This window comes from Diadema setosum, chromosome 11 (assembly GCF_964275005.1).
Source record: "Diadema setosum chromosome 11, eeDiaSeto1, whole genome shotgun sequence".
In the NCBI taxonomy this organism is placed as follows: Eukaryota; Metazoa; Echinodermata; class Echinoidea; order Diadematoida; family Diadematidae; genus Diadema; species Diadema setosum.
The window spans coordinates 28,573,519-28,861,876 of record NC_092695.1 but is presented as its reverse complement, the minus strand read 5'-3'; the positions used below and the strand labels follow the sequence as shown (position 1 = coordinate 28,861,876).

General features: G+C 37.9%; 5 protein-coding genes across 7 annotated transcripts in view; 3 read left to right on the top strand and 2 right to left on the bottom strand.

Annotated features, from left to right (window-relative positions):
* Positions 1-45,326: 45,326 nt before the first annotated feature.
* On the bottom strand, positions 45,327-62,324 carry LOC140235395 (uncharacterized). The gene is made up of 8 exons (XM_072315421.1): positions 61,992-62,324; positions 57,529-57,680; positions 56,345-56,461; positions 54,913-54,975; positions 51,267-51,422; positions 48,126-48,281; positions 46,956-47,037; positions 45,327-45,856 (listed from the first exon to the last, which is right to left on the bottom strand). Exons 2-8 carry the CDS (start codon positions 57,649-57,651, stop codon positions 45,327-45,329), a joined length of 1,227 nt encoding a protein of 408 aa, XP_072171522.1. The 5' UTR covers positions 57,652-57,680; positions 61,992-62,324.
* A 43,582-nt stretch (positions 62,325-105,906) lies between these two features.
* LOC140234633 (sodium channel and clathrin linker 1-like) lies at positions 105,907-132,434 on the top strand. 3 transcript variants are annotated; one of them, XM_072314661.1, is made up of 21 exons: positions 105,907-106,067; positions 108,827-108,894; positions 110,322-110,374; positions 110,908-110,980; positions 112,668-112,723; positions 113,863-113,998; positions 114,680-114,751; positions 115,337-115,453; positions 119,142-119,303; positions 120,188-120,366; positions 120,950-121,040; positions 122,600-122,770; positions 123,405-123,479; positions 124,323-124,465; positions 125,470-125,662; positions 126,706-126,842; positions 127,827-127,886; positions 128,537-128,615; positions 129,256-129,351; positions 130,378-130,478; positions 131,331-132,434. In XM_072314661.1, the coding sequence occupies exons 1-21, from the start codon at positions 106,031-106,033 to the stop codon at positions 131,545-131,547; spliced, it is 2,316 nt and encodes a 771-aa protein (XP_072170762.1). In that variant the 5' UTR covers positions 105,907-106,030; the 3' UTR covers positions 131,548-132,434. The 3 variants fall into 3 exon arrangements, with proteins under 3 accessions (XP_072170762.1, XP_072170763.1, XP_072170761.1); XM_072314662.1 differs by lacking the exon at positions 110,322-110,374 and having other exon boundaries at positions 105,929-106,067; XM_072314660.1 differs by lacking the exon at positions 105,907-106,067 and having other exon boundaries at positions 108,594-108,894.
* A 25,848-nt stretch (positions 132,435-158,282) lies between these two features.
* Positions 158,283-246,514, top strand: LOC140235534 (tripartite motif-containing protein 2-like). Its single transcript, XM_072315559.1, has 5 exons — positions 158,283-158,458; positions 193,619-193,729; positions 236,430-238,520; positions 239,180-239,335; positions 245,836-246,514. Exons 2-4 carry the CDS (start codon positions 193,715-193,717, stop codon positions 239,330-239,332), a joined length of 2,259 nt encoding a protein of 752 aa, XP_072171660.1. The 5' UTR covers positions 158,283-158,458; positions 193,619-193,714; the 3' UTR covers positions 239,333-239,335; positions 245,836-246,514.
* A 12,904-nt stretch (positions 246,515-259,418) lies between these two features.
* LOC140234763 (uncharacterized) lies at positions 259,419-282,080 on the top strand. The gene is made up of 3 exons (XM_072314801.1): positions 259,419-260,739; positions 279,911-280,064; positions 281,101-282,080. Exons 1-3 carry the CDS (start codon positions 259,510-259,512, stop codon positions 281,280-281,282), a joined length of 1,566 nt encoding a protein of 521 aa, XP_072170902.1. The 5' UTR covers positions 259,419-259,509; the 3' UTR covers positions 281,283-282,080.
* A 3,523-nt stretch (positions 282,081-285,603) lies between these two features.
* Positions 285,604-288,358, bottom strand: part of LOC140234737 (probable cysteine--tRNA ligase, mitochondrial) — a 15,525-nt gene continuing 12,770 nt past the window's right edge. The window contains exons 13-14 of the mRNA XM_072314776.1: positions 287,873-287,932; positions 285,604-286,950 (exon numbers count right to left, since the gene is read on the bottom strand). Coding sequence (XP_072170877.1) covers positions 286,936-286,950; positions 287,873-287,932 — 75 coding nt within the window. The 3' untranslated portion in view covers positions 285,604-286,935. The remainder of the gene's footprint in view (positions 286,951-287,872; positions 287,933-288,358) is intronic.

The following is a 288,358-nucleotide window of genomic DNA, read 5'->3' as shown; positions in this document are numbered from 1 at the left end:
ATTGTGTGAAATATTTCATAAATTGAACATCCTAACTTTCCTTTACAAAAATAAGTTTATCAGTCTATTATACCTTCACTTTGCATGTAAACTGAAATTACAGTAATCGCCATAAAGGTTTATGACATGTAAAACTGGCATAATATTGCTCTCACCTTGAAAGGAGCCAGCACCACGCCTTATTACATCCACTCTCTCCAACGTCCAAGGGGGCAAGAGGACGCGGCACTATGTGAACTCTATCTTTATCTCCCAAAATTTGGCAGTACCGGTGTTGGTAGGGGAAAAGACGAATACGAGATGAGGAGAGACTTATGTACATTAGGGGTCTGCATCCCCGTGTAAAAGGAGAGAGGGCAGAAGAAAGATAAGGATGGAATCAGGGACTGGAGGACAATGCACGAGAGGGCATGTGCATATGGGAGGAAGGGGTTGTGTATGTATACACTGAGGTTGAAGACTCCAAACTCTGTGGTCTTCATCACAGACCTTGTAACCCGGGGTTACATATATATAATATATATATATATATATATATATATATATATATATATATATATATATATATATATACATATATATATAATATATATATATATATATATATATATATATATACATATATATATATATATATATATATATATATAGAGAGAGAGAGAGAGAGAGAGAGAGAGAGAGAGAGAGAGAGATCACCTGATTAGTAAATACATCGTATGAGTGAAGTTTAGGACACATACCTTAAAGAAAATCTTCATTACTGTTGAAACAACCACATGTAAACGCATACAGACCTATCTCTACAAGAAAAAATACTGTATACGGGATAGCAACAACAACAAGAAAACAACCATAATCCGCACCCTTCTCACTTTATCATCAGTGAGTGCCTATAAGAGCGCGTTTATTCAGACACTTATCGTTTGTAAAAGAAAAATGGGGGAAAAAAGGTCAAGATCCAGACTGTAGACGACGTAGATATTAAAGGATATGTATTTATGCGGCATATAGCGTTCACTTTAAATGGCCATGCGTGATGTAATGAGACTGGCCAAGTTTTCTCTTGGACTTAGGTCCAAGGTAAATCGGGATCAGGTCCAGAGTAATGTGAGGACCACCAGGTCTCAATGACGGCCTGAGTACATTATCGTCACTCTGAAAATAGCTCGAGAGATCACACTTTTCTCGCCGTGGCTCTCCCCGACAACTTCAGCCATGTCACGTGTTCACGAATCGCCCGCAGCATACGCAAGGCCGCTGACCGAGCCTTGACGGACAGACGACGCGAAGCCGTTCAGTGCCTTTATCCCTCAACTATTTGACCCTCCATCTCATTTCGTTCCCATATTCACCACAAAATCCCTTTTATTCGTTCAAAATTAAATTTTTGAAATGCTAGACCTTATCTAATAGTGATTACTATAATGCTAAATCCGTAATGTATTGTTTCTCTCATTATTTACTGTATTCATTCGTACAAAATTATAATCTTTATCAAAACTTATGACTTGTATTCTTACAAATTGTTATATGATATGATTCATCACATGACTACTTTGTATAATGTATCATTTTTAGATGGAAATAAAATAATTGAATTGAATTGAATGGAATCGAATTGAATTGAATTGAATTGAAGTGAAGTGAAGTGAAGTGAAGTGAAGTGAAGTGGAAATTAAAAATAAAATCCTCTAGATGATCCCAGTGCAGGGCTATTTTACGAAACGAAAATGGACCGAATAGTATAAGTTAAATCCACCCTTAGTCTTCCAGCGTTTGGAGAGAACATTTCATTCTACAAAATCAAGACCTTTACGGATACAAACATGATTATAGGCTTATGCATCCACTAAGACTCAGGATTGACTCTGGAAAACTTTGGGAATAAAAAGTCGCAGGTGCACATCAAAGGCTTTCTTATACCAAATGCCACGCATTATTCATAGACGTCTCCTGCTTAAAGTGCGACCAGAACAAAAACAGTTGCCACATAGCTACCTTCAGTAATAGAAGAATGTTGATAATAAAACACTCTTGCTCGCCTTCTTTGCAAAGTCTAGTGTTTACACAATACTGTAAGTCATTAGTACCATTTGGACTAGGAGCGTCAAAGATATTTGAATTCCACAAACGTGATAGTTGAAATGGGAAAAGCTACAGTCTGTCGCCACGTAAGTTAACATAATAAAGCAAATTGCTTGCTACTTGCAGTTGAAGCGAGAAGTCCAATTGGCAGTGACTTCTGGTAGTGATGATAATAATAGCCAAGGTTAATTGCTCTTGATTGTTAGCACTGCTCTCTCTTTCTCAATGGACCCTGCAAGTTTATTACCACAGCACGTAGATAGCGTGGGTCCCATGTATACGGGAGGTCAAGTAGGCCAATGTGGCTGTTAAAAACATCTTGACCGAATGTGTCCACATCGGACAAGATTCGAATCCAGGATCTCATTTTTTAAAGGGCCTGTGGTCTTTCGCTTTTCCACCTTGCTCCTAGACAAAGTATGCAGACGATGACTAGTTGGTATAGCACCAACGTGCCTTTCAGGAACATGACTGTTCCTACTTGATATTTTTACTAGGTCTTGTCCTCCGATGATTTTTCTAATAACATTAACAGATTTTCATTCGGAAGAGCTGACGTCGTGATCTATAACGACCTTTAATCATCATGAATTTTTCAAAGCTTTTTTTCTGTGAATGATTGAATTATTTATGCTGAATTTGATTAAGTTACTTGTTTGGCGTGATGTCACAGTGAAGTTTTAAATATATTTGAATATTTGAATATTTTAGATATAATAAAAATTGTGTCTAGTGGGACACGTCGTCTTACCGATACGGAATTAAATTACTCCATATTCTAATGGTCACATAAACAGTGAGTTCACAAAATAGTGACTCAAGGAAAAAAGAATGGCCTTCCATGCAAAGAACTTGAACGAACTCTATGATATCGAACAAAATAATCCCTTGTCACGGAGCATCCATTAAGATGCATGATAGATGTTAACATCCAATAATACGATGATATAGCTCTTCATCGTATTTTTTTATGGTTGTATGTTTTGCGAAAACGTTTAGTTATGTATTAACTACACAGATGCAAGCTTTCACTGCGAGAAGTACGAACCGTAACAAAGATGCATAACCCGGATGGCAGCTCTTCGGTATTACTAATTCATATAACCACCCAGAGTCTTACCACAAAGAGATTCAGCCGACGATGAAAAAGTCATAAACGTTGATTTTATGACATCTCTTTTTTTTTTTTCATTTACAAAGTTATGCACCTAACTACACCCTCCCCTTAAAAAAAAAAAAAAAAAAAAAAAAAAAAAAAAAAAAGATGCGCTGTCTCAATAATCTATTTCACCTGCAAAGGAATATGTTTAGTGGTTTTTCGCTCGTTCGTTCGCGTGTATGACGAGAAATTGATATTCCTGCGTACCAGCAATATGTTCCGAGTAATCGGCTCACTGTGATAACGACCGATAATCTGACACCAAACAAGTTTCCGCAAAGAAATTAAAAGGGTATCTCTTCATCTGCTGGAGTGGGATCGAGTCCGTTATAATGGAGATGGATTTCGATGACAGCATTTAATGAGATCACGTCGTCATTGTCCTTTTTTCCCCTCCTTCCTTGATAAAATTTTATATTTCTCAAGTCAAACCACGAATGCAGGCGCACAGATGTTAGAAATCGCTGATGCTTATTTGATTTTTCTTTTCGATTGTGTTTCGTTTCTTTGTCACCTGCATTGATGGAAGATAATGACGGCTTTTACGAGTGTAATTTGCATAAGGAGGTCCATTCGGGAATGCAGTAAATAATCAATATATTTCAAATTGGTAGAATTCTTTTAACGAGATTAATAGAAGTACTTGCGACCATATATGAGCTATTGCGACCCCGCTTGTAAATGATATATCATGTATGTCATGACAATTGTCTGACATTGACTAGTATATCACATATAGGAATTATGTCTTTCATTTTCCGACACTTTCCCCGTGTATTTGCAATTGAGGACATGATGTTAAAACCATAAAATAACGTCGCATTCACATTATCACTCCTCTGTCAAAATTGCTATTAGAGCAACTGCTATATATATAGTGTGTAGCATGTGGCTACTTGTTCTCATTTTATTATATTTGAGAAGAAACTTCTGTATCCCCGAGTATCAATAGTAATTCTTTTTTGTTTATTCTTTAGTTTGGTCTTTAGTTGTGCCCGTGCTCCTCATCCTGTTCTTCACACTAGGATTTTTGTTGGGACCTACACTCAACAAGCTTTGCTTTTTAGTAGGTTCCATGGCATTTTTCTGATTTAAAATTATACATTGACCGCTATGTACTATGTTTGTATCTTTTATATTATATATATATCCAAGCTGGACATTCTGTATTATTATATTTTGTTGTATTCTATGTATTTCCATCGAGAAATACGAAAATAAAATTGAAATTGAAATTATAAATTATAACAGGTAAGTCTTATTGTTCTAGTTCAGCGAAATAGACGGCTTGAAATCCATAAAAAAGTCGTTCATCGTACATTCTTCTAAGCTATATATTAATCTTTAGCAATATTTCTAATGGATGATAAGTGCAGTCACCCTGCCCCCCCCCCCCCCCGAAGCTTGCGTGATTTTAGGCCGACTCTTTTTATGATATCTTAATGGCTTTTAGCACAATGTTCAAATAAGTGCATAATACAAAGAAGAGTGTCAACATCGTCGGACATCGCGTGAAGATCATGTTATCAATTACATAGTTCCTGGTTTCAGGAAATTTCATTCTACTGATATGGCACTCGCCCAGTTGTATGACAGAGTGTCGACTGCCTTAGCTGAACAAAAACATGTTATTGGTGTGTTCATGGACCTAAGCAAGGCATTCGACACTCTTGACCACACTATCCTTTTACGCAAATTACATTGTTATGGAGTTCGTGGCATTCCACTGGAATGGTTTGATGATTACTTATCGAATAGACAGCAATATGTATACTATGAATCGGTAAATTCTGAAGTTTTACCTATACATTGTGGCGTCCCACAAGGATCCATATTGGGACCACTACTATTTCTAGTGTATATAAATGATATCACAAATTCTTCTAAGTTACTGCAATATATTCTGTTCGCTGATGACACCAATGTATTTTGTTCCAATTCTGATTTTCAGTCGCTTTTAAGAACTCTTAATACTGAATTGCCGAAATTATCTACATGGTTTAAGAGCAATAGATTGTCACTCAACTTAAAAAAGACAAATTTTATTCATTTTCACAATAAGAAGCATAAAAATGAAATGCACCATTTGAATATTATGGTGGATGGTATATTATTGGAACAAAAAGAAAGTGTCAAATTCCTTGGAATATATATCAATGAAAATTTGAAATGGAATGCTCATGTGCAATATATCTCAGATAAAGTGTCTCGTAACGTTGGTATACTCTGTAAGCTTAAGTATTATGTCCCAAAGAATATTTTATTTATGCTTTATAATTCCTTGATATTATCGAACATCTCATATTGTAACATTGTTTGGGCAACTGCGAAAAGTCACATTGACAGTATATTGCTTCTGCAAAAGAAAGCTATACGTATATGCACCAATTCAGGTTATCGGGACCATTCAGATCCTTTGTTCGTAGAATTAAAAACACTAAAGGTAAATGATATTAATTTTTTGCAAAATTCACTTTTTATGTTTCGTTTGTATAACGGTCAGTTGCCATCTTCTTTTTTCTCATTATTTCATTTAAACAAGGATATACATTCTTATCCCACAAGGCAATCTGATAAATTTCATCTACAAAATCCTAAAACAGTGATGGCTCTGAAATCTATCAGACACACTGGACCTGATATTTGGAACTCTCTTCCTTCAGAAATTCGAACTTTAAAGTCCATGTATTCTTTCAAGAAAGCTGTAAAGACAATGCTGCTCTCTGGATATCAGTGATCTTATAATGTCATTGCAATTGTATTGTATATGAAATTCCCTCGTGGAATTATCGTTGTTCTGAATTTATTGCGTAATGTTATGTAACCGACCATGACCTGTAACTGTTCACCTGTACCTCGGTGAGAAAATACTTTGCCATGCTTTGCTCTTCAGAGATCCAGGTGTTCTAACTTTGTGTAATAGTGAAAGCAGACAGACCTCTCCTCTCTCCTTTCTCCTATCCCTATCTCTATGCAAGTCATCCCTTCCCTATTTTCCTATGTGTTATGTATTATGTACGAGGGCTGCATGCAAATCAAGCAATGCTTAAGCTGTAGCCCTTCTGCGTTATTCATTGCATCACTGTTCTGTTGGACATTTATGTACAGGCAATGAAGAAATGTATTGCTGTATATTCTGAAGGTAATGAAAAAACTCATTTTGTCAGCAATTAGTGTTCATGTATATCCATTTATATGTATGGTACCATTAATGTATATGATATATGTTTATGTATCTGCATGAGCAATGATATAATGCAGGAACCAATAAAATCAAATCAAATCAAATCAAATAGTGTTTGCAAAAACACTGTTGTCATTCTTGCACTTGCCAAAATAATGACCCACTCTGGCATATACTGTACGATATAGTTAGTACAGAAACTATTCCTTATCAATATTACTATATTTTATACCAAACTAACAAAAGCAAATGGTACTTTGACACATATCTCTGAATTACAAAAAAAAAAAATTGTGCAGATGATTACGTCAATAACTTATGATAATCATACGTAAAATGATAGTGAAGGCAAACAGTTATTTATTTTAAAGAAATTGTCGACTTATGACTTGCTCCTTTCTCCTGAAGGGTAGAAAAAACATTTTCTTGACCTTATTATTTTCTAAGTTTGTATATACGGGGAGAATGAGAGGTCACCCTCAAAAAACGTCATCGTCATCGAGTTTCAAATAAGTTATATCAATAATCTATAGTTGAATTTTATGTTGATTTTAATGGTGTTTATAATTATTACACATCAGGTGGTATTTTGTTACGTAGGAGCCTACATCATACAAACCGGTTGGGAACCGACAAAAAGTAGACAATCTTTGTTCTCCGGTTGCCTGTGAGATATGCACTTGACCGATTTAAAGCAATCCTATTCAGGTCAATATTTTGCGATGTGCGCTCCTTTTTACAATATCCTGATTTATTTGATATAAGTTGCCTTCTTGGTGAACGTGGGATGCGGCGACACTTGGCTCTTGGTGCTGGATTTCATGGATTTGTTTTAAGAAATATTTTTTTTTTCCGCAGTAGCTGTATACAAAGGGAACGAAATACCTTCCGGACAAAGCTTTTACAAATATTGCCAACTGAGAGAAACAATGTAGGCCTGTCGAAGTTTAAAAAAAGAAAAAAGTTCATAATACATTAATCAAATAGATGTGACTGTACGAATATGGGACACTGAAATTATAAGTCGTATGATTTGTTTACAGGTGTGTCTCTTCTGGCAGATAACGTGCGCGAGAAAAGATAAAGACGATGCTAGAGAGGAATCGTTATATTATGTCATTTGTATTATATATCATCTTTGAGTTTACTTTATTTGTCATGGTTCTTAGAGAAATCAGAGCTATCATGCTGATTCAATTCAGCACCCACAATCAAATTGTGGAAATAAAAACGATTCAACGAAAGCTACCCAAGAGGGCAGAAATGTTATATCGAGCATTATGATAAAGAGCACACGATATCGACGGAAATTCCCAGCGTAGAATGCCGAATGACTACTTGTATCCCGACAGAAAAGATGGAATCGTCTGAATGACGTCATCACGGGCTACCCCCAATCGATCGTCTGGGACGGTGTACTGGCTCCTGCCTCACTGCTCGGTGAGAAGGAACAGAGCAGAGAGGGGGTTACTCAGCGGAAAGACCGAGATGATATGGGAGACATCAATGTTATAATTACTCAGATATCGGTGTGTATTTTACATCAAACCGTGTTAAGTTTCGCTGATACGTAGACGGGAAAGAGTCTGGGGTTTTGACGCTTGGAAGAGGTTAGCTGTTTTCTTAAATTTCCTCTTGAAGAGAGACACATTTACCGGGATGCATTTCCATTCCACTTTTTCTGAGGAGGTCGCACCGCACTGAAGCTGTTGTTGATCAAATGTCGTGCGCTTGAATCGTTATCTCTGAAAGAGTTCAAACTGTCCAACAAACGCTCGTCCAGGGGATCGACGAACATGAGCTTACAGAAAGGTTACGACGCCATGCCCGAAGAGCTTCGAGCCTACCCGGAGACTCTTGGTTTCTACGGAAACTATCACGGCGGAGCAAACGCGGCCATCATCACTTCCGATCAATACTTCAACTACCTACCGTCTCAACGGATGCCCGAAGATGAATTTTATAGTGGTAGTAACATTTCTGGCCCAATATTCCAGCGTCTAGCGGACGGAACGCCGAAGTCGATGTCGTATGAATCCGACAATTTTCGACATCAATTTCACTATCCACGGCAGCCCTTGGAGCAAGTTGGGAGTGGAGGTAGTCCGGGAGAGCGCGAGGCCGCTTCGTTCGAGTGTCAGGCGATGTACGACAGCGAGCCTTCCAGCAGCCCTGCGTCTGCCGTAAGCCCGGAGTGTGTCGCCCCCTCCACTCAGGTGCCAAGCCCGCTGGAATTCGCTCACCAGCCCGACTACGTCTCCAACAAGCACCAGCATCACAAACATTTTCAGACGCACTCCCCGACATCGTCGTCCTCGCCAGTGGGAATGGGCGACGAGATGAGTGTTCAGCATCTGTGCAACATGCGAGGCCAGATGAGCGTAAAGCACGATAACCATCACCTCTCTCAGACGCATCGCGGCCCGAAGCGGCGGGCTACGGACACCATCGACGCGCCAGTCCCCGGCAACCGCAAGGAGAGACGACGAACACAAAGCATCAACACTGCCTTCGCCGAACTGCGTGATTGCATTCCAAATGTGCCGGCAGACACTAAACTGTCCAAGATCAAAACTCTGCGGCTCGCCACCAGTTACATCGCCTACCTGACCGAGATGGTTTCACGGGACGATAACATGAACACCGACATGGATACAATGAACGGGCTGGTTGACACCATCGGGAGCGCTGGCGCGCTGCCCATCCTCCGGGCTGACTTCGCCATGGGTACTCGTCCTATGAGGGAGGCCATCAAACACGAATCTTTGGTAAGTTACACGTGTAGATATTACAGGTGTAGAAGACAAGTCCGTGTATGTTTTTTTTTTTTTCAAATTGATGAACGATAATGCGTTTGGGTTTAGAAAGAAGAGATGTAATCGCAGACTGAGGAACATATCTTCATAATAAAAGCTAGAGCGTCTTGTCACATTAAAGGTTTCGTCGAGAGGAAAAGATACAGGTAGTTGGAAGCTCGGAGCAATTAGTATACCACATGGTTCTTTCTGCTGCTGAAGAAGATATTTTCTTTCATTATGTTTGTTTGTTTGTTTGCTTGCTTGTTTGTTTGTTTGTTTGTTTGTTTCAAGAATGTGGTTTTACTGTGGAATGTAACTGTTTACGAGCAACTTCTATCATCATGTCTATTGTAAGCTATACCCTGGACGAGAAATGTTTCAGTAACCGTGCAAAGTCACACTGTAATACATCGTACCGGTAATTATTAGAGAGCAAGATGATTAGTGTAAATTGAACCCACAGGATAATGACCTAGAAAAGGCACCCCAGCTCTGCTGTTGTACTGTCTACTTCTTAAAAAAAGAATGTTGCACCTAATGTGAATTTCCGCGTCGAAATGCAGAACATGAGCTTTCGAAATAATGACGTAAACATTGAGCAACAGTACCTGGACAAGATGTCACTTATAGTATTCAATGTAAGTTCAGGGTGATGAAATCTCTATATAGTTCAGGGGTTGCATTTCAGAGGAGTAGACAAGCAGATGGAAATATTGATTTGTGGTTCACCTTTTCTCGTCTTTCTGCCCTTCACATGGTCTAGAAAATCATAAATCCAATGGTATCTTTGAAAAACAAATCCCTCTGAAATTCTCTAATAAGTATATTAATGAATAACATAGTTACATGGGCAGATGTAGATAGATAGATAGATATGTATATAATTATGTAGGTAGGTAGGTAGATGGAAAGATAGATAAATAGATAGATAGATGAATTGATAGGTAGATAGATAGGTAGATAGATAGATAGATAGATAGATAGATAGATAGGTAACCTATGGGGTTGGCTGTGTTGAATTGTTTGATGAGCATGATAGTACAATGTTCTACTTGTTGCAACCTTCCGTTTTATGCAGACTTGCAAACAGTGCATGGCATAGCAAACTTTGTTGAAGCGAGGAAAAAGATAATCATCCAGACATCGCAGTCAAACTTTTTGTTGAAGTCTAGAAGCTTGTAAATTTTGATGTTTATGCTTTTGTCTTCGTTCACGCTATTGTTGTTGCTTCAGGTAATCTTTCAATGCTATTGTCGTATATCTGCATTTACTTGAAAGTAGTAAAAAAGTTGTTAATATCGTGTTAGGCCAACGTTCAACAACAGTAACAACAATCTTTATCAACAAAGACATTGCCCAACACCCAACAACATGCAATGTTGTCATCAGACCTAGAGGAGTCATATAATAAATAATTTGAAGATTTACTTTACTTACAAAATGTTGGTGAAGTTTGTTCTTCATATTGAATATGATTATATTAATGTTCATGGTTGTCATTAGAAAGCAATGTGCTATCAATACGGAACACAAGCTCTGAAATTTGGATTCTGTGTCCCCGACCAGGCAAGGATTTTGGCAAGTCGAAATTTCGGTCCCCATCAAGCGGCAGCAATGGTTGATAAGCGGGTTGGTAGACACAACAAAATGGCGTTTGATACTGTCTCGTCCACAATCGGGAGACGTTCACCCCCAATCAAAGGGGGAAAGCTCGGGTCTCGTATACCTTGAATTCTCGAGTCGAGATGTGTGGTCGTTGGAACTTGGGACGACCTTGTCATCAATTCATGGAAGGACTTTGGTGATACAGGGCTCCTTCAAGACTTCATAAATTAATTTACGTGGTTTCTGAAGGAAGCTTAAATCATTAATTTACTATCGATGATTTCCTTCGTTAATGTTTTGTGAACGTGTCCATCGCCAGTTAAAAACAAAGAAGTTTTTTTTTTTGATATAAAGCTTGCAAACGGTTTGTCTGCTACAGTTGAAATACAGCCATGTAAAATGCGACTGAATGTTAGTCAGCAGTCCACATGGTCTAGTTCAATCTAGATAGACGGAGTCGTGTCAATGCCCTTAATTTGGCCCGACTAATGATAAAATAGAAAAAGAAAAACAACCATAATATCCGAATAACCGTCCTTCCCTAATAAGTGCATGGGATAGAGCATCATACTGTAGGACATACACAATGAGACACATCCCTTACATCCAACCTCGCGGGTCATGTTACGTCACAATTTGGGGAAAAACTCTAGTGGAGGAGCTATTAATTGTCACAAAGACATACAGTCTCTGACCTTTCCTGTTTAAAGACTTGGAGACAAATACTAGTAGGAAAAATTGGCTCCACAGCATGGAAAAGAAAGGGAGGGGAAAAATAAACCATTTGCCTTTTTGCCTAACATCCCTCTCTTTGTAAAGTATACAGTATTATCTTCTACTCTATTTACATCGGGGTATTTATCAACAGTTTGACTGATTTTTCGATGATAAAACAATCGCTACTCTGATTCAATAATTCGAAATGGTTTTGATTTAACACTACTATTTCCATACCAGCCAAGAGTTTATTCTTCTCCTGAACAAGAGTAAAAATGACAAAGAAAACAACAGAAAGAATAAAAAATGATCGTAATGTATGCACTGATATGATTTTATTTTCAGTATGAAATAATCTTTGTAGTACTATCTTGTAAAATGAATAGTCTTTATAGCATATTAACTCAATTTCATTGTTAACCAGTAAGATTACTCTTTCTTCTAACTAACAGAATTTCTTAGATGTTATTATTTTGTGACAGTGATTGGTAATAATTATGATGGAATCACTTCTCAACACAATGAGGCATGAAATCAAAGTATGTGATGTCATGAAACATCTTGGTGAGCGTATCAAATTTACCATAAGTGGAACAACTTTGCCAGTGCTCTGAGATCAACCGATAGAGACAAGAATATCTCGGGTTCAAAGTTATCAGTGTTTGACCTGACGATTTTATCTTCGCAATATTTGCCTCTTGTCCATGATGCCAAATATATTTCAACCATGGAGCTCCAAGCAGTAGTGGCTGCATGGTTCAACAAACCAGTAAGGACAGCGATGGTGTAAAAATTTGTTGTGATAAATGGATCCATTTGATTTACAAACGGCCCATTTTTACATAGTTTTGTTCTTTTGCAGTTTCTTTTCTGCTCGGATTTGTTTTGTTTTGTTGCGACGAGCGAGAACTTGGATGCTGGTATAGAGGACCGAAGTTTCGGTTACCACTGAAGCAAATCTGTAAAGTTCGAAAGCTATAGAATGATTGGTATAGTCAGAACAAAGACAATTATGTCAGTTTTATTTATGCATCAGTGATGAGGTTATCTGGGTTGACTACCCACGCTCCAACTTAATCCTTGTACCATCCACTTCAGCCGCCCACTTGCATTTCGTGACTTGTGAATTTTGTGATGCTTACGGTGGAAAAAGAAATCGTTGATGATACATGACTGATGTCACACATATCTTCTTATTTTCCAGGTCATCTCCAAAGCGAACAAATAAACTTTCGGGCATGTAAAAATCGTGAGGATTTGATAGTCATATGATGGCGGAAAACTGAACAAATTTGACCGATGTCTCACTTATACACTTCGGATATTATTCGTTGCTTGCAAAACATTGACCCCGAAATATAGTATATGCTTATTGCAACAAATGTTGTCGACCCAAGACACACACACACACACAAAAAAAAAAAATGCAAGTGTAATCCATCGTCTAAATGTTACTATAAAAATATTAGAATAAATAAGCAACGTCTCGCCTAACACCCGTGATTGATGAAGATTCAAAACACGACGTTTGGCACGCCATAAAGTTTAACCTCCGTGGGCAGCAGATCGAAGACGCCACTGGCATAGCTGGGAGTTCATCCACGGACCGCTTTCGGCCATTTGGGGAAATCGTGTCTGATATCATGTTATTCCGCCAGAGTTGGTGCCAAAGATAATGAGAAAATAACAAGTTGGAGTCATGATAGCCGTGATTTCAAGTAGTTGACTATACAGTCAACATTTGTCAACAACTACCCCCAGATCACCGTTGGTAAACATTGAAATCGTAGGCTCTTTTGCTCTTTCTTTCTTTTTTTGCTCTGAAAAGGTGTTGGTATCGAGACAGTAGTTCGAGCACCATACATTATGATTTGACAAAAAGAAAAAGGAGATAGCTGTTTCCGATTTGCCTATTATGTTACGTAATACGTAATGTCGCCACTACCTCGCATGATACAGAGAGCGTATTATGAGCTTCATTGTATAGCGCTTGACTGGATAGTTAGCTGTTACAAAAACACAAATCGACAAATCAACAAAGTTTAAGCCTGACTTGTCGCAAAAGCATGAAGACCATAGGGGGGAAAAAGCGGCCATCATTTTGGTATTGTACGGTTTTAATGGCGCGGGGAGCGATTATGACACCTCCTTTGTGTTAGCCTGCCATGGAGTATTTGCATCAACGAGCTTAGATTTCTTATCCACCATACAAACACAAGTGTCCAGCTCACAGTCGCTGAAATGGGTCTTTATTATGGCCCAAACCAGCATTGCACCTGTCAGAGATGTGAGTTATGGGTGGGCCAGGTTACCCTAAATTTCGGTAAGGATGGCGTTTGGGAACGAAGGCGGGTAGCATGAAATTATCTCGTCGCTCGCATTGGTTATTGTATTGTTCGTTTTCTCCATTGTTGTGTCCGTTTAGGGTTAACTTATTATGTTTATGTGCAACTGATCTTAATTATAGTATTCAAAGGGAAAATGTTTATGACAAAAAGCGTATAACCCAATTGCAAATCACAAAGACGTGTTTTTATGTGTTTATTTTATTTTCCTTCGACTGACCTATTATAAAAGAGGGGGGCAGGGAGTAAATTAGGAATCGAATGTGGTGCCCTATAGGAAGTAAAATCGAGATATAGTTTTCTGTTCCTTTGATTATTTGAGTAAGAATGAAATGTTATTCGGAGGAATGCGTGTGCTAGATTTACGTTGAAATATGCAGCAACAAACTTCAAAGTCACTTTCCATTTACATGGGCCTCTATAGGTGTATGAAGAAAGTTTCTTCTTTTAATGCCTCTGACATTCCAACTGTCATCGATTGCTTTGTTTTGTTATCAGCAATGTTTATCTGTCATCCCTACATCCATTTCAAGTTGTTTCAAAATTGCACCGTTAAATTCAGAACCCTTTTCGTCCAGCAAATTTCGTTTGTGTATAATTATGATTATAATATCTTTCAAACTGATTCCACTTTCGAAATCTTCGGAATTGCCAATGGATATATGATAATTGAAATGTATAACATTACATGTTCAAGGATTAATTTTGTCTAGTTTCCCTTTTCTCCTCTTCTTAAAGTTTTTGTCGAAGGACCTTCGTTGTCACGTTACCATATCGAGGAAGCAGAGGAAGGGGGGGGGGGGGGGATGTCCGCCAAACATAGACAAGTATCTCTTTCCCCGAGATCTTGATCCTTGCTACCTGTCCCATAAAACAGTTTAATATTCAGAACGTCCTCTGGGGGCAGTGTCATTATAGAATGTTAGCATAATTCATCGCCAGTTAAGGAAAGTATCTTCCCCTTGAGGTGAGGGTCGGGCGCATTATCGTCCCGCGATGTTGACTTTTGCTGGCATTACTGCCAGAGGGGTGATTGAGAATTTCGCAGCATCCCCTGCAAGGGTACCATATTTTATTACAGCTACGTTATGCTCACCTGTATCACAGGTGTGATAGGTGGAATAAAGTCGTAACTCTCACCTTTACTGATGGAAGTCCTTTAACGCAATAATTGGTGGTGTTTCGTGTGTGACCGTTATCTGCACCGCACCGCACGCCCTTCGCACAATTACTTCCCACTCAGTGAGTGGCAAGATTTTCTTTATGTATCTCTTCGTTGTGCCCCTTGCACAATTACCCCCCACTCAGTGAGTGGCAAGATTTTCTTTACCTGGGGCCATCTTCCTCGTCAAGCTTAGCTTATGATGATGGTCCCCTGCATTTCATTTTTATCATTTCCTATTGCTTCCTTTCATATATGATATTCGTTCTTGAAAAAAAAAAATGTATGTAAGATCCAAACGTTACGAATATTAGCTGTGTAAATGACTATGTAAGTATTTTGTTGATTTGTGGATTTGTATTGATTTTGAAATGCAGAAATAAAAACTGAACTGAACTGAACTGAACTGAACTGATATCTATTGTACGTGGCCATAGACGTGGCTGTCAAGTAACTGCTGTACTTGGCTAAATTCGTACTGACCTGTGAACTTGTAGATTTGCACGTCCTTTAATTTTAGGGACTTCTCTCACTCAAATTTCCTGCGCAGTTATGGAAACCTTTGTTTGAATCACATTATAAAGACCTACTAGTCATTGTTATCGTCCTTTATTGACCTCGACCCTGAAAGGAGAAACTTACATCTATTTTTGTGTCACGTTAACCAGGTAACGTCTCAGCTCATAACCGCTTCTAATTGTCATTGGCATACCCGATACCTTCACCTTGAAAATGAAACTGATGCCATAGTAGTCAAATCCGCATGTACTCTGTTTCATGTCCAGATGTATTTTTTATTACCTCATCTTGTCACAGACATGTTCAGTTTTTGCTCAGTTTTTTACTTTTTAGGACCACAGCGGTTTCCTTCAGCAGAACAGTATCTCTCCTATATTTTCTTTCATCTTTCTTTTCTAACCGCATCTTCACTTCAGTGCTCCGTTTACATAATATTCTCCCTCCCGCATCGCGGTGATACCACTCAGTCGACTGATCACTGATGTAGTTATTTTTATTTTTATTTTATGTTATGCCATCGTATTTTTTTTTTCATTTGATATTTATTATGTACAGGATCTGTATTGTTGATTGCACTACTTTTTACTTATTCTCGAGTCAAAGTTTTGATGATGGAAATATTCATGTCAATCTCTGTGATTACTTGAGTAAGGAAAGAGGATATAAGGACACATTATTCCGTTTTCCTCCTCAGCTGCCGATTCGGATATGAATATGATTAGACTCGTTACGTTTGAATCATTCTGTTATGAAATGATTCCTGCCGAAAACACACAAAATATGGCAGTGATGACAGTGATTATCATGATTACAACATTGATAATGATGATAACGAGCACGTCATTACACTTAAATATTGCTATATATCATTACATCATTATCCTATATAATGTCATTAATGTACATTGCTAATAAGGGGTTGCTCGAGCTTAACATCAACCCAGGGATACTGTCCTAATGTTATCAGCCTTACACTGTATAGCCAAAGAAATTTACGTTATAGGGAGTAGCTCAACATACATACAATATGAATAATTTCTGGCAACATTCTGAGTTAAAGGTCCGGTATCAGAATTTGTAATGGTTTTTTTTTCCAACTTTATTTCCCCAATTCACATATCGCTTCATATAACAAACATAATAGAATGTATAATAATGAGAAGTACATTATGAAGAAAACAATAACATCAAAACCTATGGTATAAGAGTTTGCCATTTGTTCACATGAAAATCTAAGCAATTCTTTTTCATAGATATGACACGATCTGTATTTTCCAAATGCTTCATAGAAAAGAGGAACGGACTTAGAGTTGGAATTTGTAAAGTGTTAAACATCTACATAAATGTTGGTGATGATAGGGATGTCATCACTGTTGGTATTTTGTTCAACTCTTTATGGTGATGACCTGCATGGCTAGTTCAATGTTATTACAGTGGTCAATAGCTTTTACCCAGGGTCAAGACGACAACTATACCATAGCACTGTAGTGACGAGAAGAATAAGGAACTGGTGAACATAACTATTAGTTGATGCCTGCATGCATGCTTTAGCGACGTTGCATTTTCTTTCAGCAAATGACAGCAAGGTCAGGGAGAAAAAAAAGGGGGATGTTCCATTGTCCATAGTAATCATAAAAAGGGTTGAGGATTATTATCACCAAGACAAGGTTGGTAGCAAACCGCCACTATATTTACTATAATTTTACGCTGAAGGCCGAACAAGAAGATATAGAGGCACACTGACATAAACTTGAATAAAAAAAAAACAACTCACTTATCACCTGTGCACTTCCATTGTGTTTTACCACAACTCTTTGTCTAAAAAGAATGCTGCAGTAACCAGATATTTCTACAATTTAAGCGAATTTCACTAATCAATTACTCTTTGATATCATCAGATTTGTGGGGGTTTTTTTTTCTATTTCATGTATAGAAACAACAGTTAGCTTCAAATAGCTGTTCTTCCGGAAATATACGTGGAACAGATTACAAACAATATTCACAGTGAGATATTTGATTACAGCAAAACTACAAGGTACGAAGTGAAAACAACAACTATAGATGATTTGAATAACAAAAAAAAAAAAAGGAAACAAGTCAGCCAAATCACATGACCGATAAAATAAAGCATGCTTTGCCATGGACAAAGGCAATAATTATTTTTTGCGACTAGCACATCTCTGAGAGATTGTTGCATAGACATATTGCATAGATTAACATCATTACAGCGGTGATGTAAAAGCATTTGCATTTCTGGAGGAGTATGTAGCTTACATTGCCTTCCTCATGGTATAGCATCTGATTAAAATGTAAGTGGATATACATGAATCATCTCAGATTTTTCTTATATCGGCATGGGTGCTGCCTGCCACTATCTTATTAAGGTACTGTTCATCTGTTGTTTTACAGAGTTAAGAGTGGCTTTATTTAAAAAAAAAAAAAAAAAAAAAACATACCAAAAACGTACTAAAACAAAAGTATGCTACACCAGTGCGATTGTCACAAATTCAGACAGTAAGCATTCAAAGAAAGAAGAAGAATGTTTTATACGCAGCATAGACATTACGACGTACTATTCAAGTCTTCTCCAAGAAGTACAGTATGATTTTCTCGAAACTTTACTTCTCACATGTTGTGTATGCCTTTTTTCGTCTTGCCGTCTCTCGCCCACCACAGAAAAACGAGTGCGAAACGACGGGCATCAAGCGCAAGCGGAACAGGACGGGCTGGCCCGAGCACGTCTGGGCGCTGGAATTGCAGCACTGATGCGGGACACTTGGGGTTACACGTCCTCCTTGCGATCGCTCGTCACCTCGGCGGCATCCCTTTATTTCCGGGGAGAAGTGATGCTCGGACTTCTGCTGGCTTTCTCAGTAAGAATTCACAGCATGGTAATACAGAACAAAAGTGACTTTTAATGATCTGATGCTCCCGTTGGACACACGAATGTAATTATTGCTTGAATTGGTATCGCAGAGGCTATCTCTTTAGAACAAAACATGCCGTATCGCCAACAAGAGGGAGCATTGGAGTATTGAGGAGTGAGCTATGTAAGGAGTCACCGGACGCCACGGGCATCGCTCGATGATGGTGGAGGGTTTTTCTTCCTGGCAGACCAGCTACCGCCTGGAACTCCACTTGATACAAACAGGTGGCTGCTCATCGGAAGATAAACCGTAAAACCGAAAGAAAAATGATAACTCGCATAATCATGTTAGCATCTGGAAGATGAGTACAATGTTGTTGATCGAAAGTGACAAGATGGTCGGCAAAAACTAATGTTGTGGGAACCTTAGATCGATGTATGACATCACTAGTGAACACGGCCGTGTAAAAGACATTTTCGGGTGTGGGGGGGGGGGGGAGCGCACAGAGACACCTCGTGCCCTGTATTGTCTAAGTTTCATATTTCTATAGCTAGAACGATATACGTGTAACGTGGGTTTTGGTAACAATTTAAGATAAGTATTTGTATAATTACATGTCTGTTTTATCTCTCGAGTATGGTCTGCCCCATAAGAAAACATAATCATGACCATCTGCAGGGAGCAACTGCCCCTCCTCCTATGAAATACTGTCACCTCACACTGAGATAAAGACAAACGCATACACACACACACACACACACACACACACACACACACGCACACATACACGCACGCACACACTCACACACATACATATAACACAGGTAATCTATACACATCTACACACATAATCTATAACCCCGATTATACTATCACTATCAACCCCGTACTGTCACGATGCTTTCCTAGAAGAATGTCCATCAGGGTCAAATATTATCATGGAGGAAGAGTAAACTGTAAGTTACCATGATTCTATTGTAAGATGGATGAGTAATTTGAGATAATGCCCAAAGAGTATTGATATGCTGATTACACTGTCCCCCTTTGTTTTTGGGAAATACGTGTGAATATTCTTCCTTCATTTCGTGAGACATATTTTGTGCTCTGTTGATCACAACATTGCACTCTTTACTATGAAGACGATGATGATGTCGGTGGTGACGATGAATGCGAAAACAAAGATCTTCATGCGCCTAAATGATACAAATTGATTAATCAAATTCATGAAATTCTTCCGTCGAGATGTTTTCATTGCAACTGATTGACAAATTTATTTACGTCGATGTCGGGCAATTTGTCAATCAGTTGCAAAATTAGTTAATGTTGTTAATGATAAAGGTAAACGTTTTGGGAAAATCATGTTAAAATGCTATACTGTCTTTCTCTCTCTCCCTCCCCTCCCCCACTCTCCCCCCCCCCCACTCCCCCACTCCCCCTCCCCCCCCCCCCCCTCTCTCTCTCATTGTCTCTCTTTACTTTATTTATGAAACATTATACTGACGATCTGTTTGGTTATATTATGTCGTCAAATCTGTATCAAGGCAACTGTCTGAGCACACAATTAATTAAATTTTCTCAAAGGAACGTTTTTCTCACATCCTACCCTACTGCATAGCAGAAGCTGATTCAAAACTTCATCTGCTATTAAAAAAAAAAAAAAATCGAAGTGATATAATCGTCTCGGACCAATCAAACACGCGTTGCATCTTGGGTTAAATTTTCACAGTTCACCTCTTATGAGGGGGATCTTTTTCTTTCCCAAGATTGAGATGGGTCATGCTGCTGACTACCCTGGCAAGTTCTGCGATATGTGTATGCATTTTACAAGCATTTTCCATCTCATTTGTTGGTAATTCAGGGCAGCTGAATATGACAAACTATGTGATCATTGTTCCACGAGACAAAGGGTGATGATTACGGGTAGGTTATGTAAAAAAAAAAAAATAAATAAAAGGGTTGATGGTGTGGTATAATGGAAGTACATAGGAAACGTCATCGGTCATAGCTGTTCTGTGGAATAGATGAAATGTGGCGATGTGCTAGACAATTCACCAAATGAATGACTCCATATTGACTTGTCATCAAGAGTAATGTCTCTTTCTTTACACCACTTTTGTTTTCAGGGGAAATGACCCGAAATTCTTTGTTGATACATGATACAAATCGCGATAATATGGCGAGAAGAAAGTGTGAATTTTGATACGAAGCTAAGATACATGGGACTAGCGAAAATACATGTATCGACTTTTCATTTGCTGTTTGCTATTGTGGAATGGTAATACGATGGATATCCAATCATCAGCCCATGTCAGAGGATCGTCTCTAATTTTGGACAGGGTTGCGTTTCACTGTTGGAAGAGGTATTAACGACTTTGACTATGTGCAATGGACCAACAAGTAGGTTTTTCTGTTATATTAAACTTTGAGTGGCATGTAAGCTCCATGTGATCTTTTGCTGACGGGATTTTCTGTTCATATTCACATTAGTACTGAGTTTTAGAGCAACTTTATTTTAGAGCATCTGAGTTGGTTATGTTACAAGTTTGACAATAAAGTATTGTTTATGATAAAAACTCGTGGCGTCGCGTGTATATATTTTCTGTGTTACCAATTTCATTGAGCAATAAAATCGGGGTTTGGATGCCGCGATGATTATACAAAGGCACGAAATTCACTTACAGTCATTTTTCGGTTACATTCATTTGAGTAAATCAGTTTTATATCTCAACGTAGAACAGAAATGACTTAATCTATTTGTCGCAACGCCACCATTATTAATTTGAGTAACAGCATGCCCTTTTGCATGCAACAAGTGCATTAAAGTTGGACTACACGCAGATGAACACACACACTAAACAATAATATGTCTCCACGTAGAATGAGAAAATGTGCGTGATAGGGCTACACGACTGTCGATTTACGTGAAGGCGAAGCTGGTGCCTATACGACTGATCAAGTAGCGGTTTGATAGATGGTCGTCGGGCCAGGCCTCGTCGCCTGATCGGCATCTTGAGTGCGGCGAAGCAGCACGCCAGGGGGACATTATCGACGCTGAGAGACATACATGTATACCATGCACTTGACATTAACACTTGCAGCAACATGATACATCGTTAACACTAGCACATGACAGTTTACACGTATGTTGTCTGTGACACGCACCGACGATGCCAAGTGGTCTTGTTCGGACGTATAATTAATTTATTTACAAATCACAAAGTTATTGTTGAACCATGAAAGTAGAAATGTCAATGTTTTCATCTTAAAGGTTATCAGTGTCTTATTTCCTCCCCTATCCTGACCAAAACATCACAAATCGCTGTCGTTTTTCTGCAAATGAATATACGCGAATATCCTTAATTTTGATGAAATAATATAGGTTTGTCAATAATCAGCAGAGTAACTATTTATTTACAACTATGTTTCATGCGTGACTTCAACAGAAGCTTTCGTTTTTATTGCATTTATGAAAATAAAATGAACAAAAAATGAATTTTTTTTTTCTTCATCAATCGCAAAAAAAAACCCAAAAAACCCACAACATTTCTTTAGTCGGTGTTGAGCATTACCTTGCTGCCAGGATGCGTTGACTCAAATATGGTCGATGTGCTTTCTGAATTTCTTCAAAACATCGATATTATTTCCAAAACTGTTCCCGGAAGTGCCCTTTTTCCTAAGTTGTTTGTAATCATTTTGGACTTTTCCATGATAAGGTCTTTTTCTGCCTTTCTTCTTTTTTTTTTTTTTGTTTTTTTTTTTGATGTTGTTCTTCAAGAAGAAACGGTTTACACATGTATAATTTAAGCTCACCAGTATCTAGGAACACGTGACGTACATGAGCACACACACATATGCCTTTAAGGTAACATACAATATTTATGCACATTGGATTAGATGTTTATAATCAATATCTCTGCGCTCTATTACAATGACAGATATAATGTAGCCTGACACAATATAGAGGGTATAATCTCCGTGAGGTTTCGAACAGTGAGCAAACTGTAGTGGATGTCGGTAAAGAAAGAAAGTTCAAAACTTAATATAGGCAATCCAATGTTTCATCCCAGCAGGTTCACAGCTTGCTTCCCGGGGAAAAGTTGATAAACGCGCAGATGGCTAAAAGGGCGGTCTGTTCAAAAGATTCTAGGGCGGAAATTATCAACTTGTGTTTACGACTCGTTGGAGCCCAATGTGTTTCCCGTCCAATACGATCATTCGTCGTAAGCCCATGTTTTGGTAGAAAATCGTGGCGCTGAGGACATTTTCAATTAGTGGACTAGGGCGGGGGAGGAGAGATTGTTTAATAAAGACACACTAGTTTGTGGGAGGCTGTGTGAGAAAGATGTCGGAGTTTAAATGTCACTTCCTATACCGAAGGGATTTGTTGTTTAGATTTGCACGAGAGATATTATGATGCTTCAAATTTTCGAGATGAGGAGCTTTGTTTCCGAAGCCATTTGCTTTTTTGCATAATAGTCTCATGTTTGAGTTGTTTCATGTGATAAGTAATGAAATAAATTATTTGTCTCTTGGTATTTGTCTCTTGTCTGTAAATGTTATTCTACCACCCCCCCCCCAATTAACTCAGTTTCCTTCATTAGATATGTTTTTACTCACGAACAATTACGAATATGACATACAAAAAGGAATATTGGTGTAAATTAAGATAATATTTGTCGTTCTTATAGGGGAAAGTGAATCTGCGATCATTGTTGAATATTTGAAGATTCTTCCCAAGTAGGCCTAATTATGCATGTAGCAATTTCAAAATTTATGAATGTAAAAATGTTCTTAGTTGATAATGATGATGATGATTATGCTGAAGACGATGCTGCTGCTGCTGCTGCTGATGATGATGATGATGATGACGACGATGATGATGGTGAAATTGGCTTCTTGTATACTGGTATATATAGCACCTGGTATAGCGCCATGAGCGCCTCTTATAAAACCTACAATGTCTCAACTTCCACTGTTCAGTTAATATAATGATGTTGGGATATTTAGTTTCTATCATCCCCAGTCAAGGAACTGGGTACTAAAATGTTGGGAAGGCGTAGTTGGGAAGAGGTAAGTCTTCAGGTATAAGTCATGAAGCATAGAATCTGCATTCCTGATCCAAGTCATAAAGGTAGTATTTTTTTTTTCTCATTAATATCACATTGGTTTCAAGGCCTTGTGAGATTTGTGACGCTACAAAGAAAGACGATAAACATCGATGTTAATTACAAGTAGGCAACAAATCTACAGTCAACAAAAATCGTTGTTATCACTTTGTTTGTGATGGCATACATATATAGTACAAATTGAAATTAATTTTCGGCAGGGTTTTTTCGTCATCACAAGGCCATGTTAGATCAATTGAATTGAATTTCACAATGCATGTTTGACACAAAGAAAAAAAAAACTAAATTCACAACGGACCAAGGGCTGGATGTAGCAATTACAAGTTCACACAGTGAGAACTGGCTGACATACCCTCGCTGGGTTTCCCCCTCTTGTGACCTTTGTATGGAAGAGTTTAGAAACTATGAGCAGCGGTATTTTTGTAGTTTAGTTGACTCGTCTCAATGACGCAAAAAGAATTCGGGTCACACTTCCATACTGTCTCGCCAGAGTTTTTGATGCTTCCGATACAGGTGAATGACACCTTAGGTCGAAAATTATGACTTATTCACAAAACGAAGAACAACTGAAGTCAGAAACGGAAGCAGAAAAACTAATAAACGTCCCATTTAATCCAACTCCTATTGATCATAGTTCCTAACGCCTCGGGAAAAACGTCGGCAATTTTTACTTCTTTCAGTCGACTAGTATAGGAAGTGTGTATCACTTACGGTATGCTGGAGAGAAAAAAAAAGTCAAACTAATTATATCGTGAATTATTAAAAAAAAATCAGTTGACCTCATTTTTTATTTTGATGTTTGACTTAACTTTTGACTCATTTTCATTTGCTGAGACATTTATTAAAGGCACTGCTACCCGTGCCATGTCTTATGATTTCCTTGTAGTTTTACTTGAAGGTGAATTATGCCATTTAGAGCACAACGTCATTCTACATTCAAGTTGAAGACAGAGAAGATCCAAGTACAAGTTTCAACAGACTCGTACATTAAATGACATTGTATATTTCAAGTTTTTAAGTGCTTTCAAAAAACTGTGGTAGAGATCGCAAACACAAATGCACATTAGAGAAAGTAATTATGTGACATCATCAACCGACAAGCTCCTTGCACTCTTTATTCTGAAAGAAATTAATTACATTTGTCATATTCAATAATGAGCGACGTGTTGTCATAACATAGTATTAATTTGTGGAGGAGAAAGTTTATAGCTGTTTGATCATCGGCTAAAAATAAGGCTAATGTAATGTGTTTGTGCACGGACCAATGAACAAGTACTGACGGGATGACATCATCGCCTCTTCTAAATACTGCATGCAATTATATGGTCGTGAACAAACAAAAAAAAAAATCACTCTAAGACAAATGTTGTGTGAGATATATGCAGTTTGCATAGCATTGTCATTTTTCGTGAGATTCAAAGAAACCTCTGCCATTTGGTTGTGTACTCTGCAATCATTAATTTGAACATGAAGTGTCACTACACTTAATTCCCTGTTTCGATCTTTTCTTCTTCTTCTTTTTTAAACCTAGGTCAATTGCAGCTTGGAATCCATGCATTTCTTTCAACTTAATTGTTACCGGATGTATATGCTTATTTTGTGCATTGCATTCACATGAACTATAGTTTTGTTCCCTCAAGAACTAAATATCAGAATGCATAGTGATGTACAAACATAATGACATATGGCATATCAAGGAATATTGGAATTACATCAAGTAGTAACGAAGTAATGCCCAGTTTTGCGTTTTCTACCCTGATAAGAAATAGGAATCTATACATTTCACAATCTAAAGATAGAGTGACCATACATTCCCAACGTGTCATTATTTTAAAGCCACACTTAACATATGTGATTTGTACAAAAAGGTTGCTGTCTCTGAGTCTGTTGAAAGTTACTAGTGCCTCTATTTATCATGTTTATACAACCTTGTAATTATTATAAATATAAGCATCAAATAATCATCATAATCATCTCCCTGCGTATCAACATCCGAACATTTTCACACTTCCTTTCTTTCTTTTTTTTTTCTTTTTTTTGGGGGGGAGCTAGGGTTCAAATTAAGTAACTTATTTCTTGAGATTCCATTAAAAGAAACTATCATACTGTAGATATATGTTTGTCTATAAACCATTTCAAAATGAGAATGTCAGCGTACGATAAACATTGTTTGTCTTGCATGCAGGTCCATATCTCTTTTCTCACCCAGAAAATGTAGTGCACTGATGATCAAAATGTGTCATAGCAGCGACAGAATTAATGAAACATACTTCCCCGCTTCTTTCGGATCTGCCTCTTTGCAAACCTAGGAATTGTTGCCTTCTTATCCAAAATTCAATTTCTTGCGGTGTTTACCAGCAAGTTCTTGTGCATTGCTTGTGCTGTAATGTTGTGATACAATACAGGAATCGGCACATACACAGTAATCATTGTACTTCTATACTGATACTATGATAAAATAAAGAAAATAACAGTGTTTAGAACGAAAATAAAAATGAATGAGCGAATGAATGAACGAACAAATGAATGAATGAATGAATGAATGAATGAATGAACGAACGAATGAATGAACGAACGAATGAATGAATGAATAAATGAACGAATGAACGAACGAATGAATGCATGGATGGATGGATGGATGGTTGAATGAATGAATGAATGAATGAATTGATGAATGAATGAATGGATGGATGGATGAATGAATGAATGAATGAATGAATGAATGGATGAATGAATGAATGAATGAATCACCATGATAGTGATAATAATAATGGAATGATATTCATCCCGTGTGTGTGTGTGTGTGTGCGTCTGTCTGTTTTTCGTGGGTCTATCAGTCGTTCTATCGGTCTTTTCATCATTCATGTGAATATTTATCCATCCATTTCCCATACATTCCTCCATTGGTCCACGAGGGCCCCGATGACTCACAAACCAACAAGGGACGCGTCTTAAATCTTCGCTCCGCGTTTTCTGCCGGATGAGAGTTGGCGTTCCGCTCAGCGTCACATCGAGAATGTGATGCGATCGTTGCAGTTGGAATTCGACAATTGGATCCCACCGGGACATCGGGCGGAAAGATTTACATTTCGTCACGAGGAGTAAATCGGAGAAAGAAGACATGTTCAATGTCATTAACCCATCGAACCGATACCCCTCGACATTTTTTTCCCGCCTATCGTTCTTTGGTAAACGCGAAATACAGCTCTGTATGTCTACACATGTATTACTTCATCTACGTTCACTCCTTCTTCTCCAATGGTGACAATACGAAGAACCAGTAATCCGCAGAAGAACTCTTTTCGGCAGGTAGCCCTTGTTGCGAGGTTGAATTTGATTTGTACAATCTCTACATTACCGTTAGACGATTGCAGTTGTCTCACCCTCTCGTTATCATTCATGTTACATGCATCAGAATGTCTTTCCCCTGATCCTGAGTATACCAATTTAACCCCAGGACAGTGCGTGTTAGTAGGAATGCGCGTATTGTCATGTTTCCATACCTCATATAATTATGATACAAATATATTTCCCAACTTGTCTTTGGCCAAAGTGACAAACACATTAACATAATAACATTAAACACCATGGACGTGAATTTCATTTTATGTTCTGCCATTCTATAAACGGAAAGATCTATCATTTTTGGGATAAACTAAATGATGTTGATGGTGGTGACGAAAACGAAAGTGATGATTACGGTCACGTTAACTCACCTTTAACAGCGAATTATGCAGCCTTGTCCATCGCTTTCTTTTCCTTTCGTTAAAAAAACAACAACAAAACAACAAGACAACAAAATACTCTTAAATCAAGCTTATGCTCGTCACAAAAGTCAAAAAGTCAAAAATTGACGCTTTCATTTCAAGCATTGTGAAGAGTAAGCAGGGACTCGGCTTGGATTAAGATCTATAAAGAGCAACCTCATCCTTTTTAGTGGCACTGACGGTCGAATTTTACTGCTCCGTTAAACTCGCAAGTTTATTGCTGGAAGTCACACATTCCACAAGCCCGAGTGTCACTCTATTCTTAAGATGGATCTCAACGCAGGTACCCTTAGGAATGACAAGGAATTACATTCGAACTCCATTAGGTCACTCCTCAAAAAGAACAAACAAACAGACAAACAAACAAAATATAAAGTGCAAAACAAAATATATACAATAGAAAATATAAATTTAAAGGAAAATTATAAAGAAATGACGTTCAGTCTACGGCTAGTTGTGGTTCTATGCAGGATTGATAAAGATTTTTAAGAAGCCATTTTTGTTACCGTACAACATGAGAGCAATTCCATGTTCTTATAGCCATACAAACGATATACGTCTTCATATATTGTGCAAACTTCGCATCGTCATAATAACGTTTGAGAAAATATTACTTGGAGTTAAGTGGTTACAGGTATAAAAGTGTTCAATTCATGTCCCTCCTCCAGCCGCTGGGTAGGTCTTCATCCGATGTCTTAACCTGCACCATCTCCAAAGCCTAGTGCATCTGGTTGGTCCTTTATCAAGCTTTGAACGCACTGGTATCGTAGTTGGTTATACCAAGGAGGTTTTATACATTGGAGTTCCAACTGGCTGTGATTATTCAAACAGTTGTCAGATTTCTATTGATGTACAAAGGAATTCCACAGGTGCATTTGTGCCTTTGATGATCGATGTTCCTTGCCGCCGTCTCGCTCAGCATTCTGAAGATTAATTTTGAACGTTATCATAATTTTGGCCATATTTTGCTTATCTATTTATTAAATGAAATGAAATTTCAGTTAATTATAAAGCATGTAAAACAAAAGACATTTCCGTCCAGAAATTTGCGCAAAAGTGTAAATCTGAGCTGTATCATGTGAAAATTTTTAAAACTGTACCATCCTGGAAAGCTGGTTTTATCACTTTTCCGCTTAGTTTCCACAAATGAAACTAATATAGAATAATCTTCAAGTATAATTCTTAAATAATAGATATATCAGATTAGTGCCCGCATATGCCCAGTCGAGTAATTTTCATCTTCATTTCAGCATTTTTTTTTTTTTTTTTTTTTGGGGGGGGGCTCAATTTCTATTCGCGCATCCTCATGTCTGTACCACCTACCTTTTATATTAAGAAGGGATAGCGAAAAGTAATTAACATCACAAAGAAATATCTTCCTTTGAAAGTGGCTAGTGATTATGCAATGAGACACGAGTCAATTGTCTTCCTATATCTGCGCGGCAGATCCTGTCTTGCACATGCTTAAAATATTTTTGAGTGGCGGCTTCGAACGCAAAGGAAATAAGACGGTTGTGACTCCATTCTCTAGAACCTCCTTGGTTATACGAATAAAAACACAGTGTTCTGTAAATGCGGATGGCATCTTGAGTAGGCCTATGCCAAATCACAAGAAATTGATCGGGGCCGCCTGTCTGATTGAACCTACTGTAGAACCCATGATCAACTGTCGAAACACCTTATCACATGACCACAACTCGGACAAGTTCACCTTCATAAACATAAGGATTGAGAGAATGCAGCAACATTAGTAGAACACATCAGTGAAAGTTTGAGGAAAATCGGACAATCGATGCAAAAGTTATGAATTTTAATTTTTTTTTTGTGTTGGAACTGCTGGATGAAGAGACTACTACAGCTTGTGATGTCATATGCGTACAACAGTATAAAGAAAATGTAAAGAAAATTCAACATATTTTCACTTTTTTCGTATAATAAAAGAGCACTTGACGTGCCTCTGTCAAAAGGCAGGGGGAAATAATATTACCCATATCATATGTCAGTAACGAGTCAAGGGAATGTGTACTTTTTTTCAAAAGATGAAATTTTGTGAAATTCTCTTTATATTTTCCTTATATTTTTGTACTCATGTGACATCATACGCTGCAGTAGTCTTCTCATCCAGCGGTGACTGCACAAAAACTTCAAAAATTCATAATTTTTGAACGGATTGTCTGATTTTCCTCAAACTTTCAATGATGTGTTCTACTAATATTGCTACATTCTCTCAATCCTTGTGTTTATAAAGGTGAACTTGTCCTTTAGCTTTGTGCGCTGTGAAACCAATGTAACAGGTAGGTGCCTGGCTACCAGATCGGACTCCCCATCACTGTCAGCAAGCACGTGGAAAGAAACGTCGTATTTTGCGAGGAGAAAGTGGAGCAAAACGCGGGAGATTCATTACAACTGGAAATGCATTTCTTGATATAAATGGTGCTTTTCCATCAATTTTTTTTTTTTTTTACGGATTCTGCATGGTGCAGATGTTATTTTCAGAAGGATAGCAATATACAGATTATGAGGGAACATAATATATAATTTCTAGATTTACATACACTGATTTAAGTTTAGATTCATTATGGTTCTTCAGAAACCACAAATAAAGAGAATAAAAGAAATAAAAAGTGAAGGGGTATTTAATGAGTATGGATATTAAATCAATGAAAGTGTGACTCAATGAAATGACAATGAAATTAGATACGTCATCATTATTATCAATAAGTGAATCAAAACATCATGTTAACTGTCATGTGACAGACGGAAAATACCATGGCAAGTATATGGCGCAAGGCACGCGCTGTACAGTTGAACAAAATAGAGGAGCAGTATAGATAAGACGCGTCACAAATGTTCAGATGTTCATTGATGATGGGAGGTAACTGTTGACAAAATTAGGCGTGGTCAACTTATATTGAATAAAATCAGTTGCTAAGAGTTTTACTGGCAATGAAGTGAATAAAATGTATCGTCTCATAGAGTTGGGTTCAATTTTTTACCATTTGTAAACGAGATGATGATAAGCAAATCCCCCCGATTACATTCCTACCCCCCCCCCCAAAAAAAAAGATTTATGAATGATCGGGGACAATGAAGAAGGTGTGGTGTAGTTTGAATAAATGCTACAGTAGTGTTATTAGGTTGCTAATGATATTATCATTAAATAGGAATAGTAGCAGTCACAGTAATAATGACAAACTGATCACTTTGTTGTTGCATACTATCCCATAAAAAGTTGTTAGTGTCTTTATTACTTCTACGTTAATCGGAGCTGGGTATACAGCGCACTAATATAGCGGACAAGGCACCGAATTGTGCATGAAAACAAACAAACAAATACAACAAGGTCTTTTGTTCGAATCCTGTCTGGTGTGTCTTCATCCGTGGAGAATATAATTTACCCACAGTCTCTCTCCTGACACAGCTGGTGGTTCAAGTACCGTATGTCCCCCCTCCCCCCCCCCCAAAAAAAAAAAAAAAAAATACAACGGGACCCTCTGCAATGGCAACTTTAAGAATAGTGAATCAATCCAAATACAATTTCAGGGTATGAAACTATAACTTATTACCCACATCTTATAGAAAACCCCATCCGATTTTCTTCAGTGGTCAAAAAGAAATGAGGAGTTTTGTAGAGCATGTCAGGAATCCCTTTCCCTCCAAGTTCTGTCCATTGTGTTCACACATTATATGCAATTTTAAGAGCATCCACGTACTGAAATTGGAAAAATAAGACTCATGACATGCTTTACAAAGATCCACATTTCTCTGTGACCACTTGATCAAATTGAATGGGGTTTTCTGCAAAAAATATATTAGCTAAGGTGTTATATTTTAAGACCCTGAAGTAGCATTCAGACAGTTTAATCATATTGGAAGCTTTCAATGCGAAAATTCGGTTGTATTTTTTTTTTTTTTTTTTTTTTTGGGGGGGGGGGCATACTGTATAGGTGCCTGGCGATTCTGGAGTAACGATAATGGCATGGTCCTCTGCCCACATGGTCCGGTTGAAGGGGTAAATGTGACCATGGATATCAATTTACAATTATTAATAAAAATCATTGTATTATTATCATTACTCCTGCCACTGCTTTTAGCTAAAATTATCAGCTTATTCCATCCTATACATGTTTTCTTTATATGCGATGATGATCCAGTATCGATACATTGTGGCTTTTCAAAGCAATGATAGAAGAAAGCAATGACGCATATCGGCTTCCATGCAATTTGTATGACTATAAACTGTGAAGGAGCATACATATTATATTACTCATGCATTTGTATTGTTTGAAGTATTGTTTGAAGTGCGGTGTACAGACAAAGTATGGGAGTTCTATCAGATTACAATCTTATTGCTCGTCAACCTTAGTTAGAAAGGGAAGTTGTGATCTAAACAAAAGCTGGTTACCATGGACGCTGTAGTGGCACTCCTGTTCGTTTACACGTCTTGAGTGTACCACTTATGTTATATGATCACCCTCATTGTCGGGATCGCAAGCAAGTATAGCCAGCTCTAAAGGTCGGAAGTATACTAATATTCCTGGCATATCGAATGCCGCTGTATAGATAAAGCGCTTCGGGTATGAACAATGATCGATGTCACTGACTAATAAATCAATTTTCCAAGGATCACCCACCCACTTTTGTTTTATGGTATTCTTTATTTGAATTTCATTCAATATCAGGCCCATGTTCACAATGAAATTGATATGAACAAAAATAAGCAGCTGTATTCTTCTCTCTTGTGCTGCTAAATCATTTTTTTTGACATACAGTACACTGATTTTTTTTTTACAAATCGTAACATGCTAACAAAAGACATAAAATTCTGCATGAATCTCAGAAAAAAACAAACAAACAAAAATACAAAAATATATAAACACACACACACACTCACACATACACAAAAGCGAGGTTATTTTTCGAAGTCGTCTAACTTCATGTAAACAATTTGATCGTACTTTATCGCACATTGGTCACTTTCTATAGCGTTTGAATAATTCGCTTTCTTGACCAGCAATCTAGGGTCACAACTGCATTCTCGTGCACTTCGGTTCGCCCCTTCTCGGTCAGCTCAATCGGGGATTGCTTTGATAGTCCATTATGGTCAACTAATCATGCACAATCATGAACCACTGATCCACCCTGCCTGTGGTATATTTAACCCATGGAGTGCAAGACGCAGAATTAGTTGTACCAGATAGGTAGGTCACAAATTCTTCGCTCCCTCAATAAGTTTGATTTTGATCAGATTTGATTTCTGCATTTCATTTTTCTCCGAGTAAATGGTAACAAACATAATAATACAAAGTATGCAAGAGAAAAAGTACAAGATACAAAATCGATAATTATATTCATAAATCAATATACGTAAGATACAAATCAAAATGAATAGACTTCCCACGGGTCAACGTATTAATCAACCGATTATGATCACTACTTCTAATCTTTCTTTGACTATATACCCAAGCGAACAGTTCTTCTTCCTCCGTTTTATCTCATTTTTATTTCCTGCATGCAGCAGCATTTTGTGTTACACTCACATTATGATTCTTTGAATGCAATATACACGCTTATTCTTTCTTGGTTTCTTTTTTCGAGAGTTATTGCGTTTTAACATAAAGTCAATGTTATATACCTTAAAAACTCATTTTCTGTTGTGCATATGTCAAATGCCAATAGATCTCAAAATTTGTATCAAGTTGATTGTATGTTTTAAAAAGGTAAAATCAGTCAAACAAAGTCAGTTCTGCAAAACTCGCTCAGTTGTTTAGTGTTGCGTAGTGTCGTTGTTGTTTTTTCCCAAATATTATTAATGTTTTTTTCCTCAGCTATCGTTTCTTCAGACTAGAGGATGACCGGTTACAATCTAGCCAAAGACCAAGTAAAAAAAAATGATACAATAATTGACTGAAAAGAACTAAATCATCAATCTCCCGCGTGTCTGAGGTTTGATCTTTAGTCGTCACTTTAGCCAGATTAAGGGATAGCCGGACGGCGACGTAAAGCAGGCCGGAGCCTCGGGGGTGACTTGTTGGAGGCTCCCGCACAGGCGCCCGTCGCGGCGAGTTCACAAGTTCTGGCTAAGTACCGAAATCCGGCACTTGAAACGACCACAAAGAAGCTGTGGTGAGTCGAGTCTGTGAATGAAGGAAACGCCACCCTCAAAATGTATTTTTTCTTGTTTTTATTGTTCGTTAGGCCAACACATTCTTGTGAAAGTAGATATATCAGGATTTTTAGTCTGCTGTATTAATATGCGTACACGAATGTCATGTTACATAATAATAAGATTATGATATATTCACTTACGTTACGTGTCAGGGATGAAATTGATAAACGTCAGTGCTTAGGTTACTTTGTAAACAAATTTGTATGTAGATTTTTGCTCCTGCATTTAAGCTCCAATGACTGAATCTATCTACTAAACATCTAATTCGTTCCTCTGTTCTGTTATCTGGAATATACGTGACTTGAATGATAATACATGTATATTCGTTTTTTATTATTATAATTAGTCCTGGTGCCATAATCCGAACATAACACAAAATTTTTGATTATCCGTGAAAAACAAGATAGCAGCTGGAAACATCCATAAGGAACATACAGCAGGGATATTTAGAGGCTCTTTCTTCAAGTTGTTTTCATTGTTTCTCTGCCTCGGAAATGAAAATTATTACGTTGAGATAATTATGTCTGTCTGTCTGCATTTGACTCGTTCCTGAGTAGTAGTAGTAGTAGTAGTAGTAGTAGTAGTAGTAGTAGTAGTAGTAGTAGTAGTAGTAGTAGTAGTAGTAGTAGTAGTAGTAGTAGTAGTAGTAGTTGTTGTTGTTGTTGTTGTTGTTGTTGTTGTTGTTGTTGTTGTTGTTGTTGTTGTTGTTGTTGTTGTTGTTGTTGTTGTTGTTAATTCATAATCTTCTTTCCCACCTGGTCCCATTGTTTACCCCACCCTCTAACATATCGGTCTCTCTCTGCATCTCAGCTCCCTCTCTTTTATACCTATGTATCTGCCAGGGCGGTAAGCTAGCTCAGTCGGTAGCACGTCTGCTTTACTATTCAAAGAACCGGGGTTCGATTCCCGAGTCCCTGCCCTGAGTCCCTGAGTCCTGGAGTCCCTGCACTGAGCAACCTTGTGTGTTATCATACCATCCCCTCTATAGTCGGAGGCAAAACACTATGTCCCTCGGATAGGACATAAAGTAGAGGTCCCGTGTGTGAGAGAGCCACGACTCATGCACGTATAAGATCCCGCTTCATTCTATCCATTGCAAAGTCCCACCTTACATCCAACTGGACCCAATGGAAGGCCAGCAATTGCAGCTGAATACCAGTATTGGCTACAGTCATCTTCTCAGATGAAAATGAAATAAATAAACAACCTTCCACACAAAATTTGATTACATAGCAAATTTACATTGGTATTTTTTCCTGTAACCTGCGTTTACAAGCTTTGCTTTTGCGGTTCCATCATAATTCACAAGGTATAGAGAATTGTCTTATGTATACATTAGCATATGCTGACACACTTACTATTCATGGCCCGATTTACATCATATCTTGTATCTTGCTTGGTTTGTATTCTTTATTGTTGTTGTTGTTGTTGTTGTTGTTGTTGTTGTTGTTGTTGTTGTATCTCGATGTCAAGTGAAATATGAAAATAAACCTGCTGGAATTGTTCACTGTGTCTCGAGTGTAAGACTCGAGACACAGTGAAATGAAAAAACAAAGAGAAGTATTTTTTACTTATTTTTAGGGTACTAAATCCGAATCCGGATGCTGCAACATAAAATTATGCACCCTTGAAGGCTTTGAGATATTCAAGATGGACGCCAAAATGACGCTCAAAATGGCCGCAAAAATCGGGAAAAAAAAACCCAACAACCACAATCATGATAACAACTTACGAATTTGTCTACCTATCACTACACCATGACCACTACCTCTACTAGTCCCTACAAAACCACATGCCGACATCCAAGTACAGTTCTCCATGTTAATATCACTACACATTCTTATCTAATTTTACAAAAGCAAATTTGAGCAGAACACATAGATATTAATGGGTAAAACAATGGAGCCCATTCTGCAGAGCCAACCAGAAAGGTAAAAACATGCATACCTGTCACTACTTCAGTGGCGTATCTAGGGAAAACGGCGCCCGGGGCAAGCATGAAAATTGCGCCCCTAATTTCTCAAAAAAGTGTTCAACCCCAACCCCATCCCGGTAGGGACTTTAAACAAAGTCTACATGATGCTTTTTCAAGCACTTAAAAGGGATCTTTTGAGGGTGATTTAAATGTAATGAATTTTGATAGATTTTGGCGAGCGAGCGCAGCGAGCGAGCCGAAAATTTTTGTATTTCAGCTTACAAAACATGGAATTCTTGTCATTTTTTGCTTATTAAATCTCGCAATTATAGTGACGACCTTATAGATAACGATTTATACCAACAAACTGAGGACTTGAAGAAATACTCTAAATTAGTACGAGCCGTGAGCCGAAATTTGTATATTTCTGCGTCATCATTAACTTTTTTTCTTATCTTTTTTTATTTTTTTTTTGCGCCCCCTCCCTCGTATGTTCGAAACCGTTGGCGTCCTCTTTTGATCCAATCGGCGATCGCTTCAGAACGAATGAAATTGCAGTCGCTGCTCCGTGTAACATTTTTCCTGCTAAAAGTGATATAAAATGACATGAGTGAACACAATAGACATTATCATTTTGTCCGCGTCATCGTCACGTTTTGCTCTTATCTTCTTCTCTTTTTTTATACAAATTTTGGCGAGCGAGCGCAGCGAGCGAGCCGAAAATTTTTGTATTTCAGCATACAAATCATGAAACTCATGTCATTTTTTGCTTATTAAATCTTACAATTCTAATCAAGATATAGTGACGGTCTTATAGATAACGATTTATACCAACAAACGGAAGACTTGAAAAAATACTCTAAATCAGTACGAGCGAGTAAGCCGAAATTTGTATATTTCCGCGTCATCATTACGTTTTGTTATTATCTTGTTTGATTCGGGGTTTTTTGCGCACCCCCCCCCCCGTATGTTCGAAACCGTTGGCGCCTTCTTTTGATCCAATTGGCGATCGCTTCAGAACGAAAGAAATTGCAGCCGCTGCTCCGTGTAACATTTTACCTGCTAAATATAAAATGACATGTGTGAATACAATAGACACTGTCATTTTGTCATCATCACGTTTTGTTCTTACCTTCTTTTTTATATAAATTTTGGCGAGCTAGCGCAGCGAGCGAGCCGAAAATTTTTCAGCTCACAGAACATGGAATTTTTGTGTGAACACAATGAACATTGTCATTTTGTCCGCGTCATCATCATGTTTTGTTTTTATCTTGTTTGATTTGGTTTTCTGCCCCCCCCCCCCCACCCCCACCATTTTCCCTCCCCCCTTCCGGGCGAGGTTTTTTTTCCTTCTTCTTCTTCTTCTTTTCTTTTTTTTTTTCCCTTCTTCTTCTTTTCTTTTTTTTCTTCTTCTTCTTCGTTTTTTTTCCTTTTTTTTTCTTCTTTTTCTTCGTTTTTTTTTTCGTTTTTTTTGCGCCCCCAAGAAGTGGCGCCCGGGGCACGTGCCCCCCTTGCCCCCCCCCCAGATACGCCACTGCACTGCACTACTTACCGCCTCTTTCTCCATTATTCCTCGACTAAACCAATGCAGGCTGACAACAAAATATGAATAATATACATCCATGTTCATTATTATCATTACACATCCTAGTCCAACTGAGATGGTAAAACACGCCCAGAGTAATATTAATGCCAAAACCAGTTTTCAAAAAATTAATTGATAACTCTTGTCACGACTGCGCTGCTTCTACATCGTCAGTACCATAGCCTATACAGTTAAAAAATGCTTAAATAAATTCATATAAGTTGCATTCTACTAATTGTCTGTATTCTTTTATTAAAGAAATGTGATATTTTTAGGGAAAATGTTGTATTGGAGAGTTTCAGTTATGAGGGGGAATAAAAATAGTGTGTATAATATCTGTGTATGTTTGAATATACATCTCAGTATTCAAAGCATAATTTTCAGCATTAATAATATGTATTGGACCCCATGGAAGAACAGACTCAGGAAATGAATCTGAAATGTGCAATCTATTCATGTATGATTTATGTATTATGTGTATTCTTATGTGAAATGGACAGTGAATAAACAAAAAATTGGAGTGTTATATTATAGGAAAATGAAAATGATGTTTCAAAGCGGGTATTCAGGCATGAACAATACTCTCATGAGAATATGTGAGTTCACTATACAGTCTTTGTCAACAACGTAATGTGTATAGTGAGGTGTGCATTACATCTCCAGCTTAATTGAAGAGAGGTGCAATTTGAGCTTTGTGCATGAATAAGACGTTAACTCTTGTATTCTTACATTTTACGGGCTAAAAGCGTCGGTACTAAACCGTTGTATTACTGCGGCAAGTAATTAGTATAGAAACCCTGTTGGCTCATCTTTTCATCCACTCCAGTCTTTTGAACTTCATCCTCGACTGCTAATACTCTAAGAATACTTGGTGTCCAACGTTCCTTTTCAACGACGGGTATAAGGCCTGCCAACAATTAGTGTATTGGAACTGCCATTACTACTCACAACCTGTTGTGAACAGATTCAGTGGTACCGTACTCTGAGACTGTGGCTTCGAGAGGATTCTTTATTTTGTAGCTAAATCGTCGGCAGTGACTCCGGACAATAAAGGTTTGGTCTTCACATGCAAGTCTTCTTTACATCACCCTGTAAATGTAATTGTGCTGTTGTACACTGTCCTCTCTAGATGTTAGAGAAAGCGGCTGGTACGAAAAGACTAGGCTACTCGGGCTGTTGTACACTGGCCTCTCTCTAGATTTTAGAGAAAGAGGCTGGCAAGGAAAGACTAGTCTAATCGGGCTCATTCATGCAGAACATCAAGAGTCAATAAAAGAGATGCAACCCCCGGATGGTCGGGGGTTAGGGTTATAACCCATATATACATTGGTATGAATAACATTACATTGTATCAATATATAAATGAACAAACCTATACAGTTATTTGTGAACCCAACACATCGCTACATCCCCCATTTCATCTAACAGTCCACCCATCCTCATTAACAACACATGATTTTATAAAAAGAACACGTACATTGTGGGGAAAGTTGTCAATAGATAGATCCCCATTAAATACACACAAAAAAAAAATAGAATAAAGAATAGATGGTCGGGCGAGTTAATGAACCCAATATATATATTATATCGGGTTTATTAATTAATGAACCCAATTAACGAACCCAATATTATGAACCCGAATTAAAGAACCCAATATATATCTCTACAGCCCTCATTTCACCTAACAAGCCACCCATCCTCATTTACAACACATGAATTTATATAAGAATACGAATATTGTGGGGAAAATTATCAGTAGATAGATCTCCATTCAAAAGAAAGAAAGAAAGAAAGAAAGAAAGAAAGAAAGAAAGAAAGATGGTCGGGCGGAATATTCTCTCTGGGAGCTATCGCGAGCGGACGCCCGGCCCGACACAAACCCCACATCAGACCCACCCGAGGAGCAACACACACACGCGCCACAACACGCCACCACCCACCACCACCATTCCGAACAACACCCAAAGGACACAGATACCATGTAGAAGCGCCCATGCACCACCGCAACCCACCACCACCACCCACAATCCCGAACAAAACCAACAGGATAGCAAAGCTGAAGAAACGCGACACCCCTCATACATTTGCTGCACATTCCCCTCCAAAAATAAGATTCTTCTCTAACTCAATTCGTACGTAACTATACATTAGAAACACTTAGACATGTTCTACAGCAAATCCTAACTTTATCTAAAGTATTATCCCCCTACAAAAACACGATTCTTTTCCACCTCAATTCGTACATAACTAAACATCAAAAATATCTAGAGATATTAATGTTAGACTGCAGCACATTCTACTCCAACTCAGTTCATACGTTAGAAACATCTGTATAAAGACATTAATTTTGGACTGCAACACATCAACATTCGGCTCAATGGCTGGCTTTTACAGAAAGTAAGAATTAAGAAGTATATTCTCAGAGATAAACAAGTCGCAATAATTGACAAGGGAAGAGAGTATAAGGCTTTGACATCTTGATATCATGGTGATAAACAGAAGCACAGTATTTCTGATATAGAAATGCACAGCAAGATTAGGAGGGGAAAAAAAACAAGCTCTGTGAAGAGTGTGAGTCTTTTCCCTTTCATCTTAGAAACATTGTATCAAATGCTTTACAAATGTAATGTTTTATTATTATCATTATTATTATTATTATGTTTATCATTATTATTGTTTATCATTATTATTATTATTATTATCATCATTATCATTATTACCATTATTATCATTATGTTTATCATTATTATTATTATTATTATTACTATTATTATTACCATTATTATTGTTTATCATTATTATCATTATTAAGAGTTGTTGTGCCAATGTTTTTCTTTCTCTCTCCTTTCTGCACTGTCTTCTCTCTCTCTCTCTCTCTCTGTGCCCTCTCCCCCCCCCCCCCCCCATCTCGAAGGATCTTCAAAAACTGGAAAAAAACAACAACAACAAACGATTACTTTTCCATGAAACACCAACGAGGAATTTCAGCCCCAGTTTAGCTGGGGAAAATAAATCATAATGGCAGTTGAACAAGAGGGGGCGCTCAGAACTATGCATTGCTAACACATGTTGACTTGTGTTGATGCATGATACCCTCAACATCATTAATATGGCCAGATGTTATCTAAATAATATTTAGATAACATGTGAAAAAAGGAAAAAAAAAAGTTACATTCCTTTCTTCACACAATGTATTGAGATGTTGTATCATAAAAGCTTGTTTGTTTGTCTGTCTGTTTGTTTGCTTGTTTGCATACAGATGTTTCTGCAAATGAGGACATCACAGACACTAATTTCTTAAGATGTTGTTCTCCCGATTTGACATTCAGGCTATCGTAAATGCACTAATGCCTGTCCGTTTGTGATATTTTAGTGTACTGTTCAATTCCCGGCCCAACAATAATTCTCCAAGTTTGCAAAAATCATACCCTTGCAAAAATGACAACCTTGTGAAAATTTCATCCCCAAAAATAACAGCTTGTATAGTATATTCATGATTTTAAAAAAATGGGAATAATTTTAGTACAAACCAAGGCTGTGTGACAATGACAACATGAATCAACACTCATCGGCAAAACCAAGAATATTCCCTTCTAACATACCACTTTTATTCATGAAAGGATGATAGTACATGGCAATACGTTGGAAAGGTCATGGCATACAATGCACAACTGCAAAAAGAATAATAGTACTAACTTTTGTGAAAAAAACAAGCAGTAAACATCGATCAGCAAAATGATTGTACAAACATGTAATTAGTTGAAAAATGTTCATATCTACTGACAATTGACTCACTGGATTTTCCTTTTCCCCATTCCCCATCTCCCTAGTGTTTACATCTATCATTACTACTATGGTCTGAATAGGACTTTTTTATAACAGCAACGAGAAATACACATCAGCATACTTAGTGATGCACATGAACCTAGAACTTTGACTTTACCATGGATCCAAAATACAAAAGTTCATAGCAAATGAGCACCTTTTCAACTGTCAAATAATTTACTGCATGCAAAGGTGTTTTAGACACCCATGCGATACTGATTTTGCTGACAGATTCTGTTTTTGAAGTGAAAAAAAGAAGAAGAATTGAATAATGAACAAATTTGATAGTGCATATCTGACAAGAATGTCATGATAGCAAAATAAATGACAGTACATTGTTCAACATGGATCTGTTTTCATAATGAGCCAATATCATAATACAGCCACAAACCAGATTGTCTGTGCAAAACAGGCTTGCACACACTAGCATTAAATATTAGCAGTGCTTAGAACATCGCTAAAAAATGTGGAAGGCATTATAGCTTGGAATTTTTGACAGCATTGCATAGTACTGAAATTATTTTACTTTCGACTCGAGCCACAACACAATGTAGACTAGATCATCTAGACTCTCCACACAGGGGAACAATGTCAACAGCTGATTGGTGTTGTTGAGTTCAAATGAAATTAGATGTCTTGGCAAGCATTCAAAACAGAAAATCCTTTTGACATCTTATCAATACATTCATTTCAATCTCCAAACTTTTAACACTACTATAAATACTTTATAAAATAGAGTAATATGCTTAGTATAAAATTTCTAAGATCTATGAATTTCTTCCTCTTCCTCTTCCTCCTTCAACATCTTCTTTCACTGCACCTGCCTTGTTGCCCGCAGCACACCACAACAGGTTGAGAACCATTACCCTCTTTCTCAGTGGGTGCGAGATAGACCTGTTCACCGTACTGCACCCCCACTCTCTGGGGTGAAGTAAAGTACACACTCTAGACAAGATTGTCTTTTACATACATGTAGACCTCTCTTTTCAAATAACACAATGATTCCCTTCAAATAGTTTAATATAAGTTGTGCACTTGCTCATTACTTTTTTCTGCTTATAAATATATGCCAATATACTTCGTAGTTAATTGACTTTTTTTGTAATCTTATTTAATTTACAGAATTGTTATTAGAAATATAATTTGAATTGAACTAAATTGAAGCATGGCTAAGTTTTAGACCCACATCCCATAATCTACTAGCAGAGAGGAACTGAATCTAATCTCTTAGACTGAGGGGAGGGGATGATTTAATATCTACAGTGCAACACACTAGTTCCAGTGGTCTCTGTGAGCTTTGAATCAGAAACTTTTTCTGTCCAAAGGAGGCATGCCTTTGACAAAGCATTTTTTTTTCTGCACCTACAACCACACATTTCATATTGTCCCTTCAACCATTACCACTCGAACACACACACACACCCACCTACAAACACACACACAATGTAGCAAATTCCACAGCTCATGACACGTACAAAGTTACATTTAAATGATCCAAATTAAAGTCTAATCGGCACTTACACAGCAGTACAAAGAGTGCAAGAGTACGCGTCATTATGAGCATGTATATATAGAGAGTGTATAATCATCACAAACATTTGTACCACAACCAGTATTGCTGCGCCAAGTTTGTTATCAATGCAGTAACTGACGAAGCAAAAGCAAAAGATTTCAAATTAAATCACATTATACAATGTATATGACATTATTTTGGCAAAAACAGCTGTTTAAAAAAAATTATTATTATTATTATTTTTTGTCGAGATGACATGCAGTACATAGTACATGTATGTTAATGGCAAGACAGCAAGACACACCCTATTAACAATGGTCTCTCATTAATTACAATTCGGTATGTAACCATGTTCCTGCTGAGTGTTATGCATAAAATAAATAAGGCAAATGATTCAGCCATGTTTTACCACAATGATGTATGTATTGGGGAAGGGGTATACATTGCAACAATGCCACTTTAAAATCTCAGCCCTATCATTCAGCTCCTTGTACACATTTTTAACGATACTTGTCTAAAACAGGGATGAACATACATCCTCCTTCATGAGACAGAATATAGTTTTTCCACGATATGTCTTTACTGCCAGTACACTTGCACTGGGAAAGGTCTTATTAAATGTTACGTTTTCAATTTTTACAAACTGTTCTCACATGTACATCCTGTGTTGCATCCATTTAAACTTACAATTTTTTTTTTCTATTGCACAAACTTGCTAATATATCATATCTTATTCAAAACTAGATATTCATCATACTCAGGAAAAAAAAAATCATTTATTTCATTAAATGTTATCTCTGGCAGATGATGTGGTCTATATAAGATGTGTTTCACATTCACGAGCAAACATTAAGAGAGAAACATGTAGATAATGACAAATCAATATCCTTTTAATAACTTCAACTAAGACTCGAGTATTTGGAACCATTCCATTAATGTGTCATGTTATGTTTAAGTTATGTTGCGCTTGTTGCGCAATCATTCAGAGGAGGCAAAGTTCACTGCAACAACAAAAACAACAAAGAAGCACTGGAAACATCAAATATCCAGTGAAGTGGTTTTACAAATAAGAATTATAATATTTTTTATTTGTAGAACCACTTCACCTACTAAAGGAAGGAATGCTGAAGAGTAGCTGCTAGTATTAAATGTGATGGTCTATCTGAAGGAATTTTGATGGATTACTATTAGTTCAACACCTAATGAAAATACATCACAATAAAGCATGAAAACAAAAACATTATAATATATAACAATGAGTAATATTGTAGTTTTCTTCCCTACCACTGCAGTAGAGTTTGAATTTCATAATCATGTTCAAATTCTACAATTAGAAATTTCTCATACAACCCCTAACTTAGGTCGTAGCAAAATACAGAAGAGTGAGTATTCATATTGGATGGTTTATCATACACTGTTGCTGGAAAAGCAACGAGTGCTTGAAAGGAAGCAACAACATGACTAATGGCTGAAGTCCCTTCTGAAGGAGTAGGCAATGAGGGTAAAGTGATTTGTCTAAGAACACAACCACTGCTACTAGGGGACCTGAAATATGGACTGCAAGCCTTATAGTGCATGGCCTTAACATCCACTGGGCCACCAAAGCTCCAACAGAAGGTATTTCGAAAGAAAAAATGTGTCAGTTCCACCTCTGACGTTCATGCTGAAACACTGTTAACAGAACTTTAGAGCACACCCCACACTTTTTGGCAGGCATAATGTCTATTAACTTTACCAAAAAAAAGAAATCCAGGTAGATCAGTTCAATGCTTTTGAAGAGACTGTATAGTTTTGGTTGAAATGAGGCTTCAGGTTTCCAATTTTTGTGAGATAATGAGAAGCATCTTATGAAATATGAAAGAATATACAATTCTAAGAGGAATTCAAAGTTTATTTAATGAAACTGGCTTTTGAAATGGCTGAGATATCCAAAAACAAAGAAAATCTAGTAAAAGGTGAGACCCACCTTTTATCAGGGCCATTCTGCTTTACTAGTTTGTTTTTTGATATCTCAGGCATTTCAAAACCAATTTTCATCAATTAAACTTTAAATTCCTTTTAAAAATGTAAGCTCTTTAACATTTCATAGGTAGTTTCTGATTATCTCACAAAAAGTTAAAATCTGAATCCCACTTCAACCACAACTTTACCATCCCTCTAAGCATTCCACTGTTCATAAATACTTGTTCATTTCAGTTGCAGAACTTTTAACAGCCTCTTACATGGGAAATTTATGATAGATTCTTAAATTGGATCACATTTTGGAAGAGCAGAGTACCTATTTTCTCTCAAATTGGTAAATATTTGTTGTTTGTGTTTGTTCTGACATTTTCTTTCTTTTTTTGTTGTTGGTGGATTTAATAGATTTTCCCAGTATCATCCAGTCTTTTCAAATAATAAATAGGATATCTAATATACTTCATAGTTGCCAATTAATGACAAGATGAATATCTCTGGAACTAACTTTTCCCATGACATCACGGATTAATTCAAAACAGAATTTATATATGGCACACATATCTCCTGCATCAACAATTAGTCCAGTAGATATTAAATTTCTTTTATCTACAAGGTCCAAATGGTGGATAATAATGAACAGTTACACTTGACAGACAAAAATATGTTTAATGCATGGGATTTAAAACATTATAAGAACTATTGCATGTGCAGACTTAGCAATAACAACGATAGATTCATTTATAAATATCTTTTATCATTCCTATGGCATGGTCTCTATTAGTTTGAAGAAAGAAAATACAAGAGATGAAAGTACAGAATAAGAAAGACTAATGCATTAAAGCTGTGATCCTATACAATCTAATTACAAACATGTTAAAACCAGTGTGTATTAAAAGCTGATTCCAACAGAAACCGTTTATTGAATCAATCACATCTATTTATATGACTTTCAAAGGGTGTAAGAAAATGTTAAATGTGTGTTTACACTGACCAGTTCATATCGTTGCACCGGGTAGGTTGTGACACCTAGATGAGAACATTTTGGTCATCAAACTGACCAATGGCAAACTCACCGCTAGCCTCTTCCATGGTCTCGCCGATATGTTCTTGGGCCGTTGCAGACTTTGCATCACCAGTTTGTCCGGGGGCTTGCTTATCTCCTTTCTGCCAATCCTCCTTCTTGGCCGGTGCCTGAGCCGAGTAGGGAGGCATTGACTGGGCGGTGGGCACTGGGGCTGGGACCAACTGAGTTTGGACCGCACCGCCTTGGACTGGGATCATACCACCAGGCATCACTGGGGGGACTGGATGGGGCTGGTGTGGGAGGGGAGCCTGCATGACCTGCTTGCTCAAGATCTGACCGCCACTGTTTGGCAGAGGGGCCTGCTGAGAGTGGCCAGGGGGCTGGCTTGAGGGCTGAGCAGGGCTTTGGGGTGCGCCTGTTGGCCCAGCCGAGACCTGTCCAGCATACTGCATGGGTACATACCCTTGGGCCTGATGATGGGGAACAGTAAGCAACATCACGGTTCCAGGCTGGCCATGGGTTGTTGATTGACCTGTGGATTCAATTATATACAATGTCAAGTTAATTCTATTCATCAAGTACATGCTAAAACTAAACAGCAAAGATATTATCAAAAGCCAAAATGTAGTTCTCATATGCCAGCTTTGTTGTCAATTATTGCTCTAAAATGTACATGTACAATGTATGGATAAGAACTGTGTGAAATAATGTGGTAATAACGTGATTTCAGTCGGGTAACAATGAAAATGCAAAATATTAGCCAAAAAGGTTTGCCGAGAATCCACAATTACAGAGCTTACCCCATCATGGTTGCTAGTCAAATATGATTTTTCATAATTGATTATCCGTAACCCACTAATCAGCCCACAGCAATAATCCTCGATCTTCTACGCAAGATTGCATGCAGCTTGTTGGAAAATATGACTGCAAGGGCACAATTGATCATCATGGTATGTTCTACCTTAACACAATGCTGATTGTGGGGTTAAACGGGAAGGGTGCTTCCAGATAAAAGTTGTGGACTACAATCAAAATTATTTTACACTTTTGATCTCAAAACACTCAAAAACAACTCATCTTCCTTGCAAATCACATCAGCAAGGTAAGTTTCTTAATACTGTACAAACCTTTGCAATACATTGGAAGCCATTTCCAAATGATGGAAGATGAATTTTTAGCCCCTCTGAGAATAATGTTTTGTCTGTACGCATAAATACCAAGAAAAATCAACCCTTAATCTAGATCACATAATATTCATTTTTCTGGTTTCTTACAAAGTCATCTTGTATGCAAATTTTGATTAATTTGAACATAAAAACATAATATCATTCATAAGAACTTATTAGAAGTACTCAGTTCGTTTCCATAACATTTGTAAAGATGGAAAATCATGGCCCAGAAAAATGCTAATTTCTTGCCTTTCCTTTGATTATTTAGCTTTGAAATTGCAGCAGATAATAGACGATACATTAGACTACCAAACTATGCCAAAAACTGAAATTTGATCGTTTTAACCAATTTGGATGATCTCACTTCAAACTCAATTTTCCTCGCTCAGCCGTGAATGACTTTCAGATCGTTTTGTTGTGGCGGGTCACATTTGTATACTAGAGTAGCTTCTGCATACCCACCTGCAACATAGATGGGCCCTCCGGCCTGGTTGGCAGGCAGATTCATCAGAGGAACAGCACTTCCTTGGGGTGCATAGTAAACCTTGATGGGCAAACCACAATATGAGTCTAAAAAGCACTGCACCCTCACAATTATATGACAGTCATTTACACGAACACGACTGTACTGTACTGTACTGTATAGAAATACACATAGATTACAGGGGCTGTAAGGGTGCATTTACACTGAATGCGGTACAGGCAATGGTCCAGGTTTTTGCTATGGTGCGCCAAAGGCACCATGTCAGGTTCTTTTAAAAAAGAATCAGAATTCCACACAGAATCACCCAAAATGTTATTCTTATGCCAATACCAAGAACAACAAAGTCAACAGTAGATGATTAATTTTTTGTAACAAAATTATTAGTGGGGAAGTGATATTGTAACAAAACCAGACATGATTCCTTTTGGCGCATCATAGCAAAAACGCGGCCCATTGCCCATACCCTGATCGTTGTAAATGGGCCTTAACTCTTCTGTCCTGCTCAGAAAGCCTCCAAAATTGAATGTGCACAACATCAACACTAGAGTGACACATGTGTCAGGTTGAAGGATGTCACTTTTCCACTCACAAATGATGCATTATATTATCCCCCATGTTGCCAAATTTGCAATTGTCATTCCTATAAGGTAGTTATTAGACAATAGGCACTGTGTTTAGTTAAACCATTTGTATACATTCATTTCGGTTTAGTTTTGTCACCACTTTTGAGTTACATATTTGTTTTATCTTTGTTCGCTTAAATTTTATGTTTGTATATATAATACTGACTTGATGAACAACAGCCTTATGGCTGAGTGCCACTTTTCATTTGCTTAAATTAACAAACAAAAACAGAAGTCATCCTCCCCTTGACTTTCATATCTAAATGATCCCTGAGACTTCAAGCACAAACAGAACAAACAAAACAACAAAAGTATCTTGTGCGGGGGTGGTAAGCACTCTTGATAAAACCATAACGATAACAGAAGTCTCCTTCAAAAGAAGTAAAAATTCAGGTTCTAAATTTAGACATACTTTAATTGTTCAAATATTACAAAAAATTTTGATACATAACAAACAGAAAACTGTTAGTTTAGAGGACTTTATTAATAAAATGGGAGCTGCCTGTACCCTTTCTGAAGACTCACCATAGTCTGTTGCACGGGACCCTCTTCACAGCACTTACAGCACGGACGGCAACAGCGGCAGACCTTGAAGCAGGCCACTGAAGCCGAGGTGACCCCGCAGCCTATCTCAAGGAAGAAAACGAGCGCCAGGAGACCATCTAGGAGATGTCTGACCCACTGATGAGGGAATATGGAAGCAAAGTTCATAATACTGTGGAGATATGGTAAGAGGAGAACCCATGCACTCGGAAATTGTCAGGGTTCGAAATAAGGTTTTTGAAGGTCAGGGCCATTTTCAAAAGGAAACTTTCATGTAGGGGCAAAGTGACCTTCGATTCCTAAAATTTCAAGGGGCAGGAAGGCCATTCAATAGGGCATTATGGCTCCCTTTAAACAGCAACTAATTCTGGTGAAAAGGGCAACAAGGCCATTTTTTTTCTCAAATGACAAGACAAGTTGCACAATGTAAGATAACACACACACACACACACACACACACACACACACACACACACACATAGTAGCACGTATATTTATGGCCTTGAGAATATAGGCCCTAATTTTTCTGGGGGCATCAGGGCCAATCAAAGAGGTATTGATGGCCATGGCTGTCAATATACAAATGACGCACAGGTCTGAGTGTGTCAGTCGGAATTGTGTGCATAAGGTAACTATGGAATGCTTAACCCATGAGGCGAAGCCGAGTGGGTTTAGGCTAAATTCCATAGTTACCGCATGCACACTATATTCCGACTGACGCACGAAAAGACATGTGCGTCATCTGATTTATAGAATGGGTAATTTTCTTGCCAAAAACCCATATTTCTATCATGTTACCCGATGACAAAGTTACTGGATGCATTTCCTTTTGGCTTGCCGTAAACGAGCGTGCATCAGTTTTTACTGGACGCACGGCCAGCCATGCATCAGTAAAAACTGATGCATGGTTGTTTTAGCCAATAGGCGTCTCGTACTGAGTGCGCGAACGCTTGCTTTAGCGCGCGAACCTTTGTTACATGTACGCGTACTCTTGCTACAAGTGCACGATAACATGTTTACCACTGTAACTCAGCATGCGACCAGTAAAAATCAACACATAGCTCTTGACCAATCAGATCGCAGGATTCTCGCTACCCATTCTATAACACCTGTAATTATGTTCATGACACTGGGTATCTAGTTATATCGGGAGCCAAAAGCACTATTAAAAAGAATAGACATTTGCTCTGGACATTTCCACAAATCATCATAACCTGAAATGGTTAACGCAATGGCAAAACACTATAAACCAGCAACTGAGTCATGACTAACATTCACTTCTATACTTAATACATGGCTCGACACTAACTTTTTTGTTTGGTGGCCCCATATTGTACAAAATCTTAAATTTCAAATTTTTGGTGGCCCGAGAGAAAAATTTGGTGTCCCCCCCAAAAAAAACAATAAAAAACATTAAAAGTCTTTTTTTTTTAAATGAATCAAATATTTAAGTCTTATGATAGTGAGAATTAGAAGTTGGACATATCTACTCATAAATAAACTTCAACAAACTTGCAACACTCACTCTCAGGCACTCATTCAGTCCTTTTCATCCATCCTTTAAACAAATTTAACTGCTCATTTCCGGCGCAAAAAGTTACGAATTTATTGACATACTTTTCAAAAAATTTTGGTGGTCCGAGGCGGGCCACCAAATTTGCCCTTTTTAAAAATTTGGTGGCCCGACTTTCATTTTTGGTGGCCCCGGGCCACCGTTAGTGTCGAGCCCTGCTTAATACTTTGTCCTAAAGTACGAGGCCTTAAACTTCTGTAATTTAATCTTCCTGTCCTTGAAAATACAAGTAAGACCAAGGGAGCTAAAGAAAATGCAGAGTATCAAGGCATGCTGTTGACAAAAAAACAAAACAAAAACAAAAACAAAAACAAAACAACTAACTTTATACAGTATTTTGTACATTTCAACTGTACTGCAACCACGGCAACACCATTGTCCATGTGACCACCCAGCTCAAAATCCACAAAAAGTTGCAGATTGTGTAGAATTCTTTACAACGGACCAAAATATGTCATCTGGGTTGACCGACTCAAAATTTTTGGAATTTGTCAACTTATTTGGGGCAGTCACCATGTCTCTACCTGTTTGCAAAAATTTGGCAGCATAAAATTAAACAGAAATACTAACAGTTTATAGACATAACAGATATTATCAGTTTTTCTGAACCAGGCCTGACTTTTTGGGGCCACCTTACTTTTTGCAGGAAATCTAAAGTGTCTGACTTGACTTTGTTTTGTTTGTCGGGTGATTTTGGCAGAGAAGTGCTAGCCAAAAGTGTGAAGACTCTCTTTTTTTTTTTTTTTTTTGCTTCTCAGCAGATTTTGGTAAAGAAGTGGCATCCAAGACTGTGGAGCCCCCCCCCCCTTCTTTTTTTTTTCCATCCCAAAAATTAACCGATGTCCCTGTTTCCATAAAGTCTGTCTGATCACTAGGAAAAGTGTATCGTTCCTATCTTTCCTATCAGTGCAGAGATATTCAATGACTTTTCTTCGAAGCTTTAGCTGCTACTATACAAATGATGCACAGGATAGAGTGCGTTAGTGGAGATGTAGCGCACTCGAGGGTATTTACAATTGTGAAACATGCACGAGGCGAAGCCAAGTGCATGTTGCACTGCATTGTAAATACCCGAGAGTGAGCTGCATCTCCATGAACGCCACGAAATAATCCTGTGCATCATTTGTTTTATAAAATGGGTCAAAAACTAACAGCATTTTTCACGTACCTTTGTGGGTCAAGATGTCCGAAGATGTTCGTCCCAAACATTTACGCACGTCGCACTCGGAAATCCCGCACATATAAGTACTGTACGTATGAGAGTATACGTACGCCACACAGTCATGTTATGCACAAGAAAGGCCGGCCGGCAGCCCGAACTAGAAGTTGTTTACAGGATTGACAGCACGTATGCATGCAATTCAAAGGAGCCGCCGTGCGCACAGACGATTGGCAATAGGATAACACGAAGTGCAATGGGACTAAAATAACCAACGCACACGTGACTCATTTCAGCGCTTCCTATTGGCTACATTCTTGAACCCATTTTATAATGGCTGTTACAGAGAGTGAGATGAGAGAGTACAGGGAGAATGTCTTCTTCTTCTTACCAGGGGAGTCCTGCAGTTGTAGGTGGTGTGGTAGTCATAATACGGGTAGCCATAGTAGCAGCTGTAGTATTCAGTCGTTCCAAAGCCGATGAAAGTGAAGAAAAATGCTGCTGCCAGGACAGCTGATATGACAGACATCACAAGGTAGGAAATAGCCTTCAGTAACAGTAAAAAGGACAGTAAATGTGTCAGAATTACATAAAAACCATATCAATGATTTATAGTTAGTATTTGTCAGCTTATAGGATCTCTAATCATTGCAATGGCAGTCTTAAGAAGCTCTTAGGGACGTGATGGATTTTTATTTCATTTATCTAACACTTACATTTAAGAAAAAAGTGATTCAAACAATTATGAAAGACAACTTCAGAGAATAACATACATCACTGTGATATTTCACAAAGTAAATGTGTACATAACAGACCTACCAAGTCTCATGCCTCAGTCTCACACCCGAGTGTAAATCCCGAACGACCAATCCCAAGCGACGCATTTCATGCTCACCCGCCCAGCAAGAATTTGTCTTGTACATGTCATATTGTCATTGCAGCACTTCCCCGCGCATGGCAGCCTGTCGTTAAGGTGTTCGAACGCGCATGGCAAATTGTCATTACTGTGTGGGAGTGCGCATAGGGTTAACAACATTCCGCCATGTGCAGAAAAGTACATCAAAACAACAATCTGCCATGAGCAGGGAAGTGTGTTAACGACAACGTGCCCTGGGCAAGACAAATTTTCTCACGCCTCCAAGAAAGAAAGAAAGTTAAAACTAGAAATGTCGCTTTGGCGACTGGTATGCCTCCGCCATAATGCATGATTTTCCCAATAGGTCTAGATAGTACATGTGGACACTGTGTGATTACATTTTCATAAAATTGGCAAAATATTGGAATGACAAGTTTGTCACAAATGTGTTGAATGTTCACCTTCCTTGACGTAGGTTTAATTGGATGAATAAGAGAGCATGTACAGTATCTAGGGATTTAAGGACTTTAACTTGACTTTGACCCATTCATACATTTAGGCATTGAGTAATTTTCAAGGTACAGGTGTGGAGAAAAAGTGAAATTTCTGAATTGAATAGTAAATTGTTACCATTTTCATCTGGCCCTTGACCCTAAAATTCATAAGATAATTACTTTCAGGTAGAACATGCATAATATGTACTAAGTTTCAAGGTAACTTGAGCCACTTCCGAGATATGGAGGAAAAAGTTAGTTCAGCACTTTCACTTGATCTTTGACCTTTTGACCTTTGAGGCAAAAAGAGAAAAAAAAAAACTTTCCAGAGAATTTCTATTAGGTTACACACGCATACACGAAGTGTAAAAAAATAACCCTGCTGGCATTGCATAAATATGAGGGTAATAGTAAAATTTTGAAGTCTTGCACTTGACCTTTGACCCCTGACCTTTGACCCCATGAACCCTACATTCTCTAGATAATCACTTCCAGTCAGTACATGTATATACTATGTTCCATGAAGATACCTTGAACAATTTTCCAAGGTACGGAGAAAAAAAAGAAGTTTTAATATTTTTACTTGACCTTTTGACCTTTGACCTCATGACCCAAACTTTCACCAGAGAATCTTTATTGGGTAATACATGTATACACTAAGTTTCAAGAAAATCTCTTCAGGCATTCAATAGATATGGTGGAAATAGTGAAATTTTATGTATTTGACCCTGACCTTTTGACCTTTGACCTCATGACCCAAACTTTCACCAGAGAATCTTAATTGGGTAATACATGTATACACTAAGTTTCAAGAAAATCTCTTCAGGCATTCAATAGATATGGTGGAAATAGTGAAATTTTATGTATTTGACCCTGACCTTTTGACCTTTGACCTTTGACCTCATGACCCAAACTTTCACCAGAGAATCTTAATTGGGTAATACATGTATACACTAAGTTTCAAGAAAATCTCTTCAGGCATTCAATAGATATGGTGGAAATAGTGAAATTTTATGTATTTGACCCTGACCTTTTGACCTTTGACCTTGAGCATGTGCACCCAAAAGTTGATAGGCACAACTTCACCCCCTAATACACATACATGCCAAGTTTCATTAGGATACCTCAACAGGTTTTGATAGTTACCTTGTCCACAAAATTCATTACGGACGGACGGAAGGACGGACGGACGGACGGACGGACAACCCGAAAACATAATGCCTCCGGCACCACTTCGTGGCGGAGGCATAAAAACATCGCACGAGAAGCCCACTTCCATTGAATAAAGTAAACTTTTTCCTTACTCTTTTAGTATTTTACAGCTTTAGTCCTTACTGAATAGATAATCCAAAGAAGACTCTAAAATTTTGCCATTCAGTCATAGATTTACATTTTAAACCCACTTTACTTTTTACAAAAATTTTGGCAAAAAGAAAAATGCTAAAATGTTATTTTGCAGGACCAGCTTAAATCAAGAAGATAATTATGCAAATAAAATTGTATCACAAGTGCTTATCAAACCGCACAATTTTTATTTCTAAAACGAAAAAGCTTGAATGGGAAGGGAAGGGGGGGGGGTGGGAGGACATCCACTCCACCTAGCCCCTTTTGGTTGCTTCGATAAAATCACTATTTATCACTCCAAGTCAGTTGAGAAACTTGGCAGCCGTAACATCACATGGTATATGAAAACATTGGTTATCACAAGAAGAGCAATGGCTTCCGCTGAAAATAGACCCAGTGGGTTTTTTTTATCTTTGTACCACAAGTTTCACCTTCAAGGCATTCCAGCAGATAAAAGGGCAAATTCATCCTCATATAACAGAAGAATTGAGAGAATGCAGCAATTTAACCCGTTGAGGACGGGCTGATTTTCCTACAACACGCATTTCCCATAGACCCTTGCCCGAGTATACTCGGGACTCGTCTTCAACGGGTTAAGTTTATTTTCCGGGACACATTGTGCATGCACAAAGTTTTTTTCTCGCCAAAAACGGATGGCATAATCTGAATGCACATTTTCTCCTTTATCTGTATTTTGTCATTTTCCACACGTTTCCATCTGCTAGGCCTCCTGTAGAGTCCGTTGCTGCAAGAGATGGAACGCCACGTCAAATGCATACACACGGTTCTCTGACGTTCAGTGGTACATCTCATGCATCATCCATTTATTCCTTGTGCATTTTGTCCTGTGGGCATGCAGTTCATATTCCTTTCTGATGCGTTTGCATCCTGTCAAGTATACAACAGCCCCAGGTGTGTTGTTTGTTTGTTTGTTTTGTTCTGCCCCTAGACCGTGCATGAACGCTTCTCTAAAACGGAAACTTTCCACTCCGTTAACCGGGTTGACGTTTTGAACAATGGATGAGCAAAATATCACCCATTTCTTGTACAGTGGGCCTATTCGGCAAAGTGTGACAGGAGCACAAAAGGGAGGAAAACATTGATTTCTCCTCACTGTCAAAGCTGAGAGGCAGAGGTGTGGAGTGAGAGAGCAACTTCTGTGCTCCTGCATTCTATCAGAGAAGTGTAACTGGAAGTAATTCATCAACCACAGTGTCTTCAAATGACTGTTGGATTTGATATCATTTTTATACCTGAACAGCCAGTGTTAACAGACAGTGTCAGATTGTACGTGAGCTCAAAGATCACACTTCCCCTCTGGTCAACAATAAAATAATACTTACAATGCATCTGTTCTTGGGCTTGCAATGGTACACCATTCCTAATATGCCAGTACTGACAAAAATCTGTGAGGAAAGCACAAATATGACAGATGTTTGAGCGCTTGGTTAATACAATCAAACTCAAGTTCTGTATGTGAAATAGATAGCAACAAAGTTAACAGATGATAAAATCCAGTTTCACTGTTCAAATTAAACAAGAATATATAAATGTTTCCATCAGGATACAGAAATAAATTAAGAACATGTGAAGAAGCTTTGATAGGACAATATCAGTCCTTTTGGATTACCCAGACCATGCCCTCTTTTTAGAATGGTAATGAGTAACTGGGACTTGTTGAATTTCATCATTTATCATGTTCTATTAAATCTCAACTCTTATTGGGCCATGTGCATAAAAACAAGTGATTGCTTGCGAGCAAAAGATTTTGCTAGCATTAGCAAGCATGAGCAATTGCGACCAGCTACAACAACAAAAGGATCTGAAAGTTGGTGGAGGTTGATTTTCTGAAAATGAAATGACATTATTCTTTTACACTTCCACTTTCATTTCATATATACCATAACTCATAAAAGCACTCAGTTACGGAAATATCCATGATTTATGAGAAGATGTTGACCGGTGTAGGAAATCAGCGTTTCGAGAAAACCAGTCGCAAAGTGTTTTTTCTGACGCAATCATAATCCAAGGGACGTAAGACAGCTTTTACCTCTTGACAATAGAAAATATACTCCTAGACAAAGTGGTGAGCACATATAACACGGACAGACCAACTTGTCACATTTTGGTCTGTTCATGTTACATGCGTTCACCACTAAGTCTAGAAATGGTATAAAACGCAATGTTCAATAGAATTTTAGAGCTGTTAATATAACCCCTCATCAAAATTAGGCCATTCAATAGAAAAACAACAAAGTTTCAATGAGAATTGATAATCAAACCTTTGTATGTTTGTACATAGATTTCTGTCCATTCGTCCAAAATTTTTCATTTGGGAATAAATTTTAATAGATTGCCTGTTTCAAGCAATTTTGATGGAAAGTTATAAAAGATCATATTGTATTGGGGGATACTGCACACTGGAAACGGAAAATAGAGAGACATTCCTGAAAAGTACCCTTTTACTGTGGAAATGCTCATGGACACACATTTCAAAATGACAGAGGGTTTTGAAAATTCTTCCTGTTCATATAATCAAACATCTACATAATCATTAGACATTTGGCCTGGACTTGGCACATCACAGAGCTTTCTTATTTGCAGCCATCTGGTCTTTTTGGCGACACTGTTTTGTAAAATGATAGTGCTGTTTTCCTGTTTGCAAAGCAAGTCACATGATTTTTTTTTCCCCTTGTGTTTTTTTTTTTCTTGTTTGTTCCACCAGCAAATGTGGTATCAGAATTCACAGACAAAAGACAGAGAGTGCAGACCTACCAGCAGACCACTCCAGATTGGTATGCCCACAAAGAAACCATTACTACGTACGACGATAGTACCAATCCCAAGAGCAATGCATATGGCTCCAGCAACAGCGTGCAGAATCCCCGTCACCTGAATAGTCAGAAGAGGTCAAATGATCCAGAAATAATTCACATCCTGGAAGGGACCAAGGATGACTCACATAGTCAACAAAACAAAAAGAAAACAAACAAACAAACCAAATAAAACAAACAATTAATTTTACGCTTGTATGCCAGATGTGTGACATCATCATCTGTGACAGCTACTATCATAATCAATATCATCCAAGAATTTGATCTTAAATCACCCACTGGCTCTGCACACATAGCACATGTCTGTTGTGAGTAGATTTCATGGAGATCAGTAATGGAGTAAAGAAAGTCACTTATATTGTACTATATTGTGTCCCTATCTAGTGACTTGCAATAGCAATTTCTACCTCTCCTTAACTGACAAAAGGGGTGAATTCCACACCGCTTGGCATGGTATAGGACAAATGTGTGACTTATTTGCAGAAATGCTGAAAATTTTGCTGTAAAGGTTTTATATGTATACATCTGGCTTTATATACTAATACATCTGGTCTGCAGACTACAGTGATAGCATTTTAATCTCTCTGAGGCTAATCTGTCTTGGTATAATCTGACACAAAGCTGACAACATGAAGAAAATTGACAACATGAGGAGAAAGTAATCACTAATATGGCGCCCTCATGTAACAGAATTTCTCATCTAAAATACCGCTATTCATTGTAAACTTCCAAATGGGCATTTCCAAGGTAATGGGACCCCCAACATTACATTTGGTGTTTCGGACATATCCACAGTGCTTTACATTCAAGGTATTTAATTTGATTGTCGTGCATTAATACACAAATGTCTGTCTACCTGTTTACATACGTTCACTATTTTTGATGTTTTTTTTAATAAATTTTTATAGATAGCCTGCTTGGAGCAAAATCTGGACAAAGTTATCTCTCTTTAGGTGAGATTTATACAGTGCTAAAGTGTTTGGTGGGTTATTCACATTGGAAACATAAGATTACCTCTGTGTCTTCGAAATGGACCCCATCACTGTGGAAATGCCCAAACAGAGTGAAAATTCACACACACACACACAAACATTTCCAGAATAGTACAAGCTTGGAGCATCATACCCTAAAGCACTTTGTGACAAAGCCCCTAGCTGGCGCTGTGACAAAGCCCCTAGCTGGCGCTGTGACGGGATTCTGTTGTGTGGTAGCAGTGTTGTAGCTGGGTGGTAAACTGTTGGTGGCCATCTTAGAAAGAGTAACTGCAGAGTTGAGATCTGAAATAAAACGAGAGTTTGTGGACAAGTAAAACCTAACAGAATAATTGGAAACAGGAGCAGTCTGAAAGTAAACAAGGCATTTGTATTGAAAATGAATGTGGGTGTGTACAACTGTAGGCCTAGCTACCAACAGCTGTGCAATTGAATTTAGTGCCACTTCTATTATACATAGTGGCTTGAACACATACAAACAGTACATATCACGTACACTGTAGGTAGAGTTCATACACACAGACTGGCAAAATTTGAATTAAAATGAAAGACCAAATCAGAACTAAAAAATACAATTTGTTGGTTATGGAATCTCATAAATGTGTATCATGCTTTCAAATACAGACAGTGGTCATGACCATTGTACAACTAGAGTGTACATAATGCAATCAGTAAAATATCCCAATATGTTTGAATGCAAAACTAATACAAAAGATACTTTTGTTTTCATTATTCAGCTTTATATCAGCCACTTATCCTGTAAGAGTCACCACTGCTTACTGACAGTTACAGCAGCAATGCAATAATTTGCTATGAAGGGCACAGGATATATTCTTCATTAAAAAAAAAAAAAAAAAAACAAGGAAAATGACAATTTGCATACATACAGTTGTACATGTATGTGTGCCCAAAATGATCCCTCCCCCTGAAATGTGATTTTGCATGTAAGATGTAAGCTGTTGGATGATTGTAAGAATGGTAGACAAGGGCATAACATTTATTTATTTATATTATACTCAATCTTCTTAAAACAGGGTAGCCCTTCAGTTTTTAATACCATGTGTTCTTTCAAGGGGCACTGTATATAGTATACCTGGAATGTTTAGACCATGACAGAATTGCACCAAAGTCACACTTATAGGACTTCTCTCTCTACAGTCTTATCTAAACACATTCTCTTTATGGTGTTTAACTCTTTATGTGCCACATTCGCACGTCCGACTCAGTCGACGGCGTGCCAACTTCGCATATTCTGCTCAACAAACAAAGCCGCCAAAACCGATCGATAAATCACTAATCACTGCTAATCCCGCGGCACAATGAAAGCGTTTCTCGCGCTTTTGTTCCTCTCATATACATGTACGGCTTGCATTCTATGTGGTGATTGACTATCAGGCGGTGTTCCCAACTAGATTTGCTCGTACATTCTAAGTTTCTGTCACGGTTTTATGTGCAAAAGTCATGCCTTTACAGTAATGTAGCAACTGGTCATTCAAAAGAAAAAAAAATAAAATAGATTCGTCATACAATTTATATCGAAACAAAGCTTGGCATTCCTTATTAACTTTGCCTACTAATATGTCCATCTTAAGAGAAAGTTGTAGAAGTTATACAAATTGGACAAACAGAATTCTTTCTCAAATCATGACTACCTTCATGTCTCAGAATAACGTGGCACATAGAGGGTTTCCACCATGGCACATAAAGAGTTATGAAAAGATATGGCACAGTTATTTCTTGTAATGCCAATTCTACCTTTTTGATGAATTGTACATTGGAGGTAACTTAAAAATGGTGCTCGATTCAGTGTGAGGTGATTTTATATCAAATGTGCACCAAAATAAATAGACATATATAATGAATCATTTGTTTGATTGCCATCCAACCTACAGTGGTGTACATAATCTGAGACAAATCTGAGGCATGTTTTGATGACAGGAGATTACCAGAATCCTTACAGTGACAGAATTACCATGGTATTTTAATCAGAACAAGAGATACCATCAATGATGTTACATGCACTGTATGTAAGCCAAGGTTTAGAGTGCTCATGCAAGTTGTCTGAGTAAGCAAGACCTGGTACTATATGGTGAAGAAGAATAAGCCTTTTTGTAAATACACTTTGCGCATGCACAACAATCACGACAAGTGTTTCCGGGTCAGGTCATTTTCCCTAAAAACACCGAATTTGCACAGGCACTACATTGCGCAGCGATGTTTGTGTGCTGTCTGCATGTTGCTGAGCTCACAGAAACCGACCTGACCCATATTCACACAGAATCTCAACACATGGATGACAAGGCATCTTATTTCTACTGAAAGTACTGTATATGCTATAATTTTCGCGTACATAAATTTTCATGAATTGCCGCTGTCACACATTTTCGCGAGTGGTTAAATTCACGATTGGGGGACCAGAGAAAATATGAAGTGGCAAAGAAAGTGTGAATTTTCAACTTACTAGCAAATAAGAATGATACTAGTTGTACACTGCATGAAAAAAAAAAAAAAACTTACCAAACTCTGCAAACTAGTAAGTTAGAATTCAACATTTTTGAAGTGGTTAAGTCCATCGCGCTAGATTTCTGACAAGTGGTCCCCTTGTGATAATGGATTGGCTCTCTACAGTATTCGTAAGTAGACGTGGACGAGCGTAAACAAGCTTAGCCACTATGGTCTGTTCAGTAAGCCGTGACATGGTATACTAGTACTGAAATGTTCGTATCATCAAGGCAAGGGATTCATTTTGGAAGGTAATATTTATATTAATAATTAATTTCGCGAATAGCTCCCGACTCGCGAAATTCGCGAAAATAAAACCCCCGCGGAATATATAGCGTATACAGTAATTGCTGGAACAAGCATATTGCCATTACTATATCCAGACATTCTAGTGCATGACAGCAGCAATGACAACTAGATGCATAGATGCACATGTATGTAAGTAACCACTCAGTACCTGGTGTCTACATGTACAATGTATATTAATCGCACTGCTATGGTATTTCAGCCTCATAGAAAGCCTAGACAAGGCTGAAGCCACATTCCGAGGGCTTAAAGGGGTGGTATCGTATTGGTGGAAATGAGAATTGAGCATACCATTCCAATTAGTAAAGAAGAATTATATCAAGTTTATTTGATGAAAATTGGTTTTGCCCTGGCTGAGACATCCAAAAACAAAGTAAAACAAAGTGATCGTAATAAAAAGTGGGTCCCTCCTTTTATTAGGAGTGCTTGGTTTTGGGTATCTCGGCCATTTCAAACCAATTTTCAAGAAATAAACGTTGAATTCCTCTTGGAATCACATGCTCTTTCATATTCCATAAGAGGCGTCTTATCATTTTACCAAAAATGTTAGAAACCTGCATTTAGGACACAACCGCAACTATACGGTCCCTTTAATTAGCATTTAATCAGCAATTAACTGGTAAACTGGCATTCTGAGAGCTTGATCCAAAGCAGGGGATTTATTTCCATGACAACAAGCATTTTGGCAGGGAAAGTCTTGCACACTTGAGTGTATCAATGCGAGTGGATCTCTGAGAAAGTAGGAACATTTACAGTGTAAGACAAATCAGGACCCTGAATGGGTAGTTTAATTTGCAGTGAAAATTAATCAGAAAAGATTGTGAGCAAAGAGAATGAGAATTTTGCATATAGGTAAAGGGCAAAGACTGGAGTATCTAGTGGAGTGAGTGTCAGTGAGTGGTTGTTTACAGGGGTGGGGTGGAGCATGCATTGAGGGTACATTTTGCACTAACTCCGGCGCAGGGTGCTGTTAACCAGTCGACTCAGTACGTGTTTGGGTCAATGGTGCAGTTAATTTTGCACTAAGACCAATAAATATGCCTCTTGTTCGTTGGCATCTTCTTGATACATTCTGTAATAGTGGTAGGGCCCTCACAACATACAGACATCTTCCATTTACTTAGCCCGACCAGAGCCTGAGGCAGCGGCCGTGCGGAGAACCATGGACCTAAGGACACGTAAGGTACCTGGGTTGTGTAGAAAGCCTTACTATTTTTACTCTGCTTTGCAGATTGTGAGATGTACACATCTCCATTATAGCTATCCCTATGCCAGCTCAGTTGCTCGGTTCAAACTGCACTGTATCGCAGGAGACTTTGTCTCAAGATAATGACAAAGAGTTCATAAAAATTCACACACTTTGCTTACTTCAGAGTGGTACAGAGACCTCTAACTGTTAGTGTCCAACGTTAATAATAGAGGTCTATATGTCTACTGCACTGAGCCTGATTTCTGAGGTCTTCAACAACATAATGCGGCCCGACCAGACACTGGGCCCCGTTTTATCAAACGATAAAATCGATTTTAAATGTCCTTACCACACAGGCTGCCATAGACTTACAGTTGAAATCATCTATATAATCAATTTTAACTTTTCATAAAACAGGGCCCGCGTTGTTGCCGTTATGTACAGCGACAGGGCTGTGTACTAAAATGTCAGATGCGATGGGGAGTCAGGCTGCCAAGTATGTTTGGACGTGGATGTAATTGCAACAGTGTACTAGTAAGTGCCCCATGCAACATGCAACCAACGGAATATAAATCTACACTAATCGTAAATTAACCCACCTTTTAGGTCGAAAAATATGTCGCTGACGACCGAGAAGTGACGTTTGATGATGTGATACCACGCAATCAATCCACAATACAAATCACTATCAATGACTAATGACAATGAATGACAATGAGTGCAGTGTGAGTGTTCGAGTAAACAAGTCAGTGCGGTTGAAAGGACCACTTTTCGTGGAATATAATAATAGGGAGACCGCTTCCGGGTAGAACTAGCAGATTCCTCCTCAAGGCTTCATAATCATATCGGTTGACTACTATTGACTCTAAATTGACAGTAGGTCAAGAGGTGATCATAGGTTGGGGCTACAGTACAAGTAGTATCAGCACTGATCAATTTGGCCTTTTGGTCGAATTTGTTTACCACAAGTGTATACTGGAAACTGTTTCCTTGCTACATTTTGTTTGTAGGCGTAAAGGGAGATCCCCTACATTGTACGCGCGCGCGCGCTCGATATGACATAGATCTCATACTAGTGACGTAATAATATGCATGTGCGCAGTCCATGTGTTGTAGAGGATCCGGGCTAACTCGGCCCACGGGACAACTCGTCCCACCCGTCGAGGGTGGGCCGAGTTGTCCCACCCGTTGGTATCGATAGTGATCGTGGGCGCTTGTCTGTGTTTGAGGTTAGTTTGTCTTTGTGACGTCTGTTTTAACCGTAACTTTTATGGAATTGTGCTCAGTGGTTTCTGTAAAGAATATTTGCCAACTTTTGGGGGATACAACGACGTAAAAATGAAATTTCAGACGTTTTTATCACGGTTCGCGATCCCCATAGGTTCACGTTCATTTCGCGCGGTGGGCTAACTCGGCCCAGCTAAGTTTTAGCTGCTGTTTTGTCAGTAAATCTCCGTAAAAATATCAATTTTATCATGTATGAAGGTGTATTCAGGGTTCCTTCAACTAATTTCATCTTCGAGGGAATTTAATTTTGCACATGTTTGGTGAAATGTTGGATATTTGTTCGCATGATTTCATCTTCGCCGTATCCGCACCGCACCGGTCTCGCCACCAGCAGCTCGCTCACGCATCTATCACTGGTAGAGCTGAGCTGAGCAGCGCCATGCCCATGCCCACTCTCGGCGAGGCACGGGGCGGCGCGGGGCACCCGCGCGAACGGCACAGAGGGAGCAGCCGGCCACTCCGTACCCGTATCCCCAGTAGAGAAGAAATCAAATTATGTAGCAGATCATTCGATGTGAACTACATGAAGGTCATTATATGCATTTGATTTTAACTGTTAAATGTTTTGTTGTTGCTGTTGTTGTTGCTGATTTTATGTATAGATCTGCGTTCTACTCAAAAGTTATTTCTGTCCAATTTATGTTACCTTTTTTCTTAATAAAAACAAACAAGCAAAAGTCAAGAGTGAGTCTGTTTATGGGCATTACCGTGGAAATTAATAAATTGTTTGATATCCAGTGGTCAGTTATTTGACCTGTAGATATGGATGGTTTGGTTGAATGGTTGATATCATGAAACCGGTAATGAAATGTAGTGCTAGCTAGGTTGGCCTTGTTTATGATTGTAGGGCCTACCTTTTGTGTGTACTTTCAAAAATAAAAAGGAATTTTTTGTTTTGATGACATTGCCATTTTTGCCATGGGTTATACCCTAATTCAAGAGAAAAATCCTCTGCCACCTGTACCTGCACGATAATGGCCAACCGTCGAGTTCTTTTTCTTTTTTGTAATTTCCTTTTTATATATGTACTGTATATACAGTGTAAATCTCTCTCTCTCCCTCTACTGTATCTATGTTATGTATACTGTGATGATCTATTGAACCAAACTTGGACTTAAACATATCTTAATCTTTTCCATGCCTTATCCCTATTATATGTGTTAATCTTTTACATTTTTATTTATTTGTACAAAACAAGGCTGATTATAAAATTCTCAAATCCTTGCTTGTCCTGCACTCGTACTGTTGAATTCATGCACATTTTTTTTTTTTTTTTTTAAACAAGCAGTAAAGATGAATAGCTTCTCAAATGGTCTTCCTTCTCAAGCACGGTACTCAAAGTGTTACATAATTTGCAGTCATGCAGGGTCACAAAAGAAACATTACAACATGCACTGGTAGGCATCCGTAAGGTCACGCATATAAGCTCTCATCTTCCTTCACAAAAGAATCTGTTGTTTTGTGGCCATTGCATCCTTTCGACTGTTGCCCTGCCTGTGTTGATATACATGTACTATGTTTGTAAAGTCTTTGCAATGATGAGTCTGAGCAAAGACTAACCTGCCAGCTGTAGCTGGATGTAACATGATATGCCCCATGTGCAAAGGACACACTGGAAGAACCAGTTGAATAAAGGCACTCATACAGTTTACATCAGCTCAACAATGTCTCCTCATTACTAAGAATCCTCCCTTCCAATTTAAGGCATATAAATGCCAAGACACTGCCTGCCCTTGATTACAATGTACCGGTACTGCTCTTTCCAAGACTGCAAGATCACAGCAAATGTTGAATAATATTAATGTGAGCATGTAAAGTATGTTTTGTTTTGTTTTGTTTTGTCATTTTAACATCTATTACTTTATTATTTCCTCTCTATTTTTTTTCTTGAATAACAGAACATTCTCATTTGACTTGAAATAATACTTTCATTTTTAATTATCACATTACCATGTATCATCTGTGTGTACAAAGCTTTCTTTCCACAACTGCATTGTAAAGTTCTGTATTTTTTTATGATTCTTCGTCTGGCTCTATAGATCGCCTACTGCCAATATTTCCGCTTCCTTTCCCCGTCTCTCTTTCACTCTTCCATCAACCTATTCTTTTCTTATGCGTGATCAATGTGTTTGTCAAGTGTCAAATGAGATTTGATTTGAAACACTGCATACTTCATGTGAATTGCACACCAGTATTTTTTTTTTCCGAATTCATATTTACATAGAACAACTAGTGTGTGCATATCTACACTGATGTTCAATGTAGACAAATTTGATATCTTTAATAAAAAAGGAAGTCTCAAGTAGCGCTGTACTATGGATTAAAAAACATATGTGACAAAAACATCATTTTTTTTTTTTTAGAGTCATCACACTTCATCATCAGTGAATAGAGTGCATTCATAAAATGTGAATTCAATTCCACCACATTTTATAGTGTGTTATAACGGTAATACAACATTTGTTCCTGTGACCTTGTAACAATTGCTCTGGTGTATCATTTTCTCCAAGGACTTGGGATCAAGGTTAGGATTGTGATAGGAGTAGGGTTAGAGTAATGCTCCTTCGTAGAATTTTTGTTTGGTTTAGCATGCAGAATTTCAAGTGAACAATTGTTGCAGGAGCAAATGTCATGGAACCATTACGACACTGACTTCAGTCCTACTTCAGTTAAGAGGTCTACTTCAGTCGATAGTTTGCTTTCTTCTAGATTTTCACCTCTTGACCTACCTGTAAAACATACATGTAGTTTACCAGATAGTTGCCAATTGATGAACTCTGCCCCAGGTGAGGTGCATCGCAGGAAATGAGATTATTGTACATATGTCAATCCAGATACACTTCATGAAATGTTGCATTATTGTAACACTCATTTCGGTGTCCAACATTATGCTCAGTCACTCCGCAAAACTAGACAATGTCCTCTCAAAACTGAAGCTGTAGGGGCTGAAGAAAGCAGATCTGTTCTCGGTCAGTTCCTGTGGTAGACTCTTTCTTAATTCTACCCACTTACTTTTTCCAGGGTAGTTAATTTACATATTAAAATCATAAGATAGACAAATCAACCAAAAACGAAAGGAGGAAAGTAGTTTCACCCGAGGACCGAAGGAACCGATGGAAAATAAAGGTAGGGCCTACAGGTGATCACAAGGTGAAGTTGAACATAAATGGAAACAGATCAAAAGAGTTTGAGGACGTAGGTGTGGAGGTGAGTGGAGAGAATTAGGTTGTGTGGAAAACTAAATGTGGATAATTCATTAGGGGTATGTCTGAAAAGTAAACTACAAATATGGAAAGCTACACAAAACAACAACAACAAACCAAAGCTACACAAAAAATTAGTTTCTGGTCACATTAATGCTCTGACATTATTGTTAGGTGTTTTGTTGATCTTTTTTGTATTTATTGGTTTTCCACTGATTGCAATACAGTATAAGACAAATAACCATAAATCAAAATTATTACAAATAGTCAAAATAAGAATTACAGTAAAGATTAAAAAAAAGAGCAGCTTACAAGATTGAGGCATGGCCATGGAGACTTTGCAAAACATATAAGGGACTGAAAGGATAACCAAAGCACACCAGAGACAGCCCCACAAACCAACAGGAACTTACTCCATAGCTACACAGTGTAGAAGCCAGATCCCATTTATTATGAAGTTGGAGGTACCGGGTACACATCAGTGTTTTGTTAATTTTTGCTCTATGAATTTGCACATGGATAGCTATGTAAACATTAGTCCTGCATGCTTCAAGTCATAAACATAATTTACATAAACTTAACATATCTAAATTAACTATTACGACCAATATCCAACATGTCAGAAGGATGCATATCACCTTCCATGTACCCGAAACAATTTACGCAAAAAACAATAAAACAAAACAAAACAAAAAATCCATTGTGTATTATGTTCACCATGGGCCTAGTTATTGGAATGAACTTCCCAATATGCTGCACCGCACCACCTTCTTTCAAACATACTCTTACAGTCTTAGGCTGCGTTCACGTAGGAGTATACTATTCGGGTATACGGTGCTCGTTTTCGAGGGCACACAAATATAGCTTGAATCGAACGACAGGATTTCCCAACACCGGTTCACATACGAGGGCACTATTCGAAAATGCCGAATAGCATAGAATAGTATAGTGGGAATCGTGCTTGTTCGATTTTCGAACAGCGTATACCATTTCTCGTTTATGAAATGATGACGATTTTGGTCTCAATTTGCCCTTTAGCAAAAATAAGCATGTAGACTGACATTCTGATGCAGTTTAGAAATTTTTAATAAGATTGCTGGGATGGTTGTGTATGAGGAAGAAATCCGGATGGTGCAGGTGATGGTGTACTGGGTCGACTTGACGGCGAATAGCGAATACCGTATACCGAATACTTCTATGTGAACGCAGCCTAAGGCTGCGTTCACATAGAAGTATTCGCTATTCGCTATTCGGGCACCGAGTACACCATCACCCGCACCGTCAACTCACCATCCCATGCAGTGAGGATTTCTTCCTCCTACATCCCAGCAAATCTTATTAACAATTTCTAAACTGCATCAGAATGTCAGTCTACATGCTTATTTTTGCTAAAGGGCAAATCCAGACCAAAAGTGTCATTATTTCATAAACGAGAGACGGTATACGCTGCAAGAAAATTGAACAAGCTCGATTCCCACTTTGCTATACTTTTCGCAGCTATTCGGTACTTTCGAATAGTGCCCTCCTATGTGAATCGGTGTGAGGAAATCCTATCGTTCGATTCAAGCTATTCGCGTGCCCTCGAAAAACGAGCCCGAATACCCGAATAGTATACTTCTATGTGAACGCAGCCTTAAAGCAACAGATTATTAGCAGCTACGGCACGCAAGTGCATACCAGGTATTCCTGGTAGTAAACTTGTTGCTTTTTTTCCTTGTCTATTCTTCTACTCCGGAGGGATCCTAACCAGGAATGCAGGTATTGATCAGCCTGCCTGTTACATTCCACAAGTCCTTCATTATTGTACCTGATTTCAGAATTCTTGTACATGGCAGCTTGCCGGTTACCATGGTCACACAGTCTGGTTCTCAGTAGGAGCCCTGCTGGAATGTGACTCCTGATGAGCTTATTCTCCATGTATAAGTTGCAGCTGAACAAACTTGCTGGTATGTATAGGCCCCATCATATTTCTAGTACCATAGCCCAATTCTAAACTCACCTTTGACTTCATGCTGAGACAGACTACTGCACATTTTTATTTTGTCTGTACTATTTTCATGAGAAATATGAAAATACATGTAAATTGAAATTGAAATTGAGAGTAACAGGAATGGAAGAGACCAACTACAATGTAAAAACCCAACTCACTATGACTACAAATGAAAATAAACTGGACGAAGGTGTCAACAAGCTGAGGTGAGAACTTATTTCTTCTTTTTCTATGTCACTGTCGAACATCCCAATGTAGTGGCCGACTGGACAAGGGAAGTTAAGTTCGGACTACCGAACTTGATATGGAATGTTAAACAAAAGAGTAGGTGTGGTGTGAAAGGGATGAACACATGAATGGGAAAGGAATGAGGGCGATAAAAAGAAACAGCATACAGGTCAATGAGAATGTGTGTCAACCTATGAACCTATACAATTACAAACTGAACAAAATATAATGATCTGAGATTGAAAAGAATGAAATAGCCAAGAAGCTCAACAAATTCAAGTTTGCTGTCTTACCGTGGGCCTACATAATAGCAGGCCATCATAATACAATTTTAGGCGCAGGTAAGAAAAAATGTGAAATATTAGCAAATGTTAAGCTTTGTCGAAAGTTATAGGTGTTACAAAAAAAATAAAAAATCCCACTTTTGATCTTTAATGCAATGTAGTTCCAAAACTAGTACTACATTACAATCTCAGAGCTTACCTGGTCATATTTTCCCCTACCAGGCCCTACTACTACTTGCAGTATCCATCCTGCACAAGTCTGCATGCAATTCAATACCACAGAGTTTACTGGTCTATCCTGCCAGAGAAGTAATACCTGGTACTTGGGCGTAAAAGAAAGAAAGAACATACATGTACTAATGTAAAATTAATTTCAGGGCCAATAGTATTCATTGTTAGTAGCAAGGTGCAGTCTACAATTCAATGATAAAGTGATAAGTTAGGTTGCTACATAGATGTACTTCGATCACAATGTAATTTACTATTGCTTTATCTGCTGCTTTCGTTACAAGGTTATATATTCCATTCATTTCAGTACTGGTATAACAGTATTTCTTCAAATTCATGAAATTCTTCCGTTGAGATGTTTTTTAATGCAAGTGATTGACAAATTGCCCTACATCGATGTAATAATTATCTCTATAAATCATCATATTTACATAAACATTTATATCGATGTACGTGTAGGGCAATCTGTCAATCATTAGCAGTAACAACAGTATTTGATTTTATAGTTCATTGAATAAATATCACTTTGAAAACAGACTTCACCATAGTACTAGTAAATCATTTCAGACACAAAAAAGTGACATTTTCACATATTAAAACTCGTATTATTTCACAAATGTTACATATTCGTAAATTAAGGAGCAGTGTCCCAACATAGCGAATAGTGTCATCCGAGTCACGTGATAATTGCCAACAATACAGCATGCATCCAAATCGTTATTTTATATGTGTGTTGTGTGTGTGTGTGTGTTTTTGTTTTTTTTTATTCAGTATCAATGATTAATAATAATAATAACGCTGATGCTGGGGGATAGACAGAAAAACAGCAAAATGACAACTGCAAACTGCATGAGGTTGGAATACATATTATTGAGTCATCCTGGAAAAAAAATATCAGAAAAAAATAAAAGACCAAAAAAAAAAAAAAAAATCAGAAAAAAAAAAGAGTCAAGCAACCCCCTATATGCCCAGCCTTTAGCAGAAACCCTTGCCCTTTCACCTTGGCATTGGCTGGCGGTAGCACACCAGCTCAGCCCAATTCACGCGACGTTGCAGCAAAACACAGTTGAGTTGGAACAAGTTGCTCCCTGTCTAGCTCTCAGCTCAAAGTTCAAGACAATGGATAGGAAAATGCCAACTGACTACTGCATAGAATTTAGTACTCACGCGAGAAAATTGGGAAGTGCAGCAAATGACGCCTTTTCCTCCAATTTCAACCACCGCCCGTATCCGTAGCGACGTTTACGGAGTGGCTGGCTGCTCCCTCTGTGCAGTTCGCGCGGGTGCCCCGCGCCGCCCCGTGCCTCGCCGAGAGTGGGCATGGGCATGGCGCTGCTCAGCTCAGCTCTACCAGTGATAGATGCGTGAGCGAGCTGCTGGTGGCGAGACCGGTGCGGTGCGGATACGGCGAAGATGAAATCATGCGAACAAATATCCAACATTTCACCAAACATGTGCAAAATTAAATTCCCTCGAAGATGAAATTAGTTGAAGGAACCCTGAATACACCTTCATACATGATAAAATTGATATTTTTACGGAGATTTACTGACAAAACAGCAGCTAAAACTTAGCTGGGCCGGGTTAGCCCACCGCGCGAAATGAACGTGAACCTATGGGGATCGCGAACCGCGATAAAAACGTCTGAAATTTCATTTTCACGTCGTTGTATCCCCCAAAAGTTGGCAAATATTCTTTACAGAAACCACTGAGCACAATTCCATGAAAATTACGGTTAGAAAAGACGTCATAAAGACGAAATAAACTCAAAGACAGACGAGCGCTCACGATCACTATCGATACCAACGAGTGGGACAACTCGGCCCACCCTCGACGGGTGGGACGAGATGTCCCGTGGGCCGAGTTAGCCCGACCCCGTTGTGGAGTACATACAGTCTGTAGCAGAGATCCAAGATGATCAGTGTTCTTTCATACCGATTTGTATCTTATTTTGTTAGACCGTCTGATACAAATGATTAATTTAGAAAGGAATACAATTATAAATTTCGTGGGCTGTGCTGCTCTCAAGTGTGGCATCAACATTTTGAGAAAACGGAACACGTAAGACTGAAAATAAGCATGATCGAGCTTTGTTTGAATAAGAGTATGAAAAGCAATGAATGGCGTATCACGGCAATTAGGCCCCCCTCCCCGCTAAATACTATCCACAGAGTTAGTGATAAGATTATAGAGTAAAGATTAGGGTAGTAGCTTTAGGGTTAGAGTTTGGTCGCGGGTTAGGGTTAGGATTAAATAGGTTCATAGGGTTAGGGTTGCCGTCAGGGAAAGCTGGGGTAATTGTCCAGGGGTATTAAAGGACATGAGGAGATGCGCACATTAAGGTCTATATACCAGTAAGTCGATGTTTTATAGTCCAAACCTGATGATGACCCTGTTTTTGTTTTTGTTTGTTTGTTTGTGTTTTTTTTTGGGGGGGGGGGGAAGGGGTTTGGTTTACTTCAAGAATATGCAATTCAATCATACTAAAAAGTAGACCGTTATTAAATTGTACCATAACATATACAATTAAAGGGATGGTACAGTTTCAGTTGAGATGGAACTAAGGGTTTTCAACGTTTTTGATGTTTTTTTTTTTTATATAATGAAAAACCTGATTATGAAACATGAAAGACAACATAACTCTAAAACGAATCCGGCCAATTCTATTTGATGAAATTCGTTCTGAAATGGCTGAAATATCCCAAACAAAGCGATGGGACCCACCTTTTATTGGGATCGCTTTGTTTTACTTTGTTTTTGGATATCTCAACCATTTCAAAACTGATTTTCATCAAATAAAGTTTGAAACTGCGCTTGTTTGTTTGTTTGTTTTCTTTTCTTCTCTCTCTCTTCAGCTACCATATTGATGGTTACTGGAGACGATAGATAAACGACATTGAATTAATTCAAGGTATGTTATTTCCCCGTGTATCTCAAGCCAGAAGAGTACCAGAATACCGGGAAAGTAAAGGTCTCGTGTATACGGGTTTCATTTTGAATCACCACGCTCATACCATGAATTGAGGTTTTCAGTACCTCTATACTCACACGTGACGAAGACTACAGATTCACACACATGGAAGTATAGGAGGGAAAGAGTATTTATTTCACAGACGTCCTCTGAATTTAAAGGGATGGTGCAGTTTCGGTTAGGATGGGCATGATGCATGGGGCTTTAGGTGTCCAACGTTTTTATATGATGATTCTTCTTAGTAGATAATGAAAAATCTCTTATAAGTTATGAAAGAGCATATAATTTTAAGAGGAAGTCAAAGTTTATTTGATGAAAAGTGGTTTTAAAATGGCTGAGATATCCCAAAGAAAACAATCCTAATATAGAATGTTGGGCCCACCTTAAATTAGGATTGCTTTGTTTTGTTTTCGAATATCTCCGCCATTTCAAAACAGATTTTCATCTAATAAACTTCTACTTTCTCTTAGAAGTATTATGCTCTTTAACATTGTAATAGGGGGTTTCTAATCATCTCGCAAAAAGTTATAAACAGAATCCGCATCTCAGCCAATACTATACCATCCCTTTAACCCCAATCAGGAGTATCCCTATAGGTCATGCAGATGAGAGAGGGTGGACCATGTGCAATGAAAATCACAGAAACCAACAGCGGAAACAGAAAAAACAGATACAAAAAAAAAAAGAGAGATAGGAAAAAAAACTCACGGAAATACTTGTGAGAACGAAAGCAACACTAATGTAACCATGACTATAATCAGTATAACTCATCTTATGCCTTTAAAAATTTAACAATAGAGTATCATAAGTGATTCGGTGTTATACCTACCAAACAACCATTAAAAAGAAATGTAAGACACGCATATGAAGAGGTTGCAACCAAAAGGCGCTAAATCCATTGAAAAATGAGGAATTTAGCGCCTTTTGGAAGCAAGCTCTTCATATGTAGAAATAGGTCCTACGTAATATGCGATATGTGCTCAGTATTTAGTAGGTCCCTCGTACTGAATGCTATTCACTTGTGAATCGTGTCCACTGTTTCAGATTCACAAATCTAGAATTATACCATTGTATATAAGTATCTTTTTTATCTCTTGTTTTTTTTTTCATCTTATCATGTAAACGCTACACAAATTATGAATACAAACACATTATGCCAATATCGCACTTTTGTCATAACTTTTAGTTAACTCCAATGCCATGTCATGCTGGTGTCTGCGAATATATAAAGCGTCTGGTGGCAACTGCTCTTTATGATAAATTGATTATGTGCTATTATGGACCCTTGCTTTTCTCCATTGCCCCATTCCCAATGTCTATTACCATTTCTCTTGTCATATCATATATTCACGTCTTATCTTGATTTTTTTTTTTAATCCGATCACTTATTGTGTGCCTGTGTCTGCGGGCTTCTGTGTGCTTCTATTCTTTTCTGTTTCTTCGTGTTTCTAATATTAACTGAGTTGCCTACGTCTTCGCAAGCTTGTCTTTTACAAAATACGGGGACCTCTCTTTTCCAACAACACAGTGATTATGAGCAAAAAGTTTCATATCGGTTTTGCACTTCCTCGTTCTCTTTTTCCACTTTTAAATGTATGCTCTATTATGATTATGTTGTCTTTCAAAGTCGTTGATTTGTTGTAATCATTGTATCTGAAAGAATATGTGATATTGGAAATAAAACTTGATTTGAATTTGAATGTAAATATACTATAAACCCACTATAAAACTCAAGTTTCAAAAATACAATGTAATCTATAGATACACTTAAATTTAGTACCCATGAAGGCATAAAATATGATACTCTTAAATTTAGTTCAACCATCCTGACTCTCCTGGATACTCAGAAAAAGCTAATTAGTGCTTTGTGCACTCTCTCAATCCTTGTAACCTCCCCGAGCTGCAATGTGAGTAACTGCGTAATGTTACTATCAGTAAAAAAAGAAATACTCAATAAAACATTGACACTTTTTCATGTACACCAACCCTAATATCATTCATGGACCTGTAATCTAATTTCACAATCAAAACTATTTACAATTTAACTATTAACAGCCAACGTGTAAAAGTACTTATTGATAGGTAGTCATTGTTGTATTCTACATGACATTGTCTTCGAATTTTTCCCTTCCCATCCACGGATCACATAAGCACAGGGGGAGAATAAGGGAAAACACCAAAATAAGCCACACTATCCCTACTTTGGATTGTTTTTTCGGAGGTTTGAAACTAACCCTGTTCCGAATAATATTACAGGACTGTTGGGGAAAGATTTGAAAGCTAGCCCTTATCAACATATTTTCGGGGAAAGTCCAGTAAAACTCCCTATTCCAACGTTTTTGGGGGGTTTTCCCCCTGAATTGAGCTCCTAAAAATCAATATTCCCCTTTTCCGAAAAATCGGGAACGCGTTTCTTTTTTTTTTCTTTCTTTTTTTTAGACAACCAGCTTATTTAAAACTCAGGCACCCTATGAATTTCTATATCTCACATTACATTAGGCCCTACCTCAAAACCCGGTGTTGATGTGATCAACGTTCGTTATTTCGAAGGTTCGTTAAAATGGAATAAGGTTCATATAGTGCGAATGTACAAGTATTAACTCTCTTTCATTTTCGGATTTACGAACTTCTGAGATGACGAAACTTCGGAACAACATAATACAATATGTTTTGATTAATCTTATGAATCCAACCCTTTTCATTTTTGGATTATCAAACATCCAGGTATACGGAATTTCGTTTCAGAATAACGAATCTTCGGAATAACGAACATATTTTATTTTCGGATAACGAACATCACCAGCTGATGCAGCTTCTACAATACTATTCGTCTGAGCTTACTCTGTTCAATAATAGCAATTTGAACATTGTAGGGAATTGAGGTTTATAAATCTCCACTACAATGTCCTTGTTTCAGATGCCATCACATACTCAGTGTGTTTGCATGCATTTTCGAATGATGTTATGATTTCAAAGTTTTAGTACAGTACAGTAACTGAATTTCAGATAGCAAACTTCAAAATATAGCCAAACATCAGCTGCATTGGGATAAATGTCAGTGGCAATATAAAATCGTCGGTCGCATTACGAACCGGCGAATGTTCGAATTTGGGTCAATTTTTCAAAATTCACTTTTTTCCATTTTTTGAATGTCCATACCAAACTCTATCTATCCCCAAAATATCAAATCGCAAAATTCACGAAAACATGTATTTTTGGTAGTGACGAATTTTCAAAATGTCCAAATGCTGCAATTTGTGACATTACGAACCGGCAAATGTTCGTATTCGCCGGTTCGTAAAATCCCTGTTCAGACGGAACACACGTGAGGTATGTGGGGCGAATCGAGGAGCTTGCGAGGCCGCGAGCGAGGGCTCGTCATCACCGTCAGTCCCATGCACTCGGAATTGTGCTGGTATGTAACTACTAGGTGCATTTTGTTGCTCATTTGTTATTTAATCTTCTGTTTAAAAACAAAAGTAATGATTATCGGGGCAGGTTAATGTGTAATCATAAAATATTACATCAGAGAAGTAGAATTGCTCGACATTATCATGTAAAAGTAGCTTTCCTGTGTAAGTTCATTTCCTTGTAGATCCTACAGCTACACAGTCGTACACCTAGCCACCATTTTTGTCGAAGGGGGTCCTTGATTATTCTTGGTCAGAGATAAAGCAATCCTCCCATACAACCCGGATGCATTGTTTTTTAAACTAAAGCATAGTATAATCTATAAACTGAAAAAAAAATATCGTGTAGCAATTGCAAATACCCAGGTAGAACTGAAAATCGGCCCAAAGTATTAATGATTATCATTGTTTTCAAAGATTCATGTTGTTGCATTAAAAAAAAAATAGTATTTAGGCCCTAAGTAAGAATGAAATTGCATGATGAGACTGTTTAGCGTCAGTGTTAAGTCAGTTATAGTTACATATAGCTTCCTTAAGCATGCAAGAATAGCTGCTCTTGCCTTTACTGTCTAACTAAAATCCTGCATAAACAGTAAATTTATAGGCTAGGTCGAGGTTGTATTCACCGGTATGTTACTTATTTTGATTACCGGGACAGATATCAATGAACTTTCAGAAAAATTAAACGAAGTTGATTACCGGTACCGGTACTCACAGTTTTTTTTAACACTCATGTACCGGTACAAGTATAAGCCTATACCGGTATCCAGGGATTTTTATTCTATATAAGTTACCGCGGTATCCTATTTGTGCCCTGATAACACTGACATGATTTTCCTTATTTATATCTTGGGGATAATTCTAGGAGCAGCAGGCCACTACAAGCAGGTGCCGAGTCCCCACAAACAAAGGCAGCACCGCTATCATTACAACTGTAGCAGCTAGCATCCCAGGAACATCAGCAGCACCTCTCGGCGCAGGAGCAGCATTAGCAGAGCCTGTAAAGTGCAACTGTAGCAGCTGAACTTCTCCATACAATTGTAGTCGCGAAGCCTCTATGTACTACAGTAGGCCTACCGACAGTACTATTGCAACAGAGCGTCTACGTATGCTACCGTAAAACTCTACATTTGTAGCAGCATGATCCTAACTTTCAACTGTAGCAGCTGAGCCTTTCAGACTGTAGCAGCAACGCCTCTACGTACAACCGCAGAGAGTAGTGGTGATGAGGATGTTTTTCCTTCTGCCTATAATGGTAAGTTTGATTCGTAACAAGTGATTATGGTACCGGTACTTGTGGACCATAAAGTGTACCGGGAACCAGGTATTCACAAACATTTCTCAGTTTACGGTGAATGGAATAGGTCATTTATTACTTTCAGTGGAATAGATGATTGAACAATACCATGTCATTTGACAGAAATCACTGTTTTGATATCTGGAATGTAATGTAGTCATACCTTTTCTGTAATGTCAATCTTATCTAACTCTACTGTCAAGTATCTTATGCAGATATTAACCTGGTGAGGACAGGCTCATGTTGATATTACAAGCTCTTCCCTAGGCACCTGCTTGAGCATACTTGGGGGAAGTTTCTAATGGCCTTACTGTAATTATTTCATACATGTATATCAATGTTGACTGCTACTCAATGTATTAAAAGAGAAAAAAGCAAGCACTAACACTTCTGTGTATAAGATTGTTAGGTTTTTATGTGAAAGACATCACATTTCTAATCAAAGAATGTGTAGCAGTTATCATTATTTACCTTTGCTAACCCCAAGGTGTAAAAGCTCGACCAATAGCACCTGAATTACTATGCCCTTCAGAGATCAGCAGACTTTGATGACAATTTTTTTTTTTGCATTTCAAATAGGTATGCTGGCTGTAGCTATTTTCATTTTGTCTCACAAAATGTCGTAGGTGATTGCCTGTAAAGAATTTCCTTATGTTACTTTGTTTTTTCTTCTGAAATTGTGCTTTAGCTCTAAGAAATACTCTTCTTCACATTTTTCAAACCTGCAGGTACTTGTAATGTTTTATCACATAGTGTATGACACAACTGTCAAATTTCTCACTGAAATTGTCCATACAATTTTTTGTGTTTTTGAACCACCGTAGGCATAGATGTTCTTGTCAAGTGGAAGAGGGATGGTTCTATGAATCCTGTCAGCTCAAGTGACCTCTATCATGCTCAACGGACCAAACCGAAACAAGGTTCCTGCGTACATATGGGAAGTGAAAATGGCTGGTGCAAAGGGAGGATGCTTCAAGTCTTCAACATGCCCATGGATGGACGTAGGATGTCAGATGACGAGGGCATTCCTCTTTCTGCCTGAGGTAATTTGAATACATAGTTACTGATTTGTTCTACATCAATAAGTTTATCAAGATATATTATGTCTTTTTTCATTTTAAAATGATGTAGAGATTTTTATGCATAGTATCATGTAGGTACAATGTACTTTCATTGCATTACCATTTCAATATAAATGTTCAATTGTGTGTAATGAATAAAACAAATGTCGTAATTGCAGTTTGTAATGACTGTAGGATGCTGAAGACTGTTAGCTTTCCACTTCCTTTCTTTAAAAGTCTGATATTGATTATTACTTACAATTTATTATGTCAACGTCTCTTCTCAGTCCCAAAACAAAATCAATTACTGATAATTTGCTTTATGTGCATGTAATACACTGTAGATTCTAGTGTCCATGATAGATGTTTGCAAGTATATCTAGTATAAATCTTGTTGATTCTGCCCTCAGGATGGTCACATAATTTTTTTCATTGATGCATTGTTTACAACTTCCCCAGCAGTATCGTTACTTGCGACAGCAGTAGCAGAGCCTCAACGTCGATTTGTGACAGCTGAATCCCCAGAAACATCAGCAGCACCGCTTGAAGCAGCAGCAGCAGCAGCAGCAGCAGCGGAGCCTGTACATACAGCCCTAGCAGCTGAGCCTCTAAGTACGACAACAGTGGTAGAGCCTCTACTTACAACTGTAGCAACTGAGCCTCTACTTACCACTGTAGCAGCAGAGTCTCTACTTGCAACTTTAGCATCTGCACTTCCAGGAACATTAGCAACATGCACTGCTAGAAGCAGCAGCAGCAACAGAAGCAGAGCCTCTACAAACAACTGTGGTGTCCGCATTCTAAGAAACAACGCAGCAATGTTACCTTTGAAAGTGAAGGTAATTCAACTGGAGTTGAGAAGTTCAGGGCATTGTATAACTGTTGTTTGTATTTCTTGCATTATCTGTCTGTGTGGTGCAAATTCCTAAAAAAGCAATTATGAGCCAAAACTTAATTTTCCAATAACAACGGTAAAATAATTTAAAGATGTGATAAATACTTTGATTATCTTTTTTTTTTCTTTTATCCTTCACTCTTGTAAGAAAAAGTTTGTGGCAGGCAACCTGTAAAATTTAAAGAAAATAGTTTGTCTTCTGCAAAGAATACACTGTAGTTTAAAAAAAAACAGTAAATGAAGTAACAATTATTCAACCAGACTTGGCAGTTTCATCAAATTATGTATTTGTTTTCCTTGCATTAGGTGTACCTGATTTCAATTTGAAAGCAGACTAAGTCCTCCACTCTTATTTCAGATTACAAAGAATACTGAACCTTGCTGGATGATGGAAAACTGTTAAATCTCGAGAAAGCAATGTCCCTGTCAGACATTGAAGAACCGATTTTGATGGTAACCGGACACAGGAAAGCAATAGAAAACTGTTTGTGAAGTGTAATGGAAGTACAGCATATTCATATTATGCTGTATGTATTCTATACTGCCCTCTATCTAGTCTTGTTGGTATACATCTGGTTGTATTTACATTATTATATGTAGTGCACTAACTGTTGACCAACTTTCCTAAAATAAAGACCATTTAGGCAAACTATTGTACATGTTTCTTGTAAGGAAAGGAAAGGGAATTATTGGTGAATTTCTTGCTCATAGTGCCTTGTACAAATATAGACTTGATGCATGATCAAGTTTGTAATACTTTCTGGTAATTATTTTATCTTCAGTGTTACATATTTGCTACATGCTTTCAATAATTTCAACACAGTTTCACACAAATCGACCAATTTTTATCACTTCGGGAGGACCTTATTCAAATATAAAAGAAACAATAGAAATAAAGTGTAGTGTTCCAGTATGTATTCCATTTATTGACTCTTCATTGCAAATTTGGAAACTACTGCCATTGAGGCTTTTGAGGGAGTGGAAGATGTCAGTGCAAAGCCAGAAGATTTTCATGTGGAAGAATATGTAGGTACTGACATCAGTTCTATTCCTGATAGATCTTCAGTTGTCATGAAAAAATTCATGGAATCTAAAACAGAATTGTCCAAAAAAAGCTGAACAGTGGGGAAGCCTACAAAAAGTCAGAAATATTTGTAGATGGTAGAACACATTTTAACCATCAAAGATGTGATTTAACACGTAACCATATCAATCTTTTGGCTATGATTGCCTCAGTGAAAATGGCAGAATGTCTATCAGACAATATTATCATGCCTTGAAAATTCTGGTCCTAGAAAGAGAATGGCTAGCCAGACATGTTATTAACATGTTGTCATGTTGTCCCCCATCCTAAGGACAGCAAAAAGAGACAAATGACGTACACTACTCTCCTCCCAGCAGTCCAGTAGTTGGCAGACTGTTAAAGTTTGTAGACTCGTGTTTATAAACACATTGGGTATCACTTTCATTAATTCAACCCTGGGCAAAATTACCTTGTGAAGTGTGAGGAGAATGGTACACTTGATCATGTTATTGCACTATTTGTGACTAACACGCGTACTACTGTAATACATTAAAGTCAAGGAAATGCAGAACTTCTCACCAATTTACAGGTCAGATTACCTCGTGAAGTGTTGGGAGAATTTTGTATTTTGTACATGTTATTGCACCACTTTTATAGTGGTCAGAACACAATTCTGAAATGCAACAAATGCCTAACTTCTCATTCCAAGTGAGATTCCATAGTGAAGTATCATGGAGAATGTCACATTTATTTTGTATCAATTGTAATTTAATGTATTGTAATAATAGTGTGCAATGTAATTATTGTGAGCTGTCGAAAATGTTAAAAAAAAAAATCACTCTCTGAATTTACAGGTTATATCTGGAAGTTTGAGGAGAATGCTTTGTTTTGTAGTTACTGTATGTAATTATGAACACACATGTGGAATGGTGCATTTTGAATTAATAAAATGCAGAATTCTTCACAAACTTGGGGACTGGTGAATAGAAAACAAAAAAAAAGAACAAAAGAAAAAAAAAAGGAGTGAGAGAGACACAGATACCTAGAATTGGGAGAACAAGGTGATTATGACTGCTTTGTAAGAGGGTATGTGTGTGTGTGTGTGTTTGTTCGAGTGTGTGTACTGGTATGTGCATGTATAGTGTGTGTTTGTGTATGTTTATGTTTGCATGGGTGTAATTATATTCTCTCAATAATGAATTTACACTTTTTTATAGACAGTGACTACCAGGCGCACTATTAGTACTCATCCAGTAGTCAATAAAAACCCATTGCACAGTTTGATAACATTACTGGCATCAACAATTAATGTGTCAGAAAGTAGGTTGTGTGTGTGGGTTCGAGTGTGTTTATATGTGCGTGTATGTGTGTTTGTGTATGTTTGTGTTTGTATGGGTGTAATTATATTCTCTCAATACTGATAATGACTTAACACTTGTAATATTTATAGATAGTGAGTGACTACCAGGCACACTTTAATAGAACGGTACTCATCCAATCAAAAACCCATTGCACAGTTTGATAACATTACTCGCATCAACAATTAATGTGTAAAAGTACAGGTACCCATTGTAGGTTGTATAGTTTGAGAAAATAACTGTGGTGTTTGTTACACTTTCCTAATATCCATGATTATGATACAACTAACATGAATGAACATGAATGAACATGAATGAATCACAATCCCACTACCTAGAGCGGCGAATGTATACATTACACTGTGCGCGTACCACCTAAGCGTGTGGAATGTGTGATGATACGCGCCATTTATGTTACATTTGCCGGTTCGTAATGCGCACTCGCTACGTCCACACGTATTGAGCATGGGCTTTACGAACCGGCAAATGTATACATTTGCCGGTTCGTAATGCCCTCTCTTTAGTACGCGATGTACGTAAAACGCTGAAATGGGGGGTTTTACGAACCGGCAAACGCACTTTGCATCACTACCACAGAGCCCCAGGTGCAGCTACAAAATAATATTTAGTATCAGACAAAGCAGAAAATTCCGCTTTCATCACTCTCTTAATATCATCATCAATGTGCGGTTATAAGACACGTTTTTATACGTTTAAAGAAGTCCCGATTCTTTAAACGCGATTATCTCGAAATCGTGTTTCCGCGCAAATTCGAACATTCGCCGGTTCGTAATGCGACCGACGAAATGTTAATCATAAAAACCATTAATTATAATCTAAAACATAGGCCTAATACAGTGACAATTTGTAATTACGTATAACATGCAGACTGCAAAATATGCCTTTCCTGTTATGGGATACGGTGTACATTCCCCTCACCAGTTCCAATAAGTATAGTAACGGTGATTTGACAGATGACATTATTACAAATTATAGTGAAAAGAACGACATACCTTATAACTGATCGAAGGGAAGAGAGCGTTGGTCGTCACTCAGAGACACTGTGTATTATACAATAATGGTGGTGATATACATTGTGTATTTATATGGATTAGCATTACGGTGTGGCAATAGACGCTCTATGTTTTTCTATGAAAGCGATTTCCAAAAATTTGGCTCGCGTAGCAGCCCGACTCTTCCTGCCACGGAAGATGACGATGTACTTCTGAGTGTCAAATAAGGCTATAGCTTTCATGGCAGCTTCAATTTAACGGAATGCAGAAGGAAATACACAGAACCCAGGGTGCGAATTGTTTTTGCCCACAATTATTTTTGTCCCTGGTGCAAAATGAAAAAATAAAACAATAGAAAACAAGAATAATTATGTAGCGTCCGGCGTTGAAGTCGCTCGCAGACTGAAGTGGTGATTTTTTTTTTTTTTAGGTCTGAAGGGGGGTGCGTTCGCACCCAACGCACCCCCCCCCCCCTGATGACGCCCATGTTGTCATCAGAGTATGACATACGTGGCATAGCAGATAACCATCATGTAGGACTTACAACAATATAAATAATGTCTTTTGTCGCGGTGGATGGGGAGGGGATCTGTTGTCGAAGACCCCCCCCCCCCAAAAAAAAGAAAAACAACAACAACAACAACAACAACAAACAAACAAACAAACAAACAAAACAAAAACAAAAACAAAAACAAAACAAAACCAAAAACGCAGTAAAAAAAAAAAATAAAGTGCATTTCGTGTCAAAGTGGATGTAAAATGGTACATGCATGCATGTCCCACCCTGATCCCACGCAGGACATGGTCTCCTGGTCGGATATGTATGGCACGTACATGCATAACTGATTATATTATAATTATATCCAAGGGAACTCAAACTCTTCCACAAACATTTTTTTTTCAACTTTTGTACAAGTTGTCCTTCTGAACGTCCGATGGCGACACTGGCTTAGAATGTCATTTGAATGCATACCTTATGGCTTTCAATCTTATGTTCAAGGTAATAGTCTGATATCTAATTCAGATCATGGTTTAACCTATATGTAGAAATGTTGATAATATTATATAGCTTTTGTGACATTCGTGAGTAACATGAGGCGCTAAATCTCCGCTGCAGAGGTTCACGCGTTGACGTATAAACGTTTCCGCCATTCAACCTTATACCAAGGCATCGTTTGTCTCTTATCCTCTATCACTTCAAAAAAATATTGCATGCTATACTTTGAATGAGAATTTACACTTTAGCCTTTTAATTCATCACCACCATTCGCTTTCTTATAATCTTATATCGGAGTCGTAAATATTAAAGGAATGGCAATAGAGCATTATACAAGGTCGTGTCATTTTCTCTTCATTCATACAGTCTTCAGTCAATACTATTGAAGTTTATGGATATGCGTTAACTTCTTTCATTTTTAAACCAGTCTTTTCGTTGCTATAGATTTTTGTAATCAAGAAGAGCGTTAGTTAATATTCAAATCACGAGACACAGGTCTACTATATAGGGTCCTACTTTGTGTCTTTCGATAGTAACGCTGTAGCGCTGTGGAATATACGACTTATTATTATGCACTTACAAACACACTTTTTGAGGCACCGCACATGAATAATGATACACAAACACACGCCCACGAACTATTTTTTTCTATACGTTGCCATTATTTCCTCCATCGATCTGACGATCAGCACATGCTTCCGCGGTCTTACCAGGGATAGTTTTTAGTCTTCTGAAGGTGAATTTGACACCTTTGGAATACAGTAGATGTTTCTTCATTTCGCCACAATAATGTGATTTCGGCTACTACCCGTTATGGCATGCGTATATAAAAAAAAAAAAAAAAAGTGATCCAACTTCAGAGGGCTACTGTTTCACAATATGGCAACTATGGAAAGGGCAATATTGGTTGTGAGGAAAGGAGAACTCTTTATCCCATTGTCATCTTATTGTGTTGAAAAATGTCATGCATGACTGAGCAGTAATTTTAAAGACAACGATGACAAGTTGCATATTTTTCCAATTTTGACTGTTATCATGAAGGAGCATGGAATGGCTCACTGACATTGATGAGATCTGTCAATGAAAGTGGTCAGTAAACAGGCCAGCCTACATCTCAGCAGGATTGTGTTCCGAGTTTCCTCTCTCCTTTTTTTCGTTCATGCAAACCAGGCTATGCCTGTCCGATAACCTGGTCACTGTTCATATATTCAACGCACAACTTGCAGCAACAGACCATGTCTTGTGTACAGTGTATATGAACAGAGAAAAATGGATTGTATGGGATAAGCCAGGCTGACACTTGCACGACTTTTGGCCACGATTTTGTCGTGGCAAGTCGTGACCAAAATTTTGAACATTTCAAAATTCTCGTCCCGACATGGCACGCAGGTCACGACGGGTCTACGCACACTTCACGCCAGTTTACGACTAGTTTGCGCACTGGCACGACTCCAGTCATGCCAATGCGTGCCACAGAATCGTGCAAGTGTCAAGCTAGGCTGATACTTGCACGACTTTTGGCCACGATTCTGTCTTGGCAATTCGTGCCATTTTGGGGCACGAACTGAGAGGCTCCCGCACTGTTCACGACTAGTTCACGCATAGTTCACGACGAGTTTACGACGAGTTCACGAATAGTTCACGAATGCGTGCCCATTAGTGTCCACATAGACAAGAACTGGCACGACGAGTTCACGCATAGTTTGCGCATAGTTTGCGCATAGTTTACGCACTTCCCGCATTCGCACGACGAGTTTGCGCAATTCGGACGGTGTCGTGCCGACTTGGCCACGCCATTATATGAAGGGGGCCTCCCCAACCCCTGGTAATTTTTGGATTGGCTGTGGAAGAGACAACATGCTGAATACTTGTATATATTTGTTGTTTGCAGTTTTCCTGTTAATAAATTGTTATCTTATTTTAAAACATTTGTTTTTTCTTTTTAAGCCATTCTCCCCAAAAATATCAACAACCGCGATTTTCGTGACGCCAGCATGTTCGTATAGATTAGATCGATATTTTGTCCCTCAGAAATCAATATTTTTAGTTCATCCGAGAGGTTGGACCTGTAAAATAACTTCAATAAAGATTATTGGGACCCCCAGGATAATATTAGAAATACGATCCAAAGTTTGATGTATAACCCTAAAAAACCCACGCATGTCGCCAGAAGAGGACGTGCTCATACAAGTTCCTACTCATTAACGTATCATCAAATCTTTTGTGCTTTGTTCCATTGCCCCTCAAGTGCCTGAATGAAAAATAATATTACATAACAATATGATGTTTTGATCTTTCCCCAGGAGGTCATAAGTATCAGTATCATGTCGCTAAATCGCCGGCAGACACGTTACCCTTTTTGAGACCCTTAAGAGAAGATCAAAGTAAAGCCGCATAGCACTGTAATTTAATGTGTTAAACAAAGTCAACTTCACGCATACGTGGAACCATGATTTACTCATGGAATCTGTTAAAATATTATACTGATCCAAAGCCGTGGAAACCTAATGTTACGATGAGCTGATATCAGATACACTAAAATTTGCTACATTAAAGAAAATAAAGGTATGCTGTTATATGAAAGCAAAGCTCCGGTATACCTTTGAGTACTTAAAGGGTATGTACAGTTCTGGTCGAGGTGAAAATTTAGCTTTTAACGTTTTTCGAGATATTCAGAAACCACTCTATGAGATGTCAAAGAACATGTCGTCGGCGTTTTCACGAACTGACGCTATTTCGATTTTGGTCAAAATTTTCAAAATCGAGATATTGGTACCAAATGAAAGTGCTTTCAAAACTCTACCAAATCCCAAAATTTTAGATCACAAAATTAATTATTCTTAATTTTATCAAAGAAAGAAAAAAACGACGGTACTCGAAATATCGAGAAATTGAGAAAAAGGAGTTTCACGAACCGACGCACGAAAGATACGCCGGTTCGTGAAACCCGAATTGCTACGGTGAAGAGCAATGCGGGTTTTACGAACCGTCGCAGTTGCATTACTTTGAGCTTTGTTCAACTTACTGGCCTAGAATTAGGTTTTGGCCCTAATCCAGATCTCAGAGTGAGAACCAAACCTTCTGAAAGATGAATGACGGCCTAAGCCAGCCCACTGTCCACGAGTGAAGTGAATGGTAAGCTATAATCCTATTAAAATCATGCTCAAAATAACAGTTTCAGTTGGACTACCATAACCATTAATTGCGGTAGTGTGTAGTCCCATGTATTCAATCGCGTGATGCTTATGAAGCCTAGTCTGTAAACGCCATCCAATTTCAAATTAGATCCCAAATCATATTATTTATTGTTTCTTTTCAACTTATGTCGTTACTTCTGAGACTACTGAGTACTGTAGTCGTAACGTCTGTGTGCAAGACATGCAGATTGCAAGATTTCAAAGTCTCGAAGACACTAAAAGCCTTGACTTTTGAGTTGAAAATGAAATCATGAGATTGACAAAGTAGGCGTACTAAACAAAAAAAAATAAATAAAAAGTCTAACAGTAAAACTCAAAGGAAGAGTAAAGAATAAAGTTAGACATGTTAGACTTTTACTTTCAAGTCTAACTATTAAGTCTAAGTTAAGACTTGTAATACCAGTTACTAAAACTAAGATCAGCTGAAGTCTAAGACCAAGTCAAATTAACACAGTTCAGAGCCATACCGGTAGTCTAGCTCTAGATCTACATCTAGACTAGTGGTAATAGTAGGTAGAGTCCACCCATTTTTTCCCCCAATCTTTACTGGTCCATTCCTGAAAAAGTTACTGGTCAGTGTCCAACAGCGATTTTTCCTGGTCAGGGACCGTCGGACCAGTGCTAGTGTGCAGCGTTGGTGTAGATGTCATCTATGACAGTATGTGGTCTAGTGATACTACCTAAACACTACGAGTACTCTACAGGTTAGGTGGCTTTCCTGTACAGTGCAGTGTTAAAAGTATACTTGTGAATTCAGCCCTAGTACCGTACTGTGTGTAGTGTATGTCTAACGTTAGTTCGAGTGGAGTACCTAAGCACAGCGGTGGGGCTTTTTTCCCCTAAAACTTGTGAATGTGGCCCAACCAAATGGCGTTTATATATTTACGCTTGATTGATAGTGATACAGTGGTGCTGTCGATTTCCACAGCAGCCAAACATAATCTTTTGTCCTTTCTTCTTTCCTTTTTTCCCTTTGTTCTTTCACTCTTTTTATTCTTGGAATCGAAGGACTTCCTAAGAAATGTCCCTCGACTGATTTAACCAGGACTCTTGAGTCCTGGTAAACCTAACCTTACCGAGTAACCGTTAACGTTTGTTAGGCCTAACATAACAGTAACACTGACTTAGCCCTGTATTGACTTTGTCTTTGGCCGACTTACTGAGATGGCGAGTCTCACTCTTTAACGTTAGTCTAAACGTAGTCGCTAGATCTTTCAGTGTCAGTGTCACCGGTTATTGTATATGGTGCCATCTCTAACGTACTTTAACAAGTTGATGTTAGTTATCTATGTCAACTTACTGATTTAGTAATAGTGGTACTGTCATCCTGTTGGACATCGCCGAAATATCATCCGTGACGTGTTAATTTCGTGTCACAAAGACAAAAGTTGCCAAGATCTAATAGTATTAGATGTCTAGATTTAGATGTAGTCTAGATCTAAGTAATATGAAATCTGTGTAACTTAAAAGTGAAAGGTCTAGACTTCACTTAGTCTATAATTAGACCAGACATTCATGAGGCAAAGGCCTATTTAGTAGATCTATTCTTATTCTATTTTAATGTCAATTCCTGCTAACTCGCCACGTGTTATTCCTAAGGCCAAGGACTTCCGGGTTAGTGATTTTTTTTTTTTTGATAAATACCAAACAGCAGACGTGTTTCATTTGCATTCTTGCACAGACTTCATGAAAATATGTGCAGTATCAAAGAAATATGATGCACATGACAATGCCACTGTTTTATAGGTGAATGGTTAATACTTTTAAAAGCTGAATGATAATGTAGAGTCTAGGTCTAATTAAGATGATACAGTCTCTGATAAGAAACAGGTTTGATTGTCGTAGACTGTTTCCCAAATGCAGGTAGTAATATTCAGCTACTTCAATGCAATGCCTTGTTTACAAACTTTATGTAGATTTATATTCATGTGAATGATAATTCAATTTCTACATGAGACTTACTAAGTGCTAGACATAAAATCTTGCATCATTGAAATGTGTAAATGACGAGACAATTTGAATATGGATCAAAGACGAACAGCAGTATATTTTGACATTCTTTGATCCTGCATAGGCCTACCATTTTGTTTTATGTTTAATATAAATAGAGCAAAATAATTTCAACTTCAGTTTTGTTGGCTGATTTTTTTTCTTCTCAAAATTAAAGTTGTATCTTGTACCATGATGTTTGATTTTAATCAAAAGTTCTTAATTTCTTTCTTTTCTTTCAGATGACTGGTGCCATGTAGTAGCGAAGAACTGGACTGTCTCAGAAAAGAAAAGAAAAAGTACAGGGTCGTGTACATCATCAACGGATGTGAATACAATGGTAATTAGAGTCTAGGTCTAATCAAGATGTTAAAGTCTCTGATAATAAAGAAGTTTGATTGTCGTAGACTGTTTCCCAAATGCAGTTAGTAATATTCAGTTTTTTCAAAGCAATGCCTTATTTACAAGGACATGTAGATTTATTCATGTGAATGATAATTTAATTTCTACATGAGACTTACTAAGTGCTAGACATAAGATCTTGCATCATTAAAATATGTAAAAGGCGAGACAATTTGAATATGCATCAAAGACGAACAGCAGTATTTTTTGACATTCTTTGATCCTGTATACCATTTTGTTTTATGTTTAATATAAATAGAGCAAAATGATTTCAACTACAGCTTAGTTGGCTGATTTCTTTTTCTCAAAATGAAAGTTGTATCTTGTATCATGATGTTTGATTTTAATCGAAAGTTCTTAATTTCTGTCTTTTCTTTCACATGACTGATGCCATGTAGTAGCGAAGAGCTGGACTGTTTCAGAGAAGAAAAAAAGTACAGCATCGTGCTTATCATCAAGGAATGTGAATACAATGGCTTAGGAAAGAAGACAATCTACAGATAGGATAGAAGGGAGAACTTGGGATGAAGGGCGACAACATAAGGACGGTATATCTACATTAAAATGTGATTGTAAAGTGGAAACATGAAAGAAGATTCTAAGATTGAAGGTGAAAACATGCATTCCATTCTGTGATGTCGTAATTACAATTTTGCTACACTTTAATAACACTACTGAGAGACATTTATATCAAGGCAAGCTTCATGTGGATATGGAATGTTAGATTTTCTTTAAGTGTTCATTGGTATGTATTTCATGATAATAAATCTTGAAGGTTTTGTGTGGTAATCATAACCTTGTGATACATCTTGATAAATTTCTAAGTGCACATTGGCAATATTCAGATGATGCTGTAATCAGATGAAGTTAGATGGTTGAATAATCATTGCATAGTTGTAATAGTTATCGATTGAGGATTAACATGCCCTTCACTGATTTATTTTTCGTAAACGGTGATAATTGCGAGAGTCAATCTAAATTGTCGGGGGCATAACCAAATGTGTCACACTGTCAAAATGTGTATATCAGAAACTTTTCGCTCGCTGTACAAATTTTCACAGAAAACAGATTTATGAGAGTCACAAATGGTAGCTTAGACCCATTAACAAAAAGTTCCAGCTTCATCTTCAACCATGTTCATGATACATGTTCATCTACATTTTGCAAACATTGTGAATGTTGATTGAGACATGTTATACATGTATGTATTTTTATGAAATTAATGCAACAAATAATCAAATATGCATCTCTGCTAGATGATAATATTAATCCAGTTAATGACATGCCAAACTCACCTCAAACTGTAATTCATTCTATTCTCCTTTATTCTTTTATTTATTATTTTGTTGTCTTCAACCCACTTTGAATGTGTTACGTATGATTCTTATAAACATGGGAAATGCACTCCATATAACTGATAGGACTTATAACAAATTGACATAATCATTCAACCATCACTAGACAGTTCTGTTATGAGATGTTCTTTATTTAACTAAAATTGTAGATTATGATACGTGTATGCTCCCATGCAAACTCACAACAAAATACAGAAATATGATTTCTTTTAATAATAATTCATTATGTCTCTAAATGTACAATTAAAGAAAGTGATTACAAAAAGGATGTCAAACATTGTATATTAAAATAATAGATTATTCATTTGTCTCCAACCGTAGTAACACATGCAACTGCAGTGTGCAGTTTGTGGGCTGCTGTGAAAAAAAAAAAAAAAAATCACAGGCAGCCCAAGCGGGATTCGAACCCACGACCTCCGGATTACTAGACCAGCGCCATAACCACTAGACCACCGGGATGCCCTAGCAATACCTTTAGACATGAATGATTAAATATAGAAGGGCTTGGGGGCGCTTCGAAGTTAACTGCTCTTATTAAATATGCACATGTCATTTGCAACTCGACTAAAGATGATTAAACGCACTGAAATTCTTACTTTAAATAATATTTATAATCTGTTTTTTTTTTTTCTTTAATAGCTTGGGATGTACACTTCATACACTGTATCGGTCTACATTTCGCCTACAATATGGAATTCTTTACTTCGAGACGTTTGTTTTTTACAAAAGAAAATTAAGAGTCCTTTAAAGGTGCTGTAAAACAGTGGCGTGTTTTTTTTTTTTTTTTTGTTTTTTTTTTGGGGGGGAGGGGAGTCAAATTAGCCTTGGCCCCTCTCCACCGTCCTTTCCCCCCCCCCCCCCCCTTTGGCTGCATTTTTTTTTTAGTCATCACATGAAAATTCGTCTGCATCCACCCCGTAGTTTTGCCGATGACCTTTCTTTTTAATTATCTTAACCACACACAATTTTGGCCGAATTTCCCCACCCCTCTTGTGAATTTGCTAGCACATGTGTTTATAGTACTGGTGGATTAAGGATTCGGAGGGGGGGGGGGGGAGTCGGCCAAAATTTCTCTTTTCTCATATGTAACAAGCCTACGGGGCGAAAGGCTGATATTATGGGCTTTCTACACACATTTTTAGATGCTAATTATTGGTTAATATGAGCACGATCATTTATGTTGTGATTAATTTGTTTCCTTTTCATATATGTATAACTATTAGAGACTTAATTGGCTTGGCACTCCTTACATCGACCTATTTTAGACACCCATTTCCTTCTCTCTCTCTTGCTTTTTCTCTACTGTCCTGTGAATAGTGTAACTACATGTACATGCAGTACCTCTTCTCTTTTGTATGATATACATCAAGTTTCCATCTGAGCATAATGTGTGTTGCAGCACTCACAAGCTTCATGCATATGCAGCAACATCTTTTTATGTTCATATACATAATTATGCTTGATATATTAATTTGAGAATGTTATTCTTTCTTTTGTATATGTTCCGTCCGCACTCTATAGATGTAAATGTAAATTGTAAGATTTGGTGCGCGTGTTCGAACTGTGTTTCTCTTTTTGTGAACACACAAGAACTGATGTAATAATGAACTTGAATTACGCATATTCTTTAATATTGATTCCATCTCCATTTGCCATTAGATATTTATTGATTTATGGAGCTCTTCCACAATTGTTATCCTTCCCATTGTCATTACTCATCTCTGAATAATTCAAATTTGATACTTTATTGAGAACCTATGTTTCTTCAATTACATAATGTACCTCTTCAATATATTGCTGCAAAAGGCATAATAAAACATGACCATTGTTATATATTTAAAATGAAGCTTGAAATTCTGATAATTTTGATATTTATGTATTTTTAGGAGTTTATCAGTTTCGAAGAGTGCATGCAGGATGAGTTTTATGTTTTTATATGATCAAGTGCAGCTATCAAAGAATCTGTTGAGCAGGAAAGAGAAAGATGGAAAATGAGGAATTATGAGTGAATTCGCATGCAAGCCAAATGACAATAATGACACCGATAAAAATTGTGACAAAGTAAAAGTCACAAATAATGTGGAATAATGAGAAATAAAGAAATTAATAGATTATTTCAGAGAAAGAAATAACAGAGTGCATGAGTATGAAAGATGAGTAAATGCAAGTAATCATTACTGACTGGCACATCTTTTTCCCTATATTTAGCGGTATCCTTCATCTTAGAACAAACATTCATAATTATTATGAAAGAAGTGAACTGAATTTGAATTAAAAATTATGTGAAAAATAAAGAAAGTAAGTTAAAAAAGTAAAAAAATAAAACAGTAAAAAGTAAAAAAAAAAAAATATGAAACACAGTATACCGAGTACATATTAATTACCAAATGATAAATGTCCACATGCAAAAGTGTTGAATAATATATCCACACAAAAAAGGAGGGGGGAGGGCAAAGAAATCTTTGAAGCGATCAACGACAGCTCTAATAACAATGCTAAATGAAGATGAAAACAAGGACAACACGCTTTTTAGAACAATTAAGAGAAACTGGCTTATATTATCATCTTAATTATCACCTAATGTATTATAATCATCACAATAATCATTACATGACAATTAATTTCAATTAATAAGGTTATTGTTGATAAGCAGGTATAGCCCTAATAGTATTTGTATGTAAACACATACGAAAATGAAATAGCGACGGTTCGTAAATACACGCGTATTGCACGTTACCTATTGTGCAGGCCCTACAGCGCGGGTCTCACGAACCGGCGTAATACAACTTACGTCGGTTCGTGAGACCCGCGCTTAAGTACATAACCTATGGTGCGCGCAAGAAACGATGGATTTACGAACCGACGCAGTGAGTTTGAAGACAGAAATATCGTAATTCTTTTCAATTCACACTAAAATTACACTATGGATAGGAAGAACAACTTCCACTCTCATCACCCTGTCAAAATTTTCACACACAAGACAGGAAAAGTCATTGAAAACGTTGTCTAAAACTTGTGAGATCTTTAAACGCGATTTTCTCAGAATTGCATTTTCGCTCAAAAACGAAATAGCGTCGGTTCGTGGTAACACCGACGATGTAGTTCTAAAGGGTATCAAAAGTTTGTTCGATGAAAATCGGTTTTGAAATGGCTGAGATATCCAAAAACAAGGTGAAACAAAGAGATCCTAAAAAAGTTGGGGCATGTCGCCTTTTATTATTAGCACTTTTTTGGATATCTCAGCCATTTAAAAACCAATTTTCATCAAATAAATGTTGAATCCTTCTTAAAATTACATGCTCTTTCATATTTCATGAGAGGCTTTTCATTATCTCACTTAGGAATGTTCAAAACATGAATCCCCACCTCAACCAGTACTGTACAGTCCCTTTAAGGTAACACAACAGAAATTACTCAAGAAAATTAATAATATAAAAAATTAATATATTGAAAATCTGAACCTTCACCCCTCTGAATGATATCTGTCTTTCTTTCAAAATTAATATTTTTTTTTTAAATAATAGTGTGCGAATGGTAACGGCACATCAGATACGTTACCATCAAACTCGTCAGATACTTTACCAATAAAATGTATATCTTGCAGCAAAGTTAACCGCAACGCGCTTTTTTTTTTGCGCGCGGATTTAACAGGTTGACATCGTGCTCTATACGACTTCATAAAAAAAAAACATGCCGTTCTAAAAGGATTTAAAGGTTTATCTAAAGAAAAATCGGTTTTGAAGTGGCCGAGATATCCAAAATAAGGCAAAAGAAAGAGGTCCTAACAAAATATGATGGCCGATCTATTTTTATTAGAACGTCTTCCTTTTACTTAATTATGGACATCTCAGCCATTTCTAAACCGATTATCATCAAATACATTTTTCATAAGTACAAGTGGATTTCAATTTTCTTGCAAAAGGTTCAAAACTGAATCCTCATCTAAACCAGAACTATACTATCCCTTAGAATTGTGACATTTACAAAAAGTGCCGTCAGATACACATTACAAATCCATTTTATTTCTGTTTTGTTGAGGTTGTGTGTGTGTGTGTGTGTGTGTGTGTGTGAGCGATTTGTACCACAATAAATTTTTGTCTGAAAAAAAAAATCAACTTAGGACTTTTAAGGGCTGAAGTCTGGTACCCACCTTATGTTGTCAACTTCACAGCAAACGGGGCTACATGAACGCTCTATACCTTTGTTCATTATAATTTTGCATCTTATCTACATAAAATGCTATTATGGCTAAAGTCAAGAGCGCTTCCTTGGTTGCAAAATGCTCTGAAAATGACTGTAGGATTTGATGTCTACCTTTTTGCATGAGTTTTTTTTTTTCAATCACATGATTGTGTGATCTGGGTTTGATGTAAATCGGAAGTTTAATGTGCACTAAGCATAAATGCTTTGTCAGATACGTTACCATCGTTTCTCGATTCGTGAGAGAGAAAAAGAAACTAAAAAAAAGAAGAAACAAAGAAGAAACAAAAGAAGACATGAAAAAAGAAACGGAAAAGCATGGCACGCACTGCCACGCAATGCCATGCATCCTCCCCGCATCATCCCGACGAGTTCACGACGAGTTCACGAACAGTTTGCGCATAGTTCACGACCCGGTCACGAAATTTTGTCGTGACCAAAATTTTGAACATTTCAAAATTCTCGACCCGACATGACACGCAGTCACGACGGGTTTACGCACACTTCACGCCAGTTTACGAGTAGTTTGCGCACTGTCACGCCTCGAGTCGTGCCAATGCGTGCCACAAAATCGTGCAAGTGTCAGCCTAGCTTCAGCCTGGCTTTAGCTTTCGTGGGAGTGACCAGGTTACAAATGACCTGTAACAGGTATCCATGTTGAAGGTTATGTACCATAAGAGAAAAGAAGAAATCCTAAACACAAATCTGCAGCCGTTCAGGCTGGCCTGTTTATTACTTTTTCATGGACAGATCTCATGCGTTTTAGTGAGACTTGGAAAAAGCGCAACTTTTCGTTATTGTGTTTCAAGTTAATGTGTTGAATCATGCATGAATTTGTCAACACAATCGGGTACATTGAAAGAAGGAACGTTCTCCTTTCTTCACAACCAACACTGCGCTCCCCGTAGTAGTCCATGGGCCAGGCCAGATATTGGTACCACCTGAGGTGGCAAAACCTTTTTGGTGTCATTTTGTTTGTCGGGCATAGATATGCTTATCAAGCTATGATAGTATTTCCAAATGAGTAGCTTAGTCATAATGAATGAATGCTTAACCAATTTGGTCTCGTTTTTATATCCCTATACTTCTGAATCGAAACTAACCGCTTTACAAAGAAGAGCACTGTCTTCTGTATGTCCACAGGTGTTCTGTTGTAAACGCGGTGCGCTTAGTCTTTATTCAAGGCAGCGAAGGGAATATCCAAAGGTTATGATGTCCACAGCGCTTAGTCTTTATTCAAGACGGCGAAGGGAATATCCAAAGCTTATGATACAGTGTATATCCCTTTATCTTAAAAAAACAACAACAACAACAATTCCTCGTGGATTTTGCCGTATTTTTCAATTATTCATCATTTTCCGGTGAAAACGTTACGGTGAAAACGCTAATGCCACGCCGATGTCACTTTATTTCCATCCAACAATGAAAGATAATGCAAAAACAATGTACCGGTACACTACAATACATTATAAGAAATAATATAGTAAATGAACAGAGCGATTTTTGTTTAAAACTGATGTATTTGTTGAGAGGGTATAGTATAAAAACAGTATAGATAATCCCTTTTATTAGGAACTTTAGATTGTATTATGATAACGGTACTTTGTTTTGTTTTGTTTTTTCTTTTTTAGCAGTGTTTACCAGAATATTGTTGTTAATCAGGCAAAAAAAAAAAACAAAAAACAATTGTCACATAATGTAAAGACGCAGTATTGTAGCAGAAATTAAGAACACATTGACAGGACAATGAAGGTCAAAGAGACAAAAGAAGGGGGTGAGAAGAAAGAAAGAGAGATCTGATGCCACGCAACTCCATCACCAGCTGGAAGTACGAATGGAAGTCGTCCCGGAGATCAAGGTGAGTTGTCACTGTGCTTCTGTTTTAATATAAATGGTGAATTGATGGTGTCATTTTTTAGAGCATCATAATATGCTGAATATGTGCCAAATTTCAGAGGAATTGGTTTAAAAACCTTGAAATTTTCAAAGGTCACACTCTGCCTGTCTTTGGTCAAAGTCACGAACACCGTCTTTAAAGGTAGGGAATACCTTTTACAGACCTCCCAAAATGCAGCAAAACATTAAATATGAACCTCAGGGGACTTGTTTAGGCCACTGCTGAGAAATTTGGAAGTCAACAGTTATCTACAATTTGAATAATGCACAAAACTCAACTACTCAGTAGTTCTGTGTGTCAGCCACACTTCAGCCTTTTTGTTGCAGTCTTCTGTATTTTTTTATCTATAAACACAAATCTAAAAGTATAAGAGCTGATGTAATAACATATAGAGTGTGTGGCAAGAATGTATATAGAAATGTTTGTAAGTTTTGATGAACTTTCTTCACAAAATATACATGATGGACACACATGCAGTGCATGGGTCTGCAAAGGTAGCCTAGTAATGTACTGGAATTTACGATGAGCCCCGAAAAAAATTCAATTCAAAATCTAACGGTCAATAAAAATGTACTAAATGTTACCTTCCACTTTCAATATTTTATGGGAGTTTCTCAAATGATACTCTCTTCAACATACGTTGCACCACTGTATTTATACAACTCTTCATTTAAGGCATGCAAATGGGATTCCCTACCTTTAAGGTTTTGTCTTTCCTCCTATGCAGACCGGATAGAAAAACAAACAAACAAAACAGACAAACAAAGCATGCGCAGGCAGTTAGAATTGGCACCTCAAATTTTATCATAAGGAAGAGATGGAGTTTCAACTTGCTGTAATTATTCAAACAGCTGTCAGTTTTCGGTTCATGCACAAAAGAATTCCACATGATTGTGCAGGTGCATACCTTTGTGCCTTTGATATGGTCGGGGTTCGATGCCGCCGTTTTCTTGAACAATCTGAACATTCATTTTGAACGGTAACATGATAATGTCGCTTATATTTTGCTTATCAATTTATTAAATGAAATGAAATCTCACTTGATGATCAAGCGTATGAAAGATAAGTAGATCCCGTCCAGAAATATCTGCAAAAGTGTAAATCTGAATTTTATGTCGTGAAAATGTCTGAAACTGTACCCTTAATGGAAAGCCGATGTTATCATCCTCCCGATCATTTCCGACAAATGGAACTGATATGTTATAATCTTTAGATACAAGTCTTTGTTCATGTTAGATTGGTATAAATTCATGTGAAGTCCAGTAAATCTGACTCTTATTTCATCAATTTTTGGGCAATTTTTATTCGTTCATCCTGCATGTTCCACAACAACAACAACAACCATCATAAAGGCATATTCCTTATAGAGAGGTAAAGTCATGACGAAATAACACATAAATCAATTGTCTTCCTATCTGTGGGGGCAGCTCCAGTTTAGCACATACTTCAAGTATTTGTGAGTGGCGACCTTAAACATGGGATCAAAGGGAATAAGACTGTTAACAGTTGTTATCCCATCTCTTGAACTTCCTTGGCTTTGTACTTAGTGCTCAAACCCTTTGCCAGGTCTCATGCACGTTAAAAAGGTTGAAACCGAACATAAATTTTCCCGAGTAGACATAGACCCCGTTTACAGTGCGAGGCTCGGCCGCGGCCGAGCCGCGGCCGAGCCCAGCCCCGCTTCAGTGTAAACGCGCAAAAGGCCAAATGCGAGGCCAAAATTGGCCTCGCATTTGGCCTCGCTCTGGAGGTGGTCTCGGCCGCGGCCGAGCCGCGGCCGAGCCCGGCCTCTTCTTGGTGTAAACCAAAGACGCTTAACTAATAAAGGGCTTTTTACACTTGTGTTTCTTAACCCCGGACTTTCTCTGACCCAGGACTATCGTTAGTCCCGTACCAATTTTTTCAGCTTTTTACACTCGCCAATTAGTCCCGTACTATCTCTTGTCCGGGGCTAAGGAGAAAACTGACCTTTTTACACTCGTCTTTCTTAGCCCCGGACTTTCCAAACCACATGAATATTCATAATTACGCTGTGTACTGTACACGTACACGCACGCACCGGCAGCACTTGATTACCTCGTTTCTGATTGGTCAGTGAGGGTCGCACTTCGTCTCCGTCGCTTAGCCCAGGATTATTTTTTCGTTCTGTTTACACTCACTTGCTTGGCACCGCAATTGCGGTGCTAGCACCGCAATTGCGGTGCTAACCCCTGCTATTTTGCAGGGCCAGATAGTACCGTACTATCGGTGGGGCTAGCCCACTTTGGCAAAAACGAGTGTAAACAGAAAGTGGGCTAAGGATAGTCCCGTACTATCGGTGGGGCTAAGGCCCCCCCTTAGCCCCACCGATAGTCCGGGGCTAAGCAAAAATTTACAAGTGTAAAAAGCCCTTAAGACACGAAAGTGCGCGCTAATCCTGTACAAAACAAATGGACAGCGCGCGGTCTTCAAGCGTATACGCACATCACCTGAGACGCGCTGCCTTGACGCTTGATAAACAACAGCAGCGGCTTCAGGGACAGCCGCTGCGCGTCTCAGGTGTGATGTGTGTCTTTGCCTGAGACGCGCTGTCTTGAAGATGTTGTTGTTGTTTATCAAGCGTTCTGATTGTGAGATCATGTTGTTGCCAAATTTTTACATCCACGAAATAATCCTTATTACTCTAAAATCTCGTTCTTCAAAATAATCCCCTTATTCGAAAAAAAGCTACGACTATAATTTTTAAATCTTTTTAAGATAATAAAGATACCACTACCTTTGGAAATGAATGATGTTCCTAGGTGTACTGAGTTTGTACTTAGCTCTCTTTTGTATCGTCATGTAGGGTAGCCATTTTGTGTCCATTCTTATCGCGCGCCTTCGTATCTTTATCTCTACTATAGCCATGTCTACACCTATCCAAAAACTTGTAGTTATACTAACTACGAGCGCAAAAATGCGTTCTCCTAACCACGACAAAATTTTGATGCCGTTCACACCTACATGCAGTTAGCAAAACCTCGAGGTAAAGATAACTACGATAGAAAATAAAGGGCGCCTAGTTTGCCCATAGGGTTGCGCACTATTGTTGAAAAAACTGAGCGTCGTGGTTAACAAAACTCCGTTCACATCTGTCATAGTTTAAGCGCGCTGCCACAGCGCGCTTAAACTACGCGCTTAAACCACGACAACACCCTAAGAAATCTTGTGGTGTAGTCGTGGTGTCTTCGCCTTAAGGTTTTGTCGTGGTTTTCTAAACTACATGCGTCTACATCTACGCTAACTTGGAGTTTAGTGCCTCGTAGTTTACAAAACCTCGAGGGACCTAGGTGTGAACCTCACTTATCTTTGGTGTAAACGCAAACTGGGCCAAATGCGCGGCCAATTGCGCGGCCAATTTTAGTCTGGCTTCCAAACCCTCTGCCTGTATCTTTCGCTATTCAGGATATTAACCCCCTCAACGTCGAAAACTAGTATAGTTTAAGGTGGTTTTGTCCTGCAAAGGATTTTTTTCCTTCGGCAAAGGCCTTTGCCCGAACGGCGACTTCGTCGCCACGGAATTCATTTGGCAAAGGGTCTGAAAACCAGACAATACCAAATTGCGTTTGTTTACAAGCAGAGCGCCACTACGACAAAATGTTGAAAGGTTTGAATCAAAAGCGCGGCCGAGCCCAGCAGTGTAAACGGACAAAATTGCGAGGCTCGGCCGCGCAATTGAGGTCGGGCTCGGCCGCGCTTTTGATTCAAACCTTTCAATATTTTGTCGTAGTGGCGCTCTGCTTGTAAACAAACGCAATTTGGTATTGTCTGGTTTTCAGACCCTTTGCCAAATGAATTCCGTGGCGACGAAGTCACCGTTCGGGCAAAGGCCTTTGCCGAAGGAAAAAAAATCCTTTGCAGGACAAAACCACCTTAAACTATACTAGTTTTCGACGTTGAGGGGGTTAATATCCTGAATAGCGAAAGATACAGGCAGAGGGTTTGGAAGTCAGACTAAAATTGGCCGCGCAATTGGCCGCGCATTTGGCCCAGTTTGCGTTTACACCAAGAAGAGGCAGGGCTCGGTCGCGGCTCGGCCACGGCCGAGACCACCTCCAGAGCGAGGCCAAATGCGAGGCCAATTTTGGCCTCGCATTTGGCCTTTTGCGCGTTTACACTGAAGCGGGGCTGGGCTCGGCCGCGGCTCGGCCGCGGCCGAGCCCGGCCTCAATTGCGCGGCCGAGCCTCGCAATTTTGTCCGTTTACACTAGTATAATTTAAGGTGGTTTTGTCCTGCAAAGGATTCTTTCCTTCGGCAAAGGCCTTTGCCCGAACGGCGACTTCGTCGCCGCGGAATTCATTTGGCAAAGGGTCTGAAAACCAGACAATACCAAATTGCATTTGTTTACAAGCAGAGCGCCACTACGACAAAATATTGAAAGGTTTGAATGGAAAGCGCGGCCGAGCCCAGCAGTGTAAACGGACAAAATTGCGAGGCTCGGCCGCGCAATTGAGGCCGGGCTCGGCCGCGGCCGAGCCCGGCCCCGCACAGTAAACGGGGTCCATGTCCTGCGTGGGATCAGGGTGGGACATGCATGCATGTACCATTTTACATCCACTTTGACACGCAATGCACTTTATTTTTTTTTTTACTGCGTTTTTGGTTTTGTTTTGTTTTTGTTTTTGTTTTGTTTGTTTGTTTGTTTGTTTGTTGTTGTTGTTGTTGGTTTTTTTTTTTTTTTTTGGGGGGGGGGGGGTCTTCGACAACAGATCCCCTCCCCATCCACCGCGACAAAAGACATTATTTATATTGTTGTAAGTCCTACATGATGGTTATCTGCTATGCCACGTATGTCATACTCTGATGACAACATGGGCGTCATCAGGGGGGTGGGGATGTGTTGGGTGCGAACGCACCCCCCTTCAGACCTAAAAAAAAAAACAAAAAAAAAACAAAACAAAACAAAACAAAAAAAAAATCACCACTTCAGTCTGCGAGCGACTTCAACGCCGGACGCTACATTATTCTTGTTTTCTATTGTTTTATTTTTTCATTTTGCACCAGGGACAAAAATTGTGGGCAAAAACAATTCGCACCCTGGGTTCTGTGTATTTCCTTCTGCATTCCGTTAAATTGAAGCTGCCATGAAAGCTATAGCCTTATTTGACACTCAGAAGTACATCGTCATCTTCCGTGGCAGGAAGAGTCAGGCTGCTACGCGAGCCAAATTTTTGGAAATCGCTTTCATAGAAAAACATTAGAGCGTCTATTGCCACACCGTAATGCTAATCCATATAAATGCACAATGCATATCACCACCATTATTGTATAATACACAGTGTCTCTGAGTGACGACCAACGCTCTCTTCCCTTCGATCAGTTATAAGGTATGTCGTTCTTTTCACTATAATTTGTAATAATGTCATCTGTCAAATCACCGTTACTATACTTATTGGAACTGGTGAGGGGAATGTATTACGTATCCCATAACAGGAAAGGCATATTTTGCAGTCTGCATGTTATACGTAATTACAAATTGTCACTGTATTAGGCCTATGTTTTAGATTATCATTAATGGTTTTTATGATTAACATTTTATATTGCCACTGACATTTATCCCAATGCAGCTGAGGTTTGGCTATATTTTGAAGTTTGCTATCTGAAATTCAGTTACTGTACTGTACTAAAACTTTGAAATCATAACATCATTCGAAAATGCATGCAAACACACTGAGTATGTGATGGCATCTCCAAACAAGGACATTGTAGTGGAGATTTATAAACCTCAATTCCCTACAATGTTCAAGTTGCTATTATTGAACAGAGTAAGCTCAGACGAATAGTATTGTAGAAGCTGCATCAAGTGGTGATGTTCGTTATCCGAAAATAAAATATGTTTGTTATTCCGAAGATTCGTTATTCTCAAACGAAATTCCTTATACCTGGATGTTTGATAATCCAAAAATGAAAAGGGTTGGATTCATTAATCAAAACATATTGTATTGTGTTGTTCCAAAGTTTCGTCATCTCAGAAGTTCGTAAATCCGAAAATGAAAGAGAGTTAATACTTGTAAATTCGCACTATATGAACCTTATTCCATTTTAACGAACCTTCGAAATAACGAACGTTGATCACATCAACACCGGGTTTTGAGGTAGGGCCTAATGTAATGTGAGATATAGAAAATCATAGTGTGCCTGAGTTTTAAATAAGCTGGTTGTCTAAAAAAAAAGAAAAAGAAGAAGAAGAAAAAAAAAACCGCGTTCCTGATTTTTCGGAAAAGGGGAATATTTTAGGGGCTTAATTCAGGGGGAAACACACCCCCCCCCCCCCCCCAAAAAAAAAAAAAAAAAAAAAAACACGTTGGAATAGGGAGTTTTACTGGACTTTCCCCGAAAATATGTTGATAAGGGCTAGCTTTCAAATCTTTCCCCAACAGTCCTGTAATATTATTCGGAACAGGGTTAGTTTCAAACCTCCGAAAAAACAATCCAAAGTACGGATATTGTATGTGGCTTATTTTGGTGTTTTCCCTTATTCTCCCCCTATGTGCTTACTGATCCGTGGATGGGAAGGGAAAAATTCGAAGACAGTGACCAATTGTCATGTAGAATACAACAATGACTACCGGTACCTATCAATAAGTACTTTTACACGTTGGCTGTTAATAGTTAAATTGTAAATAGTTTTGATTGTGAAATTAGATTACAGGTCCATGAATGATATTAGGGTTGGTGTACATGAAAAAGTGTCAATGTTTTATTGAGTATTTCTTTTTTACTGATAGTAACATTACGCAGTTACTCACATTGCAGCTCGGGGAGGTTACAAGGATTGAGAGAGTGCACAAAGCACTAATTAGCTTTTTCTGAGTATCCAGGAGAGTCAGGATGGTTGAACTAAATTTAAGAGTATCATATTTTATGCCTTCATGGGTATCAAATTTAAGTGTACTGTATCTATAGATTACATTGTATTTTTGAAACTTGAGTTTTATAGTGGGTTTATAGTATATTTACATTCAAATTCAAATCAAGTTTTATTTCCAATATCACATATTCTTTCAGATACAATGATTACAACAAATCAACGACTTTGAAAGACAACATAATCATAATAGAGCATACATTTAAAAGTGGAAAAAGAGAACGAGGAAGTGCAAAACCGATATGAAACTTTTTGCTCATAATCACTGTGTTGTTGGAAAAGAGAGGTCCCCGTATTTTGTAAAAGACAAGCTTGCGAAGACGTAGGCAACTCAGTTAATATTAGAAACACGAAGAAACAGAAAGGAATAGAAGCACACAGAAGCCCGCAGACACAGGCACACAATAAGTGATCGGATAAAAAAAAAAATCAAGATAAGACGTGAATATATGATATCACAAGAGAAATGGTAATAGACATTGGGAATGGGGCAATGGAGAAAAGCAAGGGTCCATAATAGCACATAATCAATTTATCATAAAGAGCAGTTGCCACCAGACGCTTTATATATTCGCAGACACCAGCATGACATGGCATTGGAGTTAACTAAAAGTTATGACAAAAGTGCGATATTGGCATAATGTGTTTGTATTCATAATTTGTGTAGCGTTTACATGATAAGATGAAAAAACAAAAAACCAAGAGATAAAAAAGATACTTATATACAATGGTATAATTCTAGACTTGTGAATCTGAAACAGTGGACACGATTCACAAGTGAATAGCATTCAGTACGAGGGACCTACTAAATACTGAGCACATATCGCATATTACGTAGGACCTATTTCTACATATGAAGAGCTTGCTTCCAAAAGGCGCTAAATTCCTCATTTTTCAATGGATTTAGCGCCTTTTGGTTGCAACCTCTTCATATGCGTGTCTTACATTTCTTTTTAATGGTTGCTTTGGTAGGTATAACACCGAATCACTTATGATACTCTATTGTTAAATTTTTAAAGGCATAAGATGAGTTATACTGATTATATAGTCATGGTTACATTATAGTGTTGCTTTCGTTCTCACAAGTATTTCCGTGAGTTTTTTTTCCTATCTCTCTTTTTTTTTTTTTTTTTTTTGGTTGTTGTATCTGTTTTTTTTTTTTTTGTTTCCGCTGTTGGTTTCTGTGACTTTCATTGCACATGGTCCACCCTCTCTCATCTGCATGACCTATAGGGATACTCCTGATTGGGGTTAAAGGGATGGTATAGTATTGGCTGAGATGCGGATTCTGTTTATAACTTTTTGCGAGATGATTAGAAACCCCTTATTACAATGTTAAAGAGCATAATACTTCTAAGAGAAAGTCGAAGTTTATTAGATGAAAATCTGTTTTGAAATGGCGGAGATATTCGAAAACAAAACAAAGCAATCCTAATTTAAGGTGGGCCCAACATTCTATATCAGGATTGATTTCTTTGGGATATCTCAGCCATTTTAAAACCACTTTTCATCAAATAAACTTTGACTTCCTCTTAAAATTATATGCTCTTTCATAACTTATAAGAGATTTTTCATTATCTACTAAGAAGAATCATCATATAAAAACGTTGGACACCTAAAGCCCCATGCATCATGCCCATCTCAACCGAAACTGCACCATCCCTTTAAATTCAGAGGACGTCTGTGAAATAAATACTCTTTCCCTCCTATACTTCCATGTGTGTGAATCTGTAGTCTTCGTCACGTGTGAGTAAAGAGGTACTGAAAACCTCAATTCATGGTATGAGCGTGGTGATTCAAAATGAAACCCGTATACACGAGACCTTTACTTTCCCGGTATTCTGGTACTCTTCTGGCTTGAGATACACGGGGAAATAACATACCTTGAATTAATTCAATGTCGTTTATCTATCGTCTCCAGTAACCATCAATATGGTAGCTGAAGAGAGAGAGAAGAAAAGAAAACAAACAAACAAACAAGCGCAGTTTCAAACTTTATTTGATGAAAATCAGTTTTGAAATGGTTGAGATATCCAAAAACAAAGTAAAACAAAGCGATCCCAATAAAAGGTGGGTCCCATCGCTTTGTTTGGGATATTTCAGCCATTTCAAAACGAATTTCATCAAATAGAATTGGCCGGATTCGTTTTAGAGTTATGTTGTCTTTCATGTTTCATAATCAGGTTTTTCATCATATAAAAAAACATCAAAAACGTTGAAAACCCTTAGTTCCATCTCAACTGAAACTGTACCATCCCTTTAATTTTATATGTTATGGTACAAAATAACGGTCTACTTTTTAGTATAATTGAATTGCATATTCTTGAAGTAAACCAAACCTCTTCCCCCCCCCCCCCAAAAAAAAAAAAAACAAAACAAAAAACAAAAAACAAAAAACAAAAAACAGGGTCATCATCAGGTTTGGACTATAAAACATCGACTTACTGGTATATAGACCTTAATGTGCGCATCTCCTCATGGTAGTGGCTGTTTGGCGGAGATCTGCTCTGTGGGAGCGCTCCTCTAGTTGTAAATGTTAGTTTACCCTTTTTGTTCGCATTTTCTCGTTTTCGACTGTCGTTTAGGGCTTACCCTAACTCATTAAAAAACAGAAGAAGAAAAAGCCAACGTTTTTTTTTTCATAAAAAGGATGAGCCTGTAGCACGTACATTGAAAATTGTCGCTCTATGTTCGTGTTTCATCCAGCATTCAAGAGATTTTCAGAATAAACAGTGACAGTTACAGGGCGTGTCACCATAAACTTCACGACACTGATCACTAGACCTATACGAATTTCGCAAGTTTAAATCTTTATACCAATTAATGCTGCGTACTTGCGTGTCATCATGACCCTTACAATCCTTGTCCTTAAAATGCTGCATTATGGTGTCAGACACGCTGTTCATAATTTGTTCACTATTTCTTGTTGAGAATATATGACGCCAATTATTACCGTTATGACTTCCGTTCCTCTATATTCTCTCGTGGCAAGAAATTCCTTTTTTAACCCAAATTATATAATTATAACAACATTTGTGACGATGTACATAATTACTTGAACAGCAAAAAGGAAAAGTTCCTAAAAACGTTTCATTAAATCAGATGCTTGACTTGGTCTCAAAGTAATTGCTTCCGGGCAGCAAGTTTCATTTGCTTGTGCTTGCTATCAAAAGCTTTTGCTTGCAAGCAATATTGCTTGTTTTTATTCATACGGATTCAAGCAAAAGGCCACTGTACTGCATCCGCCCATTGGGAGAAACACAGGGGCGTGGCTTATACATTTACGTCACAATAGCAACTGTTTCGAAGTACGCTGCCACCACAAAATGGCGGAATGTTTCAAATGAACGTACAATTGTACGGCGGCCGTGACTAGCAAGCAATGAGGAAAACAAAAACCATGGATTCAACCGAGACACATCATTAAGTTTCTAAAGTTAATACGTCCATCCACCCGTATTTGCCATGGATCTCGGGGAAGTTGATTTCCTTCGAGATCAAGGTAAGTTTGAATTGCGCTGAGCTCTGAGATAGCATGACTAGAAAACTGCATGGCTTACTCCGCGGTCCCTATTTGTACGCGTCGCGTCGCGTACGGTACTATACTACTCTGCAGAAGCTAGCGGATTCAAGCAAGAGGGACCGCGGCGGGGGCCCGGGGGTCTTCGAACAACTTCTGCACTATGGCTGCTTCGACCGCTGCGCTGTCGAGACCGAACGATCATTAGTCTGTTACTTAGTAAATCGTTGGGAATATGTCCCGCGAAGACTAACGTTATGATAGTAATCTTCCTCTCTGCTTCTCGGAGGAGAACCGTGAAAGTAAAAATTCAAATAGTGGCATGAAATTAGCTACATGTAACCGCAGCAGCGACCCCATACGGACAAATACGTACCGTAAATCCCGCGACGGGGTTAGAAATTAGCCAACAATACTACACAGCTACAATAGCCAGCCCGCAGCGCGCAGGAGGGGACGTTGACCGGACAAGTAGCTAACGGTTAGTAGGCCTAGTCTTATGTCTAATTCCGCGAAAAACTTCTCATTTATAATAATGACATTAAACTGACCCAGCAAATGTCATTATTATTTATAAATGAGAAGTTTTTCACGGAATTAGACATACTTGTCCGGTCAAGAGGGGACGAGGCCATGTACAAATTGTAACAATCGTGAATTGAACAGCATGCACAAAAATCAAAATGGGTGACAACACCGCAGACGTAACGAGTGGACTGCAGCCATTTTGGAACTGCTCCTACAGTAGTACGAGAAAGGCATCACCGTCCACACAATTGAAAAATCCCTTAAACAACCCTTAAACGATGGCTAACTTTGGTTCTATATTGTTCAGATGGTACGCTGTATCATAGTGTACTTGTTATGGTAGGTAAGCCACATCTCGCCACCATGCCCCATATTGCCATAGCGCATATAAATTTGCTGCATGTGCGCAAAGCAAGACAAAAGTGCGAGGTAAAATAGGAGCAATACGCAAAGAACATGCATTGGTTTGATTTGCTGTTAAGAAACAAGGTGGAAACAGGCATCAAATTCTTCAAATTTGTGGTTTTCTGGAGTTTTCAATTTTTCAATGGCCACTATAGACAGGTGGCCGCTAAGGCAGGTTTGACTGTAGATGTAGATATTGACACTTTCTGACAGCCAAAAGGCAAATTTATCGGTCTTGGTACAGTATAAATGGAAAGATCAGTCCATCTTTTTGATAATCATAGGGGATCCCGTATGTTCTGCAGAGACTATGTGTGGCTTCACAGAATCCCTCTCCAACAATACAAAGTCAAAAAATATTGTAAAACTCCTCTGAACACATCTATATTTCTTTCAAACCAGGCTTGGTAATGAATTTGTTTATCTGGTAAGGCTGGTAAATCAGGCCAGATGATGTTACAGACAGTGAAACCAGTACCTTGTATGTAGAGCTGGACTTCACTTGCTTGCCCCTTAATAATAGTTTTCTATATTAAAGTCATTCAACTTCATATGTACCTATCACAAGCACAGCACTCATGATGTGTTATTGTACTTGTAACAATCTGAAGCATTGAAGCAAGCAAAGAATAACAAACTACGAGGAGAAAAACCTATTGAAAAAAAAAATCAAAATTTGCAACCATGTACGTCAGAGGGATTCCTCGGTCTCCATTTTCCCTACCTGCAAGCAGTGTTGAGAAGGCCGTCCATTTTATAAACCATTGTCAAACAGTTGTAATGCAAAAGAAATGAGGCAAGACTTCCTTAGGCACTATTAAAGTGGACCACACTTCGTGTTCATGTACAGGGCTCTACATTTTGTAGTGGTGGGCAAGGGCCACCAAAAATCGATGTTGGACCGCCAGATTCTCCTAAAAAAAGTTCATCTTTGGGTGGCCTGAATGGGCAACTAGGATTCAAAATCAATTGCTATGTTTCCCTTTGTTATAGGCCATTGCGTTCTTTTCAGACCATCACAATTTAAGATTTAACATTGGTAGCCCATTTAAGCCACAAGGGAAAAAAGTTAGTGTTGAGCCCTGATGTCTCATAATTCTGTGTAACCAAATTCACCAAAATCACAGGAAATACTTATCAATAGCTTATAAATTTCAAATTACTTGTGTAAATTTGAACCAAATCAGTTGTAGGGAAGCATAGATATTGGCGACATCGACGTCATTGCTCAAAACAACTCACTCCGTGCGAGTGATTGCAGTGTACAACATGAAAGTCGACATCTCCTGTTTGAAAACTTGCCAATAACTAAATTGGTTCAAATTTATGTGAGCTATTGGAAATAAGCTAGTATCATTTAGTATTTTCTGTGATTTTGGTGCAATTTGGTTTTGTATAATTCAAGATATTTAAAAGGATACGAAACTAGGGCATACAGTACATTAGTGTCACTTCCTTATAATGGATTATGTCACCTCCACCCACCCCCCGAACCCCACCACTTGGGAGCCTGCATCTGTGTGCAAGCAAGGAGGTTAGTGCAAGCTGACCAGGGTAGAGTAGTGTAGAGTAGTACCTGTCAAAATTAGACTCGAGAGAACAGTCTGTCTGAGAAGTGTGTACATTAACTTTAGGTGCATGTGAGTTTCTGCCAAAAGGCTACTTTGTTATGAAGATTACTGGAAGTCTGTAATTACATGATAGTTGGTGTCAACAAAGCTCACATTCTCTTTGTTGGGACATGGTTCACGAAACATATTTGATACTTGTGTATAATTCTGTATTGTCTTCTGATTCGTTACTTTCAGTTCATCGCCTCAGTGCTGTTGTCCAGCGCTATCAAGAAAAGTATGGCCCCATGGAAGAGAGCGAGAGGGTAGGTCTTGAAACTGAAGAAATATACACATGTGTAGCAGCAGTTGTCTTAGAAATGACAAGCAGCAAATCAGTGAAAATGGATACCTGTAAATGAATTGATCAAAGAATAAGGAAGTTACGGCTATTTATCATCCAGCAGAACACAATAGGCTCTGAAATGAAAAAAAAAAAACAAACTAAATAATCTGTCAAAAGCTGTAAAAGTTTGTCAAAGACTGTAACATCTTCACTGTAGAGCTTCTTTATTTTGCTTGTACACAAAATGACAAGAAATGTACGATATATTGTTGAGATATTGAAGAAACTGCGTGCCTTAGTTTTGCAGTATAGAAATCAAGCCAGATCTCAGTCAACATTTTGTTGTTGTTGTTGTTGTTGTTGAGAAAGTGAATTATGGAAAGAAAATATGTTAAGTGCTAGTGACTCCTTTCACTGTCACACAACCAAAGCAACTATTTTCACCCATGATACAAAGTATCACATTTATTAAATGATTGCAATGTGAGTAGTCTTCATGTTTATTGTGTTCACCTAAATTGATTTGTTTTCACCAAGCTGCTGACTTTCATCCAATTTGTAAACCCTCCTTTATTAAAGGAGTTTTACTTTTCTGAATATTTGAATATTGCAACAAGTGCAATGCAAATTACAGTCTCTTCAAATCCCAAAATTACTGTCTGGCATGATTTTAATGTAATCTTTAGCTTCCCGTGTATGGCAATTTTTTGACTTTACAGTTTGTAGATTACATACATTGCAATATAGGCTATGAGAATCTGTGAGTTAAGAGATAATATCATTTGTCACAGCTACCTATTGTACAGGCAGAGGCAATATACTGTTAAAGTCACAATTTGAAAATGTAAAGTCACTCCTAGCTAGGCAAATTATGTTATGATATGGGTTATACCATGCTGAAAGAGAGTAGTGTTCAGGACTTGAACACTGTCGTTAACCCGTGAGTAACTGAATCGCCTGAAACCGCCTGTCTTATGTACTTCCTTATAATGCCCCAAAACACCCGTCTGTTTTTTAAAATAGTTTTTTATGCTTCACCTTTTTTTTTTTCAATATAGAATATATAATTATGTAATTTGAAAGAGGTCAAAGGTCAACAAAAGTGTGTCAGAATTATTTCTGTGACACACCATTCTCTTGGTATATAAAGTCTTAATAGGTTTTCAAATAAACATAACTTATAATAGACAAAAATAAACATGCAGTGAGCTATTTTGCATTATTTGTAAAGTTGTCGAAATGAGAGCAATATTGCTGTACCTTCCAGGGATCATAGGCCATTATGTACAGAATCTTAAGTTGCTAAAGGGTTTAAAAAAAGGGGGGAAATGCTCTGTGCAAGGGGAAATTGTTTTAAAAAAAATACAATTGATAACAAGCTCATACTTAATGTTCTTCTTGTCCCAGGAGAGCTTGTATCACCCTGGAGACACTGCTGCACCATGGCTAACGAATCAAACGTGAGTATTCAAATGTGAACTGGAAGAGATTGTAGATTAGTGGTACATGGCCCAAGGTGAACTTGGGATTGGTCGTGAATGGTGTAACCTTACTGAGCTTTGTGACAGATATGCTGGACATGCTTTTCAAATTGCTCTTTATTCTGAAGCTTAGAAAGCCTCCTTAAGTTGTTCAGTGGGTGTGGATCATATAATCCTGTTTTTCACCTGAAGACAGTTTTGTCTAAATCATGACCAAGTTTTGTGGAAATATCCATTAAATACCTGTGAAATAGCTTGGCATGTTGTGCTTGATACATGTGCAAGTTGAAGAAGCTTCTGTATGCCTTTCTTTCATGGTTAAAGACATCTACATATATTTGAATTTCATGAGGACTGGATACTTATGTCAGATTGGCAAAATGACAGAAATTGAAGGTAAATCTGCCGGATGTGCTTCCCTAGACCATAAGTAATTAAACTGCTCACTAACAGACCTTAATCTGTTGGTGAACGAGAGAGGTAATGATGTACTTGATTTATTTTACCCTCAGGATACTGAGTCCGCTCATCACTGAATATGACAGACAGATTGGTGAGATGCAGCAGCAGATACGGGTCTACAAGGTGAGAGTGCAAGTTGTAGTGGTGTGGGGGAAATCCCACCTTGGTGATTTGTGTCTGTCCACCACAGTCAAAAAGTGTTATAAATCTTTTTGTTTGCTTTCCTAGAGCAACTGAAATTCACTATAAATGTGCAATTGTTGGTTTCAGTGGAAAGTGAAACCCAAGTATATATGTGGATTGGATTGAGTGAATGCAGCAATATTACTAGAACACATCCGTGAAGTTTGAGGAAAAGTTTAAAAGTCTAGAGTTTTGAAAGTTTCAGTGCCGGCATTGCCAGATGAGAAGACTAAGGGATTTTGCGACATCTTCTATCGACAGTGATGTACAGAAAATACAAACAGAATTCAAAGTGTATTGATTTTCCTAGCGCAATGAAAAAGTGCTTGACTTAACCTCTTTCAAAAAACAATGGGATTCATGCAACCCTTATTATGTATATGTCACTATCAATAGGAGGGAATGCATTCTTTTCACAGAAAATGAAATACAAATGTCAGGTAAGAATGATAAGGGCTTTAAGTTGCAAATAAAGCAATGGTGTTTAAAGGTAGGGGATACCTTTTACAGACCTCCCAAAATGCAGCAAAACATTAAATATAAACCTCAGGGGACTTGTTTAGGCCACTGTTGAGAAATTTGGAAGTCAACAGTTATCTACAATTTGAATAATGCACAAAACTCAACTACTCAGTATAGTTCTGTGTGTCAGCCACACTTAAGCCTTTTTGTTGCAGTCTTCTGTATTTTTTATCTGTAAACACAAGTCTAAAAGTATAAGAGCAGATGTAATAACATATAGAGTGTGTGGCAAGAATGTATATAGAAATGTTTGTAAGTTTTGATGAACTTTCTTCACAAAATATACATGATGGACACACATGCAGTGCATGGGTCTGCAAAGGTAGCCTAGTAATGTACTGGAATTTACGGTGAGCCCCGAAAAAAATTCAATTCAAAATGTAACGGTCAATAAAAATGTACTAAATGTTACCTTCCACTTTCAATACTTTATGGGAGTTTCTAAAATGATACTCTCTTCAACATACCACTGTATTTATACAACTCTTCATTTGAGGCATGCAAATGGGATTCCCTACCTTTAAGGTGACTTAACGCCCTTATTCTCACCTACCTTTTGTGGAATTCTAGTATTGTCTTCGTATGGATTATTGTCCAAGCGTGACATCAGGATCTGTTGTAGTCTTTTCATCCAGCAATGATGGCACCGACACTTTAAAAATTCATAAATATTGAATAGACTGTCAGATTTTCCTCAAACTACACTGTTGTGTTCTCCTGATATTGCTGCATACTTTAGCTCAATCCACATACCTTTGCGTTCCTTCCCCTTTTAAAATATGGGAGCAAATGAGAGACGTATTGTCTTTTATACTACATGATGGTGTGCTGGGCATATTGCTCTGTGCTTGTCTTTTGATTACTTCTAATTTTTTTTTTCTGTTATGACTAATAGAAAAAGCTATGGGCATCTCTTAATTCTTGAACTTGATACATGTATGACTATGCAAATCAAAGATAAGCTTGAAGATGATATCAGAGGTCATTTAAAGGTCATATGACTATGCGAAAGTGAATGAAAGTAACTTTTTCACTATTAAGTCTTTTGCTTTGATACTGAAACTCTTAGTGTGACTTTGTGTCATGATTATGCTGCCACATACAGGTTGAACTTCATGATCTGCGGGGAAAAGTTGACCGACTTGTCCTGGAAAATGACAGGTATGTTCAGTGACCACTGTAAAACGAGGGATGTTCGTGTGCATTTTAAGTTCTCGAATTTTGTGAGAGTCAAGATTCGCGAAATTAAGATGCATGCAAAAGTTCTTGTTACACTATGTGCATTGAATGTTACAGGCAACTTGCGGTAATTTCATGCTGCGATAAAGGCCGTTGGCTCCAATTCGCGAAAAATCCATGCCGCAAAAATATTGTGTTTTACAGTATACAACCCAAACTCAGTTTACAGAGCTGTGTTGGGGGTCCTCCACTCCTGCCCTGTTATAGTGTTGTTTATTTTCCAGTAATTTTTCTGTGTAATAGAATCATCCTGGTGACATTATACCTTCCCATATCCGAAATACCATCAGCTCATGGTGCTAGAGAGCTGATCACTATTTGTTGTAGGGATTAGTCGTATTAGATATTCATTTTTGCATGTGACTTTGAGCGCCCATTTCATGAGGACATCAGTTCATTCCTGTGGGACTTCAGGGGTAACTGGCTCGGATGACAGAGCATTTGATGCATGTGTGTGCTTTTGTTTACTTGTCCAAGGCTAACTGTTTGTGTGAGAAAAAGCATAATTATTGTGAACACATTTATTTTACCGCCATCAATCAACCTCCTCATATGGAAAAATCCAATACTTCATCTATACCATAGCCATACATAGCTGGTGGTCAAAAAGAAAAAAAAAAACACTATAAATGAATAAATGAAATTATAGATCCCAAACTTAGTCCCTCATAGGTATGTCACACTCTTTATCCGTACAGTTTGCAAACAGTCATTTCACGTGTCAATATTGTACATGCGCGTGATCACCTGAATGAGGTGATTCCTGACCCTTCTGGTTTTATTAATTTGTTAATGAAGAAGCCTTAAAGCCAGAATCGACTGCATGTACAATACATTATCATCTAAAGTCTGTAGACATTAAATATGGAGCTAGAGAATTAGCATCTTGATGCTGGCTGAAAGCCAAAATAATTAAAGCATGCTGAGGGTTAAACACATACAGTGGTTGCACCTGTCTGTGTCCCATGTGAAGTCCTTTGCTCTCAAAGCTACTGTAAGTGTACAAAATCGAGCAATAGCATGGATGCCTTCTGAGAGCAGTGTTCATTATTCACTTCCAGTCTCCGACAGGAACTGAAGGCGGCAGTGGAGGGCCAGCTGGCCGCTGTACAGACAGGCCTTGGGGAACAGGCGGAGGAGCTTGCCGAGAGGGAACTCATTGATAACATGCGCAGGCAGATAGAACTCTTAGAAAAGGTATCGTGCAGCGTTTTATGAGACGGGCCTGTCACGTTAAAACAAGGTCCTCGTGACCTGCAGGGTTTTTTTTTTTTGTTATATAAAAATTTTGTTATAAGTGTACAAATAAAATATACCAGTATGAAGATATAAAGACAATAAGTTGGAGACCTGAATTTTAGCTTTGTTGTAAGGGAAATTTCTTTATAGCAGTGCTCATTATAACAGGAGTGCATTGTATCACAGCCTAGTTAGGCATAACATTTATTGCTGATTCCTTTTGTTGCTTGTAATGCCCTGTCGATGAAAATGAATCTATTAAAAGTGTACTAATTCAGTGACATCTGGTCTGATTTTCATTTAGTTCTGTTCTACATCAATAATACAATTTTTGTATTAAGGTTTGATTGCGTAACAGTCTATCAAGGTGTCACAAAATTGTAATACCAAATTCCTTAACCACAAGTAATATCCCTCAAAACAGGAAAGAAAGATTTCCAGTGTGCTAGGGTCTCCTTAATAGTATTGGCAAACATTTGCCAAATCCCTTCATGATCTGCTGAATGTAGAGAGAGAGAGAGGTGAACAAGGCTGACACAGTTTAACTCCTTTCTCTATCTATACATTGATAGCTGACATGTAAGTTAGGAAAAGGTACAAACCATCTTTAATCACAACATTCGCCATGTCTTGCCTCAGGAGCGGCAGACAGCCAACGACATGTGGCAGGAGACTGTCCAGGAGCTTGATCGATTGGCCGCTGACCACAGAGTAAGTAACCGTGAGGTCTCCTCTGGTCCTGATAGACCCCTATCTAGCCTCCTGGCTCATGAAAATCCTTGTCCGCTGACCCATATGGAGTCATGTCCAAATATATACCATAGTAGTTGTTCAACTTTAACAAACAAAAGCATTCAAAAAAGGTCACTCTGTATGCCTAGGATGTAGACCTCCTCCTTTTCAAGTAGATGTGACTACACCATATGTTTGAGAAAGAAAAAACAAAGTGACTTCTTTGACTAATACTGAGACAGAAGACATAACAAAGCAGAAGTAGTTATATCTTTCGTGAGATAACATGCACTTTTAAATCTGTGTTAGGCGTGTCAGACTCTCCCACATGGATATGGATGATGATTATTCACTTTTCTGTCAGGAAATTTAGATTGTGTTATTCAAATGACATAAAACATCTGCATTAACAGGAGCCACCATTTGATCCATGGCGGTCCAGGAGTATGTAAAAGTACTGTAGATGCATGGAGTATTTCGCTACTGCTTCTGTGACTCTAAATTGCTGGAAGAAAGTAAGAATATGACTGAACACATTATCATCTTCCGCCCTTCTGCCACCAGGAGGTACTAGGTACATCCAAGGCCCAGGCGTCTACCCACCAGGCAATCCAGGCCAGGGGTGTGGCCCTCATGAAGGACAATCAGCAGCTCACGGAAAACATCTACAAACTGGAAACAGTAAGTGAACAACTTGTTTAGTTTTTGATGCAGTTTCTATTTGCGAGATACATGCCCCACCCTCCTACCAACTGCTCTACTGTCGATGGAACCAGGCGCAAATGTTTTCATATCAGAGTATTGAATTGAATTGAAATGGTTTATTGATATCAACATCGTCGCAGCCAAAGGCCGAATTGTGACGTTTTACAGCAAATGATATAAAAGAGTACATAAAAATAGCTCAAAAGAGGAATTCATGTACAAAAAGATGAACTATACACATAAATATCCATAACAAACTCAAATGAAGTGTACGACTTATTCTATGAAATATAAAATATTACACTTAAAAAGACATCGCGAGATTAATATTGCACAATATCATGATATGCATTTCAGATTGCAAAGAAATATCAATCTTTTTGTTATCTTACCTCCCATTTCTCTCTCTCTCTCTTTCTGTCTTTCTTCCTCACTCCCACCCTATCCCTCTTTCCTAGGTATGTTTCACTGTGTCTATATTTCCCTCCTTTTCTCCCTCTCTCTCTCTCTCCCTCTCATCTCCCTCTCTCTCTTCCTCCCTCTTTCTATAAATAACTCAATATTCATATCAAATTAAAAGCATTCAATATCAGCCAGTATGGTAATTCTGCTAATACTTACATATAGAACAATAAAAATATTTTCTATATCATATACATTATCATAAATATCTTATAATTTTGGATACTTCAAAAGATACACAAGCCATTATCAAAATCAGTGACAAGAACCCGAAAGTGTGAAATAATAACAAACCAAGGATACCCGTGTACAAGATGATGTCTTAACCCGTGATTATCATTATATTTTTCAGTTACACAAAAAACACAGTATACATAAAAAAAAAATGCTAGGTATTGACCTCTATTCTCCTTCAATATCCTATGATATCATCGAATTCATGGATGTATGGGATACAGCATATTTTAAACAAACACAAAAACCAATCATACAAAACTGATAAACAAATTTCACTGTAATTATACTCATACAAGAAATTTGCCATGGTCAAAAAGGAAGAACAAAAGGAGAAAGAAAGAAAAAAAAAGAAGAAAAAAAAAGAGAAGGGGAAAAAATGAGGAAAAATATATAAAATTAAAGCATTATTGTATCCTGAATAATCTCAAATCACCAGGTAACACTACAGATTAATATTGTTGGTATGGGTAGCCCTCCTGTGAAATCTATAACATAACATATACATGCATAATCTTACGCATAGAAAACTCTTGCTGAATTCAAAATGCGTGTGAAGTGTGGTATCGGACTGTTTCTGAATCTACTTGTTCTACACCGGAGCTCTGAGCGTTGGGTGCCGCTCCTAGTGTTGTGGATGATGGCTGGAGATGACTTTGGCACAGGAGTCACATTCGCCTGTTTCCACTGCATGGGGACCGTTGCTTGTGCGAATGATGCATTAATGACATCTGTGAGGGGTTGGCTAAGTTCTAAAGCAAATAGGCTGATGAATCTTGATGGGATTTCACCTGGGCCGCTTGCTTTCTTTGTTTTGATTTTCTTCAGTTCATTGAACACCTCCCATGGTTGAATAGTGCGAATGGGGAGAGACGGGAGGTACGTCATCAACGCACTGTTGTCAAGGGGCTCCATGTCGTCTGCAATGGAGATGAAGTGATCATTGATAGCGTTTGCGATTTCTTCGTGGTCAGTCGCATCGATGTTATCAACGCTGATGTTTGTCAGTGAGGGATTTTTTCCCGACATCACCCGAATTTGTTGGAACCACTTACTTGGGTTGTCCTTTTTCAGATGTCGAACGCTATCGACGTAGTGATGTTCTTTTGCAGCTCTGATTTCTCTTTTGACTTTGTTTCGCAGCTGAGCCCAAAGGCAGCGCTTATTGTTTGAGAGTGCTCTTTGTCTTTTGGCAATGAGGTGCTTGATGGGAGGGGTAATCCAGGCTTTATCCCCTTGATGCATTTTGACTGTGCGGGAGGGAAAAAACCTGTGGAGAGTTTGATGGAGCGTGTCGTAGAGGGCAGTGCATTTTTCAGATACATCGTCGGCAGCGTAAACTTCTGACCAATCATGGTTCAGAATCCATGACCCGCATTCCCTGATCTTACTGTCTGGCATCGGGCGTACTAAACGTTTTCGTGTTGTGTTTCCAATCGGAACGTGGTTGTGGGGTTTGATCATCACACAGCGGTGGTCGCTCAGGCCGATTGGTGAAATGATTTGAAGGTTGTCATACATGTCCGAGATGTTGGTGATGATTTTGTCAAGGACTGCGTTGTCTCGTGTAGGCTGTTTCACGATTTGCACAAATGAGTTTGAGACAATTTCTTGCAAATCCAGTCGATTGAAGTCACCAAGAATGATCACTCCCGTGTTGGGCTGAATTGTAAGGAGGCTGTCGATTGTGGTGTTGATGTGTGCAACTAGGGTGGCGGCATTAGGGCTGTTTGGGGGGTGGTAGAATACTCCAACTGTGATATTCGACATTCTTCGCGGAAGCCGAAGGGGACGGAGTGTGACCCATAAGCCTTCAACTTCATCGGGAACTTTGACACAGTCAACCACCTTTGCATTGAAGCATTGTTTTGCAAACAAAGCGACACCTCCGCCACGACGATCTGCCCTCGGTCGGGAAAACATGTCATAGCCAGGAATGCTAATCAGATCAGTTGGCATGTCAGGTGAAACCAGGTTTCACAGATTGCAGCTACGTCTATAGCGTTGTTTTCTAGCACCACACTTAGCTCATCTAGCTTATTGTTCAAAGACCGGGGGTTACACAACAGCACGGCTGGCAGATTTTTTCGCTGCTTTTGTTCGTTTGAGTTTCCCTTTGTCACTGTTGTTGCTATGGTGACAAGGTTTGCAGGATTGGACGTTCGTGTAGAAGCAATCATGGCCGTTCTTCTAGTCAGAACTGGACAGATAGGTCGTTGCTTATGTATCCCGGCCCTGCATCCCCTTTTCGTGACCTTAGCAATGTTTAGGTCTTTCAATAAGTTCCATGTTTCTTTTGGTAGAGGTGATTTTGCTGTCACTTTTCCAAATTGTCGTAGGGCGTGAACGGTATAACGAATAAGTGACGTCATTGTATCCGGTACACACTATGCAGTCACACTGTGCAGTAATGTATGATAATGTACTATGGTACGGAGGCAAGTTCAATCACGCGAATAACATACCAGTCGGTGATTTACTTACACTTCACCCAAATGTCGTTGATTCTTGCTCAAAATGTCCTGGAATGGAGTCCTGACATACGTGAAACAATACAACTCACGGTTTCCTCCTATAAATACGGTTTTGTAGCAAAATTCCACAACCTAACCAGGAGCCCTTAAGAAGTGTGTGTGCAGCCTCTGGGGGCGCTTTCCTTCCTGTGTATGAACACACAACATCGAGAAGTAGCATATTACAAATAACTAACTAGCAAATATTTGATATTTCTATTGTACTCTAAGTTTAAATAAATATTGAAAGCAAGTCAAAACAAAGTAAGGAAATGAGCAGATATGATAATGCTACCATTTCCTCTACATGTAAAATTCAAGAAGATTAAAAAAAAAAAACTTATGAAATTATGATGTATACAGTTTGTAATGAGGTTTGGTGCATGATGGAATTATCATCTTTCTGATGCATGATGGGATTGCTATGTTTCCATTATTTATAATCTCTTCCACAGGCCAACAGACACTTGCAAGAGGTGACCAGCACACAGGAGCGAGAACTCAGTGGCCTGAGAGACCAGCTGCGAACCGTGAAGACTGACCTCAGAACCACGTCCATCCAGCTGAACGACTTCACCAGCATGAAGAACAAACTGGAGGATCAACTCCAGTCAAAGGTACTCGCAGGGAGGGTGTGAGCCGGCGAGACTGGTCCCCTCTTGAACACCCATGGCTTGCCAAGATTTACATTCTCTCACGTCCACTCATGTGCTACACAGAGGTTTGACCTTTGGCACAAGTCTGTAACTATGGTACACTTCAGGGACTTTTTTCACACTTGTCTTGTACTGATGCACAAACAAATGTGTACTAATTCAAATAAAATGGATACACCACTACAAACCATAAGATTTGGCAGAATGAATAGGTCTGGCAGCGTTCCGATCATGCTACTATGGTCTTGTTGCTATCATTTTGGTGATCAGACATTGCAGAATAATTCACTACGTGGAAAGAAGTAAATCAGCAAGTTAATCAGAGTTAATCAGAGCCAGATTCAGGGGCCATACTTCCTAGTATGTGCAACTCTCTGATGTGCAGCCCATAGCAACAGAGCCTCGGTAAGGTAGCTTGTGCTTGACAGAGAGAGGTTTGTGCTAACACAAATTCTCATGATGGAGAACATAGCTATCTCAGCTGAAAATATATTGGTCCTTATTTATTATTATCATTGGTTATTTGTGTAGAATTGTCAATTATCCTGTCACTGCGTGGTATAGTGACACACATTAACCACTGCATCATGCAATCTATATGAAGGCAGTCTTGTGTGAAACACACAGAGAGCTCAATTGGCAGGGCTTAAGTTTTTTTTTTCTTTGTTTTATTTTATCTTTTTTTTTGTGGCAAACAATACCAATGGAAAAAAAAAATCATTGTCAGGCATTCACCACACGATACCAGAGTGTAGTTTGTAATGTCTGCCAAACAAAGCAAATAAAAATCACTGTCAAGCAGTCCACAAAATGCTAAATTTTAGATTGTGATGTCTGCCGGGTAGGATAAGGAGCTTGCGGAAGTGAAGAGCCGCGCCCAGTCTGCGGAGACCAGGATACCGGGCCTGCAGGACCGGGTGAAGGAGATGGAGCATCAACTGGAGCTGATGGGACAAGAGGCCCAGAGGCTGCAGGGAGCCAAAAGGGAGCTGGAGGACAGGGTGAAAGCCTTGCATCAGAGGTGGTAGGTCTCAACCTGATGATGCAGTTCCCATGGCGACAGATGTATCTGTATTGATGTACATCATTCATGTGGTAGCATCTTTCACTGATGAATTACTTTTAAATCAGTTGATGACAATACACCCTTTACCACATGTTCATTAAGTTATATATCAAGCTATTTGGGTATGTTGGGAGTGTTTAAAAGCAAGAGATGGTAATAGTTTGCTGTAATGTTAGAATGAGCTTTGATCGTTGTTTCTTTTTCATGATATCCCCTGTATTACTGTATATGCTCTCATTTTTGTGTGCAGATGTTTTCACGAAAGAGGAGGTCACGGACCTTTGCGAGATGTTGTTTTCGCGAATGAACACAGAGGCTTTCATTAGCGCACTATACACTTAGCACATGGTGACATTTTTGTGTGTTGTTAAATTCGCGGTCCAAATGTGATTCACGAAATTTATGAAAATTAAACTAACAGCTTATACATTAGTCAATCATGTCATCTCTCTATACTCACAAATACATTTCAACTGTTTCGTCGCCTGCTCTAACATTCATAGGGAGATTATTTGTTTGTATCATCCCTGACTTTTGGTAGTACCGATGCTGAAGCAAGAGAATATGAAGCAACAGTCCAAGTGAGAGAAAGCATTCAGATGGCGGAGAACTCCCTTCTAGAGAAAGATCAAGTAAGCAAACCTTTCAAGTGGTCATAATGATAATGACGATGATGATGATGATGATACTACTACTACTACTACTACTACTACTACTACTACTACTACTACTACTACCAATAATAGTAATAATAATAATAATAATAATAATAATAATAATAATAATAATAATAATAATAATAATAATAATAATAATAATACAATAATAATAATAATAATAATAATAATAATAATAATAATAATAATAATAATAATAATAATAATAATAATAATAATAATAATAATAAAAGTAATAATTATGATAAAAGTAATAATGATAACAATAATGATGCTGCCTTCTTTATCCAGAGTAGCCTCTTCAGTGTTGTCACTGCTCTACCCAATGGCACTGCCATTATTATTACCCTAGCATTCCCAGGTACCCAGGTATGCCTGGGTTGAGACGGACATGGTGGGTAAAAACATCTCGTCCAAGGAAGTAAGCACTGGGCAGGAATCAAAATGGGATCTTCCGATTGGGAGTTGAGAGTCTTATCCACTATGCCACAGTGCCCCCACAATATTATCAGCTGTAATAATTTTGGGTCATAGTTTGGTCTTAAAGTGAAAACAAAGTTCTGGTAAGGGCCTGAGAACCCGTCTGGCACCATTTCATATTTGCTTGCAATATATCGAAAGAGTCTACAAAGAAACTTACCTGGCTGACGCGGTTTGCCGGAATGATGAGTCGTTTTGGAGTATTTTGATAAAAATAATAAAAGTCGGTAGACCGACTTTTATTCCAGAAGGCTCCAGACTAACTCGGTCTCAGGAAAAACTTGACCCTATTTCAGACAATTTACACACATTTGTGATCGCCATGTTCATCAGTACTCTATACTACGGGTACCAAACGAGGCCTTGATGAGCAGACAGGAAAGTGCGTGCTAATCCTGTACAAAACAAATGGACAGCGCGCGGGCACATCACCTCAGTTGCTGAGACGCGCGGTCTTTGAAGTTTTTGTTGTTGTTTATCAAGCGTCTTTGATTGTTTTTAGAGGTGCTTGATAGGCGCACACTAATTTTGCATGCGCGCCAAAGAGGTTTTTGATGCGCGCGTTGTAACAACTCGGACCTTTACTGCGAGTAGCCAGAACGCTACAATGTAGTTTATACAGGCCGCCCCAATATGCATAGTACAACGCTGTACAATCCAGAGGGACAACCAATACAACTCATCCCGCCGTCAAGCAAAGCGAGGCCGAGTTATCCCCGAGTCCGAGTCTAGCCTGACCCCGTTCGGGTAAGTTCTGAGACTGAACGTTTTTGGTTAATATTTCCCATTTTCGTCGTTACCCATCGAATATCTTGTTATTACAGCGTTATTCCGCACATTTCCTAGGCATACGTTCACATTTTGGAGCAAAATTTGACAACTTTTGCAGGCGTACCAGAACTTTCTTTGGGCTTTAAGGCAATTTCAGTTGTCATGTTTACTTGACATGTGCTCCTATTAGAATTAGAAGGTGGAATACCAGACCAATAGCAGCTGTCCCATCATCTTTGTTGGTGGATTTCCCCCCACTACAGGCTCTGATCAGGGAGCAGCAGAGAGCTGAGGAGGTCAAGAGACTCCAGGAGGCCCTGGGCAACCTGGTGAACGAGGCCGGGCGGCGCACCAGGCAGGAGGTCGTGGGCGTCCGCAAGCAGTGCAACACCAACATGGAGAAGCTGATGGAGGAGATTCAGGCCCTGGAGATGGTAAGATGGAGATGTTCCCCCCCCCCCCCCCCCTCCCCCTTGCCATCTGTCACTGGTGGGGTGGAGTGGAGCAGAGCTCCCCCCTTGCTGAAGAACCGTGTCTCTGTCTGCCTGTGTAGTCTGTACATGGCATAAGGTTTTGAGAGTGATTCCAAACCAAGGGACCAAACCTTGAATTAGTCACACACAAAAATCAAAATGTATGCAGTCTTAAAATACACTTACAGAAAAATATCTCCTGATTTAGCATATCAATAAAAGCATGCATATTTTGCTAATATTTTAGTTTGATGACAGTTTTTTTTTGTTTTTTTTTTGTTTTTTTTTGCAGTTGATTGTACCACCAACTCACCTACATGTTTTGATTTTTTGCTTCATTTTTCTAACGTCAGGGTTTTGTTTTTCATTCTTATCGTTTCCTCACAAATTTAGCAATAAACTGGTGTATTGACTCACTTTATGTGCCAGCCATTATTTCTCACTTGTTTTTATCTGTTTCCTTACTACTTTGTGATCAAGCATAAATAGTATTCAGATCTGTTGTCATAAATGCACAAATGGAGTATTTCTTTGAACTGTAGTGCAACACTTCTACAAAGTCCATTGCATTGCTGTTTCTCCTTGGGTTGTGTAGGAGAATGCGGAGAAGCAGGCAGAAATTGACCGTGCCATCAGGGAGAAGAGAGCAGTGGAGCATGAATTGGAGCAGGTAATGAAGTCATATGGAGTTTCAGGACTTGCCTGCATTTCATTGCTGTAATTCTTGCCTAAATGTGATCTCTGCATTTTCCTCTTTTATGCATAACCAAGGTTTGTGATCCTGTGTCCCAAAGTGTACAATTCACCTTCAGTTCGAGGGCTGATGTGATGGCAAATAAGGCCAGCCCTTGATTTTTTGATAGTAGTCAACCTCCGCTGAGTCTTGAACGTCATATAGCTCTGATGTGCCTTGACAGTTTCTTGTAAGATTTGTTGGTTTTGTTAATCTACATGGTGTGTAATGTTAGTCCATGTACAGTAGTTCCAAGCATGTATTCATTGGATTTCATATTGCTGATTGAAAATTACAAGTTTTGTGTTAGATCACTGAAGATTCACTGCAATCAAAATTATCAATTTGCCAGCTATTACTGGCCTTTTTAAACTCTCTTCATTGAGTTGCATTTAAAAATTTCCATGACATTGTGATGTAAGTTTCAGAATATAAGACAATTATGTAGTTTCATTTACAGTGTGCTTCATATATCATTTGTCTTACTATTTGTTGGCTAGAATCAGTAACATTTCTTGAATTTATTTGCGAGTATGCCCACTCGTCTGGAAAAACAGATCAAAGTACACTTTTAGTGGACATTATCAAATCTGGAATGTTAGAGCAGGTACAGTACCAAATAAGTAAATCATGACATTATGTATATGAATAATACAAGCCCCTGATTTTGATCTGTTTAGAGCTGATTTTGATATTCTCGTCACTCTAAATTCAGGTGTAGAATTTAAGTTTCAATATTGATCATGGTGTGACATGACAGTATATGATTTTTTTGTGTAGGTGTACAAGGAGGGAACGGCAACCACCGGTGATCAGCGCGTGAATGAGTTACAGAACCGAGTGATAGCCTTGGAGCGACTGAAGGATGAGGCTACCTTGAGGGCTCAGCAGCTAGAGAAAGAGATCCAGAGGCAGGAACGCAAGTAAGTCGTGCCCTGAGGTCATTGCACTTTGCACAAAGTTGACTAGGCATCATGCACCATCGCCTAAAAGAAATTCAGGCAATCAGGGCACATCAGCAAAAATTAGCTGGCATACTATGGCAGTGCATCTTTAATTTCAGGTTCTATATGTGTTTGTGTGTGTGGGTGTGAGTGTGTCACTGTATGATGTTGAAGAAATGTCAGAGACATATGTTGTAACCTTTATTTACATTTTATGAAGATATGTAAAGCTTTGAAGTTCCATAACTTTCAGATTTCTTTTCTTGATTTTTACTAGCATTATTCCATCAGTATTATTTGTCATGTTTGTCGTAGGATCTTCTAACCTGTTGAGGATGGACTGATTTTGCTACAGCACGCATTTCCCATAGACCCCTGCCCGAGTATACTCGGGACTTGTCCTCAATGGGTTAAATTTCAGGAGTTATGAGCCATTGCAACTTTTACATGTCTTGCCTTAGAAAACCCACTAAAAACAGAAGGCTTCAAATTCTGAAGTTTGTGTTTGGAAATGTTTACACCCTGCTAGTATTCAGTCCAGGCCTGCTGATAAAACACATAAAAACAGTAGATGATCTGACATTTTTTAACTCCTTGTCTTACTCCTCCTCTCAAGCTTTCAGTCAATAACCTCATTTAAGCACAGAAATTGCCAGTTTTGGGGTCGCAATTTGAAAATCGATATATTTGCCAGCCTTTAGACAGGACTCTTGGCTGAAAATAAAGTGCTCTGGATCTCCAGACCTGCATGCCTATGTACAGTGACTGGAGTGTGTACACAGTGTGTATGATGCTATGGGGTTTTCTTTGCCAATTGTACTCAAAGCACACAAAGGGTTTAAAACAAGAAGAGAGCACTGCAATGGACGAGGGTGTACATGAATGTGACATGATGGGCTTAAGGCTACAACAGCCAATAACATGATTCATATGAGAGCGGCAGGTTTCTTTCCCTGATCTCCCGTGACTCTTGTTTGTTTCAGCCACGAGGAGGAGAAGACGCGGAGCCTGCTGGTGTCCGACCAGCTGCGGGAGAGGCTGGAGAAGCTGTCCAGGGAATGCACGGCCATCTCGGAGGAGAAACTGAGGCTGACGGAGGACATGGATGCCCTCCAGAAGAGGATGGTGGGGATGAGGAGGGAGCGAGATGAGGCCGAGAGGATGTCAGCCAAGGAGGTGAGACCGGCCGCAGACTTTGATCCTCCCTGGCTTCATCGGCCCCCAATTCTCCCTATCGCATAAAAGTGTAAAACATTTTGTTGCTAGCGGTCGAGCGGTATGCTGGTGGTGTGCTACCCAAATGAATGAGATATTCTTGTGCACCCATGTGCAACATGCAGAGGTCAAGTAGAGTCACACTTTCGGTGTCAACTTGAGCACTTCTGGTAGTATGGAGTTGTTAGGCAGCTGCAGGCATTGGCAGAGTGTGATCGCATCTAATTTTTCCTTTTTTAGCACGACTAAAACATTGTTACTTCATTATAGAAATTATGCCATTTCAGAGCTTATAACTTAATATATTTCTTTTCCCAAAATGTTACAATTGCTAAGGAGATCTACAAAGCTTCCATGCTTCCATGTGTGGTGAAAAGGTGACCTTTTGATCGTTCCTTGGAAAAAATCCATGCTAATTTGGAATTGCTTTCACAAATGTCAAGTCTATTCATAGTGTGGATATTATGAAGATATGTTTTCGGGTTGTCCATTTGTTCATGATCCTTCCATAATCGATTTTGTGGATGACCAGACTAAAGAACAGTTTGATGTATCCAAATAAAATTGAATTGGATTGAAAAAAGAGTTGGACAGTATCATCTGGTATGTATTTCTACACATCCTCATTTTATGCAGACCTGAATATCAGTGGCCATGCTTATACACCAGGGGGGTGTTTCATAAAGCAGTTCGTAAAGTTACGGAAGACTAACAAATGACTGGTGATCAGTTCTTGTGCTGAATTATTGAAATTCTGATAAGCATAGCACATCAGAACTGATCATCAGTCGTTCGTAAGTCGTTTGTAACTTTACAAACAGCTTTATGCAACAGGGCCCTGTTCTTATTGAAGTTACCAACAGCTTAACGACTGATGGTCAGTTCTTGTGCTGAATTATTTAAATTAAAGTATAGCACGTCAGAACGTGTTCCAGTCGTTCTTCAGTTGTTCTTAACTTTAAGAACGGCTTTATGAAACATCCCCTGTTTCTACACACACACAGATACTAGGCTTGCAGCAGGAGATGGACCTGCTGAGGACAGAGTATGCTGCCCGGCTGGAGGGGGCTGAAGAGAGTGGGCGGCAGTCCAGCAGAGAGCTGAGACAGATGCTGGCATCCCAGCAGCGGATGAGTGCCAAGTGAGTCCCTGTCAATGTGCTGGTCTCCAGTCATGCCTGCAGTGTGTGGTGGGAACACCGGGGTGTAACTGAGAGGGCACACCACTCTTGAACCACTCATGTCCTAGTAAAATTTTAACTCCTATCTGAGAAAGACTCAATTGAACTGTTTTCTTTCATGAATCGGCACAAATTTGCCAAACTTTGTCAGTTTAGGAAGGAAACAGAAACTTAAATCTTCTAAAATGTGTTTCCGGTTTAAGAATTGCTTATGAATTCAACAACAAAGAGTATTTTGAAAATTTAGCACCTGAAGTAAATACCTAAATAAACACCAAAGGCTTAAATAAAAATACATCTTTTATCTCTACCTTTAGTTTAGATACACACACAATGAATATGCATGATTATGATTACAGTATGTGGTCTTCCACTGTGTGTTTGTACAGAATATGAACGTAGCTCTACGTCAGAAGTGAGTGAACCATAAAGTCACTGGTACATTGAGGGGTGAATTCTCTGTAAAATAAGTTTAGTTCTGTACCACCCATTGGTGTAGAGACCATTTCAGAGACTTGAATAGTCCTTACATTTTGATAGTAACTTGTAGGGCATTATGGACAGTCCGAAAAAGAAATATTTTCAGTCAAAGTATGCAAAATGAATAATATTGGTTCATTTTGGGTCTTTGTTCAGCTATGGAAGTATGATACTTAAACTTTTCCATTTCTAGACTTTTTATTTCTGTACTTGTCTTGAAGTTATTATAGAATTGTTTATGTATTATGGTTCATTGTTTGTTTTGGTTTTTTTTGCATTGTTATATTGTTAGTATAGGTGTATTCAAATGTTGTAATCATATGTGTTGGAAATGAAATAAACAGAAAAAAAACGAAACTTTCATGCACCACCTCTTTGGAAATCAAGAGTGTGGTCTTGAAGCTGTGTAAACTGTACTGACTCTTTCATGTTATCCTTCATTTTTTATCATTTCTTCTCGCACAGGTGGAAAGAGGAGTGTAAAGTACTAGGTCAAAAGTTTGAGGCCAAGAATAATGAATTAAGGTAAGGTCCTTTATTTCTTCAGCAATCTGTGAAGCGTGCATGTTCAACGATGCCATCATGCTCATACACTCACAATCTTTCTTGGAGAGTTTACTGCTGCTTGCAGCTCCATTGAATGTAATTCCATACCTCTGACATTTAGTTCTGTAGAGTCAAAGTTTGGTATTGAGTTGTAATGACTGTAATGCAATATCAACTCTTTTTCCATGATAGATATTCACAGGGAGTGTCAGGTGTGGTACCACTGTCCTGAGAAAAAGAATTTAGCAAAAGAAAACCCCAAACAATTTTGGTTTTCCTTGTGGATTTTTTTCCCCCCATCATTTCGTAGTGGTCTCAGTCCACACAGGGTTTGCTACAAAGAATCGAACAACAAAGTATGTGTTTTGGCACTACTTTCTTGATGCTCAACAGTATTAAGAACAAATTTTAAGTTGTTAAACTTCTCTCCCACTGTCACCTTCTACAATTACAGCTGTAAGTAGATGAAAAACTCAACCAGGGCAGGAGCAATTCTAATATTGATCTTGGTCAATCCATGGATACAAGCCCATAGCAGTGGTGGTTATGCTGACAATAATGTATAGCACCACCTCCTAGCCGTAATGTGACACAGAACTTCACCAAGTCGTCATGTTCCTTTGCCTTAGATCACAGCTTGCCGTGCATAAGAAGAGAAATGAGGATCTCAACAACCAAATGACTCAACTCAAGGAGCACAGACTGCTGGTGAGTTTGTGACGATGTCACCGTCTTTTGGTTGATCATGGTTACCAACCGATGTGTGCACATATATTTGGGCTGTGTGAGGTTGTTTAAACCCAGTTTAAATGGCATTTTATGGTTATAACGTCACACTTCAGTACTCAATTTAGTAGTGGCACTGCTGTGTCTCTGTTAGACCCAGCCTTACAGCAGACAGAATAAGCCAGTTTGTAATTAGCTCATGTGCACATTGGTGCTAATGACTTTTCTTTTTCTCGCAGTTGGCTAGGCACTTCACTTGTTCTGAAAGCAGCATAATGCATGAGCTTGCCTGACATAACAATTTATGAAATTCATGTTCAAACAAAGAATAAACTTGCACCGAGCAGGTGACCAGAAAGAGCTTTCTATTACCATCTGGGGAAGCATATATTTTATTGTTTTACCTTGAATGTATTAAGGTTTTTTTTTCTAATAATGTTGCCAAATATCAGGCTTCGTGTCTGGTGGATGTGCAGGAAAGCACTATTCATAAGGATCACATGAATAATCTTCCCACCACAGTGAATCTCAGTGAATCTCAGTGAATTTGGTACAAATGACATTTTTCTGCACATGTGCAAAGTGGAATTGCGAACTGGTCTATTCTTGTATGACTTTCCAGACAGAGCAAGAGCTGGCTAATCAGGTGGATCTGAACAGAAAGATGAGACAGAAAGTAGAGGCTTCTGAACAGCAGGCGACAGAAGTCACCAAAAAGGTATCCATCATGAAATAGATATATCTTTTTAGCTATGTATTGGCAAAGATTGGTGCTTCATTGTGATTGTGTATTAGTAAGCAATTTACATATCTTGTCTGTATAGTGGTACCGTGAGTGTCTGGACACTAATTTCTCTCACATTCTTATTTTGCTGTAGGGTTGGAACTTATCATTTCATTTCGTTTTTCTAGAAAAAAAAAAAAAAAAGAAGAAAGAAATGCACTCACTATTCAGCATGATAGTATTTTGGAGGAGTTGCACCTAATGATATACAGTAAACCTCACATAAGTCGACATACACGGAACCAGAAAAAATCTGTTAACTTACACAAATGTCAACATAAACAGAAGTCAACATAATAACAACAGAATATCAGGAGAGTTCTGAACTTTTTAATTGTGTTGACTTACAATATGTGATTATGTGATGTTGACTTTATGAAAAGTTTAATAACTGAATATAAGTAAAATTTCTAACTGCAATAGCAAGGATTCGTTGTTACTGGGGATCCTATGCATTGTACCAGTATATGTTGAGTTTTCAGGACAGTACATTCTAGTCGCATACATTAAAGATAGTATTTTACTCCACCTTTTCTGAGCTCCTTTAGATGTGACCCTCGCTTCTGTTAGCAAAGGGTTGAAACCATTTTTAATACTGTAAAAATTGATTTTTTTTTTCTTCAAGTAATTTATGTGCTGGGCTGGGCAAGATGAATTATGTTTGTTTTTTAATTCTGCAGAATCAAAACGTTTAATACTGGTACATTTTTAAAACAAAAATAATTGCAGGCTTTCATTTTGCTTTAGCTTCTGCTTGTGGGAAATGCACGAAAATTTCAGCGTTGCAAAAATGTCCACTTTTAAAATGAGATATAACGTAAATACTAAAACCATAATGGGATCAGTAAATCTACCCACAAAGTATTTTTTTCTCTGCCACTGCATGGTATCTGGTGTGAGTGATTGTTGATCAACATCTGATACCCTCTTTTAATGTGTTAATTGATATATCGCATGCAGCTGGCTGAAAGGTCATCCAAAGAAAGACGACTGGTCCACGACAAGAAGCAACTCCAGGCTCAACTGGACAAACTGAGGTCAGAGTTCACAGGGTCAAACAGGTGAGAGGGGTGTTTGATGGAATTCAACTTTCCTGTCATTCTTCTGTCTTTAGTATCAGTTGTGTGGTTCCATGTTGGAAATGAAAGGGAATACAAGCATCAAAAACAAAAAGCTTATGCACTGAGATGTAAATTACACTGCATTTGTAAAGATAAGAGGTACTTTGACTTGTGCAGATGTTTAACCTGTTGACGACGGGCTGATTTTGCTACAACACACATTTCCCATAGACCTCTGCTCGAGTATACTCGGAACTCGTCCTCAACGGGTTAAGTCAATCTAATGAAGCATGCTGTGTGATTCATTATGATCTCTGATTGATTTCCACACTTGATTTTCACAAAGATAGAGGTCATTGTAGTTTTTAAGAGTCTGAATTTCCTCTTACGTTTATCTGTGCCTAGCTTTGTGCAATTTAAGTACTTTTAACACTGATTCTTTCTAATCAGACTATGTAAGCATGTTTGCAACATGGATGGATAGATTACTCCTATGTACCAGTAGTTACCAAACAGTCAAGCATTTTGCTTATTCTTGCTTATTCTTGGCAATCATTCTGTAAGGAAATTGATATGTAACTCATGTAATGATGCTGCAGATATGTACTGAAAACTGTTGAAATTGTGCAAAATAACCATACTGTGCAATGCCATATGTGTATGTTGTGTTTCTTGAAATTGCTGAAAATTGATGGAATTGTACAGCAGTGCCCATACAGAGAATAAATCAAAACAAAATAAAAATTGTTTGATTCAACTACACTTAGAGTCAAGTCACAGTGCAAAGTAGAAAAATGTCTTTGATAACCTCGATTAGGTTTGGTTGGTGTATCTTCATTTGATTTCATTCAGAGGACTGGGTGCAATATCTCGTCTTCCATTGTCCAGTCTGGCCATCCCAGGCGTGGGCAGTCTGAGACCCAACTTCCACTCCGAGGGACTGCACCGAGATCGCTCGGCCTCTGTGGCCAGCTCCGTCCACAGTGCCAGGTCTGTTCACAGTGCCAGGTCCGCCCACAGTTCTGCGCTGAGCCGAAGTCGCAGCACCTCACCGGACCTCAGCCCATGAGAGGCAGCTCCAAAGTCATCATCTGTTGGACAATATTTGATAGTTATTTACGTAATTTAGTCGTACACTATTCAATGTCAAAGATATTTTTGCTCACAGACTATAAACTGGATGGAGAAGAGTGCCTCTTTTTGACATTATCTGTAATTTATGCTGAACTACATTCCAATGAATTTCTACTATTCCTAGTCACATGAACAACATCTGAGGGTACATATAGATTATTCTCTAGACGGTAATACCTAGTCAAGGCAGAGAGAGAGAGAGAGAGAGAGAAAGAAAGAGAGAGGGAGAGAAAGAGAGTAAGAAGAATAAAGGGAGGCTTTTAGGGAGGAGGAAGCAGAGGAAAAAGAACAAATGATGCACAAGGTTAATCCTAATATTATGCACTCTTCTCACAGTACGTTTATATATTTTTTGGAAGTGACGATTACTTTGACTGTACATACCTTCATTCTTATATTTCATATATATGTGTGATGAACAAAAAGCTTGCCAGGGAACAAATGGTCAGTTAGCACTCGTTTGAATCATTATTTATAACTTTAAAGTAACAGCTCGCAGTGGACAGAAGACTCACCCGTCAACTGTTAATTTATTTTGGCTGACCCAGTAAATGCTCAGGACAATATGTTATAGAGCCAAAACGAATGCTCATGTTTCTTACAGTTTTTCTAATGTTTGAGGGACTTTGACAATGCCACAGTATGCTTAGAATTCACACAAGCAATCCATTTTCCCTGATTTTAACAGGCGATATCCGTAATACTCGAGCTCCATCTTAAGCCAGTAACTCCGTGTGTTACAAAATCAGGTTTTCATGTGTGATACCAAATATGCTGCTGTTGTGTTATTTTGCAAATAAAGATTTTTCTATGGTAAACTCAGTGCATGTTTTACTGATTGTGCCTTATTGCGCTGGCTGTAATGTTGCATTGTGAATCTTACGCTGTTCTTGTGTGAGAAACACTCTTCAATTGCCGTAAATGCTATAACGGGAGTGCACTGTAGCTCGTTTTCTGTCTTTGCCAGCAATGAATGCCACTGAGATGGCGCTATTTTCCCTATCTCGGCCCAGAGGGCTCCACGTGCTGCACAGCAAGAGACGGACTTGTACGGTATGATATACAAAAGGACATGATGCGTAGAAATTCTTTTTGTATACAGTACAAAGAGAAGTCTTAATTCGATGTAAAGCTTTCTATTCTATTCAAATCCAAAGTCTGATGCAGCCAAAATTGTGTTTGCTCAGACTGCCATAATAATACATACTGAATAGGGACACCCTATTGTGAAACATGGAGGCCAGCTGAGCTTCCCCCCCCCCCCCCCCCAAAAAAAAAAAAAAACAACAACACACTTTTATTGTTGGTGTTGAATGGCTTCTTTAGGTAAACTCTGACCTGTGAAAAGGGATCCCTGGATATGAGTCAATTTAGGGTTTGTGTTTTGAGATCAATGAGCCTGAACAAAATGCAAGTTGTGGTTTGATGCCTGGCATGAGAACGAGTTCAGTGGGGTGGGAGAATTTCCTCTAAATACCTTTACAAGATCTTCATAATATAACTTTGCTCAAACAGATGATGAAGATGCAATTTAATGGGTAGTGCTGAATCACTTTTGCATATATGATACATACTTGTACACACACACACACACACAAACACACACACACACATTTTTATATATATATATATATATATATATATATATATATATATATATATAATATGTATGAAAAACCAAAACGGCAAATTCAGGAAACTCCTTCCTGCCGGAGGAGCTCGCAAGTCATAATTGTACAAGCAGGTAGTCGCACTCTTCGTCAGCGGCCAGGGTGCGAAAAAGATGTAAAATTAAATCCGTTTCTGAAGCAAATGTACAAAATACGTTTGCTCCTGGCCGCATTTATATATATATATATATATAAACATATATATATATATATATATATATATATATATATATATAATTTACAAACATGCATATACACAAATGTATACATTGTACTAAGGAGTCAGGGGACAATTTGTGTCCTCTTAATACTACAGTGTACAATTGTATATTATCCCATTTAATTGCATGCTTTGCTGCTCACATTTTCATTGTGCAGATAAATGGATGGATTAATCAATCAACACTTGTCTTGTTGTTTTCCACAAAGCCACATTATTGAACCAAGCAAACACACAAGAATTTTCACATTTGCTAGGCAAGCTCACATTTCCTGTTTCACAAAGTACATGCATGATTGTTTGTGTAAACATGGTTTTCAGAGTGTTTGCTAAGCAGTAATTTCTAGAAAAATAGACACAAATAAGATTGTCGTTAATTTTGTGATCATTATCGTGTGTTTTCTGAAAGAAAGATCGAGCGAAATATTGAGAGATAACAAATTTGTTTTTGCACTGTACTTTAATGGAAGATATTCACCTGCAAAGACATGCAGTTAGAGACACACCTCACATTGTACCCTGTCAAAACAAACTGTAAATGTATTGGACTGGAATGATGGACTTATCCACACTTTGGCAAACTTTTCCAGACCGTACTTTTCTGTAACGTCTATAAACCAGCCCTTGCGTTCACGTCAATTTTCACTCTGCTCAGATAGCAGACGAGTGTATATAATAGCCTCTTTTCCAGTCGGCATCACATCTCCAAGTCACAGTGAGAATAAATACACTGGCCCCACTGAGTTTATTTTTTTTTTCTTTTTTCTTTTTTTTTTGGGGGGGGGGGGGAGGGAGGGTTTCAAAGTATTCAACTAAGTGCTTCAAGCCTGTTGGCAAAAATTCAGTGAATTATTGGATAAAACTAGACCAGCTAACATGTAGGCCTATTGTTGAAATATATTTGATATATGTTTTGATTCGATTTAATTTGATATGATTTGGTATACATCATTGTCCTTACAAGGATATTAATTATTTCTTTTTTTTTCCTCTGGGTCACAGGATTGGTACATCACAATCTCATACACACACACGATGCTGGTTCATGTATAGACCGTAGGACTGTGGGAAGAGAGGGGCTCGGAGAATCAGACTTGAGTTATATTTGAAGTTCAGTAGTGTCTCCTCAGTATAGTACGTGATAATTACATGCACATGGTATTGTATATTAATAGCGGGGGATTTGTTTGCTTTGCTTTGCTTCGGTAGTATTTTGATTGTAAGTTTTGTTTGTTTGCGCGGGTCGCTGCATCAGCAGTTAGAACATTTTTATTATTTTTTTTTATGTTGATGTCCTCGTCTTTTCTGTCTAGGGGATATTATTATTGTCTTCTGTCGCGACATCGCGACAACACGCGATCGTTCATCAGCACTGCGTGGGATTTGAACCCGCGACTGCTTGATTGTAGGCCAGACACGCTGCGGACTGAGCTAGTTTTTCTCCCTGATTTCGTTGACGCACAACTTATATCACACTCTCCAAGTATGGCAAAAGAGAATGGAATACACAATCATGTAGCCTACTTTATTATTCCTGGAAAGACGAACAGCGGTGTAATCTTTCTGAAAATAATTTTGCCTCGTTGTGCGCCAAAACTAAAATCATATCTAAAATTCACACTTCACCATCTGAAGAATAAAAAAAAAAAAAAAAAAGGAGGAAAGGTTGTCTAATTCTGATGATTCTAATGATTTCAGTGTCAGGTAATTTGTCATGCCGTAATAATGACTGTGGCTGTGACATTCATCCCTCTCTATTTGTCACTTGTTTAAACTAGAATCACGTTTTTGTGAAATAGCACGTGTACAGACAGTCACGGTTTTATCCAGCAGGGAGGTACTGACCCCTCCCTGGTGTATCCTGGTATTTCTAAGTCAGTACGTGACTGACCTTACATCTCGAAGCCGAGACGCTCAACTGCATAGTGTATGCTGCTTGAAATAAATATTTATCGCATCAGCAACCTTCATTTTATGCGAGATGACAATCACGCTGATATTATCAGTATGAAACGCTGGAGATCTGATGCATAACAGTTACGAAATGAGTCATGTTGACCATCACGACTACAAAACAAAACAAAAAAGATACTGATAAGATGTTACAAAAATAGACATTACAGATATCTCTTCTCAGTTTTTGCAAGGTGACATAAGATTGAGCACATGCAACACGAGTTTTATCAAGCAGATTAATCTTCGATTCTTAGCCCTATATCCTATTCACCTGTAACACACTCGGTTGTGTGGATATTCATGACATGTTTTTTTTTTTTTTTTTTTTTTTTTTTTTTTTTTTTTTTTTTTTTTTTTTTTTTTTTTTTTACCAATCTAAATGAGAACCATGAAAAAAGGGGGGGGGGGATTGCGTATCTCAACGGGGGTTTCAAAGTCGCTTATGTATGAATAACCAGTTCTTATTTCATAATTCCTTTGATGCATGTGACGGTTTTATCCGCATAAAAAGAGTCAGCAGCATTTTATAGATTTAAGAGGAGTAACCGTGTGTGATGAAAATCTCTTCGGATGTACCTCAGCGCCGTGCTCTAGAAGAGCACGCCCCCTCCAAGCTTTCAAAAAAGACCATGTCTTGCAAATTTAGACGATATTGTCAAGATACCGTATGACTTAAGTACGTTTTATGTGTGTGTGGGGTTTTTTTAATAATTAGTATGAAATAATTCATAGTATGTACGCTCCTCCCTCCCACCACCACGCCTCTACTTTTTCTCTCTCTATGTTTCTTTCTCTATTTACCTGTTACATGAAGACCATCTGATGTGGCAAGCAAAGAGACCGCTGATATAAGACTATAATAAGCTATCCATATGTTCTTTTAGTCAGTACTCTTTTATTTGTTGTAGATAATGTAGTTTGATACGCAATATCGTTCTGAGTATGACTGATGTAAACACACACAAAAATATAAACAAACAGCTGACACGAGTAGCAGCCTTTCCCACCGCGGGCTCCTAGTACACGCAATGCAAAATGGTCAACTCTCTTTTTTACCAGGGCTACCGATCAGAACATACAGTCTCAGTACGTCACTGATGACCACGGAGGTGAAAACATCACCTCCCTGATTAACTTTCATTCTCGTCAGTCGACGACAATCAAGTAACTTCTTTGAGCATAAACTTGTTTTCCCTAAGGGAAGGTATGAGTAACATTATGAGTAACATTCAATCCCCTTTGATATGAATGCATAACAATATTTCAGTCGACCGCGGCAACAGCCGTGGTTTTAATGTGTGTGCCCGGCTCTTTGTAACATTTACGTGAGTCAATAATCTATTATTGTAATGCAAACAAGTCTGGTTCATGGACTCCAAACAAGAGAGCATAATTATTATTTGAAAGTTGATTCTCGACCGCTGTGCTATGACGCATGAAATGGTCTGGTTATGTATTTGTTTCTGCAAGGAAATTCTTCAAGTGCATGACAAGAAAAAAAAAATAAATGTGTTTGTATTTAGCCGAAAAGTATGCGTGAGAAAACATACTTCCTTGACATTGATTCAGCTCAGCTGTTATATTCAATATTCAATAACTGTTCTGTGATTCATACTTAACGAAAGCCATAAACTCAGTGTTCGGAGAGTTGAAGCAAATTATTTTTGACTCTATTTCTTTTCTTTATTTGTAGGTGTCACTACGTTTTAGGTTTGTTAGGACAGTTTATGATCTACGTGAAACATCTTCTTATGTGGTGGATCAAATTCTGGGCAACCTGGATATCAATACCGAATTTAAATCATTAAAGGGGTATCTCACTGAGCGGCAAATGTTTGCGAGCGTAGCGAATTCTAGGGAATTTTAGGTTTTGTCCTGATTCGTTAACAGTTGCAATCAAATTCGTAAACAATTGCAATCAAATTCGCAAACAGTTTTCATTGTCGTAAACAGCCATATTTCAGAGAAATTCAAAGAAATTTTGAACAAGCTCAAAATTTCTTTTAATTTCTCTGAAATATGACTGACGCTCATTTCATGGGCATCTCTGCTGTGAAAATTGGTGTTGTATTTCTTTGTTTGTTTGTTTTTGTTTTTGCTGCCATAGTAGTATGGTTGGTCTGTCTTTTCAACTTTATTTAGTAGTTAACCCATTCCATACTGAATTCTGGAATGTCCATAAACTTAATACGCAGTCCACCAGGTTCTCGTATAGGCCTATACGGAACGGGTTAAGGTCTCTTGCGAAATCTTTGAATTCGTAATACAAAGTGTATAGAAATATAAAGAAGAATTTAATGTTTTCAGCATTGTCTTAGTTGCGTGGATGTGTATGCTTTTCGGTATGGTTGAAAGAGAAAGAAAGACAAAAATTCAGCTTAAAATTACCTTCCCTTCGCCATTACCACATCCCACGAACCAAGATGAAATTGTTCACCCCCCCCCCTTACACCTTCCTTTGATGTCTGCCGCATGAAATTTACGTGATGTTGTTTGGTCGTATGGCACGCAGGAATGCGCCGTTGAATTGCTTTCTGCTTATTATACACTTGGTATAAGATCCTCGAGGCTTTGAACTTGAACCAACGTAATGTTCTCTGGTCTCCATGTAATTTTCTGTCACCCTATTTAAATATTGATTTATCGAGGGCTTCTCAAGTACCTGCAATGTTTGTGCTCGCTTTGTGTCTGCCATAGGGAGACGTGAACGGTGAACGAAAAGTAAGATTACCATATACCAGGATGCCTCTCCCCCTCGCAGGCATTGAAGAACGAACACGCACAGATAGCACACTTGCCACTCATGTGCTCAGTATTATTTACTGATGAAAATGAAGCTTTCAAGGACGAGATAGTCAGATCAGCAATATTCATTTATTAACAGATAATCGTACAGAAATCGTTTTGAAATGCGACAATTTTCTGCTCATCGCTTGGGATTCTTGCCATTGCCACGTGATCATAATCTTACTGCAGTCCTTTTTATGATGGGACACTAGGCCTGTATAATTTTCTTTTTAACGGCGCGGTACAATTTAACGACAAACATACATACACACGCACACATACATACATACATACATACATACATATCTGAATGAACCAAGCCTCTATTTACATCTAAAGCCAAACCAAATTTTTATCGCATCAATTATCTTTATCGAATTATCGCAATAGGCAAATGTCTTCATGTTGTGGTTCGACATTCATTCACGTTGCACACTCACGCTTGACTGATTGAAGAAAATGAAAGCGTGACGTCCCTACAGAATAAACTCGTGTACGGGTGAATCACAACAACATGACCCCAACTTAGGCCTTGTGCTAACCGGATTTAGCTCTCCTGAGCAACTCCTGAGCAAAAAACAGGACAAAAAAACAAAAAACAAAAACAAAACACCACCACCACCAACAACAACAACCACCAAACAATCACAATGTATGGGTTTTGATTGACATCAGTGAACAACAGGGGTTAGAATAGATGCAAAACATTTTTCGGCAAAATGACGCAGGATAAATCTATTTCCTCATCAGCACAACAGAGTCGATTGTCTTTCAAAGTTTAAAAAATGAATACGCGCATACTAACATTCATTACCACTGACACGAAATGAAGCAGACCTCTACAGACGTAGTATCGGCAAAATCAATGAATAATAGCTGGAGTCTTTGTATGATTACTTCCTGTAAGGGTTTATATCCGCGACTGTTCAACGATTCTGTATCGGAGACGCCTCACTGTATTTCTAACCTGTCTACTCTTCAAGCCAGATGGCAGACACAAACTTCTGAAGCAGTATTTGATCAGAATTCATAATTATCATGATATTGTGACTGTCCCTGAAACTTCGACGGACATGTAGTAACTTCGTCTTACACTGTTCTCAATTCAACAACCACTGAGTTAGAACGTTACATAACCATGTGCAGGAGCGGCGCTACAACTTTATGGGAGCAGGGAGTTCGCTTCACTTTTGATGGGGGGGGGATATTTTGCTGCCACATTCGGCTGACAAGCAAAAAAAAAGTAATAAAAGGTATTTACATTTTTGGGCGACACTTCTTTACTGACGTCGCCTGACAAGCAGCAAAACATAAATACCCTTCATAGGATCCAGCTTCACGTTCCCAAGTTTTTGATTGCTTCAGAATTTGAAAAGCTGTGGGGGAATAAAGTGATTCTGTGTGTTGTATGGATGAGTGTCTGCATGATTGTGTGGAGGTACCTTATGGTGAGGAACGGTGGGGGTGGAAAAGTTCTGCTCGCATTTTGCCTGATTTGCTTTCCAGAATAATTAGAGAGGGAAATGGGGGATATACACGTATACTTGTATAGTCCCGGAAGCAGAACGAATAACACATGATAATTTAGTGTCTTATAGAGTATGAAAGGATTTGACAAACCGCTTGACGACATTATACATATTATAATCATATATATATATATATATATATATATATATATATATATGTGAGACGGAAGGAAAACTTGCAGTATAGACTTTGCAGTGGTGTTCAGTCTTGCCTTTATTCCCCGAGCTTTCGGCTATTTCACTAGCCTTTTTCAAGGGCTTTAGGGCGTGGGGATTTGCTTGTGTGCGGTGTGTGTATATAATTATATATATATATATATATATATATATATATATATATATATATATATATATATATATATATATATATATATATGTGTGTGTGTGTGTACATATCGGTTTATTCAAAATTTATCTATTTATGCATTCGATTATATAAAATTGCGTTAAAATATTACACATTCCATCAACTTGATACTCAGACATGTATGTTAAGAGTAACAATTATTTCCCCCCCCCCGCTTTCTGAAAGCTGTTATCAAGTGATATTCATTATGCTATGGAAAAGTGATTTTTTTTTTTTTTTTGGTGGAATTCCCTTTATATTTTTCTTTATATTGTTGTCCACACATACGTCATAATCTCTAGTAGTCTCCTCATCCAGCGGTTCCAACACCAGAACTTTAAAAATTCATAACTTGTGCATCAATTGTCCGATTTTCCTTAAACTTTCACTGATGTGTTCTACTAATGTTGCTGCTTTAATTCAATCCGCATTTCTCTTTGGGTTTGGGTTTCCTTTAAGCCTTGTGCTAACCGGAGTCTGCTCTCACGAGCAACTCCTGCGATGGTGAAAAAGACACACCAAACCAACATAAACATAATTCTGGGACTTTTGACAGTGTGGGTTTTGATTGACAGCAGTGAACAACAGGGGTTAGAATAGATGCAAAACATTTTTCGGCAAAATGACGCAGGATAAATCTATTTCCTCATCAGCACAACAGAGTCGATTGTCTTTCAAAGTCTTAAAAATGAATACGCACATACTAATTCATTACCACTGACACGAAATGAAACAGACCTCTCTAGTATTGGCAAAATAAATAAATGTATAGCTGGAGTCTTTGTATGAATACTTCCTGTAAGGGTAAGGAGGTACTAGGCTCGCCAAGTACCTCCTCGGTGTAGGTATCCGCGACTGTTCAACGCTTGTGAGTGAGATCGAAGACGCCTCATTTTACTTTTAACATGTCTTCCCTTCAAGCCAAATGGCAGACACAAACTTCTGAGGCAGTATTTGGTCAGAATCCACATGTGACTGTCCCTGAAATTTCGACCGACATGTAAGTAACTTTGTCTTGCACTGTTCTCAATTCAGCAGCCACTGAGTTAAAGTTACATAACCATGTTTGTGTGTGTGTTTGCTTGGGTATAACTGTGTTCATGTTTGATGTGCAAGGTTTGGGGAGGGGGTTATAAAGAGAACACAGTATGAACATGAACATGAACACACATGAAAACATTATAGAAGTGACATCACTTATTTTTTTTTTCCCTTCGGTCAACTTAATATACAAATACCTTTCATAGGATCCAACATCACGTTCCCAAGTTTTTGAGTGCTTCCAAATTTAAAAAGCAGTGGAGACAATTGATTCTGTAGAGAAAGACCGATGATTCTGTGAAAGACGGTCCGTTCGTATTATCATTTTGTATGTGTGAGTGTCGATCTTTTATTAATGGCCTGCACACAACAACAACACTACAACAACAAAAACAACAACAACAACAAAAACAACAACAACAACAACAACAACAACAACAACAACAACAACAACAAAAACCACCAAACAATCACAATGTGTGGGTTTTGATTGACATCAGTGAACAACAGGGGTTAGAATAGATGCAAAACATTTTTCGGCAAAATGACGCAGGATAAATCTATTTCCTCATCAGCACAACAGAGTCGATTGTCTTTCAAAGTTTAAAAAATGAATACGCACATACTAACATTCATTACCACTGACACGAAATGAAGCAGACCTCTACATACGTAGTATCGGCAAAATAAATGAATGATAGCTGGAGTCTTTGTATGATTACTTCCTGTAAGGGTTTATATCCGCGACTATTCAACGATTCTGTATCGGAGATGCCTCACTGTATTTCTAACCTGTCTACTCTTCAAGCCAGATGGCAGACACAAACTTCTGAAGCAGTATTTGATCAGAATTCATAATTATCATGTGACTGCATGTCCCTGAAACTTCGACGGACATGTAGTAACTTCGTCTTACACTGTTCTCAATTCAACAACCACTGAGTTAAAAAGTTACATAACCATGTGCAGGAGCGGCGCTACAACTTTATAGGAGCAGGGAGTTCGCTTCACTTTTGATGGGGGGGGGGGGGATATTTTGCTGTCACATTCGGCTGACAAGCAAAAAAAAAAGTAATAAAAGGTATTTACATATTTGGGCGACACTTCTTTACTGACATCGCCTGACAAGCAGCAAAACATAAATACCCTTCATAGGATCCAGCTTCACGTTCCCAAGTTTTTGATTGCTTCAGAATTTGAAAAGCTGTATGCATATGTGTATATATATATATATATATATATATATATATATATATATATATACATATATATATGTGTGTATATATATATATGTGTGTGTGTGTGTGTGTGTGTGTGTGTGTGTGTGTGTATACATATTGGTTTATTCAAAATGTATCTATTTATGCATTGGATTATTTAAAATTGCGTTAAAATATTACACATTCCATCAACTTGATACTCAGACATGTATGTTAAGAGTAACAATTATTCCCCCCCCCCCCCCGCTTTCTGAAAGCTGTTATCAAGTGATATTCATTATGCTATGGAAAAGTGATTTTTTGTGGAATTCCCTTTATATTTTTCTTTATATTGTTGTCCACACATACGTCATAATCTCTAGTAGTCTCCTCATCCAGCGGTTCCAACACCAGAACTTTAAAAATTCATAACTTTTGCATCAATTGTCCGATTTTCCTTAAACTTTCACTGATGTGTTCTACTAATGTTGCTGCTTTAATTCAATCCGCATTTCTCTTTGGGTTTGGGTTTCCTTTAAGTTTTGTGCTAACCGGAATCTGCTCTCAAGAGCAACTCCTGCGATGGTGAAAAACACACACACACACACACACACACACACACACACACACACACACACACACACACACACACACACACACACACACTGTAAAGACACGAAGGAGGACTTTTGACAGTGTGGGTTTTGATTGACAGCAGTGAATAACAGGGTCTAGAATAGATGCAAAACATCTTTCAGCAAAATGACGCAGGATAAATCTATTTCCTCATCAGCACAACAGAGTCTATTGTTTTTCAAAGTCTTAAAAATGAATACGCACATACTAGCATTCATTACCACTGACACGAAATGAAACATACCTCTCTAGTATCGGCAAAATAAATAATGTTTAGCTGGAGTCTTTGTATAATTACTTCCTGTAAGGGTAAGGAGGTACTAGGCTCGCCAAGTACCTCCTCGGTATAGGTATCCGCGACTGTTCAACGCTTGTGAGTGAGATCGAAGACGCCTCATTTTACTTTTAACATGTCTTCCCTTCAAGCCAGATGGCAGACACAAACTTTTGAGGCAGTATTTGGTCAGAATCCATATGTGACTGTCCTTGAAACTTCGACGGACATGTAAGTAACTTCGTCTTACACTGTTCTCAAACTCAGTTCAACAACCATTGAGTTAAAAAGGTACATAACCATGTGCAGGAGCGGCGCTACGTTTTTCCAACTGAGCAAAAAAACAAACAAACAAACAAACAAACAAAAAAACCAAACACCGAGTACCACTCGCCTCCCTGGTTTTCAAAGTGAGGGGGTCGATATGGGAGCAGGGGCTTCGATTCGCTTTTGATTGGGGGGGGGGGGGCATTTTACAGCCACATTCGGCTGACAAGCAAATAATAATAATAATAAATAAATAAATAAATAAATAAAAGTTCTTTACATTTTGGGGTGGCACATCTTTAATGACATCGCCTAAAAAGCAGCAAAACATAAATACCTGTCATAGGATCCAGCTTCACGTTCCCAAGTTTTTGAGTACTTCAAAATTTGAAAAGCAGAAAATGTCATTTTAGATGCAATAAATTCATCGTTAGCAATGACTGGAAATATATTTTGTCGGATATACTTTGCTTGAAAGGTGGATGATGAGTCTGTTTTGTGTGTGTGTGTGTGTGTGTGTGTGTGTGTGTGTGCGTGTGTGTGTGTGTGTTGTTTGTTGTTTTTTTTTTTGTTTTTTTACGCAGAGGACATTGCCACTTGTAGTCAGTGTGGTTTCTTTTCAGACCATTTGCTTTTGAAGTGTTGTCAAAAGTAGAGTGAATTCAATTTTTGTTGTGCAAAGCATAATTATTTGCTCGGAGGCTGGTTTCTTGGCTTTATGTTCCATTAGACAACACAGGGTTCACCAAAAAATGTTTGATCTTCTTTTCGCACTTGCCTGTTCTCATTATAGACTGATGGCATATCATTTTTTAAATCTATGTGTGAGCATATATCGTAATGTCTGAATCAGAACGAAGTCTAACAGTTATCCTCAACAATGCATGTCTTGACTCTTCTAGTATAGTATGATGTATTTTTGTGTAGCTTTTAAAATGTGATTAATATTAGCTCTGTGTTGTGTTCCATACGCAATATACTGTACCAAAATAGCGTTTGGATATATTATTCACAATATTCATCATTATAATATAGTAATTAAAGTTTCCACGGAGGACAGAGAGCGAACATTCGAAAAGTAAAAATCGGTAATTGAAATGTGCCACCAAATTCAAAGACCTGTATGTTCGAGCATATTGTTCCTATACTACATCCACACCAGTGTCGAAATTGTTCATTAACATGAGCTGAGATTAACATTGCATAAACCATGACGGTGTGAAGAAGAGAGTTGAATCATTAACAAAAGTAATGATATCGTAAATCTTTATGCACTAACTTGTGACGGGAGTGGCGGCGGTGGCATCTACTTTGCATGTAATACAAAACATGAATGTAAAAATTTGATAACTTCCGCATCATTTTGTAGGATTCTTTTGAATTTCCAACTGTTCCTGCTTGTGTAGGGTTTATTCGAGTGTGAGCTTTCAAACAGAATGCGGAATGTCTCGTGGAGCTCGAATGTATGCTGCACAGCACTTGAACTCATGACGTGTTGACGTCCCAACAGGGAATTCTTTGTTTCAACATAGACTTCCTCATAAATGTTTGCAGGTCTCAACCAAGGCCTTTGAATGTCATCACCGGTCGTTCCCTGCTCACCATCGCCACATAATTATCGCCTGAGGCTTGCTTTAGGCTCTTGGTCCAGACACAATCAGGAATTCATTAACATTCAAATCAAACTTATCGCGATTAACTACAGGTGTAGGCACTATGATGGTTTGTTTAAAGCAAGGAGGTACTAGCTCGCCTATTACCTCCTTGTTTAGAGGACGCACAGGTCTTGTTTACACAGACAATACATCCATTGACTCAAAATAATATGGATAAGCAACAACGAGTAAACCTTATATATTATGCAGAGTCTGAACACGCGTCTATCAAATCCCTTGATCATTCATCACCATGATTAATTTTTTGAAATGTTGACAGTCAGGAGTCTGCGCGTTTTCTTCAATAATTGTGCGGACAATTTGGCTCATTGTCGCCCCGTAATTACATCACCATACCCTGTCGATATTTTCTGACATTCGCAATTTTCATCATGACTTCGGCCGGTGCATGCACTTTAGGTTGATGCTTCGTTGAATATCGTATATGCCCACTACCGCCACCTTTCCTTTCATCTTTCTTCTTTAGCTTCTTCGTCTTCTGTTCTGTCTTGAAACAGGCAGATTTCACACAATTGAAATACGAGTCAGAGTTCCTTTATATTTCCATTGTTCTTTTTAAAGGGTTCGAAAATTTATTGTTTTGTGAACCATAAGTTTAAAGGAAATTAAACAGAGATTTTATCAGGAATAATTTAATTTGTCATTGCTAAACTGAGTTATGTTGACATTTGAGGTTTTCTTTTCAAGTTTAATTGAAGTCAAGGACCTCGAGTTACAATAGTGGAAACTTACTGAAACGGAAACAGTGCGTTTATAGTGCATGGAGATAGAGGCGTCTTTCATTTGAAAACCAAATACTTCCACGATTGTCCAATTCCGTTTGCCAGGTTTAATGATGGATTACGTTTTGGTATCTGTTTTGTTAGATTGATGGCGGTATTGTCTGCATAACTATATTATGACAATGCCCGTGGGGAAATATTTATTTTCGTTATGCGGCTGCTATACAGAGTACATCCCCCATTTTTCAATAGAACAGCTAAAAAGGGAAAAGGAAAAGAAAGAAGGGAACAACACGAAAAATCCACAATGTGATGTGAAACTCGTGCAATTATATTTTCATTCTGTCCCTGAAATGGGGAAGGAGAATACTGATAGAATGTGAAGTCTCACCACACATGATATACTATTAATGAATAGAAAGAACTATAATAATGCGGGGTTGTCTCGGCGTAACTGTTTTCTTACTATATTGTATGGACATTAATGTATTGTTGTTGTTGTTTTAAAGAACGAAAGGAGAGAGAGAGAAAATGGGGCCCTATTACAAATATTTTGCCCCAACATTAATGTACTCGTGAAGACTATAGTATTACTGTAGAAATGTTAAATAGAATGTGCTGTCTGCGGTCTGTCTATTTGTCCGTTTGTCTGCATGTCTGCCAATCTGTCGATCAGGCTGCCTGTCATGTCTGTATGTTTGTCTGTCGGTCAGCTGTTTGCAAGTCTGTCTGTCTGTCTGTCTGTACTTGAGTGTCGTGAAAAGGTTGTTTGCTATGTCTGTTACTACTCGACGTGTTTGTGGCAGCATAGTATTCATGAGCTTCCATCACTCATCGTGATATGGTAATTCATGTGCATTTGACGCTCACAAGTTTAGAAATGGTAGAGAAGCTTCGTGCATATAACGATTTTGAAATATACAGCTGCTGATATGCAGACAGTGATGTGTGTGTCTCTATCTGGAGGTTGCATACTTTGTGATAAGAAAGTGGAACATAAGAGAACAATAAAAGAGTACGCTATGAGAAATACATTCTCTTATAAATACCCATATTATCACTTCGTTCCGGACAAAAATCTCTGTGCTTTAACCTGTACCTGTCAATAATTCACTGAGCCACTTCTACCAATGAATTTTCCGCAAATATTTGCTTTTATCACAAGATTTCCCCTTGAGCGTAGAAACTTAATGTCGCCACAGTGCTGGTAAATTTGACTGGAGATGTCGAGACGATCTGGGCAGGGCCACTTCAAGCAAATAGAGTAAACTTTTGATGGGACATTGTTAAATCATTCAGAGCTTCCCGAAATCCGTCTTCCATGACAATTCCATTGTTGTACCATGGAGCTACCAAAAGGCTCCATGGTTGTACCCTGAATTCTGTGGGCAGAAAGGAAAACCTAACAAACATAGCACGACACAGAGGAGGGGAAGGCGGTCATTGTTTGATTGATCTTGTTCGTTCAGGGAAAAGTGATTGTGATGAATTAAACACTCTTGTTGAAGTGTATGATATATTACTTGCGAGTCAAATCGAATAAGGTTGCGCTGAACCAAGGTTGAACTTCAATAACCTCGATCCGTCGTGCATAATGATACTGATGAACGTTGTCAGAGATTTTGCTTTAATTTTGATATGGGAAGGACAGAATTTAGTTGATGAATGGATAGAAAAACACGCCAAAACTGTATCAAAGTAGATATATTGCACGCACACACAGAATACGCAGATACACACGTCGCCAAGGGAAACAATATCGTATTGTGACAGGTTATCATGTTTGTATGCTAACACGCCATTTTATGCAAATGTCTTGTTATTGACCTAATGATGTTATTGACCTATAGTGCATTAATTTCATGGAATTGATTACTCATAGTAATGGAATTTACGACTCGATGTGCTTGTGTGTAATGGACTCTTTCAATCACCTTTTTCATAGTCAGTGGTCTTGTTATGATAACCAACCATGATCATTGATCAAGCTGGTAAAATTAGTTGAATATCATGAGAAGTGACTGATCAGCCGTTTTCTCGCGAATTCATGTTATGTATTTTACGTAACATTTTTACTATTCAACAGTTCCTCAACGTTCCATTGTATGCAAACCAGTCTTGTGCACAATGCACAATAATTTACGGCAAGTGCAATTCCCCACTGATAAGTGGATGCGTGTGCAGATGAATTAAAGTACAAAAATCGAGCATTTTGGAGTTATTCTTAAAAGTATTGGACAACTGAGGAAAATATACGCTCATAACTAATAGAGGACTGAGGAGCATTACAATACCCCTAAAGTGGAGTCCTGCATAAAGAATTGATGGAAGTTTAACATTTTCAGCTTTCTGAAATCCAACTGATTTCTATAAGAGAGGAATTCTAGAGTTTGTTTGAACCTCCCTGGAGAATGCAAATATATATGCGCAGTGTCTGTTTAAACCCCGGGAGAAATCGTCTGGTACTGCGCTATTTTGTATTCCCGCATATCTTTGCTAAGAAGATTTGCATCAATATCCACACCATCTCATCAGCCGCCTCTGTGCAGGACAGGTGAGACGTAACTTCGATCTCCCGCTTAGATTCTTTACATTCTTGTTGTGTTTGCACTAAGGTGTTGATAGACTTTAGCCAGAGTCTAGAAGAAAGGGTCCACGGGTGTTCGCTCTTGTCTGCTGGATGCTTCCTCAAGTTTGTACTCCTGGATTCGAGCTTTACACGCTTTCTGTGCAAACTAAATTCTTCTACCTACTGTTCAGACCGTTAAGAGGTGTGCGCCTTGCAAACAGATAGTACCTTTACTTTGACGGATTAACGGCTTTAGGAAGTTGAAGATCAGTAATGCTTCGAATGGCTTCTTGATTCCGCAAAGGTACGAAAAGATAAAAGGGACGCAAACGCTACGTGGGCAATGTAGACATAGGACACAAGCATTATATTTCTATTTCATAATTATGTGACAGTTAATTAGAATGCGTTCATTGTCCACAAACATCATCACAACAAATGGGGGCCATAGTAGGAGCGTTCACGTCGCGGTCCCTGCCAGGTTCTTCTAAGTCCCTGCGAATCCTGCTACCACATTGCACACCATTTCATTAACAATTGCTACTTGACTTTTCAATCAGAAGTCATGCCATTAAACGAAGACTCTATAAAAATGCGAGACAGGAGGTCCTTTTCAGGACCCGTGATGTCAGTCCTGTCCTTCAACGTTGAGGGAATTTCAACAGCCAAGCAGGAATTTCTTGGTGATATATGTGTCCAGAAGCAGTGCCAAGTACTCTGTTTACAAGAGACCCACCGCGGCCAAGATGACAACCGGCCTCGAGTTCCTGGGATGAAACTGGTTGCTGAAAGGCCCCATGATAAATATGGGAGTGCTATCTTTGTTAAGACAGGCACCCATGTCCGCTCTACTGCTGTATATGCAGAGAACAATATCGAAGTCATTACACTCATCCTTGATGATGTTTCTGTAACTTCAGTGTATAAACCACCAATGCAGGTGTTCCAGCTTCCCCCTGGGTTGGTTGGCCAACACAGAAATGAAATCTTCATCGGAGACTTTAACTGCCACAGCTCACGTTGGGGCTACCAAGACACAGATGAGAACGGTGAACTCTTGGAAGACTGGATGGACCTGAACAACCTCCATCTTATCCATGATTCCAAGCTCCCTCCTTCCTTTAACAGCGGCCGATGGAGAAGAGGATACAACCCAGATCTCATCCTTGTCAGCTCCAACCTTGCACCTATGAGCACCAAACTAGTCCTGGACCCAATTCCCAAGTCTCAGCACCGCCCTATAGGGCTATTACTCCAAGCAGTAGTCCAACCCGAGATAACACCCATGAGAAGGCGCTTCAACTTCAAGAAAGCTGATTGGAAAGGCTTTGCTGAGGACCTCGACAAGTCCATCGGAGATTTGGAGCCCATACCTGAGAGGTACGAACAGTTTGTTGATAAGGTAAAGGCATCGTCGAGAAGACACATTCCTCGTGGATGCCGCACAGAATACGTCCCTGGTCTTTCCCAAGACTCTGCCGCCCTCTATGCGTCTTACAGGGAGAAGTTCGAAACGGACCCTTTCTCAGCTGAAACCATTGCTGCGGGGGAAGAGCTTTCTGCTGCCATCTCAGCGGACCGACGAAAGTCATGGCAAGACCTGATTGAATCTGTTGACATGACGCACAACAGCAAGAAGGCCTGGTCCACTCTCAAGCGTATCAACAAGGATCCAAAGAGAGCCGCAACACTTCATACAACGCAACCGACGGCTGATCAGGTAGCCCACCAACTCCTTCTCAATGGCAAGACAGGAACAAGAGAGAAGCGACACAAACCTGCTGAATATCTTGAAGCCAATGAGGAGCTCTGTAGACCATTTACGATGGGAGAACTTGAGGCTGCTATCTGCACAGCCAAAGCTGGGAAAGCTGCTGGCCTGGATGACATCATGACTGAGCAGATCAAGAACCTGGGTCCAGCTTCAAAACACTGGTTGCTGTCTATGTATAACAACTGCATGGAGAGGTGCTATATCCCAAAGATTTGGCGCCGTGCCCGTGTCATCGCCCTTCTGAAGCCTGGGAAAGATGCCGCTGCAGCAAAGAGCTACAGGCCAATATCACTTCTTTGCCATACATATAAGCTATTTGAGCGCCTCATCTTGACCCGCCTCGTAGACGTAGTAGATCCATCTCTTATCAAGGAACAGGCAGGATTTAGACCTGGAAAGTCGTGTGTTGGACAACTCCTGAATCTTACCCAACATATCGAGGATGGCTTCCAAAAAGGCATCATTACAGGAGCTGTATTTGTTGATCTGTCAGCAGCTTATGACACTGTAAACCACCGTCGACTACTACATAAAGTACTTGTCATGACTCGGAACTCACACCTAACCAGAATGGTGGAGTGTTTGATCCAAAACCGACGCTTTCATGTTGAGCTGTCAGGAAAGAGAAGTCGCTGGCGTAAGCAGAAGAATGGACTACCTCAAGGGAGTGTCTTGGCACCCATCTTGTTCAACATCTACGTGAATGACCAGCCTGTTCATCATAACACCAGGAGCTTTATCTACGCAGACGACTTGTGCATCACCACCCAGACTGTGGACTTTCCTGAAGCGGAAACTACTTTGACTGAGGCACTTGACAACCTGTCCTCCTATTATAATGCAAATCACCTGAGAGCAAATCCATCTAAGACACAAGTGTGCGCCTTCCATCTGAAGAACATGCACTCAAACCGGAAACTAAAGATCTCATGGAATGGTACAGTCCTAGAACACTGTGACAACCCAGTGTATCTTGGCGTCACCCTTGATCGTTCCCTAACCTTCAAAACGCATGTCATCAAACTGAAAGGGAAGGTGAGCGCTAGGAATACCCTACTTTGCAAGCTGAACACATCATGCTGGGGAGCAAATCCAACTACCATCAGGTCAACAGCTTTGGCTCTCTGCTTCTCTGCTGCTGAGTATGCTTGCGCAGTGTGGGAGCGTTCAGCCCATGCGAAGAAGATCGACCCAGTGCTGAACACAAGCTGTCGCTGTATCACTGGCTGCATGAAGCCTACCAAGACTGACGACATCTACATTCTCTCCGGCATCGCTCCCCCCGATGTAAGAAGGGCGGTTGCAAGCAAAAAGGAACGCCTCAGGCAGATGGAAGACGAAAGACATCCCCTTTTTGGCCATGCTGTGATACCACAACGCCTGAAATCACGCAGAAGCTTCCTGGCCACTGTCTCCCCCTTAGAAAGCAACGTATCAACAGAACGTATGAAACTGTGGAATGACAGATTAAGGGAATCCGGATACGACAATCACATGCAAATCAATCCATCTGAGTCACTCCCTGCAGGTTCCAAACAGCCATGGATCACCTGGCGTAGTTTGAACAGATTAAGATCGCGCATGGGGAAGTGCAAGGCAAACATGCTGAAGTGGGGGTACACTGATAGCTCTGCAGAATGTGAGTGTGGGCAGGGCAGCCAGACTATGCCTCATCTTCTGAGCTGCAATACGATGTTACAACCTTGCACCGAGAGGGACCTGGCAGTGGCGAATGACGTGGCTCTTGCATGCGCTAGACACTGGGAAATGGTTGTGTGATGACACGAGATGATGATCACAACAAATTTGACGTAGCGACGGAAACTCCAGTAATAGTAATGGGCTGAAGAAGCAGGAGGGGATAGATCATGGTGCATATGAATGCTTACAGATAATTTTGATGACTGGGAATATAACAAAAGCATTGCTTGATAATAATCCGTTTGACTGTGAAAGTAATCACGAATATCCGAGTGTTTTGTGACGTGTCTTGTGAAAGAAACCAATGTAAGGTAGATTTGCCAAACAGGCGAGTGTTCAACAGGTATGTAGCGTAAAATGACCTCTTATGTACAGGACTACAATACATAACGTGTTTCGTGGTCCGATTCTCTCACATCAAGGCGCAGATACAGGAGTGAGTGAGAACACGTTCAAAGCAAGAAAGTGATACCCCCCCCCCTCTTGTTCAGAGGTACTCACCCCTGTTTATTTTTCCTCTGAATGGAAACACGAATGTCAAATTAAGTATACACACCTATAGGTTTGATCGAATGACCATAATTGTATGCCATGTTGCCTTGTAAACGGGCACGTGTGACTTTTCATCCAATTCGGGGGGGGGGGGGGGTTGTGTTCGACCAGCGCCCAAAGGCTCCAGAGACAGACGTGCACTTCACAACCCATAAACATCTTCCTTTGAAAAAAAAAAGTAAATAGACAGATTTTAAAGAATATGTATGTAAATCTACGCTATATTCCTCCCAGATTTCAAGGTAATACAACCTTCGAGTGGATATATGTTTCGTGGAATTCAGCCTCACTGAAAACATCCAAGGCAATTTTGTCATTTCAATCCTTGGTAAAATATATCACGAAATAATATGTTGTGAGAAAAAAAAAAACTTAAAGGAAAAGAATTCGAAATAATGCCTTTATTCTCATTCTTTTTGCGTACATTTCTGGCATAAACTTAGTTATGATTAGAGTGGCCCAAACACTGTTTTGCGGCGGGAATGATTGAAGAAATCCCCTGCCGTAAATATACGTATGACAAAGAAAACTTGAACAGTGTCAGAAAGTATTACTATCAAGAAACTTTACCTTATTTGACGCCCTCGAAAAGCTCGCCTTTTGTTAAGTATAATAGTAGATTGTAACAGTTACAATATACGCGAATTAGTGCTTGGCCAAAACGCTATTATACAGTGTAACTGTGAGGAATATATCTCCGGGGTTGTGAAAAGCATCTAAAAAAACTGGGTCCCCACAATTTGATTTGGTTTGTTGAGTATTCGAGGGGAACAATACCCCGTCTTTATCACAATATTTACTTTCCCCCTTTGTCTTCTCTTCAGAATTTGCCGTTTACCTTCCACTCCCAGTGTTATGAAAGGAAATATGCCCCATCAGTCATGTTGCAATTCAAAATAAATTAGTGGCTACTTTCCATTCTTTGTGTAGTTTAATAATCGGGGCCTTCAATGGTGAAGCTGGAGTCAAATAAAGGAGTGACGCCCCTCCCTCAGTGGTGCCAAAAGCACCATGAGTCATCACAGAGTGGATTACTCTCGAACTCCGCTGAGATGAGGGACCTGTGATCCAAAATTAGATTGAAAATTTCAATCTATTAGAAGTCAATCTATTTTCTTAGTCTAATTTTGGATTTGTCCCTAACCATAATCATATATGAGTGAATTCCAGTCTAAGGAATTTAAGGAGTATCGCAGAGGTCAAAAGGAGTTTTTCACTTTTATGTTGACAGACTTGGACGTTGAGTACATTGATATAGATAGAGAGATCGATAAAGAGAAAATGTACTGATTAATCAATGAACAGGATAGATGACTAAATAACAAATAAATACTGCAACGAATAGAAAGATTATGCTGAGACTGCGAAGTATCCATGCTCAATAAAGTTGTTATAAAGTCCTCAATTTGGCTTACAAAGAAAACACCTCCCTTGTTTTGTCATCATGAGCAGATAAAAATTCAGCCTAGTCAGCGAAATTGATTCGCATGAAGAATTAGGGAGTCCTCATTTTCTCGGGCATTTTAATGTATGTTCATATACCTGGCTAGTATAACCTTGTTCATGGTTGCGAATAAAAAATTCTTAAAGTGATCTTATAGTTTTGGTTGAGATCTAATAAAAGGTGGGAACCACCTTTTATTAGAATCGCTTTGTTTTACTTTGTTTTTGGATATCTCAGGCATTCTAGAGCCAATTTTCATCTAGTGAACTTTGAATTCCTCTTAGAATGGTATCATGCTCTGTATTATTGGTATCTCACACAAAAGTTAAAAGCCCAATCCTCATCTCCACCAATACCATTCCTTTAAGCCTGGTGGATCATGACTGACTGACGTTTCAAAGGTATTATCCTGGAGGCTACATCTCCGTGTTATTGAGAGCATTTAGAGTACCTTTATACGAAGCAGAGTCCGCATTATGCATGATATTAATGGAAGAAATGACTTTGTCCTCTTGTACGTCCTTCTCCGTCCTCTTGAAGAATGACCTCATTCCGCTTGACCTTCCCGCTGATTATCGCCATTGTGCATGATCTAGTTGGGACGTTTCGTATTTCTGTGCAAGGAAAGACCGAAGGATCGAAATCCAGGCGCATCATTCTGATTCTTGAGATGACATTCAGACTGAATAATAAAAACTGGAGTAGAATATTATAATTATATCACACAGAATAATTGTCATGGTTTTGTTTTTATCACTGAGTTTTATATAATTGCATCACGTATGTACATAAGATTATAACCGCACTTAATTTCCATTTTGATACATACTTATGAAAGGAAGGCATCCAAGTTCAATAGATATGGCATTGTGCAATGAAAAAAACGAACTTTTTATCTTCCTAGGTCCCGCCCGAGGTGGCTTATTTAATATAATGAAATTGTAGGTATAAACCTTTCCCCCCCCCCCCCAAAAAAAAAAAAAAACAGTCCGAAAAGTGCAAAGTTGAACTGGTGATTCCAGTAGCCTAATTTCTCCATGCGTTCATTCCCCTTAGCTCTTAAAAATGTCCCCTATCCATCATCATATAAACCAATATTGACTCAGCCCAGATTAATTCCACTAGGACTCTGAATGAAAAGTGCAAACTTCCAGCATTATTACCAGATTGATGATGTTCAATAGAAAGTAATCTCCTTCTGACCAACGTTATCCCAATGTGCTTTAGCCTTTCACGGTTATTCGTTCACACGTGTGCTTTTTCAAGTAGTTTTATAGCGGCTTGCAGTGAAAAAAAAAAATGGGAAGAAATGTCACACCAATCATAATTTCACAAATTTTTAAGTGGACCATCCATCGTTGAAGACAACCCTGTATGATGAGAGTATAAGGCAGAGTGCATATTGATGACATTGTTGATCGATCGGTATTTTATGTGTTATTGTCCAGAAATACCAGTGGCGGATCCATAGGGGGCCGCACCGGGCGCGCGCCCCCTCTTTACTTTTTTTTTTTTTTTTTTTAAAAACCAAAGAAATAAAAAGAAAAAAAAGGAGGGTGGGCGCTGGCGCCCCTTTAATTTTGTAAAGGCGCCTCCCCTTTACGGAATTCCTGGATCCGCCCCTGAATACCCAATATGAGACAAGACTGTTTTCATACCTTACCTTGAATCCGTCCGAATTCGCTACACATTTACTTGGTTGTAGTACACAGGTGCACGGTGGTTTGAACATTACCATGGAGCAATGGTTTAGGTAAAGTTTGACATTTCATTCACATCCCTTCTTTGGTTTGGGAGTAACGTATTCTGTAATACAATTGTACTAGATTATTGTGGTCCTGACAGTGCGCAGCCTTGCCTCATGTTTGTTTGTTGTTTTTTTTTTTATTTAAAAAATGATGTGCCAACGCACAAGGATTTCATAACTTCCAACTAGTAGGGCCTATGTTTTGCGATATTCATCAAAATAAAAGAAAAAAATACGCTTTTGAATGAAGGAAGTGTGGTTTTCAATTCTGACACTTGATTTAGAATGCCGAGTAGGTCCATGTGTAATTTTCCCATTTTTGAACCCAGTTACATGATGTCTGCCTTAATTTTGTTATTTGTTGTTTGCATATTGTTTGTTTTTGTTGGTGATGCTATTTTTGTTTATCTATTTGTTTGTTTATTTGTTTTCTTCTGTTCCTCAAGATATCTTTTTATCTGCAAATGCGTGGTATAGCCTTGGGGTTTGATAAAACTGAGGTCATTCCTCTTGCCATCCGACAGTCAAACCTCATGGCTTTGGTTTCTTGTGTTTGTATGTTTATCTAAAATGAATGTATTCTTTCCCTCCACCTCTCCTCTGCACCCATATGTAATTACAAGAAGCAGGGACAGCTTTATCAATTCTCATGATATTCCTTCACTTATTTCTGAATCGTATCATTGATATGTTTTGACCCGAGGATGACACAATTTTAGCATAGGCCTACCCTGTGCAGCCAGACTGTATTAGCCACGTTTGTTTGGCGAAACCAATGTATAAGATGTGAATGATATCTTGTCAAGGTGACCCCCATCACCAAACTCTTCTCCGCGAAATGCTGATGTCATTCACAAAATTCATTTCGTATTTCTCGGAAATGCTTAGGAATGCACTCAATGGCACAGAAAACTTCAGGTCCACTCAAAGCCAGACCCTCCATTGTGTACATAACAAACATGTTACAGACGTCATAGGCTCAATATGTAAGCACACTCGGAACAACATGGTAAACACAGTCACTCTGTGTACACTTGTCTCCACGATACTGATGAAGGGTGTGCATAAATTGGGAATACAAACACGCACACACACACACACACACACACACACACACACACACACACACACACACGCACACACACTCACAGTCTGTTACTCTTACCGTTGAATCTCCGTCTTTTAAAATACAAGTATGACCAAGGAGGTATGAGAGAACCTCCTTGGTATGGACAAGGAAAATGCATTGATAACACATTCACGTAAAATCGCTTATAGGGTGTTAAAATGACAACCTCTAGATTTAAGTTGCCGACAATGAGAATTATTTAGAATATATATTCCTTTTTCTGTGCAAACCAATGAGAGTGTTGTGAGGCTGTGATATCTGAGCATACGTCTATAAACTAGGCCTGTATCACAGGGGCGTATCCAGAAATTCTGTAAAGGGGGGGGGGGGGGTGGCGCAACTAATATTTCTGGTGCCACTTCCGGGTTTCATTTCATCCTTTTCTTTTTATTTCTTTTGTTTTTAACGAAAGATAAAAGGGGGGGGGGGCGTGCGCCGGCTGCGCCCCCCTCTGGATCCGCCACTGTATCATCACTGTTTTGCGTCAATCAGAATTCCACAATTTCTTTGTATTTGGTCCAATTTTGGTGACTCTTTCACCGTTCTCTGTTTGTTACTTCGTTACCCTTTGTGCACAAAGTTGGCGTTTCCTTTAGTACTTCGACAAGAAAGATTCTAATCGCTATATGCATGGAATAAGAATTTTGATATCTTTTTTTAAAGCATAGGCCTATAGAAACGATAGCTGAAAACTGAGTGAAATCTTACGTATAAAAAGAAATTAAGACCGTTTGAGCGAGCAATCTTACTTGCTGTATGTTTTGTTTGTTAGAAATCTTAATTCACTTTTAATCAAATATCTTCTAAGCCATTCAGTTTTCAAAACTGTAGAGAATGACTGCCTCCTCAGCTTTCGGGTGTATGTAAATGGCACACGACGATAGGAATAATATTTTGCGCTGAAGCATAAAAACACACACGCGCAAAAACACACTCACAGACAATTGTGTTGTATTGCTGACTAAAGTGACGAAGACAAGTGTTCAGGCTGTAAACGATGCCATGGCAGCTGATTCATTATTCGAAATTTCTCCGCATTTTTATTTTCTTCAGTATGTATCATCTAAAGCTCAGAAGAACTGATTCTAGTGCGGTTATCCGTGAGAATGACAACACGTGCTGCAAAGTATGTGGATTGCATCCCCTGTTACCGGAATGGAATAGTCTAAATTGACTCAACAACAGCTGCTGCCCTGTACACTCTTCTGTCCTCACTCATTTTGGACGGGGGACTGCTGCAGCGTGTGACTTCCCCCTTCAACCCTCAAACTTGCTGTCTGCTCTGGTAAACACACACATCCACATGGTACACACAACACACATACACTGGACGTGCTCGCCTACCAAGTTCTCCTCCTAAACGTCGTGGTTCAATGTGCTGCAGTTGAATTATGACCCTGCCTGGCGAATAAAGTTGTTGGGAGGAAGTAGGCTGCGACGTGTTTTCATTCGTGGGTTTGATGCGGCGCGGGCTCAGTCGGATACCTCAAACTCGGTGCGGATGCATGCAAACATAAGATGCAGTGTAATCCGAGGGGACGGACGATTTACCTTTTGAGGAATACTTTGGAATTATCTCCTTTTCCTCTGCACCGTACCGTGTCATTGTAAGTTCACTTCTATTTTTAACGGTAAAACATATCCACATTTTGCCCCTGTAAGGATAGTAAGGATATTTATTTATAAATGTGCGTGTAAACCCTTTAACCTCTGATGTGATATATATCATGTCATAAACTATTTAACCGGTGCTCAATGGGGAAAGTGCGCGTGTCATCATGCATGGCGTTTGGAGTGTCGAGTTTGACAGTTTGACCAAGGAGGTATTGGTTTGACCAAGGAGGTATGACCAAGGATCAAGGATGTACTTGCGAGCCTAGGCCTAGTACATGATGTACCTTCTTGGTTTGACTCACTGAAAACCTCTGGTGCAGTGGTGCCCATTTGTTATCGACCAGTAATTCAGTATTGACTGCACATGAAGTCAGAGCATGATGCTGGTATTTAAAAAAAAAAAAAAAAGAAACAGAGTCAGAGGACGGAGAGAAGGGCAAGAAGGAGAGATATTTAAAGAGGAATGGAGTGATCTCTTGCATTAATAATCTAACCCTGTATTTTGCCTTTTTTATATAAAAGAATGAATAACTAGTATTGGTTTGAAAGATGATAGTTTCAGAAATTTAATAGGCATAGGCCTATATTATTCAGAAACTTAAAAATATTAGGTCGAGAGAATCTCGCTCTCAATATTGTGAGAAAGAAGTATAATTGAAAATGGTTCTTGTCAATGAATGTTTGCTGAAGCAAATTTGTTTTTTGTAGAAATCAAAATTGAGTTGAAATTCACATGTGATTCAGCAATTCCACCATTTTTTTTTTTCCCAGACAGAAATTTGTCATAAACAAATAAAGAAAGAAAGAAACCACAAGGTACTGGCTGATAAACTGATATCCTAAGCAAGCTGCAGCAAAATTAGACAATGCTCAATGCTGGAGATGACTGCCATGTGCCTCAGCTGATTGAATACTGGAATTGTATCTCTTTTAGCCAATCAGCTGTAAGCAATTCAATAAGCACTCCTGTTGCACCACTGTGCCATGCGACATGCACTGTGACTGAATCTGGTTCATGTGTCATGATTCAAAGCATTTAAATAACTTTAGTGATATAAACTAAGCCTTGCCATCAGCAATGGAAGTGGGATTTTTCTTGTAAAAAAGAAAAAAAAAAAGTAGCTGGATCTTTCTCTGACTCACTAATATTCATCCCTATCTCTTTCTGTTTTTATGGCATGAACTGCAAGGCCCTATCTGATACATTCAATTTTCTCTCTTCCCTCTCTATCTCAAGAATTTAGTTTGAGAGTCTTTCAGTTTGGTATCTAGATTTAGTGTTTTCTTCTGTAAATATATGTATTTTGTAATACATTTTTTTTTTGTATAGGGGCCACCATTTTCTTGGTCTCTCAGGAAAATCTGTAAATTGGCTCTGTTTCCCCCAATAGAAGTGATAAAAGGAAGGAGAGGCGAAGAAGCAGCATACATTTTTTCTTTATACTAGTTTGAAGAGCTCAAGTTGCAGAGAATGCAGTATGATATGCTGTGTGGAGAGTTTATGCTTCCTTTAGCTTGAGGGGTCTGAGGTGGTAGACTAGCCAAGTTCTAATATGTCATGCAAGAACTATGTGGCAGATGACATTTAGAAATGACCCGTGCTATATTCCCTCTACTTCCTACAAATCCTCTGGTCTGGAATGTGTAAGTCAAGGGATAAACAAAGTTAAGAGTGTCTGACTAAAAGTGTCTAATCTAAAATGTCATGACACAATTATTTCTCCCCTGTAGATGTTACCATACTCTGAGTTATTTATAATAATATTTTATGTCCAAATGAGATGGACTGTTGTTGTTTAAGATAAGGTGAACACTCAAGCCAACTTTCCCCACAAATAAGTTTTGTTGGTCAGGACTTCACAATGATCTGTCAATTATGTTAATGCCCAGTATATGTAACAGGGGAAAAAAAAGTTTTTGATGTTTGTTTACACAAGTGCAGTGTAGTAGAGCATTTATGTCAATACAATGGTTATTCAAATATCATGAATAAATATGATCTCTTCTTGTCAGAGTCGCCACCCAAGAGAGAAACTTCTTGAATTGATAAGTTGTCCCTTGAAATATCCTTTGTGTAAATAGACCTTTTTGGTTTGGATGTTTTTTATGTTAATTTATATTTCAGCCCCAAGGGGGTGGTGTGGTGGAGGGGGCTTTAGTGTGCCTAAACAATAGCTGATTTATGCACTGACATACCAATGCACCTGACTCATTGCATAACCCATTGAATCATCTTTTCTTCTTATTTTGGAAGCCCCCCTTCCCTCCCCCCCCCAATGGCTGACATGGGTTATACTTATAGTGTTTTAAAACCAAATAGTATGTATAATGTAGACTGTAGCATTTAGTTCAGGGCATTACAAAACATATTACCAAAATTTATTTGAATGGGCCGGCAGGTGAGGACTATGTACATGTACTTTCAACACTGGCAAATAAGTTTGTAGCGCTCTGTCTTATCTCATGTGATACCTAGTGACTAAAGGTGAATTTTTTAGACTTCCTGTAATATAGTGTAGGGCCTCTTGCAGTAAGAATGTAGTGTAAAACAGTGTAATGTGTGCTATGCAGGAGAGATGCAAAACTGTATGTTGGACACAGTAGCGGAATCGACCACCATAAAAATTCTTTAAATACCAGATTCACACTTTCGTCTTCTAATGGGCCAGGTTAAAGCACCATAAACAGGGGACTTCTTTTGTGCAAAGTTGGTCAAGCCTGTCCCCACATATGAAATACCAGGAGTTGTTTGTGTTTACTGCACCCCATGCGTCTGTCACAACAAAACAAAACACAGCACAATTGTTTTTGTGGTCCGATAAATTTGTGGCATGCACAATTTAAATCTATTTCATTGAGGAAACTTCAATTGTAGTCTAAACAGCTTATGAGATGGAGATAAATTGGGTTTTGCTTTTGACTGTGTGTGATAGACTTGTCATCAGAGACCACAGCAAGCTACTGCCTTGAAGTGATGATTGTGGTATGCATATGAATTATTCTATTTAATGTTTTTGGTGCATAATCATGATGATATGAAATTAAACACAACATATGACATACGTACTATACATAACAGATAACTTGAGAAAGTTCTCAGATTAGTACACCCCCCCCCCCCAAAAAAAAGGTACAAAAACAAACAGAAATGCTATAAGGATTAGAACCAACACTTGCTGTCGGGCGAAAGCTCAGTGGTCTAGTGGAGATGACGCCTGTCCGGTGATCAGGAGGTCGTGGGTTCGAATCCCGCTCGAGTATGTACGCCCATGATTTTTTATCATGGCTACTACTACAACACTGGTCAATTCAGTGCTTATTTACGTCGATGCAGGGCAATTTGTCAATCAGTTGCAACAAACAGAAAAGCACAATGATAATGATTTTGTAGATGAGTACCATTCTTTGCTAATGTCTACAGGTCATTGAACAGTGACTATAGTACAGCATATGTGAATTGAAATAACATAGCAAGGAAGACAGTAATAACATAAATTATAATTATATGGTGCAATACCATCAGCCCACTTACGGAACATTATACAATAATTATGACAGTTCTCTAATTATAGTATTGTATAACATAATATGGATCATATATACAGCAATGTCAACTTGTACTCCATGAATCATGTTACATGGTCGTATCAGGTATCTCTGATGTTATTCCTGTTGGCATACACCCATAGACATACAACACAGTGTAACGTTATCTGGGTACTGTGTCATTTGAGTTTTCTGAAACATGCGGAAGGATTAGAAAATGACGAAATGAAAAGTACTTCATAGAACACATACATCTATCCTGATCTGAGTGCTTTGAATTACAAATTTTGATATCTCCAGGGACTTCATCTGTATTGTCTCTGCATTACCTTTGGCAGTCAGTGCTATGGAGGAAAAACTGTAACATACAAGGCATGTGAAAAGATGTAACGACATTTCTTGCATTGCATGCTTGATAGGTAGGACTGCCACAGGACAATTAAAGGGATAGTATGGTATTGGTGGAGATGAGGACTGGGCTTTGAACTTTTTGCGAGATACCAAGAAACCACTTACAAAATACTACAGAGCATACCATTCTAAGAGGAATTCAAAGTTTATTTGATGAAAATTGGTTTTTGAATGGCTGAGACACCTAAAAACAAGGTAAAACAAAGCGATCATAGTAAAAGGTGGGTCCTACCTTTTATTAGGATCCCTCTGTTTTGGATATCTTAGCCATTTCAAAACCAATTTTCATCAAATAAATGGTGAATTCCTCTGGGAATTACATGTTCTTTCATAATCATTAGAGGTTTCTCATTATCTCACAAAAAATGTTAGAAATGTGAAATTAGGTCTTAACCAAAACTTCACTATCCCTTTAATAGAGATTTGTCTGTGACCCACATTTCAAGCATGCAGAATATAATCAGGGCTATGCAAAGGAAGTTCTTGACCTGTTTGGTGGTATCAGAGAGTGAAAAAAAATGGTAATCAAATGAGTCAAACCCAGCTGTGAATTCAGTTTTGGAAGCTGATTTTTCCTCTGTCTGTTTATCTCCCTCTCCTTCTCTTTCTCCCTGTCTTTGTTTGTCTGTTTGTCTGTCAGTCGGTTTCTCTCTTTAAAGGGATTGTGTAGTTTTGGTTGAGACCTAATTTCAGGTTTCTAACATTTTTCGGTGAAATAATGAGAAACCTCTTATGAAATATGAAAGAGCATGTAATTCTATGAGGAATTCAACGTTTATTTGATGAAAATTGGTTTTGAAATGGCTGAGATTTATATCCAAAAAAAGAGCGATTCTAATAAAGTGTGGGACCCACACTTTATTACATCGCTTTGTTTTACTTTGTTTTTGGATGTTTCAGTCATTCCGAACCCGATTTTCATCAAATAAACTTTGAATTCCTCTTTAAATGGTATGCTCTGTACTATATCATAAGTGTTTTCTTGGTATCTCGCAAAAAGTTAAAAGCCCAATTCTCATCTGCACCAATACTGTACTATCCCTTTAACGGCTCTCAGGCTCAGCTCTCCCATTCTCTCTCTTTACCTCTGTTTGTCTGTCTGTCTGTCTGCCTGTTTGTCTGTCTATCTCATTATCTATTCCTCTCTTTATCTCGCTCTCTTTCTCACTCTCAGTAGGAATGCTTTGTGTGAGTCATGAGTAGAGATCAGGGATGCATGATTACATTGTCAAGGTCATTCATGGCATACATGAATTGTTTGGGAAATGTGGAGGCCTCTTGATTGTCCACACATAACAGATATAATGTAAAACCAGGTCACTTGAGTTGAGCTTAATTGCAGATGCCTGTCAAAGTTTGTAGAATTCAATTATGGGCTGTATTCATAATTGTCATATTGTGCATGACTGATTTTTGTTTTGTCTCATTTTTTTTTTTTGTGTGTGTGTATACAGTGTGTGTGTGTGGCTTGAGACAAAATGAATTGATCTGTCTCCTGTCCTTTTGCAAATTTTATTAGGTTCCCTTTTTTGATCTTTGAACACTTCCTCCAGTTAAAAGACTTCCTGATTAGATTGTGACTCTGACAGTTGTGATTACCAGAATCAGTCCTGATGACTGGTTGGTAGCAAAGGGAAATCTCCCTAGAGGAACTTGTCTCTCTTTTTTTGCTATACCTCTTCCAAATATCCAAGTAATTTAATGTGAAGATGATCTTGTGTTGCCATTGCAGATATATCTACACATGTACCATGAGTATATTGTCATGTGCCTGAAAAAATGATGTGAAGGCACGTAAGCCATGTGATATATCTTACGCACTCGTGTGCATTATAACATTCTGGGCACTTGACAATATTATCATTCTGTAACATTTTTGCCAAGTCCCCCAATTCTAGTTTCTTTATTGGCTGTGAGAAATGAATATCAATTTTTTTCTTTTAAATAGTTTAAATGTGTAGATTGTCTTCCATGTGTCTGACATTTCTGGGTTGATGGCAATGTCACATTTATATCTCATGAACTGAATATTACAAAGTTGTAAAAGAAATGTCTGTGTGTTAATTTGTGGATTTTCCAACTCTGTATGATGTAAAAACTACTTTTGAAGGGACTGTACAGTACTGGTTGAGGTGGGGATTCATGTTTTGAACATTCCTACAGTTGTAAGTGAGATAATGAGAAACCTCTTATGAAATATGAAAGAGCATGTAATTTTAAGAAGGATTCAATGTCTATTTGATGATAATTGGTTTTCAAATGGCTGAGATATCCAAAAAAGTAATTATAATAAAAGGCGACAGGCCACGCCTTTTATTAGTATCTCTTTGTTTGCCTTGTTTTTGGATATCTCAGTCATTTCCAAACCGATTTTCATCAAATAAACTTTTGATACCCGTTAGAATTATTGCATGCTCTTTGACATCTCATAGAGTGGTTTCTGAATATCTCGCACAACGTTAAAAGCTAAATCCTCACCTCAACCACAACTGTACACACCCTTTAAGACCCTTCATGTTGTGTCATCATTGAGTAATTAGTCATGTTCCTTACCTTCCATCACCCTCCACTGGCACACATGGCTTTCATATTTGGGGAAATTGACATTCACTTGAAGTGCTTGTCGCATTAATTCAATAGACGAAGCATGATAGAAAGAATGTGACCTACAATGTAATATCAGGATACTTCCACCAAGGGAAATGAAATTAAAGACTGATATACCAGTACCATGCCTTTAATATGTTGTTACATCGCCTGTAGTAGGCCACAAACGAAATTTCATACCGATGCACAATTGAAGTGAAACAGCAGTTTTGTGTCACTCCCTATCAAACCTTGAATGTTTAAATCTTTGATCAATTGTTTGTGACTGCCTACAAACGTAGCCATACATGTTCTCCACACACTTTTGTCCTTTTTGTTTTAAATCTTTGCTGTGAAATTCAATTTGTGCCAGTTCTGATTTATAAACTTGCATCATTTCAGCCTTTGGTGGCTAATCTGAGATATTTTCATCATATCTCATCTATTCAGCCATTTTTTAAACAAGTGCATCATTGAGACAACTTACAAGTGCTTAAAATAGCACTTGTATAGCTATTGTGTCATGCCAATGTTGATGCTTGGAGCAATCGCAGCCCTCCTGCTGAGACGGTTGGGAATTCGAAACTTCTTAACACATTGAAGACGTGTCTCAAATATACTCGGGCAGGTGTCCAAGGGAAATTCTTGTTTAATATAGCAAATTCAGCTCGTCCTCAACGTATTGAAACAATGACGTCCAATGAAAAACAAGGATGTCACATGACAGCTATAGCATTACAGGGAAGCTGTCAAATGGTTTGTTGATGTTCAGGATCCATTTAAAGTTCAGCAACTGGGAGGCAAGGCCAAAGTGATCAAAAGGCTATTTATATTTCACAGGGGCTTTAATTATTGTGGACTTACATGCCAAACTGTTGCCTGTCATAAACACAAATGTAATGTATGTACATTGTAGGCACAAACTGTCTGCAAGATGAGAAACTGATAACTTTGCTTCTTGATAAGAGGTTATTCCAATTTCTCCTTTTCTCACTATGAAACTCGATTGCGAATTTAACCATAATAACCTAAATTGTCTTGCATGTCGCAATAAAAAATGCAATGTGTATGTACATGATTAATGTAGATGTATTTATGTGTACATGTTTTGTGTATACATCTAGGCTTCTTTGCACAGTATGGAATACTGTAAAACATGAAATATTCGCGGCACGAAATTTTCGCGAATTGGAGCCGACGGCCTTTTTCGCGGCAAGAAATTTTCGCGAATTGCCTCTTGCGTTCAATGCATATAATGTAGATAAGAAATTTCGCGTGCATTTTAATTTCGCGAATCTTGGCGCTCGCGAAATTCGCGAAATTAAAATGCACGCGAACATTTCTCGTTTTACAGTATTGGCTTTTACAGGAAGTTGTTAATGCCCTTTTGATAACAGTTCACTTAATTTGTGGTGAATAGAAATTCTTGATTAGTTTTTGATCATGCTGAACAATCTATTCAATTCATCTTCAAAAAACAAAAACAAGACCACAAAATCCTATTCACTGTCAAAACTGCTGGAAAGCTAACACTAGAGAGAAGTCTCAAATTTCTTAATTTTGATCAATGAGAAATTGAATAAGGATTGTTTTTGACTCACAATCATTCTATGCTCTTCCCGAAATGAACAGGATGTTTGAGTGATGCTCGAGTTTCCATTCTCTTTGCGTGAAGTAAAGTTGGCAAGAAAAAAAAATGTGTGAAGTTCAAAATAGCATAATTAGTTTTTGTCACCACAGAACATTTGTCCATGCAATTTGCAATGAATAAAAGCAGCAAGTAAACTTTTAAAGTTAAAATAGTATGAGCCTTTGTCATTGTATTAGCCTGGCTGCATGCAACTGTGGCTATGTTGCAGAAAGTGCACATTTGGTGTGGTATATACATGTGGCCAGATTTTAAATGCCAATTGGGAGTTAAAAACTTAATCTCTTTCTCATTGCAAAGTGTCTCAGAAGAGACTTATTGCAATTTGAATTACTACACTCTGGTCTGTGCTTCATCTTTTTATGTTTGGCATGGTTTTTAGGCACAGTTGCTTATCAGTTGACTTTTACCAACATGTCTTGATTTCCTTTCTTTTTTTCAGTGTTCATTTGCTGTAACTGGTTGCTGGGATTTTTGCTGTGAATTTTATGGACCTAGGTGTAGAGATGCCTGGGGTTGGTATCTGTAAATGGGCATTTGTCTAGGGCCTGTTTACTTATGTGGACAGGGACTCCATATTGATCTTTTCAACTAACTGGAGCTCACTGAAGATCCAGGAAGTCTGTGGGGTCAAATGGCTGAATGGGATTTTGTGTCTCTATTTTCCATATTTTCCATCAGCCACCCTTCTTGCCTTCTGGCAATGTTTGGCTTAGGAGCGCTCTGTTTTCCCAGGCCAGGTTGAGCAGTGTTCTCATGTTCGTATCTCATCTCCTTCCACTTCCCGAGGATCAAAACCTGTCTTTGAACCAGGTAATCCCCCTTTGATGCTCAAGAAACCACAGGAGGATAAATTCTGGTGTTCAGTAAATGCCTTGTTATCAGCATCTTGAGGGTACATTTCAGACTCATACTTTACGTTTTATGTAAGTGTGATATTGGTTGATAACCACATACCCTTCCTTTTGACATGGTTTTTCATGTTCAGTATGTGTTTGTATCCTTCTTTGTTTATACAGCAGACTGTCAGTTGTTGTAACAGGCTTCCAGGTTTATTGTGAAATTGATTTAACAGTATTTAAAACTTTGTATGCATATGCACACTTTCTAAAATCCTTTCTGGCATTAATTGTTATCACTTGTCAATCTAGCATTCTTGTTCACTAGATACTTTTTTTTTGTGGCCTGCCAATCCTCTGTGTAAAAATGTATGATTCATATCACAGTGTACATTGTATGTCAGTAGGCTTTAGGCACCATGTGTTGATAATAATAGGCTCACAGGAGGCTAAAAATGCCTGAAAATAGACCAGATTTATCGTTCTTAGATATGATTCAATTTTAGCTTGTACCCTGTAGTCTCAGACAGGAAAAAGAGGGGCTTTAGAAGGGTTGCTCTTAGAATAATGTGTAGCCAATACCAAAACACCCATTCCAACTTCAGATGAAGTGTGTAATAGCATTTCAAAAACTGCATGTCAACACTTAATTCCTAGCTTGGTTCCTGTCACATATTTCTTTGTGTGTGCATGATTTTATATTTCTTTTAGACTAAGCAAATATTCAAATGAACTAATAATGTGACAGTCAAGTCAAAGAATATCTGAAAATATAGATCAGAATCTATTACATCATAGCCCTAATTGACAACCCTATCACACATTGACTGGACATTAGCGCAGTATTTTTCAGAATAGCGTCAGCCACATTTAAACTGAAACTGCATTTAGCAGTGAAAAATGAACGTAAGTCGTAGATTGTATCTTGTCACTCTAATTTTTTTTTTTTTTTTTTTTGCAAAGCAGCTACTAGTTCCATTTATATTCATTTACATTGTATGTTGTAAGTATGCTATGATATGATGTGAAAACTGTTTGATACATTGTATGATATAATTTTTATCTGGTGAACCATTGATTTTCAGAATGGAATAAAAGAACACCCAAATAATATGTCAAATCCTCGTTATGTACTTCAAGTTAATGCCTGTACCATTTTCAGATGCTATTTTTGAAGTTTTGGTACATTATCATGAGTAATTATCATATAATATTAAGAGAGAAATAAAGTATGTAATATCCCTTAGTAAACAAAAATATGGTATGACCTGATCACTGCATAGGCTCTTTGTATGGCCTAAAGGCTACTGTACATTCTCCACAGCAAGCATACTTTTGACAGAACCAGCCTGCATTATATAGTCACATGTTGTTCACCTCGCTTTTATTGGGCTATTGGTATTAGGCCCGTTCACACACAAGGGAAAAAGTGCGATTTAAAAATCGATTTTCTTATCGCGATCAAAATTTCGAAATTTTTTCCAGTGTGGACAGAAAAATTTCACTAATTACCGCGATCCTTATCGCGATCCAACTCGCACTATTAGTGCGATTTTTCAGAATAATCGCGATTATTTTGCCAAGCGTCGTGTGTGTGAGCGCGATCGAGATTCGGAAATCGGTATTTTTAATCCCATCGTTCGTAGCGCGTGCGAAACTCTATTGGGACTGCGGCGGGGTCAGTCTTCGGTCATGCAAGATTCGCGCATGCGCAGTTTGGCCACTGATCGTTCTTTCCTTGCTGCGAAGTGCGATTTTTCCCTGTGTATGAACGGTCGAAAAAAAAAATCGAAATTTGGATCGCGACTGAAATTTCGATTTTCGTTGTTTGTGAACGGGCCTATTACTATCCTTTCTGGAGGACCAGCAAGTTTCTGTCTAGGTCAGCTTTCAGTTTGGGAATACATCTAGTGTTGTTGTTGTTGTTTTTTATCTTCTTGTGTAGTATATGAATTTGATGTCCTGTTTAGCTGACCAAAGTGTTAAATCATGCAACCAGTTGCCATTTCAAGGCACTGTGCATATGTCATGCTGCGTCTAAGTCACTCCTAGTGTGGGATGTTTGTCAATGAGGGCCAGAAATGTGCTTTTTATATCAATTTTGTCCAAAGGACAGCTATTGGTGAAGACTCAGGTCAAGCTTTCCTAGTTTTAATAGTAAAAGAGAATTGAATGAATAATGACATATTAAGTAGGCCTAATTCATGTATTGGGATAGGAAAAGATAAGTAAAGGCCTGTTCACACACACTCCCAAAATGACCAGTTATAGCTAAACAAAAATATTTGTCCACTATGCAGCCCTTATGTGTGGGTACACACAAACAAAAATCACTAACTGTCACAGTTCATATGGCAACATAAAAATCAGTCCATCTTATTTTTTTGGGAAACCCTTGATTGCATTGCCTTATGAAGTGCACACAAAAGGGTGTTTGTGGTCTCACTTTGGTCATTTTGTTCAGAGAATTACTGTATTTGCTGAATATTTCGTTAGGTTTTTATTTTCTCAAATTTCATGAGTCAAAGTGCTATTTGTGAATTTAAAGACGCACAAAAATATTTGACTCTGATCCTAACATGAATGTGACGTGCATGCAGACATTTTTTTATTTAGTATGCCTACTGTACTCCACGATAGTGAACTGTACCGCTCGCTGAATCGCCGGGAAGTCCTGAATTCACAAAAAATTAGACTTGCGAAATATATGGCGTATACAGTAATGTACTTCGCTCGCAGCCTGATGCGTTTTTTTTTTTTTTTTTTTTTTGACTCTGTAAACAGTGCCAAATAAGATTTATTTTTGCAGTGCCGCCCAGCTATGTTAGGCCTAACTCTTGCATGTGAATGGGCCTGTAATGTCTGAAGCTTGCCTCCTTTGCCTTCTTGAGAAGGTATGCAGTATGTTTACATCATCATGGGAGCCAGACGATTTCGGTAATCACACCATCTGATTTTGCCATCAAGATCCCATCCTGGTGTGTAGGGAGGAGAGAGGTATAGATTTCTCACCTCCCTCATAAGAGTGTACTTGCACTGACCCTGCATTTGCTCCCTTGCCTACTGCATGTCCAGCAGCCAAAGTGCTTTGACCTTTGACCTCAGAATGTCAGTCAACAAGGCCATCTGCTAAAAACATGGCTATTTCAACACTTTCTGTACAGAATGTGTGTTTAAAGCATCTGTCATCAGGATGGGATGTTTTTGTATCACAGGAGGCTGTTTCTAATATTGAATTTTATGCACTTCAAATGAGCCGAGAGGAGAAAGATAGGCCTACATGGTTTGTATACCACAATATACATTGTAGTTTTTAACTGTGCTTGGAACAAAATATGTTTGGAACAAAATATATAATATATAATTTGTCCCAAGCACACTTTCTCTGTTTGTTTTCCTTTCACATCGAAATAATATATCTGGGAAATGGTAGAAATCTCATACATGTATTTTCATTATTGCTGAAGAGGGGGAGGGGAAGGGGAGGGGGCTGGGGACTTCAGTATGCCTTTAGGCTTTAGTTACTGACATAGCAATGCACCTGACTCATTGCATAACCCATTGAATCATCTTTATGCCTCCGCCACGAAGTGGTGCCGGAGGCATTATGTTTTCGGGTTGTCCGTCCGTCCGTCCGTCCGTCCGTCCTTCCGTCCGTCCGTCCGTCCGTCCGTCCTTCTGTCCGTCCGTAATGAATTTTGTGGACAAGGTAACTATCAAAACCTGTTGAGGTATCCTAATGAAACTTGGCATGTATGTGTATTAGGGGGTGAAGTTGTGCCTATCAACTTTTGGGTGCACATGCTCAAGGTCAAAGGTCAAAAGGTCAAGGTCAAATACATAAAATTTCACTATTTCCACCATATCTATTGAATGCCTGAAGATATTTTCTTGAAACTTAGTGTATACATGTATTACCCAATTAAGATTCTCTGGTGAAAGTTTGCATCATGAGGTCAAAGGTCAAAGGTCAAAAGGTCAGGGTCAAATACATGAAATTTCACTATTTTCGCCATATCTATTGAATGCCTGAAGATATTTTCTTGAAACTTAGTGTATACATGTATTACCCAATTAAGATTCTCTGGTGAAAGTTTGGGTTGTGAGGTCAAAGGTCAAAAGGTCAAGTAAAAATATAAAAACTTCTTTTTTTTTCTCCGTGCCTTGGAAAATTGTTCAAGGTATCTTCATGGAACATAGTATATACATGTACTGACTGGAAGTGATTATCTAAAGAATGTAGGGTTCATGGGGTCAAAGGTCAGGGGTCAAAGGTCAAGTGCAACACTTCAAAATTTTACTATTTCCCTCATATTTATGCAATGCCAGCAGGGTTATTATTTTTTTACACTTGGTGTATGCATGTGTAACCTAATAGAAATTCTCTGGAAAATTTTTTTTTTCTTCTTTTTTTGCCTCAAAGGTCAAAAGGTCAAAGATCAAGTGAAAGTGCTGAACTAACTTTTTCCTCCATATCTCGAAGTGGCTCAAGTTATCTTGAAACTTAGTACATATTATGCATGTTCTACCTGAAAGTGATTATCTTATGAATTTTAGGGTCAAGGGCCAGATGAAAATGGTAACAATTTACTATTCAATTCAGAAATTGCACTTTTTCTCCACACCTATACCTTGAAAATTACTCAATGCCTAAATGTATGAATGTGTCAAAGTCAAGTTAAAGTCCTTAAATCCCTAGATAAATGCTCTCCTATTCATCCAATTAAACCTAGGTCAAGGAAGGTGAACATTCAACACATTTGTGACAAACTTGTCATTTCAATATTTTGCCAATTTTGTGAAAATGTAATCACACATTGTCCACATGTACTATCTAGACCTATTGGGAAAATCATGCATTATGGCGGAGGCATACCAGTCGCCAAAGCGACATTTCTAGTTTCTTCTTATTTTGGAAGCCCCCCAATTCGTACATGTGCATGTAAGTTACAGTGTTTTAAAAATGAATACATTGATATCGTGATATTGATGTCCTGCAAGCAAGTACTGAAGTATTTATGAAGACAATCATTGCATATCTGTGCTCTAGCAATTTGATGTTTAAAGAAATGTTGTGCTGTGAGACATAATTGCGAGAAGATGACTGTGCATTCTGAGCTACAATATTACCGGGTGTGCAACAATTCATACAACCTGCTACCACAAAAGCAGACCAAGGGTTACATTGTATATTTTCATGACATCCTCTTCTGTCTCTCACACTTATCAATGGGACCAATAGTGGTAATATATCCTGTGAGCCTGGAAGATTTCTTGCACCAAAAAAAAAAACAAAAAAAAAACAAAGAAGAAATAAGCTTATTTTGCACATATTTGTGACAAGTTCTAGTGTGCTGTCCTATAATCACTATGGACTCTGGCCTTTCCACTCTGATGATCAGAACCTTTCAATTTGGGTGACGGAGTGTCTTCTGTCTGTTTCCATCAAGCATGGATTGTGTAGATTTGTAAGAGGCTGTCATTACACTAATCTTGTCAAATGGCTAGTTCATTTCCTAGGCACTCTGTTTAACAGGAAATACCTCATCCTGCCTGGAACGGCTTGCGATAGTCTTGCACATCTGCCTACAAATTCAAATTCTAACTTATTCTCACACACACAAAAAAAAAGATGAAAGATACAAAATATTACATGCAATCCTATTCTCGTTGTTTTTACAGTGATTTAAGGATTTGGCTGAGTGCCACATCTGTACAGCTGTAAAATATAAACAGTCAGCTGGAAAAAATGAAATCACATAACTTTAACTGTCAAATGGCTAAAAAAAAAATGGCTTGAATGACATGAATTTTACTTGAGAAAGACTAGTGATGTTGTTGTTTTTTTCTGGGCATGGCAGGCATGCATTTCATAAGAAGAAGAAGAAGAAGAAGAAGAAGAAGAGAGGAATATAGTAGCAATATAATATGAGTCTGATAAGTGATATGATGAATATCTGTAAGAGTTTTGTCTACGAAAAAGTCTACCTTGCGGATGACTTTAGTAATCCATGTTTCATGTAGGCCTATAGATAGTACATAGGAAGGATATTGTCAGTTGAGGATAATATGAATAACTCTGTAATATATATATATAATCATATATATATTAAATCTGGCAATATAAAGAAACTGCATCTCTGATTCTGTAATCTAATGTATATATACACCTGTCTGTGTGTTATATAGAATAAGAGGTAATTGGTTTGGAGATTGCAGGGCATGAAGCAGAACAGAAATATTGTATTGACTCCACATGTAAGAATCTATAAACACAAGTTCAAAGCAAACTTGTGTAGATGTGGAGATAGATGGCTGGAAATCTCTTTCAGTATTTCCCCACCATGTCATAAAATTTGTGGAATATTTAATGTATTTATATAGTCATTACGAAGCATTGTCTTATGGTTCATTTTCCCAAAGAGCATATATGAGGCGAGCATAATTGATTTGACAACAGCTGTATCACCCAGTTGAAGGTTTTCAATTAATGGATGTGATCACCGAAAGCGCTTTCATCAATAGCGACCTTGATAAACAGAAATATTGATGAATATTGACCGACCAGCCATTATCTTTTTATGCTATTGTGGTTCTACTGGTGTTCAATCTTTGTTAAAGTGACAACTACTATATTCACAATGGTGAGACCATGTTGTCCCGGTGTGAATGTACAAGTAGCGCTGAACTAATGTTGGCCGTGTAATGGCTGTGCAGTGACACAGAAGACAAATGATGCAGCTGGTGGAACAATAACTCCATGTGGCAACAGCTGCTCTCGGTTTACAACAATAAACTGCTGACTAAGCCACATCTGGATCTACGGGGACAGGGGGAGCACTCTTCTGATGTCCGATATTTTGGTGATCTCTGTTAACCTCTTCACAATTTTAAATAATAATTGTCCTCAGAATGATATTGGTTCTAAAAGGTACTTGTGTATTTGTAAACTTAACTAGAGTAATTTTCAGATATTGTGACTATGGAGTTTATTTGTTTGCAAAATGTTATTGAAGCTGCGTTCTTTTAATTGCCGTGGATTGCAAGACCATGTAAAACGAAGGAAGGTTTTTAATTTTATGAGAAGTATTGATAGCGATATTATATTTTTACAGGAAACACACTCAGAAAAAAATGATGAAAATTATTGGAAATGTCTTTGGGGGGAATCTGCTTGGTTCTCAAGTTTTTCTTCTAACAGCAGGGGGGTTGCCATATTGATAAGAAATTCTGTATCTGTCAAGGTCAACTCTATATTTAGGGACCCTAATGGTAGATTTTTGATAATTGATGCATTATTGAATAGTTTATCTGTAATTTTGGTGAATGTATATGCTCCGAATAATGACGACCCTAATTTTTTATTAGAAGTGTTTGGTGAAGTTGAAAATACAAATGGATCATCGTTAATTGTGGGAGGGGATTTTAATACAGTCATCGGCCCCTTGGATTACCAGGGTGGTAGGACACGCCATTCTAATATAAAATCCAGTGAAATGTTGTCGGTCATAATGGAGGATTTTGGATTATGTGACATATGGAGAAATTTTCATCCCACATTGAAACAATACACAAGGCATCAGAAAACCCCAAGGGTTTTGTCTCGATTAGATTTTATTCTCGTTTCAAATAATTTTTTACATAATTGTGTTAAATCTAAAATTATCCCTGGAATCCAATCAGATCATTCTGTTGTTTCTTTGGAGTTTACTGATAATCAACCAATGAAAGGACGGGGATTTTGGAAGCTGAATTGTTATTATTTAAATCATGATGCTGACTTTGTTAATTTGATTAAGGATAAGATAAACGATTTTAAAGATATTCACAAAGGTTCACAGTGTAATCCTAATAGTTTGTGGGACTCCTTAAAGTGTGTGATTACGGGTGTGTGTATAGAATATACAACTAGAAAAAAGAGAGAAAGAAATAAAGAAAAAGATAAGCTGCTTGCTGAAATTAGTAGAATAAGGATGAAGTTATCAAATGTTGCAAATACCTCAGATCATGATTTTTTATTATTGGAGGAAATGGAAGCCAAATTAAATAAGATATATGATTTTGAAACAAAAGGTCATATAATTCGTTCTAGAGTCCGTTGGTTAGAAGAGGGAGAAAAAAGTTCTAAATATTTTTGTAACTTAGAAAATAGGCAATGGCAGAATAAGAGTATAAACAGATTGAATGATAGTAAAGGAAATTTGATTGTGGACCAAACTGTTATTTTAAAAGAAATAAGTGATTTTTATAGTAAACTGTATTCCTGTAAAGATGATGGCTCAATACATGATATTGGCCGCAAAAGTGAAGTATTTTTGAACAACATTGATATCCCAAAATTAACAGAAGATGAAAAAGCTTCTCTTGAGAAACCCCTCACAAAACAAGAACTATATGATGTAATTAAGTCTATGAAATTTAATAAGACACCAGGTTATGATGGCCTTCCTGTTGAATTTTATACATTCTTTTGGCCTGATATTTGTGATATGTTGCTGAACTCATATAATTATTCCATGCAGAGTGGATTATTGTCGTTATCTCAAAGAAATGGTGTAATAACTTTACTCCCAAAGAAGGATAAAGATCTTTTATATATTAAGAATTATAGACCTATAACACTATTGACGGTTGATTATAAAATTTTTGCGAAGTGTTTAGCTACTCGTTTGAAAAAATACATAAATAATTTAATTCATTCAGATCAATCTGTTTTTTTAAAAGGACGATTTATTGGTAATAATATACACCTTATTTTAGATATTATTGAATATGCTGATTTTAATGATATTCCTGGTGTTATCTTATTATTGGACATAGAAAAGGCCTTTGATAGTGTTAAGCATGATTTTTTGCTCCAAGTTTTGAAACACTTCAACTTTGGAGATTCTTTTATTAATTGGATAAAGGTAATATATTCAGGACGACAAAGTTATGTTATGAATAATGGGTTTTTAACTGATTGTATTACTATGCAAAGGGGTATTTTTCAAGGTTGTCCTATATCTCCATATCTATTTTTATTTGTGATAGAAGTAATGGCTTTGTCAATTCGGCAAAATAACAATATTAATGGTATTTCTGTTGGGGACCAAGAAGCAAAGATTTCTTTATTAGCTGATGACTCAGTTTGTTTCATAGATGGTTCAAAGGACTCATTTGATCACCTTTTTGATACTTTGCATATTTTTGGATCATTATCTGGCTGTAAAATTAACAGAAGTAAATCAGAAGCTATATGGATTGGAAGTAAAAAGGGGTGTCAGGAATTTCCTCCTTCAGCTCAAGGAATTAATTGGAAAACCTCAAATTTTAAGTCATTAGGAATTAATTTTTCTCTTAATCTTGGATTACTTTTTGATCTTAATTATAAAGAGAGATTGAAAAGAATTGAACAAACTCTCAATTGTTGGCGAATGAGAAATCTTTCCTTAATTGGTAAAATATGTGTCTTAAAATCTCTGGTGTTACCACAGTTATTGTATTTATTTTCTGTTCTTTGTATAAAGATACCTCCCCTATTTTTTAAAGGACTCAATAAGTTATTTTATAAATTCATTTGGAATGGAGGTCGAGATAGGGTGCAGAGAAAAATGATGTGTAACGATTATCTTCACTGTGGCTTGCGAATGACTGATGTTCAGATGTTCGCACTTGCTCAAAAAATGTCCTGGGTGAAATGTTTGCTTGATAAAGACTATAATTGTTTGTGGAAGACTATTGAAGTATCCTTTTTAGAAAAATTTAATGCAGACAGAGATGTGTTATGGAAATCTTATGCTCCTGAATGTATATTGAGATCTTTGAATAACATACAGTTAGCAGAATCTTTACGTACATGGTACAGTTTCAGAGAGAAGGCTTCTTTTGTTTATTTTGGACATAAATTTTCAGACCTTGTTTTATGTCAGTCACTGTGGTTTAACAGACTAATTCGTTCAAAATCTAAGCAGTTTTTATATTATGATACTTGGTATGCTAAAAATGTTCGTACAATTGCAGACTTAGTTAATCCACCTTTACCTGGTTATAGATTATTTGAAGAATTTGTGTTAGACTTTGAAGTTCCCAAATCTGATAGAAGAAAATACAACTTTTTAATTAAACATATTCCTCATGAGTGGCTTGATAACCCAAGTAACACAAATGTTGATGTTATTGATACCCTCTCCGAGCATTTGGTTAAAACGAAAAAGGTACCCTGTTATGCTTATAATATATTGTTGGATGAGTGTGTTCCAGACTCACGATATGTATTTTGGGGCAGTAAAGTAGCTCTTCCGCATGATATTAACTGGGAAACTGTGCATATTAATAACTTTAGATGTACTATAGATACTCGTTTACGCTCCTTTTATTTTAAATTATTTCATAATACCATAGCCTTGAATTCCTTTTTATACAAGATTAAACGGAAGAACTCCCCAAATTGTAGTTTTTGCAATAAAGTTGAAGAAACAATAGTACATCTTTTTTGTGATTGTGAGAAGGTAAGCCCCATTTGGAATGATTTGTTACGCTTAATACATAACAAGTATGATTCAAATTTTAATTTAACAGATTTTAATAAATTTTTTGGGGTTATCAAGGATAAATTTTTGACATTTCTTTTTCTGGCAGTTAAATATTTCATTTATGTGTGCAAATTTAAAGGTGGTAATCCTAATTATGTGGCAGTAAAGTCTTTTATTAGAACTCTGAAGGAAACAGAATATTATTTAGCAAAAAAGAGAGGCAAATTACCAACTCATTTCAAAAAATGGAAGTTTGATTTGTAACGTGCGTATGCATATTGTACCTTTTAAATCATGATTCCAATCTTGTTACATGTATATTTACCTTGTTATACTTATCTTATATATTTATCCTGTTAACTTTCAAATACTCTTGTTATATTGCTGTCTGCACCTTTGCCGACTGGTACCTTTACTTTGCTGCCTTTTTTCTCTTTTTCTCTCTTTCTTTTTTTCGCAAACTTATTTTTCTTGTTTGTGTTATTTGTATACCATAATTGGAAATGATTTATGTTTGTATGCCAATAGATGAAATCAATAAAACATATAAAGAAAAAAAAAAAATATTGGTTCTAAAGGTGGTAGCATTTCAGTGTAGATTATTAAATATGTTTTTTTGCAAAACTTTCATTATGTTGATTGAAATTCAGCTGGGGTAAAGAGGTGTCATTTTGATTTCTTCAGTTTTCTTCAGAACATACAGTATGCTGATTTTCTACTGGAAAACTTGTTGGAAATGGGCATATTACATCTGTTTGGAAGAGCATGGGAGCTTAGTCATTTGATAAAATGAACTCTGCTGTCAAAAGGAATGGTATAATTTACACATGTATCTGCACTTCCATCAAAGATTCAGTCTTTCACTAATGTAGAACATCAAATCTTGAGATGCATGAGGTAATGCAGGGTGGCTCCATATTGTACAGTCACCATTTCACAGCTGTCGTGTGATATTCCAGGGTGTCTATATTCACTTTTTTGACACTCCAGTCATGTCTGGTCACTCAGGTGATGGAGAAATAAATGTATACATGTCTTATCTGCTGTGAAGAGATGAGAAAGCACTATCAACCAGCCACACCTCATGATGCTGGTAGAGTGTATGGGCTGTAGAGCTATATAATGTCACCATGGAGTTATTGTAGCCCCCATGACGTTGCCATCACCATCACCATCCTCATCCTCATCATCATCCTCATCCTCTGAGAATTCCTACCGTACTTGCCCTGTTGGTGAGGATTAGTGTGGTGCAAGATGCATTCGCAGCCATCCACGGCAGCATTCAGCGATAAAGGGATATGGGTGGCTGGCCGGGACAGACATCAATGGACGGTCAACTTTGTCAGCCATGCATGGTTTCACCTCTTAAAGGGACTCACTAGTCATAAAGGGAACAAAGTTTATGTAAAGTCAATGGAATGGGGGCATAATGTTTCCTGTTTGTCTTCATGGAGAAGAAGATAAAACTTGTGCATTAGGAAGCAGTCACTTTGAATGATGTCAAGTCCCTACATTGACAATAACAGGCCCCCTTTAGATTGGCATTCAAGTTGTAGTCATGTGATGATGCATTATACTTGATCCTTCTTTATCTAGTCCAACCCTCACCCTGCAAATTGTGTCACATGCCTCTCTCAATACCCTCTTTCATTATCAGTTTGTGCAACTCTGCCATAATTATGCTTCACAGACACTGGTTGCCACTGATATTTGATATTCCAGTTCAGTAATCAAGTTTTACTTTCCAGGGTGAGTTACAATTATACAATGTATGTGCCCGTCAGCAGAGTAACAATGAAATTGTCTTGCACACTATGCAGACTCAGCTGTAAAGACTTGTGACTTACAATATATATACTGAACCATAGGACCTACACTATATTTTTTTACCAATTCTACTTGAATGATTGAGTGAAAGTTGCAGTGTTTAAATTGAATTTATCATTCTCATAGTGAGATTAAAATATGATCTGATATGAATTTTGTGTTCTGTAAATATATTCTTTGTGGGTAGGTGTGGTATCTATATCTCTGTTATATCTTGAGCAAAGTTATGGAGGAAAAAAATGTCTGTCTAGAATATGGTAGATGAAAACAATTTCAAACACATGAAGACAGTTGTACATGTATAGCAATGGGGACTATGGCATATCATTTGTCATACTGAGAGTTCTTATATTATGAAAGCCAGAATATTTGACAAAATTTAAGTCTCATGTCAGTCTCACAGGTTTTTTTTTTTTTTTTTTTTCATGTAAACATTCTATAGATTCAAGATACAAAATACTATCAGTAGAATATAAATCGAAACACATAAAGTCATGCATTACCGAGTATCAAACAAATTATGTGAACAAAGAGCATCCATGCTCATCTTATTTTGTAGGCTGTAACCCTGACGAATACTCACTGGATGATGGTATGAAAGGAAAAGCATAAGTCAGTCACTTTACCATACAGATAGTGTTGAAAGTGTTTGCTCTGTGCACTTCTAAACATTTATTTCCTAATCGTACTTGTGTAAAGATGCCGCATTAGACTATTGTGTAGATTCCCAGTCACATAGTGGTGCATTCAACAGCTGGTGTGTATACCAAAGTATCATGAATTAGTATAAATGTGATAGAAAGGGGATTTAATCAGCAACTGAGAGGGGTGAATAGAGACATTGTACTCAAGGTTTTGAATGGTGGTAAGAGGGATGTGACGTAGGCGCATAAATAGCAGCTTTCTTTAGATGTTGCTTTGTGAATATTGTCATTGAAGGACGGTATGAAGACCCTCATAAAAGTGCAGTTCCATTTTGGCTTGGGGTTGCATGGAATCTTGTGTCCAAATGAAGGTGCTTGATGCAAGTCTCTCTGTCTCCATTGGCCTCAATCAACATAATTTTGTCTTCAGTTGAAGCATGGAATCATGAGGTTGTGTGGAGCTGTCTCTAAAAGTATCCTTTTTCAAGGGCCCTCATGTTGTTGTTTATACTGGCCATCATGAGCAAAGGCTGAACATGTCAGTGAAAGGGCCTTTTGAGATCTGCAAATGTGATTATTATTCATGAGTCAGAAGAGAAAGCCCAACCAGTACAACACTCCTGAAGAAATCGCAACATTCGCCCATCGGCCACCAGTGCAAATAGCATCTCACAAACTTCTTCAAATGGAGCTCTTAAACCGATAGGGTGTGAGTTTTGCTGCCAGGCACTGGAGGCTAAATTCTGGAATTTTCAGGCACAAGTCAAGAAATATGAATGGTCTTCCAAGGCCCTCTTGTGGGGGGCTTGCCTCTTGCTGGTGGCTTGACTTCAGTCTTTGCAGAAACTCCAGCCCTTTTCAGGGGCGGATCCAGGAATTCCGTAAAGGGGAGGCGCCTTTACAAAATTAAAGGGGGGCGCACCCCTCCCCATTTTTTCTTTTTATTTCTTTTGGTTTAACAAAAAATAAAGAGGGGGCATGCACCCCATGCACCCCCCTCTGGATCCGCCACTGCTTCTGCTTGAAGTGGGAGATCCGCACGAATTTGAGGCCATTTTCTCAAAATCTCCCGCTGTCCTGCTTGATGTCGGTATTGAAATTCTCCCACTATTGGTGTGTGTCTCTGGCTTGATATGTATTTTCTGTCGCTTCAAATTTTGATTTCTTTCGCCCAACTTTAGTTTTGTTGAATGTGCCACAAGAATAAAGCCAAGATAGACTGACCCTCTATAGCCCTTGACCCCTAACACAGGGAATATTGAGCTTGGTGCTCGTGATGTGCGCTACTCCACAGTGTTCCCGTGATCAGGGTCTCCAATTATCTAGGGGGTCTAGGTGGTGAGAATCTCCCTTTTAAGAGATGCTTCAGGTTGGGGTCTTCCGTTGGTACTACATATATATTACTGCAATTTAAAGCATTCTTTGACAAAGGCTAATCCATAGTCTGCATTGCTCCCCCTTGCTGTTCAAATGCTTCCAGCATTTAATCAGGGGCAATTTAGTCTAGGATTGGGCAAACAAATACTGACAAGGATTTTTACTGCAGGCAAGGGGCCATTTTTGTGTATCATCTCAAAGGGATTGAAATCTTTTCATCAAATGTCAACAGAAAAGTGCTGTTAGAAATCAATTTAGAAGCCTCTTTTAAAGTCCCAGCTATCTCATTAGTTACACTGGAATTTCATGGTCACTTGATAGGGAGTGTATTTTGTAACGATTATCTGCGAAACTGGGGCTGACAAGTTCTATTTGCTGTGAGTGCTCTGCAAATCAAGCAAACATCTGAAGGAAGTTCATCGAAGGATAATGGGAGGCATCGTGTATGGAAACCTGATACTATCATTTCATAGCAGCCAAACGTTCTGACGGCAAACACTCCAACAATAGTCATTCACAGTTAGACTTATTTTTTTCCCCTGTCCGCCAGATCACAAAGATGAATTGCTTACAAAGTGGGGTGAATTGTATGATTACATACAAGCTACAGTAGTATGAATGCCTTGCAGAGTAACGAAACAAGGGGAGCTATGGCTAGCAATATGTGTTGATACTTGAAGTCGATGAAATGGTGTTCTCCTTTTTACCAAAAAGAAAAGAGATATGTTACCCTTAAAAAAAAATGCATATTACAGATTTACATTCTGCATTATGTACTGAAATCTGAGTAAACAAAAGTAAAAAAGTAGCTTCCAAAAGAACTATTTCTGTGTATACAACCATATTCAAAATATGGCCATGTAAGAGGCAACTAAAATGGGATCCTGCATGTGCTTCCTGCTGTGGGGCAATGAGTTAACCCATAAAATCCTGGATAAATTGTCATACAGAAACCACCATTCACAAACCATTAAATTGGCACCTCCAAATTTCACTGCACATCTCAGAAACTTTATGGGCTGGGTACACACTACGAACTTGTCCCAGCCAATGTCGGAGAGTCATCACGTACAGTAGCCTGGTATGTAGACAGACTACCACAAACCTGTGCTGACAGAAGGAAGCTGTAAGTACATCCTGCTGGTGACCTTTCATATAGTCAAGTTCTTTTTTTTTTTGTTGAAGTCTTGGAAGGCATTCTGCTGTGCTGTTATCAATCAATGTGGCTGGATGCCATGAAAGGAAGATGGTGATGAGTATAATACACCCCACCCATGTGCAAACACTTTTTTTTTTAGGTAAAAAGACGGATGGAGGAGGGATTAGAAAAAAAAGCCTCTTTGAGTAAGAAAGAAAAGAGCAACAGAGCATGTGAATGATATATAAAGCAAGCAAGGAAGGCTCCAGAAAGTAGACTTTTTTTTTTTAGTGTTTGACAAGTTTTTTTTTTTTTTTTTTTGAATCCTTGAGGTTGAATTAAAGGTATTCACACATATATCCACAAAGAGAGGCACTTCCAACTCATTACCATCTAGTGCTGAAAATGCGCATTATTAATGTTGTCCTTGTTGTAACTATAGTTGATTTCACACATTACTTATTGTGCAAATGCACTATAGGGCCAATGCTGTAAAGCACATCCCATGTGTGTGTGTGTGTGTGTGTTTCTGGAAGAATGCTGTTTTTGTGATGCAGTGTATGCTTTTTAAAGTTTTGCCCCATTATTTGGCACTGCACAGGAGGTGAGTGGTCAAGTGACTAACAGTACGGTTGAGGTGCTAACAAGGGTACACAAACCATATTGTGCATGATGACTTTCATGATTTCATTCTGGGTCAACCTCACTGAAAAGTGCATTCATCCTTCTTTCAGCCAACTGTACACAACAGTGTGGTGACACTCTCTGTTTCATTCTCACTTGAAAATAAGGTGTGGGTGCATAACCAATTTCTTTACCTTCTATTCCTGTTTAAACTGAAATAAAAGAAAGACGATTCCACTTTTTCAGAGGTTGATGTGTTGAGAGTGTCATGGGAGGAAAATATTGCATGAAGACTTCTTAGCCCGTTGAGGACGGTTTGATTTTGCTGCAACTCACATTTCCCATAGACGCTTGCCCGAGTATACTCGGGACTCGTCCTCAACGGGTTAAAGAACTGGTACGGTAGCGTGAGGATTCAACATGGGTGGCTTAATTCAGTCGCTGCCCACCCGCGATAAATTCAAAAATCCCGAATAGCACATGACAGCGAATGTGTGCACATAAGCAGGGCAAAGTGTACCCATGCTCATCAATAACGATCAACTCAAGTGGAGATTCTCCAGCTGTGTGTGTGCTTACGTGGAGATCAGTAATAAAGCAGTACACAATTCGTTACAGGGATTCTCATATGTATCCAAGCCGGGCCAGCCTTTCCACTCCGTGGTATCCCCATGCTATTGGGTTTGTTAAGTGAGTTGTATCAATTCCACAGTAATTTAGTGATAGATGGGATTAGATCTGACACTGAGTTTTAAAAGCTTCTGAGTCAGTGTTGTGAAGCCACACAATTTCCTGTATGAGCTCCCTGTCGGTTTAACCAGCTGATTGTTTAATTCAACAAGGAACTCCTCTTTACGGATAAAATACAGATCTTGTTAAACTTTCATTGGTGTGTATCCCAGTGAGGGGGGGGGGGGGGGTAGAACCACCCTCTCCCATTCTGCACTGTCACTTGTGGAATGAGGTCAGGTGACTAATAGACAGATTCATGGAAACCGATCTGAAGGAGGAGGTAAAGTTTTAAAATTTGGATGGGGTTCAATTATCAGTGGGTGGGTTACATCCACACCCAACCACATCCCCTTCCTCCTCAACTCCTGGTGGGTGTATGCAGGGCTCCACACTAACCCATTTTTTCTACTGGTCCAACCTGTCTGTCTGACCAGTAGGTACCCAGTTTTTTCATGTTTTACCGGTCCATTCCTGAAAAAGTTACTGGTCCGACAGTGATTTTTACTGGTCAGGGATTGTCGGACCAGTGCCAGTGTGCAGCCTTGGTGTATGTGTTCCATGCTCTTTTATTGCCCATCACATTCTTTTACCTCTTGTCAAAATATGAACATCATCCATTTTTAAAGCTTCACCTCAATGGCCACAGAGATGGTTGAAATGCTTTGCAGAGATGATGTGATAAAATAGCATTATTGCTCTTTTGATCTCATCATGATATGCTTCAGTGTTTGATACCAGGAAATATGAGTAGCGCTTGCTGACACAATAGTGCAGTTGCAACTGATTGACAAATTGCCCTACATTGAATTTGAATAATGCATTTGTTGTTGTGTTTCTGGTTGGATGGAGACAAAGTTCTCATGATGCAGCCTCATCCAAGATGAGATTATGATTTTTAATACAGCTTTGTGTGTTCATCTGTAAGCTAGGCTTTTTTCCCCTCCCTTCTTGTAGTGAACTGTGAAATTTTAGGGCTATTCATTGTGATGCCCCTTTTCAACTTCAGTATCAAAACAATTTGTTTCAAGAGCTTTTGACTTCTGTTTTGGTGTAGGTACCATTCACTCTAGATAGTCTCATTTCTCAGGCTATTAAGATTAAAAGTGCATGGATATATAGATATTGTTATTCATGTTTCATGGTTGGATAATGGCTGTATTTGAAGAGTGTAATCTGATTGAATATTATGTCTTTTTTTAAGGTATACATCAGGGGCCCGTTGCATAAAAGTTACTATTATGGTAACTTTGCTATCCAACGGTAACTTCCATGGAATTCTTGACTTTGATTGGCTGTTGAGTATTGTTGCCATGGTAGTTACCATAACAGTAACTTTTATGCAACGAGCCCCTGATCTTTAATTCATATACACCCATCAATTATTATAATTTTTGGAAGGTTTTTGCTGCATTATTTGGTATTTAATGGTCGAAGATATGTCTACTTTTTTCATGGTCACAGTTCGAGGAACCCGTGGGATAAAAGCATAGATTCAAATCTTTACACCAAGAAGATGAAACCTATCACAATGCACAAGTCCATTACTCATGAATACACAGTTACAGTGTACGTGTTGAAGGTAGAAAAAGTTGAAAAACATGATAGGTGATACGCTGATACCATATCACCTAATGAGGGGACTTTAATTTCAGATATATATGCCCTCTACACTAATTTATGCTGGAAAGACTGCAGTGAATAATTCATTTAGAATTTGACTGAGCGAAATGCTTCTGGGGGCATGATGTTGCAAGATTCCCAAAGTACTGTCTGCTTGCAGTCGAACATGTACAGACTTGACTTTGCGTACAGGGTTGCCATATCTCAGAGATGTGTGTCTGTAGTTCCACAAGGATGACAAGATGACATTTTGGAGATAATCATTCTTGTCAGAAAATGAGTGTACTTCCTGTCCTGCTCAGTCTCATCTCATTGGTTGCTGATAGAAAAAGAAAAAATTGATTACAGCTGTTTGCAAGGATGTAAGAGAAGAGAAAGAAATGGGTCTGAATGTTAGACTGGGGATTGGAACTGAATTGCATCTATTGATCCAGTATGTCTGGCAGTAGGGATGTAGTATTGAGGCAGAGCATTGCAGAGACAGACATATTAAACAAGCAGGAGTAGGCAAGACAAACAGTTCCAGTCTACATGTCTCTTAATCACATTGCAGAAGAGATTAAGCTGGTGTAATTATTGGTCAGCCCATGTGAGGTCATGAGGGCGACACCCAACCTCGTAAGGAAGCCTGTTTTAAAAGAAGAGAAAATAAAATCTATTATTGATATGATTACTCTTAAGGGGGCCTTTCGTTTGCCTTATTAAAACTCAAACACAGCATCACAGACATTATTTGTTTGCATATAACGTTTGAGCAGGTTAATTATCAACCAGCTTAAATAGGCCTGCAATACCTTGGTATTGTATTCGTCAATGCAATGATTGAGTCACAATATTTGTGCATGGTTGCTTGATAGCGGGCTGCATTGTTCATTAGTTAGGTATGGATTGCAATGGCTTATTAAATTGTATATTTAGTATGCACATCTCTTGGAGTTGTGTGTCTGAATTGTGGACAGGAACGCAATAGCATTACCTCTTGGTAAATGGTATTATACAATGTTTATGGTTACATATCTAGATTAACATCATCATATTTTTTTAATGTATCCTAGCTCTTTTAGGCCTACATGTATACTCTTGTACTCATCTATAATTTGTATGTATACTCCTTGCTGTCATTTTCTTTCTATTCTCACTTTCTCTCATGCTCAGTGCTGAGAAATACCAACTTACTTTACAATTTACATTTAAATATTGGTAAGGAATGTTTTTAGAGGGAAATTCCAGACCAGTTGAAAGTTAGTTTGAAAGGAAAGAGTCAAATTTTTATGTGCACAGCAGTGAAAATTTGAACAAAATTTGATAAAAATTAGAAAAGTTATGAAATTATGAATTTTGGCTAATTTCAGGAAACGGTTCTTGAACAGTAGGCCTGCAAATATATACAAATTATAAAGGTATGCAAATACGCAAATAAGTGAGTCAATGATGCAATTGCTTCACAACTTGCCATATAGTGACAAATCGTAAGTATATCTGACTGATCATTATTTTGACTTTAGAAAGTAGAACATCCAAACATTCTCTACAACTCAAGACCTTCCGTGAGGATTGTGTAGTGGAATGTACGTATTCACCTCTCAATTAATCTCCCAGAGAGCGGACCCTAACATATATCTTCTTGAAGCTTTTGTCTCCCAAGCCTGCAGGTGCAGTGTTTTTATCCAGGAAAATGATAGAAGAGAAAATATTGATAGAAAATACTGATAGAAATCAATTGGGGCTGGTTTGCTGCTGTGGATGGCAACAAGCAGTGCACAGGATGGCCATTGCTCCCATCAGTAGGCCTATAAAGTGTTTTGGTAGCTTTGGAAATCCTACACGTATATTGACGTACTACTCCATGACTGAGAAGTTTTGAAGAAATAGAGTAATGCCAAATAAACTCAGTGGGAGACATTTCAGTGGGATAAGATAGGAATGAAGTTTTTTAATTTCAGAGTTTCTCATGTTTTCTTAAAACATTGATATCGAACATAAGCAGACATGTATGCAAATTAGATTAAGTGATCTTGCCTCACAAGTCTTTTATGATCATGTGCACCAAATCACCTAAATTTCCTTCTCTTAAATGAAGTCAAATTTGAGATTTAGATTGGATTGAAAAGAGTGAAATGTATAGGGCCTATATCCTGAACATGGAATGATTGTAGAGTGTGAATTACTGCAACATATGAAGTATGTGTACATGCATTTTGAATCAAAGCAAATCATTTACAATTGTAGAACAGAGCTGAAAATGAAAATATAAATATTAGTGTGATATTTATGCTGTCTACACAGAAGTTTTTGAAGCTGAATGGAAATATTTGGATCTTCTCCAGGAACCACATAATGCATCCATGCAGACCTCTTTCTCCTTTAGAGATCCATATTCTCCTTGCCTGTGGGTCAAAATGAATTTGGTTCACTATTATAAGATTTGACAGACGATGATTGATGTTATAACTACGGATAGCCTTGGTCATTTTTGATTAAATAGCAAATAATGACCCAGAATGCTTTGTCCAAAAAACACTAAATGGCCATGGGACAGAGAAATGGAGAGTTAGACTAGACAAGGAGAGTGTGAATTCAGTGATTCCACTGGTGTATGGACCGAGGATGAAGGAACAATTATTGTTCTTTTGATATCCATGCACACACAGACAGTGAATGCTGGCCAGTTGGCCTTTACCTGTAACGAAAAGTGCAGGGTACTGTGATAATACCAAAGCAGTGAAATACTATAACATCAAAGCAGTATTTAAAGCACTGCCTGTACATTTAATATCTCTACAGTACATGTGTTGTACCTGTTCAAAAGTGTGCTACACAACAGGGCTGAGTGACCAGCAAAAAGGTAATATGAATCCTTGATGTATCCTTGATGTATTTTATAGGCTATTGAGAAGATGAAATGATCTTAAAGTCATATTTTCATAATATGAGCATGCAATGATGTATCTATTTCTTGGTGCGAAGAATGATTTCATTTTGCAAAGTATTTCTCTTTGGACTATTTTATTTGGGTCACTGAGCATTTTAACATTCAATAGGCTCGTAAGTTAACTTCATCCAACCTTTGCTTTTCAAAAAATCTCCACAAATTAATAGAAAGCTGTATATAACCAAATCAACAACATTTTTATTTCTTAATTAGCAATGGGGTTTTGTTGAAGTCAAGTATGGAGGAGATTAAGCATTTAAACACAACTGGTCGATTCAAAACACCATGGTGAAATTGGAAAGAAAGGAATAATGTTTTTAATTTCAGAATATGTTCTTAAAAATCCAGACAGAAGGTACAGTAGATACTATGTATTTTTTTTTTTTTAAAGAAATATGAAATGGGTACCTCATTTATCATTCAAACAAGGTCCTTATTTTGAGTTTTCTCTGTATTTTACTGTCTGGACTTTCATTACCTTTAGATGGAGACAGGTTATATTCCAAAGGCTGCAGAGGGATTCTGCTAAGAGAATATGTCTACTTGTAATGTTTCGATAATATTTGTCTTATGCAGACCATAAAACTGCATCATGCATGGTTTGACATTGAAGTAGGAATATGTTGTCGATGAGTATATTTTCTATGTTTGTGTGGCAGTACAATTTTTCATTGACCTTCAGTTAGAAAATGATGTTTTGTTATGGGCATGCTTCAGACTAAACTAAAACACAACTGAAGGAATGAAACAAACTTACCGTAATCTGCCTTCTTTTTGTGCAGCCATTTGGAGAAAAACAGATCAAATGTTAATATTTCTTGAAATTGCAAATGACATGTAACTGGTTGCCTCCAAGGTTAGAGTAATATTCCATAGATTTGATACATGCTACGCCTACTTTTTCCATTAAAAAAACCCCCATGTTTTATTAGTTCTACCAGCTTTAATGTAGCAGTCTTGTCATGTTGAAGATTACTTCAATAAGATTGTCATATCAAAATTGTTTTCATAAATGGGAAACCAGAGTTACATTCGTAAAGAAACTATGACTGAGTGATAAGCAAAGCTAGCGAGGCAGTGGTAATGTTGCTGTGATTAAGTGGATTAGATGCTAAGCACCAGGTTAACCAATGGCTGGGATTAAAGGTGAAGAATGTGGTTTGTCAGTATTGTGGAGTGGCACTGAGCTCTCCTCTCCTATGTTTTGTTTATCATTTCACCATCAAATTATGTCAGGAGCCATTGACACTGACAGTACTGAAAAGACACAACAATTTGATGAAATTATAGCAGTGAATACCTGGCTATAGGCCTAGTAATAATGAAAAGAACTGTGCCAAAACTCTCCCAAAATATCATTAGAGTGCAATTATGCTGCCTCCACACAAAGTTTGCCAGCTGTCATGATCTGAAGCATAATTGCTCACCACATTAAGAAATTTTTTTTTGGTGATTATCAAGTGATGTCCACTTCTACACCCTGTGGCCACAAAAAGTAAAATATGCAGCTACCTGGTCAAATATAATTGCTCTTGTAGCTTGCAGCTCGCTGTTGAGCCAACAATGCATGACATTAGGGTAGTAAAAACAAGCAATCTCACCAGTGCATGAAAAGGTCAAACATTGCAATTTTTTACATTGTGAAATATTCCTCTGAGAATGGGCTTTTTGGTCAGCCATATCATATCAAGCAACAGAGAGCAAAGAAGCATATTGTCTTATGCATTGTTTGTTTGTTTGTTTGTTTTTTTGGTGTGTGTACTACATAGACCCTACATGTAGATATCAGCTGAATTTGACAAATGCATGCGATTCATGGCATTATACTACTAATGAAGCTCGGGAATTTTGATGGACCTGCAGGAGTGTTTCATCCATAGATGTGCCGAATTGCACCACTCACAAACTGTGTTGGCCATCATGTACAGGGCTGTCACAACGCAACATCTAAAGACACTGTATATCCGGTTGGAATTCTCCTTTTATTCCAGAGCCACTTGTGATGTATTGGTGGTATATGAACGAATGTTCACCACCTTTCATCATCCCCACCATGCCTGCCTGCCTCTGTGTTGTTATCCTAGCCAAGCAAGGAAAATAATGTAATGTTGTGAGAGTAACCGAAAGCAGACACAGTCTGACCGGATTTTTCCTCTGCTTCCTGAAAAGAGAAACTTGTGAGAGATGAGTGGGAGTGTTGTCAAACCCCCGGCAGCCTTGGTCGGGATTGAGTTTCGGGAGAGATCACGGGCTCGCGCACGGAATGCAATGCCCGTTTTGCTCCCTGGGTCGCAAGCTGTCAACAGGGGAAAAACAGGGAATGGTATTGTTGACATTAAAGAATATATATTCTGATGCAGAACAAAAAAGAGGAGTGATATTCCTCACTTTTAAACCTGTGAGATTTCCTTAAGATTACATTTGGGGTTAGCAGTGGGTATCAGATGGTGTCTACTGTAAAACCTGAACCATTGTGGTCCGGTATGACCTGAGTGGATGATAATGACAGAATTCAGTGCAATCACTCTGACTACCACTTGATTATAAATATCATTTGAATCCTTTTTTGATAGGCCTAGAGAATCAAATGACTGATTATAACTTTGATATCAGTTTTATGTCTGTGACTAGCACACTTCTTCAGATAAACTAACAACCAATTTCACGTCCATGAAGTGCTAAGCCCAGATAAAATGCTCTTGTCCCATGTGTGATATATGAACCTTTCATGTGATGTACGTGTATGGTCTTGTTTTAAAGCTCATTTACCCAAGATTGTTCCAGCCTAGCTAAAAAATACATTCATGCGCTGAGTGATTCTCAAAGGTGCCCCTTACAGCTCTACGAGGAATACGAATGCCTGTTCCAGTAAAAATTCACCTTAAAATATGGAGACTCAACACACTTTCCTCTGAATCATTCACAATTTGATGTAGATTCACAAAGCAAATTTTTAAACATGGTGTTTTTAAATGTGTGTTTCTACAGAGAATTATTTACCTGTACGAGACCACAAAGATGACCATTTTTTTTTATTCAGGTGCTAAAATGTAAAGGCTGCCTCTGACAAGTCTTATCCTCCTAAAAGTATCTCTGTATACAAAAAACAACAACAAACAAAACAGCTGTCTGTTAAAATCCCCTCGAAAGAATAGTCTTGTCATTAGGTTTATAACTTTGATTTTCCTCCCTCTGATAGTAACGTTGCTCTCTGCTTTCCTGATTGTGCTTGATGATAAACCCTGCAGGAGTGGCTGAGTTTGACCATGCAGCTTTCGTACAAGTAATGAAGTTGTGTCGTCCATGTCACACTGGTGGTTAGATTCTCACTGTCAGGCTATCAAAGGCAGGAAATGAAAGGAAATCTCCACCAAGATGAGGAAATGTGAGCCTGGAGACATCCCAGTGCGAACCTATATCACTGATCTATTGGAAGTTCATAAAGTCTGTACTTCTTAGAGAGCTGCAGTGTACAATAGAACCAGAATTTTTTTTTTTTAAGTGCATGAAACTTTCGCTAAAGCCAAGATTCTCGAAAGTGAAATGCAAAAAGTTTTTGTCTACACAGTCCAGTACATGTTGTACACTCATAATTTTTCTTGCTGTGAATGTTTCTGGTTTTGCCGTAGTTGTCAGATTCGCTTACATTTTGTGGTGGAAGTTTCCTTTTTGTTTTACACATGTGTCTATGAAGATACATGGATACACATGTAAGGCAGGGCTGCCAACCTCGAGTGAGAGTTTGGCATGAGATGCTGTAATGGAAAGAAGAAGGGGGTGGGGGGGGGGGGGGTTGATGATGTGGAAAGGGGTTTCCCCCTGCCAAATCAAAGAGCTTTGGCAGTTAAAGATTTTAGATAGTGCAATCTGGTACATACTTTATCAGGATTTCAACATATCAGTATGTAGAGCAGATGCACCTGTAGGAAAATCTCTAGATTTTGAGCTTGGGCATATTGAATCTTTGAAATATCAGGGATTTTGGAGACATTTTATTTTTTTATTTTTTTTTTTTACCTTACATTGTTCGGGTTGAGCATGATAATTTGCTTATCAGAGCAAGACAGTTAGAATTTGATGAGTGGCGTGATTTACGCCTCTTGCATAAGAGTCAACAGCTCTGTGTAAGGTGTGTATGTATGTGTATGGGGGGTCAAATGTTAGACAAACAAATGAATGAAAAACAGTCTCTTTAGTCTGTTGTAACAATACTACACACACACACACACACAGATAAGCAACACTGTCAATTACCTTTCATATTTTGACAGCTTGATGAATTTTCCTAATTTGTTCAAGTTATTTCTTTATAAAGTTTTGTGTTACTTTTTGTATATAGAGGTATGTTAATTATTTTATTTATGATTTGTTAGCTTCATCGCAACACCCTTTCTGCATGAGAAAATGTTTGCTTTCAAAGTTCTAAATGGCAGTGATCCTGTTGGATATAGATTTTGTCAGAAAGAGTAATAGATACATCACAGGCAACAGCAGACCTTATTTCCAGGCCTGTACGATAAAGTGGCATGGATAGATAATGTGATCACAGGTATTTCCTACTTGGAAGATTAGGAGAGAGCCTACTTTAAAGATTTGAGTAATATTCCTAAAATTAGTCGAATAGATAGTAATGTGCTGGAAAGCCTGTTATGCCTACTTGATTCCACTTGTCTAATGGCATTTTATCCTCTGTGATTTTTCTGTTTCCTGTATAGGATCAAGCACTAAATATGACACTGAATCATCAAGATCCTTCACCGGGGAGCAAGTGGCCTGTAGCAGTGTGATATAGGACTGAAACAGGCATTCAGATGCAGTCAACTAAGGTTGGTACAGAGAAATGTTTGTTTATTTGTTTGTTTGTGTGCTTGTTTGTTTATTTGCTGTCAACGATGAACATGGTGTTCCACAAGTTGCAGATTGTACTTTATACATGTATCTATATCTTCTCATGCAATACACACTCTGCATGTGTGATGCTTCCCTTTTCTGAAATGAAATCTCTTCTCATATTTTGCCACAGCTTTACTCACCACTGAATACTTAGGTACAGTTTCGGTGCATTTTTCTATGAATGTGCTCATTTCATTTATACATGGGAATATGTCAAACAGGCATTATAAAGGCCATACGGTTCACACCAAGTGGAATATAAATTTGTACCTCCTTTTATAGACTCGGCTGAGGCTGGAATCTGCAAGAGATACGTATCCAATTTTCAGATCATGAGAGAGTTCTTGCTGCTGGTAGATAATTTATTGGGATAGTATGACATAATTTATGGCAGTATCTGATATTGCCCTTTAATTTCACATAATATGCCTGCAAAGCTGCTGGTAGACACACTGTCAGTGGCTAGCCCTACACAAGGTATTATATACAGTCAGTAGTTAACCAGTAATTGGCACCATGACTTCTAGTAGAGTGGGGTGCGCCTAAGGGTTGGTAAATGTTTGTTTTATATACAAAGAAAAATGAGTTTCATCACCCAGTCCATACCTAAGGTCACATCAATATGTAAATATTGTGGAATGGGACCTCTCTTTTTTTTTCTCTCTCTCTTATTGACCCAATTGGACTTAGTAGTAAATTTACAACTATTAAGCGTAGAGATCTGATGAGCTCATGTTATGTAATCATGGAAATTTAAAGTAGTTTGAAATTGAAAATATCCATGGTAGCCCACAGGCTGAATTGCAGACATTGTACACAAAGGACCATTATACTTTAAAAATATGCACAAGATGCAATGTAGTAATGAAAAAGAAATACATAGAACAACAAAAAATCAGGCTTATTCATCTTAACTATTGCACAATGAGATCAACCTACAATACAAAACAAACGCAGATATTGCAATTACAATGTCTAATATCACTATTCTCAACATTATAAATAAATTGAGTTAGTGTTAGTTGTTTATGCCAGTCATTTATACTTATTTATGCAGGTAATGTTATAAACATTCCACAAATCAACACATTGGCACCTGTTATTTAATTTTTTTTTTATGTCTTTGCACAAGTTATCAATCAACATTCATCTCAAGGTGGTGATACACTGCCCAAAATAACTTAATAATCTGTCACATCTTCTTGCAGTGTATATAGCAACAAAATGTGCACACAATAGCACAATTGCAAACACTATCTGATTCCTACTCTGAAGCAAGATTTTTTTTTTCTTCGTTGCCAAACACAATATTTCACTTGATTTGTACCACTCAAATACAAAATTGTGTCAGTTGGTGGGATCATCTAGGCCTTTATGTACCTGTAACTCACATTTATTACACATGTTGTATTCTTATTGGAGTTAAAATCGATAACAGTTATGTGGCTACAATGTACAATGTGTGTTATGATACCTATAATACATAGTTGAGAAGTGTGTATATATTTTCTTTCAATTTTTTTGGCATGTTTTCTCCAAATTTGATGTCATCAGTGCCATTTCAGGGACATCCTGTTCTGTCAAGAATTAAAAGTGTCCTTTATCATCAACAACAGCTTTCTCACACAGATACATGTAGATCAGCAGGACATGAAATGATAAATAAATTGTGAGACGGATGTCATTGACTTATTCACCTGTAAATTTTGTGAATCAGTATGCCTCATTGTTTATCTGATCTCAAGATTCTGATTATTGAGAACCTGGAGTACATTTGTACAGTGTAAGCTGGAGATATGATGAAAAGTATAGCTCAATTGACAATGGGCATTAATGGCTTGTGCAGGAAAACAATTTCTACTTTTTGTTTCTTGGGAGGAGTATGTATACATGTAAAAAAGGGAACTCCATCATGCCGTTCTTGTGAGGAGCATGCATGTTCGGTGTCTGCTGTCAGTGCTGCTAAAAATTGGGGCAGGGGTATCGCATTGCAGAACTCCCCACATAATTGATAGCATCCAGGCAGCTCAAAAATGCTGCCCTTTTCACTCACTGTCAACCAGGAGCTAGCTGGAAGGAATGCTTCGGTATTTACACTTCACTAGAGAGCTTCGGGCTGCATTAAAGTTCTTTGTACTCTTGAGGCTTGGTTGCAAATTCGTGGCTCTTGAGATAGCAACATCCGATATTGCACTGAAATGAGGAAGAATAAAGAAATAAACAGTCCATTCATGAAAAAAAAAATGATTGATTGTACATGGGAGCATGCATCCTAGCATCCTGTGGCAAAAAAAAAAAGAAAAAAAAAAAAGGGGGGGGGGAACTGGTCAAACCACATTGACTGCTTGAATTGGAGAAGATATTTTTTCAAAGTTGCCAGTAAAGTACAGGACATTTGTGACAAGATATAACTGTATTTCACTTCAACTGTGAACATGGTTGAATGTACTAACCTACAGCTGTTTTTTATGCCTCCGCCACGAAGTGGTGCCGGAGGCATTATGTTTTCGGGTTGTCCGTCCGTCCGTCCGTCCGTCCTTCCGTCCGTCCGTCCGTCCGTCCGTCCTTCCGTCCGTCCTTCCGTCTGTCTGTAATGAATTTTGTGGACAAGGTAACTATCAAAACCTGTTGAGGTATCCTAATGAAACTTGGCATGTATGTGTATTAGGGGGTGAAGTTGTGCCTATCAACTTTTGGATGCACATGCTCAAGGTCAAAGGTCAAAAGGTCAAGGTCAAATACATAAAATTTAACTATTTCCACCATATCTATTGAATGCCTGAAGATATTTTCTTGAAACTTAGTGTATACATGTATTACCCAATTAAGATTCTCTGGTGAAAGTTTGCGTCATGAGATCAAAGGTCAAAGGTCAAAAGGTCAGGGTCAAATACATGAAATTTCACTATTTTCGCCATATCTATTGAATGCCTGAAGATATTTTCTTGAAACATAGTGTATACATGTATTACCCAATTAAGATTCTCTGCTGAAAGTTTGGGTCATGATGTCAAAGGTCAAAGGTCAAAAGGTCAAGTAAAAATATCAAAACTTCTTTTTTTTCTCCGTGCCTTGGAAAATTCTTCAAGGTATCTTCATGGAACATAGTATATACATGTACTGACTGGAAGTGATTATCTAGAGAATGTAGGGTTCATGGGGTCAAAGGTCAGGGGTCAAAGGTCAAGTGCAACACTTCAAAATTTTACTATTTCCCTCATATTTATGCAATGCCAGCAGGGTTATTATTTTTTTACACTTGGTGTATGCATGTGTAACCTAATAGAAATTTTCTGGAAAGTTTTTTTTTTTCTTCTTTTTTTGCCTCAAAGGTCAATAGGTCAAAGATCAAGTGAAAGTGCTGAACTAACTTTTTCCTCCATATCTCGAAGTGGCTCAAGTTATCTTGAAACTTAGTACATATTATGCATGTTCTACCTGAAAGCGATTATCTTATGAATTTTAGGGTCAAGGGCCAGATGAAAATGGTAACAATTTACTATTCAATTCAGAAATTGCACTTTTTCTCCACACCTGTACCTTGAAAATTACTCAATGCCTAAATGTATGAATGGGTCAAAGTCAAGTTAAAGTCCTTAAATCCCTAGATACATGCTCTCCTATTCATCCAATTAAACCTACGTCAAGGAAGGTGAACATTCAACACATTTGTGACAAAGTTGTCATTTCAATATTTTGCCAATTTTGTGAAAATGTAATCACACACTGTCCACATGTACTATCTAGACCTATTGGGAAAATCATGCATTATGGCGGAGGCATACCAGTCCCCAAAGCGACATTTCTAGTTACTCATGCAACTGCAAGCCCAGACAGCTACAATTGTATGGACCTGTGAATAATATATCTGTGAATATATAGATCTGAGGGGCATTTCATGAAGCATTTTGGTCGGATATTTTTCTGACAAACTGCTACAAGCTACTGAAATCCTTTCATCAGCAGGGGGGCGTTTCATCAACGAGTTCGTCGGAGGTTTTCATCGACGAATTTGCTATCAGCCAATCGGACGCAAGGATTTACACTGACAACTGTTAAAAGCTAATGAAATCCTTGGTCTGATTGGCTGATAGCAAATTTGTCGGTGAAATCTCTGACGAACTCGTTGATGAAACGCCCCCCTGATTGGCTTAAAGCAAATTTGTCCGACTACTTTGTCGGACAAAATGCTTCATGACATGCCTCCCTGGAATCCATGCCTTGTACAAAAATGACTTGATTTTTCATAAGGGGACAGCTCTATATCATCGATGGGTAGCTGGACATCTTGTGAGAAGAAGTTTGCAGTCTTTTTAAAGGCGCTCATATATGCAAAGTATTAATATGCATGTGCATAGATACAAGTAGTATTCCACCTGTTGAGAGGCAGAAAGCTTGATTTGTGGGTCAGGCACCTGCTCTGAGGGGGAAGTGGTTAATGCCAGGATGACTGATGGCAGTGGCTCCCAAAAGGAAGTGGGTCCATTCTAAGGAGACAGTCATGATGAACGCCCTTGCCTTGAACTGACTTCATTTGGGTTAACGATTTACCGAGATCCAACCTGTGCTTGTTACTGCAACTGCGGTCCATGCAAATCTGTGGCCACTGAGTTACATTTTATGATGCTTTTTTTTTTTCAGGAGGCTACCAAATACATCAGTAGCTGGCCTTCGTCATCTATTTAACATTTGAGATTAAGATATGCATTTTTATCACCCATTGCAAGTGTTATCACCAATTCTAGTATCAGCTGAATTAAAGTAAACTTTGAAGTTCCGTTGTTTATAGCTTCACTGTCTTCAACATTGATAGTCATCAAATATTCCTATTTGACCTCTTAAAAGTGTAGTAATGGGTGCAAATATTTAGATACAAATACCTAACTACCAAGGACAGGTGTAAATTTATGATTTTTATTGTAGTCATAATCTTATAGCCAAAATATTAACTTGTCCACAACCTAATTGCTGTGACACAAAGATCAGAACCCCAACAGCATTCCACTGGGTACTTTAAAGCACCTTTGACCAACTGGATTTCCTTAAAGGCACATGCATCATACATATCAAAAGGTAAAGCAGGACATCACTATTGATATCTGTGTGTCCAATTGAAAATATGTACATTAAAATATATACATGTATATAGCAAGAGGTGTTTTTGTAATAAATAGATATAAAATTCCATGAACCCTCTCCCCATGAGATTTAAAAAATATTGTACATCACACAGTAGCTTTCAACAGCCAATGAGTTAAATTCCACTGTGTGTCAAGCAGTGTTTATCAGTGCTGACTGTCCATTTCCCATCCAATTTGAAGAGATAATGAAGCGCCTGGTGTATCAGCTGACCTCCCTATCCTTACTACAAGGAAACCCAAATTTACAAAGCAGCTCTGTGAGTGTAATTAACTTGTATCGGCAATTAATCCTGTCAAACTCACGCCAGAAGGGATCTCTCAATTCTTATCTTGTCCCTAGCCATGATGGAAGTCTTAATCAGAGGTCATTTAGAGACTTACATTGTTTATGTCGACTGTCCTTCACCAGGTGTTGGCAAGATAGCCATGTATTGTATCATTTGAAATTAATCCCATCTTGTGATTACCTATGCTCGACAGACTGCGATTGGGGATTTTTTTTTCTCTATTTGTAAACACGTTTTAGTATTTCAATATGTTTCAGACATCAGTCGTGTCTTTTAAGGCATGAAATTTGAATTTAATTTGATTAAATAGCTTGCCTTGATTTCACTATTTCAATGTATTTTCCCTCCATCAAGTCTTTGGATAATGTAATCTTTAATCATTGCAATGCTACTCTCCCCCATATCCTACAAACTGTGCTGTCCATATAGTTAGACATGACAGATTTTACATGGGGTCGTTACCACAGTTAGTACAGTTTTCAACCTCTGAATGTTATGTGCGTAATGTGTACCACTGTACTTTGCATTTTGTTTGCCATTTCATATTAAAAACCTATATTGTAATGTATTTCACAGTGCACAATGCCAGTTTTGTAACACTGATTTATCTAATCATATTTATGCTTTTATTAGTCCAGATTGTGTGCTTCCCATGAGAATAGTGTATTTGAATTACCACACACCATTCAATTTAGATTACAGCTGTATGTGCTTCAAGTGAGAACGTGATGTAAACTAGGGTTACTTTGAGGTCACATTTTGGAGCATGGTGTGATCAAAAGAAGTCGTTTACCTTTCCCACATTAAATAATAATTCATGGCATGACTTATATATCTATGCCTCAGTAGCAAGCTTATTCTTATCATCTGAAATGCCCTAACAGAGATGGACTTCAACCCTGTCTGGTAAAAAGGGACAACAAATATCTATCGGTGTTTTGTTCCCTTTGATAAGAGAGTCCACTGGAGGGCATGCATTTGTGTGAATACACAGGTTGATTGTATCAATTTGGTATCGTTACAAAGAGCGTAAAGGTTTATAACTTGCAGTTAATTAGTTCCACCTGTTACCTGTCATACCTCCCCCCCCCCCCCACAAAGGTCACCGTACAGTTATCTTTGGACCCCAGGTTGACATGTTACTTCCCCATGTAGTCCCAGATACAGTTCTGTTTATTTTTTTATTTTTTGATATTCCATTGATTCACATTATTGGGAGGAGTAAAACATTTGCTATTGTTAAAACTCTCTACTGTTCACATATTGTTGATTCTTTCTGTTGCAGTCCTTTTAAAAGCCTCATGATAACTAGATTTGTTACCGATTCATAAACTGCCAACGCATTTCATGAGATGAAAGTTGCTTTTTCTTTACAATTGGCAACTTTTTGTTATTTCAGGTAATGTAAAGATTTAAATGAATTATGCAATTACATCTAATACTATATTTCATATAGTAGGAGAAATGCAGTGAAATTCAGAGGTACCAACTTGTTGATAAAAATTGAGAAGATAATCTCTGAGGCAGAATTCCCCGAGACAAGGTGGGTTAGATATAGATCCAGAGATGCATGTAATTGAGACTTGTATTCACCTGTGAGGTGAATCTTTGAACAGCAGGAATCACACTGTGCACATCATTGGGTAGGGAAAACACCCTCTGTGATAACAGTATTCATTCGCTCCCTTCATGGCGTCCCGCTGCTAGTCAGGGTTCTCTTCCTGTCATAAAAAAGTACTAGATCTGTCTTGCTACCCAAACTTTGGGGGATCTCTAATATAATTTGCCTCGTTTTATCATAAATTGACCGCTTGTGGGGTAGACATTGTGGATCTTGATCTCTTCATTCTTCATAAGAAGTACATTGTAAACCCTTTTGAAATGCTCTATGTGACTTAAAACTCAATGTATACCAAACTTAACGTACTGATTTGCTTAATAGAAAAGTGACATGCACATCTTGATCTCAATATCGTTGTAATGATTGATAGTGCTAAAAATGAGAATAAATGTAGTATATTATGGTCATGATAGAAGTAGTTCTGATAATGATTGTAATATTGATAGTCATTCAAAAAATGAAGAAAAAATGTAAATGCTACTTGGATAAAAACCATAACTGTTTTCATAAAATGTATATCTGCCACCTTCAAAACTAAGTAAGTGTAAGGTATTTCATTATGGATGGCCAAAATTAAATTTTCTCTAATCAGTTTCTTGAAGAGGTTTTCTTCTCTTTGTTGACAAGGTATCGTTTCCTGTATTGATGAATGACTTGTTGAATACTGGTACTCGAAATGGTTTCCTTTTAACTTCCACAGTCTGTATTTCCATGTCTGAATTCCTATTCTTTGCTGGTCTGTGAGCAAAATTGAAAAGCTCTCTTGGACTGCGCCATTCACCCCGGGGATGAAAAGCAATCACAGTGGAGCACTTTTTCATTTTTAATCATCGAAATTAATCTGGCAGTAAGCAAGAAACGGCCAAGGGGTACAAATTTCATGCTGAAGATCCCTTTTTCCACACCATTGTCCTCCTTCCGAGGGCGTGCGTGTCCCTTTAAGGCAAGAAGGTAGCCTAACCATCTCTTCAAATGTCACATTAGTGAGAACAGGAGAGAATAACTGCCAGGCAATGACAAGGGACCAGTCTGACCGAGACTTGACCCCCTGCAGCCGTCGAGTACCTGGGATTTCGCTAAGAATCGGAATATCGCTGGGATATATATAAGGAGCACAGACTACAATTAAGATGCATTTCTTTCAAACCATTTTGTGTGGTGCACTACAAGTACCTTCATATTTCTCTGTGATCATTACTTATCTGCTTTATTTCTCCTTGGTTTTTCCTGCATTAGTGTGTTTTAGAAGTTTCATTAATTTGTAATTTTATTGATTGGTGATATTACACATTATCATAAATCATGTTGGTTTTTATCTTATTTTCATTTCATCTTGCATACCACAGAATTAAAGTGAATTTAGTAACACACAAGAGTTGTGACATTTCCATCACATTTATTGATATCATTCTACTTATTTGTTACCACATACAGTTCTGATTTTCATTAAACATTCACAAAGTGTTACGCTTATCTTAGGAATGTATAGTATTGGTTTAGGTGAAGATTTAGCTTTGAACATTTTGTGAGATATTTAGAAACCACTCTGTGAAATGTTAAAGAGCGTACAATTCTGAGGGAAAATCGGTTTTGAAATGACTGAGATATCCCAAAATAAGGTAAAACGAAGAGATCCAGATAAAAGTCACGGCTTGTCGCACTTTATTAGGATTGCCTTTTATGCCTCCGCCACAAAGTGGTGCCGGAGGCATTATGTTATCGGGTTGTCCGTCCTTCCGTCCGTCCGTCCTTCCGTCCGTCAGTAATGAATTTTGTGGACAGCGTAACTAAAAAACCTTTTGAGGTATCCTCATGAAACTTGGCATGTACAGGGGGTGAAGTTGTGCCTACATGTATCAACTTTTGGTTGCATATGCTAAAGGTCAAAAGGTCAAGGTCAAATGTTCAAAATTTCACTATTTCCCCCATATCTATGCAATGCCTGAAAATATTTTCTTGAAACTTAGTGTATACATGTATTACCCAATTAAGATTCTCTGGTGATAGTTTGGGATGATGAGGTCAAAGGTCAAAAGGTCAAGTAGAAATGTTAAAATTTCACTTTTTTTTCCATATCTTGGAAATGGTTCAAGGTATCCTCATGGAACATAGCATATATGCATGTACTGACTGACAGTGATTATCTAGGGAATTTTGGGTTCATGGGGTCAAAGGTCATGGGTCAAAGGTCAAGGGTAACACTTCAAAATTTTACTATTTCCCTCATATTTATATAATGCCTGGAGGATTATTTTCTTTTTAAACTTGGTGTATGCATGTTTAACCCAATAGAGATTCTCTGAGAAGTTTGTTTGTTTGTTGTTGTTGTTGTTGTTTTTTTTTTTGGGGGGGGAGGGGTTGCCAAAAAGGTCAAAGGTCAAAGATCAAGTGAAAGTGCTGAACTTTACTTCTTCCTCCAAATCTCAAGTTATCTTGAAACTTAGTACATATTTATTCTGCCCGACGATGATTCTCTTATGAATTTTAGGGTCAACGGTCAAGAGTCAAAGGCCAGATGAAAATGGTAACAATTTATTATTCAATACAGAAATTGCACTTTTTCTCCATACCTTGAAAATTACTTAATGCATAAACTTATGAAAGGGTCAAAGTCAAGTAAAAGTTCTAAAATCCCCAAATACATGCTCTCTCATTAATCCAATTAAACCTAGGTCAAGGAAGGTGAACATTCAACACATTTGTGACAAACATGTCATTTTAATATTTTGCCAATTTTGTGAAACTGTAATGACACATTGTCGCATGTACTATAGACCTATTAGGAGAATCATGCATTATGGCCGAGGCATACCAGTCGCCATAGCGACATTTCTAGTTTGGATATCTCATCCATATCAAGACCAATTTTCATAAAACAAACTGTGAATTCCTCTATAAATTGCATGTTTTTTCTTATTTCATAATAGGGTTCTCATTATCTCACAAACAGCCTTTGGATGTCCATGTCCCGTTAATCCAATACAGAGATGCCAAATGATACATTTTGTACTATTTTTTTTTTGGGGGGGGGGGAGGGGAGCAAAAATACTGCAGGTTTCATCTTAAAGGGACTGTAGGCTACAGTACTGGTTGAGGTTAGGATTCAGGTTTATAACATTTTTGGTGAGATAATGAGAAACTTCTTATGAAATATGAAAGAGCATGTAATTTCAAGAAGGATTCAATGTTTATTTGATGAAAATTGGCCTTGAAATGGCTGAGATATCGGAAAAAAAGCAATCCTAATAAAATTGACAGGCCACAACTTTTTTCAGGATCTCTTTGTTTTACTTTGTTTTTCAGATATCTCAGTCATTTCAAAACCGATTTTCATCAAATTAACTTTTGATTCCCCTTAGAATTGTATGCTCTTTAACATCTCATAGACGAGTTTCTATAAAATATCTCACAAAACGTTACAAGCTGAATCCTCACCTCAACCAGTACTGTACAGTCCCTTTAAATAGTATCCTTCCCAATTTGTATTACTGCACATTTCTATGGCAGGAAGAGAAAAGAATACAGTTTTCCACTGGAATATGCCATTTCAGCCCTCAGAGTACAGCCATGCTGTTGACAAGATTGGCATCCTTGCCATTGGGTATAGGAACCTGGTAATCCCAATATGGGCCATTATCATAATTCAGTGGCAATGGGGTTAGATACCCTTATGGGTCCAATATTTACTTTATAATGATTGATATTCCTCCTGTGAGGAAGGGCTGTGGTTTTAAGTAGAACATCTCCTGGAAGCAATAGAAGAGTGGACAAACATACCACACATTTTCATATGTTTGTTTGTTTTTGTTTTTTCATTCCCACTCCATCAATCTACAATCCTCCATCTTCTGTCTGTCTGGATGCGATCCCTTCTCCCGGCATCTCGTCTCATTCTCACTCTTGCAATTAGCATGAAGGGGGTTTAGCATGTGGGCTTGTTTGTTTGCGAGTCCAGAAAGTTTGCGCTTGTTCGGAAGCCTCCTCCTGGGAAGCTTTCTTTTTTGGCCTGGCTGGATTTAATCAGATTTCTGTCTGCTGGCTAGAGGGAATGATATGTTGAACTGCACTGGGAGTGCTCCAGTGCAAGCCAAAATGACCGACATTTTGTTAAAACATGTCCCGACCGCGCAGGGTGCATCATAACATAGGCAGCATAAAAAAAATGTAAATGTTGCAGCGCAGGGAAAGGTGTCAGGATAATTTGTTGAGGGAGAAAAAAGAGTGCTGAGTTATTAGTTTACACAAACTTTACTGGTAAATATTTTGCCAGTACTCAACCACTGGAAGCAAATAGGAATCATGTGAATGCAGTCACTCAAGGGTGAACAAAGGTGCAGTCACTCAATAGATGAAGCAGTCGTGGAATTGCATTCCAATATTGTGAAGTGCACTAGATTTATTGTGTTAAAGCAACAACATCAAAGTTCTATGTAAGACTTTTACCCTTCCATACCTTGGTAACATGTCCACATCATTGAAAATATGCATAATTATTTAAATCTTAAATGTGTGATTAGGAAGTCACCCTGTAATACACTAAGTATTTCAAAGGAATGCAGTTCACAAGTGCAGCATTATTCTTAGAAGAATGTAAGATTGTGTTATCGTGAAGGGAGTTTCTTCATTTTTGTTCCATTGTAAATGATGTCTTTAATAATGTTTTATTTCACTGAGTTCCTTGAAAATGCTTCCTGGCAAAGAGTTCTTTAATAGTATTGTTTGATTGAGAATGTTGGTCGTAACAGTGGGAGATGTTGTCTCTGTCTTCCAAAACTTGCATCCTTGTCTTTCATTTCCCAGCTTGGTAAATGTTATCTTCTCATCATTCTGGAGTGGAGATGGCCCACGGAGGTCATCAGGGGTCATGTGTCAAGTGAAATGCCATCTTCCATTCCCACAAGCTTCATATTACACGAATCCAGTAGCCATAAAGTAGTCTTGAAGCAAGACTTGGTTAGTATTTCATCAACCTAGAAATTTGAGTATCAAAGTAATGCTTAGCACAACTGACCAGATTTATGAATAGTTTTCATAATTTTGAATAGCTAATTGCATTTTTAGTTCAAATTCCTTAAAAAAAATTGATATACGATGATGTAATGGAAATAAATTGACCAAAGTAGACAGGAGGTTTCAGAAAAACATGACATCAAGATAGCATTAGTGTTATCCTGGAAGATATCATATTTATTTGGATAAATGCAAAAATAAACTATTGAGTTGAGATCTGTCTGTTTTGTGACAAGACCGACAAGCTACTTATTTTGATTTAAGTTATCTCTCCCTCCAGTTGCCAGAAATGTAGGCCCTATAATATGGTGCCATCAGCATTTGGAGCTGGCAATGCCAACATTTTCAAAGTTGTGAGTGTATGTAGAAATACACATTTCCAGTGCTTTAATTTGATTGAAAGGGAGCATGAACTTTCCTGAGATGCTATGGTCCCCTTCACACACGCCTAAAAGTAACGTTTTTAACCCATTGAAGACAGACTGATCTTGCTACAACACACATTTCCCATAGACACCTGCCTGAGTATACAGTACTCAGAACTCATCCTCAACGGGTTAAAAAATCAGAGACACAAATAAATTGTTGACCAATGTGACCCACATCATGATGTGAAATTAAGTCCATCTTGATTTTTTTTAAACCCTCAAGATGATTTACCGTAACATACTGTAAAAGTGGAAATTTTCGCGGTGTTGAAATTTTCACGCATTTCGCGCAACGAGAAGCTAGCGCGAAAATAAAAGCATGCGAATATTTTTGCGTGCCATATGTTCCTGTGTGTGATGTCTTGATTCCGCGGAATTAAAAACACGCGAAACTCTTCTTACCGGGCCAAGCGCGAAAATATCCACTTTTACAGTAGTGTGTGCAAATGGCAAGCGAAGAAACCTGATTTTTTTTTAATCCCATGATGCATCTCCCCACACTAGGTCCACACACTACAGTGAATGGGATCACACTCTAGTCATCATTTAGGCATACATGTGCAGATTGGAGATTGAAGTTGCTTCACTAGGATCTAAATTATTTTATTTTTGTTTTGGCCATGTCTGAACAGTGGCAAATGAATTAATATGTGCATCACAATGCAAAAATCAATACCTCTTGAATGGGCCTATTCTTGGCCATCAAATTGGTCTCATATGAAATTCCATTCTGTCACAGATATATATTTTGTAGACACAGCACAATATACGTTCTGGAATGCCACTGCTTTAAAACACGAAATACCATGAACTGCCTAGCATAAAGCAAGTGATGGAGACGTTAGTGCACGCATACATTAGCACTGCCTGTCCCGAAACTTTGAGCATTAGGAATCCTCTTCAAGGCAGGGGTGCAGATTATCATACCATTGGTGTATTGGTATAATTAGGGGTTGCTCTTTACCCCTGCAGTTTTGGGACCCTTTTCACATCTATTCTAAGACGTGAAAGGGCAAACATTACTAAGCGCCTTATGCAGGTGAAGTTTAGGTTAACCGCAGTTAAGATGTTAAGAAGTATCCTGTGTGTGTATGTGTGTGTGCATGCATGTGTGTGTGAGGACACTGACAATATCTGAAGTTCTGTTGAAGAAAAATTTTGTGACATTTGTAAGTCAGTGAAGTAAAATAAGATCACTGATAAATAAAGTTTCATGTCTTCATATTTACTAGAGAATATGTATGGAACACCTGTCTTCCCACCAAGATATTTGGTAGAATGAGTGAAAGAAGTTCAGAATTTTAGTGTGAAATTTTAACACACCTTGACTTCAAATGCAGATAACAGCATTTTACAGGTTACACATTTGATTAGTGACATTGTTTGTGGACTATGAAATATCTATGTAAGTGGGTTTCAATGCAAGACTAGACATTAAGATGTGGAATCATATTTCCATTCTATTATGTAATAGTATCTCATGGACCCCGTTTACAGTGCGGGGCTTTGCCGAGCCGCGGCCAAGCCGCAGCCAAGCCCAGCTTCAATTGCAGGGCCGAGCCCCACAATTTTGTCCGTTTACACTGCCGGGCTCGGCTGCGCTTTTAATTCAAACCTTTCAATATTTTGTCGTAGTGGCACTCTGCTTGTAAACAAACGCAATTTGGTATAGTCTGGTTTTCAGACCCTTTGCCAACTGGATTCCGTGGCGACAAAGTTGCCGTTCGGGCAAAGACCTTTGCGGAAGGAAAAATCCTTTGCAGGACAAAACCACCTTAAACTATATAGTTTTCGACATTGAGGGGGTTAATATCCTGAATAGCGAAATAGTACAGGCAGAGGGTTTGGAAGCCAGACTAAAATTGGCCGCGCATTTGGCCCAGTTTGCGTTTACACTGAGAAAAGGCCGGGCTCGGCTGCGGCTCGGCCGCGGCTGACACCACCTCCAGAGCGTGGCCAAATGTGCGGCCAATTTTTGCCCCGCATTTGGCCTTTTGCGCGTTTACACTGAAATGAAGGCGGACTTGGCCGCGGCCGAGCCTCGCACTTTAAATGGGGACGTGGTTTCAGCTTGTTAAACATTAAGTCCTTTGGCAAATGTTGGAACCCATTGGTAACTGGTAATTTTCAGTTTTGATTTCTACCTAGCATTCAAAGTGTGCATTTGACAATTCACCAAAAGGCAGAATGACTCAGTCTTGAACATGCTCCAACAAAAAGGGAATAATGATTGTGGCAAAGTATAGGCATCAGAATGTTTTGATACTGACACTGATTACACTGTTGTTATTGCAGTTGATGAATCAGGTGTTAACACATAGCATTTGTCATGACCACAATCCACATGTAGGCCTACACTTGTAGGTGTAGTGTTATATGAACTTCATCTATAGTCTGACTTGTTGTTAGGGAACCTAGTTATAATGATCGATGACCTAAAAATCTGACAAGTACCTTCTTATGTCGGATGTCTTACTCTATCGGGGTACGGAAATAGAGAAATATTACATGAGTTGTAAGAGCCTGAACCTGCGAAATCACCTTTTATTTATATCCGACCTCTTTATAACAAGGTTCCACTCCACTGTATTGCATATAGGCATCATTTCTAGGCATGCTGCACACTGTCAGACATGGGTTTATTAAATCCTTTACCTTCTGGAACTTGGTATGGTAGGTACAAAGTTTATGAATCTCAGATGGGAAAGGTCAATCTCATGTAATGAACAAACATTCATTTCTGTATCTTAATGATACTTTTTATCTTATCTTTGAACATTGAAGTATATCCTCACTGAATATCAAAGTACTAATGAGAGAATTTTGACATGGATGTACTTTGTAACTATTCACAGCATCACATTTTTCAAATACTAGTATAGGTTTGTAATTGGGGTATCCCCAGTTGCAAGTATGGGGATAAATTTACTTGTCGATATTGATGTCTAGATTGTTAAGAGAGAACTGTGTGTGCTTGTATGTCTATGCGTGTTCCTTAAGTATTTTTATGGGGATGCAAGTGTTGTAGCAGTTTAGGAGTGACAGTTATTTTTTTCAGAGTAAATCACTCCAGAAGCTTTTATAAACATAGCACCTTATTTACCTGGGGAAAAAATGGTGTCAATCTGTGGTTGTAAATTCTTCCACCAAATCCCGCCTAATGCCTCTTGGAATGAAGAAAGAAGGGGTCCAGAAAGGGAAAGGGGGTAAGTATATAGGTATTGTGGTGGTAGAGTGGAAAATAGGCTCTGTCTTTTGTTGTGGTTATGGAGCCAAAGGAGAGAAATCATCAGACCATGATTATGTTATATTATGTTATATGCTCTAGGAAAGAAAGAAAACAAAACACATCATGATGTTCTACTAGCAGAACATTGTGTCTACATGTGTTGTTTGGTAGCAAAATTGTTTGTGCTGAATTATTTCAACCATAACCACCTTGTTAAGGGTTAGAATAGGACTTAAAGTTAACTAGAGATTGTAATTTGTCATCACTGACAAATTAAGGTGATCCGATTTTTTTTTAATCAATGATTCGAGTCCTGATAGTGCAAAGTCTCAGCTACAGCATATTAAAATCTGAGAGGAATTCACTGAAGCATAAGTAAGATAGTGCTCGATCAAGAGAGTCATGTCCATTTTCATTTCTGAAAAAATTCCCTCCCATAGAGATAACACGTCATAGCGAAGATAGAAAAAGAAGTACATATGACCTTTGACCCCACTTTGCACAGACAAGATGGCATCTGAGCAAAAAGTGGTTATTTTATGAAATGATCCCTGTAACATGGTCTTTACGTGTGCAAAATATGGGAAAGATAGGACATGTATACACCAAGATACAGGATGAAACATCTATGACCTTGACCCTAATTTACATACCCAAGAACCACCTTTACACCCTCAAGATGGCACCTGAGGAAAAAGTGGTTAATTTGTGAAATGATTCTTGCGACATCGTCTATAAGTGTGCAAAATATGGGAAAGATAGGACAGGTATTCACCAAGATACAAGATGAAACAGTTATGACTTTTGACCCTTATTTACATACCCAAGATGGCGTCTGATCAAGAAGTCGTTATTTTATGAAATAATGTAGGTGACATGAACTAAACATGTGCAAAATATGGTGTTGATAGAGCATGTTTTTCTTGAGTTTTTGCAAAGAAAGTTGCGCAAAGAAAGAAATATTTCAATACATCGTTGATGAGCTTTAATTTCAACCAAGTATTTTGACGTGATACCGACATCGTGTGAAAAAAAACAAAGGGCACTTATATGATAGCACAAAGTTTCAGCTACAACATATTAAAATCTAGGAGAAATTCACAGAAGCATAAGTGAGATAGTGCTTGATAAAGAGAGTCATGTCAATTTTCACATCTAGAACTCCCTCCCATAGAGATAACACGTAATAGCGAAGATTGAGAAAGAAGTACATATATCCTTTGACCCCACTTTGCACACCCAAGATGGCATCTGAGCAATTAGTGGTTATTTTGTGAAATGATCCTTGTAACATGGTCTTTACGTGTGCAAAATATGACAAAGATAGGACACATATTTACCAAGATAAATGATGAAACATTTATGACCTTTGACCCTAATTTACATACCCAAGATGGCGTCTGATCAAGTAATTGTTATTTTGTGAAATAATGTTCGTGACATGAACTAAAAATATGCAAAATATGGTGGTGATAGGGTATGTTTTTCTTGAGTTTTTGCACAGAAAGTTGAAGAAAGAAAGAAATATTTCAATACATCGAAGATAAGCTTTAATTTCAACCAAGTTTTTTGACGTGATCCCGATAACGTATGAAAAAACGAAGGGCACATTCACGATAGCCCTACGTCTCAGCTACAACATATTAAAATCTTAGAGAAATTCACCGAAGCATAAGCGAGCTAGTGCTCGATAAAGATAGTCATGTCAATTTTCATTTCCATAAAAATTGCACTCCCATAGAGATAACACGTAAACTGGTCAAATTTGACAAGGTTACCTTCAATCCATTTTTTCGAGGTGATGTCGTCATCTAATCAAAATTGTGTAATTACATTAATGAAAGAGCATTTCATAAGCTACAACATATTGAAATTTAGGTGAAAATTGACAAAGGATAAGTGAGATACGCTCGAGTGAACTTGAAATTTGATGACGTCATTTTGAAAATTTACTTTTTTTTACTTTATTAAGAAATCTGATATCTTTTAATCATTTTGTCAGCACAGCCAGCCCATGAAATGACATGTGCAATTCATCAGCTTTCAGAATATGTAAAGAAAATGGGGGGTCACCGTCCATCCTGACGAGTAAAATCCGATTTAAAATTGGCGGTTTTTTGGCATACTTGCACTGTATATCGCCATTCAGACGCGCGCGCGGAATTTCAACTTTGACGGGCCCGTTTGACGTCATATTGAGTCGGATTGACTTGAAACTTGGTAGAAATATTCCTTGACATTTCAGAAATATATTCCGTGTGATGAAATGGGAAATATCTATTGCATATGAGCTGTGCGTGCGTATATGCGCGCGCGCATACGCGTCCGTCGATTTTTTTTGAAATGCTGTAAATGACCTGAAACGTGTGCAAAAAAATTTTAAGGTTGATTAGAGCATGTTTAAATTTCAACGCGCGCGTACGCGCTCGTTTACTATGAACGTGACTAAATTTTATGAAATATATCAATAGAACTTGATTTGAACTATATGATATTCTAATTTCATTGAAAAATTCCATTCCATTAATGAGATATTAATGTAAACGTGATTTCAGATAATGACGTCATAATGACGTCACGGTTGACTGATCACATTGATACACTAGATCTGTCGTCCTTAGGACATGATACATACATGGTATAAGTTTGAAAGTGATAGATGGGGGACTTTTTGAGTTAACCTCTGCACAAGATTTGAGGAGAAAGAAATAAAGAAGAAGAAGAAGAAAGAATCCGTACAGATACAATAGGTGATCCGAGAGGATACTCGGATCACCTAATTCCTTCATTATCATTTTGTGTTTGATATCAAAATAGCATGTGCTGAATTATTTCAACTCTGACCATGTTAGTAAGATACAAACCTTAAATCACATTTTGTGTATTCTTTTTGTGTTTTTTCCTGTTTAACCTTTTTTTTTCAGTCACTGGTGTGATTGGGTGTCTTCATTGTGGTGTATCAACAACATTAATTGAATGTTGTATTTGTTTTGGGCATGATGTGTTATTTCAGACATGGATAACCTGTTTTCCACTCAAGATCCAGCACATGATAACTTGTAATTTAAAGATACCACCATAGAATCCTGTCTGAATTAAATCAGAACATATGGCAGCACTATGTAATCATTGTTTGGGTGAATAGCATTATGTTTTATCTAAATACAGAGCAGGTCTGTGGGAAGTGAAAAACATTTCAATCAACAAATTTAATGTGCAGATGCTGTGTAATTACATTTTGAGTACTTGTCTACTGTAGCAAGTCTGCTGGAGGGGTTATGTACATTCAATCACATGCAAGCTTCATGTGTCTTTTTGCAGGTTTAGAGTGCTTTGGAGTGGAATATTTCTTTACTGAGCAGACAAACCCACTTTGTTGCCTTGGGCGTCTTGTGTTTTCATCAGTAGTGTACTTTAGATCTTTATTATCAATTATGTCTTGATAGTCGGCACATTAAAAAAAAAAAGAGGCCTGCCTCATCATTCCCACGACTTCCCAAAAGGTTGCAGTCATGTTTGCCATTTGGATAATGTTCCTTTGGCAAACAGACCCTCTTCATAAAGAGAATTTGTTCAGGTAAATCAGGTGAAGTTACGATGCCATTTATCGTCGGGCCTTTTATTGTCAAGGAGGGAGGTACTTTTGCTCTCTCGATTTAGTTCTTTCAGGTCTTTCTGAATTTGGCTCATGGTGACACGTGTTTGCTCATCAGACTTCTAAACTGGCCGCCTTACTTGAGCAAGACCATTAAGAGGGAAAGAAAATTCAACATTGTAGTAATAACCCAGTGTGATTGATTGTCATTCATACCAAATTAGGCTGTCCAGTGTAAGAGCTTTTCATAGTTGTGTGTCAGTCAAACAGGTACCAGTAACATTTGACTTGTGCCAGATTGTCAAAGTTAGAAATAATTCAAAAGATGGTAATGATGATGGACTGCAGAATTTGGTAAATTGAAGTACAATTCCATTTCATCATTAATTTTGATAAATGAACTAAAACAGGTGGTGGATGTTTCCATTAAAATCAGAGTGATTTTAAAGCAAAGGAATTTTACAGTTACAGATATATTTTTTTGCAGAACGTATATAAGAATATAAGAATAATATAAAAGAATATATATGCAAATTAGATGATATGTGATATAATCATGTACGAATTCTAGCATGTCAGTTCTTTCACAAGCACTATGTATTTTGAATAAATAGGGTTTTTTTTCGTAGATATTACATGTTAGATCCTTACCCTTTTCCTGTCTTATAACTTTTTTTTAAATATAAATGTAGGCCTATTTCATGCCTAGAAAGGGTATGTAGGCAAATTTGTGTGCAAGCCAACAGGAGAATTGCATGAGCGTTTCATGAAAAGCATGATACTTTGCAGTCCCATAACTTTCTTCTTATGTATCTGTTTGTTTGATTTTGCTCAATTCATTTCATTTTCGACTTGAACATTGGAGTGGACTTACACTTTAAATGTCAAGTTGTAAACAAAATTGCTACCATACTGTGCATTTGCAATAAGTTCAATGAAATATATGACTCAAATTACCTTTAATGATATTGACTTAACAAGTAATTGTCACATTGTGATAAAAAAAAATTAACTTTTCCCCCTTCAGATGCTACAGAACAAAACAAATGGACAATTGTGAATATCATTATACTTTTTTAATGTATGACAATTTTAAGTAGCAGTGAATGTATAGCTGTTGTAGTTAGAAAATACAGATTGTATTTTCTCCTGATGCTTCAGATGCCATTTCTTTATATGAAGGGGATAAGGAGTCAAAGCTTACAGTTGCAAAACTGCTTCATAAGTACTACTGAACCTTTAAGTAGCAAATTGCCAGACAACATCCAGATTTTCTCCACACCTTCCTCGTAAGCCTGAACCTATCAGCAGACATTGCACAAGGAGACTTCTTGACCCCTGTGAGATTGTGATGAGCACTTTACCATATTCTGTTATGTCTCTGAGGTACGAGATGACGCTGTGTGCAGTGTGTGCAGCAGGAGAAATGGCTGCCTTTGGCGGTGTATGGTTATTCAAGTCATGGACGAGACACGTCATTAAACCTGCTCTCGGGTAGTTAAAGTACACTCTTCGATCTGCGCAGTGCTGACGCAACATTTTACAGCTTTCTTTCCCCTCCATCTTGAATGTGACTACTGTGGATTTTTTTTTTTTTTTTTTTTGGGGGGGGGGGATATCAGACTGTTGGGGCTCAGGCTTGTTCTTTTGCAGTAGAGAGAGTTGTCAAAATAGTTTGAGGAAATCTGGCTATTGACTATAGGTATTCAATCTTATATCAATAGGAAAGTGCCTCTTTTTAAGATTAATTATGGTTAATACAGGACTCTTATTTCGTTTTGAGATTGTTTAACACTGGAGTCTTTGTGTTCATCTGCAAAAGTTTGGAAGTATCATCCTATCCTTTTCAATTTCCATTCACTTCAGTTCATTGCGTTTAGATGCTCGCAGTAGACTTTTGGAAGTCAAAACTTTGTATGGCAAATATTCTCTGTTTGTTCTTTGTACAAAGTACATGAAGTTATCATTTGTTCTCATGAACCTCTGCTGAAGTCAGCATTTCCTGTCACGATTTTGATTTGGAGCCATGTGGAGCAATCGAGACATGAAAATAAAAGTTGGGCTACTTTGATATACATAGATGTAGGAGTCACCGAGAAGCGTCCCAGACAGACCTTGGGAAAACTGACATTCAGCGTCCTATCAGAACCAGGCTGGTGTGACTCTGAAGCATTGATTACAGCGATTGCTGAGAGTTGTTTTCAAAAAGAGCAGTGCAGAGTAGTTCAATACTTCAATGTTTGTAACAGTAGTCTGCAAAGACAACAAGCCTACTCACACACAGGAAATGAAAGTTTTTGGATCATGATGCACAATTGCATATGATGTCCTTGATTCAAGAAAATTCCTGAAAGTCAGATTGAGCCTCTCTCCCCTTTCAGACAAGAGGGTATGGATAACAATGTACAAATGAAGAGTTTGTTTGCAAAAACCGATAAGTCCATATTTGCCAAATGGAGATATTTGCGATTAAAGGTCAAGAAAAATAAAGAGAATAATAAGAAATTTTTTGCTTCTTTTGACCATAACTTCAAAAATGTACCTTTATATGTAGTGACCAGTATATCATTTAAAAGGTATTATTTTGTACTTTATGACAGAGACTGTACTTAAAAATCGTCAAAAATGGACTTATTGGATTTTGCAAACAAACTCTTCAAATATACGACATATGGATATATAGAGTATTTTTATGTGTCTGATTGCAGGTGTTGCCTGTATACTGATACATTTTATATCGAAACCATGATTTTTAGCATTGTTTCATTTGATCATCTTATGTTTGTGTGATGTACATATGTCTGAATACTGTATACGCTGAATATTTCGCGAGGTTATTTTCGCAAATTTCGCGAGTCAGCTGCTTTTCGCGAAATTAAAAACACGCGAAAATATTGACTCTAATGCCAATGTGAATGTGACGTACGCGTATAAATTTCTCCGTTCAGTACAAGACTCCACGATCGCGAATTTAACCACTCGCGAAATTGTCGTGACGTCCCGATTCGCGAAAATTTAGACTCGCGAAATATATGGCTTATACAGTACTCTTATCTGTTCATCATATAAATGGATGGGAAATATTTGCAAACTAGTAGATGAGTCCAAAGCAAAGTTCTAAACACAACATTCGTGTAAAGCCCGTGCAAAGTTTGTAGTGTGCAAGCGAGAGACTCCTACATATCCATGAAACATTGTAGTGTGTGAGGTCTGAATGCTGCCTTGTGATTATCATATATAAACAGAATGGTCTCTTATCAGAATATCACACATGCTGTGTGAATATACCATAACTCAATGCATCTGAAGGCATCCCTACAAACATGTGTACAGTTGAGATAATCAGCCCAGAGTTGTGTGGATCATATGAAGGCGGCAGTCTCCAACAGACAGTAGCATTGTCAAACAATGATGTCATGCTTGCTGACTTTGATAAATGACATTGTATGCATGATAAATCCTTTTTATTGCCTGTGCGTCTCATTCTTCTCAATGGGGCAAAAAAAAAAAAAAAATCTTCGCTGCTGGTGAAAAAATGGGGTGATGTAGGATTGCATTTTCTGCTTCAAATACACATGGTGCTATACATTCAATTCAAACTTTATTTTCATTCTCTTAAATAGAATATTGAAAGCAGTGATAGAAATTGAACATTTATTTGAATAATACACAGGAAGCAAAAGAATTACTGTGAATGTTCAACCTTTTGGGAAACATATACAACTGTACTTTTGGATTCAATTATTTGTCCTAGGATTTGTAGGTATTGTGACTCCACTAGAGGGAGAGAGAAAGAGCTGAAGGGATCCCACAGGAGGTGGTATGTTGGACAGTGGAGGAAGGATGAAACAGATCTGTCTCTCTTCAAAAACTGTCTATAACCAGCCACAAGGGGGCAGAATATAAGTTTCCTTGCTTTGGACCATTTATGGGGTTGTTCTATATCAGCTATGTAGGTAGGCATATGCCAACGTGACATGTTAAGTGATGAATGATTTATCCTGTGTTCATGCTATCATCATTAATACATTTATGATGATAATAATGATTAACACTACCACCATCATTATTATCACATTAATAACAATGAAGATAGTTTTTTTTTTTTTGTTTTTTTTTTAGGGATGGTACAGTTTTGGCTGAGATGGGGCTTGAGGAAAAGAAGTATTCTATGCACTGTTTCAGTGTGAGTGGAATTGAAACTGATATGTTACATTTTGCTTCAATCCAGATTTGACACATCATGTCTGAAGCTCTCGATTCATTAAGAACAGTTATTTCAACATTACTTCCAGGAGTGAAATGAAAATGGTAGGGCCTACTTCTCATCTGTGTGAAACAAATAAGGTTTAATTAAAGATTAAGGAGATCATTGTTCTTAGTATATAACTGTCCTTTGTCCCACCTGATGAAGAGAGATATGTATTTTATTTTTAGAGTATGAATTTCTTTAAATATATGTGTTATCAGTGTATGGAGCTTGAATTTTGTCGATGATTGTGTAATAAATGAATTACTCTGATTGTGATGCTACTTTTACTCAAATCTACATTTTCAAATAACAGTGAAGATGAAACATTAAAGGCATAATTTACCATTTGCAGATGAAACAGAAACCCAGCTTTAGTGCTTTAAAATAGTTCTTAAATGTTAGTTAGGGATAGAAACAACCACTGTAAGAATTTGAATCTGTGAAATCAATGTTAAGTATTGTTCAGTATACAAAATGTGAACAATAGTTCTAACAGAAATCTTTGTAGATTAAACCATCTACAGTTACGGTTTATTGAAAAAAGTACAGATATCTCCTTATATCTTAGGCTTTATCTCGAAAATTGTATATGATAGGATGTTTTGTGGTACAGCAGACGTTCACATGTGCATTTAATGTCATATTTTGAAATTTTTTAAAACCATTGTTCCCAAAGGTAAACAGGACCTTTAAATTCAGTATCGGGGCTTTTTAATACTAGTAGTTGATAGTGTCATACACACACACACACACACACACACTCACACACACACAAACAAACAAAAAGAATAAAGGATGAGTCAACTAGTGGCATTCACAGAGTTAATGTTTGACAGAGAAGAGAGCCCCTTGAACTGCAAGGTGTGACATTAAAATTGGATTTGCCCAATTACCCCAAGATTAGTCTAGACCCACACATGGTGCCCATCTTCCGCTCGACGCACGCCAACGTTGGAATTAGATTTACTGCATGCATTTACGAGGGGTGCACATATAACATGCCCACTTGATGCGGAGAGTAATCGTTGCTGAGAATCACATATACTGGATGATTCGCTAATAAGTGAGAGTGGGGAGACGGAGGGCATCCAGCCCATCTTGGACGGGGCTGAAGGATGGGATGGAGTTAGACAAGGGAGATGCGTGCAGACTGGCTCATCTCTAGCTGTACCGTATCATCCACACGTCACCCGCATTGGCCACTATGTGGAAAGCGATAGCAATGAGGGAGCAGGCACACACACACACACACACACACACACACACAGAAACTCATTAAACCTGCCAGGAGAATCCATTAGAGAATGGGGAGGGAAATTCCCAATACACTGAGGGATATTCAGAGAGAGAGAGAGAGAGAGAGAGAAGAGCTGGCGTCACTACATAATATTTCAATATCTGTGTCATTAATGACACAATCAAAGCTAGACAAATCGTGTACATGGGAGATGTCTCCAAACATAACCATTGATGATGTAGACTAAAATGACAATAATATTGTAAATGCAGAAATTTTTATAGTACATTAATTTTTGCATTTTAAGTGCTACTTTTGGCTGGTGCAAAATCTAAAACCTGTGAAAATATCTTCACAATTTTATATGCACAATTTAAACGGGTTGACAATTGCACAGCGTGACATTGAAAACCGGTGAATATGTTTTTGAGCGGCTAAACATGAAAAAGTGATGAAAAATTAATATCATATGTCATTTTCTTCTGTTGTTTTTTTGAAGTTGAAAACAACACAATGATATGCAAGATTTTCATAGAGTTATCAATCCTACTGTATGCTGCTTTTCAAACTCTGAAAATTAATTGCCCCAATTTTCATTATGCTGCGTACAATAGTAGTGATCGAAAACATCTGTTCAAACAACAAATCTGCTCTAACTACAAATACATGTATGTGCAGAACAGAAGTATAATATGCTTCATTGCATGGGTATCTCATCCCTGTTTTCCAAGATATGGTAGTTTAAATTATGAATATCAAGAAGGAGCATTTTTTTTGTGTGTGGTCCTTTGGAAATTATTTCATTGCATTCTGAGCTGGAATGGAATTAAATTGACCAGTCTGATTTATTCTTCATGAATGCCATAGCTACCATAGGGTGAATATTTTAATTTGATGCAGGTGAACATGGCATATTACGGGGGATGAAAAATGTTGGAAGTGACTCTATGTACTTACATTTGACAAAGCAACTGATGTGAAAATTAGTGTCCAAATGCTTTTCTCTATTTATTGGAAACATGCCCACACAAAAAGACAAGTTTAATTTTGGTTCATTGAAGACAAAAAAAAAAAAATCATATCTGAAATATGGTTGAACATCCAGTCAAGTTACCCTCATCAGTGATGCATTTTTGAGAGTAGGCCCATGTAGCTGTCATTACGTTGTGTTCCAAAAAATGTGACAAAATGATTAACTGTACAATAGGAAGTGACAGAATTGACTTGCCTCTAATTCAACTCGCTCGGTGTCATTGATTATTATCACAGTCCATCCCTTCTATTGACAGGGGCCTCCCCTGTTTCCGAGTGGTAATTTCCACTAGAATTATTCTCACAGTAATCACAATCTCCACTACTACCACCAGCCTTCCCAGCAACCCTCCCCCCCCCCCCCCCATGGAAGAAGAAAAAAAAAAATCGGACTGTGTGGTAGTGGTGAGCATTCTACCTCATTCCACCGCCAGAATACACTTAGCATCTAAATGATTCTACTCTCCCTCTCGCATCCCACTGCATCAAGACGTCGGCGTATCGGCTGGAAGATTGCTTCCGCAGACCGGTGAACCCTTCTTGGGGAGGGAGAGGGGGAAAGAGTGTAAAGAGAGAGAGAAGAGAGGCGCATTAGGATCAGGATGAAGATGAGGAGCGTGGGACTGTGTGTCTTCTGATCGGATTTTGAAATCTCTGCCGGTTGTTTCCACACGGAGGAAGACGGGAACCAGGACAATCAAGAGAACGGGGACTCATTTTGGGACATAATTTAGCCATGGTTCCCAGGTATGTCTCCTCCGATAGTAACTCGTTATCCATGCCTCCACGACTGCACATATCGTGAGTAAGATGTCACGTGAGCGTAGGCAGAGATAGGGCGTGTGTACACACATACTGTAGGCATATGCTGCGCATATTCATGCTACATGCTATTTACCGGAGCTTGAAACTCTAAATTCCTGTCTTCAGGAGTCATAACCGTAGACTGATATGTATTTCAAGAATTCACAAGTAACCAGTTTTTACGTATACTCCATACACATTTCATTATGCAGACTTTATGTTCATAAGCTCATAATTCATATCTACAGTAATGATAATAATAATAATAATAATAATAATAATAATAATAATAATAATAATAATAATAATAATAATAATAATAATAATAATAATAATAATAATGATAGGATAATAATAATAATAATAGTGGCTATTTGTATAGCACATGGGTCCACCTTTCAAGTGCTCATGGTGCTTCAAAAAAAAAAAAGATGAAAAGATATAAGTGAAAAGAAAAGTATAAATGAAAAGAACTGTGTTATCAACCAATGAGTGATTTTGAGTGTTCTTTTTCTTTTAACTGTTTTATGTCATTTTTTTTTTTCTGGAAGACCAAATAAAATTTAGCGGGAAGATATCAGAAGATTACCTCCAGACCATTCTCACTCACTAATTTTGCAGTTTTACGTGTGAGGATGGCAGCAAGGAGAAAAAACATGTGGCAGCATGTCATGCATTTGTCGGGGACACCGAAAGTTACGTGATTTCCTGTAAATGTATGATAACTTTAGCCTGCTTGTGCTGTGCAGTGCAGTGTAGGACACAGTGAACAGTCGCAGAAAGCTTAGGACTGCATAGAAATGATAGCTTTAGATACATGGAGCTTTTGCTCCCTTCATTTCATTCATATGTACAATGTAAATAATGCAATATGAAAAAATAAATCCAAAGTCTATAAAGATCTCCATGAATGAGGCTGTGATGACATAATATGTGTGCTAAAATGGACATAAAATAGGAAAGAATTCTCATTATATGGGAAATTATTCATTAGATGACTGAATCAGTCAATCAGTTTTCAATATTTTGATGTTTACTGACGAGTCAAAAAGATTCTTGTGTTTCATTTTTCATACTTAGGAAAATATATCTTCAAGGGGAATGTTGAAATTAGAAGCATATAAAAATTCATTGCTCAAACAACAGTGTATGTGTAAAACATTGACTTTTGATTTTGATTGTATTTATCTATTTTTTTTTTGGGGGGGGGCATTTTCAGAAGAGTTGAAAGATTGCTTGAATAGTTAGATAGGGGTGCATTATTCACATAGACTTTTAACATGCCTTTGATAACCCTCCCCCCTAAAAAAATACATCTTCTTTGCTGTGTATAGAAATTGATAACAGCTTTATCATTTCTTATCTTATACATGTTATCCTTCATGGCCTGATTCCAGTGCTTCAAGAAACCTTCCCTTTACCAGACTATTTATGATCTACAAAGGGAGACGTCAAGTCTGGATATTGCTTTCCACTTTCACTGTTCATCAATGTTTATATGCCACCGGCCTTCCTGTCCTGGTATATCAAGCCTAGGATTGCCCTTTTTTTCCCCTTCAGATTTAAGTCACGGCTTATCCGGTTCATGCTTCTCTGTCTCCCTCATTCTGAATGTTTTTGTCCCAGGGTAGCTCGGCTATAACTTTATTATATCCAAAATCCAATTAAGTCATTACTTGCGAGGAGTATTTGTAAGGAAAAGAGAATTAATGAGACAGTAAATGCATTTAAATCATTACTCAGTTAGTGTTCTCCTCAGAAAATGTAGCTGTGAGATGGTGACTTAAAAATGCATTGTGTAAAATGCAGGATTTGTCATAAATATAATATGTACACATGCATTATATAAATATATCTATATATCTATATATATCCAAATTTGATTATATACAGTACATGCAGCTGTCGGTCTTCATTTTGGGATATTACTTTGGCAAATACACCAGATGTTAGTTATTCACATGTGTTATGTGAAGGTCAACACAGTTGGATGCGATGAGATATAATCTTCAAGCAATATAATTCTGTTCTCACTTTTCACGCCATACATGCTGAAAAATGCAAATGAAATGCAATGTGGCGAGTGTGCATGGATGGGGGGATGAATGCTGCAGAGCACAAAAGTAGCAGTCTACCGTCCATTCAACACGTGTTAGACCCACCCAATGGCAGCTGACCTGATCGATACCCAGTGACTCACACCACGCTTTCTTCTCCGCCGAATAAATTAAAGGTTTTCTCTCCTCTGGATCGAAGCCCCACATCTTCAGCCGACGCTTTCCTTCCTCCAGCTTCCCTGTGCTCAGACGTTGTCAGGCAATTATGCTGTCGAATTGACGCCTTTGTCCTGCCGATTAGTTAATTTGCATTTATGAGTGCCTCTGCCAAATTTCAATTACCATTGAAAAGCATGTGTTTTCTGTCAGGATACTTTACAATAATTGGATGAAATACTCATCATTTTACAATTTGACTGTGACTGATGGTTAACTGAAGTTTTCACTGTCAGCATGTCAAAGCTCCCTGGTACGTTAGCTGATCTGATCCATCTTTTAAATTTTCAGAGCAGAGGCACATATTAGAGTGTGGTGTGCGCCAGCATGATTATTGAAATATTTGTTGAAATATAAAGCATTTAAATGTCATCGCGTCATTGTATAGTGTATGTCGGTCATTATTTATCCTCTGCTGACCAAGTGTTTTTCATGCTACACACCCTTCACTGGTTTGTGTCCGAGTCCTTTTTACTCTGTTCCCATATTATTTGGTGTTGTCTTGAATATTGTATATTAATAGAAAGGAAATGATAATGTATTTGTTTGAAAACTAGTATTGTCTGCTGATCAGTAACCAAAAGGAAGATCATCTCATAGCAGCACATAATTTGAAAATTAATAAAAAGTGGGGGTATATGCACCCAGCCCAAATGATGGGTTTCTGGCAAGGATATTATACTTATTTAACAGGCAAGTGCCTATTTGTATCACATGCCTGACAGTAAGTCTTAGTTCCCCTGGGCAAGAAAGTTTGTATAGCATCCTGCTCTATAGACTTCATTGTTATCAACTTTCTTGCTCTCAGGTGTTTGGGATAGAAGCACATCATAACTGATATTCATTTTAAGATTTGATGGTTTTTCAAAGCTTTTTGAACATTGATTAAATAGTTTAGGATAACCACAACATTGAGCACACCAAGTGGCTAAGAGTACAATATGTTGGACTCAACTGATGAACAATTTTACATCACTGTACGAAGCAGTGGTGTTATATTCAAGCAAGGTTGGTAGTGTGAATGCCTTGATTCCAGGTATCAATTTTCTAGGATCAGATGACATGAAGATTTGGTAAAATGTAAGTCCAGAACAGAAGATAATGTGTAGACCTACCATTTATGATATTGTGGAATGACAAGGAAGAGAAAGAATTATAATGTAAATTCATTCACATTTCATTGAATTAATTCATTTTCTACAAGACATTGAAATCTTCATAGACATTACCTTGGACCAACTATATCTTACAAGTAGGCAACGGTTAGAACCTTAATATTGTATCACTCAGTAACAAAGCTGCTATCAAATAAACCAGCCACGATGAATCTTCTTGTATATCTATGCTTAATTTTATCATATGGATAAGCAGATTAAAGATGGACTTTTTTGCCAGAGATCGTTCTTGTCAGAAATTGGTGCCACCATGTCTTTCATCAGACATTCATTAAAAAATTGATTATCTTATAAGCATATTGATCTTAAATGCTTCTTTCACATAGGATATCACCTCGTATTATCCTTGTTTTTAATTGAATGATATAATCATATTAACCTGTTGAGGACGGGTCTGTGGGAAATGTCTGTTGTAGTAAAATCAGGCCGTCCTCGACGGGTTAATGTATTCCAGCTTTGGCTGTCTAAATTTCTGTACATAATTATATTGTATCCTTGACTATCTCTTTAATAATTGTACTTTGCCAATGTGGTCCGTATTTGATCAATCAGCCCAGGCAAGCTGTCATTCCTGTCACCCTGGATGTATTACTAGCAAGGTCACATCATTCCAATTCAAAGAGCGCGGGATAATGCAGTTATACAATATTGACATTCATTGGAATAACGGTATGGTATCGCATGTGAGAATCGCCGCCCAGTGAGGAAGCAAATTATTTGTATAAAGTTGGGGGGAAAAGTGCATTGTACAGTGCTTTGAAGCAGCCAACATGACCACTGAATCATTTTATATCAAGATTTCAGTAAAACTGGTGCATTTCTTGCAAAGAAAGGCATCTTTTTTCAAAATGAAATATGAAGAGTTATAGATTGAGTATACTAGTTTTTTTCATTGACACTTATATAATTTTTTTTTTTCTATTTAGTATCTAAGGAATCTTGTAGAGACAGTTTGGTGGTATATATGCTGAAGACACAAAAAGTATGATGGTCAATAGATAATGGATTTTGAAATGTGCCCCAAGCAAGGTGTTGAGTATTTCAAAAAGAGAATAAAAAGTAATCATTTTTAATGGAATGTTTGGTCCTAGAAAACCTTGGAGATATTCATTCACACCATTTGGAGGTTAGCTACCTATACTAGTTGTTTGGCTTTGAACCTTCTTTCCTGAAATTTTCAGATACCATAAAATCACAAACTTGGTAAAAAGATGATATGATTTTGTCACCACACATATAGTCTCCATGAATTCTTGCCACTGCGTACATGGAACCAGTCCTATAGGGGTTAATGCTGAACTTCCGTCGCGTGTGCGTTGTACCACTTTTCCGTCTCTCATCAAATTTCCCGACTGGGTACACATGTGCCCCAAACCGTGACGTCAAACTGTATAAAATGAGGTGCGATGAACGGCAGTCTTACCTTGAAATGTGACATCACTTAGATCAAACTATGACCCATCATGGTTTGATCATGGACCCTAGTAGGGTCCATGGTTTGATATTATCAAGTGTCTACATTTTGTGCTATCTCTTCCATGGAGAAATCACCAAAATCATCAGCTTGCTGTTGTTCCCCGTCAGCATACATTTTGGTTGTACATTCAAATTGCCATGAAAAAAGAAAGAGTACCCATGACTATGACTATTTTTGGTGTATTTCTGAATAAGAATTCTTGTCAAATGACCCTTCTTGTAAATGACAATTTGACCTAATGAGACAAATGTTGAGAAAGTGAGAAGTAGAATTAGATCTGCAATCTCTTCTGCACACTTATAGACAAAAAACATAATTTTTCCTGAACTTTTTTATGAAGGAATCAACTTTCCCAAAGTGCTCTACAGAGTATAATAATTCCTGATATACCTTCAGTGAGGTTTTAAAGAAAGACATCTTTCAAAAACAAAAGTATAAAATATTGCTGACATTTCTCTTGCTAATTCAATGATAATACTATGCAAATAACACTGTTGAACTCAGTGTTAGATGTCTAAACTACATTAAGAGAAGTCTCAAGTTTTAAACATTTCTACAAGATCATCTCTGATGTCTTTGTATTTTTTTTTTAATATTGTGTGTTCATTCGTTCAGGTGAACAGCACAGTGCAGATGTTTGCCTTAGAATCAACCATTTGATTGATAGTAAGAATAGCTGGTACAATTTAAATAGGTGCCACACAAAATTGTGGCTGGACTTTGGAACTGAACTGTATTACATTCTTGATTATCAAAAAAAAAAAAAGAAAAAAAGATGGCTCTTCTGTATGAATTCTGTAATACTATCTTGAAGGTGATGAAGCTACACATTTTGGTACTAAACGATGAGTATAGTTGTATGTTGTATGTAAGTGAGTATAGTTGTATGTTGCTGTCATGTACTCACACTATGGGTTCATGGATTTGGTCTCAAAGTAGCTTTAAATGATGGCCCATGTACATGTAGAAGGCACGTCACAGTGTTCAGTGCAGATAGCACACATTGATTAAATACATTCAATATGCATGGTTCCCATTGGCAATATGTTAATGAAGGAGAGCCTTTTATGTCAAGGAACCTGCCTAATACCTTCAATAGGGGTACAAATAAATTTGAGGGACAATTTCACTTCTGATTTTCCAACTACATAGCTAGTATGTATAAAACTTAACACACATATGTCATTCCAATGAATGATGTTGTCTTTCAGATTTGATACAAACTACTGCCTAAGCAGAATATGATCTTGTATAAATTCCCTTTAATACCTGATATTTGGAAGGTTTATCACAGCTTTTGTGTGTTCTTACATCTGATTGCTGAATCTATGAGACACATACATGGCTGCTATTATTTCTAAATAAAAAACAAACAAACAGTGATATTCCAAAGAGCAGGTGAGAAAATTGTTTATTACGTGCAACTCTATCTTAAACCCAAATAATACCTGAATCAGGGAGGCTTTGTAGTTTATTGTCAGGAAAGGAAAAGAAATTTCAGCAGACTCAGAATGAGATATGACTGATAATAAATGAGTTATACTGATCGCTAGTTAATAGGGATCATACACTCTACACTGTTTGTTTTCCTAGTATCTATGAGAGAGATATGCAAGGTAGTTGTTAGATAAGATGATATTCCAATCCTAAAACATTTTTTAAGAGATGTGGTGACTAATTCAAAGCAACACAATGTACAGATCACTCTGTGATAGTGAGGACTGGGTTATACCAGCACGTGTGCATGGCCAGCAGAGTGTGTGGATGTGTAAAGTCACTGGAATCCAGTCGGCTTACAATCAATGGTGATGCGTCACAGCCGCTCTCAATGCCGGGTTGCCATGGCGATCCGGTGGATGAATCATCATCGGTCATGCTCAGGGGGATGGGCAAAAGGGAAGGCGGAAAGTGATGCGGAGGAAAGTGGGAGGGGTCAATTACAGGTGAAAAGGAAGACACAAGGGTGTCTGTGACCAGAAAAATGGTGCAAACAATAGGATTGAAGAAGCGATGAATATTATGCATAGCCGCTGCTCAACAAGTTCTGATTGCTTGAGAAAACATACACAACCATTTAGCCTAAACTTGCCAAGGAAAGGGAGTATCTTGACTGGCAAGTCCTGCTATAGTAAATTATTACAAGAATTCTGTTCATTTTCCTCTATTCCACATTAGGCCTCTCAATGTTGACTGTCATACAAGCACGTGTATGCATAGAGAGGATCCGTGTATTGTTTGTCTTCTTTGTGGGCTGAGGGTTCCTTAATGGTTAAAGTGAATTCCCACTACCGTTATATATATTGTATTGTATACTATAAACTCATATGATATACAGGTGAAAACAATTTCACAACAAAAGTCATACAGTGCATGTCTTGGTAAGTTTTTCTACATGTATGTCATGATTTATCAGCAGTTTTACTGACATTAAAGGGACTGTACAGTACTGGTTGAGGTAGGGATTCATGTTTTTGAACATTCCTAAGTGAGATAATGAAAAGCCTCTTATGAAATATGAAAGAGCATATAATTTTAAGAAGGATTCAACGTTTATTTGATGAAAATTGGTTTTCAAATGGCTGAGATATCCAAAAAAGTGCTAATAATAAAAGGCGACATGCCCCAACTTTATTAGTATCTCTTTGTTTCACCTTGTTTTTGGATATCTCAGCCATTTCAAAACCGATTTTCATCGAATAAACTTTTGATACCCCTTAGAACTGCATGCCCTTTGACATCTCATAGAGTGGTTTCTGAATATCTCACAAAACGTTAAAAGCTAAATTTTCACCTCGACCAGAACTGTACACACCCTTTAACTACATATTCAAGCAAAGGTAATTTGTAAGTTGAGAAACAGTCCAACTCTGATGAGAAAGATTTAAGCAGTATTATGTCATTTAATGGCTCAAGTGGAAATAGTGTTGTGTGAATGAATTATTCAGCACAGGAAGAAAATACTTACAAGTGTATATTCTAGAATAGAGAGCCCACAGAGAAGCTGAAAATGCAAAGCTGCCGACAAATATCGGGATCCAGAAATCTTGCGAGATTGTGTCTGTAATTAAGCCAATTCAAACCTGGAGCGGTGCTGAAATTAGCAATTTTAATTTCATGATACCATTATTTATTCAGAGGAGAAGTTTAAAGTGGGTAACATTCTTCAATGTTGGCTGGAAGGAATCAAATTCATCATGCAAAGTACGTCAGTGATATGTGTCTTGTGGATGATACCACTTAATTATTCCTTGTGTGGCTGTTACTGGGTCTGGCAATATTCACAGTCACTTACCATGCCACATCCTTCTTCTCTGGTTCGCAGTGGACTGATAATGAGACTTTTGGTAGATGTAATCAGTAATGATTGAATTTCATGAACACCTCAGCTTGCCATTGTGCCGGTATGTTGATGGATCCTATTAGACAGGATATTGGACTAGTTAAAGAAATGATGCTGTTGAATTCTCACATATTCTCACAGTACGTAGGTTGTGCCCAGCAAATGTTTTCAGTGCATGAATTCTTATTTCTTATCACTGTGTCTTTACATATAAGCTAAAATCTAATTGACAACAAATCAATTTTGCTAAGGAACTCTGTATGCTATCTGTGATACTAGGGCTATGAAAAGGAATTTTTCTGTGACAACATCTTTGTGATACAGAAATTAAATTAAGTCAAATTTCCATATTCAGACATGTCTTACTGTAAGTCTGGAAAATTTTCAGATTCATTTCTATTTCATGAATGTCGGAAGAGCCAAGATTTGAGAAATTAAAATACGCATTAATGTTCTTGTCTGCACTATATGCATTAAACACCAGTGGCAATTTGAAGAACAAAAAAATCATGCTGCAAATATATTTGTATTATATACAATTATATATTTTCTTGCTTTGCAGTATGCTTAGTTACAATGGGACTCAAATATGTATGTTTTTATATTTTCTGTCAAAAAGTAGGTCATGGCAGAACCTTGACTGGATGAATGCTTTACTAGCCCAGTGTATTTAACAGATGCTCCAATGGCTTGCTCTTTAGCTTTCCTGGGCTTTTTTTTTTTTTTCTTTCTCTTCTTCTACCAGTACTCCTTCCGTCCTACATCCATTTTGTGAGGATACAGAAACCTAATGTATGTACACGCCTGTTGGTTCATGGGATTGTGTGTGAATCTGTGTGTGCGAGGGTATGTGGTATTATCCCACCAGTGGTATATAGAGATGGTGCATTCATGCGTGCCTGTCATCATGCACACACACAGCATGCACACACAGCTTGTGGCAGACCCAGAATTATAATGGAACCCTAGTGTTTACATTATATTGATCCATGTCTACCGCAGATGGTGACTTACTGGCTGGCTGTGAGAATGTGTGTGTACGTATACACACTGGAGTGCTATATATTGGACTGTGTGTATAGAGCATCTCACTTGGTCTATGTACAGTACTGTATGTGTATGTGTATGTGTGTGTGTGTGTTGGGTTGGTGGATGGATGTGTGTTGGGGGTATTTCCAGATGTCCTTTGCACTCTAGAGCTAAGTGCATATGACTTTGATAGTAGCAATTTAATTATGTGCTGTTAATTATAGGTTGGAGACCTTTAATACTTCATTCCCCCCCCCAAAAAAAAAAAGAAGAAGGTATAACAGATGTATCTTATATCCCCATTTATCTCTCTATATTCTACCATTTTCCCTAGCACCTTTCTCTATCTTTCTAAATACAATAATTTGCCTTTCCACTCTGGCCACTTTTTGCATTCAGCCCTGTATTATTCAATACATAATATTTCTGTTTTTTTTTTAATCCTTTGTGCTCTTAAAAGATGTGAAGATTTTATTTTGTTTTCTTTTTTCTTCGATGTGATGTGTGAATGTAAATCTTCAAATTGGATTCACTGGTTTAATTTGTTGTTGTTGTTGTTTGTGTTTGATAATAGAGTCAGCTCTGTGCCATACTAATTTCAGCATACTTGTAGTCCATTAATAGCATCACCTGTCCTCTGACTGAAAGTACAAGCAAGCAGTATGTCCACAACAACTCATAGCTGGATGCTGTGTAAAGTAGATCACTTATATGTATGTGGTATAGATATTCACCTATTTTTGCAAATTCTGCATGCCCAGTGCTTTTTTTTTGGGGGGGGGGGGGGGGCAAAATTAACCACTCATGAAAATATTGCCTCCCGTAACCAAGATTGTGTTGTATGAGGATCATTTATCTAAGGTGAGAAATCACTAGATATTTTGTTAACCCATTGAGGATGGGCTTATTTTTCTGTAACACACATTCTCTATAGACACTTGCCTGACCATACTTGGGACTAGTCTTCAATGGGTTAAAAGGGATGAATAACAGTTACATCTCATTTTGTCGCTGTCATTCTCGATGGTGAATTCAACCTCTTACGAAATATGTGATGCACACGATGTGACCCACATAGACTCCTTGCTTGCTTTCTTTCTTTCTTTCTCTCTTTTTTCTACTAGCCAGGTCAGGGTTAGTCATGATTGTATGGAGAAGATTCTATGATTCACTCAGCAGCCTGACCACAAATGTTTGTGTCTTTGTCTGTTTGTTCTTTTCTTTTTTTCCACTGTTACTTTTTAATTGATTACTATCTAGTACTTATCTCTTGTCAGTTCCTCTTCAAAAAGTGAATAGCCCCTCTGGTAAATGACTCACTCATAGAGATTGATCAGTGTTAAAGTCCTTATCCCTTTATTAATGATCATGCTTTCATTTTCTTTTCACTTTCATTAATCTTTAGATGTTTAGGATTTACATCCAATACTTCCTAGGTCAATTTTTGTTGTGCTATATTCAGTTGACTTTGTACTCCAGATAAAGATTATGATGATTAATTCTGTAATCGCACTGTATTTTGTGTGAAGTGATTTGACAGGAGTTTAGACAGTATAAGCCTTGTTTCCAAAGCTCTTGACAGAGGAAGTCTTTTATCCTTTCCTTATTGCCATGCTAAGTAGGTATTCAAAAGCATTTGCAAATCTTTACACACCAGAAGAGCAGATCTGAGGAAAGGGTTGAACCAATGAGTGTCTCAATTTTTAGGAGATGAATTCCTTTGCTGGTTTTGGAGACAACAAAGTTGTGGGTTAGTATGGATCTTGGGTTAGTGTTGTGTCAACTGTGTGTGTGTTTCTGAAGGTTTGGTTTAATTTACATTATGTTGAACATATATAATTATGCTATAGAGAGATTGGATGTGATTGTGTAAATTGTGAGGTGCAATAAAGGGGTAGCATTCTTATGCCTCCTTAAAGGGAATGTTCACTGGAGATGTTTAAATTCCATTATAATTTTTTTTCCACATATGTTAATGATGAAGAGAACATCCACCATCCCAAGTGAAGTCTAATTTTTGTAATGTAATGCTTTATGTTATAAATTGTCTTAAGATCTTAAATGGGAACCCCCCACATATTACCACAGACAGGTACCCTTCATTGCTTTCCACAGAGACTCCAACTCTCCCGTTTTCGACGGGAGATCTCCCGCCGAAAACCCATTTTTGCAAAATCTCCCGTTCTCCCGTTTGAGATCTAATTTCTCCCGCCCTGGCTCTGCGTCTCCCGTTGGAAAGGATTTCTTACTTATTTCTATCGTATGTTGAAAAAATAAGCCTTAGATAGCACAAGAGAGCATCTAGAACCCTAGGAACTTCGCGGCGCTTCGCACACATCAAGTTCGAGTCTCCCGTTTGCTAGGGGTTTTAGGCGGGAGAATCTCCAGATCAGAAGGTGCTTTGGGTTGGAGTCTCTGTTTCCACTATAACTGCTGCACACATTCAAATGTTGATGTGTCCGTCGTTCATACATAGGCCAGCCATCAATCTTACTACCAGCCATTAAGATTTTCTAGCAAGTGGAAAAGAGGAGTTAATGTTGTACGTCTCAGGAAAATAAATCACAATGATAGCAACAGTCTGTGCAGCATTGCTCACATATGAATTTAATCAGAATACGTTCTATATGTGGTCATGTGGTTGTGAACTTTGACATTTTATTTTCGTAGAGACTGTTGCACAACCCTTCTGTGGAGAGAAACCTCATAATGAAATGAAATCAAATCAAATCAAATCAAATTAACATGTATATTTGCATTCCATTATTGCATGTTTATCATAACCTGTTTCTGCTCAGCAAAAGAAAAAAACTATCAAATCAACAAGATTCTGTTACCCTTTTTGTGGTTGTTTAACTGTATTTGCTACCTTTACAAAAACTTCAGAGTTTGCCTATTTTGCTCTTTGTAAGTCTAAAGTAACTGGAATTATAAAAGAGCTGTGTGCACTTTATGTGCTTGCTGACAGGGTTGTACATTCTCTGAGCTTCTCAGCGTCCATGTCCGACTTTGGTGTTCAGTTTTGTGTTTACCACAAAAGTATGTCTTATTTGTGTCAGCATGCCTCTGTATTGACATTTCCGAAAGTAAACTGCAGCTGCTAACAGAATATCCAGATTCTGTGAGGTGATATGTCCAGGAGAGCTACCTATTTGGTCTCTACCGGCATTCCATGATGGCGAGCGGAAGCATTTTCATGTTCCGAGGAAGGAATGCAATGATGGCACCCACATCCCTACACCAATAAAGACCCATCAAATATATGCTCCATTAACGTGGGTTCCTGCTGGGTTATGGAGTTAGCCTTCTTTCCAGGTATCCATCGCAAGGTTTTGTTACCATGTCCATGTACTCGACAAATTATGAATCCAGATAATGGTGCATAAATTGAGAGATGAGTTTGATGTATATACGTGTATGTGGCTGTAAATTTCATGAGCTGAATAACACATGCACTGTATTCCCAACTTTCTGAAGAAATGGAATATCAAAGTATATAGCATTATGGGCACTTATCAATACTCTGCTCTGCATTGTGTTTCGAAAAGAATATAATGATACGAAAATATCTCAGCCAAATCAAATTCAAGTACTGGTGTCACAAAGCAAATATATTTGAATCTATTTGCTTTAGCTTTAGCTCTGCACACGGGATTATTTTCTCTATCTTGAAATATGGCCTGGTGCACATCCAATGACTATCTTGGTAAATACAGCATGTTGTCGTCAAAGTCCACAGTCTTTGTCCATTGTTCAAAGCTCTCCTGCATCCAACAAGCATTACTGTCACTCTTCAATCCTGGCAAAGTGTTTCTCGATGTGATTTTCTCAGATCACCTTGTCATCGAGATAAATATGAAGTATATAGAGTCAAAACTATTTCTGTCCCTCTTCCCCTCGTATTTTGGGGCCCCATCTTTCAAGTGCGTGTAATTTCATCCCTCCATTGTGTCGGGTCACGATCTGAAATTGTCTGGTATTTGCCGTGTCAACCTGGAATGGGATGGGCGTAACTCCAAAGAGAGCGAGGTGAGAGCTGGTCAGTCAAAGGAGGAGTTCATGGGAAATTGAACTTAGTTTGTGGCTTCGTCTTCGTCGTGTCCAGGAGGCCTGGACTAGCCTGAGAGGATAATACGTGCCTCTGCTTTCATGTCTGCACTCGAATGTGAATCATTAGCCAAGTTTTCACTCACAGTTTCAGTTTTTAACCGGTGAAGCATGGAGTATACCTCAGCAAAGATGGAGCGGTATGTTGAACATGGACTTGCGTAGCATTCATATTGATCAGCTGTAGGGGATCTAGCTGTTGTGGTGGAACAAAGTACTAAAACAAATCATCAAAGTTTTGTAGCATATGAATGTAGAATCTTTGAGTTATCATTAGATATTGTGTAATATTCATGTGATGTCATTTCATTACAATTCAGTTTGTGTTTTACATTCATGTATGCAGATGTATCTCTGAATTTGAAGGAGATACCTTATCTTACATCATGATATTGATCATACACAATATCATCTTCTATTTGTTAATGTTTATGAGTGTCAAACATGACAATCTGTGTAGAAATTTTGTATGTCAAATGGTAAATCTTGCTGATATATTTTCTTGTGGTCCTATCTATAGACCACTTTGTGTTAGTTTTCAGTGAACATTTTCTAGTTCTCATATACATCTTTCTCAAACAGTAAAGTGTTTAGCCCCTCCTTTCCTTCTATCTCATTCTCTTGGATCTGTCTTTCTGTCTGTCTTTTCTTGGTTGCTGGCTCCTCTAATATTCCATCTCTCCTTCTCTTTCCTCACTGCGATGTAAGCAATAGATGAAAGCAAATGCGTGGTTAGTTATTATTCAAGTCTTGTGTCACAATTTTGTCTTGCCAAAAGTCCTGTGATGAACCCAACTAGTATTCATGTAAACTCTTGGGAGATATGTGTCTGCATTTATGTTCTTGAGTGTAAAAGCTCAGAGATGCAGACATGTTTAATTTAGTGCAGGCTTCTTCTTTTTTTTCCTGGGATATCTGGCTGTGCTGTAGTGTTCTACTGATCAACTGAAGTTAACTCAAGTATTCAATTTTTGAAATGTATTATATAAGTGCTGTTATTTTTCCTTTTCACTTCCAGTGTAAACAGGAAGTCAGGGTCAAACTAAGTGAAAAGTAGTGTATTGAAATGAAATTTAGAGCTCCTCTAAGAGAGATGCCACACCTTTTATGAAGTTTCCATCAGACATTGGACCTGTCACAAGCATGCCACATACTCCTCTGATATTATATTATTTTTATTGTTAGTAGCTACAAAATTGCCACCCATCAAGCAAACTATGTGCATGAGAGAGAATGTATAGTTGTCAAAGCCCACACACAGAGCTTGTATCTCAAACTCTGGACAAATATGTTTTATTCTTAGGGCAGCATTGGTCACTTTTTAGATGCTTTGTATTTTAGGGTCCTGCAGGCTTAGAAATATTGCCAATCCAAATAGGAAGCAGGTTTCATTTTTCAAGAATCTGTGGATAATTTCCACTTCAGAAAGCAATAGTGTTCTAATCCCAGTGTGAATAGAATGTGTTTTAGAAATTAAGTTTGCATTAAAATGACAGTTTTGGTCTGTTCTCGTTGTCAGATGAGGTTGTGATTTGATTTCTGACAATGTGTAGATTTGATACCAATGAAGAACTTCTGAGAGTGAAGAAAGCATTAAATTTGTAAGGAACTCCTTTAATGTAGATATGCAGGCATTACCAAAGATAACAGTATTCCTTGAGGTTGGTTTATTTCTTTATTACTGGTGACATTCCTCCACCCCTCACAGTGCAGAAAACAAGTGGAGAAACATTTCATTTGACATTCATGGGCTCATCCCTCACAACCTATTCTATTAGAGTGAATTATCAGACAATCATGTTCTGAGGGTTTGTTTATAGCTGAAGTGTTGGTAACCCAAGTGTACTGTACCCCAATGCATATTTGAATAGCTTGGACTAGGCAAATATAGTATGTGAGCACATATTATTAGTCTTGGTGGCTCCATATCCTGGTAAGAAGAAACATACAGAGTCCTACCACCTGTGTGGAAAAGAGATTAAGCGTATAAACACTCTTATTGCAGCAAAAACACACACACACTCAAAAAAAGAAAAAAACTTCCTCACATTTCGAGGTTAAAACTTATTGATGAACATATAGGATTTTATTCAAATTCTTTGTGGGCATTTGTTTGACATGAGCAAGGAGAACTACACAAATGTCTGTTTTGTTTTCTGTGATCAGCAGTTAAAATATGATGGTCTTAGACTGGTTTTAAAGCTCTGTTGCCTGACCTGTGCCATATTTTTTGGCCTGAGAATTTCTGTAAGTAACATTCCAAGGCCAGCTGGAACCAAAGAGTGTAAGGGAACATATGTGAATTTGGCAAATTTATAGAAAATGACATTGAATTGATAGAAATGTCTGTTAAGATTAATGCAAGATTTTAAATCTTATTATAGGGATGTAAGATGACTGAGTAGAAAGGTTGATTGATATGTGAATCCTGCTCTTGGTCCATTCTGTGAGCTAAGGTGAGGATTTGAGAATCTGACAAGAAGGTGTGATGTTGTTTTTCTGTAAATCATTCAGTTTTACAATGTCTTTTTCTTACTCGATTACAGTTCATATTTCCATCTAAAAGATCTAACTGGACGCCATTTTGATTTTCCAGATTACTGAAAGGAGGTACTTCATGCGAGGTTCTGACAACTGCGTCGGCGTCATGGCGTCCCAGAGCCCCGTCGTCAAGCAGATAGACAAGCAGTTCTTGGTATGTGGCATCTGTCTGGAGCGCTACAAGCTGCCCAAAGTACTCCCATGTCTGCACACCTTCTGCCAGAAGTGTCTCGAAAACTACGTGCCATCAGAGTCCCTTACCCTGACCTGCCCCATCTGTAGACAACAGTCCATAGTGCCCATCGAGGGTGTGGCGGGTTTGCAGTCTAACTTTTTCATCACCAATCTCATGGAGGTCTTAGAAAGGCCTGAGAGCAATGGGGGCGGAGACTCTCCCATTGGCGATCAAATGCTTTCCTGCGCAAGTCATGAGGGGGAGCCCTTAACATATTACTGTGACAACTGTGAGACTGCAATATGCGAAGAGTGCACTGTTACAGAACACTGCGATCACAGCACTGTCCTCCTAGCGAATGTCATCGAGGAGCACAAAGAAACGTTGCGGAGTATCCTCGAGGAAGCCAAAACCCAAATACCACAACTCAAAGATGCAATAGCGAAAGTGACCTCAATATCAGAACGATTGTCGGAGAAAAAATCCAGTGCCGAATGTCAGATCAGTGACTCCTTCAATGCCTTGGAGGAGGAGGTTCGAGGCAGGAAGACTGAGATGATAAAGGAGCTCGATGCCGTACATAGTGCAAAACAGAGTGTGCTGCAGAGACAAAGGTGTCTGCTCCAGGAGAACCTCAACAGTATAGAGAACAACTGCGATTTCACAGAGCAAGCACTAGCCAGCGACAATGAAACGCATGTTCTCCTAGTCAAAAAGCAGATGCTTAGTAGGTTACAGGAATTATCCCAACTCACTATGCAACTGAAACCAGAGGAGAATGACTATGTAAGTGTGTCATGTGACATTGATTCCATACAGAAGAGCATTGCCAATATTGGGCTTGTGCAGTCAAACAGTGCCGTCCCACACGAGACCGTCGCCAATGGTGAGGGGCTGAAGAGGGCAGTGATAGGTGAACAGACGGCGGTCACGATCACGTCAAAGAACTGCAGGGGAGTGCTGGTGAAGACTGGTAATGCTCCCCTCTCAGCCCAGCTTAAAACACCAGATTCAAAGACGGAGGATCTACCAGTCTTGGATAACCGGAATGGAACCTACGACGTTGTCTTTACCACGCAAAGAGAAGGTAGCCATAGTCTCACCATTAAGCTGTATGATGAACACATTAAGGGAAGTCCGTTCAAGCTTAAAGGTTGCAAGGATGACAGTTCTGTTAGTCCCAAATCTCCTTCAGGAAAGATTCCAGTCAGGACTAGTGTGAGGCAAAAAGCCACCCGCCGGCCTCAGAGTGCCAGCGGTAACCTTAGAACATATCGAAGCAATAACCCCATTGAGGATGACCTGATCTTGACCATTGGGACACATGGGCGCAACAAGGGCGAGTTCACAAATCCCCAGGGTATTGCAGCTACTCCCTCAGGAAGAATCTTGGTTACTGACAGCAACAACCAGTGCATTCAAGTCTTCCTGAACACCGGGGAGATCAAGCAGCGCTTTGGTATTCGAGGACGTAGCAACGGACAACTCCAGCGACCAACGGGCATTGCGGTCAGTAACCACGGCAACTACATTGTAGCAGACTACGAAAACAAATGGATCAGCATCTTCAGTCCAGAGGGGAAGTTCATCAGCAAAATTGGCACTGGCAAACTGGTTGCTCCAAAGGGTGTGGCTGTAGACAACAACAACAACATCATTGTGGTGGACAATAGAGCAAGCACCATCTTCATCTTCTCTCCTTCAGGGAAAGTCCTGAATAAGATCGGGTCAAGGGGAGCCCAGGACCAACAGCTGTGTGGTCCTCACTTTGTGGCCGTCAACAAGGAGAATCACATCATCGTGTCAGACTTCCACAACCACTGCATCAAGGTCTTCGACATCGACGGTCAGCTCATCACTTCGTTTGGCTCCAGGGGAGAGGGAAATGGTCAGTTCAATGCTCCAACAGGAGTCGCTGTGGATGCACTAGGGAACATCATTGTTGCTGACTGGGGCAATAGCAGATTACAGGTGAGTTTATACCAGGAAGATGTTCTAAATTGACAAATTAACCCATTGAAGACGGACTGATTTTGCTACAACACATATTTCCCATAGACACTTTCTTGCCCGAGTATACTCGGGACTCGTCCTCAACTGGTTAATATTATCACGATCAATTAAATAAAGTTTGTGCTCCAACACACTGAGATAAGTAAAAGCAGTTTTCAGTATCATAACTGTCATTATTAAGAAAAACTTTTTTATCTGCAAAACTTTGTTATTAATTTTGTATATAATCTGGTTACATACATTTTGATCATTTTTTTCCCTGTACTATTCAAATTCATTATAACTTTTCTTGACTGCCTTATGAGTTCAGTAATCGTGAATCATCTTCAAGCTTTGAATGCAAGCAAAACATATAAGCTGGATAGTTATTTATGCATAGGTAGATAGGTAATAAAATCTTATTATTACATTTGTTGAGACTGGCCTGTGGATCAGTTAGGAAGAGGTATCGAGAGCATCGTCATTCCCGCTCTTTTACCAAACCTTCACCAGACAATAAGAACTGAGTGAAGCAGTACATTCAGCTTTAAGTATAACACACATAACTTGAAAGGCCAGTCTCATGCAGCAGACCTATTCACACAATGTCTGTATTTACCATCCAATTTGCTCCCAAGGTGTTTGATGCTAGCGGCTCCTTTGTGTCATACATCAACACGATGGGGGACCCTCTTTATGGACCCCAAGACATCTGCATCACCAGCGACGGTCACGTTGCAGTGGCCGACTCCGGCAACCATTGTGTGAAAGTCTACAAGTACTTACAGTAGGAGGTAAAGGAGTGTCCCTATGTTCCCTGCAGAGGGCTTCTTGACGAGTTGTTTAATATAGCGCCAGGTTCAGAGAGACACAGCTGGAAGTATTAGGCTATAGGTGGGACTAAGGAGGAATATATATACTGTACTAATTGTGGTTGTAGTCTGTAGGCATGTCGAGAGGTTGATATGTAGTGTTTGGGTCAAGGCATATGGTATTCGGTGTTTTGTAGCTTGCAAATTGTGGTAGATAATGCCAGCTATTCAAAAGTACTTGTGTAGAGTATTGTGTGTGGGTATTTAGAATCAAAGTGCAGTAAAAACAAAAACGAAAGTAGCCTTATGTGGTAGAAAACACTGTAACATATACAATTGATCAAGATGTAGACATCTATTTAGGGAGTGTAGTACATGTCATTATATTTTGCCATGCTGTATGTTCCTGCACAGTGCATGTCAATAGAATGTATGCATGGACATCACGTAGCTTGCATGCTTCATTTATGCTGCACCAGTTTGCACCATGTTTTTGTTGTTACATTGCATATAATATTGCATATATATCACTAGACACACTCTGATACTGTCTGCGTCTGTATTCCACATCATGTCACCTTGATTAGTGTTGTTGGTGTGCAGTGACGATTGAATCACTGATGTATCAAATCATGCATAGAAAGGAATGCCGTCATACGTTTTCCATGTAGGCATCTGTGAGATGTTTTCTGATGATTTCGATGTTGTGCTGCAGTGATTGCGCCAAGTTGTTTCATGCATTATTATGAGAGAATTCCATCACATGAATAGCCATCCATTGACTGCGGGTGTGGTCATCCTAAATACCGGAGGCCTTACATGCACCTGTCTTGAGGCTGTGGTTCTTGTTTTATGTATTTTTTTAGAAACATAAGTTGGAGAGGTATTTTAAAGTTGTGATTGGAAGTACATGATTGACAAATTGCAAACAAGATGAAAGTTCAGTATAGACTCTTAATGCTGTATCAATGAAGTTTGCAATTAATCTACGATGAAATCTGCCCAAAAATTGTTCCCAAAATGTGAACAAACAAATCAAATATCTTGCAAAGTTTGTGGAAATGTTTGCCAGAATCATGACAGTGTGTACCATCTCCACTTTATAGAGCAGTGTCTTGAAGTCAAACAGCTCAGGTTAGGTCCTTGAAGTGGCTCATGATGTAGGTGAGTGTGAACTGTGTAGTGTGTGAAGACCATCGTGATGATTGATGTCAATGTCTTGTGTGTGTTCGTGTCATGTAACAATGTTAGTGAAAATTCACAGTTGATCTTTCTGTACAGTTAGCTTGCAAAACATTATAGCTTAAGTTATAGAGATATATAATATATGTACAAGAGCACTTATAATGATAAAGTTTTCTCTCAGCTGAGATAATGCACAGAGCATTTAAAATGTTCAAAGAGGAGTCTACTCTAGAGAAATGTGTACTTTGAATATTAAAGCTATCATATTTCTGTAACTTTGACATCATTTTTTCTGTTTTAAATTCAAGTCCATAGCTTGTGTGTAATTGAAAATCTTTTGAAATATATACTTATACAGGGAATGTCCTGTCACAGTACAGATTCAATTTTGAGAAATTCTGTGTGTCAAAAATTTATAGTTAGTGTGACTAGCAGTTTATATGATCAAATTCTTTTGCTGCTAAAAAAAAAATACAGGCTGCTTTCTAAGTGTAGGCAAATGTGCATTCAATCAAAGCGTTGCTGCAGAATGTAGGGAAAAAAATCACTTGTTAATGAAACATAGAGACACATAGGTATTATGCAACTATTTGACTTAAGGTTATAAATGCAGTAAAGCAAAGGGGAATGAAATTTGAAGGAAACACATATGCAGTTAGCAACTATATGATTTGATGTTGTCAATGTTGTTTCTTTCATCTTTGTGGATATTGACCCGTTACTCTCTGCAATGCACGCATATCCTAAATTTATGTGCTTTTCATCGATTTGCAGACATCTATAGTAATTGCGTTGTTTCTTAAGAAAATATGTGTATCATTATCAGCATTTGCATACATATTTGATATCTCACTATGTACATGAATAATCTCGTGTATGCACTTCTTGACCTTATGCATAATATGCAAATAAGTATTCTGATATTGTAATCACATATTCCCCATCTATCCAACAAACATATACAATCAATTCTAAATTAGTTGTAAGTATGAAAGTTCATGATTATTTGGATCACTATATTTCAGACATGTTAGAATGCAGAAAGGCAAAAGAAATGGAATAGTCTAGCAAACCAAGAAACAAACCATCTTCAGTAAGGATTTTGGTTGAGACATACGAATGCATAGATCTACCATGGAGTGCATCCATGGGCTATTAAATTAGATATAATACATTCCTGAACTGTAATGCCATACCAAATCCATCTCCTTGATAAGGCAGTGTAGTCACTGCCCTTTTGGCCTTCAATTTTGTTTTATTTGGTTTGATTTCATTTTTATTTCTTATTCTGCAGTCATGCTTAAATTGCAAACTTTTTTTTTCTAGTATAAAAATGTATTCTCTGAAATGTTTTCAAAGCACTGCATACAGATATCTTTTTTTTTTTTTTCTGTTTAGTGCTCTGTTTCAGATTCATTCCCTTAAGCTCACTTGGTGTGGTCTCCATGACTTGGTTATTTGGTGCTGAAAATGTTTTTGTCCAACTTCTCCCTTTTCTTTCAGTATTTTGTTTAAATATCAGTCCTCCCCGCATTTGCAGTTTTGTTTGTCGATGTTATGATATGCTGTTTGGATCTGATCACCAAAAAAAAAAATAAATAATCCACCGACAAAGGACCCACCTTCAATGGATGATGTAATTTACTTCTGATTTCTATTTACTTCTTATTATTTATTTTTTTTTAATTTCTTCTACAAACTTACCATGCTTGGCATTATTATACTTATATTATAAATGCTTATGATTTTATATATTTTTGTTATTCATTGTGGTAGTTGTAACCTGTGTTACCAATTTCTGCACCATGCAATTAAAATGCATTATGTTTTATATTCATTAGAAGAGGCAATTTATTTTGTGAATAAAAAAAGATCATGATATAGATATTCTTACATTAAGCATTTATAGATATACTGCACATTGGTTAGCTTTCATATTATGACAAATGATATATTGCAATATTCTCTATTTTATGTCAGTACTTAACGCTTATGTTACAAAGATGTCACAACTGCCAAATGTTATTGTCTCATAGCTTTATCGCACGAAATAGTTCAGTATCAGTACATTTAGTTCTGAAATAGGTGAACCACAACGTTTTATGAAATTATTTCAATCATATTGATTTTATTTGTGTGTGACGAGTATCAGTACATATAGAAAGATTTCAACTCTTTGGAGTATGTGTCATCGTATGTTGCCTGAAATGAATGTAATGACTGTAGTACTCTCTAGTTTATGCTTTTGCACAATGAAGTTGATATGATTTAATAGTAGTATATTGCTGTGTCTCTCTGTTTAGATATGTTTGTATACAGATAGATATATTTACGTGCATATACAATCACAGGATTCATTCATTCAATATTTGTAGATAAAAATCCTTGTATCATAATCAAATTCAAACAGACATAGGCACTCATGGAGACTGATATTCATAGACATTTCAATATCATCCATGCTTTATCTATATACCATGTTTATACATGTGACACAAATCATTCATCAACCACTCACAATATCAGTGTAGCTTACAGCATTACTGTCATAATATTCACGTCAAGGACATAACTCTGATTAGCATAAATTGTCATATTGTATCTAATCGTTATTTGGTGAACATGGGGAATATGCATGAAGCTATTAATCATTTTGTCAAGAAGCCCTCTAGGGACAGCTGTGATGATAAATGTGTGACTGTAAAATGCATGGTGGTGTCATCTCCATTGGTGGAATCATTGTGAGCATTTCATCTCTTTGTGAATCTTTTGGCTGACAGTTGCTTTCAAATTTCAGAGCTGTTATAAAGACCTTTTAAGCCTGTAAAGTGGTCCATATATCATTATAACAGCCTCATTGCCAAATATGCCCCATCCCCCCCCCCAAAAAAAAAAAAAAAAAAAAGACAGAGTAGAAAATTTATATATTTCAAACAGGTTTGTCTGGATGCTTATTCATTATTATTCTTTTTTTTTAATTTTTTTTTTTTTTTTTTTTTTACAAGGGATGTTTACTTTCCATCATTTGAAATTGAGGACTTATAATATGTATTTGCTGCCCAAAAGCCTTGATACCGATATTTGTGTTGAGCTGGTGACTCACGAAAAGAAAGGCAAATTTTGCGATTTCCTTTGAATTAGCAATCTTGAAAAGATTTTTGTTGTTGTAGCTGAATGAAGATTTCCTTTTGTCTATTGGTGAAGAATCTATCATGTTCTCAGCAGAACGAGAAGATGACCTTATAACACAGACTTGGTTCCAATAAAAATTTGGCACCAGGACCTAGGGCTGGCAAACTATTAGTGAGAGAAAAGGCTTCTCTTTTTTTATGTAGCTTTGACAAGCCAGTATAGGCAGAGAAGGTGAAGCAGTTAAAGTCATACATGTATTTGAGGCGAGATATTGCTGAATGGCTCCAGCCCAGCTGCAATATGGAATTCAAGTAAAATGAGTGCTATATGGAAAACTACCATGAGACATGGCAGTGACCTTTGCGTGTCGCTAGGCAATTTGGATGATGTATTCCCATCTCTGTCGCAGCAAATGTAATATAGTTGAGGGGGTCCCGTGCAGCATATATATCCTAGTAGGTTCTCTAGCTGAAGCGTCTGTCTTGAGAAGAAGAAAGATTGGGTGAAGTGCTCATTTGGAGATTCTGGTACGAATGGAGATGTGGTAGTCTCCTAATCTACAGACCCTGCTTTCCACAGCTTTCACTAACCCTGAGTAGCAGTAGCATATTTTATTTGTTTGCCTGTGATACACATTCTCCAATGGAGGACAAATAGTCTATTGATGCACTTCACACACTCTGTGGAGTTAATACCCTTTGGTTCTAAGCTGACAATTTCACTCCTTGGAATTAAGTATATGTCATTAATGGTACACTTTCATTTTTTTGATCTAAATGATCTAAGATAGCTCCATCTCCCATCTCATCAATGCGGAGAGCTCGATTGCACAAGTTACTTCTTCTTTTTGTGAAGATTGTCAATGTGCTGAAAGCAGGGTCTGAGATAATGTGTGAGGTAGACTAACCTGAGGCATCGCCATGCATATTGCAATACCGTTCACATTTTCACCTGGCTACGAGTGGGCTTGCCGGTCCCCAGAGCTCACCATCACTTTTCATTCTATGCATCATGGTCAGAAAAGTGGGGTGTGTGGTGTGATTACGTGCCATATAGACACGCATTTCACTCCTGCGAAAATTTTGTCATCCATTCTGTGCTGTGAAGACACATATAATTATTTACACTCATTGTGGACACTGAAAACCCAAAACACTAACAATATAGCAATACTGATGTAAGCCTCAAAGCCTCTCTGGGTGAGAGGAATAAATTGAGGATTTGAATCAAACAAGTAATTCATAAAATACTGTATATACAGTATGTCCAAGGAACACTTTCTTTTGCAATAATATTTGTGTCTTCTTGCACAGTAAAGATGACTTGAAAACTTTCGTTTTCTTTTCACCTTTGACCTTTTAACCCAACCCTGTTGGTGCAAGGGGGCTATACTAACCCTACTCACTAACCACCTATCCTAATTAAACTATATCCATGCACTTGTGCCATTCCAATATGATCCCATTAATGTGTATTCCCAGTCATGGTGTCGGCCAACATTTTAAAGATTTGATTCACATTCCATGGGCACTTCATCAATTATTTCAGACATGAGTAGGGTCATTCATCCGTTCATTTATTCATTCATTGAAGTATAGCATACCCCAAAGTGAATCACTGTATGCATCCATTAATTGTCGCATCAGAAGTAATAAGAATCACCCCGCCTCAACAACTAAGCAGAAACTGCCGATATGTAGCCATGTGGAAAGAAATTTTGAAATCTAAAATAATAAGACTCTGTCTGGATTTGTGAATTCTCTGGAGTCATAATTTTCGAATCAGTTGCATGTAGAATTTAATTGCTCATGGAATGGCATTGAGCAATCGTGAATGTTATTAAACCACATAGTTTTGAAAATGGAAGTCAACGAAAAAACTAGAGTCTCCTAGTTATTGGTGCGATTTTGGCTTGGCAAACACTCCAGTAGGTACCCTAGGAGTAGTAGACTTCTTTGCGTGAATCCCTCACAAACAGCAAGACAACCTCTCCTTTATTTTATGTTAACATGAGAGCTGCATGTGCACTGTATATTTCTGAACATAATCAAGCATGTAAAAGAAAGTGAGAAAGATCAAATTGCTTGTGAGAATGGTGCATTTGCCACCCTCTTTATTAATTTATCTTATCATACTTTTTTTTGTTTATTTCTCGCTCAAAACAGGCACAAAGCTCTCTCCGAACCCTCCGTCTTTGCACAAATGGGCCCAACCCTATGTGGCCATGCATCCTACCAACCCAGCCCAAGTCATTGCAAGCCAACCCCGGGTCAAGCTAGGTCAAAAGGTCAAAGGTCAGGGAATGAAGGTCATGGGGTGAAAGGTCACACCAGGACTGTGGACCGTGCAAGCTCCAGATTGGGACACTGACCCAAAACCTACCCACTGTAATGGTATTTGTGCTGTAAGAGTTTACACGGTGATATGAGTACATTGATTATGTACAAGATGTATTTTATCCTAAATTATATACCATGGTAACTTAATGATATGTATAAATCAAAGACCATGCAAGATGTAAGTAATCCATGAAATTATTGAAATTATGTCTTGAATATCGATATCTATTGAAACCTGTAATGTTGTGTAGCAGTTTGAAATATGTAGTTAAACGTATAGGATATGAATAGTTGCATATTCATTGATCATTGTCAGTAAATTATGTTGCTTCTGTGATACCATCATGCCCTATCAAGTCAAAATGCAAGAAATGATGAATATTCATTTAGGACTATACGGCTTATCAATCTGAAATCATCTGGTCCTGACATGTCATAGAGGTCAAATGGGACTAACACATGTACACAGCCATTGTCATCACTTAAACAGTGGCAGCAGACACAAGAGCATGAGTGAGTCTTTTTTTCAAAGAATTTGAGGCTACGAAAAGTTTGTGCACATGCATGCTTTCCAGACGGTGTCTTTTCTTCTGATTTTAGTGAACCCACTTTCCCCATGAAATGCAGGAGCTCAATTCAGGTAAACAGGATTTGAAATGAAGATCGATGCAGTTTACATGGAAACTAGTATTGGATGACGCTTACAGACTGTAACAGAATTTAAAACTATTTGAAGATTCAATGATCAAATACTTTGAATATTGTACCAGGCAAATGATTTGAACAATTATATTCAGCCGGAAAAAATGAATAGAATATATGGCCTACTATTTCTGTTTAAATCAGATAAATAGAGAGTAAGTATGTGATATGCTCATCACAACTTCTCTTTTACTTTGCAAGAACTTGAGTGTTGTTGCCAATACCTGTATTCATCTTGAAAGTTCAAGTACTCATTGAAAACCTATCAAAACATATGTGTTCTGCTTCTACTTCATGCATCGAAATACTAGTACAGTGTAAATGGTTTTTGTGGCTGCTACATGATTATGAACAAAATTTTACGTGGTGGTTTACACAGGAAATTTAATGGTAAGTTCAACATAATCAATTGTGACAAGAATCTTGTTCATATCTCATTGAAGCTCGTCTTTTTGGAATGCCTATTTTGAGTGTTCGTGGCTGTCATAATATTTCAGTGATGATTTTACTTTGTGCAAAATTCCACGTGAAGAGAAAAAAGATAAAAAATATGTAAAAAGGAAAAAAAGAAGAAGAGGAAAGATATATGTTGACTTGATCATATTGATCTTGCAAATTGTGCAATGAACTATTGGCATATTCTGAATGAAATAGTTATCTGTGGTGGGGGGAATCCTTCTTGATCAGTCAATCACAATACAATTAAATACATTCAGACACACAAAGACTTAGGCTACTGCTCTGAACTAAACTGACATGGAATGATGTGAAGATAAGCAATATTTAAAAAGTGCAGTGAAAAAAAATAAACAACCCAGAGTGGCACAATGTACATTTGGAACTAACTTCATGCACATTTTGGCAGTAATAGAAAACTCAAATCTTTGCATAGTAACTCCAATCTGGACCTCTGTTCATTTCTTTCAAAATAGTTGTTGACAGTCAAAAACAAAGAGTAAATGCAGAATCACCTTTATGACCACATTTTGAGATAACATTTCAAGCAGTAACCACTTGCTTCCTTGGTCAAGGTTGTGATCTATTCACATTTGTTTTTGTTTAATATTTTTATGGGGGGCGAGCACAAGTCAATAGCTAATCAAAACCAAAAATCACAATTTTTCTGTTACATTTATATTTCACTATCTGTGGACCAAATGAAGAAATGAGTGTGAATGTGTAAACTGGCATGATACCTTTATAAGTACTCACTTCATTGCAGGTATTCTTGCTGTGAATTATGCTTTTTAGTGTTTGTTTTGGTTGATCTGTGTTCAGTTCATTCCATGGGGGTACACTTCAGAGTTACTTTTTGCCAAACACAGGAGAAATCTAGCTGAAAGTGTCCTTCAGTTTCCAATTACAAATCAGACAAAATGAAAATTGGATTATGTGGTCTGCTCTTGTTTGTTAACTACAGAAATGCATGTCATGTGCATCTTGCCCTTTGCAACTAGTGATGTGTCTAACCTCATGGTTGTTCTGTAAGTATTTCAATAGTAGAATTCATGGTATTTGAGTTTTTTGGTATTCCTTTTGACTAATATTTCATGATGTACCACATTATATGCTAAACATGTTATGTGTGAACAAAGCCCCACTATAATGGAGAGAGAGATGAATCTGCTACAAAATTTTATGCCATGTCATGCAAGCAAGAAAAGACAAAATTGTTACGAAGCTGAATTTTGCAGATGAAATTACCAATGTAACGTATCTTGTAACCAAAAATAAGTTCACTAGTTCTGCAGCTTCCCAATATTTCATTTTACAAATATAATCTTCAGCATGGTTTTGTGCTATTTTCCGGAGTCTGTCAGTCCACATGATGAACAATGTCTGCTGACAGTGAGAAGTGAGTTTTTGAAGTGTTGCAAACCAGTCACTGCTCAGTTATTTCATATTAGAATCCCCGTATTGAAACTTTAACAAAGTCACTTGTTTGCCGTTCAACTGAGTTCGCATCATTTAAAGTATGACTCTCAGCAAAGCTCAGTTCAGTGATGTTGAATGAGTCAACATCTAGATTGAGATGATTATGATTTTGCAACATCCAGCCTGCTAGGAAAAAGAAAACCAACAACACACAACCCAAAAGAGCAAAAAAGATATCCCTGTCGAGATGAAACACCTTAAAGAATGTGAGACTCCGAATGACTAAATGGCTTGCAGTACATAGGGTTGAATGCCCGTATCTCATATATGTTTGCAATATAGTTGTGGGTTCTTAATTGCAGGTTGAAGGATAAAACAGAAGCTGTAAGCAAGCTTCATCATGTATTAATATATTGATGGGGTGACTGCAGTCAGTTGTGAAAGTGTATGGAATAAGTCATGTTTGCTTCACACATCTACTTAAGATGTCTTGTGAAGCCATCAGCATGGGTTAAAAAAAAACAAAAAACACACACATCTTGAGTGAGATAAGTGAGGATGTTTTGTTCTTCCGACTTTATGTAGGTTCCTCTTTATGCAAGAAGTCATAATGTATTTTCTGATGTTGATTTTATACAACTTCTTTGTTTTCACTGAGAAAAAAAAAATGTTGTAAGTGTCCTGTTATGTCATTGTATGATATAGACCTACATGTATTTATACACTGCATCTCCAACATCCTACAGAAATCACAGGAATTCAAGCATTGTTAACATTATTCATCATTAACTGATAGGGCATTTGGTATACTGCGTGATTGTTCTCAAGCCAATGTGTGCACATTTCAACACTAGAGGGTGCTCTTTCAGTAGCTGGAAACACTAATTGGTTCTTGTGTCACAAAGTGAGATACTCATACTTTGTGTGATGTGCTGTGCGATTTCATCAATCAAACTGCCTGGATGGTTAGCAAAGTGTTATTCAGTTCAGATGATTCACGTTACTTGAAAGACATGGATTTTATTCACTAATCTACCCGAAAGATCAGAGAGTATTTCAGGCAAACATTATTTGCAATGTGATGAGCTTATGCCACCTGCAAAAAGGCACAAGAGGCTTTCTGAGGTCAAAGAGAATGAAAAGAGGTAACATGAGGCAATTGTATTAATGATGTCATTTTGTGTAATTTGATATGACATATGACATTTTAATGGCAGAGACAATTATTTGAGGTGGTAATGAGTGTGTATAGATTATTTGAATTGAAGTTTTGTCATGGAATGCAGTCAAAGTCATTGCCTCAACAGGGTCAGAGCTTACTACAGATTGTCTTTGCTCGAAGACATCATTCTACGCAATGTTTTAGCCAAAGATTATGTCAGATAGAACCCTTCTCCTCTGGGTTCAACCAACCTGTCAAACGCATATTATATGACTGTTGTGCAGTTTATAATTTCTGCATTTTTCTATACTCAACCTGTCATCTTGCCGTCATTGTATCTGATTAAACTCTCTGAATCTCCACCTCTGCCCAAAATCCCCCTCATACCAGTCATGTAAGTGAGTGATTGCCTCCATAATTGAATATGGAAAAGTTTTTATTGTAAAAAAGAAGGAATTCTGCAAACATTAAGTTAAGTTTGAAAGCTTTGAATTTTTCGTATGAAAATTTTTGAGTTAATTAGCAGTTCAAAACGCAGTCAATCATCCCAGTGTCATTTTGTGAGTAATCCATAATTTATATCAGTATGATGTACCTTCATCAAATACAGCATAGATGTCCACCAATACTTTTATTAATTTTAGCGTTTGAACATGACCAGTGGCATTCAAAACTGTTAGACAAGCCTAGAGAAGTTGGAAGGAGATGCAATTTCTGGTGATTTTGTGTGAATATGTGTGATGTATTTAGAAAAAGCAATTTTGCCACAACTTTTGTTGCAGCATTGATGTGGCTTGCCACCATATTGGACCTAAGACAAAATTTGCTGTTTTCTGCAATGGAAGTGTACATTTTTTCAGCAATATATGATCAGTTTTGTTTTTAATTGTACATATTGTCACGTACAGTGATTGTCTTCTCCCAAAGTAGTAAAAACTACTTCTTCTTTATTTTGTAAATCATGATGGACTTAAATGACATCTAAAGCTGTCCATAAGTAGTGCACTGTGAAATATAGAATGATACAAAGTATTACACACCAGCATATCTATTTTGATAAATCCCCTGCCCCATCCATTTGAGTTGAAGAAAAATTACTTTTGTTGATTTATTTTTGGACTTATTTTCAGAACAAACAAAAAATTGTTTGTATTAATGATCTGAGGGATTTGTTTTATCAATCAAAATCTTGATGTCTGTTTCCTATAATTTTGTTAAATCTTGATGTCTGTTTTCTATAATTTTGTTCAGCTCTTATGCCAGATTGTAATTGTTGTTGAATTAATAATGTTGTGTCAGGATTTCATGATGCATATTTGAAATTTCATAATGCAATATGTTGCCAAGTGAATTTTAATTTGGGTGTTCACGTTGTGATGTACCAAAGACGTGTGAATCTACAAATTTGTCATACATCATTCCTCTTCCTGTCTGCCTGCCTTAAAGGGATCGTATAGTTTTGGTTGAGACCTAATTTCAGGTTTCTAACATTTTTTGGTGAGATAGTGAGAAACCTCTTTTGAAATATGAAAGAGCATGTACTTCCATGAGGAATTCAATGTTTATTTCATGAAAATTGGTTTTAAAATGACTGAGATATCCAAAACAGAGCGATTTTGATAAAGTGTTGGACCCACCTTTAATTATGATCGCTTTGTTTTACTTTGTTTTTTGGATGTTTCAGTCATTCCAAACCCGATTTTCATCAAATAAACTTTGAATTCCTCTTAAAATGGTATGCTCTGTAGTATTTCATAAGTGTTTTCTTGATATCTCACAAAAAGTTAAAAGCCCAATTCTCATCACCACCAGTACTATACCATCCCTTTAAGGATGAACAAGAAAAACTCAGCTTACAACAGTCCTGTAGATGGATCTGATAATACCTTGTCACATTTATGATCCTAGCTGAAAAAAGGTAGAAATCTCTATCACTCTTCTAAACTTCTCAAGTTTTGAATCATTCATGACAATCTATTTTGAAGAAAGTAAACCAGGGGAAAGTATTGTGTTACAGGTACTTTTTGTGACCCCCCCCCCCCCCCATAAAAAAGTATCCCCTCTGCTCAATCATTGTCAACATCCTATATTAATCTAACTGTAGAAAAAAAATCCAGCATTGGGAGGACTTGTGAATCAGATGGGGCAAGTAACTTCTTCCTAACTTTTCAGGAAAAGGATAATGGTTGCCCCCAAAGCCCTCAGACCTCGGAAATTTCTCCAAATTGGTGATATTTTCGAAATGATCAGTTTCTTCTTTTGGTGGGCATGTTGCTCGTAAGATACAAGTATTTTTCACCCATGTAGACTCAGGATTGGCTAAACAACCATGACAGTGCTGTTATTGGCATATTGACTGGTCTGCCCTGCAACTCAAATTCATGTGAAAACTTTATATGAACTACTGAAAGTAGAATTTTTATTCACTTAATTCAAGATAATATGAAGGGTTTGTTTGCAAAAACCGATAAGTCCATTTTTGAAGATTTTGAAGTACGATTTTTGTCATAATGTACAAAATAATACCTTTTAAATGATATATTGGTCACTGCATATAAAGGTATATTTTTGAAGTTATGGTCAAAAGAAGCACAAATTTTCTTATTATTCTCTTTATTTTTCTTGACCTTTAATCGCAAATATCTCCATTTGGCAAATATGGACTTATCAGTTTTTGCAAACAAACTCTTCATATATAGATGTATTGTGTTTTCAAACTGTATTTTACCTTCCTCTATCTGTCTCCAGATCTGTATTATCTGTTTGTAGTCCTGTACATTTGTTCAGATTATCGTATCCTTACTCTCTCTCTCTATCAGTCCAGTTTTCTTTTCTAATTCATTGTGATTGTAACTATACCTGCTGCAATATTTTAGAAACACTGATTAGAGTAACTTTTTTAGAGTTTCAGTTTAGTGGTATAAACAGCTTTAATTGATTTAACTGTTTTTACATGATCTTTTCCCCCCTGGTGAATTGTCATATCTGCTTTAGCCTTGCTGTTTAGCCTGGGGAAAATTTTGTGGGTTTGTTTCTAATTGTAAATACCGTCACTTCTGTACATGCCTGTGAAAATGAAGTTACATGCATTCTGTGTGATCGAATCCTCATCAATTACTGTGGAAAGTATCAGTGGCCATGAATCAAAACTTTTAAGGTGTGTTATATGCAGTGAAATCACAAAGAGAAACACAAGTTTGTCCAGTGAAAGCTACATGGATAAACCATGGATCTTCTGGTAATACTAAGCCATTTGCATATGAAAAAAAGATCACTGGACTCATCATTATTCTCAGCATATGACAGGTTTTTGAATATTGTTGAAGTCATAAACAGATGCAAAGTTGTTGTTCTATGTTTTTTGGTTGTTGTAACTTTCTATACCTCATTCACAAGCCTCTGAATAGTAATTAAACTTTAATGACCATTTGATGAGGCACAACATGTAATTATGTCAGTGAAATATTTGAATGGGCGGGAGACAGGTCAAATTCAGATTCTGCCCCCACTTTGTGTGCCAGGACAAGTCATTCTTGGCAACCACGATGGTAGCCTGACCTAGCAGCAGATGATGCATTTATACATTCAAATTCAAGCCATGGCATTACATAGAAACCAGAGGATCATATGAAATATATATGCCTCATCGCATGGTCATCACAAGGCATTATGCACGACCTGTGAAAACAGAAAATGTATTGCAAATCATGTAGTCTAGGGTTCTACTTTGAAGCCTGCACTTGTCCTTCCCTCTTAATTTCCCTCAACCATTGTAATAGTTCACACATATCACAGTGAACAACCTACTTTTGGTGAATAACCACGGTTAGTACCACACATTAAGCCATTGACTATTGAGAAACTGATGCATCCCATACAGAGTCTATGGTAATTTCATTATCTAGTGAGTGATGGGTTACCCTTGGCATATAATTATGAGAGAGAGAGTATGCAAGTTAGATAAAATTGCAGTATAAAATTATATATACAACTTTAAAGTATGTCCTGAATTATTTATATTAACAAACCAATGTATCAAGTGCAGATAGATATTCCCATATAATGGTCATATAATTATAACTTGCCATCATATTTATTTAACATTACGGATGAAGTATACAAAGATACGCCATGTATGGTGATCGGAGGGTATCACTTAATCATGGATGTCCCATCCTATCAACTCATTTTTATTGGATTTAGATCGTAAATTGCTGATTTACATCATCCAGGCAGACATAATGTTCCCCTGTGTGTTGTTGTCTTGTGATTGCAATTCAGTTCTCACTCGTGTGTCTGAAATGTGTCGTATATGTGGTGCCTCAGAATAAATCAGCTTCAAGTACATGTTCAAAGCATAACACCTATGCATTGTGCAGTGTCTTCATTTTCCTATATACAGATACTCTACGTGCTGAAACATGCCTGAGTGTGTGTTGTGTGTGTGTGTGTGTGTGTATGTGTGTATGTGTGGGTTATGTGTGTGTGTGCATGTGGGCTCACATGTACCTGCGTCTGTGTGACTGTTTGTATATGTGTGTGCATGTATGCATTAAGTGTAAATCATATTTTTAGATTCACAATTAAACACCCACAGCTGGTATTGTTTATATTCTAACAAAGCTGTCCCCATGTCTATTATAAACAGTTTGTAAGCGTTACTATCTTGTAATTATTTATGTCTCGATAAAAAGCAAAAAAAGAACACAAAAAACAGCAAAAACAAAGATAAAGCAAGGAGCCACAAAAATCATAATGTCATCATACCTCCACCAAAACAATGTTTATAATTATGGGTATAAGAGGCAATGAATCAGGCAGGCAGACAGTTTGTCAAAAACTTGTTGAATCAACTGCTTTATATAAAATTTGACACGTAAATAGGGGACTTAAAGGCATTGTTTACTATTTGCAGATGAAACAAAAGCCTAGCTGTAGTGCTTCAAATTAGTTCTAAAATGTGAGTTAGGGATAGAAACAACCAGATGGTGTAAAAAAGTTATTCAGTATAATCAGTGTTAAGTATTGTTAGATAATTATACAAAATGTGAACAATAGTTATGATAAGATTGTTCCTTGACTAAACTGTCTGCAGTTATGGTTTAGTGAGAAAAATAGTGATATCTCCATGTTTTAGGTTTTATTGTAGGATTTTCATATGGTAGGATGTTTTGTGATACAACTGACCTACACATATGCATCAAAAGTGATAACTTGAACATTTTTTAAATCACTGCTCCCAATGGTAAACGGTACCTTTAATGTGTAGAGGTGCAAGGCAGTTTTCAGGTGGCAAAAATGTATCACCATGGTACATTGTAATAGCATACAAGCAAATAAAAGAAGAGTTTGTTTGCAAAAACCGATAAGTCCATATTTGCCAAATGGAGATATTTGCGATTAAAGGTCAAGAAAAACAAAAAGAATAATAAGAAAATTTTTGCTTCTTTTGACCATAACTTCAAAAATATACCTTTATATGTAGTGACAATATATCATTTAAAAAATATTATTTTGTACTTTATGACACATATTGAACTTCAAAATCTTCAAAAATGGACTTATCGGTTTTTGCGAACAAACTCTTCAAAAACAAACAAACAAAACAAAGTAAAACAAAAACCATGCATAACAAATGGCTATCTCAGATTTAAAGTGATTCCAAAGGACTTTGGCACAGACTGGTATATTGGTTTTCAGGCGTCTGTGTGCTAGACACTTTTTGAGAGTTGCAAAAAGTGTATCACCAAGAGTTGCAAAAAGTGTATCACCATGGTAATACAGTAGAACTTCAATATATAGCAGTCAGATATGGTGAGATATCTGATACAACAAGGTAATTTTACAGGTCCCAATTCTGTTGTGTTCTTTTGCTTTTATACCACATATGACAACACATCCAATATGTAAACTGAGGAATTTCTGATCCAGTAGTTCCAAAACAATTCATTATAAAAAGGGTACCCAGTAGCATGTCAAGGGGGAAAACAAAAGATTTGGGTAAATCTCGTGAAGCATACAACTTTTCTGGTGCTTGAGCAATACAGATAAAAACGAAATATTGGCTTGGATGTTATCGTGTAGATGTACAAGAATTGTGTTGTTGTTTTTTTCAAAAATGGTAATTTAGTATCTTTGTGAGAGTGACTTATGGGAGAGATATCTTTTGGCACAAAAAAAAAAAAAAATCAGAATTTAAAACAAAAAAAAACCTTCAAACTTCTCTAATGTCAAAGCAACTCTAACAAGATTTTTTTTTTTCAAGTAGAGAGACACTTAGTTTGAGAGTTGTTTGTTGTTGTGGCAACAGCTTGTTTAGCAAGAAAGGGGAAACCTTTGCAGATCGATCAACTCCAATTATTCAAATTCAGCTTATGTTTGTCTTCAGGTGTGGTGATGTAAAGGTCCTTTTGTTGAGAGTGATAAAAAGTATTGCCTTGGCAATGAGCTCTAATTGACGAGTTTGTTCGCAAAAACCGATAAGTCCATTTTTGAAGATTTTGAAGTAGTATACAGTCTCCGTCATAAAGTACAAAATAATACCTTTTAAATAATATATTATTCACTACATATAAAGGTACATTTTTGAAGTTATGGTCAAAAGAAGCAAAAAATTTCTTATTTTCTTTATTTTTCTTGACCTTTAATCGCAAATATCTCCATTTGGCAAATATGGACTTATCAGTTTTTGCGAACAAACACTTCAATTACTCTCAATTACAAGGACCTATAAACCACAAGTATGAAAATTACCATGTTATGTCGATTTTTCTACTATATCTGGGTACAAAACAAAGGAATATAAAGGAGTTTGGACCTGCAAAATCACCTCTTATTATAAGAGGGTTTTGTTTTATCAATCTCTTTATAACAAGGTTCCACAGACTGTTAAGTTTCAGAGCACTATAGAGGTACCTTGTTATGTCAACCAAGTCAAGGAAGGAAGCATAGTGATATTTTACACTTTTTAGGGGCATGCATTTTGGAAAATTCTGGAGGTTGAATGACAAAGTAGGGCCAAATGGGCATGATATTAGCTACACAAATAAACATACACTTGTTCACAGACCTCACTCCACATAAAATACACATATCCATACACTCAAGCTCTATACATAGTGTTAGGGGTCACAGAAATTGAAATCAGTTCGGTGAGCAACTATTGTTGCTTGATAATCATTGACACTTACATTACTACTGGATTTTGGATTATTTATCAGAGACAGCTCAATATGAATGATGATATCAGATTGGCTTGTGCCGAAAGGGTGGGTTGGGTGGTGGCACGTCGCGTTAATGGGAACACCACCCTTCGTCCAAAGCCCCCCCCCGGTTTTGCCGAAAGGGTGCGCTGGGAGCGTTGGGTCGCGTCGCGTTGACAGGAACCCCACCCTTCGTCCAAAGCCCCCCCCCCCCCCCCCCCCGGTTTTGCCGAAAGGGTGCGTTGGTACTTTTTCTCATGTAATATTAAAAGACGAGTTTTGAATTTATATTTAACCTTCAAACAACCATTTCAAAGAGGCTATCATCCGGATCGGTTTTTAACTCTATTACCACTTGGTCTACAGCCAGTTGGTCTAATAACCAGTTGGTCTAGTCATCATTTCGTCCAATTACTGTTTGGTCTAATTGTTATTTGGTTTAATTACTATTTGTGGTCTACAGTCAATTCGTCTAATAATATCCATTTGGTCTATTTTTGGTCTAACACCAATTTATATCATCAAATACCGATTTGGTCTATTATGAGTTGGTCTAATTCCATTCAGTCTAATCATCAAATGGTCTAAAATAAAACCAAATTTGTCCAATATAAATTTGGTGTACACATCATTAATTTTGGTCCATTGCCCAGTTGGTCTAGCCTCTGTCTATCATCATTTAGTCTACACCCATTTAGTCTAATAACCATTGATCTTGTCATTTGATCTAATAGCCAGCCTCCTGGTCTAATCAGGTACCATTTGGTCCAATCATCGTTTCGTCTTTATGACCAACTGGGCTATTCTTTTTCTTTTTCTTTTTCTTTTTTTTTTTTTTTTTTTGGGGGGGGGCCTTTTTATTGATGTGTACATCACATTTATATTGGACAAATTTGGTTTTATATTAGACCATTTGATGATTAGACGAAATGGAATTAGACCAACTCATAATAGACCAAAAATAGACCAAATGGCTATTATTAGACGAATTGACTGTAGACCAAATAGTAATTTAACCAAATAACAATTAGACCAAACAGTAATTGGACGAAATGATGACTAGACCAACTGGTTATTAGACCAACTGATATCAAACAGTCTATTAGACCAACTGTTTGTAGACCAAGTGGTGATAGAGTGTAAACCGATCCGGACGATAGCCTCTTTGAAATGGTTGTTTGAAGGTTAGATATAAATTCAAAACTCGTCTTTTAATATTACCTGAGAAAAAGTACCAACGCACCCTTTCGGCAAAACCGAGGGGGCTTTGGACGAAGGGTGGGGTTCCAGTCAACGCGACGCGACCCAACACTCCCAACGCACCCTTTCGGCAAAACCGGGGGGGCTTTGGACGAAGGGTGGTGTTCCCATTAACGCGACGCGCCACCACCCAACCCACCCTTTCGGCACAAGCCTATCAGATTTGCTTTATTTCAGATCATGACGATCATGATGGAAATGAATGGGTGAATTAATTTACTCAAACTCAAGCTCAAATCACAGCATAAATATAGCAAAAAGAGCATAGAATATCATAAAACAGTGACCATAATTTTGATATATAAAATAAAATGTAATGATACAAATGAACAAGATATCACTTGAAGAGTTTGTTTGCAAAAACTGATAATTCCATTTTTTTCATAAGAATCAATGATTATTGATATATCACAATCATGAGACTAATCTAAAGATAAAATCAGTGTGTATTAAACAAGATGCATGCTGGATGTATAACTGAATATTTCAGTCTGAAATCAATGTTTTGTTGCAAAACCCAATACATGCAATTCATATTTTCCTCCGAGTAGATTTCTGAATATTAAACCAACGTTATACATAGGTAACCAAAATTCATATATGATTTCTACATCATTCCTGTTCTGTTGGTTTAACAGTACAACTGTATTAAACAAAATGGACATCATCCAGAGCTACCAAGTCTCACGCATTGTGAGTGAAACTCCGGCATTTAGGGTCTGTCTCATGATCTCGCGCATCGACACCCATTTTTCTCACGCATTGGGAGCATAGCTTAAAGGATTAAAGTGAGAGTTGCAATTGAAGGCATATTTCCCTTTTGTATTCAAAATAAGTAAAAAATAGTGCACCAGTTTGCACCATTAAGAGCTAAATTTTTTGAACTTGGCATCTATGCATCATCAGTTTTTTGCGAATTAACTCTTTACTTATTCCCTTTAGACAATTTACGCTCATGTACACACTATGGCCTATGCACACAGAATTCTTAGAACTATAATCTAAGTCATTCTTATCGTGACCATCTTGTCACAAGTAAATAGTGTAATAAATTCATTGGAATCATAATATAACCTGACACAAAGCATGATGAAGGAAATCTCTCAGGTAAGTTTAATAGCGCCATCTCGTGTTCAATAACTTGTCGATCGGACAGATTTTTATCTTGTGACGTCACAGTTGCTACAACACATTCAAGATGAAGCCAGTCACTAGCAAGTGTCAAGCTCATCGATATTGTGTGTTATGAACGTAATTTTTCTAGAAATACAAGCTCTTTGAGGGAAACAAGTTGGCAAGATGGATTACGAGGGTACACCAGAGCCGATAGACTTTGACTTTTTCGACGATGAGAATGGTTCAGACACTGGGGCAAGAATAATATCCCCGGATCGCAAGAGTGCTCGTCCCACAAGCGGTAAGCGAAGCGACAGTGCACGGGGCAACGACGGCGATTATGATAGGGAGTCGGTGCGAAGTGTTGCGAGCAGTCGCAGTAGTGTTAGCGTGCGGATTCCAACGGCTGCTCCAGCTAAAGACGACGGTAATGAAGCGGACTATTACTCTGAGGAATTCGAGGAGAGTGATAACGGAGGACACAAAGATGATGATACCTTTCGTTTTAAAGATGACATCGAGTCATTAAAGGAGCGACCAGATAAATCGAATTCTGGCAGTGCACACCACAACTTCCACAAATCGTACTCTTCATCAAAATCAAAGTCAAAGACAAGTGCAATGAGGAAGTCTAACTCTCGGCCGAAAACAGCAAAAAATAGCAAGAGGCAGCAAAGGTCAAGGTCAAGTAGCTCTAGCTCTAGTTCGTATACAAGTGCCAGTGAGCACAGTGACAGTCCAAGTTTTACTTCGGAGTCAGAATCGAGCACAAGAGACCACGACAGTGTCACTGATGTTTCACCGCTGCAGAGCCCAAGAAGTTCACCCATCCCCAAGCTCGAATATGATGAGCAGGAAATGGAAAGGGAGACAGAAAAAATGAGAAGTGTTAGGTTTGAGGACAGAGCAGCAGATAATCGAAGGGAGAAATCACATCAAAGGTCAAGACCGAAATCTGCCAAATTTAAGGAACGACCTCCTCCTAACGTCAAAACTCCAGGTTATTCCAAGTACCAAGATGACCCACGCCTTCGAGAATCGGAGGCTAACGAGTTGAGTATGTTGCTGCGAGCAGTTTTAGAAATGGACGAGACGCCAAACACATCAGAACTCTCCATGCTGCACAAAAATCTGAAGAGACCGCTGTCTGGAAAACGAAAAAACAGACCTCAGTCTGCCCCAATGCCTCACCAGCGCATGAACATGTCGTTCAGTAACGACGAGGTCAAACGCATCGACAGAGAGAACCAGCGGCTGCTGCAGAAGATTGTGGGGAGTCCAGGCCAGTCAACGACCAAGGCTCGTACGGGGAGTGCAAGTCATTCACGGGCCAGCAGAGTTCCCAAGACACCAATGAGTCATTCAGCAGTCCAGAGACAGAGAGATCAGAGGAGAATAGAGATAGAAAACATGGTAAATATGAAATAGTTTCTAGGTGTCTACATAAATTTATTGTAGGCCTAATTAAGTCAAACCACAAATGCAGAAATATTTGCTGGCGTGAAACTTTCGCGAATTCTGTGAGGAGCCATAATTTGAGAAAGAAAATTAAATGCACACAAAAGATTTGATCTACATTGTGTACACAATGCGTTAAATGCCAGTGACAATTTGTGAAAGTTTCATGTGGCGAAAAAGGCTGTCAGTTCCATTTTGCAAATGTTTTTAGTTTTAAACACACTACACAGTGTGTACGTCACGTACGTGAAATTACAGGTAGTTTCACTACCCGGCATTTTGCTTTGCTTAGTTTGGGCAGTATGATCGCAAACTTCTCGAAGTTACCAGCAAAAATTCCTGTGAACTTCGTGCATGCACTTGGGAAGTTTCTCACTTCTCACGAAATGGCACTTAAATACAAATGTAGTTTGGTGCAGTGTTACCATGCGTGGCTGAAACTTCTTCAAAGTGTGCGATGCCATAATAGATGATCCATTCATGGTGTTTACGCACATTGTGCATTCTTTGGTAATGCTGTTGTGTGTTTGCATTTTTTCCTAGCACTGGAACTACGCATAGTTTTGTCTGTAGTGTAACCGCGTGCTCAAACTTCTGGGAGTTATTGAGAAACAAACTACGCATCATACAGCTGTACATAGTTTCGCATAGTGTGACTGTGGCTATTATGTGATTTCCCAATGAGAATGGGCCTCTTAATCCACTAGCATACACGCATTGTAGGTCAACTGTATGACTTCATATGGCTGTTGTGGTAGAAAGAAACTGCAGGACAACTTTCTGAAGTATAATTGGTCCATGACTGCCTTGGCATCCCACAAAAAAACATTTCTCTCTTTAGGGATCCTTTTTAGTTTAGTATCAAATGAGGGGATGTAATTCAATGTGCTCATAATTGCCAGAATTTAGAAAGGAAAAAGCAGACAGACCTCTCTAATGCCAAGTGAAAAAAAAAAAAGAAAAGAAAAAATTAGTTTGTCATCATAACTTTTTTGAAATTAAGAGGATGAGGGCACGTTTTTTGTAAAACATTATTATTATTATTATTAATTTTGTTTGCCTTTCCAGGATACAGTTATCGGATTTACATTATGTAAAAATGGTCGATCCACAACACAACGCTATTCGGGTAGTCTTTGTTTTTTTGATGGGGCGGCAAAAAACGATGACAAGAAACTAATGATTTTTTTACTTGGCCTTGACTGTATAGTTTGCTGAACTCTAATTCAAGCTGGCTTTCTATCCCTTATTTGCAGAGCAATGCAATTCCCCATAGAGTCACATGTACACATGTAGATCTATATCAACATATACAGTATTTGATGTGTACAAATGCTCAACAATGTACAGTTGTACATTATGTCCCTGGATTTTATGCCTGATCTTGTGTTGATGGTGTACGATGTTGTACTATACTGATAGAAGTATAGACACGTTTTTATCGTAAAGCTGCTGTGAGATTGGGGAAGGGGTGGCATGGAATTTGAAAGGCATTTTACACTTGCCCTCCATCATTTGTGTAGACATTATAAAAACTGGATGCTTTCATTTACTGAGATTTCACATTCCACGGTTGTCATCTGAGACTATGATACAGCAATAACCATACACATGTTAGTCTATACATGATGTACAGTGTATATTTCCTCTCAAGATTTCTTTTGCCTCCATGAGGACAACAGTATACTCAAATGCTGATTTAAAATGCTTGAGGTTTCAGGCCCACGCCTATCCATGTTGCAAAACAGCTCATTTGATAATGATAATACCAGATAATGATAAAGAAAGGCTTTCATTTGATACAACTAGTCTTATTGCAACCCCCCCCCCCAAAAAAAAAGATAATTAAATGAATTATGCATCATTTCTGGCCTCTGAAAAATTCTCCGTCAGTTATTGTCATCTCTCTATTGCCAGATGATTGATTGATACAAGTGTACAAGTACAGTTTGCGCCATTGTATTGATCCTGATATCTATGCCTACACATCATGTATTGGAAAGTTGCTGCAGGAGTTCCATTTTGTGACAGCGAGTCTAGTTTGTATGTTTATTGGTTTTGAAGTGCAGACCTTTATTTCATTAAGTAACTACAGATCTACAGTGCATGCCTTAATTTATCATTATTGTGTAGTGGCATAGTTCCTCACAGTGAGAATCTTCTGCAAAGGAATTTTGTGAAAAATGCAAGAAAAATAACCTTGGAATTCTCAGAGGAATTCAAAGTTTTCTGATGAAAATCAGTTTTGAAATGGCTGAGATATCCAAAAACAAAGTGAAACAAAGTGATCCTAATAAAAGGTGGGTCCAACCTTTCATTACGATCGCTTTGTTTTGGACATCTCAGCCATTTCAAAACCAATTTTGATCAAATGAAATTTGAATTCCTCTTAGAATTGTATGCTCGTTCATATTTCATAAGAGGTTTCTCATTACAAATCTAAAAAAAAAAAATCATCATAAAAAAAAAATGGTGGAAAACTGAAGCCCCATCTCAACCAAAACTGTACTACCCCTTTAAACTTTTCCATAGATTTGCATTTAGTAATCCATCCCAACTTGACCTACAAACGTATAGTTGTAAAGTAAGTAAGCCTACTCTGGTGTGAGTATCATGCTTACAATGGTGACACAGTAGGAATTAGGAGGATTAGGTAATCTCTGTTCATTGACAATATTAACTGTATACGCCATATATTTAGCGAGTCTAAATTTTCGTGAATTGGAACTCCCCTACGATTTTGCGAGTGGTTGAATTTGCGATTGTGGAGTCTTGTACCGAACAGAGAAATGTATACATGTACGTCACATTCATGGCGTGATCAGAGTCAATATTTCTGCGTTTCTTTACAGGCCCGGCGATACGGTGCAATTAACTCACTGATAAGAGGCCAAAGCTTTTGAATTTGTAACGGTCATTGAAGCACTGTGCGGAGCGAAGGACAAAAAATCACGAAAGTTCACCTCCTCGTATCTCCCTTATTTTACCACCAAATCCCTTGAAACTTCACACTACAGTGCTGTATGTCTAATATGGATATATCATCCTTCATATATGATTTTTGGGCGAAAATGCTGATGTATCTTTTGAGATATGTGTATTTTTCTGTTTGAGTCCACCATTGGAAAGGGTTACGATTTTTTTCAGACAAGTCTGCACCTGCATATATGCATGTGATTAACATATTGCTAGCCTGTATACACCAGACTCACTACCTGCGAAGTTTTGTGTTTGCGCAATTAGTAGTTGGGTGAAAATAAGAGCAAAAAGACAACCGAATTTAAGAGAAAATACTGGACCTGCACAACTACGTTGTACATCATCCTCCTGCGCATGCGTTCTCTACTGGTCAGTGCATGCTTAGCCAATCAGTGGTGTCAGGTTCGGCGCACGGCCACAGGGTTCAGTTTCAGTCCACAGGTTGGTGAGTGGGCGAGAGACAAACCCTGCCATGTGCTTTAACTGTTTCATGCAGCACGAAAACCGATACATTGGACTGTGTATTGCTTACGGTATGGATTTTACATGGGTCACAAGTGACAATGATCTCGATTTTTTCCTGACATATCCGTGTGCCATATGATACAAAAGAGATATTTGGAACTCATTATGGATATACTACCATGAGTCATATACCGAAGTTTCATCTTTGGGCAATGAAGGAAAATGTGAGAAAATAACACTTGTTTTGAGACCAAATTTTCTGTTTTGGAAGCTAAGTTTTGATGTTATTTTCACAGGTTTATCCTCAATAAAACCAAAAATAACTAACATTGTGAGTTAGAGAATAGTTTCTTTTTAAATTTGCTGTATAGTTTTAATAATTTGATGGCTTCTGAGGTGAGATATTGTGATTGTCCTGCAACACTTCCCCAGCGGTTTTACGAACAGATGCAAATGAGGCTTCAAGGTCTATGCTTTTGGCGAGTTAATTGCACCGTATCGCTGCGCCTGTTTATTCTCGCAAATTAGCCCCTTACCTGCGAAAATTGCAAAAATAAAAACCTCATGAAATATTTGGCGTATACGGTACAACTCCTCTAATGTAGTTTCAAGACATCTTTGCCAATCAGGGATAAAAGCACTCCAACGTGTGTGCCAATCAGTGAAAATAGCCAAATGGTGAAAGCAGACCCTGTTATACACACTATAACCAAGTATTTCAAATTTAATGAATTGTGTCAGCATGGTCTCTCCCCCCCCCCCCCCCCCCCCCGCGTAGCATTATACATGAAACATTTTAATCCTAATCCTAAATTCTGTGGTGATGAATTGAAGTGTATCACATTTTTTTCCTCACCCTCCCCCCCCTTTTCCTTTCTTTTTGTTATTGCTAAGAATGCAGTAAAAAAAAAAAAAAAAAAAGTTGTTTGGCTGGATAAAATTCTTGTAGAGATATCTCTGAGGTTTTTGGTTTGTTTGCTGTTTGTTTTTTCCATCCTGTCTTGTATAATTTACACTGAGCTATGACTGCAGCAGACATGCAGACAGAATGTTGGATTGTAGGGAAGAAATAAAATGAACACCAAATGTCAGTGGAGAAATGTGTGCATACAATATACGCTGAGAACGTATCATTCCCTGGAGCTGTTGAAGATCAAATCTGATTGTTTTGTCCAAAGAGTATAGAAGCGCAGGCGTGCACTTCTATACTCTTTGGTTCCGTCTGAGCTGTCATGTGATCAGCGATTAAAATTCACCATTCACACACAATGGTAGTACTTTGTGTGTGTGTGTGTGTCTGTGTGTGTGTGTGTGTGTGTGTGTTAGTGTTGCTGCTGTCTGAAACACCAGTGTCTAGATATCATAGGGAGGCCCACATAGTGTGCATTATAGCATACACAGTTTGGAAATTTACTGATGTGTGTGATTGTATTTTCCTCATGCTTAGACCTATTAATTTAAAACAATGAAACCATCCTTTCATAATACAGACTTTTGTTTGAAAATATCACCATAAAAAAGTTGGAATATGTCCCATGACTCTGGCAATTTTCTTCCCTGGGAAATGTCACGCTTCGATGCCTGACCAACTTTCAGTAACAACTAGACTTGGAATTTGTCAATACTGACAAATTAGGTGATCCGATTTTTTTTTTTTAATCGATGATTCGAGTCCTGATCGCAATAGGCATGACCATACAAGTTTCATCTGTGTTTAGAGACATTGGCCGTGTGATGTTTGAATTCTCATTTAGAAAAGAGAGTCAGGTCTGCCATCTTTGATACCAAATTCGGTATACACCAATACGAAGATACAGAATGAAGTATATTTGACCTTTGACCCCACTTTGCACAGCCAAGATGGCATCTGAGCAAAAAGTGAATATTTTATGAAATGATCCTTGTAACATGGTCTTTGCGTATGCAAAATATGGAAAATATTGGACATGTATTCACCAAGATACAGGATGAAACATTTATGACCTTTGACCCTTATTTACCTACCCAAGATGGTGTTCGATCAAGTAGTTGTTATCTTATAAAATAATGTACGTGACATGAACTAAACATGTGAAAAATATGGGGGTAATAGGGAATGTCTTTCTTGAGTTATTGCAAAGAAAGTTGTAGAAAGAAAGAAAAAATACATCGAAGCTAAGCTTTAATTTTAGTGAAGTTTTTCGACGTGTTTTAGATGTCGTATGAAAAAACAAGGGAAACATAACGATAGAGCAAAGTCTCAGCTACATCATATTAAAATCTGGGAGAAATTTACCGAAGGGTAATTGAGCTAGTGCTCGATAAAGACAATCATGTCAATTTTCACATCGAAGCTAAGCTTTAATTTTTGCGAATTTTTTCGACGTGATTTCGATGTCGCATGAAAAAGAGTGGGCAAAGAAACGATAGCGCAAAGTCTCAGCTACAACATATTAAAATCTGGGAGAAATTCACAGAAGAGTAAGTGAGCTAGTGTTCGATAAAGACCGTCATGTCAATTTTCATTTCCAGAAAAATTCCCTCCCATAGAGATAACACGTAAACTGGTTAAATTTGACAAGGTTACATTATATCTATTTTCACGAGGTGAAGACATCATCCGATTAAAACTTTGATTGAAGAAAACTTAAAGAGTATTACATTGGCTACAACATACTAAAATCTGGAAGAAATTCACCGAATGGTAATTGAGCTAGTCGTCGATAAAGACAATCATGTCAATTTTCACATCTAGAAAAATTCCATCCCATAGAGATAACACGTCATAATGAAGATAAAGAAAGAAGTACATATGACCTTTGACCCTACTTTGCACAGACAAGATGGCGTCTGAGCAAAAAGTGATTATTTTGTGAAATGATTCTTGTAACATGGTCTTTACGTATGCAAAATATGGGAAAGATAGGACATGTATTTACCAAGATACAGGATGAAACATTTTTGACCTTTGACCCTAATTTACATACCCAAGAAGGTGCCCGATCAAGTAGTTGTTATTTTATGAAATAATGTACGTGACATAAACTAAACATGTGCAAAATATTGGGCTGATAGAGCTTGTTTTTCTTGAGTTATTGCAAAGAAAGTTGCAGAAAGAAAGGAATATGAAAATACATGGAAGATAAGCTTTAATTTCAACCAAGTTTTTGGGCATGATGCCGACTCCGTATGAAAAAACGAAGGGCACACTGACAATAGCCCAAAGTCTCAGCTACAACATACTAAAATATGGGAGAAATTCACCGAAGCATAAGTGAGCTAGTGCTCGATAAAGATAGTCATGTCAGTTTTCATTTCCAGAAAAACTGCACTCCCATAGAGATAACACGTAAACTGGTCAAATTTAACAATGTTACTTTTAATCCCTTTTTACGAGGTGATGCCGTCATCCAATCAAATTGTTGTTATAATATATACCATTTAATAAGCTACAACATATTGAAATTTGGACGAAAATCATCAAAGAATAAGTGAGATACGCTTGAGTGAACTTAAAATTTGATGACGTCATTTTGAAAATTTACTTTTTTTACTTTATTAAGAAATTTGATATCTTTCAATCATTTTTCCAGCATCGCCAACCCATGAAATGACATGTACAACTCATCAGCTTTCAGAATATGTAAAGAAAACGGGGGGTCACCGTCCATCCTGACGAGTAAAATTGGATTCAAAATTGGCGGTTTTTTTGCATTGTTGCACTGTATATCGCCATTGACGCGCGCGCGGAATTTCAACTTTGACGGGCCCGTGTGACGTCATATTGAGTCGAATTGACTTGAAACTTGGTAGAAATATTCCTTGACATTTTAGGCATCCGATAAGTGTGAAAAAACGGGAAATTTCTATGTCGTATGAGCTGTGCGTGCGTATATGTGCACGCGCGTACGCGTCCGTCCAATTTTTTCGATTTTTCAAAAAATGCTCTAAATCTTCTGAAACGTGTGCAAAAAAAATTTGAGCTCGATTTGAGCATACAAATATTTCAACGCGCGCGTACGCGCACGTTTTAAGAGAAAATATGAATTTTGATTATATGAGTAGAATGCGCTTGACTTGAAATATATGTGACGTAAATTTCATTGAAAATTTTCATTCCATTAAAGAGATATGATTGAGAATGTGTTTTCATATAATGACGTCATAGTGACGTCACGGTCGACTAATCACTATGATTTTATTAGGAGGATCGTCTTTGGGACATGATACATGTATGGTATAATTTTGACATTGATAGGAAGAGGACTTTCAAGAGATTAGCGATACACAATTTTTGCGGAGAAAGAAGAAGAAGAAAAACAAAGAATCAGTACAGATACAGAAGGTGATCCGAGAGGATACTCGGATCACCTAATAACATTCTTACATTGCTTGTATGCACAGGAGATCTATCCAGTTGGTCTGTTGGGTAAATCATTGGAGTCAGACATGCTCCGAGATTGTCTGTCTATGCAGCACTGTTACCTGGCAACCAATCATGGAGTGTTGGACTCTTATATGGGATCAGTGAAACTGTCATTGTTTAGCGAGGAAGGAGGCGACGCGACGTACAACGTGTACATTGTGTGGAGTGCTTTAGGTACACACACTCGCAGCTTTTTGTGTGATGTGCAAATTTATGTCAGCGTAATGTGTAAGTCCATGTCTCATTGTGCAAAAATCACACTCCAAAATCAGTAACGTTCTGATTGTAGAATATTATTTGCACCTGTGATATTGGAAATTCTGTACAGGGATTATTGAATTATCTTGAACATGCAGTGCAGTGCAGTAGGCCCAGGTACTCAAAGTCAAATGGTGATTGGCACCTTGACAGTGCCTCTCTTTTGGTAAGTTCTGCAAAGCAAAGCAAAGTCCCAGACAAAAAGTATGTTACCATTGTAGCTGGTTGGGATAAACTTTGATGGAAAATTCCAAGACTATTAGTATATTGCTATGGAGTGTACAAAATTCAGTCATTATTCATTGTGTGTAGAATAGATGTTATGAATCAGATATCAATTGCATTACAGGTACATGTTTGATTCATGATGCAGTATGAATGTAATACATCCTGAGTCATGAATTATGAAGTTGACGCAACCAAAAAAGTAGGACAAGGTTGTCGTTGCATATTGTCAACTTCACTGTTCCTGCACATTGTTACATAAATTTGGACCCACTGAACTGTGACTATTGTAAATTGCAATGCTTGCTGTCGCTATAGCAACAGCTTTAGTGCTGAAAATCTGTCGGCCAAAGCAAGTGCAGTCATTGTGACTTAGTGGTACAATTTATGATTACCAATTCATGACGTGATCTGTATGAAACAGGCCCCTGGTTTTAAAGGAAACCAAAACCCAAAGAGAAATGTGGATCAAGTGAAAGCAGCAACATTGAACACATCAGTAAAAGTTTGAGGAAAATCGGACAATCAATGCAAAAGTTATGAATTTTTGGTGTTGGAACCACTAGATGAGAAGACTACTAGAGGTTATGATGGCATGTGTGGACAGCAATATAAAGAAAATATAAAGGGAATTCCACAAAAATTCACTCTTATAGCATAATGAAAGAGCATGTGAGTATTTAAACCACTTTCAGAAAGCAGGGGGAATAATTGCTACCCTTAAAGGGTGTGTACAGTTCTGGTCGAGGAGAGGATTTAGCTTTTAACGTTTTGCGAGATATTCAGAAACCACTCTATGAGATGTCAAAGAGCATGCAGTTCTAAGGGGTATCAAAAGTTTATTCGATGAAAATCGGTTTTGAAATGGCTGAGATATCCAAAAAAAAAGGTGACACAAAGAGATCCTAATTAAGTTGTGGCATGTCGCCTTTTATTATTAGCACTTTTTTGGATATCTCAGCCATTTGAAAACCAATTTTCATCAAATAAACGTTGAATCCTTCTTAAACTTACATGCTCTTTCATATTTCATAAGAGGCTTTTCATTATCTCACTTAGGAATGCTCAAAACATGAATCCCCACTTCAACCAGTACTGTACATTCCCTTTAACATACATGAACTGTATGTCAGTATCAAGTTGATGGAATGTGTAATCTTCATGAAAAATGAATTTTTGGAATTCCCTTCTTATTTTCTTTATATTGTTGTCCGCACATGACATCATAACCTCTAGTAGTCTCGTCATCCAGCGGTTCCAACACCAAAACTTCAAAAATTCATAACTTTTGCATCAATTGTCCGATTTTCCTAAAACTTTCACAGTTCTACTAATGTTGCTGACTTTCACTCAATCCACATTTCTCTTTGGGTTGTCGTTTCCTTTAATGAGAATCACACTTACACACTCACACATAAACGCACAACTGTAACTATTGTAACACTAGAACAATGATTTATACTGTCTTTCACAACCAAAAGACACTTTCACTCAACCACTGCCTCATAGGAAGATTAGCACTACAGTGTACATTATTTTACTTCTACGTCGTAAATTTGTTTGAAATCAGAATTGTGTGTGCAGGATGAATGGATTGGAATTGATAACTTTCAGGCTTGTAAATGCACCCAGTAATTACTTTGCAGGCTATTGAAGCTATATCAGTTGCCCTTTTATCCCAAGAGTTAATCTAAAGAGTCAACATATTGATTGTGTGATATCGCCAGCTAATATCCGTTTATTGCATCAATGCCCTGTAGGCTTGCTGCAGATTTTATGGACAATCCAGCTCTCTAGGTTGTTGTAGGTGAAATCAGGGTCATGCACATGTACTACTAATTTTGTTGTACTTGTTACCATGGTATTGCTGAAGACTGTACCTTTAGCTACCAAGCCCTAGAAACCATACTTCTGTGATTTGGTATTATCTCTTTTCATCTAATAATTATAGTTTTTCACTATTCTGAATGTTGATATTTAAATGAAGGAGAAAGGAAAAAAATCTCTTTCATTCAAGCTACCACTTATTTGTTGTTCAGGAATAATTGTTTCAGATATATATGCAGAATTTTCTAAAGCCTCCAGCTCATTCCTATCCTTGTAAAGTCTGATAGTTGCATTGACAGCACATTTCAGAATATGAAAGTTCCTGTTACTCTCTCAATTTTGCAATTTGTGTACTAGTTTTTTTTATTCACTTATTAATTTTTTAGGTGATACGCTATCAGCGTATCACCTATTGTGATTGTCAAAATCTCTCTTTATTTTTTTTTATTCTTCTTTCTTTCTGGACAATTTTGTGTCGTCAATATCTCAAGAATGACATTACGAAATAACATGACATTTTCAGTCAACATGTCTCATGACAAAATCTAGCCACAATAAGGTTTTCATGACAGTAACATATCTATGACGTCATCTAGGCGCCATTTTGTGATTTTCGGACCTTGTCACATGATCGATCATAACTTCATAACTAGATGTCATTTCTGTATCATTTTCGGTGGACATGAAGTTCGGGTCACGCTCTATCTTACTTTTTAACGCTATTTACACAGGTCATCATTACGCGCGCGTAAGAGCGCGTCAAAATTTTAAAAGGCTCAAAACGACTTCCCAATGGAAAATCTCGAAGTTTCAGACAATTTTAAGCGTTTCAAACATTTTCTCGCGTGCGCGTCCGTCCGCGCAATTTCGCGCGCAGAGCCCGTAAGCAACATGAAAATGCAATTTTCTTTACTGATTTGGATTCCTGATACTTTGAGTCACAATATCCATTGATTTCCGATCGATTTCGACCTATAACAAAGGAATGCACTGGCGTCAAAGTTGAAAGTCCGCGTGCGCGTCTTTCTGCAAATATAGTGAAAAAACATGTCTTTGTTTATTTCGCCATAGCTCTTTGAATCGTCCGTTGACCCTATATTTCTATTCCATATTACAAAAGTATATGAATTGTAAATAACATTCCAAGTATCAATATTGCCAGGAAAACGCGATGACGTCATCATATCGTCATGTTAAATAAAAAAAGTGGAATTGATTTTTTTGAGGTACTGTTTCTGACATTCATTTGCTCGTATCTCTATTGTTTAAGCTCAATATTATCCCAAATTCAGATATGTTGTACTTTGAACATTTGCCTCTCAAGTCCATGTGATGGTTTTGAAATATGATGACGTCATCATACTAGAAATTGTGATTAAAGGTGAAGACTCAAAATCAGACAAGTTTACGTGTTATGTCTATGGGAGGTGATTTTTTTTTAAACCATGCATTGACTTGACAACGTTTAAGCACCTTTACCTCATCTGATTTTGCTCCATTTCCTCTGAAACATACGTATGTTGTAGCTGAGACAATAAACTTTAGTAATCATGCATTTTATGTTTTAAAATCTCCTCATCAGGTTGATAATTTTGTAGTTTAAAACTGAAAATGAGAATGCAATCTGTACAGAACGATTCCCAATTTTTCTTTGCAACTGTATATTGATCGAATCCACGCTGCCACTTGTGAGAAGTTGAATAGCGCCATCACAAGTCAACACATTCACGATAGTATTTAGATTTGAGTTTCGCACTCAATCTTCAGGGCAGCCGTGTGGCATAATCGCTTAGCGCGCTGGGTGTTCATAACGCCTTCCCGGAAGGTGAGAAGTTCGACTCCCGCAGGACTTTTTTTCCGTTCTTTCTTTTTTTCTTTTTTTCCCGGCAGTTCAGCTTTACTCCGATGTCATTTTTCGTATTATTTCATCAAGTGTACGTAACCCGTGAACACGGCTGCTCTATTTCCTTTGTTTTCTATTGGAGTTTGGAGTTTGGGTTTGCTTCATTAATTTTGTCACACTTAATGTTGTAAATTGCCCCTTGTTACAGTGTCCCGCTTGCCACATTTCGTTTGCTCTCGTCCTTTTCTCTTCATTGGTTATTATTATACTGTAACAGGATAGGTAGGAACATGTACGTTTAAATAACTTGCAGGAATGGGAGCTGAATTCATTAACTCTAGTCCAGGTGTATGGCGTCTCGCTCATCTCTTTGAAATTCCAGGTTGTTAATGTTTGAGCCAATAACGAAGTTGTAGACAGGTTTTATGTTGCTATAGAGGTATCTTGTGCCACATGAGTGGAAGGCATCACTGTTTAGTAGTAGTAATGAACTTGTTCATGTTGTAAATGGTATAAAGATATAAATTTCACCTCCAATCTTCGGGACAGCCGTGTGACTTTATAGTCGCTTAGCGCGCTGCATGGTCATTATGCACTACCTTAGGACGAGATATTCGAGACCCGCAGGACGCTATTATTTTTTTCTCTCTCTTTCTTTGTGTTTCTTTTGGCAGTTCAGCTTCATTCCGATGTCATTACCCCACGACACACAGTCACTCAAGTTCCTTTTTTTTGTAGGAGGCTGGAGGTTGGATTTGCTTCATTTATCATACGTAATTGCCCTTGGTATACAGTGCCCCGCTTGCCACCTTTCGTTTTCTCTTTCCTTTTCTCTACGTTTGTTCCTGTTACACTGCACAAGACAGGTCGGAAAATAATTTACATAACTCAACTGGAGCAGGAATGGCAACTGAATAAATTAACTCTAGGCCAGGTGTATGACGTCTAGCTCATCTCTTTGAAATTCCAGATTGTTATTGTTTGACCCAATAGCGGAATTGTAGATAGGTTTTATGTTGCTATAGAGGTATCTTCTGCCACGTGATTAGAAGGCATCACTGTTTAGCAGTAGTAATGAACTTTTTCATGTCCCTCCATGTCAGTTATATTGTGTTTAAAGGGGTTGTGTGTCTATCTGCCAAAGAAAAGGAAAACCTTATTTTTGTCATGGCTGTTTCTCTATACGTAGCAGTAGGTGATGAGTGTTGTTGGTATCTGAGCAGTGAATACCACAACATCAGACTAAAATCCCCCTTAGTTATACGCGCTAAGCGTTCAATTGATATTCATTATCTTTATTTATGTAGTCAATCACTGCTAATGGAGTTACAGAATTATGTTATGACACCTTTCACTGAAAGTTTGTAAAGCAAAGTTTGTGGACAAGGCAAGCAATTGTACATGAATAATACCATTGATTTCAGAGGGAAATTATGGTATACCTAAATGTAAGGGTATCATTGCTTTGGAATTGCTGAGACAATTATTATCTTGGCACGAGGGCTTCCACTTCTAATAACTAACAGGAATGGGAACTGAATTAATTAACTCTAGTCCAGGTGCATGGCGTCTCGCTTATCTCTTTGGAATTCCAGGCTGTTATTGTTTGACCAAATAACGGAGTTAAAGACAAGCAGGGAAGGAAGTGACTTGATATTGCTTCATAATGAGGAATTTCGGGCAACACCTTTCCAAGTGTAGTGATTATGACGGGGTTCTCTGTCGTTTATTTTCGTCATGGCTGTTTCACTAGTTAGCCATAGGTGATCTATGTTGCTGGCATCTGGGAGAATAGAACAGATCAGTACCAAACTGGAATAGCCCTATAAGCAATGTGGTAAGCGTTCAATTTTTTGCATTATCTTTCTTCTTTAAAGTCAATCACTACTGATCGAAATACACAATATAATATGACACGTTCCACTGGTAGTGTAGGAAAAGGGAGTAAATGCACGATGCAATGATAAATGTGCTACCATTGATTTTAGAGACGTCATTGTGGTGTGGTACTGGTGATGGTAAGGGAACCATAGATTGCTTTTAAAGTAATGAGACAATCATTGGACCTTTGCATCAAGACCGTATTCCCATCTAGAATATAATGCATGTTCGTGCGGCGTTTTTTTTTTTTTTAATCCTGATGTGGACATTTTCTTTTTCTTGTTTTTAATTTAAGAATGTTATATCTAAATTTGTTTCTTTCCCCTAACATTTTTTTTTGTTGAATATAAAATTGGACGTTCCGTGACAGAGTAGAAGAGCAGCGATTTAGTTACAGTTTCAATGCATCTTGTTTACCATCTTCTCTGATATTAAATTGATGGTTTTTATACTTGACATTGTCTGTCTATTTGCCTGTTTATGCTCATAAAACACTGCTATAACAACTAATACATTTGCTTCACTTGTCACACGCAATGATATGGATTGCAGTTGTGCATGCAGTTTTCCTTTTGCCACCTCTCGTTTTTCTCTCCCCTTTTCCCTCACTTTGGTTTTAGTCCATGGGCCAAGACCCGAAAAATGGGTTATTGGTACCACTTGAGGTGGCAAAACCTTTTTGGTGTCATTTTGTTTGTCGGGCATAGATATGCTTATCAAGCTATGATAGCATTTCCAAATGAGTAGCTTAGTCATAATAAAATGAATTGTTAACCAATTTGGTCTCGTTTTTATATCCCTATACTTCTGAATCGAAACTAACCGCTATACAAAGAAGAGCACCGTCTTCTGTATGTCCACAGGTGTTCTGTTGTAAACGCGGTGCTCTTGGTCTGTATTCAAGGCAGCGAAGGAAATATCCAAAGGGTTATGATGTCCATAGCTGTCACGCGGTGCACTCAGTCTTTACCTAGACCATTGTACCGTTATCATATCTAAAGTTCTTAATAAAAGGGATTATCTATACTGTTGTTATACTATCCTCTTAACAATTACATAAGTTTTAAACAAAAATCACTCTGTTAATTTGCAATATTATCTATCATAATGTATTGTAGTGTACCGGTACATTGTTTTTGCATTATCTCTCATTGTTGGATGGAAATAAAGCGACATTGGCGTGGTATTTGTGTTTTCACCGTAGCGTTTTCACCGGAAAATGATAGATAATTGAAAAAATACGGTAAAATTTACAAGGAATTGCTTTCATTTTTGGTTGTATTTAGATAAAGGGATATACACTGTATCATAAGCGTTGGATGTTCCCTTCGCCGTCTTGAATAAAGACTACGCGCTGTGGACATCATAACCTATTTATATTCCCTTCGCTGCCTTGAATAAAGACTAAACGCACCGCGTGTAAAACAGAACACCTGTGGACATACAGAAGACAGTGCTCTTCTTTGTATAGCGGTTAGTCTCGATTCAGAAGTATAGGGATAAAACAACGAGACCGAATCGGTTAAAAATTCATTTATTATGACTAAGCTACTCATTTGGAAATGCTATCATAGCTTGATAAGCATATCTATGCCCGACAAACAAAATGACACCAAAAAAGTTTTGCCACCTCAGGTGGTACCAATATCTGCCCTGGCCCATGGACTATTTTGTTATACTGCAGATGGGAATGATTACAATAACATAACCCAACTTGAAGTAGGAATGAGAACTGAATAAATTAACTCTAGGCCAGGTGTGTATAGCGTCTCGCTCATCTCTTTGAAATTTCAGGTTGTCATTGTTCGACCAACGGAGTTGAAGACAGGCTTTACGTTGCTATAGAGGTATCTCGCGCCACATGAATGGAATTCATACGCTGTTTAGTATTAATAATGAACTTTTTCATGTCCATCCCTGCCAATAAAAGTGTGTTTGACGGGGTTCTGTGTCATTCTGCCTACGGGAAAGCAAAGTTTTATTTTCGCCATGGCTGTTTCTCTATGCGTAGCCGTGGGTGATGGGTGTTGTTGGCATCTGGGCAGTAAAGAACCGAGTATTGTGCTATAATACCCCCCCCCCCCCCCCCCCCGTTATGTTCTAAGCGTTCAATACGGTGATATATCTTTCTTCTTTATTATATCAATCACTGCTGATGGAATTACAGAATTATGTTATGACACGTATCACTCAAAGCTTAAAAAACAAAGTTTATGCACGATACAAGTAATGGTGCATGAGTCCTATAGGCCATTGATTTTAGATGAGAAATTATGATATGCCTATAGTAATAGTGTCATTGATTAGGAATTAATGACACGATTAAGCACTCCTTCCACTTCTAACTGTCCCCTTTGAATGTGTGTCGATCACGTGAGATCGTCATAAATTATCATTCACGTATAAGCTTACGTTCAAAGTGTACTCTTAGTTGGAGGAGACCTATATAGTTACATGGTTAAAGGTGATGTCTCTTTCGCTAGAGCCGTACGTTTGGCCCGTTTTTCTTTTGCCCTTTTCTCTTTAATTGAGGTATCACTTTCGTCCAGGATAAATCACATTCTCATGTAAACAGACTCACTTGCTCTATATCCCTTGCTTTGTATCGGAGGCTCCATTGGTTTTACTGCTGGTAAATCTCACAGGCTTGTATACAGCTGTAAGAGCTCTCTGAACTGATCATTGTGATAGCAAGATTAGAGGGAATCATATTGGTTATGTAAATAATGGTCAAAGGTCATGTTTTAAAAGGCCACTGTTAAAGCCAGGATGGTTATAAACACTTAATTGTCATGTTTTATTTGTACGTGCCGAGGATCACTTGGACACCGTTTACAGTGCGAGGCTCGGCCGCGGCTCGGCCGCGCCGAGCCCACCTTCATTTCGGTGTAAACGCGCAAAAGGCCAAATGCGGGGCCAAAATTGGCTTCGCATTAGGCCACGCTCTGGAGGTGGTCTCGGCCGCGGCCGAGCTGCAGTCGCGCCCGGCCTTTTTCTCAGTGTAAACGCAAACTGGGCTAAATGCGCGGCCAATTTTAGTCTGGCTTCCAAACCCTCGCCTTTACTATTTCGCTATTCAGGATATTAACCACTTCAACGTCGAAAAATAGTATAGTTTAAGGTGGTTTTGTCCTGCAAAAGATTTTCTCCTTCGGCAAAGGCCTTTACCCGGACGGCGACTTCGTCGCCAAGGAATTCAGTTGGCAAAGGATCTGAAAACCAGACAATACCAAATTGCGTTTGTTTACAAGTAGAGCGCCACTACGACAAAATATTGAAAGGTTTGAATCAAAAGCGCGGCCGAGCCCGGCAGTGTAAACGGACTAAATTGCGGGGCTCGGCCTCGCAATTGAGGTTGGCCTTGGCCGCAGCTCGGCCGCGGCTCGGCCCAGCCCCGCACCGTAAACGGGGTCTAAGTTTATGCACTGTTCGTACTCAAAAAGTCCGTAAATCGACTTAGTCGCACACGCACAGAATTTCCACGTAGTTTGTGTGACAGAAAAACAAATGTGATCTGAATAATGTAGGCCCAAAAAAGTTCAACTAAGTATCTCATTATAACTTCAAGGTGCTATATTACATTCTTTTTTTTTTGTCGATCACGGATGACCGACATCTGATGACCCCAAGCGTATCACCTAACTCGTCTTCAGTGTGACGAGTTTCATATCTCGTTTTGTTTGTTTTTGTGCAGATATATACTGAATGAAACCAGTTCAATTTATTCAAATCTTTTTCCAACATGCAGTGAAATGCAGTTGCCAATTTAATAACTTGATGATTATAGCTTATCTGCATTAAATTACCGGAGGACTAAATGAGTGTACATGACACACTCTCCAGTCTCATGTTAGAATATCAGGTTTACAGAGTAGCAGCATCAAAGGCAGAATGCCAAGGACGCCCTGGTTTTGTCTGCCTGCGATACCAGCCACAAAGAGGGCATCTTGCCTGAGTGACGCCATCATGCTTATTCAGTCTTACTCGGGAGTGCCTTTTTTCATTGTGCATTCATCCTGTGTAATTGATGCTGATGAAACTTTGATGTTGTCTGGGCTTTCAGGAAATGTGTTATTCACAGGTCTCTATCTACTCTGAAAAGCCTATAGGCTTGAAGTACAATTCGGAGGTTACTTGTAATTTGTATAATGTTGCCAACTGGCTTGCACCAAAAAAAAAAAAAAGAAAAAAGAAAAAAAAAAAGCAGACACATAATGATGAGTATTGTCGAAAGCACCGTAGTCATAAAGTGAAGGAGAGTCTTACCAGGTATTAAACTGAATTAAGTCATTCTGTTAGTGACATAGATTTTATCTGGGAATGTACCCTGTTTGAAAGCATGGAGATAATTTATTGGTAAAGATTTGAATTTCTTTAAAATAGATATTAAGGAGACACATTCTGAGATGAACCTGTAAGTAGCAATATGGTGCTAAACTGATTCATTTTAATGAACTGTAGAATTGTTGGCAATGAACTGACACTTGAAAATAGCCCTGGCTAAACTGTCTTGTGAGATATGATGTGATTTAAAAAAAAAAATAACAAGACTGTACGATGTGCCTGATGTACTTGAAGTATTTGTATGTGTATGAAAGGATGTGTATACAAAATACAGTATACAATGAGCTGCAGTACAAGATCTGACAGCCATATGGTATGAGAATATTAAAAAAAACCCCAAAGTATTCATTGGTTTAAAGCCCTGATAGCATGGGGAAACATGGGTAGTCCAAATGAATTTGCTGCCCACCAGGGGGGTATTCGAAAACCACAAGCATATACAATAGTGCCTGTAAGCCATGTTTCAGCGAATATAGTGTATCGAAGCACATGGTCATTGGTAACGGTTTACTCTAGTTGAGATTCTCTGGCTGTGTGTGTACTTCAGAGATCAGTGATAAAGCTGTACAGTTTGTTCCTGGGATTCCCAAACTCTTCGAACTGGGCCCCCCTTTGCACTCCATTAATTCCCACGCTCGGGGTCTTTTCGAAAAAAACCTTTTAGAAAATCCTCAAAGTTTTTTTTTTTTTTTTTTGTATTATTTTTGCCATTATCATTATTTGTTTATAAAAATATCAAACACCTTCATATCAGACCTTATGTCTTTTCATGTACTTCAATGCTCATTCAACACAGTGTAGTCTTGAATCACAGTACACATACTGTACCTTCAGTTCCTGCCTTGCAAACTAGAGATTTCACTGTCTTGTTAACCTTATTTTTGACATTTCCAATGCAGCAAATTCTGAGGCGCATCGAGGCAGCAAGGGCTAATCCACAGGTTAAGAAGGACTCCCTCATAAGGGACTACCGCCAACAGATGCAGTATGCCGCCCAGGTCTCCAAGACACCCGGTGGTCCTCCTGTCAGACCAGCCAGTGCTAAACGGACAGGTACAGTACTATCACACCTGAAAGATTAGCATGATTCCTCAGATTAGTTTTTCTGCAGTGGATGTAAACATTACACATGAAATGAAATTAATTTTGAAAGAAACCTAAACTTTCACAGGGATATTTGTTTTTTATTATCCAATTTTTGTTGATTGTATTAATTTTCTTGTTGTTGATTCATCGGGTAGCTTGCACCATATATTCTGCAAAGATAATATTTTGTGAATTAAGAATTATAAGACACTCATTACGAGTGCTAGAATTTACGTTCAAGAACCATGTTAGACATGATGAGAAGCATTACCCTTTTCCAAGAGAAAAGTTGGTGCTTTTTTACCATGGAGAAGATATAATGCAATGTAACATATCATTTTTTTTTTTTTTAATGAAACAGTCACATTTCAAAATTTGAATATGTTTCCTCTCAGTATTACTTTGGAAATTATGAATGAATACACATCGATTGTGTGCAAATGCAAATGAGGTGCAGCAAAGGTTTCAACAGTAATTTACACATTAAGATACGAAAGGTAGATCTACATCACGTGAAGTTTTGCATTTGCTGCAGGAATAAGGTTTCAAATGAATGAATTCTCTTGTCGAGTTGTTTCTATTGTGACTGATTGACAGATTGCCCTTCAACATAAATTTATGTAAATGTAAGCACCAATTGTTGAATGTTCAGTGTTTTAATAGTAGTAGCCATGATTTGAACCAGCACTGGCTGTTGGGCGAAAGCTTGGTAGTCGAGTGGATATGACTTCTGTGTAGTAATCAGAGATCGTTTGTTTGAATCCAACCTGAGTAATTTTCTTTCAAGACCTACAACTAAAACTCTGAATAATCTGTGCTTATTAATGTTGATGAAGGGCAATTTGTCGATCAGTGACAAGAAATGAGCATGTACCTTGCCCAATTCAACTCAGAACTGACATCATTTAAGCTATGCCTGCAGCAAAATTTTGTCCCACAGCTGCACACTTACATCCTGAGGAAACACCATTTATGTGTGAATTTATTTATTATTCATTCACAGTTAAAGCATATGACAGTGGCCAGGGCATGTCCAAAGCGTCCAGCATGTCCAGCCTGGGGACAGAATTCAGCGGGGACAGCTTCACTTCGTCCAGCACAAACCGCTCAAGGTCACGTCGCGCCAAATACCCAGGATACGAGGCACCGCGGCCAGCTTGGAATGATCGCTGGCAGCAGGAGTGATCATGTTTACCAGTGGACCCCCAATAGAGTTGCGAGTTGACGAGAGATGCGTCAGTGATGGCAAAGTGCAGAAATCTGTCACCTGTGACGGTCTGTCTGTGTGTCTGTCACTAATTTTTGCTCAATTCTGTGTAAGCAGCTACATTGGTGGAATCCCAACTCGGCACTGAGTAAGCTGTAAGCTTTGGGCTTAAACAGCCCAAATTATGTGATGTACGGTGTCTTGAAATTAAATGATAGAGTCATCAATGGAGGATGGGCTATTGGACCAAGATATCAGTTCATTTTAAATCTTACATGTGTCTGACCCATTGTCATGAAAGCCTGATCAAATGGCAGAGCATTTATTTTCTGAACTTTACATTAAGTTTTTTTCTAGACTCTATGCTCTGTGATTAATGATTTTTGTCTGTATGTAATTCTGGAAACCGCAGAACCACAGAAATGGTCAGAAATCTGACTGGTTTTGATAAAATGAAGTTGAAGTTTAGAATCGCTCAGGCATGCAGTAGATAATTCATTAAAAACAATGTAAAAACTGGAAAGTTTAAACTTTCAAGTAAATTCTTAGACTTTGAAATACTGACAGGTTGCGTTAAGGATTCCAGCTTTCGTTTCCAATTAAGGACAATCAAATTAATCATTTTTCCACTTTGATTTTGTACTATTATCAGTTATGATAGCTGTGACTTTATCATAGCTATGTGGTAACGAGTTACAAATGTTGTTCTTGATCACCAAGAGTGGCAATATTCACAGAGCTTCGTAACTTTGAGGAAGTTTGGTATTCTGTTTATATATGTGTTGGTCGACAAGACAAACATATATTGCCAACTGTATGCTTTTTTTGTTGTTGTTTGGTCAGCTATTCAAAAAGGATACAGTGTACTTCCATTACAACAAACAAGGTTAAAACTAAATTCTTACTGCAACATTATCCGAATTCAGGTCTCAAAATTACCATCTGAATGTCTTTATGCACTATGCTGCTCGGTCATTAACGAAAGTTCGTTTATCGTGAGAGAAAACCACTGGTTCCAGGACTTTGTTATAATGGGAGTATACTGTATACTGAATGTAATATTTGTATACATTGTATTAGAAGCATGCCTCAATGGGCATGATCCAACACGTGTAAAATTTGTCATGAAATCTGACCGAGAATGTGCTTTTTCATGCTTCTTGGGCATTTTTGTTTCTGTATGGTCAGTATACCTTTCTTTGGGAAAGTGGGAATGTTCTTTCTCGAGACTGTCATATCTCGCACAACAGCAAATGTTGACTCCTTAGTCCTATTAAAAAAAAAAAAAAAGTTTCTTTCATCTCAAAGCAGTGAATGACATCATTGCATGTATATGTATAGAAAAAGAGAGTGACAAAGGGAGATGTTACATGACATTGGGATACATACTATTGTCACCAAATCCTCTTTTTTGGTTTTTTTTTTTTTTTAATCAATTTGTTATGAAAATTAAGTTAAGTAACTCTTGAAAAATTCTGCTCAAGATTGTGAAGTTCATTTCTATTACTGGTTTATGAATGTATTTGTCAACTTGTTCTACTTGTCGGATGTGAAAGAGTACAATGTGCACAAATCCAACAGCTTTTATAAGAGCCGAGTGGAGAGAAATGGGCATTAAATACGTAGTTAGGTCTGTATGCAGTATTTACAGATAATCCAGTCACTAGAAAGTACTCTTCCAATGTGAATATGGTGTTAACTACTGGTGTTCTGTGCATGTATTAGATGAGATTGAGCATACTTCAGCTAGCTAGGGTGGAAATTTGTGTACATGTAGTATCAAACTTGTCTGTACAAAGGATAATCATGAATAATAATTGCCTTCAATTTTTGTTACTTTCTTTATTTCTGAGCTTATCTCCAGAGGCTAAATGCATTCTTTGGCAGTTTCCTTGTGAGAATTCTTCTCAAACCAACCACAACATGTACATGTTTGAAGTGATTTGATTTGGTCGACTTCTGTGAGGTCCTGAATACAGGTGACTCCCTCCCCCCCCCCCCCCAATCCATATCTAAATAACAACGTCCTCAGGACCAACAATTTTCATTTGTTTTATCAAAATTTCATTGTAGCAGAACAATGAAGTACTTTGTACATTAAAGACGTGTAGATGATTATTTTGAGTTTTCAATTTTACTCTGTTGTAACGAGAATTTTGTTATGATTGTGTTTGTTATAACAGGAATGCACTTTACAGGAATAAAGTGCACTCCCATTATGATGAACACGGTTATAATGAAATCCCAGTGACAGCGAAGTAAAAATTCAGGCCCCAACATTATCAGCTATATGATTCATTATTATTTATTTGTTTGATTATGACAAGTTTTGATACAACAAAAGAAAACTGCTGGTCCCGAGGACTTTGTTCAAACAGGAGTCGACTGTATTGTTTATTCACAAGTCCTCTCTGTACTGCTGTACTAGTAGTCATTCTGTTTTCACACACACAGTGAAGCAAACTTTATATACTGACGTATTCCACTTTTATGTTCCGGGACTGGGATGATATTCTCTCCTGTAAGAATTTGAAGTCCCCACTGAGACAAGGTCCGTGTTTTATTCAGTTTATTGAGTTCGAGATTCATTTCACTAACCATTCAGAGCCTTTGGAGACTAGTTTCCCTTTACATGTAAGCTTTCTTTACAAAAAGCGTATTGCAGTGTCTACCTCCTCAGTAAATGCAGCGGTGTATGCTAATCAAAATGGACAAATGCGTTTGAACATAGGCGTTGTTTTGTAGTCTCCCAAATCAGCTGTTACGGTTACCAAGGTGCCAAATTTTTTTATACCCAAAAAGCAGTGCAAATTAAAGCTCTCAATCAATCGCACACGGCATTTATCAGAGCACTGCAGATACTTTTCTGCGTTATTTTGGTTGCCCTGTGCAAGTCCTGTACGTCAAATATTTACAGCATAGATACAAGTTGAATCTCAGCCATTATGTGATAAATGTAATCAAACTGAGATAGATGTCCATGACCCTTGTCCAGTACAATAGTGGGATTCAGTAAAGAGAAAAGTCTGCAGGTGGTCCATTGATTAAAATTTGTGATGGCCAATTTTTTGAAGTGTGGATGCATTCCCCACAAATGCCATCATCGCATAACAAAAGGTCTGGCTTTTATTGGTTGGACTTCAGTGTTGATGAAGCTCAAAACTGATACCATTCACACAGTGTCGTGTACAATTTGTGTTTACTGCTTCATATGTATACCTGCATGTCCTTTTAATATCTACTATCCATCTATCTAATCAACTGGCATTGATGGTAATGCATTTGTAGAGTGTGGTGTCATGTTTTGCAGACATTTAGTGTTAGGGGTTATGATTGAAACAATGAACACGAATTAGCTGGAAAAAAAATATATACCTCACATACTAACTCTGAAATTTAGGCTAATCAAAAATCTTGATGTCCTTGTATCCATTCATATGGTATGAACGTACCTCTTTAAATTTAAGTACCTGGTATATATGTCTCCTAGTACATGATTCTGTTTTGGCACGTACTGAACAGTATTACATAGCATTAGTTGACAATCCTAGCCAGTGAGCTCACACTCTTTGTGTGCAAATACCCATCCCCCGTCTGTGTAATGTCAGAGCTCATGGAACTCTAAAGCCAAAAACGACACTTTGCATAATCTTACTCTGAATGTGGCATGTATGTACATAAGCATATAAGCTCTCAAATAGAACTACGTCTTTCTTTTTAATACTTCATTGACTAACACAAACGATCAAATGAATGTGCCTTTCACTCAATGTCATCATAACTCCTTTATCTTGTACTCCAATACATAGCAGTGTACATTTTTATGTGTGCTCATTTCCATTCTGCATAATTGCATTTACAATTGAAGGGGTCGGTGCAATATAGTGCTAACCCACACTTTTGTCAAAATTGAGTTACATGCATTTTCATAATCCTTAGCCTTCACTCTAACCTCCGTGAAAATATATTTGAATTCAACCTATAAGATGGTAAAAAAAAATGCATGCATTCATGTTTTATTAATGTACAATGTACAATGTATGGACTTTCCAAATATTCAACAGCGATATCTCAAAATGACTATTGTGTGGGTTAGCACTATATTGCACCGACCCCTTCAATTATCAAATAGTTGTACAAAGTGTCTCTGATTTTTTGTTTTGTTTTGGAGCAATCTGAGGGTTAGTGGGATTAAATTTTGAACACTGCACACACTGTGATTATACTGCTTGCAGACTTGAAAGATTGCCTTTCGCACAATGAGTTCATCAAAAGAAAAACATGCACAGCCTGAACCACTCTTATTCAAAAGTCATGTCTGTATTTTCTTGCAAATACCATAGATCCACAACACCACAACAAGTGTAACCCAATATAAGTAATGGTTTGGAAAAACCTCTTCCATTGCACTTTCCATCCTTTTTAGTACTTCTACAAGATTAGGACCTTTACAAGATCAAGAGATGGAACACTCATTTCACATTTGGAGCAAAACACAAAATTATATGCATTAGGTGAACTGCAATGGAACGCGATGTGGTATTTTATGAAAGAAGCTTTGGGGGAAAATTACATTTTGGTCATAGTATTTTACAGCTCCTGATGTTTACATTCATATTTGGGAAAAATCTTGTAAACTCACTTTTAATTCACATTGCTGAACAAAGGCAGGTGAAAGTGAATTTACCCGTGCATCGATGCAAGCGTCCCACAACATTTTGATACAATAGCACCCCATGACATGCACTGTGTGCCTACCGGTGGCTCAGCAAAGCAGTGTGGAGCTATGTGTACACTAATAAACGGGAGCCTCTTTAAAATGCACACATACAGCAGTAAATGTTAATGGTGATTATTTATACACTCTGTGTTTTAATCCTCTTGGGACCGCCTCAAAAACGCCGTGGACACTGTGTGTCAACTGGCTGCCAAACGTAATGACAAGAGTTAATATAATTCCAGTTTCTGAGGTCTTTCCTTATAAGATCTTTTCAGTTAACTTCACTATGTCATACAAAATATAGCAGAGCCACTTGGAACAAATTTTCACCAAACTTTTCTGTAACAGAGTTTACAATATCTCTTTGATGCAGGAGTCTTTATTTTTCTTGCAATAGATTATAATGTGAATTGGTATAAAAAAATGTATATAAAGTCACTACTAATCTTTATTCTCTCTTGCAATATCTGGCTGTGTGTTGTATCAGAAAATTTTAGATTATCGACATGGATCTTTTTATATGATTATATCATCTACTTTGTTGCCAAGAAAAACATTTCATTATAATCTATGGATGTGGCTATTGGATACTATCATACTTTCAGTAAGAAATCATTAATGATCATACCTTCTTTTTTTCTTCAGAATGAAATGGTCGATTCAGTTCAGTTTGTAGAGGAAAACCATAATGTCTAGGTTACAAACAATGTGAAATTGATTTTATCTCTAAGTGTTGGATGTTCAGCAAGTGTAGTTGCAATAATTGTAGTGTGGCTCGCATTCTGTGGACTAGGATCTGTATAATTATGCGATATCTGAAGAATTGCTGTTCGCTCTTGCAGTGATGGAAATAAATTTGCAGCACTGTAGACTTCTTCTTGTTGATGTTCCTTCCTTCTCTGACACGGTCGTCACCTTTCACCGTCCTGTGAGTCAAACAGATGAGTGGGTGTGAGATAACGAAGAGATGCTGCCTGATAAAAGCTTCTCAATGACAATTACATATATATTTACCCGGATGCTTGTTCAGATTGAAGCCAACAGATACAAGCTTTCTATTTGTTCTCCACACTGTGCACGCCTTTTGAAGTGAAATATCTCTTCACAGAGCGGACACCTGGGATAGCAACACCCTTTTCCCCTTTTAAAAACAGTCAGCACCAGGTTATTGCAACACGACAAAACATTGATGTGAAGAATCCAAGTCAATCGTTTTGATATGTCCACAAAAAGGGAGATAAAGAGAGGAAACTTAGTTGAGATTTGCTTGTTCACAATTGGGAGAATTGTGAAATCACTGAATCACTGAGAATTGTGCAATCACTGAATCACTGCTATATGAACAGTGAAACATTTGAAGCATTACTTTGTAAGTGGAGAGCCAAATTTGATGAAACTTTTGCCATTTTTGTGTGACATTACTCCATTATCTTACTAAATGTGCTCCATGATTTCTACATGAATACTGTTCAATAACCATACAAGTCAATGCACTCTTCATGAGTACTTGAAACACACATACATTTGCTTAGTGTTTAGCAAACATCAAGTCAACATATGCAAAGGACTTACACACTCTTGCATATGTCTTTTCAAGTAGGGACAGCTCCAAGTTCTGAAGCACAATTTTGTGTGTGGCCCAGATAAATTTATGAGAAAAATAGCCGTATTTCTGATATCAAATCTTCTAAATTTTATTTCCTGAAAGCATGTCTCTACTATATCTTCTTCTTTTTTTTTTTCTTTTTTTTTTGTAGACCTTGGATTATATACATCCTTGAAGAGAGTCAACCTCAATAATTATCTGAGTGTGGACATGATATGATATGATTAGATGTATCTGCTGACCTGAGCTTTGGGTGATTTCTTGGTTTCTATGAACTCCCAAGTTGCTGAGCTGCCTCTGTCCTGCGACACAACACAAAAAGAATCAAGATAACATTATAAATATTCTCACCTGAGGTAGTTACACTATACAGGGGAACCTCATAACGAGGATGTAATATCAAATACGATTACCTAATAATATCAGGTTTCTCACTAGACCATGGTACAAAAACAAAGAAATATATGAGTTTGGACCTGCAAATCACATTTTATTTTAGAAGGTTTTGTTATATCCAACCTCTTTATGACTAGGTTCCACTGTACCATGCGTTACCCATTTCATCTTCAATAAACCAAAACAAGATATTTTTTGAAGAGCTGAAAAGAGACTTACATCAAAATTGTTTGCGACATAATATACACTGCAAGTCAACAGCACGCGTGTAGTGTGTATGTGTGTGTGTGTGTGCGTGTGTAGTGTGTGTGTGTGTGCATACATGTGCGTTC

Bases quoted from the DNA above. Each gene is read 5' to 3' on its own strand.
- LOC140234763 (XM_072314801.1), top strand. From the start codon at position 259,510: ATGGATTACGAGGGTACACCAGAGCCGATAGACTTTGACTTTTTCGAC. The intron at 260,740-279,910 runs GTAAATATGAAA...TTTCCAATGCAG, and splicing joins GAATAGAGATAGAAAACATG to CAAATTCTGAGGCGCATCGA. The intron at 280,065-281,100 runs GTACAGTACTAT...ATTCATTCACAG, and splicing joins AGCCAGTGCTAAACGGACAG to TTAAAGCATATGACAGTGGC.
- LOC140235395 (XM_072315421.1), bottom strand. From the start codon at position 57,651: ATGGCCACCAACAGTTTACCACCCAGCTACAACACTGCTACCACACAA. The intron at 56,462-57,528 runs GTATGATGCTCC...CTGACTATTCAG, and splicing joins TTGTCACAAAGTGCTTTAGG to GTGACGGGGATTCTGCACGC. The intron at 48,282-51,266 runs GTAAGAAGAAGA...TTCCCTCATCAG, and splicing joins ACAACTGCAGGACTCCCCTG to TGGGTCAGACATCTCCTAGA.
- LOC140235534 (XM_072315559.1), top strand. The intron at 238,521-239,179 runs GTGAGTTTATAC...TTTGCTCCCAAG, and splicing joins GGGGCAATAGCAGATTACAG to GTGTTTGATGCTAGCGGCTC.
- LOC140234633 (XM_072314660.1), top strand. From the start codon at position 108,760: ATGGTTCACGAAACATATTTGATACTTGTGTATAATTCTGTATTGTCT. The intron at 115,454-119,141 runs GTAAGTGAACAA...TCTCTTCCACAG, and splicing joins ACATCTACAAACTGGAAACA to GCCAACAGACACTTGCAAGA. The intron at 126,843-127,826 runs GTGAGTCCCTGT...CTTCTCGCACAG, and splicing joins CAGCAGCGGATGAGTGCCAA to GTGGAAAGAGGAGTGTAAAG.